The 271049-nt window shown below is 40.9% G+C and overlaps 4 protein-coding genes and 2 long non-coding RNA genes across 16 annotated transcripts; 1 reads left to right on the plus strand and 5 right to left on the minus strand.

Moving 5' to 3' along the window:
- Positions 1 to 23611: 23611 nt before the first annotated feature.
- LOC139042086 (uncharacterized) lies at positions 23612 to 36235 on the plus strand. Its single transcript, XR_011498316.1, has 3 exons — positions 23612 to 23979; positions 35046 to 35389; positions 36042 to 36235. It is a non-coding gene; the product is annotated as an uncharacterized lncRNA (long non-coding RNA).
- Positions 36236 to 47626: 11391 nt separating this feature from the next.
- Positions 47627 to 70042, minus strand: FMO4 (flavin containing dimethylaniline monoxygenase 4). 4 transcript variants are annotated; one of them, XM_014845177.3, is made up of 9 exons: positions 69700 to 69997; positions 65629 to 65771; positions 62971 to 63159; positions 62178 to 62340; positions 56938 to 57080; positions 55845 to 56044; positions 53832 to 54184; positions 51738 to 51807; positions 47627 to 49735 (listed from the first exon to the last, which is right to left on the minus strand). In XM_014845177.3, exons 2-9 carry the CDS (start codon positions 65758 to 65760, stop codon positions 49312 to 49314), a joined length of 1674 nt encoding a protein of 557 aa, XP_014700663.1. In that variant the 5' UTR covers positions 65761 to 65771; positions 69700 to 69997; the 3' UTR covers positions 47627 to 49311. The 4 variants fall into 4 exon arrangements, with proteins under 4 accessions (XP_014700663.1, XP_070353259.1, XP_014700664.1 ...); XM_014845178.3 differs by having other exon boundaries at positions 47637 to 49735; positions 65629 to 65768; positions 69700 to 70042; XM_070497158.1 differs by lacking the exon at positions 62971 to 63159 and having other exon boundaries at positions 47636 to 49735; positions 69700 to 69954.
- An 8682-nt stretch (positions 70043 to 78724) lies between these two features.
- FMO1 (flavin containing dimethylaniline monoxygenase 1) lies at positions 78725 to 113959 on the minus strand. Its single transcript, XM_014845176.3, has 9 exons — positions 113797 to 113959; positions 104513 to 104650; positions 94652 to 94840; positions 91661 to 91823; positions 88345 to 88487; positions 85030 to 85229; positions 82928 to 83283; positions 82315 to 82387; positions 78725 to 80765 (listed from the first exon to the last, which is right to left on the minus strand). The coding sequence occupies exons 2-9, from the start codon at positions 104642 to 104644 to the stop codon at positions 80420 to 80422; spliced, it is 1602 nt and encodes a 533-aa protein (XP_014700662.3). The 5' UTR covers positions 104645 to 104650; positions 113797 to 113959; the 3' UTR covers positions 78725 to 80419.
- A 5021-nt stretch (positions 113960 to 118980) lies between these two features.
- Positions 118981 to 145592, minus strand: FMO2 (flavin containing dimethylaniline monoxygenase 2). 5 transcript variants are annotated; one of them, XR_011498071.1, is made up of 9 exons: positions 145453 to 145592; positions 144951 to 145121; positions 135400 to 135588; positions 133105 to 133267; positions 131452 to 131594; positions 127745 to 128238; positions 126172 to 126527; positions 124003 to 124075; positions 118981 to 122997 (listed from the first exon to the last, which is right to left on the minus strand). XR_011498071.1 is itself a non-coding variant. In XM_014845173.3 (9 exons), the coding sequence occupies exons 2-9, from the start codon at positions 145080 to 145082 to the stop codon at positions 122646 to 122648; spliced, it is 1608 nt and encodes a 535-aa protein (XP_014700659.1). In that variant the 5' UTR covers positions 145083 to 145121; positions 145453 to 145592; the 3' UTR covers positions 118981 to 122645. The 5 variants fall into 5 exon arrangements, 4 of the variants coding, with proteins under 4 accessions (XP_014700659.1, XP_014700661.1, XP_070353212.1 ...); XM_014845173.3 differs by having other exon boundaries at positions 128039 to 128238; XM_014845175.3 differs by having other exon boundaries at positions 128039 to 128238; positions 144951 to 145088; positions 145453 to 145587.
- An 18576-nt stretch (positions 145593 to 164168) lies between these two features.
- On the minus strand, positions 164169 to 180918 carry LOC139041965 (uncharacterized). Of its 2 annotated transcripts, XR_011498072.1 has the most exons (7): positions 180523 to 180918; positions 179053 to 179238; positions 175965 to 178802; positions 172212 to 174284; positions 171950 to 172022; positions 166474 to 170188; positions 164169 to 164967 (listed from the first exon to the last, which is right to left on the minus strand). It is a non-coding gene; the product is annotated as an uncharacterized lncRNA (long non-coding RNA). The 2 variants fall into 2 exon arrangements; XR_011498073.1 differs by lacking the exon at positions 172212 to 174284.
- A 22899-nt stretch (positions 180919 to 203817) lies between these two features.
- Positions 203818 to 228368, minus strand: FMO3 (flavin containing dimethylaniline monoxygenase 3). 3 transcript variants are annotated; one of them, XM_044758437.2, is made up of 9 exons: positions 228231 to 228368; positions 226129 to 226266; positions 218560 to 218748; positions 215487 to 215649; positions 215107 to 215249; positions 211962 to 212161; positions 208462 to 208817; positions 206132 to 206204; positions 203818 to 205351 (listed from the first exon to the last, which is right to left on the minus strand). In XM_044758437.2, exons 2-9 carry the CDS (start codon positions 226258 to 226260, stop codon positions 205009 to 205011), a joined length of 1599 nt encoding a protein of 532 aa, XP_044614372.1. In that variant the 5' UTR covers positions 226261 to 226266; positions 228231 to 228368; the 3' UTR covers positions 203818 to 205008. The 3 variants fall into 3 exon arrangements, with proteins under 3 accessions (XP_044614372.1, XP_014700658.1, XP_044614373.1); XM_014845172.3 differs by lacking the exon at positions 228231 to 228368 and adding an exon at positions 227855 to 228122; XM_044758438.2 differs by lacking the exons at positions 218560 to 218748; positions 228231 to 228368 and adding an exon at positions 227855 to 228029.
- Positions 228369 to 271049: the final 42681 nt, after the last annotated feature.

Genomic DNA, 271049 nt, shown 5'->3' on the forward strand with positions numbered 1-271049 from the left:
CACTTGTAAGACAGGTACTCTGCCCATTTTGTGATAAGGGGATACAGGTTTAGAACAGGTAAGTAAGTGGCTGACCCAGGATTCAAATCAAGTCTGACGGCAAACATCCATGCTTTTTTACCACCTCATCACTCTGCGTATACCAGGACCCCAGCCCCAACTGTCTGTAGGAACTGAGGGTCTAGCGCAGACTCTGGCAATCTGGGGAGCTCCTGCTGCATTACGTGGTGAGAGTTGCTGGTCAGCTCCATTCCGTTGAAGCCAGGCAGAAAAGCAGTTTTGGTGTTACAGCGATTCTGATCTTTTAAAAGAAGTTGAACATAGATTTTTATAATGAAATCTCCCAGTTATTAAATGATGTTATTTAATTACACACAGATTTTTTAAATATTGTGAGGTCCAAATAAAGCGTATCTACAGGCACCTCAACCTCAACACTTCTGCAACTATTCATCTTTTCCCTTCACACCTGTTCATGCTCCTGTTCTTATCACAGTAGTGGCATCTCTAGCCACAGAATGAGCTGGGTTCAAAACGGAAGTTGTTTATGATTTCTTCCCCTCCTTCACTCCACATTCCCAACCCCAGGAATATCTCTCAAGTCTGATACCCCTGTCTGCCCTCCCTCCCCCCAGCTGCTGTCTGGTCAAGTTCATATTTCTCCCTGGACCACAGCAGTACCTCTCACCTGGCGTCTCTACTTTCAATATTTCTCCTCTGCTAAACTGCTGGTTAAGTGCCAAAAAAACAAATTTGCCCCTAGATCAATGAAGAGAAAGGATGTATTGTTAAAAAGATAATTTGGGAGAAATTGGCTCACTATTTGGAGAAAATTCAAACTGGATTCCCATCTAACACCACACAGAAGAGTGGACTCCGGATGGATTAAAGATCTAAACGTGAAAGTTACAATGACAAAGATAATAGAAGAACACGTAGGTGAATATCTCTGTGATTTGGAGTCAGAGAGCACTTCTCCAACAAAATTAAGCAAAAGGCTCGACTGTAAGGAAAAAGTTGACAAACGTGGTGATATCAAAGCTAAGTATTTCTGTAAATAACGTTAGCAGATGAAAGAATAGGAAAAGGTATTTGTAATGTTTAAACCTACCTAAGGATTAATATATAGAATATTTAAAGATACTCCGGCAAAAGACAGCAACCCCAATGGAAAAAAATGGGCTAAAGATTTGAAAAATGAGCCAAAGAGTGTAGCCTGGTGCAGCTGCTTGAGAGGGCAACCTGGCAGTCGTTAGTCAAAGTCTATGCATATCTGTGACCAGCAATTCCACTCCTGAGTGTATAGTCCAAAGGAATTCTCATACAGATGTATAACGGGTCTACTTTTTTCCTGTACTCCTTTCAGTTCATGTTTTATCTCCTATTTTGTCTCATCATCTCTTCCCAGAAGTCTTGTATTCTGCTTTGTGGGTGCCTTCCAGAGATGCAATTACTTCATTAAAATTTCTGAAATTCATGGCAAAAGTTTTGTTTAGAATTTCATCTGTTTCTTGAAAGCTATTTTTCTCCTGGTCAGTATGATTTGTCCATTGTAATTGTTTTCACATTGGAAAAAAAAGTATGTTTGCATAAATGCTGTGCCAGATCCTTTTTTTATTGCCTAACAGTGAATAAGTTAGATTTTCATAAACCATCTTTCTGCTGATTATTGCACAGCAAGAGAGTCAGGTCAGGGTAGCCTTGAGGCTTTGCAACCCAAAGTTTCTCTTTTTCTCTCTTGCTGCAGATACACACTGTTCCAAAGAGTTGGATTTTCTGTGTGATTCTTAGGTGGTTCCGCCACCCCTACTTCCTTGGGCTACACCATGTCCAGGAGGGTTTCTGCTAAGAACCTTGCTCATCCCAGCTTCCACAACCCTTTTTGCAAACAAGTGATATTGCCTTTGAGCTGCAAAGTGAATCCCTCACCTTCATAAAATGGATTTTTTTCCCCTAGTATTTTCTGAGCTCTAGTATAAGGGCCACTCATCACGCTTCAAATTTCTCCTCTTCCCTTCCTCTCGTACGGCTTTTGCCCCTTCCAGGCTTCTTGTAGCTGCCCTGATATGTGTTTTGGAGTCTGCAGATTATACCTGTTACCTAGTCTCATGGAAAATGGAGTGTTTTTATGTATTTGGTTGGTTCTTTTAATGTGGTAAAATAGGTATAATGTAAAATTTCCCATTTTAGCCATTTTTAAATGTACATTTCAGTGACGTTACGTAGATTCACATTGTTGTGCGACCATCACCACTATCTACCTCCAGAAATTTTCGTTATCCCATGCTCGAACTCTGTACCCATCAAACACTAACTCCTTGTCCTCTCTCACCCCAGCCCCAGGTGACCACTGTTGTACTTTGTCTTTATGAACTTGACAACTCTAGGTACCTCATATAAGAGGAGTCATACGATATTTTCCTTTCGTGTCTGGCTTATTTCGCTTAGCATAATGTCTTCAAGGTTCACATATGTTGTGGCATGTATCAGAATTTCATTCCTTTGTAAGGCTGAATAATATTCCATTATATGTATATGCCACATTTTGTCTATCCATTCATCCTTCAATGGACATTTGGGTTGTTTCCACCTTTTGCTATTGTGGATAATGCTGCTACGAACATTGGTGTATACAATTATGTATTTGTTTTTGTGTTTTATTGTTGTTTTCCTTGTTGCTTTGTTGCTTTCCAGGAGGTTTAGGATGCTGATTTACACAGCTATGATTATTCTGGAAGTTCCCTGGAAACTGCATTTAAAATAAATATTCCAGGGGATTCTTATAATGAAGAAAGTTTGGAATTTTTTTTTTTTTTTGGTGAGGATGATTGGCCCTGAGCTAACATCTGTTGCCAATCTTCCTCTTTTTGCTTGAGGAGGATTGTCGCTGAGCTAACATCTGTGCCCACCTTCCTCTATTTTATGTGGGACACCACCACAGCGGGGCTGGATGAGTGGTGCTACAACTGCGCCTGGAATCCAAATCCGAGAACCCCAGGCTGCTGAAGCAGAGCCCACAAACTTAACCACTACGCCAATGGGCCAGCCCCTGTAAAACACTTTTTACCATTTCCATCTGAGTGAAGTAAAGTCAAGATAACATCAGGGATAGTCTCTGAGAAAAGAAAAAGCACCCAGAAATCTGGGTAAAGTTGGGAGCAGGAGAAGCATTGACGGCAAGAGGGAGGTTTGGTGCTTATGAGCAGGTTAGATCCACGAGAACCAATTGTTCTATCAACCGCCATCTGCTGGAGCTGCTCCTGCTTGCACAAGTCTCTATGCAGGCAGAGAGAGGGTGAGGTAGGTGGGTTACAGTTGCCCAATTCCCTTCTCTTGCTGACTGTACCTACGGAAAGTCCCCATTTGGCTCTGCTTTCCAGAATGCCAAGCTGAGCTCAGCACTTCCCCTGTGCATCTGCTCATGCTCATATTCTGGACTGGGGGTAACCCAACCCACGTCAGAGTAACTATTGGTTCTCGGTTTTAACAACATAATTTAAAAACTTGTAAAGTTTTCCAGGAGTTATCAGCTGGTCCAAACTCACCTCTTGTGCCTGTCTTAGATTTGCATCAAGGGAAGAATGTGAGTACCCTGAGGGATAACCTGGATGACGTAAGCAAACTGTAGTCATGGGGCTGTCTCCAAGGCAGGTCGTTAGCGAACCGCAGTTCAAACCCCACAGAGCAAGGCTATAGTGACTCCGGGAAAAGCTGTTTGGGATTTCACAGTCAGCAGAGACACACTCAGGTGGTTTCTAGAGGGAGAAACAACATTTGGCTAGTGGCTGGCACATTTTTATTCATTCAGCACGTGTTTATTGAGCTCCTATTATGTTCAAGGTGCCGCAGAAAAAGCAGAGGAAAGATTTAAAAAGTCCCTGAAGTTACTAAGCTTTCATTTTGGCATGGGAAAGAGATAAAAAAATCAGTAAACAAATATAAAGATATTTTCAGACAACAGAGTACAGAGCACCAAGTAGACCTACTTAAATACTTCACAGTGATTGACTAAATGTATTGCAAGAATCCTTTAGATTGTTCGGTTCAAAGGTTTATTTCAATTATGATTTAGCTATAAAAATATAATTTACAAATAAATCTTCCCGAAACAAAATTACTTTGCAAAGTAAGGTCTTCCTCTTTCTTAAAGACTGAGAAAACGTGAAGACTCATGAGTAAGGAGAACTAGCAATATCAGTTAACAATATGGCTAAGTGGAAACCGGCTCATGTAGATTCTACGTGCCGTGACATTTCAGATACAAACCAAGGTTTTCTGTGGTTTGGGAGTCTGACAGTTTGAAAGTTTTTGCATCCTCAAACAGGTTTCAAACTTCCCCCACAATTTCTTAAATTGGCTTGTCCACTTGTTCACTTTCTTTAGTGTTTCATCCCTTAGAAGAAAGTGGGAAGCGAGAGGAGGAGGATGATGTTACTATGTGCTGCTCCCCGTGGGCTGCTTGTGTATAAAAATGGCAGGCTGAAATTGTTAGAATGGGGCTTGTTGTGTCTAACTGGGATGGCAGTGGTTGATTTTTTCATTGTCGTGCGGGAAAATGTAGAAAGGAAGACCCTCAGATGTTAGCGTGCCCCGCTTGTCCGTAGTGGTCAGTGGGAAACTGTGACCCTGCTCTGGGATGCAAAGAACCCTCGAGTGGCACGCTGATCGCTCTGGCTCTGTTTGAGTAGGCGAAGGGCCTGAATGTGTTTCACTTTCTTTCGATAGTTTCACGCAAGTAACTTTCCCGAAATAGTTAAGTTGAAAGAATGACCAATTACAGAGAAAGGAATGCTGCCTAAAATGTTAGAAAAGACCTCAACGCTACGGAGGAGATGAAATTGGTGTATATCAAAGAGTAAAGTGGGAGTAAAATCATGCATTTAGGTGAGATGCCACCATTGAGTGTAAACGATTATATCTAGATGACGTTTTTCCCTCTAGGTGACATGCAAACATGAATGGAATTCCTCTTTTAATCATGTCCACACATAAATTTTTGGAATTTTAATTCTTTTTGTATGTGTGTCACTTGCAAGCTTATCCTCTTCCTAATTATATTGGGGGCAAATAATTTGCCTGGCAAATATTGAATTAATTTTAAGAGGCAGGAAGGAACATTTGGAAAATAGGAACGTAGATCCAAATTTTACACAATTGTCCCATAGAACTGATTTTCATGGCATTCGTATTTATGTCTGACAAAAAGAATAGCATTTTCCTTCTGAAAGAATTTACGAATAAGAGAAAAGCATACCTACCATTCAGTCAAACATTGTTTGGTGAGTGTGTCCTTAGCTGTTTACGTAATAAACTCCCAAAGGGATGAAGGAAATGACTGTACACAAGTTTTTTATCCCTGCTGGACTGAAGCAATTAGCCTGGAAACTTTTTTTTTTTTTTTTAAGAAAGATTGGCTTTTGAACAGTTGCCACTTCACAAACTTGTATATAAGGGCCTTTTTTTTCCCCCATGGTGGGGAGCTAGGAAAAAAGCTGTTAACAGCAGAGATGTTTTAAATCTCTTAGTAAAATTTAAAAAAAATTGAAAGTGAAAAAAATTTTTCTGTACACAGGTTAAAATCTATTAATTATGTTGATAGTTAAAAATCAAACAAAATTTTCACTTTCAACATTGCTTTTAAAATATGGTTTAAAAGAAAATGGTTCACACAATTTTCCTTTTCACTTATTTGTGAGTGTAGATGGACACGGAGCCAAGCAAAATGGACTTTTGCTTATTTAGTTGGTAAGATAAAAGTTTTTAGGATATTGTTTTCATGTCCTTCTATTCTTTTCTTACTACATTAGATGAATATGTGGCCATTTTTCTTTTTACGCTGCCTGTTTTTTTTTTTTAACATTTTTAATTTTAACTTTTTTGAGGCAGGTTGGCCCTGAGCTAACATCTGTGCCCATCTTCCTCTACTATATGTGGGACGCCTGCCACAGCATGGCTTGATGAGGTGCATAGGTCCGCGCCAGGGATCCTAAACCGCCATCCCGGGGCCGCTGAAGCAGAGCACGCAAACTTAACCACTACGCCACCAGGCTGGCCCCTCTGCTGCTTGTTTATAGTTGCAAGAGACTGTTAACCAAATTAGAGATGTCTTGAGGTAAACAGTAAATTATATTTAAATGAGAAATAGATTGCCACTGAGGCTTACTATAACACAGGTTGATAATCTGTGAAACAGTCCTCTGAGGCTTCTCTAATATATCATTTAGGAGATTTCCCCCTGAAATAGTTGAAAAAACTTTTAAGAATGGGGATCATGTTAAAATGAGTTATCATTGGGGGGCAAGTCTATATTATTAAGAAATACATTAGGAAATATATTTGGCTTACTAGCAAGAGTACGAGCCTAGAAATTTCATAATATTGATGGTGTTATTAATTAATACAAAGGTCCTGGCAATCATTTGAATAGTATTTATGAAGCTTAAATGCACACACCGATTATTTCCTCCATAAGGTTACTACTTTTCCCCTCCTCCTCCTCCTCTTCTTTCTTCTTCCTCTTATTTGTCTTCTCAACTCTGCAGAGTTGAAGTCATTTAGTCATTCATCCAATGTATTCTTTTTTTTTTAATTGTGGTAACATTGATTTATAACATTATCTAAATTTCGAGTGTACACCATTTTATTTCAATTTCTGTGTAGATTACATCATGTTCACCACCCAAAGACTAATTACAATCCATCCCTACACACGTGTGCCTAATCACCCCTTTCACTCACTCCCTTCCCCCTTCCCCTCTGGTAACCACCAATCCAATCTCTGTCTCTATGAATGTATTCTTTTTGAGTGTCTATGTGCCAGACACTGTTCTAGGCTTTGGAAATATAGCAGTGGGTGAAACATACAAGATTCCCCTTTCGGAGAAACCTGATGGACACCAAGGTAAGAGATCCCAGATAACATCACCAACAGTGGGACTGACCAACATCTTGTGTCTCCTGTCATGATGCTCTGAGGACACACCACTTCTGCAGTACTCCTGCCAAAAATGCATAATCTGAATCTGATCATGAGGACATCTACAAGCCCAAATTGAGGGACATCTACAAAACAACTAGTCTGGGCGCTTAAGAAATGTCAGGGTGAAGAAAGACCAAAAAAATAAATAAATACTGAGGAGCTGTTCCAAAGTAAAGGAGACTAAAGACACTTGAGTACTAAATGCAGTGCACATCTTGGATTGGGTCCTGGATTAGGAAAAAAAGCTAATGAAGACACTATTGGGACAATTGATGTTATTTGAATATGGACAGTGAATTAGGTAATCCTGTTATATAAACGTTTAACTTTGAGATTTGGGCAATTATACATGTTACAATTAGATATGCTAATTATAGAATATATATAAAAATATATATCATGTATTCTTTACATATTCTTTGTATATGTAAAATGGTTTTATAGACACCCAGATGAGAGAGTGAGAGAAAGAGAAAGAGAAAAAAAATAGAGCCAAAGGAGGAAAACGTAAACAACTGACGAATTTAGGTAAATAATGTATTGGAATTTCTTGATCTATTCATGCAACTTTTCTGTAAATTTAAATTATATCAAAATAAAATGTGACAAAATTTTTCCTGGCCCGGTGGAACTTACCTGGGTATGTGAGTGGGTGGGTGAGGTGGGTGGTGTTTCAGACAGATAGTAACAAAATAAATCAGGAAAACATGTTACATTAGATGGTGATAAGTTCCACAGAGAATATAAAGCAGGAAAGAGGCAGAGGTAGTAGCTGTGGGGACAGTTGTAATTTTTTAATTAAAAGACTATTTTTTAGAGAAATTTTTAAGTTTATAGAAAAACTAAGCAGAAAGTACAGAGTTCTCATATATACCCTCTCTCTGTGACAGTTCCCCATTACTACCATTTTGCATTAGTGTGATACATTTGTTACAATTGATGAACTAATATTGATATATTATTATTAACTGAAGCCCACAGTTTACATTAGGGTTCACTCTTTGTGTTGCACCATTTTATGAGTTTTGCCCAATGCATAATGTGATGTATCCACCATTACTATATCCTACAGAACAGTTTTATGGCCTTAAAGAGCCCCTGTTCTCCACCTATTCATCTCTCCCTGTCCTTTAATCCCTGGCAAGCACAGATCATTTAACTATCTTTATAGTTTTGCCTTTTCCATAATGTCATATAGTTGGAATTATACAGTAGGTAGCTTTTTCAGACTAGCTTTTTTTCACTCAGAAATATGCATTTAAGTTTCCTCCATGTCTTTTTGTGGCTTTAGAGCTCACTTCTTTTTTATCACTGAATACTATTCCATTGTATGGATATACCCCAGTTTTTTAATCCATTCACCTATTGAAAAATGTCTTGGTTGCTTCCAATTTTTGGCAACTTTGAACAAAGCTGCTATAAACATCCGTATGCAGGTCTTTGTGTGGACGTAACTTTTCAGCTCATTTGGGTAAATACTTAGGAATGTAGTTGCTGGTATTCTGAGTCTAAGTTTGTGAGAAATTGCCAAAATGTCTTCCAAAGGGGCTGCACCATTTTGCATTCCCACAAGCAATGAAGGAGAGTTCCTGTTCCACATCCTCACCAGCATTTGGGGTTGTCAGGCTTTTTTTTTTTGGATTTTAGCCATTATAATAGGCATGTCAGGTATCTCATTGTTGCTTTAATTTGCATTTCCCTAATGACATAGAATGTTGAGCATCTTTTGGTGTATTTATGTGTCCCATCTGTATGTCTTCTTTGGTGAGGTATCTGTTCAAATCTTTTGCTCAGTTTGTTCAGATCTTTTGTCCACTCGAGTGTTGCAATTTTAAAGGTTTTATTTTTCCTTCTTCTCCCCAAAGCCCCCCAGTACATAGTTGTATATTTTGGTTGTGAGTCTTTCTAGTTGTGGCATGTGGGACACTGCCTCAGCATGGCTTGATGAGTGGTGCTAGGTCCATGTCCAGGATCCAAACTGGTGAAACCCTGGGCCTCTGAAGCAGAACGTGAGAACTGAACTACTTGGCCAAGGGGCCGGCCCCTGAATGTTGCAATTTTAAATAGTGTAGTCGGAGAAGGTCTCGCTAAGACTTTTGGATAGATCGGAAAGAGGTGAGGGAACAAGCAGTCCAGAAGAGGGAAACCCACTTGCAGAGGCCCTGAATAAAGGGTGTGCTTGGCCCCTTCTAGGACAGCGGGAGGCCACGACGGCAGGAGAGAGTGGCCAAGGGGAGGAGTGAGGAGACGAGGCCAGAGAGGCATAGGGGTCCAGCTCAGGTGGCCTTGTGGACCTTTGCTTTTATTCTGAGTGAGGTAGGAAACCAAAGGATCTTAAGCAGAAATTGATGTGATCTGACTTCTATTTAATAGGATTGTTCTAGTTCCCTCGTTGAAAATGGACCAAAGGCAGGCAGACACAAAAGCAAAGAGACTTGTTAGGAGGCTCTTATTGCAAAAATTAGGCAAGAGGGGGGCTGGCCCCGTGGCCGAGCGGTTAAGTTCGCGCGCTCCGCTGCAGGTGGCCCAGTGTTTCGTTGGTTCGAATCCTGGGCGCGGACATGGCACTGCTCATCAAGCCACGCTGAGGCAGCGTCCCACATGCCACAACTAGAAGGACCCACAAAGAAGAATATACAACTATGTACCGGGGGGCTTTGGGGAGAAAAAGGAAAAAATAAAATCTTTAAAAAAAAAAAAATTAGGCAAGAGGTCATGGTGACTAAGCTCAGGGTAGTCTTTTCATAGATTTGTTAGATAATCAGATTCCTCCCTCTGGGGTTTGCCTATTCTGATCCTTTGTCTCATTTTCTATTGGATTTCCTGCCTCTTACATGTTGATATGCAGAAGTTCTCTGTGTATTCTACATGCTAATTCCTTGAGTTATGTTCTGAGATATGTTCTGCTAGGCTACCTCTTGTCTGTTAACTTTGTCTATGATGTCCTTCTTTGAAAAGAAACCTTATTTTTGTGTACTGAAATCCACAAATTTTCTCCCCGATGGTTTGTGGTTTTCAGGCTGTCTTTACTAACTCCTTTGCCATTTCAAGGTTACGAAGATATTCTTCTGCACTTTCCTTATCTTTTTGGGGTTCCATTTAAGATGAAAGTATCTAACTCTAAATAAAATGGGTATAGAAGGAAAATACCTCAACATCATAAAGGCCATATGTGATAAACCCACAGCAAATATTCTCAACGGAGAAAAACTGAAAGCTATCCCTTTAAGAACAGGAACCAGACAAGGATGCCCACTGTCACCACTCTTATTTAACATAGTATTAGAAGTCTTAACCAGAGCAATCAGGCAAGAAAAAGAAATAAAAGGGATCCACATTGGAAAAGAAGAAGTGAAACTGTCACCCTTTGCAGATGACATGATTTCATATCTAGAAAACCCTAAGGAATCCACTGAAAAACTTTTAGAAACAATAAAGGAATACAGTCAATTCATGGGATACAAAATCAACGTGCAAAAATCAGTTGTATTTCTATACACTAACAACGAAGTAGCAGAAAGAGAAATTAAGAATGCAATCCCATTTACAGTTGCAACGAGAAGAATAAAATACCTAGGAATAAACTTAACCAAAGAGGCGAAAGATCTGTACACCAAAAACTATAAAACATTGTTGAAAGAAATCGAAGACACAAAGAAATGGAAAGATATTCTGTGCTCTTGGATTGGAAGAATTAACATTGTTAAAATGTCCATACTTCCTAAAGCTGTCTATAGATTCAATGCAATCCCTATTCAAAGTTCCAACATTTTTCACAGAAACAGAACAAAGAATCCTAAAATTTATATGGAACAACAAAAGACCTGAATAGCCAAAGGATTCCTGAGAAAAAAGAACAAAGCTGGAGGTATCACACTCCCTAATTTCAAAATATACTACAAAGCCATAGTAACCAAAACAGCATGATACTGGCACAAAAACAGACACACAGATCAATGGAACAGAATCGAGAGCCCAGAAATAAACCCACACATTTATGGACAGCTAATATTCAACAAGGGAGCCAAGAGCATACGATGGAGAAAGGAGAGCCTCTTCGATAAATGATGTTGGGAAAACTGGACGGCCACATGCAAAAGAATGAAAGTAGACCATTCCCTTACACCATGCACAAAAATCAACTCAAAATGGATTAAAGACTTGGATGTAAGACCCGAAACCATGAAACTTCTAGAAGAAAACATAGGCAGTACGCTTTTTGACATCAGTCTTAGCAGCATATTTTCAAGTACCATGTCTGACCGGGCAAGGGAAACAAAGGAAAAAATGAACAAATGGGACTACATCAAACTAAAAAGCTTCTGCACAGCAAAGGAAACCATCAACAAAATGAAAAGACAACCTAACAATTGGGAGAAGATATTTGCAAACCGTATATCAGATAAGGGGTTAATATCCAAAATATACAAAGAACTCATACAGCTCAACAACAAAAAAAACAGCAACCCAATTAAAAAATGGGCAAAATATCTGAACAGAGATTTCTCCAAAGAAGATATAAGGAGCCAAGAGGCATATGAAAAGATGCTCAACATCATCAGCTATCAGGGCAATGCAAATCAAAACTACAATGAGGTGTCACCTCACTCCAGTCAGAATGGCTATGATTAACAAACAGGAAACAACAAATGTTGGAGAGGATGTGGAGAAAAGGGAACCCTTGAACACTGCTGGTAGGACTGCAAACTGGTGCAGCCACTATGGAAAGCAGTATGGAGTATCCTCAGAAAATTAAGAATAGATCTACCATATGATCCAGCTATCCCACTGCTGGGTATTTATCCAAAGAACTTGATAACGCAAAGGCACAAAGATACCTGCACCCCTATGTTCATTGCAGCATTATACACAATAGCCAAGACTTGGAAGCAACCTAGATGCCCATCAAGGGACGAAAGGATAAAGATGTGGTATATATACACAATGGAATACTACTCAGCCATAAGAAATGGTGAAATCTGGCCATTTGTGACAACATGGATGGTCCTTGAGGGTATTATGCTGAGTGAAATAAGTCAGAGGGAGAAAGTCAGATAGCATATGATCTCACTCATAAGTAGAAGATGAAAACAACGACAAACAAACACATAACAATGGAGATTGGATTGGTGGTTGCCATAGGGGAAGGTGGGGGAGGGCAAAAGGGGTGATTAGGCTCACATGTGAGGGGATGGACTATAATTAGTTTTTGGTTGGTGAACATGATGTAATCTACACAGAATTCAAAATATATTATGATGTACATCTGAAAAAAATGTAATTTTCTTGGGAAAATTAAAATGTTCATAAACTGTGGAAATGGTTTAGTGTATTCACAGACGTACAGTACACCTCTGTGAAGATACTAAAAACCATTGAATTGTACACTTTCGATGGGAGAATTGTATGGTATGTGAATTACTCCTTAATACAGCTGTCATAAAACATGTTTAAAAAAAGTAATTTTACCTCGAATATTGCCAGGTAGTAGTGTTTTTTTTAAATGTTGATATAAGGGTGGTAAATAAAGACACACAAATTGAAAAAAAAAAGATTAAAGTATCTAATCTATTACAGTTAACATTAGTATGTGGTATGAGTTAGGATGCCAGCTGTTTTCCTCCAAGTAGTGAGCCAGCTCTCCCGGCACCGTTTCCTAAATAATCTATCTTTTCTTCTCGATTAGAGATGCCACCTCTATCACATCTGAAGTTTCCATATACACATGGGTATTTCTGGAATCTCATTTTGTTCCATTGATCTATTTGTCTACCCTATGCCAATACTAAATGATTTTCATTGCTCTGGCTTTGTGGTACATCTTAATATCTGGCAAGAAATGCCCTCCATCTTTGTTCTTTTTTTTTTTCAAAATTGCCTCAGCTACTTGTGTCTTAGCTATTCTTGTGTACTTTTTAGAATCAGTTTCTCACATTCTTCTCAAAAGTGTGCAGGAATTTTGACTGTAAATGTATGATATGTATACGTTATCTTCAGAAGAACCTATATAGATTTCCAGTGGTAAGCTATTTCACGGCAACATGGTATGCTATCTTTTCTGACCCTTTATGTCTTTAATAGCATTTAATTTAATAATCATAAACTATTTTTAGGATTCTCGAGTATGGAAATCATGAGAGACGTATTTAAAGATACATTTACAAGAGTGTAGTGAATATTTGAAAGCTACGTGTTCAGTAAATAGAGGAACAGTTAAATTGAAAATAGTTTGAGGGCTGGCCCCGTGGCTGGGTGCTTAGATTTGCACGCTCCGCTTTTGTGGTCTGGGTTTTCACTGGTTCGGATCCTGGGTGTGGACGTGGCATCACTCATCAAGCCATGCTAAGGCGGTGTCCCACATAGCACAACTAGAAGGACCTACAGCTAGAATATACAACTATGTACTGAGGGGCTTTGGGGAGAAGAAGGAAAAAAAAGAAAAGTTGGCAATGGATGTTAGCTCAGGTGCCAATCTTAAAAAAAAAAAAGAAAATAGTTTGATGTATGCACTAACAGAACATTACATCAATTAAAACTATACTTTCAAAAAATCTTTAATGACGTGAGAAAATGTTCCTGCTATATTACATCATTAGCTGGTGAGATTATAGGGATTTAAATTGTCTATTATATATATTTGCCTATGTTCCAAAGTTTCTGAAATGAACATGTTCTATTTTTATAATAACTGTTCTTTCTTTTAAAAAGTTTTTGGAAGCAAATAAGATTTGCATTTGCCATCTGACTATACAGGAATATTGGGAAAATGGTTTCTGACTCATTTGATGAGCTCATCAAGCAAGAAACAATAACTCAGATGTAAATTTCCTAGCTTGACCCTGTGCCTGCTCCGCCTGCTGGGACTCCTCACAGTTCATTAGGCTACCTGACTCAGCTAAGCATGCGTAATGCGATTTCACACATTTGCTTTCTCATGTAGCAAATATTTAACAATCTGCTGGTGTGTGCAAAGCATTCTATTAGAGCCATTAAATTTAAGGGAATGAGTTAAACAGCCTCAGCCCTGAAGGGGCTTAGCATTGCATACAAAGATCAAGAGTTTGCCTGACTTTCAGGCCGACCTTCTGCAATTTTTCTGTGCCCCAGTCATTCCAGACTTTTCTCATGCTCTTCTCTCATTTGGAATTCCTTTCCCTCCTTATTCACTTATAAAAATGCTACCTATTCCTCACAGATCTGTAAGGACTTCCTTGATCCTCCTACTTCTTCTGACATTCCACTCACACTTTAAATGTAGCTCAAACGTGACATGTTCTTTGCATCATCTTGTTTCTTTTGGTTTTTGGTTTTTTTAAAGCTTGGCACCTGAGCTGACATCTGTTGCCAATCTTTTTCTTTTTCTTCTTCTCCCTAATCCGCCACAACCGCCCCGCCCCCATCAGAGTTGTATATTCTAGTTGTAGGTCCTTCTGGTTGTGTTATATGGGATGCCGCCTCAGCATGGCTTGATGAGCGATGCCATGTCCATGCCCGGGATCTGAACTGGTGAAACCCCAGGCCACAGAAGCAGAGCATGGGGACTAAAGGCCAAAGGGATGGCCCCATGCACCATCTTGTTTTTTGCGTCATTTTTTCCAAAATCAAAAATGGAGGTATGATTGTTTTCTGCATTAAATACTGCATTTCTGGTCTTAGTGGACAGGAAAAATGGAAATTTAAGCACCTGTATTTTAGAATAACACCCCCGATAACACTTCCCTGTTGTGATGTTGCTCAGCACATAGGAAGGTTGGGGAGGCTGTCCTGGAAGTCTAGGGCAAGATCAGAGTCCTGCCGGTGAGAGACCACCTGTGACTGTTTAAAAGTTTCCATCAAAGAGATTGTCTGATTTCACTGAGATTGAGGAGATATATACAGAGACTTTAGGGAATTAATAGACCTTGATAACGTAGAGACCAAAAAAGAGTGAATCCATCAGGAGCTGCAGAAACAGGGCTCAGCGTGCCTCCCCATGGACCCTGTCCTGGGCTCCGTCCACTTGGAGGCATGTCTTATTCTAATTCCCACAGGGCACATTCCTATCACCAAGCTTTGTTCCCCAAGGGTGTGATCTCCTGCACAGGTGCCTCTGAACTTTTCGGAAAGGAGCTACATAGGCTCCCGCTGGCCACAAGCACAGCAGGTTCCATTTCTTCTCCCAGACTCACCCACCAGCGTACTCTCTCCTTCCATGAGGAGGAGTGAGTGAGGGGAGAGTGAGGACTCCAGCAATGTTCCTTCTGTACTTCTCCCTGATGGGATGTGGCGTTGACATCCTCCCCATTTTACCCCACCATGGAAATGTGGAGTCCCCCCTAGTAACCATCTTCTCTAGTTCTTACCACTACTTGATGGTACTCTTACTCTCATTTTATAAGCATGTGGTGAGAAAATGGAGGCTGCAAGGGTTGACTGATCATTTTGGAATTTGGAGGAAAAGAGTTTGAGGCACAAAGCCAGGGAGTGTTTTTGTTTTTGAAAGGAGAGACCTGTTTATAGAAACCAGGAGAACTTGTCTGTAGGCCAGTCGGTAGTTCGCAAACTTGCATGCGTATGGGAATCACCTAGAGGACTTGTTAGACCACAGTTTGCTGGCTGCGCCTCCAGGGTTTCTGAACTAGTAGGTCTGGGTGGGACAGGAATATTTGCATTTTTAACAAGTTCCCATGTGATGCCGACGAACTTGGGCCGATACTCTGGGAACCATTGTCACAGGCTAAGGCAGGGGTTGGCAAAATATGGCCCTCAACCTGTTTTTGAATCACCCATGAGCTGAAAATAGTTTTTACATTTTTAAAGATTGGCGCCTGAGCTAGCATCTGTTGCCAATCTTTTTTTTTTTTTTTTTTCTTTTTCTTCGTCTCCCCAAAGCCTCTCGGTACACAGTTGAGTATTCTAGTTGCAGGTCCTTCTAGTTGTGCCATGTGAGACACCGCCTCAGCATGGCCTCATGAGTGGTACTAGGCCTGTGCCCAGGATCTGAATCAGTGAAACTCTGGGCTGCTTATGTGGAATGTGCGAACTTAACCACTCTGCCGTGGGGCTGGCCCCTACATTTTTAAATGGTTGTAAAAAATCCAAAGACGAATAATATTTTATTGTGTGAAATATGAAATTCAAATTTCATTTTCTATAAATAAAGTTTTATTGCAACACAGCCAGGCTTATTCATTTTGTGTTAGACAAAATGGCTGCTTTCACAAAGAGTTGAGTAGTTGTGGCAGAGATCATATGACCTGCAAAGCCTAAAATATTTACCGTCTGGTCCTTTACAGAAAAAGTTGGCATGGGGGCCGGCCCAGTGGCGCAGTGGTTAATTGCGCACGTTCCGCTTCGGGGGCCCGGGGTTCGCCGGTTTGGATCCCGGGTGTGGACATGGCACCGCTTGGCAAAAGCCATGCTGTGGTAGGTGTCCCACATATAAAGTAGAGGAAGATGGGCACGGATATTTGCTCAGGGCCAGTCTTCCTCAGCAAAAAGAGGAGGATTGACAGTAGTTAGCTCAGGGCTAATCTTCCTCAAAAAAAAAGGAAAAAGAAAAAGTTTGCTGTTCCCCCTGGGCTAAGGAGCAAGTTGTGATGGAGATTGAGGATGGATATGATGAGGATTATTTTAGGCTGGTTACTTTTAAAAACTGCAGACAGGGAGGAGGCTCTGAGGAGTAGAATTTACTTACCCTTTGTTAAGAGGCATTTACATTGTAAAGGAAATCTCCATCTGTAAATGTGTCTCCCTCTCTGTACCAGGAAGAATGGAGGATGACCTTATCTCTAGAAACTCTGAATGCCAAAGGCAAGGACTTACATCTGCATCTTGTTTACTGTACTTGTGTGGTAATCTCCCATGATCACTCCCTCTTCACCCCCAACATCCTCCTTTGTCTTTAGGCAAAAATAATATTTAAGGTAGTGGCTTCAGCCATTTACTTAAGCTGGTTTGATTCTTATCTAAAAATTATAGTACCACTCAAGAACCAGACCCCACCTACACTGATACCATTTTAACAACTTCTTTTACATATTCTTTCCTTGTCTTGTAAAGAGATAACTCACATACCTATGCCTTAAATTTAGCCCTACCCTCAACCCATGTTTGCAGCAGCTCTTACTGCCCATGGGTCCTGTCCCCATGCTATTCCATACTATTCTCTAAATAAAAGAGCACTACTGCCAGACTTTGAGAGTCCAAGAAATCCTTCTTTCAACTCTTTGGCTCACCGAGCCCACATCAATATAGGAGAGAGGTAGCTGATTGAAGGGGAAGCATTCTGCACGATGCAAGACAGAATACAGTTAAGGAAGAAGGATATCTCATCCTCTGAAATTGGAGGGAAGTTTGAGGATTAGGGTGAATCTAATTAAAATCGTAGATGTGCCAGTTGGTTGGAATTTGATAAAGATCACTTATTGGAAGTGAGGGGAAAAGGGAATTGATAAAATTTGCCAGGGTTTGGGATAATATTTAAGAGGAAATAAGAGAAATCACAAAAGGCCCAGTTGAGGCTGAAGATTACTAATTTTTACTGGTTCCATCTGCATAATGTGTATCATTCTATCCAATTTCACTTATTGTCTCCATGTAGGAGCAGAGAAGGTAACCATAGACTTGATCCAGAATGTAAAGATAGGTGTACCTTGGAATTGATGGTGTTCTTGAAAGTGCATATGTGCAGATGATCAACTATGTAAGAGTATCCTGGGTTCAGAAGGAAAAAAAGGTAGGAAAGGCTGATTGAGAGAAAGGAAAGGATCAAGAAGTAGAAGGATTACCTTTGTGAGTAATAATGGTGCTTGAAAGATGGGAATCCACAGTCAGAGGATGAGTTATTATCATTCAAAACTTAATCAATGGAAAAATTCCAGATGGCAACAAGGTCCAGGTACGAGCACAAGAATGGGTAACTGCATGAAGTAGAAATAGTCATCATTGAGGTATCAAGAAACTAGAAAACTATAATGTTAGAAGCATTATCCACATGGTCATTGAAGATTTACAAGATGATGCCAATTTATCAAATATTCCAAGAATGTGAGCATTTAAAGTAAGCAGATGTCAGAGATAGAATAACTCTGAAAAGGACAGTGATACTCCAAGGACAGTGAAGGCCTGGAAGTGCTATTGGGAGTGAGGAAGATCTTAAACTCCCCTACACACCTCTAGTTATGTAGGGTGTGGAAATGGCCAACGACCTCAACTAGATTGTAGGGGAAGTGGTGGTCTTAGACAAGAGCTAGGTCTTAGGTATGACTAAGGGGTTGAAGAAGTGGTCTATGAGTTAGGAAGGCAGATAGGCTACAGGTATGGGAGGGAAAGAAACTGGAGCAAAATGGGCATGAGGGTATTGCAGGGAATCTATTTTGGTTGCTGGCCAATCTAGGCTAGTATGATTGAGTGACTGTGGAGGTTGCTGTATGCAGGATGGCCCCTGAGTCTCAAGGAGAGTCGGAGGTGAGGTCTGGATGCTGAGCCTGGTGCATTTAAAGGCCTTAGATGGCTACTTGTGCTCCTTCTCTCTCAGAATTTTAGATTGCTGCAGGCTGAAGCCTGGTAAGTAAAGAATTTCCTCATTCACCTATTGACAAATGATTATTGAATAACTATTTATGTTCCAGGCAATGTAAGATACTTTGGCTACACAGATGAATAAGACAGGATTGCTTTCTTTGTAAGTATAAAAAGTTTAGTGTAAGAGTGTGATAAGTGAACACAATGTAGTATTAAAAGTGTAGCGGAGGGGTGTATGGGAGTGCACAAGAGGGGCACACACCCCATTTGAGATGTTTAAGGAAAGCTTCCTGATTGAGGTCTTCCTTGAGACTGAAGAGGTGATTTGGATTTAGGCCAAGCTGGGTAGAGTGGAGGTGCTGGCAGTTGAGAAAGAAGAGGAAATGAACAGAGGAGATTATAAGCAAAATGAAAGTGCAAAGGCCTAGAGGCGGAAAAGAGTGGGCATGTTTGTGAGAAGTTGAGAATGATGGGGTGAGGTGGCTGATGGCTGGAAGAGTTTGGGGAAGAGACAGGCATCCTGTAAGCCAAATCTGGTCTTTTTCATGAGGGTTTTGGTGAGTCATTGAGGATTTTTAAGCCAGGGAATAAGGTGATGAAATTATCATTTTAAAAAGTTCATTTTGGTGGCAGTGTGAAGAATGTATTGGAACTCTCTCCTCTCTAATCACTCACAATCATTGGCACTTTAAATGTAGCCCTTCTCATGGCCCGCTCTATATTATAGATACTTATGTAGCCTATCTCCTTTACAATTCTGTGAGCTCTCAGATGCCAGGGAGCCTGGTTCATTCAAAGGCATAATATGCCCTCCCATCACTCAGCATGTTCTTGAACCTAGTAGGCTCTCAGAAAGTGTTTTTCTGTGTGAATATCAATATACTCTTGTAGGCAATAATCTTTCGTATTTTATCCTGTTTCCCTCTTCTCCAATCCCCAATTCATGTTCCATACTCAGAAACCAACATAGTTTCTTCAAGATATGGGACCCAAAGTCAACATAGATAATTTGATGGAAGATGTTTTTCTTTAGTTTTGAATTTATATATATAAAAAGTCTGCAAAGAGTTACATTTGGTTATATATCATTTCTTTCATCAAAAAGGAGACAATATAAATTGGGACTGCTTTGGAAAGCCCAAGATGCATGGTGTCTATGCTTTTGTACATCTGGCACGTGGAGACAATATGATGAGGTCATCCATTTTGTTTGAGGAGCCAAGGTGACTTAGTGTGGGTTTTCCGGGACCTAAGGAAGAGGGAAGGAAGTGGATTCTCTGGAACTGGCCCAGGCTAAGACTCCTGAGAAGAACTCTGAGAAACAGCTTAGTCTCTGCCTGAAAAATAGAGGCAAGGCGAGCACACTGCTAGGCACCAGCGGCAATGAAAACAACTAGTGATGTGAAGGGAACAGAAGGGGAGGAAGTGGAAGATCTACCTGGATAGGGCTGCTCAGACATTAGTGAAACAGTGGTGTGGGGAGGGGCAAGCAAAGGCAGGGGCGGGCGTGGTATGTGCAGAGGAGCCAGGAGATTGAGGCTACTTGTAGTGACCGGTAAGTACAGGACAGGCTTGGGAGGACACAGGGAGAAACCACCATCCCCTAAACATTCCAGGGGAGAGCAAGGGGCTTGGACTAGGTTGGAAGTTCCGAGAGTGTGGGAGGAAAGACCCAGGGGATGTGGAGTGGGCGGTAGGGGTAGTAGAAACAGCAGAAACCCTGTCTTCCTAACTGTATCTGCATGTTGTTGTGGCCTAGGAAGAAATACATTGTTAAACAATCAGAACTTAGAGGAACAGAAGGGAATTATGGTTATTGTTATATTTGTATCTAGAATTTTATCATAGCTAATAGAATAATATGAGATTTGTGCTCACTCTCCTGCACAGGAGAGAGGAGGAAGAAGGTTACACTTTTAGCTTCTAGAATTAAGGTTTTAATACAAATAATAGCCGACATTTATTGAGCCGTTACTATGTGCTAGGCATCACATTTAATTATTACAACTCTCAACTCTCTCCTACATCTTTTTACAGATGAGAAACAGGTTCAGAAAGATTTATTAACAGCTTGTAAATGGTTAAGACTCCCACTCTAACCTACGGGCCTCTGAAGACTGTGTTCCTAGTCACTGGACCCTTGCTTCCTTAGTGCTCACACAGTAAGGGGTCATTTCTCCACACTCCTGTCCCAGGTTAGATTTGACGTGTGTAAGTCAGTCTGACTTGGGAGGCAGGTTTTCATTGGCTTCTTGAGGTGGGAAAGGGGAAGGACTCAGACTGACTCAAGAGACCTTCTGGCTGGCATTGTCCTGAGGGGATCAAGTTCCTCTAGGAGGGATCAAGTTCCTCTAGGAGGGGTAAATAGGCAGGGAGGAGAAAATGTGAGGCTTTGCAGGAAATAATGAGAAAATCTCAGGTCGTAACTTGTGAGAGGGGGATTGTCCTCTTTGCAAACAAGGTTCCCATTGTTAGAAACAAAATTCGACTGAGTGAATTTGAAGATCTAATTGGCTTTATCCCACAACTCATGAATGGGGCAGCATCTCATCTAACAAATAGAAAGCAGCTCCAAGGAGCCATACAAAAGGGAAAGCTTTTATAGGTGCAAGGAAACAAAAGAAAAATGATTTCTGGCAGGTCACCTTCCCTTAGGGGCTGGGGATGGGAGGGGTCTTATCAGGCAGATTATTTCGCTAGCATTGATCAGAAATTCCAGACTGATTGGTTTAAAATTGCACTTCTGGGAGAGGCTGAAACTGCAATGAACTTCGGAATGAAGTCTTGGTTTGCTGGCCTGGGGCTTAGCACAAGTGACTCTATTTTGGGCCTGTTGTCTCTTTTTTAACGCCATAAACCCATCTATCTCTAGAAACTCTCTGTCTTCCTCACGGCAGACTCCCTACCCCATACACTCATTCCAAAATATTGAAGGAGGGTATTGTGTGAAAAGGGAAGACTTTGAAGGGTTTCAAGCAGGAGAGTTAAAAATTTTACATTTAAAGATAACCGCTCTGGCAGGCTGGGAGAAAGTAGCCAAGATTTCTTATAACTGACTCCTTTCCCATCCTCTGTGATCCAGGGGTAAGGTCAGAGAGGAAGGAAAAGTTCACTATCTCCTCCTTTCTATTGTCACCTTTGTTAAAGTTCCAAGATTTCCCAGAATGCTTCTCTCACTGCGTAGTTCAGTAACTCACTTGACCCATTCTGGAACCCCAGCCAGTTTCACCTTTACTGTGCCCCATTAGGGCTCTTAGAAGCTTAACAGAGGGCTCAACGCAAAGGTCAGTCCTGCATTTGTGATGCCACCTTAGGCTCTTAGGGGCTCTGTGTAACAGAGATCGATAAGAGGCCCAACCAAAGCCTCAGACAAGGTTTTATCGGGGCTTATGCTTGAGCGCAAGGAGCTCCTGTCTCAGCACGGGAGGAGTGGCTCTCTGGCTGGCCCTCTGAAGGGACTCATCCTGAGTCTTCTATGGGGTGAGGGGAACGGACTGATGTCACGACTCTCTGCCTTCAGAAGCGTTCTGCTTCCCTCTTCCCGGTGGTGTGGCTGTGCGGCCCCGGGCCCTGTTGGAGTTAGGGTCCCTGCCCCTGCCTGGTGGGTCTAACACGGTGGTGCTGCTCACTACTTCTGCCCCAGGAAGGGAGTGTAGGGGTCATCTAGAGGCTTTGTGCTCACACGGCAGTCGGTTGATTGCTGGGGGGAAATTTTCTGGTTGGAAGGTTGCTTATCTTGGCTTCCAAAATAGTTAAGCTGGGAGGTGCCAGATCTGGTGGCTAAGGGTGAGGGGCAGAGTCCCATCCCGATTCTGTCTCATTTGTACTGGCGTGTCACTAGCTAAGACGCTGTATCAGTAGTTTTGTTAAAGGTTTTTGTGCGCTTAAAGCATTTCGGTAGATAGTGTTTCAATGGAGACAAGAGGGGGAGTTTTGCCCTTAGGCTGTTGGGAGATTTTTTTTGGGTGATGTTTCTCTTTTATTGATGACTCCTCAGGATAAATACCGCAACAAGAAAAGTTAGTACAGGAGTATATGCCTTATATCATGCCCTTCGCTGTTCCAAGCACTTTAATCATTTAATCCTCATTATATCCTTTGGAAGTAGGTGCTATTAGTGCCCTTTTTACAGATAAAGAAATAGAAAGAGAGGTTAAATAACTTGCCCAAGGTCCACAGATAATAAATAACCATTGACCACTGTCATGCAAAGAATATGTCAATGTCAAGCAAGTTTTTAAACATACATATATATAAACACACATATGAACACTTAACGTTTGACCTCCCCCTTAACAGATTTTAAAATGTACAGTACACTATTGTTATCCACAGGCACAATGTTGTACAGCAGATCTTCAGAACTTACTCATCCTGCATAAGTGAAATTTTATACCCGTTGACTAGCAACTGGCCATTTCTCCCTCCTGGCAACCACAATTCTATTCTTTGCTTCTGTGAGTTTGACTATTTTAGGTACCTTATATAGTGGGATCATGTAGTATTTGTCCTCCAGTGTCTGGCTTATTTCATTTAGCATAATGTCCTCAAGGTTAATCCATGTTGTTACACACGGCAGGATTTCCTTCTGTTTTCAGGCTGAATAATATTTCATTGTATGTATATACCACATTTTAAAAATCCATTCATCTGTTGATGGACATTTAAGTTGTTTCCACAGTTTGGCTATTGTACATAGAGCTGCAATGACCATGAGAGTGCTAGTGCTAATATCTCTTCAAGATACTGATTTGGCCAACAGGAATAGGAAAAGATGCTCAACATCACCCATCATCAAAGAAATGCAAATCAAAACCACAGTGAAACAGCACCTCACACTGCTTAGGATGGCTATTATATAAAACAACAGCAAACCAAAAACCCCAAAAGACAAATGTTGGCCAGGCTATGGACAAACTGAAACCCTTGTGCACTGTTGGTAGGAAAGTAAAATGTTGCAGCCACTGTGGAAAACAGTATAGAGAGTCCTCAAAAAATTAAGAATAGAACTACCATGTGATCCAGCTATCCCACTTGTGGATATTTGTGCAAGCAAGTTATTTTAAGGTGAGTTTAATTCTGTCCAACTCTACATTGCTTTAACCATCTGGGTGGAACTATTTCAGCATTTCTCACCCCATTTCCTTTTATGGAAAACAGCACAAACAAAGCAGAGGACTCAGAAATTCTTTAGTCAAATAATAAGAGCGGACCATGCTGAAGTAAAACATTGTGTTAAAATACCAGATGAACTTGAAAGTTAGACAGCAGTTTTAGGAGAAATTAATGTTCTGGAAAGACACTGGCTTGTATGCAAATGTAGTCTTATATAATTGTTTCCTGTTTCTCTTTCCCTCTCACTCACCTGAGCTGAGTCAGTAAAATATTTGCCTTTACGGCCGGAAGGCTTGAGTCAGGAATGAAAGGAAGGGAACCCTGAAAAAGCCTTCAAAAGGAAACTGCTGCCGAAACTTCAAACCCAGGTCCAAGGAGATGTGAGTAATTCAATACTGTTAAAATAATCCCGTGCTATGTTGTCAGAGCAATCCCAGCCTGGATTCTCTCCCACAAAGCACACCCGAAGGTTTGTTAGTCTGAGTGACGGCTACAGTACTGATACTGTTTGTGACAGGTTGCAGCAAAACCCACTCAATCTTTCTGCTGGCTGTTGCAGTGATGTGACAGAGTTGGACTAATGCTACTGTACAGATCACTCATTTTAGCTTGTTGATACAACTTCAGATGGAATGGAAGGGATCTCTCAAGTCATCTAGGTAAGATGATTGCCTTGCTCAGCTCAGGCTGCTGTAACAAATTACCATAGCCAGGTGGCTTAGACAACAAATATTGATTTCTCACAGTTCTGGAGGCTGGGAAGCCCAAGATCAAGGTGCTGGGCAGTGATCTGGTGAGGACCCTCTTCCTGGTTTGTAAATGGCCCCCTCCTTGTATGTGAGTACCTAAAAAAGAGAGAGAGAGAGAAACCGTTGTGTTTCTTCTTATAGCGGCATTAATTCCATCATGAGGAAGTCACCTGCATGAACTTATCACCTCCCAAAGGCCCCATCTTCAAATACCATCACTGTGGAGATTAGAGTTTCTACATATGAATTTTGAGGGGACACATTCAGTCCACAGCAATGATAATAATTTTTTCTCAATTTTAGCAGTGGATTACTGTTTTTAAATAAGCCTTAGATGGACTCCTGATATACGAAGCCCACAATCCAATGTGCCTGACTTTCTTCCTGTCTCCTGAGCAGCCTCCTGAGGCACACACATCAAAGAGAGCATGAGAACCTCTGATCTAGTCTAAATCTTTCATGGTGTAGTGACAAGACTGAGGCTCAGAGAAGGGCAGTGACTTGTCTAAAGTCATTCAGATTGTCAGTGGCAAAGCTGTGGCCATGCACATGAATGTTTAGAAATGGCAATTGTATTCTTCTAGTTATCTTGGTAAAAAAATATTGGAATTGGGGCCAGCCTGGTGGTGCAGGCATTGTGTTACGTTGAATGTGGGAAAAAAAATCATTCACTTGGGAAGCAAGGATCCAGGAGTAGCAGTACACTCGCAGGGGCTATTTATTGGGAAGTGCACAGAGTAGGGAACTGAGACGTGTTCAAGGGTAGACATTTGGCTGATGACATCTGTGAGTTCCATAGGACGTAGTAGAAAGGTTTAAGTGCTTCAGGAAGATTGGGCCAGTCAAGTATGTACAGCGTCCTATGGGGAGAGGAGTCTGGTGATGATGGATGACCTGGAAACTTGAACTTTTGTGGATAACTAAGGCAAATAGGAAGGTGGGGCATGGTGACATTAGTCCTTGGGATGTCTTAGGAGAAGGTGGGTAATCAGATCATTTGTAGCCTCTTTCTCTGGATTCCTAGGTAGTTTCTGTGGGAGGTAAGGTTGTGGGAAGAAAATCTTACCAGGGACTCCAAACAAATGTTTCCTAACTCTCCAGCCTCCTCTTGATGTTCTTTATAGCACATGACATCCTGAGGCCCACCATCCTCATCACCCTCTATTGGTTACATTCTATTACGTTCTACTTTATCAGCGTCATTGTTAGAATGCATTTCTTAGAATATAATATTCTGAATGTGGGCTGGGAAGTACAGAGCGCCCTTAACTTGTTACCTCCTTTGATTTAGATGCTATTCTTACCTTCATCCACCTGTTTGTGCTTCTCAGTTCATAATGAATAATCCTTCTGGAACATTTTTTTTTTCCTCAGAAATTGCTATTGTGCCAGTCCTTCCTACAATTCTATACTTGGAGAATCATATAGTTCTTGAGCAGGATGGGCTCAAGATGTCATTGAATCTAACACATTTTATAGATGGGAAACTGTTCCAGTTAGGATAAGTGATGAGTATGATTTGATATTTTGAATCAAATACTTAGCTGGCTTAATACTCAGCTTCTTCTTCTTCTTTTTGTTTTTTTTGAGGAAGATTAGCCCTGAGCTAACATCTGCTGCCGATCCTCCTCTTTTTGCTGAGGAAGACTGGCCCTGAGCTAACATCTGTGCCCATCTTCCTCTACTTTATATGTGGGATGCCCGCCACAGCATGGCTTGACAAGTGGTGTGTAGGTCCACACCTGGGATCCGAACTAGTGAACCCTGGGCTGCTGAAGCCGAACGTATGAACTTAACCACTGTGCCACCGGGCTGGCCTAAATACTCAGCTTCTTAAAGTAAGCACCACAGCTGTCAGGTGATTCATGTACCTGGGTCTATTGAAAATCAACATTGCTTCTTCTCATTTCTCTCTAAAGAAATTCAGATAAATTCTTATTTCTAATAGTTTCCTCGCTATATAAGGATGACAACCTACTTATCTAACACCATTACCCTGGCTCTTCTATCTGTTCCCGACTTTGACCTGGTATGGTATCATGGTTAAGAACACGAGCTCTGGAATCAGCTCGACCTAGACTTGAATTATGGCCTGCCATACACTGGTTTTATGTTACTTAACTTCTTTGAGCCTCAGTTTTTTCATCTGTAAAAGGGGGACAATGATATTTAATAGGGTTGTTGTAAATATTAATGAGAAATATAACAGGATGCTGACTGGCATTTAAAGTAATTGCTCCATAAATAGTAGCTATTTAGATACGGATTTTGAGAAGGTATCTAGTAAATTGCTCTGATTTGAATAAGATTAGAAGAACTGACTCAATGCAAAAATCCTATCTTTTTTCTTTTTTTCTTCTCCCCAAAGTCCCCCAGTACTTAGTTGTATATTTGAGTTGTAGTAGGTCCTTCTAGTTGTGCTATGTGGGACGTTACCTTAGCATGGCTTGACGAGCGGTGCTAGGTCTGTGCCCAGGATCTGAATAAGAGCTGGCCCCCAAGCTCTTATTTTCTTAGGAATATAACAACAGAGGAAAACTAAAGAAGGGCATCAACTCTAAGCCCTTTTTCTGACTGAGAACTCTCTCACATAGCATGGCCCCAAATAAACCAAGTGTCTGTTGGAAATCTTCTTCCTCTAGGATAGTCAAGGCTTGTGGAATAATGGTTTCTAATTTATAGAACTTGCTTGTGTTTGAATCCCATTTGTGGTCCCATCTGGTCTATTTCATTCTTTAAAGGTCAATTCTTCATACCTCACAGATTATAGAGCTTTATTTCACTAGTTATTAAATCTAAAATGCTAGCCAATAAGTTTCCTCCTGGTCAGATTCCAGTTGCGGTCCCTCAGGTAAATAGTTTTCAGGACAAGGAGGAAAGAATTAGATACTGCTCTTCCCTTATTGACCATTGTCTTACTCATCCATCACCTTGTGACGAAATCTCTTAGAAACAGCAAAAAATTATTTGCAGCTTTTATTGACGTGTCCTTGGCCTTTGCCTCTGTGGTCAGGAATCTATTCTTGAACTTAGCTCCTCAGCTTCATATAATCCCCAGAACCACTGAAGCTAAAGTAGAAGCTGTGCTTTAATAGCATCATGGAAATCTGGGTCAATAGATATTTAATTCAGTTGGAAGTAAAATGTAATGTGATGTAGCTGACACCCTGCTTTTAAAGCAGCTCTTCATTAGTGGCTTGACATCATATCTCTCTGAGCTGGTGCAAAACCCCTTACTAAGGAGATACGTACACCTATGTGCTAATACTGGTACCGTCCAAGGGGGCAGGGGTCATCTGCCGGCCACAAGACATGCCAATAGTCAAGAGGCAAGGTGGTGGGAGAGAAAGGACTTTTTATTACAGCTTCCTAGCAAGTGGGAAGATGGTCGACTAATGTCAGAAAGAATCATCTTACAAAGACTGTAGGCCAGTTATATAGGTGGCTGGTCTCTGGGTGGGGGAGGCATCTGGTGTCCAGGTGGAGGCATCCACCTGATCTCTGGGTAGGCGCAGACATCTGCTCTCAGCTCCTGAGTCTTTTGTTTTACTGGATATGCAACAGAGACTGACACCGGAGCAAGACCCTATACCCTGATCTTTCAGTTGTCATTGATCATGGCTATCAGCATAGACTCTCTGCCCGGGGGTCATCACATTCCTAAGGAACTCAAAAGAACAAAGTTATCAACTTATAGCAGCTGGGAGGGGCCACAAAAATCTACAGAGTGTGTCTAGGTTAATCAGAGGTCTTTCAAAGTTACAATATGGTTTCTTTTTTACAATATGGCTTCCCTTATGTCAGCCTTGTATTGAGCTGGTATCAATACCACGATTTCATTATCAGGAATTACTGTAATCTCTTACTGTGAAAAAGAATGTCTTAGATCAACTTTAGAGAATCCAGTAATGCTTGTGTGTGTGTATTTATGAAAATTAGTATATTAAAGGCAGCATTTCAAATCAAGGGAATGACAAAGTATTTAATAAATGCTACTGAGAAAATGGGTTATTATTTAGAAATAAAAGTTTATTCTTATCTCACAGCATGCTATGAAATAAATTTCAAATTTCTTAGAGGATTAAGCATAAGAAGCTACACTGTGATGTGCTAAAGTAAAACAAAGATTATTTTAGTAACTTTTCAAAGAGGGAGACACAAGCAAGACACCAAACCTAGAAGCCACAAAGAAACAGATAGACAGAAGTGCTCTTGTAAAATTAAAAGTATTTCCATGATGAAAGCTACCATAAACAAAATAAAAGATAAGAGACGGACTGGGAGAAAATATGTGCAACAAATATAACAAAGAGTTCATGTTCATAAAACAAAAAGAGCTCCTATAATCATTAATTTAAAAAAAATCAAAGAGTCAAACAATAGGGATTGTGAAACCACAGAGGAGGAAATTGTAGGGGAGGAAGACATTTCCTCTTTCCAAATGTGGGTTCGTCTGGCTGGAGAACGAATTAAATTCACATGAGACAGAATAGCAAGAGAAAACTAAACAAAGCTTTATGAGGAACCATGGCCCGGGGCCTTTCTTCCTGAAGGAAGAAAGGGCACCGAAGAAGTGGGGTGCACATAGTGGTTATATACCCCCAAACAGGGTGTTTCACATGTGATTGAAATGTCCCTCCCACAATAGTCACAAGATTGCCCTGTCGGCACAGTGCTTGATGGACACAGCAGGTAGTGGTCTGCTATCTCGGAGGGCATAGCAGGAGGCAAGTCTATTGTCTCGAGCTGGGTGGTCACAGGTGAGCACAGCAATCAGTTCCTAGCCTAAGGAAAGATGCTTAATCCTTAAAGAAATGCCAACATTGGGATGGGGAGGGAAGTTAGTTACAGGAGGTTACCAGAGAAGCACAATAAAATGCAGATTTTAAGTCCTTGCCTTTGGTATTGATTAAGAGTTTCCAGAGAGAAGGTCATCTCCTTTCTTCTTCCTGGTACAGAGAGGGAGGCACCTTTTACAGATAGAGATTTACCTTACAAATGTAAGTGTGTCCTAACAAAGGGCAAGTTCCATTCCTCAGAGCCTCCTTCCCTGTCCCAGTTTATCAAAAGCAATCTGCCTCAAATAATCCTGATGCCAAAGAGACATATCTTGGGGTGGCCAATTTCAAGTCCCTACAAAATACAAATGGCCCATTTGCTTAGAAAGTTGCTAAAGCCTCTGCACCCAACTCCAATGCGTGGGACCAGTTCCAATGTGTGTGGAGAGGGGGTTTTCCCACACGACCAATAACAAGCAGTTTTTCGACACCAGCAGGGTGTCCAACAATTGGACTCAATTCTGACACGCATGCCCAGGAGCTAGTGTCAGATCCCACAGGTTAAGGGCTCAGTCCAAGACTGCCCCCACTTCAGACACCAGTCACAAGTCCCAGGTGTTCCCGGTTATAAATCAGAGATTCCCATGACCCCCACTTTGGTGGGAGTTTGATGAATTAACTAGAGCAGCTCACAGAACTCAGAGAAACATTTTACTTACTAGATTACTGGTTTGTTATAACAGAATTTAACTCAGGAACACCGAGATGGAAAAGATTCAGAGGGCAAGGTATGTGGGAAGGCCACGGAGCTTCTGTGGCCATCGTGTACAGCTCCTCGCAGCTACTTTCTGTCTGCTGGATTGGATGCTGCCTGATTCATGAATTGTTAAATAAAACCAATAAGAGCTTTAAAATTTACTCAGCTGAATTTTGTTCTTTAACAGTGGCATCGATCATTTTATCTATTGGCCCAGCAATCCTACTTCTAAGTGATGCGGGGTTGGTGAGCAGAGGAGTTGAAAGAAAGATTTCTTGGACTCTCAAGATCTGGCAGTAATGCTCTTTTATTTAGAGAATAGTGTGGAATAGCATGAGGACAGGACCCATGGGCAGTCAGGCTGCCGTTTGGGGAGAGGACCCACGGGCAGGAGGAGCCGCTGCTGCTGCCGCTTCTGCTGCAAACATGGGTGGAGAGTAAGGCTAAATTTAAGGCATAGGTATGTGAGCCATCTCTTTACAAGACAAAGGAAAGAACACGTAAAAAGTTAAAATGGTATCAGTGCTGGTGGGGTCTGGCCATTGGGTGGTCCCACAACTTTTAGATAAGAATCAAATCGGATTAAGTAAAGGCCAGAAGCCACCAACTTAAATCAGTTACATGAGGTTGCCAGACAGTAACCAACTTAAGTTCTTGCCTTCCCCATTAAGTTTCCAGAGATAAGGCCATCCCGCCTTCTTCCTGGCACAGAGAGGGAGGCATCTTTACAGATTTCAATGTTAAAACAATGTTTTAGGGGTTGAGCCCATGGTGTAGTGGTTAAGTGTGGTGCACCCTGCTTTGGCAGCCTGGGTTCGTGGGTTCAGATCCCAAGCATGGACCTATACCACTCATCAGTCATGCTGTGGCAGCAACCCACATTTAAATAGAGGAAGATTGGCACAGATCTTAGCTCAGGGACAATCTTCCTCAAGCAAAAAAAGAGGAAGGTTGGCAACAGATGTTAGCTCAGGGCTAATCTTCCTCAGCAAAAAAACCCAAAACCAACCAACCAAACAAAACCAATGTTTTATATTATTTGGCACTTAAATTATTAATATCCTGCATCTTTCTCCATCCCACCCTACCCCAATTCTAATCTTTGAGTAAAATGAATGCTTCTGAAAAATGTGCAGTTTTTACTAGGGTCACTGGTGCTCTCCACCTCACTAAGTCCAACAATCAAATCTCCTCTGTACTGTTTCCCTCCACCCTGGCCGCCTTTGATGCAGCTGACCTCACCCACCTTTGGAAGTCTTTCTCCTTTGGTCCCCTGACATGTCACATTGCCCTGAGTGTCGCCAGCCTCCTCTACAGGACTCTGCTCTGAGCCCTACTCTCTTCCCTTGTCTCTCTGTCTGTCCTTTTCCTGCTCCCCTTTTCTATCTAACTATCCGTAGGTTATTTTATTTAGTGTTTTGCCTTCAAATACTTTTATAAGCGAATGGATCCCAGTCTACAGCTCCAGCCCTGACTTTTCCCCTGAGCTCTGGACTCCTGTATCTAATTATTAATGTGATCTTTTCACTGGTATTTGTGACAGCTGCTCAAACTTCACGCATCTAAAACAGAACTCTGCCATGCCTTGCTTTTTTTCATCCACTGTGCTGGGTGCTCAGGGGGCCCTTCCAGTCTGGGTCTTCAGTTTTGTGGGAAAACAATTGTATTATTTCTTTGATAATTTTATCATGCTTCCTCTCTTCTCCTGTTATTCAGATATTCCATTTACTAGATGGGTCCTTGAATTTTCTTAGTTTTTCTATTGTCCATCATTTTATTTCACTTATTTTATTTTTTTGAGGAAGATTAGCCCTGAGCTAATATTTGCCGCAAATCCTCCTCGTTTTGCTGAGGAAGATTGGCCCTGAGATAACATCTGTGTCCATCTTCCTCTACTTTATATGCAGGATGCCTGCCACAGCATGGCTTGACAAGTGGTGCATAGGTCTGCACCTGGGATCTGAATCGGCGAACCCTGGGCCACCAAAGCAGAACGTGCAAACTTAACTGCTCTGCCACTAGGCTGGCCCCCATCATTTTATTTTTTTGTCTCACTTTCTATGAGAATTCCTGAATTTTATCTTTCATTCTTTTTTTTTTTTTCTTTTGCTGAGGAAGACTCACCCTGAGCTAACATCCATGCCAATCTTCCTCTGTTTTTTAGTATGTGGGTGGCCAGCACAGCGTGGCTACTAACAGAACAGTGTAGGTCTGTGCCCAGGAACTGAACCTGGGCCACTGAAGCAGAGCACACCAAACTTAACCACTAGGCCACCAGGGCTGGTCCATTTCACTGTTATTTATAATTTCTACAAGTTCATTCTTATTCTGTTCTTCCTTTTACAACACTATTCTTGTTCCATGGGTCCAATACTATCTTTTGTAGCTCAGAGGACATGGATTATAATTCTTTTGATGTTAACTCATGCATTATTTTTATTTCCTCCAAATTCTTTTCTTCTGTGTTTTTTTGGTCTCTACCTTCCGTATTAGATGATTTCCTGAAAAACATGTTGACCCTTGTCTTTCTCTTCACGTTTCAGGGCACACACAGCACCACACTGTTGATTTGTGACTCTATGCTTGTGCGGGGCTTTTCAACTAGTACAATCAGTCATGAAGTAATCAGGCTGGGAGTTTTAGGCTTCTTCCTCTTCTTGCTGGGGAACTCCTAAAAGTCAGAATCCAGAAGTTTTTCTCTGGAGCCATTTGGATTTTCCAGAGAGGAATGTGCCACTCTTCTGTCTGGCTGCCGGTATTCTGGACACAGGGCATGGAGAGGGCATCTGGGGCTCATCCTTCTGAACGGAGACTTTAAGCCACCTGGTTTTATCCACTTGCCCCATCCCTGCCCTCGGCTGTGCTGGGTGCCTCTAGATCCTGAGCTTTTCCAAGGTTGTGTGGCTTCTGATGGTATTTCTGTCCGTGATAATTTAGGTTGTAAACTTTCTCACTTTGTCAGTTACTACTCTTCCATTTGCTTTTCATCTACTGAAAACATGATGACATTGCCCAGCAGCTGTTGTCTTCCATTCTCTTTTGTTTTCCTTTCCTGTTGTTTTGGTGAGGTATCAAAGAGATGAAATAAAAATAATCAATGCATTCTTTCTGCCTTATTTAACCAGAAGTTTTAATAAGACTGATGTTTATCCAACACCTTCAAAAATACTTCAGAATGAATGTTTCTTCCCTTCGGGGATAGGCTACTTAGTTTAACCAAGCTGCCCTTTCTCCATTTTTTGAACTCTTAGAATCACAAAAGCAAATTAGTTTCATTATTTATATCACATTTTATTTTTAATAGAAAGGAAATTTCTCAGTTCGTCTTTGTACCTTAAACACCCACATTGGGTTGTAAATAATTTTTGGCTGCTTTCAGAAACCAAATTTCCTCCTAAAAGAAGATTTTGAGAGGCTGTGACCATGGCCGAGTGGTTAAGTTCTCGCGCTTCTCTTCAGTGGTCCAGGGTTTCACTGGTTCAGATCCTGGGCGCAGACATGGCACTGCTCATCAAGGCCATGCTGAGGGGGCGTCCCACGTAGCAGAGCCAGAAGTACCTATGGCTAAAATCTACAACTATGTACTGGGGAGCTTTGGGGAGAAGAATAAAAAAAAACAAATGATTGGCAACAGTTGTTAGCTCAGGTGCCAATCTTTAAAAAAAAAAAAAAGATGAGTTAGTCCAGCTAAAGTGCCTTGATATACATCTAGCTGTCATTCAGCGTTTCCCTCCCAGACCACTGCTAGCGAGGCTCAGGCACCCTCTGCTAGCTGGGCCCAGGGAGCTGTGTTGTTGTGGTTGACTGGTTTTGTCTTTCCAGTTAGTTGTGTCCTCGAAGGTTAGTAGAGCAGTTAATTCTCCCACGTGACTCCAGAGCACTCTACTGTTCTAGTTGGAGTGCCTGCCTCTCTCCATCTTCCTTCTTGGTCCCTCCTCTTCCCTGCTTTTGTCTATTATTGTTTTGGCTGCTGCTGGTGGATCATTACGCCTGATTTTTTGACTATTGTTCACCTGCTGGGTACTTGAATGTTAATTGAGGATGGTTGAGGGAGACCAGATTGCCTGGTACGAGTAAAGTGAGGTCAAATGGGGTCTGCGCGTGTGTGGGTGTGGACGTAGTTCTGTTCCTGTCCTACAGAGTGAATGATAGGCACGCTGATTACATTCCCATGGGGACTCAGGAGTTCCTTGAAAAGCTGTAGCGAGCTCCACTTGGAGAGGACTGAGGTGTTAGAAGGATAGTCCCAGAAAATAAATGCTTTTGAGCTTCACCTATTTCCTCTTAAATCATTGTACACACTGTTATTAAACTAGAAAACGCAATGTCTGAAGCTTAGTCCTTTTTTTAAAAAAATGATTTCCCCTTCACTTGAAGGATTTCTTTTTGGGGACATAAATTTTCAGAAACTGCATAACGAAAGTAGCTAATTGTGATGCTGAGCTTTGAAAATATTCCACTCTTGAGCAAGACACTTTTACAGCTGGTTTATTTTTAATTTCCTTGAATGACTTTGTGAAATGTGATTTGCCTCATAATGCTTGTTAATATTGCATTCTTTCATTTAAATTATACTTTTACATTTAAAAAATATGAATTCGATGGTAAGTGATAAAAGATCAAATGACTTTAATAATATTTTTAAAGTGCTCTGGGGTTATGGATCATCCCTGGGACCTGTGTTTCATTCTCAACCGAGGGGGTGGGGAAACTCACAGCTGCTGCTCTGAGGGAAGCTCATTCAGCGTCGGCCCGAACCATGACCCCTTATGAAGGCCCAAGTCTGGACCCAGACTGGATTTTCCGGTCACGTCTCCCATGGACATGCACACGCAGCAGGGCAGGCAGGTGACTGGTCCTTCCCTGTCTGTGAGACCTGATCAGAAATGCGTGGTCAGCAAGGGTCAGACTAGGCTGGGCTGAGTTTCTTTAAGCAGATCTCAGTTTCTCCGTTATTAGGATCCAAGGATTCCTGAAATTAGATTTCAAGCTGCAGTGCAAGCTCAGTTTGGTAGCATATGACTTGCAGGTCACACTTTGCTGATAATTGTGCTAAATGGTTGAAATTTCGAAAAAATCTGCCAGAAAGAATTCTGCAGTGCCAGGTGAAACATTTCAGAAGTCTCATGAGTGTGGCGACTCGCCCTCCCCTCTTTTCTTAGGTGACTTGCGCACGTGCTGTAGAGGGAGAACAGTCCGCTGGGTCTCCTCTGCTCTCCTGCTCTGCTGCAACTCTGCTGCACTTCTGACACCAGACGTGTGGGGGTTCCACACATCAAGCAAGTCTGGAACACAAGACGCCCCTACCCGCCAACTCAGAGGCCCATCTCAAGTCTAGGTTGTCACCTGTGCTTCTGACCCGCCAGCTGTAGATCGGTGGTTCCCACAACCCCCTCCTCGGATTCAATTAATTTGCTAGAATGGCTCACAGAACTCAGGAAAACAGTTTCCTTGCTAGAATACTGGTTTCTCAGGAACAGCCAGATGGAAGAGAGCATAGGGCAAGGTATGTGGGAAAGGGTGTGGAGCCGCCATGCCCTCTTTGGACATGCCCCTGTGGGGACCTGGAAATGGCCACCCCAAGATATGTCTCTTTGGCATGATGATTGTTTGAGGCTGGTTTCTTTGCAGACAGGAAAGCAACTGAAAAGTAGAACTTGCTTACCCTTTTATTAAGAGAAATTTACATTGTAAAGGAAATCTCCATCTGTAACGATATCCCCCTCTCTACCAGGAAGAAGGGGAGATGACTTGTCTCTAGAAACTCTTAATCAATGGGGAAGGCAAGGACTTAAATCTGCATTTGTTTATTGTGCTTGTCTGGTAACCTCCTGTAGCTGACTTCCCTCCCCCTCCAACGCTGGCATTTCTTTAAGGATTAAGCATCTTTCCTTAGGCTAGGAACTGATTGATGCGCTCACCTGTGACCACCCAGCTCAAGACAATAGACTTGCCTCCTGCTGTGTCCATCAAGCGCTGTGCCTTCAGGGCAATCTTGTGACTATTGTGTGAGGGACATTTCAATCATGTGTGAAACACCCTGTTTGGGGGTATATAACCACTATGTGCACCCCACTTCTTCGGTGCCCTTTCTTCCTTTGGGAAGAAAGGCCCCAGGCCATGGTCCTCATAAAGCTTTGTTTAATTTTCTCTTGCAGGGGCTGGCCCCATAGCTGAGTGGTTAAGTTCGTGAGCTCTGCTGCAGGCAGCCCAGTGGTTCGTTGGTTCAAATCCTGGGTGTGGACATGGCTACTGCTCATTGAGCCACACTGGGGCAGTGTCCCATGTGCCACAACTGGAAGGACCCACAGTGAAGAATATACAACTATGTGCTGGAGGGCTTTGGGGAGAAAAAGGAAAAAAATAAAATCTTAAAAAAAAATTTTTCTCTTGCTATTCTGTCTCATGTGAATTTAATTCGTTCTCTGGCCAGACGAAGCCACATTAGGTGAGGAAAAGTCTTCCTGCCCTACACCCCTCTCCCAGCACCTCCCGGAAGCTCCTTAAATCCCATCCTTTTGTGTTTTCTGGAAGTTCCATTAAGTAGGCATGATTGATTAGATCATTGGCAATTAGTGATTAACTCAACCTCCAGCCCCTCTTCCCTGGCAGGAGGTCCAGGGGTGGGGCTGGAAGTTCCAACCCTCTAATTATTTGGTTAGTTCCCTGATAACCAGGCCCCATCCTTAGGGGCTTTCCAAAACTCACTACATTAACATAAACTCAGGTGTGGTTAAAAGGGGCTTGTTATGACTAACAAGACATCTTTATCTTTCATTGCTTAGGAAATTTCAAAAGCTTTAGGATCTCTGTGCCAGGAATGGGTACAAAGACCAAATACATATTTCTTATTATAAATCATAATATCACATACACCTAAGTGACCTCTCATACAAATTATTTTTATTTAAACTTTGACTTCTTTTCTCCCAGTATGTTAAAGTCTGTATAAGGAGATCTGAATAGGAAGAGCTCTTAGGTTCTTAATTAATAGTAATAACTCCTTACATTTGTTGAAATAAATCTCTAGGCCCAAGATGGAGGCACTCCTGCCTGGGGTGTCACATCAGCAAACCAAAACTTAGATAACTTTCTTGTCCCTGTAAATGCTCCACTTGACCAGAAATGAAGTATGTGCAGTCAGCCAAGCCAACTCTGGGCTCTATACTGTGTTTATTTCCTTGTTCCTTCCCACTGGAACCAGGGTTAACGATGCAGCCCAGCCAATCAGATATTTTCTATTTTTCTCTTCCTTGTTGTTTATTCCTTATCCTGTAAAAACTTCCTGCCCTCTGCCCAGTTTGCTGTTCTCCCAATGGAAACAGTCTGCTTCTTGAAGTTGTTGGCCTTAAACAAATAGTCAGCCAGTAATTTCTCCAGTAAAAATGGGTTTATTTGTGATCAACAAAGAATTGCAATTTGGGATCTGCAACAATGGTGAACCATGGGCAAGTTCTGAGCAACAAGCAGGGGAGAAACTTTTTTATAGAGGGGAAGAGGGCTGCTGTGAACATAGAGTCCACTGGAGGAATTGAGAGTTTGAAATATAGTGGCTTTCCGTTTACTGAGTTGTGACAGTCTTTGAGCTGTTGCTGGGCGAGAAGAGGAAGTCTTTCTTCTTCCTGCTGGGTCGGCCATCCTCCCAGGGCGTGAGAGCTCCCCCTTCTGGCCTCCCAACTCTATTTTAAATGAGGTTTCTGTTTATTAATTTTCACAAAGTTTTAAAGTTCGTGTCACCTAAATTGTCTTCTTTAATCATTTTTAACACATTTGAATCAATTTCATATTTAAAAATCCACTTTCAGAAAAAAGTATATTGGGGCTGGCCCAGTGGGGCAGTGGTTAAGTGCGCACGTTGCACTTCGGTGGCCTGGGGTTCACCGGTTGGGATCCTGGGTGCGGACATGGCACCACTCAGCAAGCCACGCTGTGGTAGGCATCCCACATACAACATGTGCCACGGATGTGGCATGGAAGATGGGCACGGATGTTAGCTCAGGGCCAGTCTTCTTCAGCAAAAAGAGGAGGATTGGCAGATGTTAGCTCAGGGCTAATCTTCCTTGGGGAAAAAAAAAAGAAAAAATACATCTTTAGATAGTGAAGATGATCATTCTGACTATGGGAAAATGTTTCTAGTTACAAATGAAAATTATTTCTCTAGAAGAGTCAAGCTGAGTAAATGTTGATCTTAGCATGTAACTTGGATAGAAGACATTATATATGAGTAGTGGTAAGAAACATATGCAGAAGAGAAGGAAATTGGATGTGGACCCAAGTTCCAAAGTGGACTCTGGAGCACTGTCTGAATTCTAGAGGCTGACTTTTGAGGCACAGTGGCTGGGTGGCAAGCTCACACTTGGCTGAAGCAGTGGCTGGCACTGGAATATCCAGTTCACTGATGAAACTCAGCCCTGCAGAAGTTAAGTGGCGTTTAGTCCTTGGGCATCAAGTAGTCAGATGATGATACTTTCCACTTAGGAAGTACGTCACTGTACTGTGGTTCTCCAGCCATCGGGAAATGTTTAGCTTCTGTAGAGGACTGATTTGAGCAACTTTGTGCAAAAGTGTTCGGAGGACGGCTGAACACCAGTTAGAGGGGAAGTAACTGCATAAAATTTGGAGGACGGACAAAAACTCAGTTCCATCCATCCATCCATCCATCCATCCATTCATCCATGCAGCCATCTATCCATCCATCCATCTTCAATTGCTTGTTTGCTTGATTAATTCACCACGTACTTATCGAGCCCCTTCTTTGTAACAGACATTGTGCTAGGTATGGGGATATAATGGAGAGCAAAACAGATATGGTCTCTGTCTTCCTGGCACTTACAGCAGAATGATTGTGATAGATGTTAATTAATTAATAATTATAAATCTATAATTACAAATTGTGAGAAGGATTCTGAAGCAAAGACATATAATACCGTGAGAAAAAATAACAGGAAACTTGATCTAGCCTGGGGATCAGGGCGGCTCCCCTGATGAAGTGTTTGAGCTGAGGTCTGACAGAGGAGAAGGAGTTAGGAGAACGGGGGGAGAGTGAGCCAGCTTGTAGAGACGTGCGAGGGGGGCCAGCTGTAGGCTCTCTTCCTGATTCTGCATTCAGCTTGGCGGGCTGAGTCAGCCAGGGTGGGAGTATATGCGCCGTGGAAATCCGCAGACACTGCAAACTGCCTCTTTCTTTTTTTGAGGAAGATTAGCCCTGACCTAACTACTGCCAGTCCTCCTCTTTTTGCTGAGGAAGCCCGGCCCTGAGCTAACGTCCGTGCCCATCTTCCTCTACTTTATATGTGGGACGCCTACCACACACAGCATGGCGTGCCAAGCGGTGCCATGTCCGCACCGGGGATCCGAGCCAGTGAACCCCGGGCTGGCGAGAAGCGGAACGTGCGACCTTAACCGCTGCGGCACCGGGCCGGCCCGCAAACTGCCTTTCTTTTGGAAAGTCGTTGCAAGACATTTGCCAGCATCGCCCTGGGAAAAAGGGAGGTGACTGACATGTGTACTGATCACCCACTAGGACTCAGGCTCTGTGTAAATACCCGATGTATTACTTCATTTAATGCCCATGATAACTCTGTTAGTAGAAATATTTATCCCCATTGCATAGACATAAAATGAGACTTAGAGAAAGAGAGTGAATTTCCCCAAATCGTTGAGCCGGAAAGGGACCTGGTCATATGTGAACCCAGGCCGCTCTGGCTTTTACAGTCCCTGCCCTTTCCCCTGCACCCTGCTGCTGTGACTCTGGGGCAGTCGCAGGCACCAGGCAGGCCCTTCTCGCCAGATTTAATTGGTTGTGGAAAAGACTTATTTAGAAAAGTCCTTGTAATGGTTCTCTCACTTCTAGGGTGTAAAAGTGTACTTTTCAGAAGTTATAAACATAATTTTTTTGCAAACATAGAATGAACCTGTGTCAAAGATTTAATCATTAATTAGTGAGGGAACCAGTACGACGGTAAAGTCAGTTCAGAGGGCATTTAAGGAACTGGGTATTTATAGGCAGTTTAATAAAGAATTGTTAGAATATATTATCTAATTTAGAAACGAAACTGATTAATGTTTTGCAGGGAAATATACCGTAACTTTTGGGATTATCTCTTCTACTAGAGGAAAATCATTTGCATCTTCATTGGACTGAAATCTACACGTTAACATAGCTTCATAGATTCTGAGTCCCTGATTAATAGCAAATAGAAAAGACAGAAAACGGTAAATTCTCCCAGAAAATGAAATAATTCTTATGAGGATTGTTAAACCATGCTTCAGTGTGACATTGAAAGGGCATGCAGGTATCCTCTTGGCCTCATTTCTGTGTTTTGTATATTTCTTCTTCCGAAGTGTGAGCAGGTAACTTTCATTCTAGCCTGTGTATCTGCGGTGGTAAGTTTAAGCGGGTGCAGCTGGTGAAGTTCAGGACACATGCCCCAAATATGGCGCCTTGGCATATTGAGTATCTTAAGCTGGAAGAGTTTGAGAAAATGGTGGAAGCAGGAAGGTCGCACCCCCCCCCCCCCCACCTTCTTCCCTGAAACAGTCATGAAACTCCCGTGTCTGGTGCCTGCCCTGAACCAAGGAAGGAAGGCATTCTTGTCACCAGAGACAGGGAATGTGGGGCTGAGAAATCTGTACAAGCAAACCCTGTTGAACTAACCCTTATCTTCCTAGTGACTTCTTCACCTCTTACTACCCCTAGCCCAAACCCCTCTGTCTCATCAATTCTTCACAAATTTATCATCTCTTTGTCTAAGAGGTATAAAAACTTCCTGCTCTGGTCACTTCTTCAGGGCTTCATTTTCTTGTGAAGCTCCCATGTATGTGTAAAAATTCAATACAAATTGTGTGCTTTTCTCCTGTTAGTCTGTCTTTGTTGGTTTAATTTTCAGAGCCAGCCAGGGACTCTAAAAGGGTTGAGGACAACTTTTCCTCCCCTACAGTGATATGTGGGGAAGTGCAGGGACTCTAGAGGGAAGCTGTGCCTTGGTTGGAATCGTGGTTCCATCTCTCTTAGTAGCTGTGTGACCTTGGGAAAATTGCTTAACCTCTCTTCTTCAAGTTCTTCATCTGTAAAATGAGGATAATAACAACTGGACTTACCTCCTAGGTTGTTGTGAGCATTAAGGGGTGAGGGGAGCTCGGATTGGGGTGAAACCATAGAGTCATCGCCTGTCAGCCTTTACTGCCAGTGGATCTCTGTTTCCAAAGCAGAGGCAATATAGAGAGTAAGTTGTAGGTGAAAGTATGTGGATAATCCTTTAAGGTAGGAAGCTGATACAATAGCAAGCCAATAAATTAAAAGAAAGGAATGTGACAGTCGGGGGGTTTTTATTTCGCATGTCAATGATGTACCAGTAAAGATCGTGATTCCAAGGGGACACTAGGAAGTGGGATTTAGAAGTACAACCAAGTGGCAACGTGTACAGTGTACAGGGTTGGGGTCTCAGAGTCCCCACCCCTAAATAGTACCTAATTTCCTCACCTGAGTTCCGGACAATTTATCAAATAAAACAAAGAGTAAGGGTTGAGTCCAAAATATTCACTTAATTATTGATAGAGGTTAAGCTAGAATATATGGGGCTGCCATTTATACCCCCATCCTGTGCCTGGAGCAGAGAACATACGCTCTCTGTAGGCAGGCTCACTCCCACCAGAAAGACTGCAGAACTGGTGGGGGAGCAATTATTCTCCCCAGATTTACCAGACAGATGAATCACTGTACCTGCCCAGACCCAGAGGCGGCGAGGAAGCGATGGAGAGAGGCCCAGGGCCATACCCACTGAGGTCCTTTCACAGGAGGAAGCATTAGGAGTGGGGACAAAGTGTATCTGGGAACATACATGATCCAGAAAGAGCATGGCACATTTCACAGTGAGGTGCAGAGACCACGTGGAGCACCCCAACTCTCTGTCTTGCTACAAGCAATATTGCAAGGAGAGTCAACTCCTGGACCCTGTTTGCTCAAGTAAGAGTTTAGTCTTATTTTTCTCTGGGGAAGTTTGAAGTTTTGCAGTATAAGAAGGTTATCTTTAGAGCTCCGCCCGGGCAGCAGACAAAACTCTCTGTCTGCTGTTAGCAGAGGGGCCACGCTGAGCATTCACGGCTCCAGGAGAGGCCCGGAGAGAATCCCAGAGGGTGGGGCGACCCCCAGCTGCCGTTGCCCACCCCGTGAGGCTAGGGATTGCCGGAGATCTCAGAGAGGACTGGGGCTGGAGAGAGTTCCAGAGACCCAGCTTAGTAGCCTAGGGGGAAACCCTACAGGCTCACAGCAGCCTTAGGGAAAGCCTCTGCACAGCACCAGTAGAAGGCACCCAGCCGCCAGCCACAAGGCTGGAAGACCCCAGGGCAAAAGCAGCATAGCTAGGTGTACCAACCACAGACTGTAGAAGATGCCAATAGCTCTCCTGCGACCCATAGAGGACAAGTGAGATTTGGTGGGTGCCGACAGCAACGGAGCGACAAATATAAGTGATCCCACCCCTGGCCGCTGGAAAAGCCCATAACACCGTTGCAGACCCCAAGGAGAGAGCACATCTAGGTGGGCTGCAACAGTAGGCACCTGCAGCCTGAAGCCCCCCTGTGACGGCCCCCACGGCAGAGGAGGGAATCCAAAGGGCCACTGTGGCTACGAAGAGGGGCCCAGGCCCAGGTAGCAACTACGGACAGGGTTCCTGGTTGGTGAAATATAAACAGCTGCTCCTCCCACTGCAGCAGCTGAAACAAGTGAAAGGAGCAACTAAACTCTATCTCCATGTGGAGGCACAAATCAACAACATCAAGCAATATGAAAAAATACATTAAATCTCCAGAACAGAAAGAAAGCAACAAATACACAGAAAAAAATCCCAAAGAAAATGAGATATATAACCTAAATGACGATGACTTCAAAACAGCCATCATTAAGATTCTCAATGAGTTAAGAGAGAATTCTGACCGACAACTCAACGAGTTCAGGAGCTATGTCACAAAAGAGTTTGATACGATAAAGAAGAACCAAACAGAAATATTGGAAATGAAGAACACAATAGAGGAGACTAAGAAAAATCTAGATGCTCTGAACAGTAGGGCCGATAATATGGAGGAAAGAATTAGCAATTTGGAAGATGGCAATATAGAATTGTTGCAGGCAGAGGAGGAGAGAGAAGCAAGACTTAAAAGATATGAAGAAACTCTCCGAGAATTATCAGACACAATTAGGAGATGCAACGTAAGGATTATAGGTATACCAGAAGGAGAAGAGAAGGAGAAAGGGGCAGAAAACCTATTCAAAGAAATAATGGCTGAGAACTTCCCAAATCTGGTGAGGGAGATGGATCTTCAGGTGACAGAAGCCAATAGATCTCCAAACTTTATCAATGCAAGAAGACCAACTCCACGGCATATAGTAGTGAAGCTAGCAAAAGTCAACGACAAGGAGAAAATATTAAGGACAGCCAGGCAAAAGAAACTAACCTACAAAGGAACCCCCATCAGGCTATCAGCAGATTTCTCAGCAGAAACTTTACAGGCTAGAAGAGAGTGGAATGATATATTCAAAAATCTGAAGGACAAAAATCTACAGCCGAGAATTCTCTACCCAGCGAAAATATCCTTCAAATACGATGGAGAAATAAAAACTTTCCCAGATAAACAAAAATTAAGGGAGTTCATTGCCACAAAACCTCCTCTTCAGGAAATCCTCAGGAAAACCCTCATTCCTGAAAAATCCAAAAAAGGAAAGGGGCTACAAAACCAAGAGCAGAGGAGATAAGTAGAAGGACAACAACAGAGAGTAGCAGCTCTACATCAGAACAGATTAAACCATGGGACGAGAAACAAAGGAAACTGAAGAAAACCGGAAAACAAGACACAAAATGGGAGTGGTAGGCCCCCACGTCTCAATAATCACTCTAAATGTAAATGGACTGAACTCCCCAATCAAAAGACACAGAGTGGCAGGATGGATCAAAGAACAAGATCCAACAATATGCTGCCTCCAGGAGACACACCTCAGCCCCAAAGACAAACACAGACTCAGAGTGAAGGGATGGAGAACAATACTCCAAGCTAATAATGAACAAAAGAAAGCAGGTGTCGCTATACTAATATCAGACAAGGTAGATTTCAAAGCAAAACAGATAAAGAAAGATAAAGAGGGACAGTATATAATGATAAAAGGGACTCTCCACCAAGAAGACATAACACTTATAAATATATACGCACCCAACACAGGAGCACCAAAATTTGTAAAGCAACTCTTAATAGAACTAAAAGAAGACATCAACAACAATACAATAATAGTAGGGGACCTCAACACACCATTAACACCAATGGACAGAACATCCAGACAGAAAATCAACAAGGAAATAATAGAATTAAATGAAAAATTAGACCAGATGGACTTAATAGATATATATAGAACACTTCATCCAAAAACAGCAGGTTACACATTCTTCTCAAGTGCACATGGAACATTCTCAAGGATTGACCATATTTTGGGAACCAAAGCAAACATCAATAAATACAAGAGAGTTGAAATAATATCAAGCATCTTTTCTGATCATAACGCTATTAAACTAGAAATCAACTACAAGAAAAAAGCAGAGAAAGGTGCAAAAATGTGGAGACTAAACAACACGCTTCTCAACAAACAATGGATCATTGAAGAAATTAAAGAAGAAATCAAATATTATCTGGAGACAAATGAAAATGAGAACACGACATACCAAATCATTTGGGATGCAGCAAAAGCAGTCCTAAGAGGGAAATTCATCGCAATACAGGCTCACCTCACTAAACAAGAAAAAGCTCACGTAAGCAACCTCAAACGACACCTAACGGAACTAGAAAAAGAAGAACAAACAAAGCCCAGAGTCAGTAGAAGGAGGGAAATAATAAAAATAAGAGCAGAAATAAACGATATTGAAACAAAAAAGACAATAGAAAGGATCAATGAAACAAAGAGTTGGTTCTTCGAAAGAATTAACAAAATTGACAAACCCCTAGCCAGACTCACCAAGAAAAGAAGAGAGAAAGCGCAAATTAATAAAATCAGGAATGACAGAGGAGAAATCACAACAGATACCAATGAAATACAAGAGATCATAAGAGAATACTATGAAAAACTATATGCCAACAAATTGAACAACTTGGAAGAAATGGACAAATTCCTAGACTCCTACAATCTCCCCAAACTGAATCAGGAAGAAATGGAGAATCTGAATAGACCAATCACAAGTAAGGAAATAGAAACGGTAATCAAAAACCTCCCCAAAAACAAGAGTCCAGGACCAGACGGCTTCTCTGGAGAATTCTACCAAACATTCAAAGAAGACTTAATACCTATTCTCCTCAAACTGTTCCAGAAAATTGAGAAAGATGGAGAACTCCCTAACACATTCTATGAAGCCAACATCACTCAGAAGGTTATCTTTAATAAACAGTGGCTGTTGATCTCTCTTCTCTCCTGCTGATTTAGGAGAATTGACACATTTCTTGTACCCAGAAGTACAGACATTGGACCTGCTGAGGGCCCCATGGACCTCAGTGCCATTGCTCTAGTCATCAGACTATTCTCAGAGTCTACTGAAAATAAATTTGAGAGACTTTTTTTTTTTTTGATAAGGAAGATTCACCCTGAGCTAATATCTGCTGCCAATCTTCCTCTTTTTTTTGTATGTGAGCTGCCACCACAGCATGGCCATTGACAGATGAGTGGTGTAGGTCTGCACCCGGGAACTAAACCTGGGCCACCAATGTGGAGTGTGCTGAACTTAACCAGTCAGACACTGGGGCTGCCCTAAATCTGGGGGACTTTGAGAGAACTGTTAGCCTGGGCAAACCCAATTCAATTCAACGAACTGCTTTATTGAACTGCCTTTCATCAGGCTTCTTTCTGCTCCTGCCTTCTAAGAGTGCATAACCTAGAAGAGATGTAAGGAAATAATCACAAGGAGTTTTCTTATCTGGGGATTTGTTATCTGAATCTCTCAAGTTACAAGATTACAGGAAAGTGAAATTGTCATAATACACAAATATTCACTAGTGAATATTTTCCTATTGTTCTTCATTTCCTTTCACTCTCCTGCCCCATCCCTTCCACTCTGTCACATTTTCTTCTTACAGGTCTTCTAACACAAAGCTTCCCACCCACTGTGCTGGAGAAATTGGTCCCCTTAGCCCTCAGGTAGGCCAGGTTAGACCAGGACAACCGGAGCGCCTGGGCGGGGGTCTGAGACCAGGAGCAGCCTTTCCGACAGCCTGCTCTGCATCGTCTGGTCAGGGGGTCAGCACGATGCGGGGATGCTGCATTTGATGCTTTCCCTGGCTGCTCTGGGGTTTGAGCTGAACCACCTGAGCATTCACTTTAGCAGGACCTGCAGAATGTGCCATTGCCCACTGTGGACAAGGGGCCGTGGACTTGCTGGCGGAGTTGGTACAGTGGGTTGGTAGGAACGGTGGTGGCGGTGGTGGGTGGAGTGTTGAGGGGGCATGGAGTTGGTGGGGTTTCCTGGCGGTTGCAACTCCCATCCCATCTTCACATATAATAGGTAATTCTGTGCATTTGTGGCCAATGCGCCTGCAGGGTGAATGCTCTGACCAAGCGCACCCCGTCTACTAGTTCAGGCCCCGTCTACGAATTCGCACTGTCTTACTTGAGCTACTTGTTTTGAAAAAGTTTGATTGGACTGGAATCTATTCCTATGATACAAAAGTCTTTTAACGTTATGTTTATTAATAAAAGAAAAGTTACATTCTTTAAATATTTCAACTGTTGTGATTTTTTGAATGGCTATGAAATGGTCTTACATTATTTTCAGACTAGCTTAAGCTAACTTGAAGAGATTGTCCTTAAAAATCTTAATTAGGGGGGCCAGCATCATGGTGTAGTGATTAAGTTTATGTGCTCCGCTTTGGCAGCCCGAGGTTTGCAGGTTCAGATCCCGGGTGTGGACCTAGCACCATCTGTCAAGCCACGCTGTGGCTGTGTCCTACATACAAAAAATGGAGGAAGATTGGCACAGATGTTAGCTCAGTGGCAATCTTCCTCAAGCAAAAAAAAAAAAGCAAAAAACAAAACTTAATTAGGAATTATGCCCCCACCCCTCCAGTTTATCCCACTGTGGCATACAAATAGCATCATTTCTATGTGCCACGATGTGAGCCAGGTTGGAAGGTGTTGTTCTAACATTCCTGCTTCATGTTCTCCTTGCTGATCCCTCGGCCCGAAACAACAGCCTTCCGTAAAATATTCACATGGGCTATAGCCTCACTTCTTGCAAGATCTGCTAAGGACATTTCAAGAGCATCCTATCTAACCCCCTAGCACTCTCTGTCTCTTAAACCTACTTTATTTTTCTTCATGGCACTTATCACTATCCATTTGTATTGTTTATTTTCTACCTCTCACGCTGGATTGTAAATTCTGTGAAGCCAAGGATGTTTCTCTTTCTATTCACTGCTGTGTCCTCCTGGTCTAGAATAGTGCTTGGAACACAGTTGGTGCTCAATAAATATTTGTTGAATGAATTAACGAATTAACAGAATTAATTCTGGAGTTAGTGCTTTCAATCAGCTCACACGGCTCCCGGTTACTACAGAGCTGTATTTACTCTAATTGCCATATGAATTGTCTTTTTCTTATAAAATGAGCTGTTGGTGGACTGTCCTGGTCCAGGTGCATGGCTGAGGAAATCTGAGATAATTTATCATGTTGGCGAAAGAACAGAATGTGGGTAGAAGAGGACAGGCGGGGAATGTCAGCCGGTGAGGCCACTGTTCGGTCATCAAATATTTATTTAGCAATACTTTGTATCAGACATTGTTTTATCTGAACAAGACATGGTTTCTCTCAGGAACTCACCACTTATAGGCAGACAGACACAAAAACAAAATTATACTACAGTAAGAAAAGAGCAACAACAGCAGTACCTGAGGGGCATTCACTATGCAGGGTGGTCAACTCTCCTTTCGGGGTTCAGGGCAGGCTTCACAGAGGGAGAACACTGAGCTCTCTCTTGAAAGACAAATAGTCAGGGGTAGATCCTCGTGCCTGGCAGAGACAGCGGCTTGTGCCAAAGTGAGGAGCTATGACATTTCGTTGTTTGGTAGCACTGGGTGGTAGAGTTTGAGATGGGGTGGTGGGGAGCTGCAGGACAGGATGCTGGCGACCTGGGCAAAGGGACTCATCATGAAGGGTCTCCTCTTCTAGGTCAAGGAATTTGGACTGTTATCTCTAATCAAGGGAGAAACTGAAGGACTGTAAACTGGAAAGCAACACGTCTGCGCTGGATCCTTCTGTTTGCCGTTCCACGTGCACTGTCTGTCATCTTCACTCTGCTCGGTGCCTGAGGAGGCTGAGCTCCACGGACGACATCAGTTGGTGTATTAGTTTCCTAGGATTGCTGTACCACAAGTACCACAAGCCAGGTGGCTTATTCTTTCACTTTTCTGGAGGCTAGAAGTCTGGAATCCAGGTGTTAGCAGGGTTGGTTCCCTCAAGAGGTTTTGAGGGAAAGTCTGTTCCATGCCTCATTCTAGTTTCCCGTGTTTGCTTGCTTGGCGATCCTTAGATTGTAGACACACAATGGAATCCTCCACCATGTCTGTGTCTATCTGTTTTATCCTCTTTTTATAAGGACATCGGTCATATTGGATCTAGTGCAAACTACAGTATGATCTCATCTTAACTTGATTCCATTGGCAAAGATCCTATTTCCAAATAAGGCCACATTCCCAGATGTCAGAGTTAGGACTTGGATATGTCTTTTTGGGGAACACAATTCAATCCACAACAGCTAGCAACCTTGCCCTCTGAGTTTTGATTGGGTTAGAACATTGGGGAGCAAGGGCAGGGGATCAGAGAGAGGGAAGAGAATAAGGTCAGGCAACTTATTTCCCCAGCTCTGTACTTGTGGGGGCACCCCAGACTGCCTTCATCTGTCAGCTGAAGGTCATAGCTCTTGCGAGGTGGCCCCTCCACATTGTCAATCTCTCCTTCTTTCTCTCATAATTGCTTTCACCCCCTGCCTCATTAGGCCTAGGGATGGTAAAAATACCTCGCTATTACCAGTCTGGGGGTATTTCATTATCCATATGATTTCTCTACAATCTGCCAAAATCTTTTAAATAATCCCTATATTAAAATTTCCACAAATTACATAGTTTGAGTGCCATCTTATTCCCAACCAGGATCTTGATGGGAACAATGACAATATTTTCATTTTAGAATAATTGCTTAGGTAGCAGAGTAGGATAAGGATTGGAAAGGGAGGCAAGAAAGGAGGTACTGAGACCAGAGAAGAAGGTACAATAATTCAGATAGGAGGTGACTGGACCTGACCTTGGGTGATCGCAGCTATGGTGGCGAGGAGAGAAGGGTTGCACAAGATATCAGGAGACACGATCAACATGATTTAGTGCAACCCTTGTGGTCAATCAGATTCATGCTCACCAGATACTAACTGGTAAATAAGGGGAAATTCTATCCTGTAGTTTATCTCGCACCAATTTGAATAAAGGCGAAGATCTGAAGATCAGCAGAAGAGAGGCAAGTAGGACAGATGCCCCCCAAGCTTTTAAGTAATGTGACATGGAGACAGGCTTGGAGGAATCAGGAACAAATCGAGTTTTTAAGGGTTTCATCGTCCTGTCCCACTGGGTCAGGATGGCATTTCTGGCTCCATCCCATTTTCCAGGGCCTGTTAGGCGATACTGGTAAGGAGTACACGGTCCAAAAAAGACTTCCCAAGCTAGTCTGGGATCCTTGAGGAAGAGAAATGGGACATTGGGCTTCGCGCCTATGCAGGCAGCAAGGTCATCCAGGTAGGAAATGAAGTCGAGTTTGTCTTCACTGGTATCTTTCATCATACCCCTGAAAGGGAAAAAAGATGGATCGCTTCTCATTTTCAAGTTATAAGAGTCTACCTCTCTTCCCACTATTTTGTTGCTTTTTATTGGAGTCCAACTATGTTTGGAAATGTTCTTCTATGTTGGAAAGAAAAAAATAAGAGGAGTTTATCTACAGAGGGTACTTGTGAGGGTAATTAATTTTGTTAAAGGAGATAGTTAAAGGAGGCAATTGGGAGAGGAGCTTTAAATAATGTTTCAGATTCTTGAATTTGATATAAGCATAAAGTCTGATCTGTCCAAATATAATGGTTGTTCAATGAATGAACATGATCAGAAAGCATCACATATATGGCCACCCAAATTATTTTTAGTGATGTTAATTGGGAGTTGGGAGGGCTGTACTTGGTGTACCAGGACTGAACATGACACAGATTTGAGTATATGAGTACAGTGTATGATATATCTGTGTAAGTATAGTGTATCTGAAAATATGAGTATAGTGTATCTGAAAGCTTTACTCCTATTTCTGTTGTTAGTAAACTTTCATGGTGTCCCAATGTCGTTCATTCATTCATTCAATAAATAAATAAATATTAAGTACCTATCATATGACAGGCACCATCGAAGGTGCTGAGGGTCCAGCAGTAAATAAAATGAAGTCCTTGCTGTCAAGGAGCCTATATTTTAATGGGGGAAATCAACAGGCTGTGAAAAAACAGCAAGGGGATATATATCAGGTGGCAATGGGTATTATGCAGAAATATAAAGGAGGGTAAGGGGGAGAGGCAATGATGAGACTGGATGGGTTGTCATTTTATACGGTGTTGTCGGAGAAGGCATCTCTCTTATGAGGCCATATTTAACCAGAGGGAGCCTGCAGGTATCTGAGGGGGAGAACATTCTAGTCAGAGGAAATAGTAAGTGCAAAGTTCTGAGGGGGCTATGCTTGGCGTGCTGAGGACCAGGGAGGAGGCTGGAGTGACTGGAGCCGTGTGAGTGATGTCGGAGAATGGTAGGCGATATGGGCAAAGAGCTAGCTGGTTGTTCTGTAGAGCTGCGGAGCTGCAGAGAAGCTTCTGGCAGTGAAATCGGAGGCAGCAGAGGGTTTTGAACAGAAGAGCAATGTGGCATGGCTCATTCTCAATGTGGTGTCAAGACAATAGCCACAGTGGAAGCAGGGAGACCAGATATTGGGTGACAGCAAGTGTCCTGGTGAGAGATGACAGTGGCCTGGTCCGGGGTGGCAGCAGCAGGGACAAGAGAAGGGTCTGGATTTTGGATTTATTTGCAGGTAGGAACTCATGGTATTTTCTGATGGGAGTGTGAGAGAAAGAGGAGAAAGGATCCCTCCAGGGCTTTTTGGCTGACCCACTGGAACGGGAAGCCATTGACTGAAAAGGGGAAAAGTCTCAGAGCAGCTCTCGTGCAGGATGGATGGGCGGGCACCTGGTGGAGGTTGAAAGTTCATTTTTAGACGTATTAAATTGAGATGCCCAGTACATATCTTAGTGGAGATATCTAGAGCGAGCTGGAGTTCCAGGGAAGGATTTGGGCTAGAGACACAAGTTTGGGAGCCTTGAGTATATGGTGGCATTTGAAGGCATGGTCTGGGATGAGGCCACTTAGGAGTGAGTGTTAACCGAAGTGAGAAGAGCTCTGAGGATTAAGGTCGAGTTCACCAATTTTTAGCAGTGAGGAAGAGGAGACAGCAGTAAGCGCAGAGAAAGAGCATCCTGAGAGACAAGAGAACAAAGACCGAATGGAGTTGCGGGTTCAAGTGAAGACATGATTGTGCTCTGCTGGGGACCAGCTCTGTGTTCCACTGGGGCGACCTGGTACCCCCACCTGACATGTCTAAGGAGAGTAAGGACTAAAAACATATTCTTCTGACCCCCAATGCAGTTATCACCAACCCACCATACTGCTTCTCTAGGAATGGCTTTTATGTTGAGAATCTTGTTTTCTTCTTTTTTTTAATCAGAATATATTGGTAAGTTTTCCCTGTAGTAAGATATATTTCATACCTCTCTGTGAGCTGCTCCTTTTTAGTAATCTCAGCCATCAACTTTTGGGATGGGGGTATCTTACAGAGTCCTGTGAGAAAAATCGAAAACAACACTAAAGTCACATGTGGCTTTTCCCGGTCATTTCTGGCCTCCCACTGCTCCAACCTCAGGACATGAGGTAGTCAAAGCTTAGAAGGGAATCGGAGTGCAGAGGATAATTTTCTGGAGGTAAAATCCTCCTCCAAACTCACTTACCCAGGGTTCTCTACAGCCAGAATTGTGAGGATGGACGCCTTGTGGCCCAGTCCTCAGCCTGCACTGCACTGGTCATCACTGGTCATCGCACCGGCTCTTCATCTGCTCTAACATTATATATGTTTATATATTGCATTATTATGTTATATTGTTTATATATCTCCAAGTTGTATTTGTGTGTGTGTGTGTGTTAATCCTATTAGTTGGTTTAATGGTAACACTTACAATGACCCCGTTTTTATAACCCCACTTTGGCATGTCTTCACTTTTTTCACTTGGGTACCTTCGCGAGTAGGGGCTTGGTGGTCTCAGTCTCACAGAGGCCCCGTCTGCTTGAGGCGAGAGGACGTGCCTGTTCCCAATCTCCCATCTACAGTCTCAGCCCCTGGACCCTGCTCTTCTGGCCGGTCCTGCCCCTTCGGGTGCCAAGTGCCCACCCCAGGGTGAGAGGTCAATATCTGCACAAGATAGGCCCGACTTAGCTCTGTGGTGTACTTGCCACTGGGGTCATTTCATCCTATGAAAAGCCAGCAAGACTTTACGTGGTGGCTCCTGGGTTGCCTCTTGGGGGCTCTCTGTGAAGCACTTCCTCCTCTGGGGCCATCTCGTCGAGTTTTGCTTTGTCAGCTCTTTCATTCTGATAAGCATTTTTCAGCTCATTATAAAATACTTCAAAAAAAAGTCTTCTGTGGTTTTAGTGGAATTGGATGATGCTGTGAAAGCACTTTAATTGGCCATAAGGAAATAAAAATTTGTGGCAATTTAATGAAAGGCTGTGGAATTTTTCTGTAATGTAAATAAATGAGATTTTCTAACCTCCTCCCCCTCCTCCTCGCTCACCTGCCCCAGACATTCAAACAACATGTCTGCCCACTTAGGAGAACACACAGTGTTTAAGTGTAGTTGATATCTCTTACATTTGCACAGTGTGATGGAAGTCAGAACTGCTTAGTGCTTGTTACGTGCTATTTATAAATTACTGGTGATTGTTTTTATTCATTAAGGACAAAATTCTGCGCAAGGATAGCTGGTTGGCCCAACTGTGATTGCTGTTTATATTTAAAAATCATACAAATGCAATTCTTTAAAATGCTTACTAATCTGAAACTTGCCCTACTTTCGCGAGAGTGATAATAACAGCGACAGGAAGAACAGTAGCGATCCCCTCCGAGCATCTGCTGGGTGCAGAGGGTTGTGCTAACTGCTTTGTAGACATCATCCGCTTACGAAATCCTCGTGAAAGAGGCCTTATGATCACCATTTTATAGACGAAGGGGCTGAGATTTAGAGAGAGCCTGCAAAGCTGACGAGTTTCAGAGTGGGATTGGACCCCGGCAGCCCTGACTCCACCGCCTGCGCTCCTCCAGTGACAACCGACAGCGGTTACTGACCAGCGCCTAGAATATATTGATGGGCATTTCTTAAAGGTCCTTATCTCCTCAGATCCCAACTTTAGTCACAGTGGATATTATTCCAATATCTTTCTTTGGAAGCAATATAAAATTCTACTTCTAGCAATAAGTGGAAAGGCTTGGGAGTAGATAGACTAGAGTAGACTGGAGTAGAACAGAATAGAATAGGATCCTGAAGTTTCCAATAATTTCAGTTAATTTGAGAAATGTGATTATATTCTGTCGTCCAAAGTCATCCCATCTACAGAGTTAAAGCCTCTTTTTCCACTAAGTCACATTAGCGACATAAACACACCCATCGTAACATATATAAAACTAATTACTCATTAAACTTTTTTTGATATTCTGGTTGCTTTAGCTCACACCTGTTTGATTTCGGCTAGATCGCAGGGCTCTAATTTGAAGACTCAGTTGACCACATGGGGCTTTAAATAGAGTCAGGTACCTTTGAATACTCGTGTGGCCCATCGTGCCTGGAGCTCCGTGGCTGATAAAATGGATCCTTTCAGGCCGATGAAGCCAATGAGAGCGAGCGTTGCCCTCTCCAGGTTGGAGGGCAAGATCTGCTTGTACAGGAACAACTTCTTTGTACAAAGGCTTCTGAGCGGTTCTTCAAAAAAGGGAAAAGAAAATGTGTATCCCGTGGTGAAGATCACCGTGTCGATGTTTCCTTCCACCGTCCCGTCTTCAAAGAGAGCGGAAGTTTCTGTAAACTCCTTCACGCTGGTTTTCATAGTGACTGTCCCACAGAGGATGCAGGTTGGCAGCTCGTCATTCATAATAAATTTTGGTTTTTTCCTTGGACACAGAGGAGAAAATTATTCACTGTAGTGATATCTATGAGACACCTCAGCAAATATGTATTTGGTCAATTCAGGGAAATTGTCTGCCAAGTCAAGGCAGTAAATTGACCACCGTCTAGCTCAAAGTCCCCTGACTTAACTATTTCTAAAACATGTTTTGCTTCCCTCTTTCCAATAGAAGGCATGTGGAAAACGACTAAACCTACTCTTTCCTGCCTGGGGTTTAAAATCCTCTGTCTCTTGGAATTAATTTCTGGAGCAATGCTTTTCTGGGAGTGTCAGGATCGAGTACACAACAACCATGTGATGATCAGTTTCAGGTCTCACATCACCTAGGCCTCAAAGGATTGATATTAGGCAAAGAGAAAATTAGGAAGAAACTTTTGGGATAAAAATCAGAAAGTCTGAATCTATTTTATATACTGATATTTCATAATGAACATCATTCCACCTAATTATAGCAGACATGAAGTCTTCATAAAATTTACATATTGTATCATCTGTTGTCCTTAATTTTCCTTACGAGTTGAAAGATATATTACCAAAGAAAAATAATTAGGTCAAGAATATAATAAAAATTGCATTTAGAGCCATCCCTGATGGCCTAGTGTTTAAAGTTTGGTGCACTCTGCTTCAGTGGCTCGGGTTAGGTTCCTGGGTGCAGAACGACATCACTTGACTGTTAGTAGCCATGCTGTGGTGGTGGCTCACATAGAATAACTAGAAGGATCTATAACTAGAATATACAACTACACACTTGGGGTTTTGAGGAGGGAAAAAAAAAAAGAGGAAGGTTGGCAATAGATGTTAGCTCAGGGTGAATCTTTCCCAGTAAAAAAAAAAAAAAGTCACAATTAATGACCTCACATGCATTTCAAAGGTTTTCTTTTTCTTGCCAATTTGTAACTCTATATACAGAGGTATACTAAAATATATAATTCCAAGGGCTGGCCTGGTGGCACAGTGGTTAAGTGTGCACATTCCGCTTCGGCGGCCTGGGGTTCGCCAGTTCAGATCCCAGGTGTGGACATGGCACCCCTTGGCAAAAAGCCATGCTGTGGCAGGCGTCCCACATATAAAGTAGGGGAAGATGGGCACAGATGTTAGCTCAGGGCCAACCTTCCTCAGCAAAAAGAGGAGGATTGGCAGCAGTTAGCTCAGGGCTAATCTTGCTCAAATAAATAAATAAATAAATAAATAAATAAATAAATAAATAAAATAAAATATATAATTCCAGGAAGTCCTATTGGAATTTCATACCTCTAATCATTCAGCCAGAGTAGACATTTATTAAAGGTTAGCGAGAGCTGACCATCTGTACTCACTGATACTGCAAATATTATATTTATAGATGGCAGCCATTCTAAGATTCCTCAAAGCCAATTTACATTTCCTGATTTTCAAGCTGGAAATGAAAAGTTTTCACCTTTCATTTTCTTTTAGCCTCATGAATTGCTATTTTTGCTACCAGACAGAGAATACTCCTATTTCAAGAACTGCTGTGGTACCTGATGGACATTGTATTAATGAAATAAGCTTAGAACAGGACAAACAAAGACAGCATCACAATTATTGAACATTTTGAGTTCTGAATAAACTAGAATGAGAAATATTGATTCAATAATTTTATCATTAAATAAAAAAAAATTAAGTACCCTTTTGTAATACTTAATCCATAATTCTCATGGTTAAATCTTTTATTCATCCGCCTCTCTTGAATCCACTTTAGTACACATGAAGGCAGAACTTGTGCAATAACATTACGGCATCTTCTCACAACCATCATATTAAATGGGTAGCCTCCTTCCAAAAAGCGGCTGTTAACCCAGGTACCAGTTCTGGTACTGAGAAATACCTAAAGAGTAAGGCAAGAAGGATAAGTACATGTCCATTATTTTGTGGTATTTTTCCTCTATGTGTTTCAAATGGTCTTTTGACATTCTGGTCTTATAATAACAGATGATTGTGAATTTGTACATTGATCTACAAATGACTATCTTTTTCTGTTGCTGTCATTGTTTTTGCAAATCACTTTGACCTGACCTGTTAAGTATTTTCATCATGTTTAATGTAAAGTATTGCAGTACCAGTAGATATGCACAATTTTTTTACACGTAAGTAATACGGAATTTAAAGTGCAGTTTTGAGAAGGTAGTTTTAACTGAATTAAATACAAATTTATTCTTTCCAGATCTAATCATTGTCCTATAATTTATATTAAAGTGGAATAGATTTCTAATTTGTGAATCTATGATTGGACCTTCTAAAATCATTTTGCATACTTCTTGGGCAAAGTAAGAGTTGCTTTTATCTTAAAACAAAGTATAAATCTGATTTCTAACAGAAAACTTGGAGATGTTCAGAAAACAATCTCCCCTTTCTATTCTTACATGGAAGTTTTGCCAGAATTATAAAGGGAGAGTGTAAAAGAAAGATAATTGGTCTGGGGGGAGCAATTTGCCCATTTGGTCTTGTTCCTGAAGGAGCACCTCTGAAAAATGCCTAGTGGTCTTGCAGCCACACAATCTTCCTAGCCCTTTCTTGGAGATGGTTCAGTTCTGTAAAGCATGGATCCTTAAATCGTTCAGGGAGGATCATGAGTGACTTTAAGGATTTTTAGAGGTGTTTTTCACTCACTCTGTGTCCACATAACTTAGCAATTGGCCGGTGTGTCTTATATCTTGAATACCTCTCTCCAGCCACCAGAAATGATGCTGGGGGTAAGGGTGCGGATTCAGAGAGGTGTACCTGAGCTGCGGTTCGACTGAGCTCCACTGCAATGTCCCCTCCAGTGTTCCCAAGACCGATCACTAAGACGCGTTTGCCCTCAAAGCCTTCTGGGATCCTGTACTCTTGACTGTGCAGGATCTGGCCTTTAAACTTATGGATTCCTGAGGGAAAGGAGGGATAAGAAAACCAGAAATGTCTAAAGTTATAATTCCCTAGTATGCAGGCATAGGGTCAATGGGAAAAGGGAAGTCCCAGAAACACGGCAGCTCTTTGCTCCTGCTGCTAATCGCAGAAAGTAGAACCAGCATATCCCTATCCCATTGGACGCTGTGTGCCCAGGTATAGATTTAGTACAACATGCCTTGTTAAAAATATGGGAAAACTTATATTCCATACGAGTGTTCCCTTTGAAAGCAATGACTTAGGGAAATCAAGCTTACTGCAGGCAATAATAAACGTTTCATGCATGACCCTGAACATCCTAGGCAAGAAGTAGATTACTGATTCAAGTTATTTTACACAATAGATACATTCTATAAGACTGTGATTTGTGTATGTAACATATTTACAAATTGAATTTTAACTCAATTAAAATTTTCCACAAAAGAAATTTGTGGCAAGTTCTTGTGTAAATAAAATAATTATTCTTGTGACTTAGGCTTGTTACTTATACCTTACGCTTATTTTACTTTATGCTTTATTATATGCTTAATGCTTTATTATACTGTACGCTCATTTATACTTTATTCTTATTTACATTTGTGTTTGTGACTGACCTTTCAAGCTCCTAACACTCTGTCAATAGACATATATCACTATTATGATATTTATGTATGTGAGAAGGGCTACCAAATATTTCCCCTCTTGGTTTATTTTTGGTAATTATCTCTGTGGTAGATATAAATCAAGGATTCATATCAGCTAAGAACGGTAGGAACAGTGGAAGCAGGGGTGTATACAGTGAAGGCTGCAGCAGTGGAAATTATTCCATTATTATAATGAAAATTATGAGAAGTGGCAGAGGAAACAACAGTGATGGGGCCAGTCAGAGTGACTGTTAGACCCATTGATGGGCGAGCTGAGGCACTGACAAGGAATCAGAGAGGGAAGCTCTGCAGTTTAGAGGAGCTGGCAGCCTGCTACCTCAATGCTTCAAGTACTTTTCAAACTTTAAAGTACAAAGATGAAAGTGTCTCCTAGAATATATCATTCTCCTACCCTTCAGTCATTAATTCATTCATTTACTCAATAACATTTATTGAATAGCTACTATTTACAATGTGATGTTTTAATAAGATTCTTTGCCTGCTGAGGTTTCAAAAGCAGAAAACTAAATACAATAGTTGCCACATTCCAAGTGAGGTGCTAAACCAACTATGCAGAATTTGCAAAGAATGGTACACAGACCACTTTTGTCATCCTTAGCCCCTCACTCACGTTGATGGTGTCAAATTAATAAACAGAAACCTCATTAAATTGGAGTCAGGAGGCCATAAGGGGGAGCTCTCCTGCCACTGTCAATAACAGAGCCCAACAGCAAGAAAGACACCCTATTCTTGATCAGCAAGAAGCTAGGCCAATGAAAGACTGTCACAACTCAGCCAATGGAAAGCCACTACACATAGAAATCTCAATTCCTCCAATGGGCTCCTTGTTTACAATAGCCCTCCCAACTTCCTCTTCCCCTCTGTAAAAGAGGAAACTTGGCACAGATGTTAGCTCAGTGGCAATCTTCCTCAAGCAAAAGAGGAAGATTGGCAAGAGATTTTAGCTCAGGGCCAATCTTCCTCACACACACACACACACACACACAAAGAGAAATCTGATTAAATTGGAGTCACGCAGCCAAAATGGAAAGCTCTCACACCCTATGTATATAGCAGAGCACAAAAGGAAGAAGAAACACTTTCTCTTCTTGACTGGCAAGAAGCTCAGCCAATGAGATACTGTCAAACCCAACCGATGAAAAGCCATTACACATTGAACTCTTGATTTCTCCAACAGACTCTTTTTTCTACAATAGCTCCCCCAAAGTCCTCTTCCCCCCTGTAAAAGAGTCTCTCCTCCCTTGCTGCTGGGGGCTTACACATGGCTCACCATGGTTGCAGACCCCAAATTACAATTCTTTGCTAATCCTGAATAAACCCATTTTTGCTGGAGAAACAAGTGGCTATTTGTTTAAAGTTAACAAGGACTTGAAGTTGAAGTGGGCCAGGAGTTGAAAATTGGAGAATTTCATGAAAGCATTTAAAGTGCGGTGGCATTTTCTATCCTCTTGATTTTGGAGCCAGGTTCACGGGGCTTCAAGGAGAGAAGTGTGAGATCTTGACCCTTGGAGTCTACGGAGCACAGAGACTGGTGTTTGACCCATGCCTGAAAGGCTGTGAGTGGAACTGTCTTCAGGGGATGGTGGCTGCACTGGTAGCAAGTTGACAGTGTGAGATACACAGTATTTCGCATGGACCAGATGAGAGCCATTTAGGAGAGAGGCCGTCTGGCGTCAATTTAAAGGGACTTTGCACAGGTAGGTATCTGGACAGGCAATGAGACCTTAACAGAAGTCTGTGTGGACTCCTGTGTGGTTCCTGGGCAGGAACCAGGATTTAAGGAGCTGTAAGTGGCCAGCCCGAGAGCGTGTGGCGTATAATGTAGGGCCGCAGTGAGAGATCCCCAGTATCAGAGTGTCTCTCTGAAGCAGAACCTGTGAAAACATCCCACAAAGTATCAATCTTAAACACCTCCAAGGATGGAGAAAGCTAGCACTTGATTGGCACCAGTCAAGTAAAACCTTTTCTTCCACCTGACTTCTCTTCTTTCTGCAGACTTCAATTCTGGAAGAGTCAGAAACTGCAGCCGGTGGGTGAAGGGTTTGGTGGGAGGAGGAACTGGCAGAGGAAGGGAGAAGACAAAGCTTATCCTTTCTAAAGGTCTTTTTGACAGATAAGTCAGAGCTAGTCCTGATATTTTCTGTGTGGAGAAGAGTTCATGTTTTCAAGTAAAACATTCATGTTCAACATTAGTCTTAAAATTCTTCGTGAAAGATGCTGTGGTGATTAGTGAAAAGCGGAAAAGGAATCTTAAAAAGAGTTAACTTCAGCCAGATGTCAGAGTGGGTTTGACAGCATTTTTAATCATTACACAGACAGTTGTGGCTCTTTTGCACTCTAGTGTAAGTAACGATGGACAGAAATTACTGTATCTATTCCCAAACTGTTTGGATTTTGGTCAGAGCTTTGTCTTCCAATGCCTTGACATTTCCTTGAGAGAACCATAAGTCTATTTGATGGTATTTTCTGGATTTCTTGGGTGTTTGAAATATTTACATTACCAGGGAAGGAGTTCAGCATACGCCACCCAAAAGATGCCACCCAAAACAGGCCAGGGTTACAACTTAACTAAGAGGGCTAAGTACTCATTTAGGTGGAATCACATGCCTCTTAGGAAGCAGGTTCTTATGGATAATTCTCAGAAGGTGGATAATCATTCACTGTGGGTCATGATTCATGGCAGCAGTGATTAATGTTTGTTTATAGAGTGCTAACTATGCGCTCTGCTAAGTATTTTACGTGTATGATCACATTTAATCCTCATGACTGCTCTGTGAGACAAGAACTCATTTCCACTTTGCTGAGGTTTAGAGAGATTAAGTTAACCCAAGATTATGCAGCCAGTGCCAGGATTTGGTCCAGGTTGTTTGACTCCAGAACTTTGTTCACGACCATTATGCTAAAGGCCACATATCAAGGGTCATTGCCCCGATGGAACTGTAGCAGACCAGGACCCCATGGAAACCTTACACCATATCCACTCATCAAGATACCTCACTCTGGGAACACAGAGGAAATTGGGATTATCTGTCCTGGGGTACCCTGTAACAGATCCTTCTAAAGTCTGGTCAAAACCCAAGAGGAGTCTCTGAAGTCCACACGTGTGGGTTTCTTCCTTCTCCATAATCTTGGTTGTAGGGGAAAAGAGGGGCACCTCAATATTTCTATTGCAATCATTTTTTTCCAGAGGTCATTAATGTGTGTAGAAATGTCTGCTCTCAAAATGATCCAAGGCTACCCTGCTATTCTAGTTTATGTTTATCCAGTCTCTTCCCTCGGGACCAGCTCTGCCAGTTTATACATTTCATCCTGCCACAAGCCTCCTCCCCTCTCCGCTTTTGATTGACGTTTTGTAACAGCGTTCTTTACATATAGTCTAAGTGGAGCTGCAGGCAGTTAGGAGTAAAGGGTGCACCATCCCAAACCCGACAAGACACTAAATTCCAAAAGCATCACTTGTTTGACCCTTGTAACATATTTCCTCGTAGAAACACTGTTCTAAGAGGTGGTTATAAATCCCTTTAGTACTGTGTGGTTGTGTGTTTCGCCCCCAGATGGGCAGCAAATCTGAAGCTGAACCATCATTTATGATATTGCTTCTTTGCAAAATTATGTATTGAATTCTCACTTGATCCCTAACACATTTTTTATTTGAATAGGATATTTTGTTAATTTGAGATTATGTTTATAAGACTTATATTTAATTTTTCTTTATTGGCCAAGATTTGAAAACCTTATTCCTCATACTTTTCCTCCCTTAAAAGTTCTTTCAGTTAAGTTCCAAACTTCACTTGCTCAATTGCCTTTAGGGCCACTTACAAGTGACAGAAGAAGAGTGGCTTTACTGTGTCTTAGTAATCCTCATATGATCTCAAAAGATGGAGATTTGCCAAGTGTGAGAATGTGCTGTTGGAACCAAAAGCATTTCCAAAAGGGAATTTCTAGGACTTCTTTGTATTGATGGCCTTGGCATAAGAGGTGTACAGATTAGTATTGTGGTGACTATTTTGAAGGGTGAAAATATTCCTTTGGATGTATAATTTCTGGTCTTAAAAAAAATCTGTCAAGTTTCCTTATAGTCTCACTTCCTTTAAGGTATTAAATGACAGGTCACTTGTAATTCAATGACAAAACTCAAAGCCTGTTTTTTTCATGACAGATATGATAGTTTTGAGCCTTATGTGATCACTGAATTTCAATTAGATAGGCATGCTAAAGCTTAAAAAATAAAAGTAGCATTTATATTAATAAGTAAATAGTAAGACCTGACACCTACATGGTGGTTTCTACCCTTCAAAATTATTTTGTATGTTATTTCTGAGAGTGAACATAAACTTGTCTATAATCATTAGAAATTATTTCCAATTACAAATCAATAACTTTTCTTCTAGAAGAATCCACAAGGGTAGGCATCAGGTAAAAATGACTTACCAGGAAAGGACTGTAAAGGTAAGTGGGGATTCAGAAAGCGTCCACTGCAAACCATGACAGCATCAAAGACAGCTCTGTCCTGCTTTCCTTCTGTCTCTGTGACAACATCCCACTGACCAGTTTCGGAGAAGTCTGGACGCTTCGTTATGCTGCACACTGTGGTCTGGAAGCAAAAGGCCAACACTTTCTATCAAATGCCTTGGAACCTTAGGCACTGACTGGTCTGGTAACCATGTTTGTTATTTCAAGTGGGCCAAGTCAGTCCCATTATAGGAGATCTGTCAATTGGTTTATCTTCTTCCTAGAGAAGTTAAGTAACTCATGCCAAGTCTCAGAAGTAGTCATATCGACTAGGACCCAAAACATCTGAATGCCTTCATTGGGAGGAAGAAACATTCAGTTTTTATTCCTGGTGAGAAGAAGATGAGTTAAAATACTGAATGCATTGGAAAAATTTAGGAAAATGAGTTTTGACCCATTATAATTTCTGTGGTTCAGACTTCTAGGTGCTTCTTCCCAATGGTTTTCATGAACAAAATTCATTTTTCCTTTCTTCTCAAAAAAATTCTAAATTTCATCCTGAATGAGAGTTTGGATTTAGAGGAGGAATCAGGAAATTCAATATTTTAATGACTTGTTTGAGTAAAACACGAGAAGCAGAAGTGAGGAGTCTTTATTATCTGCCTTTATAGAGACAAAATCCAGAAGCAGTTTACTTAAGCATCCCTTTTCTACTAGATCACTGAATGGGCCAGTCCCTACTCATCAACCGCCACAACCCAAGGTGTCTTACCCTAAACCGAATGTATTTCAAAAGGTCAAAGTGCTCAGCAAATTCTTGGAGGTAGCCCCAAAATTTTTCGTGCTTCATGAAATTGGGATAATCTTCTTGGAAGGGGAAGTCACTGTAACACGACATTTCTTTGCAGATATTTGTCACTAATGACCTGTAGACCCTGGTCATCCCATCTTTAGAAGTTTCCTGTGGTGAAAGCACAGTTAGCCTGATGGGGTGGAGGAGACAGGAGGCAGAGAGCAAAGATTGTCAGCAGTTAGCGTCCCACGTGTAATTCCAAAGAGTTCCAGGAAGACTTAGCCTTGGGTCCCCACGCTATAGTTACTAGAAATCATTGGTGAGATTGGAATGATGAAATGCAGTATCTGTCTCCAATTACAAAGAAGCTAACATCATTTAACAGGGCTCTCTAAGACTCACACTGCCCTTACCTGGATCCCTGAAGATGGGGCCCACGGTCTAACTTGCTCATCTTCTCCTCCTTCCCCTGCTGGGGTTTATCCCTCCACTCAGGCTCTGAACCTCTTCCTCTTGCTTTTGCTCAGGGAACTTCTCATTGATTTTTCTGTTTATTGTCTATGTATGTTTTCAGTCACTCTCTCTTTGTCGGTTCCTTCTCACCAGCACTTAAAATACTGAATACTCTAATTTTAAAAACAAAACACAGCCCCTTTCAACCTATCTCCTCTTCTAGCCTCGTCTCTCTCTGTCCTATCTCAATCTTCATGAAAGAATAATCAGATACTGGCAGCCTCTGTTTTCTCATGGATTCCTCAACTCGTCGTTGTCTTGTCTCAGTCTCCATCACTCAACAACCAAGACAACAAAACAAAATGTTCTATATTAAAGGCACCAATGAACTTCTTGTGGCTGAAACTAATCTCTATTTCTCCTTCAAGTCTCTTTCTTAGCTGTCACTTTCTCTAAGAAGCCTTCCACGTCCCAACAGATCTGCAGAAGGCAGCTGTTGTGGCCCCACAGGACGCTGTACTTCTAACACAGAACTGATCACACTGCACTGTAATGATCTGCTTACTGTTTCTGTTCCCCCCCAGACTGTAGGGAGTGCAGGGTCCCTGTCTATCTTGTCCCCCATTGTGTCCTGGTAGAGGGACATCATGAGTACTTATAGAATGGATGAAAATTAATACTACAATAGCTTTTTTTTACTGAGGAAGATTAGCCCTGAGCTAACATTTGTTGCCAATCCTCCTCTTTTTTACCTTGAGGAAGATTAGCCCTGAGCTAACATCCATGCCAATCTTCCTCTATTTTATGTGTGGGTCGCCACCCCAGCATGGCTTATGAGTGGCATAGGTCTATGCCCAGGATCCGAACCCATGAACCCTGGCTGCCAAAGTGGAGCATGCCAAACTTAACCACTAGGCCATGGGGCTGGCCCCTACAATTGCATTTTTGAAAAAAAAAGTATATATATGAAGAAATTACATCAAAATTTTAATAGTGCTGACCTGTGGGTATTGGTATTATGTTTAATTTGTATTTTTACTTTTGTTTCACTCAGTATTATTTTCTAAAGTTAATCAATATTGCTTTAGAATAAGAGAAAGGGACCAAACCATGGGGTCAATAGAAGAAGGTACACAAACCAGGCCTAATATTTTCTTTCCACATTGACATTTGGTGGCTTGATGAAGCTCACAGTACACCAGAAGAATTGTTTTTCCTAGTACACTATAATCCTAGCATTGTGACCATTCCTGGTTACATATATTTCCTTATTAGGTTTTCTTCACCACTCACTAAAGACTGGCAAATGCCACCTCCCCCATGAAGGCTTCCCTCATTCATACCAATTTTCAGCACTCTCCCCCACCTTGAGCTCACACTGAGTGTTGCTCTTCTCTTCCCCTTGATGCACTTAGTACTTGGGTCTCCCATCTTCTGACACCTTATACCCTACCACTGGGGCAGACCCCTCCATCCCCACTGAAGACCCTGCCACTCCCAGTAACCAGGACCAATCCTGGCCAGAGACACATGATATTTAGCCACTTCCAGCCCCACTTTCTGATGCTCAAGTCATCTGCCGGCTGGCCTAGCTCTGAGCATGACCCGCTAGGCTGCATATTCCACTCCTAAGAAGGCGTGATCAGTGCCTGGCTTCCTCTTGTTCTGATAATGTGAAAGCTACCTGCCCCACCCCTTGACCTTTCAAGGTCTGGGTTCTTGCCTCACCCTTGCCAATTCTTTTCCCAAAGTACCCGAACAATGCCTGGGGGCGGGGGTTCCACTCCCTGCTGCCAGCCTCCATCGTTCCTAAAGAGCCCTCTGCTCCATATTCACCAACGCCATTCAGCTTACCCTACGTGACACTTTGCTACTACATCTTAGAATGTCCATGGTCTAGAAATTGCCACAACTTCCAGTACTATGTGTACGTACAAGACTTAACCCTTCCTTCTTCTCTCTTTCAACTGTCCCCGTCCCTGCTCTGCCAATTCTGCAGGTTCATCTCCTATCAGATTGCATCCCGCAGAGTTATTAGCATGGCACTGTGCACGAGCTTGTGTTGTTGTGGTGAGCTGCTCCTTTTCTTGATCACCAAGGAGGCTACAGCCACTGCGCCTGAGCAGGGACAAAGCAAATGGCCAGATCATGGTTGATGAGAGTGGGAGGGTCTGAACTACGCACAGTGAACTTCCACAGTCCCCCGATGTCATCACTTCTCTCAAAGCAGGTGGGCTCCAGGTCCTCATCCAGGCAGCACTTGATGGACGACAGGCCACTCACACCAGCTCCAACCACCGCAACTCGCTTGGCCATGCTGTGCTCTGCTGGAGGAAGACCGAGCAAGCGTCTTTATTTGATAAGGCTGGAAGGGAGCTCCTGTCGCAGAACTTAACTTTTGTTGTGATATAAATATGCTCCTTTCGTCTTTGAGCTGAGGCAGAATCACATTTTGATTAAAAATGAGGGCTCTGAAATCAGACTGTTTTGGTTTAAATCCTGTTTTGGCTTCATTTATTAATGGTGTGTTCTTGGGCTAGTTGTTTATCCTCTCTGTGCCTCAGTTTCCTTATCAGTACAATGCAGGTGGAAATAATAACAATAAGACTTATTTTAAATATTTGTTATGAAATTAAAGTGACTGGTATATGTTAGGAGGGTTGTAGAAGTGTGTCTGCTACATAGGAGGTGCTCAATTAAATTTAGCTCTTACTATTAGGTAGTATAGCCAGGACCTTGATTCCTTTGAACTTTAGACTCCTTCAGTAGCAAAGGGACCCTTTGCTATCACCTAGCCACTCTGCACTCTAGGACCTGCAGTCAGCAGAAATGTTAGTTTTTATTCAAAGCATCTAGAGACCCGAAGAATGGCTGGTCCTCGGCCATGTCCTGCCATGCAAGAAAGACATATGAATTGAGGGAGATTCTTAACCTGGCATGGAGGCGAGATTAACTGACCAAACACAGAACAAAGTGCCCAAGGAAAGTCATATGGGACATTCTAAAGTCCAAGATGAGGTCATACAGAAATGCCCATGCTTGTCAGGGGAGACTGAAGGAAACATGTGTCATGGGGATTTATAACCAGTTTTCCTTGATTTTATAATTGGGCTTCTGCAAGCCTCAACATAGCTTTGGCTTTGATCGGATGGGCTAACCACTTAGTTAATTCCAGCAAATCAGGTTCATGTCACACTGAGGCCCTTCATGTGTCAGGAGGACGCAGTTGCAAGTGCTGCCTTCCCCTGAACCCCCTTGGCTGGTTCAGAAACACGGGAAGAGCAGTGGAGACCTCATAGCATTTGTTTATAAACTATTTATAACTGATTTGACTTTGTCTTTGAAGACATGGTACTTTTTGAGGAGCGACCTTGCTGTGTGACCCTTACATGATCTGTGTAGTGTTATGCCGCTTCTCATAGTGGTATTTGCCTTGGGGGAACCAAGAGAGAAAGTATTTATCGAACCTTGGGCACCAGTAAATGGGAGAACACAGAACATCAGCATTTCACATGACTTAAGGCCACACTGCTAACAGGAGGCCGAGTCTGGAGTCTCTCTGGGTCTCTGACTCTGAGCCTGGATGTGTGCATCTCTTTGGTCTGAGAGCCTGAGGGGTCCTATGACCTCCAGGTACCCAGTCTCTTCCCTCCCCTGGGCTCAGTTTGCTGCTGCACCTTCGGGACGGGCTTGGGGGAGTTTGTCCCTATGGCTTCATGGCCCGCCTCGTAGTTGGATCAGAACCCCCATGCACAGAAATAGTGGGTTTACTGACTTTACAGAGGGCAGAGGAAGACTTCCGAGCTGTTGGACCCCTCAGACTCCCCGGGAGCAGATCTGGGGACTTGCGCCAAGGATCCGAGGTATTTCTCAGGGCTGTGTTTCCAAATCTTACTTGCCATCCTGCCCTTTGTAAGGATGAGACTTCACGCCTGGCTTCATTATTTATAGCAAAAGGTAACTTCTTCCCCTCTGGCTTTGGTTTATTTCAGAGTCTCTGTTGATTTGGGAGAGCTGGGGAGGCTGCAGTGAGAACTGACTAGGGAGGCAGCAGAACTGAGTTTGAATTCTGTCTCCACAACTGACTAGCCACGTGACCCAGAACAACCTACTTAAACACCTGAAGATTTAAACACCTTAAGATTTATTGTTTGTCAAATAGGAAAAATAGCTATGTTGAAGGATTGTTTGAGTTTAAACAAAGTGATATCACCTACACAAAAGTGCCTAGCACCAGGTATTTACTCAGCGTGCATGCCCGGCCTCCCTCCTTTCCTCTCTTCTCCCTGGAAAAGACAGCTCACACAGATACAGTTTATCAGCAAGGCTGGGAACGAGTAGGTAAACATACCTGTGTCTTCCTTTGGGTTGAGGAGTAGGAGGTCTAGACAGCTTTCTTTTTTTTTTTTTTTTTGATTGGCACCATGAGCTAACAACTGTCGCCAATCTTCCTTTTTTAAATTCTTGCTTTATCTCCCCAAATGCCCCCAGGTCATAGTGGTATATTTTTGTTGTGGGTCCTTCTAGTTGTGGCATGTGGGATGCCACCTCAAAGTGGCCTGACGAGCGGTGCCATGTCCGCATCCAGGATCCGAACCAGCAAAACCCTGGGCCGCTGCAGCGGAGCGTGCGAATGTAACCACTCGGCCACGGGGCCAGCCCCTAGACAGCTTCTAATTGGAAATAAATGGCCTCCACCAAAAAGAACACTGGAATTTCCAGGCCGCTAGGTAGAGGTCTGGAGTCGTCAGATCTCGGCAGTGGACTGTCTTTGCAGTAATAACACGAAAGAAACGGCTGCTAATTGAACTGGTAAAATGCAAAATGTGCTGCAGTGACTGGACTGGCAGCAAATTAATTCATTCAACAGATACACCCTCGGTACTTCTAAGGGCAGGTGCTGAGCCAAGTGTGGGAGCCCCAAAGACGATTAAGAATTAGACTAAATAATAGTAGAGAAAAAAGACCCAGTGACTGTCCACAAGGAGATGCCACTGTACGGAGAGAGGCTGATACACAGGATGTCACATGGGACGTCCTCTGATGGCAGGGAGCTCTGGATACGAATGCTTGCACACAGTCTGGGGCTGTCACTTATGCCTGGAGACCCAGTCAGAGACACAGTGGGCTGTGTCTCCAGGCCAAAACCATCTTGTCCTTTACAGACTGACTTAAGAGACTGTGCCAGCAGCAAAAACAAACTGGGAATTTGCACCTCTTAAAATGACCATATTTGCAGATTATGAATTTCTGAGCGAGGGCAGCCCTTTAAAAAATATCTTTAAGTGAACAAGGGAAGTTAGTGAGTGCCATGGAAACTGGACCATCTGAGTTCTAGCACCGCTTCTGCCTCTAACCAGCTGCAGAGACTGGGACAAAATTCTTGATTTCCCTGTGAGATGGTTCCCACGTTTGTAAAATAGCGGGTTCTAGTAGTTTTCTCTTTGTTCCCTTCCAGCTCGAAAGAACTATTTTTATAAGTGAATGCCAAGTAATTGTTGCCAAAAATAGATGTGAATCGAAACGTAGGGAAGAATACTGCAGGCTGAATACTGCGGGGAAGAATACTGAAGGGCCAGAGGACACAGGTGTGTGCAAGCTCTTTGTAAACTATAAACTATGTTCACCTAAGGCCCTTTGTAGCTCAAAGGTCGCTTATATTTAGTTCCTTAACAGAAACAAGCCCTAAACTATTGACCTGGGCTTTTGAACAACATGAAAATCCCATCCTACACCTGATAGATCAGAAAATATAGGAATCATCTTTGAGAAATAGGGAGACTTGGGTGATTTGCAAATCATGTAATTGATTATATGATTTATTTGAGTTTGGAATTTGATCTGTTTATATTTCTTATTATCACCCCGCCAATGCTCTGGCTTTGTTACAGGATTCACCATCATACCACTTGTGGAGTATTTTGAGTTTCTCAATGCCTGGCATTCCCATCTCATCCATTGGATGAATCAAAGGTGGGTCTAGAATCACAGAGAGCCCCCTGATTCTGTTATTCTCACTGACCCCTTCCTTTTGATGGTTTCCTCCTACATGGTGACTTTATTTTCTTACAATGTTCCCTTGCTTCCTGACTTTCTCCTTAATTCTGTTACTTTAATCCTAATCAAGAGGCTCCTGAAGAAGAGAAATCACATTTACTCTTAGGGAACACACTCAGCAAGGAGAATATTCATCCTTTGCAAAAGCAGCTTCTGGAAACATTTCCCCATTAAGAAAGAAAAATCGAGGACACTTACCTTGTTGGCATAGAGTAGATATTCTGACAAATTATTTCTCAAAGCCAGTAGCCAAAGATAGTGTTTGTCTTTAAAAAAAAAAAATCTGGAAACTCAAACTCTGTTCTAAAAAATAAAGGAAGGCTAACTTTAGTCAAAGAGCTCTTAGTTTGAAACAAAGACCATTCGTCTTTTCTGTCATGCTGACAGCAGAAAGTATAATCGCTGAGGGAAAAAAAGTTGTGTAGGACACGAGCTTGATACTTCCGTGATCTCAAGGGAGGGCTAAATGACGCGTTAGAATACTGCTTTTGGATTCGAAGGACAGGAACGACTTCTGCCCCTTGCCCCCACCCTCCTGAACGTCACGGTTCCGGCATGACCTAAACTTGAAGGGAAGCACGTGGTAAGCGCTGCTCTTCTCATTGCAGCCTTTAGAGGGCACCAAGTCACCCGAAATCCCAGCTCTCCGAGGAACAGGCGTTCGTCCTATTGACTCAACTCTGTCTCCCGTGTCAGCCCCTCGAACCACCGCGGGAGCTGTCCAAGGGAGAAAGTAGTTTAGGGAACTCTCACCTTCTTGAGCGCAGTGCCTCCATGTCTAGAGTTCTCTAACCTCAGAAGTGTGATTTTAAAATTCAGAACTTACAAGGAATTTAAGCAGTTTCATCCTTTCAGAAAGAGTCAGCAGAGGGAGTTGGCAAAATGTGTTTGAGAAAGCATAAGACTGGTTTTAGATTATTAACCTAGGGCACAAGAAGAGGAATATTACAGAAGCAGTGGCAATAACAGAATACGAAGTAGGCATCACCTCTTTTGTTTTTTTTCCTTCTCCAGTGAGTGCTTGGAAGCTGGTACAAAAGACCATCTTAGGTTCACTGAACAGTTTCTAGACCAGGAGCACGAATGCAAATGCCCACAGGGGTCAGAGGGCAACCCAAAGGAGGGAAGAGGGCCGGATAAGATCTGACTGGAAAGGACATCCCCGGTCTATTAGGTTCAGCTATATGGTGCCATTTGAGAGCATGAGCCCAATATTGCAAGGTTTTAGGATTTTTTCAATAGAAACTACAAATCCAGATTTTTATATAAAATATTCTGCTGGCAACAAATTAAAATTTTTTTGAAAAACATCAGGCCCACAGAAAAGTTGAAAGAACAGCTTTGTTAATGAACAAAAAGTTAATGAACACCAACATACCCCTCACTTATTTCATCAACTATTAACTTCTTGGTACATTTTCTTCTTCTTTCTCTTTCTCTCTACCCCACACACATGTGCAAACACACACGCACACACACACACACATACACACATACCTAAAAGTGGTCTTCAAACATTAGGATGCCATCAGGATATTCAGCCCACATTTCACAAGAATAAGGGCATTCTTCCACACTGTCACATTACCGTTACCATGTCTAGGAAAGTCTTTTTAAGTGCACAATGCAGTATTGTTAACTGTAGGCGCTGTGTGGAACAGCAGATCTCTGGAACTTATTCGTCTTGCATAACTGAAACTTTATATTCATTGAACAACAATTCCCCATTTCTCCCTACCCCCAGCCTCTGGCACCCACCATTCTTCTCTCTGCTTCTCTGAGTTTAACCATGTGAGATACCTCACTTAAGAAGAATCATACAATTTGTCTTTCTGCGACTGGCTTATGTCTCCAGTTTCAGCAATGTTGTTGCATATGACAGGGTTTCCTTTTTTTCCCTTTTAAGGCTCTCACAATAAACCATCACGAGTGTATACCACATTTTCTTTACCCATTCATGTGTCCATGGACATTTAGGTTGTTTCCATATCTTGGCTATTGTCGATAATGCTGCAATGAACATGGTAGTGCAGAAATCTTTTCGAGATTCTTATTTCAATTCTTTTGGATAAATACACAGAAGCAGGATTGCTGGGTCATATGGTAGTTCTATTTTAAATTTTTTTGAGGACGTTTCATACTATTTTCCATAGCAGCTGCGCTATTTTACATTCTGACCAGCAGTGTACAAGGGTTCTAATTTTTTCACATACTCGCTGATACTTACCTTTTATTTTGTTTTTAATAATAGCCATCCTAACAGATTTGAGGTGATATCACATTGTGGTTTTTATTTGGATTTCCTTGATGATTAGTGATGTTGAGCACTTTTTTATATACTTGTTGGCTATATGTATGTCTTTTTTTGTTTGTTTTTGAGGAAGATTAGCCCTTCACTAACATCTGCCGCCAATCCTCCTCTTTTTGCTGAGGAAGACTGGCCCTGAGCTAACATCTGTGCCCATCTCCCTCTACTTTATATGTGGGACGCCTACTGCAGCATGGGTTGCCAAGTGGTGCCATGTCTGCACCCGAGATCCTAACTGGCGAACCCTGGGCCGCTGAAGCGGAACGTGTAAGCTTAACTGCTGCACCACTGGGCTGGCCCCCATATGTATGTCTTCTTTAGAGAGGTCCATTCCAGTCCTTTGGCCATTTTTTAATTGGGTTATTCATTTTTTTCTATTGTTGTAGGAGTCCCTTATATATTTTGGGTATAAACCATTTATCAAATGTATGGTTTACAAGCAATTTTCCCATTTCATAGGTGGCCTTTTCATTCTGTTAATTGTTGCCTTTGCTGTGCAGAAGATTTTTAATTTGATGTAGTCTCATTTGCCTACTTTTGTTTTTGTTGCCTCTGCCTTTGGTGTCATATCCAAGAAATCATTACTAAGACCAACATCACGGAGCTTTTCCCCTAAGTTATCTTTTAACAGTTTTATAGTTTCAGGTCTTCCTTTTAAGTCTTTAATCCATTTTGAGTTGATTTTTGTGTGAGGTGTAAGATAAGGGTCTGATTTCATTCCTTAGGGCATGGATATCCAGTTTTCCCAGCACGATTTGTTGAAGAGACTGTCCTTTCCCCATGTTGTGTTCTTGGCAGCCTTGTTGAAGATCAATTAACTATATGAGCGTGGGCTTATTTCTGGGCTCTCGATTCTGGTCTACCTGTCTGTCTTTATGCCAATACCACACTGTTTCAACCACTATAGTTTTGCTTAGTAGTTCTAAGAAGCTTTTTTGTGGAGTCTAGGGTTTTCTGTGTGTGAGGTCATGTCATTTGCAAACAGATAGTTTTACTTCTTCCTTTCCAATTTGGATGCCTTTTGTCTCTTTTTGTTGGCTAATTGTTCTGTCTTGGACTTTCAGTACTATATTGAATAGAAGTGGCAAGACTGAATATCCTTGCCTTGTTCCTGATCTTAGAGGAAAAACTTTCAGTTTTTCACCGTTGAGTATGACGCTAGCTGTGGGCTTGTCATATATGGCCTTCACTATGTGGAGGTAAAGTCCTTACACATCTAGTTTGTTGAGAATTTTAATCATGCAAGTGTGTAGAATTTTATCAAATGCTTTTTCTGCATCTATTGAGATGATCATGTGATTTTTATCCTCCATTTGACAAGGTCAAGACCTGAACTGTCTAATACAATAGCCACCAGCCATAGGTAGCTATTTAAATTCAGATTTAAATTAATTAACATTAAATAAAATTAAAAATTCGTTTCTTCGCTGGTATTAGCCACATTTCAAGTGCTTAACAACCGTGTGGCTGGTGGCTACCACATTGGAGAGTGAAGATTAAACATTTCCTTGATGGCAAAAAGTTCTGTTGGACAGTGTCTAGAGCATGAACAGGGTAGTGAGTGGCCGAGACAGGTGGAAGCTAAGATCATTAGTGGTACCCAGTTTAAAGACATGACATGGAGGAGACGTTTACCTGATTTTGAAGTCACTGAGAATTATGACAGGAGTAATGGTGAAGAGAGAGTCACTGAGTCAGAGATCCATGCACTCCTCCTCTGTGCAGCTCCGGGCCTCTCTGAGACAGTGGACCCCACCCCCAGCTCCTGGTGTGGGCCTTTTGGTCAAAGAGGAATCCATGTCCCCTCTGGCAAATGTTTGCCATCAGAAGGAGGCTTTGATGCATTCAGGCCATGAGGACTTGAGACATGAGGAGAGATTCCCTGGCGACTTTAGGGTCTATACGTTAGTATAAAAGGGAAGCGATGTGACGGAGACCCCTAAATACAATGGAACAAACAAGTCAAAATTTTATTTCTCTGTCCTGTAACAATTTGAGCAGTCTAGGCTGCTAGGGCCGCTTTGTTGCCAGGGTCACTCAGGAAATCTTGTTCCTTCTATCTTGTTCCTCCACCATCTCTGAGGACTTTGTCCTTTGCATGGTTGAAGCTGAGTTGCTGCCATGACCACAGCTTGCAGGGAGGAGGAAGTGAGGAAGTCTAGAGTAAGCAATTTCCTTTTAAGTAAATGAGGGAGAAATTACACACATTATTTCCTTTCACATTCCATTGGCAAGAACTTGATCACATGGCTACACCAGCTGCAAGGAAGGCTGAGAAAGGTTGTCTCTAGCTAGGTGGCCATGTGATCAGGAAGAAGGGGTAAGCAGACTTTTGGGATGCAAGTTGCTGTCTGCCATATTCCACTTCTGGAAGAATTCTGGAAGGGCTTCTCTTTTTCTATAGGGTGTAGTCTGGAATTGTAGCAGCTATCCTCTTAGCATGCTGGGGAGGAAGATGGTCCAGGGAGAAGGGCTGAGCCAAGGGGATTGGAGAGAGATGGCACTGCAGCCACTGGATTAAGTTAACCGCGAAACCCATCTTACCGCTAGACACTAATGACATGAGCCGCAATTTTTCCTCGTTATGCCAGTATGTTTCTTGCAGTTGTGATGTTCCACGAATTATTTGGCCATTCCACTGCTGACCCTGTTATTTCTTTTTGCCATTGCTACAAATAATGCAGTAAACATCTTTGTATCCATATCTTTGTACACATGACTATTTGTATAGGATAGATTCTAAGATGTATAATGACCTTGCCAAAGGATATGTGTATTTAAAATTTCAGTAAATACTGGGGCCGGCCCGGTGGCGCAGCGGTCAAGTGTGCACGTTCTGCTTCTCGGTAGCCTGGGGTTTGCCGGTTCAGAACCCGGGTGCGGACACGGCACCGCTTGGCACACCATGCTGCGGTAGGTGTCCCACATATAAAGTAGAGGAAGATGGGCATTGATGCTAGCACAGGGCCAGGCTTCCTCAGCAAAAAAGAGGAGGACTGGCAGTAGTTAGCTCAGGGCTAATCTTCCTCAAAAAAAAAAAAAAATTTTCAGTAAAGACTGCAAATTGTCCTCAAATGCATTTGCTAATATTTCATTCCACAATCACCACCCTCCTCTTCTAATATCCTGGAACATGTCCTTTTGACTCCTTTTAGGTCTTGATTTTGTAGAACAGCTTTTACAGAAGAGCACTGTGGTGACATGCACGCTCCTCCTTTGCTGACGTTCAGGCTTAGCCTCTCTCCCCAGCCACTTGCTCCTTCTTGGTTTGTTAATCCAGCCATAACTCTAATCACAGTCACGCTCCTTATAAAGGCTGCTTGCCCTCCCATGAAAACAGACGTCAGAAATAACAACATTGCTTAGTTAAACAGTATAACTCTTACTCTGTAGGAAAATTTGCTCAATAGTCTTATCCTGTCGATATAAGCTGATGGTCTCATATTTTCCCTTTTGGCTTAAACTGTTTATGTGACTTTAAAATGTCTAATGAAGTTCTACTTTTTGCAGAGAGAGAACTAAGTGCAGACTTTTTTTTTAAATCAAAATCTTCTGAAGTTAGACTATTTAAAAATAACGTATTCTGTCTCAAAACAGGGACAAGACAACCCTAAAGGGTGTTGTTTTTCTCAACTATCTGCAGCTTCCATGAGAAACTTCCTCAGTTGGGAAGCAGTGGTCAAGAATGCACAGTGGGTTTGGGAGAATGTAAGAAGCTCTTTGTTTTATCTCCTCTTCCTATGACTCCTACAGCGAATGGCAGCACCCTCCAATTATTCTCAGGGGGAGTACAGAGAGGTGAGTGGAGAAGGGGCCGGAGCGGGGCCAGTGGGACAGGGAGCAGTAACCTAGACAAGAAATGAAATGAGCCTGAGCTAGCCAGTGAGGAAGCGGGGAGGGCGAGAGGCAGACGAACCTGTGAGATATCGTTCCCTTTAAGCGAGCACTTGTATGCTAGGCTCCGGGGTAAGTGCTCTACATGCATTACTTTCATTTATTCCTCCTCACAACAGTGCTAAAGTTTTATTTCCTCATTTTACGGCCAAAGAAACTGAAACTAGAAGAGATTAAATAGCTTGCCCAAGGTTGTGCCGCAAAGTGGGATTCAGCCCTGGCGGTCCGACTCTGTGGCCTGTGCTTTCACACACGGTTCCACGTGACCCCTGCTCTGTGCTAGGGTCACACTTGATGGGACTTAGGTGCGGTGAGGGGGTCAGAGGGTCAAGGTGCTTCTTTTGTATTTCAGGGGAAAACTACGGGTGAGCAGTATTGCTAGTCCTTGAGAGAGGTGTGAAAAGGTAATTTTGGAAGGAGGCAAAATCATGACTCTCATATAAATATAAAATTAACATCGTTTAAAGAGTTTACTTAACTTGTTATTAAAGAGGGAATTGGTAAGATGTTACCACAAAGGAGACTCACATTTATAGATCAGGAATATTGACGTGAATATGCAAATGGAGGCAAACAGTGGCTTCCACAGTGGAGAACGGGAAGCCAATTAAACCACTATTGGATATAATTTACATGTCTACAGACAAGGATGATTTAGCATTACTATTAGTTGTCTATAATTTAAAATGTTTTAAAACAGCTCCCATGGAATCAAAATCAGATAACCCTGAAGGGTGTGCTTTAGACAATGATATCTATTTACTTACTAACTTATTTATTTAGGTTTTTTTGACTATGAGAGAAGAAAACAAATATTTATTGAATGCCATTTATTTTTAAACTGTGCAATTCTATATCATTATTTATTGAAATACCCTAAATTTTTTTTTCCCCCTACAGAGGGTGAAGTGGATGAGGTCAGGGAGTGAGTCGGGGGCTGTTGGGGAAGAACATGAGGTTAATTTTGCACATGTTGCATTTGAGAAGCCCATGGCATATTCTTCGGAAATGTCCACTGGGGAGCTAGGTGTACAGCACAGAGAAAATAAAGCACGCAATAAAACATGCAGCCTGCTTAGCGAGTTACAGTAACAATAGCGATTAGTTATTGACACTTACAAGGACTTTCGTGAAGCACTTTACGTGGGTCAAATCGTTCAATCCGTATAAGACCCTTATGAAGGAGGATGTATTATAATCCTGTGTTACAGAAAGGAAAACTCTAGTTTAGGAAAATTTAGTGACTTGCTCGAGGTCACACAGCTACTAAGTGGCAGAGCTTCTGCACTGGGCGCAGTTCTCTAAGCACCTCCGCAGAGTGGGGCACATTGAAAGACCAGAGCATTGGAATGTAAAAAGATAGACATCATTACCTAAAACTGGCCCCAAAAGGGGTACTATTTGTATACATTAAAAAGAATTTCTGAAAATGTAAAATTAATCTGGGAGGTGAAATGCCTCAGAAGCCCTTCTGATTTAAGGGATGTGCAAGAAGCCAAAGTGTTTATGTTTCCTCTTTTCTAGATTTCTGGCACCAAATTAGATTTACCATTTTTTTTAACGAATGGCAAAAAACAATACTGTCTTCCAGTATGGTTTATGGAATAATTTCAAGACTAAGAATGAGAACCCTTTCTTTCTACTGAGTCTGTTTTACTTTTGGCATACAGTAGGTCCAGCATAGTCGTGGTCAGAGAAGAAGGGGAGAGATAAATAGGGAAAAAGATGCACGTGGCGATTCAGAAACATAGCGGTGTACAGAAGGGGAAAGGCCTGCAAAATCCGGACACAGTGGGAAAAATGTGCATCCACAGAGGGTCCACATACCCATAGGCAGAGCGAGAAAGGGAGAGAGACATACAGATATTTTCAAGGAGTAATATCCTTGTCATATGACTTTCATGATATCACTATTAAGACTTCTGAAGTTATTTGAATGTTGGAAACCACAGGCTTAAATGGTGGAGTAAAGAGCCCTGGATGTAAGTTCTGGAGACCTGTGTCCTGACTCAGCCACTTGCTCCGTTACCTTGGACAATCAATTGACATGTCCTTGTCTGAGTTTTCTTATTTGTTAAATCGTGTACAACAGCTTTCCTCATGAAGACAGAGCTTCTATAGCAATAGACTCAGCTACCATCGCTAGTATTTGGCAGAGATTCAAAGGCAGACAGGGGAATTTCTTTCTCTAGTGAGAAAAGGGGAAGGATTCAGGTATGCTCTCATTGGAGCTTGTTGGCACTGGGACCGTGGGGGTGGGCTAACCAGAAGCAAGGCATGATAGGTGACTGGTTTGGGGAGTATATTTGACTTTCTTTTGTTAGTCCTGAGCTGGAGATGGGGGCAAAAATTAGAGAAGCTGGCACTCATTGACCAAGTTCTGACTGTTCTAGACTGATGGCCACAGAGGCTATGGGTCAGAGCTGTATTGTTGAAGATAGTCTGGCCTTTGGCCATTTGTATATTCCATCTCTCAGTGCAACATATTCAGTACAATAGATGAGATTAGGCTTAGGTTCCAGCTGTGTCCTCGTGGTATGCCACTGTGGCCTGGGTAGTTTACCTAGCTGGGCACTGAACTTCCCCAGCCAACTTCATGAGGAATGTTAAAATGTCATCTCTGCTTCAAGGGAGAACAAAGCATTTCCAGAAGTCATCTAGATTGTATTCAGTAGAGCAGTTTTTCATTATGAGTTTCTATGTTAAGAGTTCTGCACCCAATTCCAATGTGTGTGGGGAGTTTTCTCCTACACCGCGAAGCAATTCTCGCACACCAGCTGGGTCCTACAATTTTAACAGGATTCTGACACTATCTACTCGGAGATAGAATCAGAAACCACAGATTAAGAGCTCAGTCCTACAAGACTGCTCCCCCTTCCCCTTACTAATTAGAAGTGCAGGTTTCCACCTGTGCTTCTGAGGACCAGCTATAAATCAGAGGTCCCCACCACCTCCTCCTTAGGCTTGATTAATTTGCTACAGCAGCTCACAGAACTCAGAGAAGCATTTTACTTACTAGATTACTGGTTTATTGTAAAAGGATATAACTCAGGAACAGCCATATGAAAGAGATGCTCAGGGCAAAGTATGTAGGAAGGAGTGTGGAGCTTCCATGCTCTCTCCAGGACTGCCACGCTCCTCGAATCTCCACATGTTCACCAACCCAGAAGTTCTCTGAACCCCATCCTATTGGCTTTTGATGGAAGCTTCATTACATAGGCATGATTGATTAAATTATTGGCTACCTGCAATTGGGTCAACCTGCAGCCCCTCTCCCATCCCTGGAGGTCAGGGGGGTGGGACTGAAATTTCCAACCCTCTAATTACGTGGTTGGTTCTCTTGGTTAAGCAGTCCCCATCCTCAGGTGGGGTGCAAAAGTCACCTCATTCATATGACGAAAGACACCTTCGTGCTCTTATCACTTGGGAGATTTGAAGGGTTTTAGGATCTCTGTGCCAGAAACAGACATAAAGACCAAATGTATATTTCTTATTATAAATCACAACATTAAGAAGTGAAATAGGTCAGGAGGAAAGTCAAACATGGAACAATCAAGAGTAGCCGGAAGAGCAGGCCAGAGTGGAGGAGAAGTGCCCTGCGTCTGTGCTTAGCTATGGAGCTCACTCTTTCCTGACTCCAGAGCTTTTGAATCCCTCCCCCATCCAATCCTCTCTGTTAGGTGAGGTTTGCCAACCAAGGCCAACAAGGAGGAGAAGTGAAGGCCAAACGTTTTCCAGCTGTGAGTCCCATCCTCCTCAGATGTAACTGGGAGAGAGAAGCCAGGGGTGGGTCCAGTTGGTCAGAAACTGCTTTTGCCATGGTTTTGCTTTTGAGCTTCTTTTTCTTTCTTCCTATTGTCTCTCTGTTAAAGACTTCTCCGCTGTGGCCTTTCTCTAATGAATTCCAATTGGATTTAGTTGACTCTTAAGAGGAGGCAGCTTAAACGTTCGCCTCTTAAATCAGGGTTGTAAAGGAGGACCCAAGCAGGAGGTCACCTCCTCTGGCTGCTGGAGGCAGCTCCGAGAGCAGGTGGAGGTGTATGTTTCCTGTGGCGCGGGTCTGATTCGGGTCGCTGTTGTGCTAGCTGGAGCACCCTGTTTTGTGGGAGAGTACATTCTAGGGGGATGAGCACCCTCAGGTAGGTACATTCCTTTAAAAACACTCTGACAAACTCAGTGAAGCCCCCTGTCCTTGAAGGCCTTTCTTAACAGACTCTTCATCCCCTTCTCTCTTTCTCCTCATCTTTTCCCCAACTCTTTGAAAGAGAATCAAAGACCACTTGAAACAATCAGTTTCTAGTTTGTTTTTCTCTTTTTAATCAGCTGATACCATAAGAACACCATTTCAGTACAGCCATATCTCTTGTGAAGTAGGGGGTTTTAGTTGAGATCCATGAAAATACTTTACGTGGCAAAGAGTTTGATTGCTCAGAGGGCTATCCAGAGCAGCTCTCTCTTCTAAAATGAACTTGGAACTTTCCCGCAGTCTTCAAATGCACAGAAATCTTGGTTGTCTTCCTCTAGCATTAGAAGGAGATGGAGCTGAGAGAGGCTCAGGGGTACCAGCAGTAGGCCTGCGGCTAGTCACGGGAGGGCAGGAGGTAGCCTTCATTACTCAGATGTGGCTCAGAGCTGTGAAGGCAATGGTGCTGTAAGGGAGGAAGCAGGGCACTGAAAATCTACTGTGTGCATCTGATGAGCCATTAAGGTAATTTTTTACTTACAGTAAATCAGGAAGATGGCCACAAGCAAAGCTAGAAAGCTGAAGAGTTTAAGTAAACTTGCAAAGGGAGATGGGGGTTCTTCTACAGTTCGAGTTTTGGTGGCCTTGATTGTTCGATCCCACTGGGTCAAGATGGCATTTCTGGCTCCTTCCCATTTCCCTGGGCCAGTCAAGCGGAACTGGTACGGTGTGCATGGGCCAAAGAAGACGGTCAAAGCTAGGCGTGGATCCGTCAGGAGCATAGAGAACAGGTTGGGTTTTGCGTTCATATAGGTCAGGAGCTCATCTACGTAGGCGATATAACCTGTTTGTAAAACTTTGCGGTAACGTAAGCCAAACCTTTATAAAGGAAGTTTGGGGATAAAGGGGGAGACAAAAAGATAAAATAATGATAACTTTAGAACAAGTAAAAGTGCCAAAAGTAAACAACGATGCTGCAAAATTTGGAATGGCTCTGTATTCTTCCCTCTGTGCCCATAGCTGTCTAATGGTCTCATTGAATTATTTAAATACAAGATGTGTTCCCCGAGAAGGTACTCTGTATGTACAGAGCTCCAAATGCTCATAATGCGTTTAGTATTACCTTAGTTCTTCTGTCAAATGATTAGCAATTTCTAGAAAAAAAGATTTTACATAATTTTACTCTTCCTGAATCTTTCTAATACCCAATTATTGGTAGATTTGTATAATGTAAAAAGCCACAAAAATCAATAGGACAGAATTCCCTGTAAGGCTAGTATTAGTCTCTAGGGTCATTGATTGGCCTATGTGACAGGAAGCTTTCACATTGTATAGCTGAATTAATCATCAGTGTTACCCTACAGCCCCATAATGGAGACCAAATCACGTTGCAGGTTGAGGATGAAGAAGAGACATCTCAAATGCTTTTACTGTTTTGGGATTGAGCACTTTGACAAGGATAGAGTTTTGGAAATATATATGTGATTTTAAAACTTTTTTTCCTGCCACAGAAACCCCTTTTTCAAGGGAAAATTTATATCAAAGGCCAAAACAGATAAACAGTAAAACAGATAAAACCAGAGATGTGTTAGTTGGATTAGGAGTGAGAGTGGGCGTCCCCAAGACTCCCTCCTTTGCCGCCTTCTCCCTTCCGTTTCCCCTGGCCCTCAAGTGGTAACCAAAAAGCGGAGCACAAGGGAACACCTGTCCTCCAGAGAAGGGGTGGCAAACTTATTCTGCAAAAGGCCAGACGGTAAATACTTTAGGCTCTGAGGGCCGTACTATGGCCTCTGCCTCAACTGTTCACCTCTGCTCTTATAACTCAAAAGCAGCCCTAGACAATACGCAAGTGAACGAGTGGGGCTATGTTCTAAGAAAACTTTATTGATGGCCACCGTGATTTGAGATTCATACAATTTTCACACATCACAAAATCTTCTTCTTCTTCCTCTTCTTCTCCAACCATTTAAAAACGTTAAAGAGAAAAGCAAGCGGTCAGCAGCTTTGGCGCACAGGCCGTAGTGTGCTGACTCCTGGTAGCAGTCTGAATAAAGACAATAGAACTGAATAGATTTGTGAATGAATGAATGAGCAGACCCTTCTAGTGTCGGAGGATGAACATGGCAGTCTGCCTGCTGCTTATGGATAAGGCATTGAATACCGTGTCTGGTAGATGAGGGTTAATTATATTTTGATTTAGAATCCAAACTCCACGTGGTGTTAGCTAATCCTGGTCTGAAGTGATGATTTGGGGACATTAAAACTTCTCTATGTCCTTTTCCCTCCTCTCTCCTTAAACTACTGATCCTAGTGTTTTTCCTCTAAGTCTCAGCTGCTTCTTTTTTCTCCAGTGTAACTCACCTCTCTTTGCTGTTGTTTTACCAATTTCAGTTATGATTCAAAAAGGGTGTATTTGTAGCTAACTTACCCACTGTGCTTGTTTTCTTTTTTTGCGTTAACTTCCTCTATCATGACACTTGGTGGTGGTAACTTATTCACGCCTGTGAAACAAACAAACAGAAAATGCAACTTAACTTTAGACCTAGGTGCTTACTTGGTGGGTAAAGATGCTTAACCCACTGCTCCTGTTTTGTTTCTAGTAGCCATATACTCGTCTGTTCTTCTGGCAAAAATATTAGCAGTCTACGTGGACTGGCGGTGTGTTCCTGGTAATAATACCGCCAGCTGAAAACAGAAGTATCTGGTTCTCTCACTAGTTATTTGATAAGACAGAATCTCACCACTGGTTTAACTGAATTATATCCCTCAATTGATTGAACTTTTGATTTTTAATTGAACCAATTGATTCAGGCAAAATAACAGGTAGATACAACTTATGTTTTTTGACCCCTCATTTATCCTTTGTGCTGGTAATGACACAAACTCGTTATGATAGTGTAATTCAGTGAACAATAAAATGGATCCTGCTTTTAAAGATTCTCTTGTTTTAGATCAGAGCCGGGGGTGGTCTGGAGATTTCCAGTATCCAAAATCCCATGGCAAACTGAAAACATGTGCCCAGCTGTTTCTCATGCACTTACCTTTCAGGACACGAACAGCCCATCGGGCTTGTATTTCTCCCGTGGGTATTCTGGAGCCTAAGCTGTCGATGAGGCCAATAATGGCCAGGGTTGATTTTTGCAGATGAGCAGGAAAGATGTACTTGTATAGTGACGCCTGGCCATCTTCAACTTTCACTACCGTCTCATCAAGGAAGGGGAAAGCAAAGGTGTATCCAGTGGCAAAGACAATTATATCAATGGGCTCTTCCTTTGGGGTGTTGTTAAATATGATGGAGTTTTCCTTCACCTCCGTTACACTTGGCTTGATGATCACTTTCCCAGTGATGATACGGCCTGGGAGCTCATCATTCAGCACAGGCTCTCTCAGCCAAGTCCTAAACAAAATCATAGACAGAGAAGAGAACTGCCAGTGAACAATGCAGCCAGCCCTCCCTCCTTCCGCTCTTCATTCTGGAACTCTCCCCCTGGCTAGGCAGGAGGTGCCAGTCTTGGGAGAAGTTACCTCTGTGCGAGGGGATTCATGAATGTCCAGAAAGGATGATGAAGTGTGCTTATCGTTAACTAGAGTTTGGAAGCCTGAGGAGAAGGAGGTGAGAGCTTTCCTGGCTCCTGTTTCCTTTGCTGAATTTCAGCATTCAGCTTTCACTATCACTGTAGAGATAGCTGAAGAGAAGGACTATAAGGGAAACCAGGGACTTCTACATCAGCTGAGAATGGCTGGAAGCTCTCTCCTCATAGGAAGCAATTGTATAAGGAAAACATGCATGTGTTTAAAAAGAACAAGGGCAGAATTATCTTTTTCTGGGTATGCCTTGGGAATCACTAAACAAATACTCTGTGAGATGGTTTTAAATAAGCTGAGCCATTTTTGGCTTATAGTGAATGCAGAGAAAGAGACAGTGTGATAAAATGGAAAGAGCACTGGCATAGGAGGTAATAAGGGTGGCTTCTTGTCCAAAGTCTAAACTTAACAGAGCTTGGGAAAGTCGTCTGGTCCCTGCAGGCTTGCTTTTATTCATCTGTAAAATAAGGGTACTAATACTTGCCATCCTTAGTTCACTGGGGAGGATGAAGAGCATATGAAATAGTATATATGCAAGAACTTTGGAACTGATAAAGGATTAAATAAATCCAAGAGAGAAGGGATTATCATTCCTCAGGCTCCTTTCACGTTTTCTAGGGTATATGGGATTAAGTCAAATTCTTTATAGTTCCACGAGCTAACATCCAGGCTAGATAAAACTTATGGTAGAGAAAGCTCTAGTGGAAAGGGTCAAAACCTCTGAGAGGCTTGCAGGTAGGAGATGGAAGAGAGTAAGCAAGAAATAAGGAAGGAAAACATGGAGACAAAAGAGGGAAGGGCAGATCAGGGTGAGAGGAAGGTACACGAGAGAAGGATGAAGAGAGCAAGAGGAAAGAAGTGCCTGTAGCAGGAAGCTGCATGCCGTCAGTGGTGGCTTGGGTGCCACCTGATCCGTGCTGGTCCAGAGTGAAATCTGGAGGAAGATCAGACAGGATCTCCAGGCTGTGCACCCTGATAATGGAATATCATTGTAGAAACAATGAACGAGGAGGCAAAACTATTGATTCTTGTTAACAGGATAAATTGTAGGTTATAACTGAAAGGAAAGACTGAAAACAAAGGTCATCTTGACACGGGCAAGAAGGCACTGCTATTAGAGATGGTGAAGGGCCACAAGGGCAGTCAACTTTTCCCACACAGTGAAACAAGGCAAGCGTGTTGCTTTTGTCAAAAGAATATTAGACAGATCGTTCTCCTTTGATTGCTGCAGCTGAGGCTTAAGTAACTTGCCAAGGTCACAGAGCTCACTATTACTAAATGAGTTTGGGCAAGTGACTGAACTTCGTTAAGCCTCAGTTTACCCACAATAAAAGGGAGATTACAGTAATACTCACTTTAAAGGGTTGTTGACAAGACGAAATACACAATTTCACTTACTGAGAACTCCAAAACAGTTAGTATTATGATCAAGTAAATTGGTATGAAGTTTTCCTTCATGCTCAATCATGTTTTTGGGTAATTGCCTGGTTTGGATATGCCACTGGAAGGATTGAGGTGCCTTCTTCCTGATAGCCCTCGGCAGATACACTGTATTTACCTGTCTTTTGGAACCAAGCCATAATTTGTATGATTGAACCATCTGTTCATCCTTTTTGCCATCAACCAATTTACAATTGGAGTTGGGAGACAATTTATGAACATGTTCTCAAATCGAGTCTGCATCACCATGTCGGATGGGTACCCTGCGTCCCAGACTCGGCTGACCACCCATGACCCTCCAGTGGTGCTGAGGAACACCTGGAAGCAATCAAAGAGGTCAGTCAGTTTCACACAGTGAACGGGGCTGGCCTGGTCGGACGTTTGAAAAGATCATGAATTGAACGGCACCAAAAAGTCTGCCACTCTCAAAATATGTCCCTGACAAGATAGTTTTGGTTCCTCTAACTCCTACTTTAAAGTCATTCTTTTCAGATAATGGATTGAGTATCTAGAGTGTAAAAATGCCTTAGGACTTGTCACAGAGTACTTATCAGCCTCAGTGCTAGACACTGTGGTCAATGAGCTGTGGTGGCAAGACACGGGGAGCTTAAAGTCTCATGTAAGAAGACAATAAATAGGCGAATGAACAACTTTGTACGTTAATTGTGGGCAGTAATAACAGGGTATGGCAGCAATTAAAAGTTGTCTAGGAAGGATTTCAAAAGAATCCATTGTTTGAACTGACAGTACAATTTATTTTGGTGAAATATTTTTTTTTTCCCTGATCGGCTGTTTGAGTTTACCAGCTGACTGAGGTCACTAAGCTAATAATCGTTTTGGTATCTATGCAATAAGGAGTGGTCTATACAACTGTTTAAAATTGAAAGATTTAGTCAACCAATCTGTTACTTTGCATACAAAACGATTGATTTAACAGATAGTTTTTTCTCCAACAAACTGGGGCATGGTGACCACGGCCACAGTGTCAGTGTTTTTGTTAGGCTTTAAAATGGAGCAGTATATTCTACATGGGATATGTGGGGGCAAGAACTAGGAGCATATCAATGATTCTGACATTATTCATGTATTTTTTTAAATGGACGAGTAGGCTATTTATTTATTTATTTAAAGTGTGCTTTTATTTTTGGTGAGGAAGATTGGCCCTGAGCTAACATCTGTTGCCAATTTTCATTTTTGTTTTCTCCCCAAAGCCCCAGTACACAGTTGTATATTCCTAGTTGTAGGTCATTCTAGTTCTTCTATGTGGGACGCTGCCACAGCATGGCCTGATGAGCGGTGTGTAGGTCTGTGCCCAGGACCCCAACTGGTGAAACCTGGGCCGCTGAAGTGGAGCGCCTGAACTTAACCACTCGGCTGCGGGGCTGCCCCCCTGCTCATATTTGCACTGAACCTGCCTCTGTGTCAGGATGTGCAACTGGATAGGATATTTTGGTAGAAATGAATTATGTTCTCCTCAAGAGGAGTTTCTTTGTTGATATAGAAATGACAAGATGGATACCAAAGTATATTCTCCAACTGAAGAAATTTCTAAATGATTAGAGAAATAGAAATAATAATATGCTACCCACATATGGTCATCTCGGTAGATGGGACTGTGATCATTTTGTTTCAGGACCTCCTTTCTTTTCCTTCAGGATAGCTCCACCAAACTGCTAAGTCTCTCCAAGTCAATCAGTCAATCAATCAATCAATCAATTGATCATTGAGTCCTTTTTCTAAAGTCCCAGAAGGGACTATCAAAGGTATACACTCCCAACCCTTTTTCTTACTTTTTTTTTAAAAGATTTTATTTTTCCTTTTTCTCTCCAAAGCCCCCCAGTACATAGTTGTATGTATATTTTAGTTGTGGGTCCTTCTAGTTGTGGTATGTGGGACGCTGCCTCAGCATAGCCTGATGAGTGGTGCCATGTCCGCGCCCAGGATTCCAACCGGCGAAACCCTGGGCCACCAAAGCTGAGCACGTGAACTTAATCACTCGGCCATGGGGCTGGCCCCTCAATCCTTTTTATTAGTAGCTATTTTCATTCTTGCCATTATTGATCTAGGTATTTATACTTATTGACTTGGCATCTATTTTCCCCATGACTCTCTGCTCCCTGATAGTGGGAATCTTGTTTTTGTCGTTCTGTTCTGCAGCGTATCCCCAGTGCCTGGCACAGCATTCCGCGTATCGGAAGCCAACAGTCAATATATGTCTCTTGGCTGAATGGCTCTCAATGAGTTTATAGCATAGTTAGAAAGAAAATGTATACGATAAAAAGTAATTAGCAATGCTAAGAATTAAAAAGTGCCAACTGAGGAGTGTAAACAACAATTAATACATAAATTCTTACTAGGGAGGGATCACTTTGTGTTGGGGTGAGATAGCTGGAATGGAAATGTACATTGTAAAGAGAAAAGAGCAGTGCAGAGGGAGGGGTGTGGTGCAGGCCAAGGGAAAGATAGAGGCATGGGAATTGCAAGGGCTGAGAAGACCTGTGGGCTGCAGTTGATGATTCTGTGGGAAAACAGTGGGGGATAACGTTAAAATGGCAGATGTGGACCTGAATATGGAGAACACTATAATGCGGGGCCAATGCATCTGCAGTTTCTTATTTTTTCTAGGTAAGGGGAGTTATTAGAAGCTTTTTAACATGAGAGTGTCATAATGAGAGCAGGCTTTTCGGAGGGTGTGTTTGTTGGTGGTTGGCCATCTGGATGGATTATTGCACGTGGGTGCGTGGACTGGGGGTGCAGGGCAGGGCTGCAGGGTAGAGTTAGGAGCAGGGGCTTTGAAGCAAAGAGGTTGGGTTTGAAGACTGGCTCTACCACCTGCTAGAGGTACAACTTTAGGTGGGTTGCTTAACCTCTCTGAGCCCCAGTTTCTTCATCTGTAGTCAAGAATACTAACAGTACCTACTTCAGTGTCTTGTTTGATGACTGCGTGATGCAGTCAAGCATATAGTGAAGCACTTAGCACAGAGTGAGCCCCAATAAATAGCAACTATTTCTACAGTTATTATCAGGAGGACAATTCAATGATCTTAGTGCGGGGTAGTACGGATCTGATGATGGCGGTGGCAATTAATAAGGAAAGAAGGGAGCAAATGGGAGATCTTAGCAGGGAAAAACTGCCAGGACTTTCTGACCTATGGGACTGGGTAAGAAACAGACATCTCTTGTAACTCTTGTTGGATGAGTAGGAAAATGACAAAAATAGGAAGAGAAGTGGTTTTGGATGAAAGATGACAGAATTTGCAGTAAAATTTATGAACATTTAAGAAAAAAGTACTTTAAAAAATCTGCTTCCTGTACATGTGTGTGTTTTAGGCATTTTCAAACCTTTCCTCATTTATCATGGTGTCGTACACTGTTTGCTTGAGGCATGCGTCTGAAGATAAAGCTCTTCACTAAGCAATGTCAAGAATGGTACCTTCTCTGCCACGTGGCTGGCCTCCACAGCAATGTCAGTGCCGGAATTTCCCATTCCAATCACAAGAACCTTCTTGTCCTTAAATATATCTGGATGTTTATACTGTCGGCTATGAAAGTACTGGCCTTTAAAGGTATTTATACCTATAGAAAAAAATAAGTCAAGTAGAGAAATTACAGGATCAGTGAATAAAACATAAGTATTGTTCAGTTAATAACTGAATGATTGACAGGCTATTTAGGTTGTTTTTAATAGCATACTTGATTTTAAGAAAATCTGAACTGTGAATACATGACTTTACATGATACAGAAATTAGTGAGTGATTATTTATTTAATGGACGTACTTACTCCATCTCACTACATAGGCCTTTAATTTTATTTACTAGATGATTAACTACTAAGTTGAAATATCATGGCATACTTACTGAGCGAAAGTGTAAGGAGTCATCACCATTCAAAAGTTGATAGCAATCAATGGGACTGTAATGTCTATTTACTAATATTCGATTTATGTAGAGCTTTTCACAAGCAAGAAGCAAGAGCAGAGAAGTTAAAGGGAATTAGGAGTCAGTGCCTCCACTCAATTCAGCAAACGTTTTTGGACACCTGCCCTGTGCTAGATGATATTGGGGAAATAAAGTAAATAAAATGTGATTCCTATTCCAAAAGATCCATGTATGTGTGGCAAGTTCACTGATAGTTTACATTGGGAACCGATGGTAACTGAGGCTGCCATTGCTGAGTTGGCCAGAGCTGCCTCAGAGAAAGGGGGACTATGTTAGTTCCACTTCGGATTAGATCTGCTGTTCTAACCAGACAGGATATCGCAGGCAGTTGATGCCAAAGCTCGTTGAAACATCAAACGAGAATGGAGTGTTTTGGAGAATACTCTCAAGGTTTCACAACACAAGCAAAAGTAATATGGACTACACAAAGAACCTGTTGTTTTCCAGAAAAAGTGATGAGCTATCTAGATTCTCAGGGGTTAAACATGGACGCCTGTGACAAGTAGCCTTATCAACACCTGGTAACTCTTGAGTTCATCTTGAATCATTTGAACTATGACATGAATCCCACTTAAAACCCAACCACAATCCAGAGCTTTTAGAATTTAACAATGATAACTAAGTTCAAATATTAACTCAGCACACGGACACAATATAGATCAGAGAAGGGCAGAGAAGTGAGAACTAGACGAGCTTAAAGAGAATCATGGAATTATCCCTGGATGTTAGATTATTTTAGATTCTCTCTGGGTTGGGCTCTTTTGGATCATAAATGGGCAAAAAGGAGACTCTGTGGCTGGGTCTCCTATCAGACTAATAATTTCTCCTCTTATACTACAGGAGTACAGAGAAAGAAAGTTTACTAGGTGAATGTGGTTGTGTTAGGAAACACACCAGAGTGTATACATCTGAAAGAATAAAAATAGTCATCTTGGGAATTTATGCATTTATTCTGTGATACCTATTATTTTTACTAAGACTGTTTGGAACATTTTCTTTGGAATTGCCTCCGGAGCTCATGACATGCTTTTGAATGTCTTGAAAGAATTTGAATTTTTCTAATAGTTAACAACTACCCCAGGGAGTGTGTACAGATTAGGCAAGTCTGCTGCGAGGCAGAGAGGGAGATGGTGAGATTTGGAGGATTCCATTTTAAGTCTACAGACACAAAATTTTAGAGCTCAAAGGCTTCTTAGCAATCATGTAGCCGGGGATTTCAAATGGCCAATTGGTGGTGGCTGGTAAGACGAATATTGAGAAGGACTACACGTTCTGCAGAGCTCTGCTCGCTGGATTTGTGATTTGTGCTGTATGCTGTTGCATAAGTGGGTGGTCCAAGCCCCTCAATTTGTGGACAAAAAAAACAGAGGCTTAGAAAGGTTAAGTGGAAGGCCCAAGATTATACAGCTTGTTAATTGTGTATCCTAGACTCTATACCTTCTGGATCCCCAGCTCATCCTGTTCAAACTGAATACCTTGGCTCAGTCGCTTTCAAGGTATACTTTATCTTAATCTGACTTGACCTGAGTGACCCCTAGGGGGCCGATCCAGAATCCCTGGAGGACATGAGTGTTGTAGAATGAGTTGATAATACCCCGGGTCATATATAGATTGTGATTCCTCCACTGGACTCCTATGAAACACTATTTATACCTTCTATAAAGGCTACGTATCTTATCTACCTCTATATTCTTAGCACCTCGTGCAATAGACTGTAGGTGCTGAATAAATGCAATGTACTCCCTATGCCATGGAACTTTCTGGATTCTTGGAGAGATCCTGTGCCAGGCACTCTTTCCTGGGAGTTTGGAGTAGCTTGTTGCTCAGGGATTTTCTCTGCAGGCAAGAACTGACAAAGGATTGGGTTGTCTTGTGGGGTGGTGAGAGTTCATTGTTGAATGTGTTCAAGCAGAGGCTGTTGAGTCTCTCAGGGATGCTGGAGAAGAGTTTTCTGCGTTGGGAAGAAGAATGAACTTGGTGCTTTCCAATTCAAGAACTCTCTTCTATGGCAGTTTTCAGGATATGCTTTATCCTAACTTGACCTGACTTGACTAACCTCTGGGCACAGACCAAGGGCCATTGGAAGTACGTGAGTTTATTATAAGATGAGGCCTGAGATCACTCCAGGTCATATTTAGATGATTCAGAAAAAAGTTTCCTAAAGTTTTAACTTTTTGAATCTTTACGGCAGATGAAATAAAGCAAACCATTGTATTTTCTATTCCTTCTGAGTTGTAATCCAATAGAAATTTGGCATAGATTAACATGGATCATGGCTGCAAAAGCCAGATAAAGAAACTGAGACCCAAAGATGTCTTAACTTGCCTCCCAGGACTCATCTCCCTCCCAGAGGTTTATGGACTCAATGCCGTAAACCTCTGATCCAACTAAACTTCTATAAAACAAACAAACAAAAACCAGATGAGTTTTTCCTTTATTCGCCAAGTGACCTTTGTGGGCCTCTAAACTCTGCTCTAGCTATGTGCTCTGCTGAGGTTAGCAACTTGCATAAGCATCCCGCATCTTAGAAGACGTGCAACTGCTACCAGGCACTTAGGGAGGGACACTGAAAGCTGGAGAAGTATAAAACTGCTTATTTGTTATTCATTCTACTCTTCCGTACTCATAGGTTGTTTGGAACACATGAAAGCCAAAAAATGGCCAGGAAATGCTGGTTAGAAAAAAATCCCTTATACCTCATCACTTTAACTATTTAACGGAGGAATCATAGGAATTCATTCCCAGACCAGTCCAGTATCACGACGGCTCCCATGAGACAAACTAAGGTCAGCTGCAGAAAATGCCTTACCTGGGAAGGAGTCTAGTGGCAAAAATGGGTTAGTGAGAAAACCAATGCAGACCATCACACCATCAAAGATGGCGGACTCTCGCTTTCCTTCACGCAGAGTGACTACCTCCCATTGGCCAGTGACGGCAAAATCTGGGCGTTTTGTTACACTGCAGACTTTAGTCTGAAAAAAGAATCATAGACATGATTAATAGTTGTCAAGTTTCCAGTAAGGGCTTGCTGACTGATGTGCTAATTGACATTTCAAGTGTTCTAGAGCCCAGACTAAACATAATTGATAAACGTAACCCTATATATCTAACTGGGCTATCAGATTAATCATAATTTCCTTGATGGAAGTATTCTAAGCTTAGAGTTGTAGAGGGGTATTTAAGAGAGGTGGGGAGGTCTGAAGATTTGAAGTGATTTGCTCAAATTCTCATAGTAAGTGGTAGAGTCAAGATGATAACCTCAGTCTTCTGTTGTATTCATTATTCTTTCTATTATGTATATTTCCCATAGAGCTGTCTCTTTTACAACAGTTCCTTTGGTAGAGACATGGATAATGTATAATTGAAAATACAAATTTGGTCCCAAGTATCTTAGCTTATGAAAAGTCTTATAGAAAACGTTGCTGAAGTTTTTCCCAGATCTAGACAACTCTTGAAAAGTGCTAACTTCATGGCCTGAATTTTTTGGGAGTAGTCCAAATTTCCAATAGTCTAATTTTTGTCCCCATTGAGTACATATATGTCCATGGGTACTAGGTTCTGATTCAGAAAATATATAAAATAAATTTACAAGTCAAATTTGAAAGCATAAATGCTCCACTGACCAAGAGACTTTGTTGCCTTTTCTTCTTTTTCAGTTTTCAAAGAAGACAGGCTTCTCACGTCCTTCCTGACAGGTTCACTGTTTGGTTTATAACATTTGAAGTGCTTGTTGGATTTCTACATTTGTATTAGCAACTCTGTCAATGTAAATTTTCAGTTAATTAAAAATCTTTCAAAATAAAGTTTACTTTTATATTAAAAATAATGAAAGTTCATTATTGCAAATTTGGAATTTATAGGGAAGAAAGAAGAACAAAACCTCTCACAGATAGCTGCTTGTGTGTACATTTTGTTTTAAAAAAAAATTTTTTTTGGCAAGGAAGATTGGCCCTGAGCTAACATCTGTTGCCAATCTTCGTCTTTTTTACTTGAGGAAGATTGTTCCTGAGCTAACACCTGTGCCAGTCTTCCTCCGTTTTGTATGTGGGACGCCACATGCAGCATGAGGAGGCGTGTGTAGGTCCGCAACCAGGATCCAAACCAGCAAACTGTGGGCTGCCAAAGTGAAGCGCATGAGCCTAACCACTATGCAACCGGGCTGGCCCTATGTGTACTTTCTTAAAACTTTTGTGAACATCTAGCTTTTTTGTTTTTCTTTTTCAGTTATTTTAAAGCAAGCTGAGGCAGCATGTAGTAAAGAAAATGCTTCAGATTCAGGAACTCTGATGCATTAAAAAATACTTATGGGTATTATATCCATTCACTATGGTAGTGTTTTAGTTTTACTGTGTCCCTTGTAAAATAAGGAAGTGGGATAAAATACTCTTTGGGAAACTGGAGTACTTTAATTTTTCTCCAGTTTTTTTGAGATATAATTGACATCTAACATTGTACAAGTTTAAGTTGTACAACAATGATTTGAGATATGTTTATATGGCAAAACAATTGTTAGAGTAAGTTTAGCTAACATCCATCACTTCACATAGTCAGAATTTTTTTCTTGAGATGAAAACTTTTAAGATCTATTCTCTTAGCGGTTTTCAAATATACGATACAGTATTGTCAACTATGGTCACCATGCTGTCCATCACATCCCAAGAACTTACTCATCTTAAAACAGGAAGGTTGTACCTTTTGACCACCTTCATCCATTCCCCCCCTCCCCCAACCTCTGGCAATCTCCAATTGTTTCTCTGTTATATGAGTTTGACTTTTTTAGATTTCACATGTGAGATCATACAGTATTTTTCTTTCTCTGTCTGACTTATTTCACTTAGCATAATGTCCTCAGGATCCATCCATGTTGTTGCAAATGGCAGGATTTCCTTCATTTTTAATGGCTGAATAATATTCCGTTATATATCCATATAGAACACATTTTCTTTATCAGTTCCTCCATCAATGGACTGTTAGGTTGTTTCCGTGTCTTGGCTATTGTAAATAATGCTGCAATGAACACGGAGGTGCAGATATCTCTTCGAGATAGTGATTTTGTTTTGATCAGGAGTACTTTTCAGGTTGTGAATTTGAATCTTGTTTGCTATTTAGTCAAGCTTTCCATTCACATTGCTTTCTCTGTGTAATTCCCTATGAATCCCTTACCACCCCCATATCTGGCAGGGAGGTAGATGGGAGAAGGGAGACCCATGGATTTCCAAGTGTTTCTTCGAGAAGTAGGGAGAACAGGAAAAAAGAAAGGATCTATTCATTTGCCCATGTCCTTCTGCCTTCCTTTCATCTCTGTCCTCTGAAATGGGGAGGGAGGTGGGTAGGTTCTACCAGAGGAACAATATTCCAAGAGTTTTCTATTCCCAAGGATATCTAGAAAAGATTTCCTTCAGGTAGTGAGGTTGTCTTGTGTGTGGGCCATTGCACAGGTCCATTCCTATAAAGGGCTGCTCAGGAAGCAAGTACTCAGGGGCTGGTAGGAGTTATCAGTGTCGCCACGAGCAGGCATTTCGCCCAAGCTGAAAATGTGGTTTGCTATTTTTAAGTCTCTTTGGACACTTGGATTTAAGGACGGCAAACTAAAAATTTACACATGTGAATCCTTACTCAAAGTATCCACCTCCACCTCCAGAGGATGTAAGCACAAGGGGAAAAGGAAACCAGCCAGACGTCATCGGTCGTCCTGCCCGTTCCTTATCTCATCTAAAGACTCCAGGGCTTGGCTATAGAGAGATTATAGAAAATAGGTGGGAAATACTTCTTGACTGCTATCTGACGTTCCGGGTCTTACCTTGAATTGAATGCATTTCAGAAGGTTGAACCGGTTTGCATACATCTTGAGATATTCCAGAAATCGAGAATTTGGCACATAACTTGGACAGTCTTCTGGGAATGGAAAGTCTGAGTAACAAGACATCTCCTTGGAGCTGTTGGAAATCACAGACTTGTAGAGGCTGGCTCTGCCTTCTTCAACATGTTCCTGTATAAACAGTGCAGGCACAAGAGCACGTGTGTGTTTGCGCATGTGCATACACACGTATGAAATAGATGTTACATTTAGACATTTCCAACACTGACCAAGATTAAGGTGACCCTTTCTAATGAGACTTGTTATAGAAATGGTGAGCACTGGATACTATGAATTTCGTGATCAGAATTATAATTTTATTCATTATGTTCTAACAAATAAACCTGGGATGAACTCACCTGTTCAGATTCACACAGTATCACTGGAAAGTACAGGAGAAGTGGAAATAGCCCAGAGCCAGGAAGCAGCATCTGGATGATGGACAATTGCTGGATACTTTAGTTTCACAGGGTGTCGTTGAAAGGATTATGGGGAAGGGGTTTCGGATCGTGAAGGATTTTGTATCTACAGTCAAGGAATCTGGATTTTATGGGAAGGTTATGGCAGTCTTCTGAATGTTTTAACATGGAAGTGATTCATGTTAAATTTTGGAAAGATAATGTTGGTTCTACAAAAGATGAATTAGAGGCATCTGGAAAGGAAGGAAGGAGGCTCCTTCAGAGTGTGAAACACAAATCCACTTGATTGCTAATGAGGGCCTGCGGGAGGCAATGGCAGCGGAAACGGAGAGAGGTGGGATCCGTGAGGCAGCAGTAAGGTACGACGGATAGGATTGTGAAATCGTTTGGATCTAGGAGTTGGGAGAGGGAGCAGGTCAAAGGTTTCTAGGTTGGACAACTGTGTGCATGGTGCAACACTAACCAATTTTTCACCCTCAGTGTTAACTTGAATGACTAGCAAGTATCAACATCTCAAACAACTACCACAGGTTGACTAATAAGCAGTTTTAGTAAGGTCTTTAACATACATTTCCTCTGTTTTTTAGATGTGTTATGGAAGATTGTTCTGATTTTAATGGGAAGGTCCTTGGTATTTTTTTCTTTTTTGAGGAAGATCAGCCCTGAGCTAACAACTGCTGCCAATCTTCCTCTTTTTGCTGAGGAAGACTGGCCCTGAGCTAACATGTGTGGCCATCTTCCTCTACTTTATATGCGGAACGCCTACCACAGCATGGCTTGCCAAGCAGTGCCATGTCCACACCTGGGATCCGAACCGGCGAACCCCAGGCCGCTGAGAAGCGGAATGTGCGAACTTAACCACTGCACCAAGGGGCTGGCCCCAGGTCCTTAGTATTTTAGTACTATTTACCCTCTTGAATATGTATAGTTCATTTTTTTCCCTGTGAAAAAAAATTATTTTATTTGTATGAAAAAGTGGAAACGTGAACACAAACCTCACATGTGGAGAGGGCTTACTTTATTCCCTCAAAGGATAGGAATCTATATCTGCATGAAACATCTAGTGATCACAGAGAATACAATTATAAACATAGCTTTGTGGTTTGAATTAATGTCACTGATCTCGTCAACTGATGAGTTCACTAGATCTTGCTGATATGTGGCCCCACGACTGACAGTCTCATTTATCCAGAACAAATCATGCAAACTGGAGTCTAAAAGGCATCTGAGAAAGAGGACTATTGAAATCCTGGTCTTTCATTCTGCAGAAAGATCTAAAGCAGTGCTGTTCCCAGAGGCCATCTGCAGGGTAGTACCAACGTGAACTGTCTGTTACTAGTCCATGACAAGATAAGTCAGAAATTGAGAGCAAACGTCTAGGAACTTTTATAGCCATAATTTGACATTGCTCAATATCCAAGCATGTGGACTCCTTTTATGCTGAATGAGACAGAGGTCAGTGTCAGTTTTGTCCAACTCGTGACGAGTTGCATGAGATCTGAGCTGTGTACTAGTCACGTGAGTAGGATTATATCACAATATGTTTGCAAATGTTATCCAAAAGTGCATAAAAACTGGCTGCTGATAAAGAATTGGAGATAAGTTTTAAAATCATAGCACTACTTGCTTCATCTTGGATAGCAGTTAAAAAAATGAATATCCTGAGCTTGCTGAGACTGCTTTGAAAATCCCTTCTTCCATCCCAGTGCACATACTTCTGTGAGCCTTCTTTCTCTACCATGTGTGCTATTATTAAGCAAAACTTAGAAACAGTTTATGTACACATTACCCCTTGCAAAGAGCATTGCCATCCATCCAACCCAGATCAGATCAACTGACAATCAAGAAGCAAGCTGAATTATCACATTAAAAACCTTAAATTTTCATATGTATAATGCATATTAAAAGTGCACCTACACTTTTAAAAACTGCTATTACACACATAATATTTTGTTTGGCAAAAAGTTACAAGTGTAATACTGCTTCTCTATATTAGTTGCCTATGTACACGCTCTCAAAGAACAGTGTGTCCACTTTTTTGGAATTGCTTTCTTTTATTTCTGTGTTTGTTTAATGACATTTATTAAAATTTATTTTTATGTTTTTTGACTCTATGCAAATTTTGAAGTTATATTTTGACATTTTTCTTTGTTTCATTTTCATTTTTCTGAGAGTACATTTTTATTATATTTTACAAATACAATTGTCGATACTTGATTAGAAATAAAAAAAAAAAAATCTGATTCTTCTCCACGGTTTGAGAAGCACAGCTCCCTAGATCGGTGTTTCTCAATTTTGCTAAGAATCTCCTGGGGAATATTACTAATATGTAGCTGCTGATTCAGCAGGTCTGGGTGAGCCTGAGCTTCTGTATTTCTAACAGGCTCCCGTGCAGATCGTGCTGGGCCATGGACCGTGCTCTGAGTAACACGGCTTCAGTGCAATCCCCCCAGCAGGAATGGGATGGAGGTCACATGTGCACTTTAAAATTTTCCAGTAGCCACATTACAAAAAAGTAAAAATAAACAAGTGAGATGAATTTTAATAATATATTTTATTTAACTCAATATATCCCAAATTTTATAATTTCAACATATAATTAATATTAAAAATATTAATGAAGCGTTTTACCTTCTTTTTTCTCATACTGTCTTCCAAATCCAGTGTGCATTTTACACATCTCAATTCAAATGTTCAATTTTCATTGGATATAGTGGATTCACATACTCAAATTCTTAACAACTGTACTTAAAAGTTCTTCAGTAACTGAATTGAATATCGGTTTTAAAATGAAAATAAATTTAAATTAAATGAAATAAAAAATTTAGTTCCTTGGTTGTATCAACTCCATTTCATGGTCTCTGAGACTGGTGGCTACCTAATTGGACGGCAGAGTTTTAGAACATCCTTAAACTTGAAGCTGGTATTACAACTTAATTTAGTGTTGGATTGATTTAATTAAAAGTGATCAAAGTCTCCCCTGGGTTTTAGAAAAGAAGAGAATATGAGCAGTTGTAAAGAGCTGTAATATTGAGAAGCGAGAGCAAACAGCAAGGGAAGAAATTATTGTTTAAGGAGAAAACATCAGTTACAAACATTTTGGAGCCAATTAGGCCAAAGCTCCCCCACTTTTCTCTGGCATCGGAGAGCATCCCATAGTCAATAATACTTTGCTAATACTGTCAATTTCTGGTAAACCACAGTAAAAAGTTAAATTTGGAATATGTACTGTTTAAGACAGATAGAGGTGTGCATAACACATGTAAAGACTTCCATAAAAATAGTTCAAAAAATTTTATTTATTTATTTCTGAGGAAGATTAGCCCTGAGCTGACATCCGCTGCCAATCCTCCTCTTTCTGCTGAGGAAGACTGGCCCTGAGCTAACATCCATGCCCATCTTCCTCTACTTTATACATGGGACACCTGCCACAGCATGGCGTGCCAAGTGGCGCCATGTCCGCACCCGGGATCCGAACCGGCGAACCCCGGGCCGCAGAGAAGCGGAACGTGCGCACTTAACCACTGCGCCACCAGGCCGGCCCCCCCAAAATTTTAAAGCATTTTGTAATGACACTTAAATATGACATTTAAATACCAGAAAGTAGTGGGGATTGACTGGAATTGGATAAACCAGGGAATCATATTTTATGGGACCTTAAAACAAACGGACAAACAAAAATAGAAAAAAACCCAAACGAACTACTCTGTTTTGCCAAACTTTGGAAGATAATTGTAAGGGCAGGAAGAAGAAAACCTTCCAGGAAACACCGAATCTTTCACAGGTGTTAGCTGAGGGGAAACTGTAGTTGAGAGTGGAAACTTCCCCCTGAGGGTGGAATCTCAGGCCACCTCTTTGCTCTCCTTTCTCTTTCCTCCCACCAATTGTTTCTCCTGGAAAACCCCCAGGTCTGGAGTGTTTAGCGTGCACACAGAGAAGACGGTCTCGAGTTTGCCTCAGTGAACAAGCAACCTGGCCCAGCGATTCCCAGACCCCCGGCTGCAGGCACTCTTAGCATTGTCTCTGCGTGAGTCTGCCAGTGGCCCCGGCACCCCGAGTGTGGAAGGACACGCCTCCTGAGAATTGATGGGCCCACTTAGGAGAAACGTTTTTGTCTTGAAGGGAAAAATGACTGGAGGGGAGGAGGGCTGGCCTGTGGAGAGAGGGAAAAGAATGAGAGCAGGAATGGAGGGGTTTTGGGCTCGCTGGTCCACTTTGGTCCGGCAACGCAGTGGGCAAGTCACCACTCTCTGCGAGGACTTGGTGGGATTCCATGAACAGTCCAGGGTTTGCCTGGCCTCATTCTTGAGCTGTGAAACAGACTTTGAAAATGCATGGAGTGTAGTTCTTGACAGCATAGACCCTGGAGTCAGGCCTGGCTTCATAGTCAAGCTCTACATTTTTAGCTGGGTGACCTTGGGAATTTTCTTAACCTCTCGGTGTCTCAGTTTCCTCAGCTATAAATAAGAATGATAATAGTTCATATCCCTTAGGATAAACTGAAATGATAGTTATAACACATTTTGAACGGTGTCTGGTAAGCTCTTAAGAAATGGTATTTGTATTATTCTTCTACAATTACCGTGGGGATTTACTTTCTCAAACTTTGTGTCCTTCAGAGAGGATTATAGGCGGTGGGAAGAGAGCTTTGTCAGGTCAGAGGTTTCTCTTTACCCATTTTAAAAATAGAAGTAAAATGATACAAACTCACTCCTGAACAGAGACATCCTCTCGATGCATGGCATTCACGCCTCTTGTTCTCCAGGAACAAATATTTCCTTCTTCTTTCCCTCTCCTTTGAGCAGCAAGAACCCGTTTCACTTTGTCACCTCCTCTCCTCAATGAGAGGCAGGCTCTCACTGGTGGACACAGTCCAGTTCTTGGACCTACAAGCTCAGAGGAGATTTGAGAAAGCCCCCAAAGGGTAGGGGCCTGTCAGGTGGACCCCCTCAAAAATAATAGGAATTCAATAAATGTTTGTTGAATATATGAATAAAAGGAAACCTACCAAGATTACTGAATTTTTGAAATAAGGATTTTAAAGAAAAATTGTAAGAATCAAGCCTAGAGAAGAAACAGCTGAGGAGCAATTCCTCAGTGATTTAAGGGGTGAAGTATTACACTTCATCATTGCCCTCACTGAGTCTAAAAAGTATGTGGTCCATAAGGCACACAGTAGGTGCTCGATAAATGTTTGTTGCATAAATGAAAGGATGCATGTGCAGAGAAGAAGACCCTGATGCCCATAACGAGGGAGACCATCCCAGGCAGGGTTATTAAGCCCTAGAATATGTTTCAGGGATGCAAAGGATGGAGCTGGATTTGTTTCTACCAGGGTAGTATCTTTACCTCTAGATGAGGTCAGTGTGGCTCTCCATGAAGGCGATTTGTCATCGTCCCTTCCTGTACTGAGTTTCTCTAAGAGTTCTAGTGAGTGACAGGAAGTTCCTCACATTTTACTTCTTCAATATTACCGTACAATCGAGGTGATGAACCTACAGTGTTACTGACATGGCTACCCAAACTTTTGTGGGGTGTGTGTGTGTGTGTAAGGGTAAGAGGGGGACAAGGATGTCTCTAGGAAGACCCAGGAGGCTCCTAGCCTGCTAGAGCTGGAAGGCCCCTTCAAGGTCCCCTAGTTTGGGGATTTTCAATCAGGCTTTGGAGGAATCCCAAGGGAGTACAAGAGACTGCTGCTGAATGGAGGCAGGGCTGGTTTTTCCTGCTTCCCGGCCTGGAGTAATTCAGCTTTTACCCATTTCCCAAACTGGTTCCCTGTTCTCATTTTTTAATGGGAGGCAGTGGGGCTGGGATGACTCGTTAATTGGGCACCAATTCACTCGGCTACTGCTGGGTCACCCTCTTTCTCCTCCTTTTGATGCCTATCGCGTGCCTCACAGTATCTTTTCATGGCCTTCTCTATTTTCCTTCATTCTCCACCCCCGTGCACCACGCCCACTCCTTCCTCACCCTCCACAGACGCCATATTTTCTGGAAAGAATTGAGGCCTCTGATGTGCATGCTCCTGCATCTTCTTCCCCTCCACCTCAGAATTCCTCTCCTGCGTTCACTTTTCCCTCCCCTCCAGTCTCCGAGGGAGCTGTCTCTCTCTGCCTTTCCAAGGTGAATGCTTCCGCCTGGGCCTACAATTCCACGACCTCCTTTTTCTGCCAGGATCTTGTCCCAATTTGGGCTTACATATTCAATCGTTTCCTACCCTCCAGATATTTTCTCTTTACTTATAAACATATTTGGGTCTTCCCATCATGCAAACAAAACAAACATAACATCAACAACAATGACGTCTTCTGAATTCTGCTCCTCATTATCCATTGCTTTCTAAATTGAGTACAAATCCCCTGGCCAAACCTTCAGCCACCACCCTCCCCTCCCATTATTTCTCTTCCAAGTACCACATACAGCAATAAGCTACTTTTATTTTCCAAGCCTGCCCAGTACTTCTTCTGTACTGATTCCCTCTCTAGTGTCTCCCACTCAATCTCTTCTGCCTGTTGAAATCCTTCAAAGTTCATCACGTGCCATCTCTTCCATGAAGCCCTCCTTGGCTTCCCTCAAGTGGATGCAATTCTGACCTCATTTCCACTCCACAGCACTGCTTCTGACTTGCAAGGTCCTGCACTTTTCCCATCGGCCTCACAGCTCCCTGAGGACACGGTGAATCCTGTTCACTTTTGTGTCCCCCCACAGTGCTTTGTGTGTAGGTGTCTGACCTGCCCAAGTCACACAGCCAGTTAGGCACAGCTGGATCTAGAACTTATTTCTGTTGATTCTTAGATCAATGACTTTTTTGTGTTAATAACTAGATGTCCATGACCTATATAAGGTGCATTTTTGTCTAGTATGCCAAGGTCTCTGGACTCACTTTTTTTGCTTTGACTGAGATTACTTTAACCAAATAACTCTGCTAATTACCTCTCTACCTGAGCAGTTTCATCTTGTGAGCTAACTCCCAACTCTGATGGATTAATAGTACTTGTCTAGAGTATTGTGTTAAGAAGGATTCTGAGGTTCCTCAGGGGAAGGATATCATGTTTGACTGGCAATGGCTTCAGTGGGCATGGGTATCAGGTTTCTGCTGTCCTAGTGAAACTACGCAGTTTGAGTTGTGGGAACAGATGTGCTCTTTTCCCTAGTCCCCTTGGGGAGGTCTCTATGCCTCGATGGTCACATTTGGTGGTTGGACACATTTTCAAGATGTGCAGTTCTTAGAGATTTCTCCAAAAAAAGATATACGGATGGCCAACAGGCATATGAAAAGATGCTCAACATCATCAGCTATCAGGGAAATGCAAATCAAAACTACAATGAGATATCACCTCACTCCAGTCAGAATGGCTATAATTAACAAGACAGGAAACAACAAGTGTTGGAGAGGATGTGGAGAGAAGGGAACTCTCATACACTCCTGGTGGGAGTGCAAACTGGTGCAGCCACTATGGAAAGCAGTATGGAGTATCCTCAGAAAATTAAGAATAGATCTACCATATGATCCAGCTATCCTACTGCTGGGTATTTATCCAAAGAACTTGAAAATGCAAAGGCATAAAGATACCTGCACCCCTATGTTCATTTCAGCATTATACACAATGGCCAAGACTTGGAAGCAACCTAGGTGCCCATCAAGGGACGAATGCATAAAGAAGATGTGGTATTTATACACAATGGAGTACTACTCAGCTCTAAGAAATGATGAAATCCGGCCATTTGCGACAACACGGATGAACCTTGAGGGTATTATGCTGAGTGAAATAAGTTAGAGGGAGAAAGTCAAATACTGTATGATCTCACTCATAAGTGGAAGATAAAAACAGCGACAATAGGGGCTGGCCCCGTGGCTGAGTGGTTAAGTTCACGAGCTCCGCTGCAGGCGGCCCGATGTTTCGTTGGTTCGAATGCTGGGCGCCGACATGGCGCTGCTCGTCAAACCACGCTGAGGTGGCGTCCCACGTGCCACAACTAGAAGGACCCATAGTGAAGAATATACAACTATGTACCGGGGGGCTTTGGGGAGAAAAAGGAAAAAATAAAATCTTAAAAAAAAAAAAAACAGCGACAATCAAACTCATAGCAATGGAGAATGGATTGGTGGTTACCATTCAAGGAGGGAGGGCAAAAGGGGTGATTAGGCTCACATGTGAGGGGATGGACTATAATTAGTTTTTGGTGGTGAACATGATGTAATCTACACAGAATTTCGAATATATTATGATGTACACCTGAAAGCTATATAACGTTTAAATTAAAAAAAAAAAAACAAAGATGCGCAGTTCTTTATGTGAGCCAAGCTGGCCTACGCTGGGAGGACTGTGACTGAAGTAGGAACCGTGGGCTCTCTGGAACTTTGCTCACTGAGTTAGAAAATAATTAACTTTATTCTAGTTCCAAGTCCTACCCTTCTGGTGGGGGAATGCTTTCCCTCAGCCCCGTAGGGGCTCTGAGACCAGAATATCTGACACCTTGCTTCTTTTCACTATTCCTAGCAGCTGTTTCCTTAGCACGTTGAAGCTCATGAGAAATGTTCTCACTCCCCCAAGGAGGGAAAATAGGAGTTTTGGGGAGATCCGATGCCAACGCTTCCCCGGCTGAGCCATGGAGGTCCCTGAATGCTTTTCCTGCCTTGCTTCCCAGTTCAACAGCCTCAGGCAGGGCTCCTCTGATCCCCCTGGGTCCCCGGCCAGCCAAAGGTGGGCTGTGTGCTTGCCTTTCCTCATTCCTCACCTCTCTCCACCCTCCAATCCAGGATGGAGCCCTGCTGAAATTTGAGAATATTACTTCTCTTTTGCTCAGGGAAAAAAGGACTGCAAAGCCCCACTATCTACTTCTGATTGCTCTTAGCATGGATTGGGCCTGTTGGGATGGCAGGACCTCGAGTATAGGACTCCTCCTATGCTGAGGCCTGTGTCCTTTTACTTCAGGTGGAGCAGGTCTGGACAAAGCTGCAGTGCAGGCTGCTCAGTCTTGCAGGCAGAGGCTGAAATTCCTGTGCCGCATTTACACCTTTGCCCTGAACACTGCGTCTCTGGCCTTGCTTCAGATCCCCAGTTCTGTGCCTGCTCCCCCTGTCCTGGGCTTTACTGGCCTGTCCCAGCCACTCCATCCTGTTCCACCCTTGGTGTGCATTTTTCTTCCTCTTGGCTCTGGATAAAGCTTGTAAGGCGCATGACACACCTCCTGCCCAAGCCCAGGCTGTGCCCTACTTCTTTCTTTTATCAACTTCGATGACCCTTTTCGGCCTCCTGTTTAACAGATGTATCTAGCCCCTCCCCAGGGCAGCCAGCCCCTGTGGAAGAAATTTAATCTCTTTTTGCACTGGTCAAGCCTTTTCCCAACAGACACATGACAAAGCTATTGAAACTTCACTTACAGTGAACCTCCACAGCCCCCCAAGGTCGTCGCTTCTCTCGAAGCAGGTGGGCTCCAGTCCTTCCTCCAGACAGCACTTGATGGAGGCCAGGCCACAGACCCCAGCCCCGACAATTGCAATTCGCTTGGCCATGTTGTCCTGTGTGGAGAAAACGAAGCAGAGCATTTTATTCACAGGTGAAAGCCCCACCCCATCCTTGGCTGCTTTCGAAACCAGGGAAAAGTGAAATAGCCACTGAGGATTGAATAGCTAGGAACTAAAGTTTTTTTCCTTTTTGCAATTACTGATTATAGCTTTTAGCTATTAACCCACCCATTGTTAACTGTGCTGCTGAGGCAATGTGCTCTCTGACTCCCACTAGGCTCCTATAGATAACATCTGCCTGGAGCCTGGGTCACCATGGTAATGGGTGTGTGAGCTGTTCTTCAGGAATTAGAACTCCTTGTCCACTTCAGGCCGGTTGAGACCACCAGCCCATCAACTGGGCCCACACAGATGTCTGATAGGGGACCTTTGACGTCAAGAGACTAAAAACTCCACCCTCAGATCATGCTAATGCCGCCGTTTTGTGAACATGGGTCCTGTGAAGAGGCATGGAGTCTGACTACGCTTGTGCAGGTCATCAATTACCTCACCTCTCCTCACCTCCAACCACCTCTCTCCACATTTCAGACCACCTTGTGCCTGTCCCGTAAATATCCCTGAGTCCCTACTTTCGGGGAAGTGAATTTGAGGCTCATGCTCTCGCTTTCTCACGTGGCTGCCTTGTGATGAGACCCTCTCTCTGCTGCAATCTCGTCACCTCAGTGTTTGGCATTCTGGGCGGCGGGCAAAAATGAACCTGGTTCAGTAACAAAAAGATTAGGAAGATTAAGAGATTTGCTCTGTTTGAGTCTGTATAGGTGTCACGAATGTGAGAAGAGACCTGTTCAGTTCACTAGTTTAGCCACATGCTTGGGATGTTGCCACCCTTTCACTCTGAGCTGCTGTCAAATGTTAGCACAGTTGCTGCCAAGACTGTCACTTCTGGCAGAGTGGCTGCAGTTGACCCTTTAGTGGACGGAGTTTTACATTCTGGACTGGGCTGCTGCCTTCAGCCTCCCTTCACCAACCTGAGAACGAGATAGAGCGGCACACCAGGAAAGGATAGCCTTGTCAAACACGATTTCAAATAAACATACGAGACTGAAGCTCAGATTGGTGTGGTGACACGACACAAGGCCCCACGTGGGCTGGTGGAGGCACTAGGAGCCGACACACTGCCTTGGGTGAGTGTCAGTTTTTTGGCATAGGGACAGGGTCCCAGCTGTGCTGTCCATCCTCCTGCCACCTGCTGCCAGGGGATGGTCCCCAGCGGAAGAAAGAGGTGCTGCCTTGGAGGGTGTGTGGTGGAAACGTAGGCATGGAAAATCATCCCTTTTCTCTCCATCAGATACTGATTCCCCTCCAGGAACATGGCTCTGTCACCATTGCTCCAGGTGTAGGATTGTGTGGTCCCAGGCCACGTGTCAACACAGACTTGTAAGAATGCTGAGGGGCAATTCAGTGTCTTGGTTAAGCAACCAGGCTCTGGACTAGATTGCCTGGGTTAAAGCTCAGCTCTGTCAGTTACTGCTGTGTGATCTTGCGCAAGTTATTTAACCCCTCTGTGCATCACAAAAATGGAGAAAATAGTGAGCAGTTTCCTTGCAGTGTTTTGTGAGGATCAAGTGAGTTGACACATGTCAATTGGCTTAGAACTGTTCCTGGCACATCGAAATGCTCAATAAATGTAAGCTCTTTTCACTATAAAAACACTGCCCCACACTGGTTTCCTCTTCTGCCTTTCCCATCTGTGATCCTCTGTTCTTTTAATTCCTACAGCATTTTGGTCAATACAGACACGTTTAACACTAGATCGTGGGATTTTAGAGGTTACTCCCTAATATGTTTGTGACAATTTTATCTTCCCAAGTTAGTAAGCGTTTAAAGCACATGGGTCACTGAGGAGATGTGAGAAGCAGCCCCAAAGGCAGTTTTCCTGAACAGTTGCTATTTTCTTCTTTCGCAGATGAGCTCTCTCCACAAAACGATATACAGCTTTTGCTTTTTAGGATTGGGAACCTGAGGGAAGCAGCTCAATGAGAGAGACTTCATCTGCGTTTTTCTCTGCTGTGGCCTCGGTGTCTAGGGCAGCGCTTGGAACATACAGTAATGGATGTGTAATAAATCTTTTTTGAATGAAATGAAAGGCCCACTTTTTTCAGGTGTCCGGTAAAAGTGTTGGGGGGCTGGTTGCTTCCCAGTAGCAACTGGATCTGATTTGCTGGGGAAGAGCTTCCGGGAAGTCATGCTCCAGCGCCTGATGGACATCACTGAACCAACAACCTTATATCACGTCCCCCTCCCTGGGTCCTAGAGGAGGAAAGTGACCCTACATTTCGAAAGGCAGGTGATGCAGTGAAGTGAGTGTGGGTGTTGGGACCAGACACGTCTGTTTCAGATCCCTGCTCTATCACGAATCAGCGTGGTGCATAGGAAAATACCCCCTTTGAGCCTCAGTTTCCTCATTTGTAAAATGGGATATAACGCTATTAATTTTTGTGGGACATAGTAGGCATTCAATGAAGAATATCCACTCTTATAGGAAAAGTGGCTCTAGGAACAAAGCGGGGGAGATTGCACATATAAATGTGGTATTTGCAGCTGTGTGCACCAGCGTGCTGGCTCCATCAGGACAGCAGGTCAGATTAAAGCAAGACACTCATGCCCTCAGGAGGACACCAGGAAACAAAGCAGTTTCCTTTCGTGAGGGGAGAGCGCGGAGGCATTTCCAACAGCAGGATTGAGAGAGAGGGCGGGGCAATTTCCCGGGCAAGGCCCCACTGAAACTATAGCGTCGGTCAGCAGGGGGAGCTGTGACTTCCCCGGAGAGAGGGTGTCCGGGCTCCCGGGATAGCAAGAGCCAGTGCTGTGTACTGCCTTGCCTAGGACGTTGTTGCTTCAGGCTCACACTGCTGATTGAAAGCAGTGGGCTGGCTCAGTAAGAAGAAATGCATCTGCTCCAAATATGATGGCAGTCAGAAGGTAGCCCAGCCAGGGACCTGGTTCCCTGTGAGCTAACTGCTGAGGGCTTGGGCAGGGTAACGAATTGCCTTGGGCTCACTTTGCAAAAAAAAAAAAGACAGAGGTTTAGAATTATGGCCAATGGGGGAACAGAAGATGTTGTATGGAGGCAAATTTCAGCTCAATATAAGCACTTCCCAGTGTTTCAAGCTCTGATCATTGCTTTGTTCAGGTAGAGTCTATATGATGATTTTTTTGGAGATACTGTAAGTGGGAGCTTAATAGATCATGCAAAGGGTGGAATCAAATGCTCTAGAAGGGCCTATCAACTCAGATTCTATGATTTCGTTCTCTGGTTAATTTTGCCATCAAACACTCAATGAGGGGCTTTGATTGCTAAGCCCCAGGCGAGGTATGGGGGGGCGTGCAAAAGGTGAACAAGACATGATGCCATCTTTAGAGTATCTATCACTCTGGAGGGGAAGTCAGACTCGAAAATAAATAATTACAACATTCTGTGTCAAGTGCTAAAACAGAGAGATGTCTTATGTATACATTGCATTAAGAGTGTGAAGGAAGAGGTGCTAATTCTGACTTCGGGGTGGTAGGAAAGCAACAGAGAGGAATACTCTTTCCTCCAGGTTTTGAAAGGTGAATAGAATTTCAATGGGTGGAGAGCGGAGGAAGTGCATTCCAGACAGGGGGCAGTGAGACGACGGGCCAGAGATGGTCCTCAGAGGCGCTATGACCACCTGACTCTGTGGTGAGCTTGCCATTCTCTTGATACCTAGAGGAAGTAGTGTGTTCCTCACAAGAGGAGACTGCATTGCAGAGTTGATTCACTGGGTCATATCTGTTAGTCTTCTTTCTGCCTAAGGCTGTATGTTTCCCCAAAGTAGGGCATTTTCTTTGGCTTGTCTCTTATTTTCTCATAGCTCCTGGTAGCACACTTGGTCTATACTGGTGGCATATGTATTTGGCAATGGCTTGATTTCCTGATGGGTAAAATAAATTAATTCATCTCCTTATATCCTTTTCAATGAAAAAATAATTAATTGAGCAAATACAGTCATGCATTGCTTAAAGATGGGGATATGTTCTGAGAAAGGCATCATTAGGCAACTTTATTGTTGTGTGAACATCGTAGAGTGCACTGAAGGGGAATAAAATTTGCCACCCCAAAATGGGTCTCTTTAACATGAGGATTATTTTAGGCTGATTATTTGTAAGAAATAAAAGACTGAGAACATTTTTCTTGTTACTTCCTCCTTAACTGCCTAAAAGAATTCCCATTAAAAAAATCTGTCTCAGGAAGTGAGCATAACATGAACTGGGTGGTAGACAGGGAGGAACCTAGAAAAGCCTGTTGTTGGGCTCCCTTCTGTGTTCTTCTGTTTCTCTGTGGCCAAACACTTATTTTCCAAACATTTGCTCCTTTTTACCTACCTGTGAATTGCCTTCCTTGCCTTCGAAGTCCCTGACTCTCCCCACCCCCAACATCTTCTTTGTCTTTATCTGAGGATGGTATTTAAGGTGAGAGCTTCTGCCATTTTGGTGAGTTACTCAGTTTTCCTGAGTTTTTCCCATGTGTTATTAAACTCTTGTTTGTTTTTCTCCTGTTAATCTGTCTCGTGTCAATTTAATTCTTAGACCAGCCAGAAGAACCTAGAAGGGTAGAGGAAAACTTCTTCCTCCTGTGCAGTATCTACACAAACCTAGATGGTATAGCCTACTACGCACCTAGGCTATATGGTACTAATCTTATGCCACTGTCAGATATGTGGTCCATCATTGATCAGAATGTCATTATGTGGCGCACGACTGTGTTTGTTGGGAGCTAATGTCCTGGGTCAGAGATTCCTTCCTCAAAATGGCCTCTTATCAAATGTTCAATAAATAGAAATTCTTGCTCCAGGCTACCATTGTAATCACTGTGGACCAGATGCAGCCAGCCTTCTCGGAGCAGTGAATCTCCCTGAGGCTTTTCGTGGGCCAGTGGGAAAGCTGCAAGTCAGAGACCCGGGTTTGAATTCAGTGTTGGCTAATTACCAGCAGTATGACGTTAGGCAAGTAACTTGTTTCTGGGTCTCAGTTTCCTTCTCTCCAAAATGAAGCTAGAGATAGACCCAGTTGTAAGAAAGAATCAGGTAATGTAAAGAAGCATTTAGCACAATTCTTGGGACATGCTGGGCCCCCAATAGATGTTGCTATGTTATTTCTACATCTTCAGGAGATTTTTCTTTAATCTGATATTTTCTTGGATATCTGCCTTGACAATTTTGGGTTTATTTACAAAGACAAAGTTACAGAATATTTGGAATCAGAGCCATCGGGGTAAACTAGAAATGTATATCTAAAGGTTGTCTTCTAGCAAGTGAGGGAAATAAGTAGAGAAATAAAAGGAAGATGGTGAGAGAAAGGGGAAGAGAGAAAAAGAAAAAACGAGGGCACAAAATGGGTTTCAAAGTCGCTCTTGAGGGCTTTTCCTTTCTGTCTTTAATTTTTTCATTCAAATCTGCTTAGTCTCATTTGAGTTGTTCTGATGTTTGGAAAGCAGACATGAGAATATGTGAGCACACAGGCACCCAAGGGAGCAGCTGCCTTCACATGCTGATGACACCGAACGCGTCCAACCACGCATTCAAGCACTGATAATTACATGAACCAAAATGATTAAAAAATTAAGTGCTTTTTAGAGAAAGTTTTGTCCTCCTTTCTTATTTTTTTTAACCAAAAATCATTTCCAGTCCCTGACTGCTGTGCTTTCAGGCAGAGTGATTGATAACACAGTAGGAAATTTTAGTAGGGTGAAAAGTGCGTGAGTGCCACTGATTGCTGGCATGCTTTTGCACGTGCTAATGCAAACATAACATTTAAAATGTTATTGCTGTTTATGTGAATATTTAGTAAAAATTTGGTCATTTCTTTGTTGGAGGTTTTAAAAGCAACGTGTTTCTTCTTATTATTGTTATTTTAATGAAAAAAGCCTCCTCAAACTGACTAAATATAAAAGAAATAAGTAATAAAAATTAAGAAAATATGACTAACTTGGTAACGTAAGTGTCACTGGATGAAAGTGAATTTATAAAAAATAACAAGTAAAATAATTTAAGCAACACAAAATTACCAAATGAGTTGGAAAATCACTGTCAGTTGTGATGAGGATTTTTAGGCTGGTTAGTTTTAAAACTACAGATGAGATTCAGGCTCCAAGGAGTGGAATTTGTTTGCCCCTTTGCTGGGAAACATTTACATTTCTAAGGGAAACCTCTATCTGTGAAGATGCCTCCCTCTCTTTGCCAGGAAGAAGGGGGGATGGTCTTATCTCTAGAAGCTCTTAATCAATGCCAGAGGCAAGAACTTAAGTTGGTTACTGTCTGGCAACCTCATGTAACTGACGCCCCCCCCCCCCCCACACACAAATCCTCCTTTGTCTTTAGCAGAGGATAAAATTCAAGCCGTGACTTCTGCCATTTACTCAATCCGGTTTGATTCTTATCTAAAAGTTGTGGGACCGCCAAATGGCCAGACCATACGGGCACTGATACCATTTTAACTTTTTTACATATTCTTTGTCTTGTAAAGAGATAACTCACATACCTATGCCTTAAATTTAGCTCTAACCCTCAACTCGGGGCAGCAGCAGGAGCTCTGACTGCCCGTGGGTCCTGTCCCCACGCACCAGCTCTGCCTGCCCATGGGTCCTGTCCCCATGCCAGCGGGGGCAGCAGAAGCAGTGGCAGCAGAAGCTCTGACTGCCCATGGGTCCTGTCCCCATGCTATTCCACACTATTCTCTAAATAAAAGAGCACTACTGCCAGATCTTAAGAGTCTAAGAAATCTTTCTTTTGACTCCTCGGCTCACCGACCCTGCATCAAGTTGCATAATGGTTGCCAATTTTTAACCACGGGGTCAGAAACTGCTATTCTTCCCCTGGGCATTTTATACTGCTTCCTCTGCTTCAAAGAAGTAAAATGCAAATATGTAATGTACCGAAATCAGATTGAGTGCCCAGTTTAGTCTATTAGGATCATATAGGGAGGGGGTCAGAACATGAGGCTAGTGCTGTCATTCCCAAAATTGTGTGCAGAGGTGCTGTAAGTTATTTGAAAATTTTGAGGAAAGCACAGTAATACTCCACATCTATTGAATACCAAGCGAAGTATTAGATGAAAATAGTTCACTGCTTTAATAGCAGATAGGGCTGTGTTCCACTTGATGACATCAGATCTTTGCAAAGCTGGGTTTTGGGCAGTTGCAATATTAAAAAGCAAGCCTTGCTGGATATTCGGTCCTGTCCAAAACATAAGACATTTGGCCCATTAGACATTTGGTCCGTGCCAAAAGGTCCTTGACATTTGCTCCAGTCCAAAACCAACATGGGCATATTTGGTTCATGCCAAATGGTTTTAGACAGGACCAAATATCAAGGACCTTTTGGCATGGACCCAATGTCTCCATGGATATTTTGGACAAGACCAAACATAACCATGTATCAAGGACCTTTTGGAGTGGACCAAATATCTTATGGATGTTCTGGGCAGAACCAAATGCCTGCTAATCAAAGCAAGTACTGCACGAAAATTGGTCAAGGTGGAATGGGAAATGAAGAGATGATGTCTGATTTGATTTCAAGGTTGAGAAGTTGTGCAGTGCCCAGCAGGCACATAAACCTCATTGTTAAGTAACTGTGATTATTCAAGAATAAAATAAAAGTATTGTTTTTCTTTCAATGTGTGTAGTATTTTTTCAGACAACTATAAAGCTGTAAGAACAGAAATACTTAAGTTGTTTGGACTTGACTTAAATGAGGAGCAATAGCCTGGGGGCACTGTGAAAGGATTACTTATCCATTAACGGGCCCCGTGAACCTGCAAAGTTTGGGAAGCTCTGGGTTAGAGTCTTATTCTCGATATTTTTTTTTAATTGACCTGGAGACCTCATCTATTGGTGTCAGGAAAATGCAAATTATCCTGTATCTGAGTCCAGCACTGTATCAATTAACGTGTGTTTCTTAACAGTTTCCAGTGTGAGTCACCTATTATGTTTCCTTAGGACGCCACCTTCATTGGTGCTGTCAGACTTGCATCCAGTCTTTTACCTATATCTCCATCCCTCTTTCTCTTCCCCTGTTTCTGTCTGTCTGAGTGTCTGTCTGTGTGTGTGTCTCTCTCTCTCACACACACACACACACACTCTTAGCCCATGGATACTGGCATGAATGCACAATGATACAATGTCCATAAGTGGGCCATGCATTTCAGGAGCAATCAGAGATAGACTTAGCTGGATGGCGATTGAGGGTGAGTGACAGGCCCACTTAGCCCCTGGGAACAAACAAGCACAAACAGGTAAGAAACTCGGGTCAGAGCAGGGCCGTGTTCTGGGATTTCTATCCTCCAGCAGCTGTTCCCTGCCTCCTCTAGCCTGTTCCTAACCACAACCACCAGATAAGAAAAATTCTTTCAGGTTCTAAATTTGCAGTGCCATAGAAATTCCTTAGGCTGGAGGGGAAACCAATAACAAAGAATTGAGACTTAGTTTCTCCATCTGTAAATCAGATGCCCTTAAATTGGATGTTTACAACAGATTTTCAAAACCCTTGAAATTTATAATCTTGTGAACTCAGCTGGGAGTGGAATCAGCAAAAAAGATCTGACAATAGTATGCAAATCAAGAAATGTTGTCATAATTCATAGAATGGAACGCACATAATGCATGCTCATCTATGCACAATGTATAGAATGAAACACTTTTAAGAACAGGAAAAAGGACAACATGTCGATGTGTACAAGTCAGATTTCAAAGGGGGATTGCCTCTCTCTCCCAATTTCTACCAAATGCCAACATTTGGTAAACAAACCCCCAAACAACTGTCTGACACCATGTTAGAAGATATTAATGGAAACTCTTAAGAAAAATGACTGATTTCCCTTTGCATTAGGAATTCAATTTTCCCTTTTGATTAACCATTTAATCTACCCAGCAGTGTACTTGCCAGTGTACACAGAAGACTTGATAATATCTGTCTTTACTGTCCTGTTACAAGTACTCAAACATTTACTGTTCTTTTTGTACCTTGGGGCAGAGAGTGGCTTCATAGCTTCCCCAGGGCAGAGACTGAGGGAGTGGCATTCTGGTGAGGTGATTCTCTCCTGACACGCAATAACAAAACAGGAAAAAATCTGGGCCCCCCTCCCTACTCCAAAGGAATTACAGATTATATCTGGTTACTTACTCTAGGTACTTGGAATTCCTGGTGCTGTGAGGGCCCGGGCACGGTTGGGACTCTGGATGTAGCAGAAATTGAAGTGGATGAGCGTGAGCGCGAGCCAGTATTGGCCTGGGAGTCCCCAGCACACTGGATGAAGCCTGTCTAAGAGATAAGGAATGTTATGTAGAATTTGGGAACCTAAGGTTAGCCTTTGTTTACATTTTAACTTGATTAATTGCAACAGTGAAATGCTGAGAGAAGCACTGCTGATATGCACTTTAGACTCACTCTTGTCCCTCCAAAATAGAAATTAAGTAGGGAGTCACAAAAGTATCTGCATTGTTCATGAATTTCACCCTCAAAGGAGGGAGAATAAAATAAGACAATCATGTCAACAGCTGCCACATCTAAGATTCACTTTTAAGGGTTTTGATCCATTTCACATTTAAAGAAAATTATTATTTGAAAATCATATATCACCCGTATTGTTAAATTCAATTCTTAAAGCTGTTTAAAGTGTAGATTATTGCCCGGGCACTTGGGAAACATGACAAATATATTGGAGGAACATGACCTTTGGAGTCACAAGTCCTGGGTTCAAGTATTTTTTTCACCAGTTGTTATCAGAGTAATCTTGGGAAAATTCTATAACTTTTTAAAGCTTCAGTTTCATCAGTTTAAAATAAGCATGGTAATATCTGCCTCAGGGGGTTGTGGTGGGGATTAGATAAGAATCTATGTGGAGAGTCTTGTCCATAGTATTCACTCTGCAAATGGCGATGACAATGGTGATAATGATGATGATGTCGTTGACAGACCAGAGAAGGTGTCTTGATTATTGATTTGTAACATTGAAGTGACTCCCACAGTACTCTAGGAGTAAACTCTAGGACAGATTGGTAAGACTGAAGCAGAGGGAAGGTTCTGGAAGAATAAATCTTTTTTTCTTGGTTTTCGATACGGTATAACCAAACACTTTGGCCCTGCGTCCAGAAAGCCTGTGTGTCCCTGAGTCTGTGGCTTGCTCATTAGACTCACCCTTTGCCTTATTTCCTGCTTATTAAAGACTTGGCACAGAGACAGCATTGTTAGCTCTGGTGAGTTCAGCTGCTTTCCTGTACCTATGAAGATGATCATATTTTGATGATTTCAAAGCTTACTTCTTACCCAGAAAGTAAGCTTTCAAGACTGCTATTAGTTCAAGTGTCCTTTTGAAAACCAAAATATGTTTAACTTTGAGTCAGGGACACCTTGAGAGCAGGGGCCACAATTAGTGTCCCAAATTCCAATTTTTAGGCACTTATCATGATATGTACATGGTGCACACAGAGGGATTCCCCTTAGTAGGCAGGCTGCTAACGTAAGTAGAGACAAAGAACTTTAAAGCGTTGGTTGAGCATAAACATCATTTATTATATCATCTAATTTTCCATACTCAACAAGAGTCTTATAGTAATTAAAATTGAGAAGACTGGCCTTCAATGGCACCTTCACTTTCTGCTGTTTTTAGGGCTTATTGTCAATTGGTTGTACCTGAGGTCATGGGACAGGGAAAGTAATCCAGGTCCCTTTTTGAAGCAGACCTAAGAAGCCAGATTGGTAGACAATAATGCCCTTTAGGAAATATTTTGGACTTTTTGCCTTCTGGGCACATGGTAGGATTAAACTTCTTGGTCCTTTAGTGGTTTGGGAACATGTGACTATTCTGGCCAATGACCGTGAGCCAAAGTAACATGCGTCCTTTCTGGGCTCAGAGCTTTTAATTCCCAATGCGAGATCCCATAGCACTTTCTCTTCCTTCAGCTCCGTAACCAGCAACTTTCAACATGGTTATTCCATTAGCCTGAATGCCTGGGTGACTGCTGAGCAGAGCCTAGCCCCTGTGGATATATAACATGAAGGAGAAATAATCTTTGTTTTATTTCCAGGCCTTGAGATTTGGGGATTGGTTGTTAATGCATCGTGCCCAGCTTCTGTTGACTGATGCATGAGAGGGATGTTTCTTGGCATCTTCATTGTATTTCTAAGTCATCTGAAGTCTCACCTCCTCCCCTTTCTTCCTTTGCTCTGATTCATACTTACAGACATAGAATCTTAGAGTTCAAAGAGAGCATAGAATTTACTTAGTTTTAGTCTCAGTTGTAAATTGGACCTACCCAGTACAATTTTTTTCTTTCTCCCTCCAAAAACAAAATTGAAACAATCACAACGCCCTACCCCTCAACTCTAAAATACAAAAAGCATCAAGAGGCTCCCTACCTACAGGTTTTCCCCACAGGGGCTTCTTCTGTAGTTTTTTTGGTTTGTTTTTATTTTAATGCACATGTTCTTAAGAGGGAGTAATTCCTTATGTCCCTTTCACCTTGAGCTTGTTCTTTTTCTTTTTGTGAGAACACACTTGCAGAATAGTAACACTGAGAGGGAAGATGGAGAGAGTACTTAAGGCCAATTATTTTGCTTGAAATGCATCTTTTCTCTGCCAACAGTGATGACCCATGACTCACACCTCTACCATCGAAGGACTAGAGCAAACAGCAGCCATTTTCCTTTAGAGTTCCCTTAAATGTCTCTGTAGCTTGATGATAATCTTGTGGGAAAGCCTGCAACAGTGAGTTAGAAACCATCCTATCACTTAAGATTCTGTCCTCTAACTGCCTAACAAGTTTGTAATTAATGGGAAATGCTCACATGGTGAAATATTTAACATAGCATAGTGGGGTGAAGCAGGAAGGACAATAGCAAGGAATCAGACTTCCTCAGTATTCTTACCTGTAGAATGGGATCATCATCCTTGCCTTGCCTAACACACTAGGTTGTGGTAGGGATGAGGGAGATAGTAATTGTGGAAGCGCTTTGTAAATGCTACAGAACCCAGCTATCTAAACCTCACAAGTTTGCATCTGGTTTTTCTTGTTCATCTGCGTGTTCCCAGACATAGCACAGTACCTGACGTACAGTGGGTGCTCAATAAATGTTCAAGGAATGAATGAACTGCAGGCCTTAGCTCCTTGCTCGAGGGGATATCCAGGGTTTCTCATGATGTTTTGAGTCTTATAGGAGTCAGGACTCCAAGCAGGTCTTTCTAGTGATACACAGATCCTTTTGAGAAATCTAAGGCTTAGGCAATCTGAGAACTTATTTGAAATATAATATATGTAGCTTGCATAGTGGATGGGGTCTCCTTGTCCCTAGGCACATGCCCTCAACTTCACAGTCCTCTCCTTACTTCTGCTTCCTTCTTAATGTCTTCTCTGTGTCTGCATTGGCCCCTGACTGTGCTGCTATTGTTCTGTCCCATACCAATATAAGTACAGAGCTTAGCTATTCCACGAAAAGTTCATGTCCACTAAAGATTTCTTGTGTTTGATAACGTTATGGAATATTCAAGGAGTCACAGGGAGAGCAGTGTACTCTACACTGCATTCTGCTATCCCACTGGCTCTATTCTTCCTTTTAGTTCTGCCTTTCTTTTCTTCCTTCCTCTTTTAAATAACTTGAACATTTCTCTCTTTTCTCCTAAAGAACCCTATTCTGCCCAAACCTCAAGTCTCTCTTTTTCCCTCCAGGTGCTTATGAGGACATTTTTTCCCCAACAAATGCAGTTCTCACTCTTATTTAGATTCTTTAATACCTAAATTTATGTAATATTTATTAATGACATTAATACATTTGTATATTACCTTATTAGATACAATACATGAATCAAACTTTGTATTATCTTATTAGACACAAACATATTAAAAGCATTTTTGAATCTTCTTTGACAACTTGTAGTTCAGCAACTTTTTAGTACCCTGGGGATCAGTTCTGTTTTTGGTGTGTACAGAGGGACCAAAATTGACTAACATGATATTTTATCTTGGATATAAGACAGACGCTGGAAAATGAAGAAATGATAAATGATTTTTTTTATTGATTCATCATCCTGTACACCACCATTTAGCACAGGCTGCAGAGTCAGACAGTCCTTGCAGTCAAACCCAGCTGGGCCTGCTTATAAGCCACATAACTTGGGAAAATCATTTAACCACTCTGAGTCTCAATTTCCTGCTGCATAAGATGGGTTATGAGGATTAAATACAACGAAATAACATGGAACTCTTTATAACATCTAGAACATAATAAATGATCAATAAGTGATTGATGTTTTTACTACTCTATCCAGGTTACTTAGGTTGCTAGAACTTGAAATACTTCAACATTAAGAGAAATTGATGCTTTTGTAGAGTCAATTGCTTCCTACTGGCCAGCAGCTCAAAGTGTAGGAATGTTTAACCATAAAACTTTTAAAAATAGTTACAAGGAAAATTCCCCTCCCAGAATATGTAGCATATATAGATGGACATCCAGGTGTAAAAATAAAAATTTTGGATACACACTTCTCACCCACAAGGCTAAAGAAGCCAGTTCTCCCAGTGGTTTGCTTGGACTGGTAGTGGAAGGAATACCAGTTGGTATTCAGGAGATGAGACAGGCTGTGTGGCCCTGCACAGTGCCCTGACTTCTCTGAGCCTCTGTCTCCTTATCTGAGAGCATTCTGGTCAGTCCCCTCCACCCCTAAAATGACTCAGGGACTTGCAATGACTCTCTGGTTCCAAAGCATAATTCCTACTATTGCATCACCCTGCAGAGTGCCAAAGTATCCTGATTTCTGTATTTCCTAGAAGTTGGAGTTGATGGCTCCTAAGCACTAAATTGTCATCTTTGCCATTAGTGCCAGTGAACATGATAAAAATGACGTTCAATTTAACCATCATTCAAAAATTGACAGTGGAGAAATTATGACAGGGTCACAGAGTAGCATATTTGATGGGCTTTACTGATCATCTGATCCCCTCTTTTATGCCCAGATGAGAAAACTAAGGCTCAGAAATCTGAGATGACTTTTCCTGTGCTCTCCCTATTTTCCCTCATACAGGCATTTTCCTTAATAAAACCCTTACGTGTTTAATCTCATTGTGGCATCTAACCTGGATTAAGTAGAGTCTAGTCTCAAGAACCTCTTGTTTAGCGTCACTGATTCATGATCTGGTCATAAGGCAGACGGGACACAAAAGTGAGTTATGTTCCATGTAACAACATTCTGCCTCCTGGGGCACAGCCATACGCTCTGCACTGGGGGTTGCAGGTCAATGACAGCGCTGAAAGACCAGTTATAATCTTCCTTTGCCGCCATCGTTATAATTCAAGTGCCGCGTTCTTTCTGGGTTAAGCTTTTAAAATCTTTATTATTTGAAAATGTGTTATGTATCATGGTCCAAGAGTTTTATTTTAAAAATATCTTTATTTTTCTTTAAGGAACAAATGTGATATATTTGGCTCTTGGTAAGGAAAATCAAGGAGCTATCATATAAAGAAGGAGAGTTAAAATGAAAGGTTAGTAAAGGAGAGCATCACAGAGAGAGATTTTGGAGGAGGGTGATGACCAGCCAACATCCTTTCTGGGAGAAGCACAACGTTGTAAACTGCAGCGAGAAGCAAGAAGGCTGCACCTAAGGAGGAATTTGGCGCTGAGGAGTAGAAAGGGTCATGGACTAATCTCTGAAAGCAGCTTTTTGGAGAGACCTCAAACCAAAGGTTCCTAAATTTAGTGTGCACAAGAATCTTCTAGGGAGCTCATCAAGACTGGAGATTCCGATTCAGCAAGTCTGCATAATTATTACATTTATAGTAAGGAATCTGCCGTTTTCTAAGCTCCCCGAGGCTTTCTGACGCAAGTGGTCTGATCATAGTTCGGAGCAGACTACCATAGATGCTTTGTCTGGGAGTGCGTCCCGTTTCAGGATGTGTGGAGGCAGAAGAATAGACTGAGTGAGTCTTCCTTACTCAATCTCAGACTCTGAAAATGAACTATTTATGCTTTTAAAAAGATACTAGAATATTTGGAAATATTTCAAGAGATCATTGCTCTTCTAAAATTTTTAAGGATATAAATTTAATAATAATTTTGTCCTGGGGTTGGCCACATGGCCTCGTAGTTGAGTTCATCCACCCTGCTTCAGTGGCCCAGGGTTTCGCCAGTTCGGATCCTGGGCATGGACCTAGCACCACTCATCAAGCTATGCTGAGGTGGCATCCCACATGCCACAACTAGAGGGACCCACAACTAAAAACATACAACTATGTACTGGGGGGCTTTGGGGAGAAAAAGGAAAACTAAAATCTTTAAAACAAATAATAATTTTGTCCTAACAGAGCTGTTTTTTCCTACTGATCAGCATCACCCTGACACTTGTTTCTCAATCTCTTCCACTGTAGAAGTAGGATAATAACTGTAGTTACTTCACTGGGGAGCAGTAACGATGAATGAGGCCAGTTAGGAAAAACAATTAGGACGATGCTTTGCACATTACGAAGCAGGGATTGGCACACTTTTTCTGTATAGGGCCAGAGAGTAGATACTTTAGGCTTTGGGAGCCATACTGTTTCTGTTGCAACTACTCAGCTCTGCCATTGCAGCTAAAAGCAGCCACAGACAGTAAGTGAATGAGTGTGGCTGTGTTCCAATAGAACATTATTTACAGAAATAGGTAGTGGGCTGGATTTGACCCAGAGGCAGTAGTTTGCCTGCTTTTGCTATAAAGGCTTTATAAGTTCTATTATTATTATTATTAACATAACGGCTTGTAAATAATCCTTAATAATTAACAAAGTAATCAGTTTTTACTCAAGAACTAAGTATATATACATTTGCAGTTTTTTTTTCAAAGGAATCTGCTTAGAAGAGAAATGAAAACAAAAATCTTGCATTTAAATGCTGGTGTCATTTCAATGCACTTTAAAGAAAAAGTTTCCACGGACAGAGATTGCCATTGCGTTGTTCTAGGCCCTTGAGGGAGAAATCCAGGCCAAAGTAAAAAAAAGTCCACAAAGACTTTGGAGGAGTAAAGGAGAAATTTCCCTAAATATTTAATCTTTGACCTTTTCCCTGTCTTTGAAGGCCTTGGTCTGGGCTTATAGATGAGTTTATCTCCACAAACACAGTTTGTTGAAAGACTGGCCGCATGAATGTTTCATAACCAGATGTTTATCTATTATGTTGCTCAATGTCTATTGACATTGAATTGCTTGTGTCTTTTTTCGGCTTCAGTTCTAAGAAAATATTTGTCTCCCCTAACAAACCGGTGTGCTTCCTTTTATCAGATGACAAAGATTACATATTGTTTTACTTTTTGCCTGGGTTATCTGCAAGGTTAGAGACAAACGCAAGGCTCAATCATTATGCTTTCCATCAACTTGGGAGATATGCTTTCCCTCCTGGATGCTTATTTTTTCAAAATGTCAATGATTATTTTAAATGTTGTTGTAAAGGTGTCTTTCATTGTAAATTTCTTCAAATGCCTTTTAGATCTAGCTAAAATATAAACCAAATATGAAAAATAAAATGAATCAGATCATATTTGCAAAAAGAGTGTTGTTTTCTATGTGAAGTTCCTCCAAAAGTAAAGTATACATGATTATGAAGAAAATAAACTGGTGATAAATACCTTATCAGTAATGGAGGCTTTTGTAAATAAGTATATCATGAGACAAGGCTATGAAATTTAAACAGATTATTTCAACATAGTAAGACAAATGCGTTAGTAGAGGAATGCATGGAGTGCGTGGGATGAGAAAGGGCACTTAGCAACAGCAAGGTGGGATACAGGGAGGGCATGTGGTAAGGAAAACTTCCTAGATGACTGAGTTTCTCAGGTGCAGAAAAGAGAATCGTTTGAGCCAGAGCACAGAGGCATGAGGAAAATTACAAGCTACTTGCCATTCCTAAAAGATGAGGTGTGAGGCGGAGAGGGGTGAGAGATATCTTAGAGAAGAAGGGGCCAGGACACAGGGACCTTGTAAGGCACGCGAGGGAGCTTGAAGAGAAAGTGTAGATCAGCTCTTCCCAAATCTGGCTATGCATAAAAATCACCTGGCAGACTCTTAAGGACCCTGATTAAGAACAGCCTGAGAACCTAGACTCTCATTTCAGAAAGCTCTTCAGTTGAGTGAAGCAAACGCGGGTTCCCATCCCAGCTCCATTATAAGGTCCGCTGTGTGGTCTTGGGCGTATCACCCAATTTGCGCTGAGTCTCAGTGTCATCATCTGTAAAACAGGCCTAATGGCTTCACCCATCTCACAGAATCATTCTGAGAATTAAGTGAAATAATACATACAATGTGCACATGGCACAATATCTGGTCTGTGATAAGTTCTAAACATATGTATATTTATGTATATAGCTAATATGCCAACTTTACTTTTATTGTCATAGCAGTGCTTCTGTCAAAATATAAGAAAAATATAAGATATGTGGCTATTTGCTCAGCTTTCAATATGAGGCCCTGAAAGTCAGTTTGAGCATTGCTGTTGTATTCTAGGTCTCTCTTCTCGTTTTTTTCTCCAGTATTTTTGTGTGATTCTCCACTTAGCAACAACTGGAGCATGACCTAACATCTGAGAACTTTGTTACCAAGCAGAATCCAGATAGGAAGACTATGGAGGATGTCACACAGGAGGTGAAATATTTACCCACAATTTAAATTTTCCAATGATTTAAACCATGGGGCCTGCTTTTCATTCTGTGTAATTCGAGTATTTGTCCATACAACTCTCCTATATCATGGCTGGCAGCACTATTTAGCCAGTGTTATTTTGTTGTTTTTTTTCTGGAGAGTCCAGTGGACTTGAGGGAAGGATAGAACAGCAAAGAAATTTCATGCCACAATTTTAGTTTTATGCATAGACCTAATTCTGCTAATTCTCTAGTTACCACTCTTGCTCCATTCCTCTTATCTAAAGTTTAGGCTATAGATTTAATATTTTTTCTTTTAGCCTTTTGTTTTGGAAGTGCTGACTGACATAAGGCCAAAGGCACATAAATGCTGACAGATTAGAACCACTGAAGTTGGAAAAAAAAGGCCACAACAGCAGCAAGAAGCCCCAGGATTTTCAACAGGAAGGAAAGAGAGAAATTAGATGACTCTCGCAGAGCCCGTGTCGTCAAAGGCTTCAGTATCCTCTGCTTCTGGGTGAAGATGGCATGTCTGGCTCCTTCCCATCGCCCAGGCCCAACCAGGCGATACTGGTAGGAGTTGCAGGGTCCAAAATAGAGTTTCACAGCAAGTTTAGGATCTTTTAACAAGAAAGAAAGGAAGTCTGGCTTCGCACCTATCTCTGAGGCGAGCTCGTCCAAGTAGTCGATGTAATTGGTCTGCAATGTCTGGCTCTGGCTCTTTCCAAACCTTAACGGAGACAAAAAGGCAGATTCACAAAATGTTCTAAGTTATATACGAACATTAGGTGCTCAACAGCCGTCAAAAGAACGAGTGAATGAATAATGAGTTTTGAATTAATCTCTCGTGGAAAGCGTCAGTGTATTCCATCGCAAGACCCATCTCCCACATTGAAAGTAGGCTGTAAAATAAATAGCTGTGAACTCCTAAAAGTTTTAGGAATGTGACAAGATTTATAACTACAATTATTATTTGATATTAACTAAGCAGCTTCAAGTCTTCAGGCAAATACAAACTAGTCAGGATTACTGCAGATTCAGGAGATAACACCAATGAAAGCCTGGCTCGGTGTCCTGCACAGAGGAGAGGCTTAATATTTGCTTGTTAAATTATTCAAGTACCTGGCACTCTGGGTGGCAGATAGTAGATAGTCAATACATGGTAGATGAATTACAATTTGAACATGAGATAACACCTACATGTGAAGTAAGGCCCCCCATTTAACTTTCCAAGGGTGCTCGATCACTATTGAACCCCATTCCACCTCATCACAAAGTACAAATCCTCGAACCATCACTTCACGCCAACTTCTTTCTAATTTACTTTGATGGGAGATCCCTCAGCTAACTTTCCAAATACCCAAGCTACTGTCACTACCATTGCTCCCATCCCATTCTCTAACCATAGAGTGTGTGTAGGGGGGTGGTCTGAGAAGATATGGACTCTCATCTCGTCATCACACAAAAATGGAATGAAGTTAAGTCAAGGAAAAATGTTCTGATTTGGGTAAAATTCCTATCTTTAAGTAGTGGGTTCTTACACTAGTATGTGTAAGGATCGCCTAGGAAGAACATAAAAATACAGATAATCAGATTCTGATTCAGTTGGTCTGCGTTGTGGTCCAGGAATTTACATTTTTAACGAACAGCTAGGTGGTTCTTGCAGGTAGTTAAATTACTATGCTTTGGGAAACACTCCTCTATGTAGAGAATTTAAAAAAAAAAACGTTCTTACAGGTCAATTCTTTTTTCATTCCTCTTGATAATGTCCGCCATCATAGTCCTCTCTGAGGGCAAGGTACACAAGCCTAGAAAATGAAAGGCTGGTTTGAGTAGTGGGTTTGATTCAATATCATTGCCTTATCTAGTACTTGATTCCTGTAATTAAACTCTGGTCATTTACGTGCATTTTACCAGTCAAGGCTGCTGTGTTGTTGAACACCAGGGCGCGCCACTCCCACTGAGTTCTATGTGATGCTGCCCTTGGAACACAGGCTGCAGCAGGAACTCTGAGGTGGAGTGGGTAAGAGAAGAGGTGGGGGAGGGAAGGCAAGCCGGTGGAGCCTGGAAACCATGCCAGGTGGCTTGAGCTCTATTCTGAAGGTGATGGGAAGCCATGGGAGGGTTTTCTTTAGGAGATGACAAGATCAAATTTGTCTTTTGGAAAGATCGCTCTAGCTGCTGAATTTTGGAAAATGGACTGCAGGAAGGTGAGGTTAAAGGCAGCAAGACTGGTTAAGAGGGTACTGAAGTACACTGGATGAGAGATACAACAGCCCAAACTAAGGGAGGGCAGTGGGGATGGAGAAAGCAGATTGATACAAAAGTTACCATTGTGTGCTTATGATTCCATCTCCTGTCTGCAAATGTCCCCTGAGCTTCAGACATATTGAAAAATGATGAGTTCTCCTGGATATGGCTTGTCATCAGACGTCTCAGATTCACCAAGTCTAAAACTGAGCCCATCATTGAAGCCCTCTTGCTCAGACTTGTGTCTTTTTCCGCACGCCCCCTCTCTATTCACAGCACTGCTGTCCATCCAGTTTCTATGGTCAGAGATCTGCAAGTCATCCTTAATTCCTTTCTCTTTCTCTTATTTTCCTACATTGAGCTAATCATTACGTCCTGCTGATTTTATCCGTAACTATTTCTCACATTTACATCCTTGTCTCCACCTTGCCTCTTTGCCTGGCTCAGGTTGCATCAGATTTTAGTGCTGGCTATTGCAGTAGCCTTCTCACTGGTCTCTGAGACTCCACTCTTTTCGCCTTCAAATCTATCTTCCAGACTAATGGTGAAATAATCTATTGAAACTGTAAATCTGATAATATCTATTCCTTGCGTATAACTTTCATTGGCTCCTATGCCTGAAGAGCTTTCTGAACTGAGAGTCTAGGTTCTCAGGCTGTTCTTAATCGGGGTCCTTAAGAGTCTGCCAGGTGATTTTTATGCATAGCCAGATTTGGGAAGAGCTGATCTACATTTTCTCTTCAAGCTCCCTCGCGTGCCTTACAAGATCCCTGTGTCCTGGCCCCTTCTTCTCTAAGAATATCTCTCACCCCTCTCCACCTCACACCTCATCTTTTAGGAATGGCAAGTAGCTTGTAATTTTCCTCATGCCTCCGTGCTCTGGCTCAAACGATTCTCTTTTCTGCACCTGAGAAACTCAGTCATCTAGGAAGTTTTCCTTACCACATGCCCTCCCTGTATCCCACCTTGCTGTTGCTAAGTGCCCTTTCTCTTACCACACACTCCATGCATTCCTCTACTAACGCATTTGTCTTGTTATGTTGAAATAATCTGTTTAAATTTCTCTCTATCCCACCAGTTTCCAACACAGGGCTAGATATGCAATGAGTTTTTGTTGAGCTGAATTGAACCCTATGGTCAAAGAGATAATAGTCTTCTGGAGCGCAAAGTACTATACAGATGCTCAGATAGAAACCTTTCAATAATTTTACAACTTTGTAGGGATCTGTGAAGTTGAGCTGCTTAACTGTTGAGAGTTAATTTGGAGTTAAGTATGGAGTAGGCCCTAGGTCTCTTGATTTGCACTTATTCTGAGGAATTTATAAACATCATATAGGTGAAACCAGGAGTCATAGATGTCTTCCTTCTTAGCTGTTCTCTCATGATTCAAGGAAAGAACAACATGTACTTAACTTTATGCCAATCACAATTCTCTGAATTACTATTTCAAAGGAATGATTGCAGATATTTATTACTCTTGCATCTCTGTATCTGTTATTTTGTGAGTTCTCCACTAACTTTGTAGGATGCTAATCTTGTGAGAGCAGCCCAGATTGGTAACCTTCTTCTCGGCAAAGTTCTTATTTAAACTCATTATTGAGCAAACTCCACCAAGTGTGAAGACCCTCAGCCACTCATTCGCCCACTCACTTACCTTTGAAAACTCTTGTCACCCAACGAGCTTGAAGTTCAACAGTTGGGAAAATGGAACCTAGGGGCTGGATGAGACCAATGCATGCCAAGGTTGACTTTGCCAGGTGAGGAGGGAATATGTATCTATACAGTGAGACCATATTATCCTCTACTTTAACAAGTGATTCTTCAAGGAAGGGAAAAGAGAAAGTATATCCCGTTGCAAAGACAATAATATCAATGTTCTCCTCCACTGTTCCATCCTCAAAGATGGCGGAAGTTTCTGTGAGCTCTTTCACTCTCGATTTCACCTTGATGGCTCCATAGAGTATACGACTTGGAAGGTCATCATTTAGTACAGGTTCTTTCATAAGGTATCTGAAACACACAGAAGAAAACACTTAGAAGGAGCTTTTAATGAGGAGTCTCAAACTCTCCTGAGTTTTTATAGGGTTGGCTCCTAGAATAAAGAGGTTTCTTAAATATCTATAAAACTTTCTAACTTGACTAGTTGGCCTGCGCCAAATCTTACTATCTGACTTTATTCTCATGTCAAAAATCTCTCCTCTCAGCAAATAGTAGAAAACATGTAGGTGACATGGGTAAAAGACAATTCAAAAAAGGAGGCATCCCCAAGGAGTTAGGCAAAATGCCAGTGCCTGTGGTCAATTCCTGAGTATTCCAGTGATGTTTCCACCATTGTTTTATGTCATCTACCTTTAATTATCTTGCTGTTCCATTTAATCTCTAACTGATCATAAGTAAGAAAGGGAAAATTGAATTCCCATTATTTTTGAAACATTAAGGGATCAGTGTGAAAATTAATGTATAAAATTAAGTTTAGAGGGGCCGGTCCCGTGGCCAAGAGGTTAAGTTCCCACTCTCTGCTTCGGTGGCCCAGGGTTCGGATCCTGGGCACAGACATGGTACCACTCATCAGGCCATGTTGAGGCAGTGTCCCATGTGCCACAACTAGAAGGACCACAATAAAATATACAACTATATACTGGGGGGATTTGGGGAGAAAAAGCAGAAAAATAAAAAATGTTGGCAACAATTGTTAGCTCAGGTGCCAATCTTTAAAAAAAAAAAAATTAAGTTTGGGGATGTTTCTTGACCCCAAATATCTATGAAGTCTCTGTATGTGATAGCATGGGTGATGGAGCAAAGCCTGCTTGTATTTCTGGAATTCCCTTTTTTATAGATTTGAGAACCATTTTGCAAAAAAAAAAATATATATATATATAAGACAATACATGCCACACCAATCAGACCTCAGAATACACAGTCCCGTGGCATTTGTTGAAAGATTTGTTGAAAGCTCTTCTGTTCTTTTTTTTTTCTAAAGGGAAGGAGTTTGTTATCAACTAAAGAAAAATAAGCATTCATGTTTTCTTGTGTTTATAAGGTCAGTGATATTTAACTTTGAGATCAACAGAGATTTGTTTTTTGGCAAAGAGACAACCAGCATGTTTTCAAAAGATGTCCGTGGGAAGAATCCTCGTGGTGTATAGAACTAACAAAGCAGGAGTTATCAGATGGAGAATTTGGGACATGTTTCCCACCACACCCCTCTGAAAGGAAGCTCACAATACCTTAAAGTGGCCTTTTCCAATGTCGGACAGCTTAGGTGTTAGAAAGTTCTTCCCTTGATCCTAGGTCTGCTTTCTAGAGCAGTTCATAATATTTCTACTTCATCTCCTGAGTATTTACTTTTTACGAGGTGTACAGAACAAAATTGGAATTCAAACTCCAGGACCTATGTGATACCTATACTGTTAGGTTGTAGTTTGTAATGCTGTTTAGCAATGTGGCTCTTTGTGAAGAGAGGCACTTCTGACAACCTTGCTTACCAATGAGTTTACCATAAAAAAGCAAAATAACTCTACTTGTTTTGAGGTTCAAGGCCATAATTTTTGTGGTTGAACCACTGATTCATCTGTTGGTCCATCATCCGTTTTAGAATTGTTCGTGGCAGAACGTTTCGGAGCATGGAGCTAAATCGGGTGTGAAAGATCATGTCCCAGGGGTAACCATCTTCAGAGATACGACTCATGACCCAGGAACCATGTCTGGTGCTGATAAACACCTGTTAAGCAAAAAGAAATACAGTTTACACTACGGCATCTTCCCTTTTGGGAGGACCTACTATGTAGGTGATATATCATGTGTTTGGCCCCAGAATTTGCTGAAATGCTTTGTTTTAAAGATGATTGACCTCAAAGTGAAGAACCTTCTAGTTTTCACTGCTCTGTGACAGCTTTGTCGTAAAAGGGGTGCCCAGTGGTCCACTGATAGAGGAAGACTACAACAGTCTTGAGAACTTCATGGAGACATGAGAAAACCTTCGGGCTAATACCAATCATGAAATCCACAAGTCTTCACCATGTTTACAGTTGTGGTTCGACGCTTTTCTCTTCTTACCTTTCCACCCTGTTGTGGTGATGGTGAGCAATTATAATCCTAGGGAATGTATGTTTACAGCCTAATGACTAGATAGGCATAAATGTATGAATCTGTATAACCCCAGAGGGAGAATAACAAGGGAAATCAGCTTCCTCCCATCCTTAAAAGAACTTCATAATGTATTTTAAAAGGTAAAACCACTGAGCTTATACTGTGATTCCCATTCTTTTCAAGTGCATATCTGAACCCCCTTTCGATGTATTCTTTACCTTGTTTACTTAGGTTTCCCTTGTTTTTGAAATGTACGTTTAAATCTCTTTTCAAATAGACATTTCACCTTGTTTACTGTTAATCCCCCATTGTCTAAATGCATATTTGACTTGCTTCTCAAAATTTTACATACCGTTCTATGAGTTCTGTTGTAAAAGGCTGCCCTTGACAAACACTTAAATAAGATTCTCTTGCAAGGAAACCGATTTCCTTAGGAGTTTAAGATCATGGACTCGAGATCCAGGACTTCTGGATCCAGACTGCCTGGGTTTGAATCTCAGCTCCACTACTTACAAGCCGCGTTGCTGTGGGTGAATTATTTCAACCTCTCTGTGCCTCTGTTTCTCTCTCTATAAAATGGGGCTAACAGTACTCACTTCATGGGATTATTATGGCAGATTAAATGAGATGATATATGTAAAGGACTTAAAATATTGCCTGGCAGGTGATAAGCATGGCTAGCTATTATTATTTTGTAAATTTAGGCTGGAGGAGAGGCATTTCATACAGTGCCACATGTCTGGGGTGAGCCAGAATTTGGAGACAAATTTTCCTGGGAAGGGCCTCAAAGCCTTAGCTTGTGAAGTAGCACCTGCATGAAGCAGTGTTGAGTTGTTGGTCTGTGTGTGGTAATACACTTTTGTCCTGACTTTTTCCTGTTCTTGCCCTTATGTTGACTTGGCAATGCTTTGATCAGGTATTAGACATTATACTTAGATGTTTCCATGAGTTCTGTTTCCATTACTTACTGTCCCCTCCTCTTCCTTAGGATCAATCCATGTTTCACAGTGGATGTTCTGCCTGCTTTATTTGCTGTCTTTCTCCTGTCGCGTCCCTACAGCAGGGAGCCTAACCTGGCTAGCTCTACTAGCCGCAACAGGGTGATGTACCTGAGGATTTAGGCTCAGGCTGCTTTCTCTGAGGTGCAAATATCAGGCGAAGGGCCGGAGATTTGGTTTTGGGTGGGAAAGCATGTGGAGGAGTCAGCACTATCCTACAGTACCTTGAGTGGTGCTTTTGGACTATGGTAGAGCATGCGGTGTACTTACGAATGTGAACTTCCTTCAACAGATGCAGAGCACACTCAGGACTGTGGTGAGTTTAGTTTGCAGTGCTCAGCTTTGCAGGGACACCTAGTTCTGTCCCTTACGTATAGCTCCTGGAGAGTCTCTGGTAAGTCTTCTCACAAAAGGGTTGAGAGTACATTACTTTGTATAACAGGTTTTAATCATAATTATAATTGATGTTATTAATGTAATAAATATCGAAGAGACATTCTCTTGAAAAGATCACTTAAGGAGCTGTAAGGCACACAAATATAGCCAAGGTGCTTTCTTAATATTGAATCTGGCATCATAGAAGTCTTTTTACCTGGCAAGACCCATACAAGGAACTGGCTCTTGCAATCCTGGATTTGCTGTCTTCGGGACATCTGTGCTAAGGCCAAATCACTGACCTGATGACATGCATTGGTTTAGTCTGGAGTGCCACTTGGTTGATAGCCCCGTCAGCTCCCTTTCTCATACTCCCTTCCTCAGGCTTGGAAGGTATTCCCAACAGGAAGGAGCTGGAGCTGGGGCCTCACCCTCTCCAACTCTGTTCTGCTCCAAGCCTTTACAGTCACTGCCTCCTCGCTTGTTCTTCACATCAGGGTCTTAAAGCTTTGAAAGGTGAAAAGGGATTTCTTTCCACAAAAAAGGTGAGAACCTCTTGGGTCTAGTAAATTTCTTTCTGGTCTTAGTGACCTGCTCTGTCCCCAGACTGATACCGACTGACAGGGACTCTGACCGGTCCCAGGGTAACCCCTGCATTAACTTGCTGGAGAGGAACCATGTTTGTTTCTCATGTTTGCTATGCGGCATCTTAAGCCTTGAAAGCGTGAGACTCAGGACAGGACGGTTTGGCTGGTGAGGATACAGCCATAGTAAGCCCTGTGTAGCCAGAAGACGCCATGCTGAGGAGGCCAGTGAGAGAGTGATAGGGCCCCGGGGTCCAGCCCTGTTGAGATGGAATGCTCTAGGGAGAACAACCTTAGCTATTTTCCCATCTTTGCCTAGGCCCAGAAGAGATTTCTTTCCTGCCATTCCCAACCATAGCTGTAAGCATTATCTACATCTTGTAATGTTTGACTCTTTCTTGAGAAGGCGTAAAGATGATAGCGGTTGGAAGGCCTCAGGGAGCACCTAAATATCTATGGTCTTGGTTGGGAGTCTGTCTATTTAATCTTCCTTGTCATGATCCTTGGGTAACTAAGGATTATTTACATTTCAAATAGAATTCAGATATGCACTAAATTTCTAAAAGGCACTCCCCAGAATATGAACAGGTCAATAAGGCCTTTTGTGCTGAAAGTCATCTGGTTCAAATTTACCCTTTAAAATGTGAGAGCCAAAGCCCAGAGAAGTAAAATGACTCACTCTAGGTTATACGGCTGATTAATGGCAGAGCTGGGAGGTAAACTCTGGCTTCTGGACTTCCAGATGTTCTATGATACCACACTGAACAACCAACCAACCAACCAACAAATTAATGAGTTATGGAACCTTGGTTATACGGCTGGGATTTTCCCATATGCCCCTCCCCTTTCCTTTCCTCCATAGTAAAAGGTAAACAGAGAGTGTCGCACCTGAGCAGCCTTCTTACTCAGCTCAACAGCAATATCTGAGGCGGAATTTCCTATTCCAATCACCAGGATGTGTTTCCCCTCAAATCCCTCTGGGTGCTTGTATTGGCGGCTGTGGAAATACTGGCCTTTGAACCTCTCGATACCTAGAGGGGAAGAAGAGAGAAGTCCATGAACTATGTCAAGTTAATTTCGATAAAACCGTGTTGTTAGCTTTTCCTTTCTTGGACCAATCATTGTTTTGCCCCTTCCCCTCTTAGGGGGGTTACAATAGCTAGGTCAAATGACAAACTCAAACTATGAAGTATATAAGAAATGTTGGGTTAAGCATAAGGTATAGGACTAAAGGAGTTGCTTTTAGAGGCTGCAGCTTACGTATTTATTAGAGAACAAACAAATGGTTTTGATGAATACAGCAGAGTCAGATGCTGCCTTATGACTACCCATCATTCTATTTTAGACTGTACAATGATATTTTAATATCACATAGTATATATTCTTTTAAATGTTTCTTAGATACATTATGAAGTGATATTATTGTAATTGTGTAAAAAGTAAAATAATATTTATCATCCTTAATTTGCAAAAGCAAACAAAAACTAAAACTAAAAACCAGGTCCATAGAAGGTGAGGGATGGTTTCCTCATTGAGATAACTTCCTGGACAAGACTTTTTGAAGGCAAACCTCTCTGTCCTTTCTCAGGAATACAGGATTTTGTTAAACTATTTGCCATTGATGATGGGTTGCTTGAAAGAACCTTTAGGTCATTAGTTCTCTGAGGGTGGTCCCTTGGCCAGCAGTATTAGCATCACCTGGGAACTTGTTAGGAATGCAAATTTTCAGCCACACACCAGACCTACTGAATAGGAAATACTAGGGGTGGGGCCTACCAAGTTGTGTTTTAAAAAGCCCTCTAGATGATTCTGTTTGAGAACCATTGCTTTAGATCAGTAGGTCTCAATCCTGGTTGCACATTAAAATCATTTGAGCAACCCCAGTTGACCTGCCCTATACGTACTGAATCTTGGAGGTGGGGCCTCAGGCATCAAGGCTTTAGAAGCTCCACAGTGGTTCATATGTGAGGCCTGGACTGTGACCCACTATATTAGATGTTTTCCTGTGGGTCTTGGGAGGAACTATGCTCTCTGAGGGAAGAGTCTGGGAGGTACCTGGACAGATGGCTGCAGCGTTCCATTGTGTGTACTCCTCCCCTGCACTCCGCTGTCCCTCATCTCTGTCCTATAGGAGCACTTATTACCAGGAACTCTCCCCAGTCACCATGTCCATGAGCATGGTTCTGTGGGAAAGGCTCCAAGGACATAATAAAGTCACAGGTGTTTAGCAGGATAGAAAAAGGCCAAGGTGGGTACATGGCTAAAAGGGCTTTTCCAACAGAGAACCAGTTTGGATGAGAATTCTCTGAAATTCTGGGGAAGATTTAGTGACTTTGGAGGTTAGCTGAACTCCCTGTGTAATGAAGACCCAAAGAAGTCAACAAAAACAAAGATGGTATGTAGAGTCTTTCATCTTTCCAGCTCCATCCCTGTCTTAATATTATGCCAAGTTGCAGCAGCTAATTCTGCCTGTCAATCCAACCTGCATAGAAAGTACCTGGACAGGTACTCTGAAAAGTTGGGAATCCCTGCAGGCCTCACCTGGAAATGACTCCAGTGGGATGTGAGGGAGGATGTGGTGGCCGCTGCAAACCATAACTGCGTCAAACACAGCACGCTGCTCCTTGCCGTTGCTCTCGGTAACAACCTCCCATTGGCCAGAGGATGAAAAATCTGGGCGTTTTTTCACACTGAGGACAGTTGTCTTGAACAAACACAGAGAAGGCATCATTGAGAACTACTCTGGCATGACATGGGCCTTGTCCAGTGCCCTGGGAGTGGGGACGGGTAAAGTGCAGTGTATGACTCCATTTAGGTTTCATGTGAATCATTCCAAGACACTTAAGGCAAAGACTACTAGGTGCGCTTTCTCAATCTTCTTTGGGAGGGGGCTGTCAAAGTTAGGCTGCTTTGTGCAAGAGGCCTGACCCAGCAGTGAGAACCAGCCTGTGAAGGACTGAATAAGGACTTGAGAGAGACACAGAAGAGGAAGATGAGGGCCTCCAAGATACAAAACACATGTCCATCATTCAAGTGATCACACAATCAGTATTTATCAAGGACCTTTATGTGTCTACCTCTGTGCAGACTCTATTAGAGAAGATCATTCATGTGAAGCACTTAGCAGAGTACCTGGCACATTGTCAGCACTCCATGAATGGTGGTTGTCCGTATTTATTCTTTTTAAAACACAGTGCATCATGTTAGCAATACAGCTCATGATCTCATTTGGATGCAATAATTTATTGGCTCATTGATTTTTTTTTTTAATATAGCTCACTGTCTGGAGGTCTGTGAATTTTTGAAAAGTGTAAATAAATGTTAAGTGTCTGCTGTATTTAAGAAACAATGTCAAATGGAAGTGAAGCTTTTCTCACTTCCAGAGGAATGGCATGCTTCTCCTCTTTCTTGCGAGTATTTGAGTCCCTTACACATGCTTTTCAAATTTTCAGATATTTTTCAAAATGCCTGGTTGTCAGTTTCTAAAGCTGTTCCAATTTCAAAGTGTATATGGAATATTAGTATAAAGCTTGTGAAAGGAGTATAAAGTGTCTGGGCATTTTCAGCTGAGAGTAAAGATTTCAGATTGGCAGTTCAGAATAGCGTATTAGCTAAAGTACTGTGGATTCTTGCTGTTGAAAATGTGGTTTGAGGACCGACACCTTCAATATCACTTGGGAGGTTACTAGAAATGCAACAGAGCCTTTTATAGTTCGAGTTGAGTTCTAACATCTTATGACTTATGCCAACTCAGAGATCAATAAGTGGAAATAAATTTTCCTAACTGCTCTCCAACCTCCAGAAAATAGTAATAGCAGTAACACAATAAACAAGAAAAACAGTTCCCTTGCAACTCAAACATGATCTTTAAAAGAACAGATAATATAAATTATATATCCTAAGAGGACACCATATCAGTTAAATAGATTGATTGCTAAGTGGATGAAGACCTAGAAAAGCTTCTGCAAGAATCTGTCACTCATAGGTTGGATCTACCAGGAATTGTGGGAAAAAGCTACATTAGACAGAATGGGGCATTTTAGTGGTATTTACAAATATAGATTTCCACCAAAATCAACTCTTATAAATTAATATAATACAAACCTAGGAACAAAACTAAAGTTACTGGGAAAATGAGATGTGTTAAAAAAAAATAAGCTCCACTAGCACTTACTTATTCAGAGATATAATTTAAATTTTATTTCCTAAGCACAGTTACTAGTTTTCAGAGTGTAGGTTATTGATAAAAACTCAACATGTTTAGTGAGAATATTGTTTGTCTCTTTTTGATTATTTATTTTTGAGAAAGCACAGGAAATGTGGTTCTAATTGTATTCAAAATCATCAGGCCATCCTTATGTTGCTAGAGAATGCATATAAAAGAAAAAAACTAGCAAAAATAGTTTCTACAGGCTTCTGAGATAAATGGAGAGCTATGAGTTTATTTACTACATTTTCCTAAGAAATTCCATTTCTTTAAAGAAGGTAAGAAAATGAAATAGCCGTTTGATTTTTTTCATATGTCATTTTAAGAGAAATGAGGCTAAGAGTCCTCAGTGGTTATAGATATTAGTTTAAATGCTGTTTCACCATCAATATCCTCATCATTCAAACTTTTAATTTTAACAGATGTTTTTCCTCTTCTGTTAACGTATATAATGTATAATATCAGGGTGATGACACTACTTTTAGGGTTTTCTATCATACTATTATATTTTAGCAAAGAATTGGATTGAAATATTTTGTTTTATTCACAATTTCTTTTATTATCAGAGCAACTTCTCTATTTAAATGTGAGCTAAACTAATGTAGAGAAAACCATTCCCAATACAATACCTGGAACTGAATGTATTTTAGAAGATCAAACTTTTTGGCAAAAATCCTGAAATATTCCAGAAGCTTAGAATTGTGCAGGAAGTTTGGAAAATCTTCAGGCATGGGAAAGTCACTGAAGCATGTCATTTCTTTGCTGGTGTTGGAGATGACAGACTGATAGATACTTGCTCGGCCATCTTCAACATTTTCCTAAAAGATCAGATCAGAGTGATAATCATGCATTAGAAAATCCTTTGATTTCCTCCTCTTCTTCCAAATCTAACCCCCAGGGGATGTGGTCCTCTTTCATTGCTGTGGTGTGCCTGAGATGTCTAGTGATGAGGGGCAGCGTATGTGCTCTGTTATCTTGTGTGATAGGGCCTCACTGAGGCCTTCCTGTATTGCTTACTGGAGGCGCTATTGCCATTGGTGGACTTGGGAGTGGGAACAATCCTTCTTTTGGCACATTGCAGGATATTTAGCACCAAGTCTCTATCCACTAAGTGTCAGTCATCCCCCTTCCGAAATTCCCCCTGGGGAGACTACACCCACCCTCCACCTCTTTAGGAACCAATAACCCTGGGACACTGGGCAGAGAACATAATAGAGAATTTCAGCTAAAATGAGTACTTTTGGGGGCAGGAAGTTTTCACATCTTAATTTGAATCCCCCACCTTCATTTTATGCTTTATGCAAATCAACCTTCCTCAAGTGACAAAGGTGAAAAGCATCAATACCAATAAAATTTTAAACCTGATTCTGAATGTTAGTGAGTATGCTTTGGTCAAACCGGAGGCAGTACATGCTGCGGTTGAGTTTAAAATTTCCTCTACAAGAAGTGCTCTGCATAATGATAAAGTCCTTTACATTAAATCATGACAAGAATCAAGTATGGCGATTCAATGTCCCTGAAATCAGCATGTTATCAAAGAGGCTTTTATAAGAAAACTTAAATAATGCCACCCAAGAACTCCTCAATAGATGTTTCTGCACATGCAGAGACTAAGGCATAAACCAGGCAAATTGTAGTTGCTATTAGGACTCAGCATTAGGGTGGGGGGTTAAGAAATGAAAGGGTTGTAGGAACTCATTAATTAATTGAAATAGATTACTTAATCTTACATAAACAGTGCTGAAGTCTCAGCATAGAATAGTAAGTAAAGGAAAGTAAATATTCAACTCTAATTGTGTCACCACAATGAATCAATTGCGCATGTTCCTTTCTTATCATTATTCATAGAAAATTGTTACTTTCCTGCCAAATCTTTAGATCAAAGCTCCTTAGATTTTTGGCAACACCAAAAGAGGCAGCCTGGACTAGCAGAGGGACCTGGTCTTTGGAGTCCTGCACAGGTTTGAATCCATCTCTTTCAGATTGCGTGAGCCCAGACCAGCCCATGCCCCTGAGCTTCGGCCCTCTCATCTATAACACAGGGATGTGTTGGTGCTCAATGGTATTGTTGTTATCTATCGTTATTGAGGAAGCTACAAGCTTCAGAGAAGCTGTCAGTTACAGCTCACTGTTCACTGCAGTATATGAAAGACACCTTGCATAGCTGCTCTGACACCAAGGTAACTGACACAAGCGCACTCACTATCACGCCTGAGTTTTCGGACTTTTCTGTACAAGAGGTTGTACTTAATTTTAGAAAGAGTCAACTGTGGGATCTCGCCTTTTCTATCAGCAAAGCTCTTTATATGTTTTGGGCTTCACTGTGTCCTAATTTCAAGGATTATCAGCATCAATATGAGTCACCCAAGCTAAAACAATGTTTGCTGTCAGATCACATCATTTAAGAGCAATATATAGATTCTTGCTAAATATAGGTCTGAATTTGTAAAGATCCTCCTCCCTCACACATTCCTTCTCTCTCTTTCTCATTCACGCATTCATTTATCCATCCACCCATCCATTCACTCACGCATACCACAGGCCAGGAGTCAAATGCCTTTTTCCATGAGCAATGTGTTCATCTTTCCTACTCCAGAATCACGGCTCAGATGATAACTTTGTGACAATTTCGAGTGGTTTGGTAAAAGCTCTTCAGATTAGGGTAGGCCAGCTTTCTAGGTGATGAGGGTTTGATGTGGTGTTATTATTAACTATGTGTATTAGAATACAAAGGGAGTTTGTATTAGGATATAAAGTGGTTTCTGTCTCATATACAAGGATACAATGATCTGAACTCTGGATGAACAGATCATGGTATTTTAATCTTCAAACACTAACTTCAAATTGCGTATTACTAAGTCAAACAGATGTGTAAACTCTTTTTAGATATCTTGGCATGATTGAACACAATGTCCTTGGCAAGACTGAGTGCCTGAGTTTCTTACCCAATCAAGTTCTCAAAATTGGAAATATTTTATGAAGCAAAGAAATACAAATTTTTCTCAAGAGCAGATAATTTTATACAGAGTGGCATTAAATATGGGGCTCTAGGGTCGGACTGGGTTGATATCCCACTTCTACCACTCTTAATGGCTTTATAACCATGGCAAGTTACATGTCAGTTTCCTCATTTCCTCCTGCAAAATGGGGTTCATTAATAATTCCAGCATTCAACAATTGTTATGAGGGGTTAATGACATTAGATAAAGTGCTTAGCACAATGCCTGGCTCTGAATAAGTGCTCAGTACACGTTTGTCTCTATTGCTATTATTACAGGCCACTAGAGTTAATCTTACTGAACCAGCCATTGTTTTGAAAACCTAAACTAAGATCGACTGTTACACTATAGACAACACGTTAGTTTTTTCAAAAGCCGATAAATTGGCTTTAAAATGTGGTTGGCTCCTCCGTCAGGTCAGTTGTAAGGGGACTTCGAGTGATAAGAACTGGTTCTGATGTCTGAGCCCCTTCAGTAATTTCAGAGCCAGGGAAAGACTCTCTTTTGGGGATTTTACTTGCATAGTTTGTCACCAGTTGATGGTGACATCCCTATTCTTTTTCTGTAAATCAAGTAATAACCTTTATTGTTGGGTTGGTTCTTAGAGAGCAGTTAAAGAAAGCTTTCTCCCCATATGTGCTTCTTCCTATCTTGGCTGAAGTAACGTAGATGTCTAAGTGTTTAGACAAATCTGGGTAAAATTGGTTGAGTTTGCCCAGGGTTATAAAAGGAAGATGATTCTTATTGATTTCATAGACAAATATGTGTCAACTCTCTCTCCTATTCAGGCCCTGAGTATGGAGTTAGGGAGAAGATGCAAACAGGGTACACACAGTTTCTGTCTTCACGGGGCTTATTATTATATTGAATTAAAATGTGTTTGGGCTTTGGGGATGGGAGCGTGGAGACAGAAAGAGATGAGGGGCTTTTCAGGGAGAGTTTTCCAAACAGATAAATTCAACTCACGTATTTGCTTAAATACAAGCACTGCTAAAAATGATGTTTAAGCACAAGTATAAATAGATAGTCTGAATTTCCTAGCAGATGGAATTTGCTACAACCTACTTGTTTAAGGCAAATAACCATATGATAGAGTACTTTACTAATATAGAATTTTACTATATAGCAAAAGCGAGTTAGTTCAGATAGCACTGATTTAGAATTTATGATCTTTAGATCATGGGTTGGACTGAAGTTTATCTTTGACTCTATAAAAATAAAAAGGTTGTAGGCTGGCCCCGTGGCCGAGTGGTTAAGTTCGCGCGCTCTGCTGCAGGCGGCCCAGTGTTTCGTTAGTTCGAATCCTGGGCGCGGACATGGCACTGCTCATCAGACCATGCTGAGGCAGCGTCCCACATGCCACAACTAGAAGAACCCACAGTGAAGAATACACAACTATGTACCGGGGGGCTTTGGGGAGAAAAAGAAAAAAATAAAAATCTTTAAAACAAACAAACAAAAAATAAATAAAAAGGTTGTAAAAACTAAACTAAGTTTAAGGAAAACTATAAAGGTAATATTTAATCTACTCAAGGAACAAACTTATAAAGCAAAAATGGATTCACTTAATACAAATTACCAAAGTGAATTACCAACACATAAAATTAGACTTTTCATTATGAAACATCATTATACTGACTTCTACCAATCCAAATTTTGTTCTCATGGCTAGTTATCTAAACAGTTGGAAATAATAAAATTGTATTTCTCTAAAAATATTCTATCATTCCATCTTTCCACTCTTTCAGGTGCATATCTATCTGCTTCATTACTTAAAATAAGTATGATTGAAGCTCTTTTTACTTTCTTGTCCTACAATTTGAGGCAAAATTGTGGTTCCCAAATGCCAGTCAGTGTGGACTAGTTGCATTAGAAGAATTCAGAGGAGCTTTGAAAATGTAAAGTCTGAGTAGGTGTGGTTTGGGCCCAGAAATATGTATTTTAAAATTGCTCTCCTTCTGATTCTTACACACACTGAACTTTGGGAACAACCATCTTTGTCAGAGTGTAGCTGCATTCTGCCGTCTCTCCTTTAGGCTGGTACTTCCCTACATCTCTGGCCTTGATCACTGACAGAGCCCCCTAATTAAACTCCGTCACTCAGATATTTCACACTTTCTTCACTGCCTTTAGGGCAAAGGGTACGCTCATTGGCATGGGACCCAGTTCCTCATGGTGGGACCCCTGCTATTCTCTCTAACCTCATTGGTTATCACCCGCCTGTATCCTTTATTCCAGGCACATCACCTGACTTTATATTCTCTAGTGTGTCAGGTTTCTCAAGCTTCCCTACCTTTGCACAAGCTGTTTGCTTTTCCTAGAACACTGTTTTTCCATATTCATGTGTCTGATCTCTGCTTGTTGTCAAGACAGATAAAAACATCTTGGGATACCCTCTAGGAAGCCTGCCCTCTTCTCTGCTGAGTGAGATTCTGTGCTTTCCACAACACTCAGTATATCAGCCCTTATAAAATTGCACTCTGATATGGGTTTTCTTTAGTATTGCCCCTTCGGAACTATGAGCCCTTGACAGCAGGGACTGTGCATGTCTGTATTTTTAGCACCTAGTATATGCCTAGTGCATAGTAGGCAATTAGTTTATATGTTTGTTGAATGAATGAAAGAATAAGTGACGTTTATCAGAAGCACTTTTCCATCACTGCAAATAGGGTTTAATGAGACTAAAATGGACATTCACTAACATGATGGGATAAGGATGGTCTTGCTGATAGTAGGCTATAGACTTTGTTCTGTTCTCTGCATGCAAACATTATGCTTTTACTGATAGTAGGCTGTAAACTTTGTTCTGTTTTATGCTTGCAAACATTATGCTTTTGCTATAGCATGCTATAAACTGTTCTGTTTTATGCATGCAAATGTTATGGTTTTGCTGATAGCATGCTATAAACTTTATTCTGTTCTATACATGCAAAAATCACTTCTTTAAAAATATTATGGAAAGTTAAGCAAAGTATGTCTTAAATTGCTGGCAAAGAGGCTTATTTTTGATTGTCTGGAGAGTTAGAAATATCTGACATGTTAAATTTGGTTCCGTTAAATGGCAGCAGGTGCAAAACTCTAAGTCATAATGAATTATGCTGTGATAGATCTTGTGGATGAATTTATCTAAGAGAACTTCTGAAAGTAAAACAAAGGTAAGGCAGTTACCTCTTCTGGAAAGAAAACGGTTGTTTGTTCTAAGCTTGTCTTGAATAATGTTAAACTTTAAGTGAACAGAATGCGTTATTAAAAAGAACATGCCACTTGAAACAGAAGTGATGCTGTGAGGCATAGGAAAAATAGATGGAGTACGTGTTTAGGTCGGCATGGAGATAGCACCATATGGGAAGTTCCATGTGGTGACATCTGAGGTGACTGCTTCACATTTTTATCTTTTTATGCTCAACATTTTAAACAATAACTTTAATGGAGACAGATACAGGTGATAAAATTTGTGTATACCTAAAATGTAGAGGCACAGCAAACTTCACAGAGGATTGGAATGTCAAATAAACATTTATCGACCGAGGATCAAACCAACTAAATAATGTTTAATATGTAAAAATGTGAATTTCTATATATGGGATTAAAAAAATCAGTTTCACAAGGATAGGATAATAACGACCTGGATCATCAACGGCTCAAATAAAAAAGACCCAGGGTTTTTAACTGAACCCAAACTCAGTATAAATCATTAGTGTGATATGCGAGGAAGCATGGTGATGAACCTATGTGTGTTTAATCTCAATATTGTGGCTGATTCTAAGACCTATCACCTACCACTTATTAGTCACTATGGGCAAGCTCCTTGCCCTTGGCTTTCTCACTTTTAAATTGGAATTAATAACTAATATAGGGGAGCCTTGAGAGTGTAAAATGAGATAATTCATATGAAAATAATTATATAAATGTTAGCTTTTATTTTGTGAATGCTGAAAAACCAAATGAACATTCAACTGTTATAGTAGAGGTGCAGCCCAAGGGAAGCTCAAGTCATAGTGAGCGATTGTCAGACCAATTGATTATAAATTCCTTGAGGGCAGTGATTGTATTTGATTCATTCTCCATTGCCTAAAGCAGTACCAAGCACCTTTTTGGTTCTGAAAAATATATATTGCAAAATATATTGCAAAAATAGATTCATTTGAAATATTGGATCTTGAAGGGGTCACATTTTAAGAGAGAAAGTGCTAATTCAGATTGAATCTAGAGAGAGGAAACCAAGATGGAGAGATGTCCAGAGACTATTATATGGAGACAAATTAAAACAATGGAGTATATACAGCTGGGGAAAGATATATTTATATCTAAATATTAAAAAACAAAAACCAAAAACTAATGTATATTGGTAACTTCCCTGTGAACACAGGTATCAGGAACACCAAGGGAGGCAGCGTGGATTAGCGGCTGAAGGAAGATCCTGCTTTCCTCTCTCAATATCTCAGGAAGGTTATTAAGTGTGAGGGCTCAGGAATCTTACAGACCTTCATTTTTGTGCTTTTTTCCACCTGTGTTCCCCTGGGCAAGTTGTTTATTCCGAACCTCGATTTCCTCTTCATGTGTAAGTTAGGATAATCATAATACCTACTTCCTAGGAGTACTGTGAAGACAAATGAGATGACGCATATCAAGTGCTTCCCAGAGCTGGAAAAAGTGCTAAAAATATGTGTTAGTTACCCACCCTTCTCATGTTCCAAAGCTGCCATGAGGGGGTGCTGGAGAAGCTTTTAGAAGAAAAAGCACCCTCTGAGCTGGCCATGGGACAAGGATTCTTAAATTTGATTTTAACTCATCACCGCTAAATGTGTTAAGTGATCTTGGGATTGTGTGTAATGTAGAAATTAAAGAATAATTTTTTTTTCAAAATTGATTCTGGAGTTGTGAAGACGCTGTTTCCCTGGGAGTGGGTGTGGAGGTTCCCAGCATCCTTTTCAGCACCTCCTCCCTTTGGCCGTCCAGTCTCATGGAAAGGAAGCGCCTCACGTGGGCCCATTGGCAGCCTGGGAAATGTTGCAGATTGCATGTTTCACTCTGCTGGGAGAGTCTTCATCTTCTTTGGATAGAGGAAATTGTTTACATTTCTCTATTGGTCATAGTTTTGAGAGAGATTTGAAATGTGATATTGGTACAGGTTCCAGGGAGTTATATACTTAACTATTTTATATCTAATAAGGTTTAATTAATTCAAATTTTAATCTAACTTTCCTTTTCTAACCTGTAGGAGGGTATCTCTAATTCTGAAATTTTAGACACCCGGAATAGGATAGCAGGAGAATATCTTGGGGCAGAAAGTACCTTCTTGGAATTCATTGAATCGTATTTTTAACAGACCACTCAAAGTAACTCTTCCCTCTTCTGCCACCAAGCTAATGATAATCAAATAAGGGACACTTGGCTTTTTGATATTAAATCCCAATACAAGTAATAAAACAATACAGTGACAAATTTATTATTAAATACAAATTTGTTACAATTTCATATTTCTTCCATAGGTTAAAAAATCCACTTGGGGGAAAAAATCCCAAATGAAATCTATATGTGAACCTAGACTGGACAAAAATAGCACATTTTTGGTTAAGACAGGAACGACCACTAATGCCCAGTTGTTCGTAAGAAATGAATGTGATTCAAGCTGTTTTTCCACTTTCTTCTCTGCAGATTTATCTGTTCTGCATAAGGGTCAACATCTTCATCATTAGCTCTGATTGTCCTTGGATAATTGAATGAATAGATTTTTTTATCTGGTATTTGTGCAATGTTTGCCAAACTTCTCTCATCATAGGATTCATTTGGGACTCTTGTTAAAAATAGATTCCCTTCCTGAGAAGTCTTTGGTTCCAGAAGTCTGGGCTGGTGTTCTAGAACCAGTATCTTCAAGAAACCCTCTAGGTGTGTCTTACAGTCATATTCATTTGAGAAACCCAGTGTTAAAAAATCTCCTTTGGGATGAGATTCAGTTCCAACTGGGAAAGCACACGTGCTAGATGTCCTTGTCATCCCCCTAATTGGTCAGCTTGTAGGGAGAGCCCTTTGGATGGTCTCTGCTGATGTAAGAGTCTGCTCTTCATGCACTCAAACCTTCACTCCTGTCTGGAGGATTCCCCTGTTTTGATCCCTCACTTAGATGTAACTGATACATAATCCTCAAGTTACTGCTCTTGAGTTCTGGGCTGAAACTTCTGTTTAAGCTTTTCGCGCAAGAATGCAAGTCAGGGTGTTGCTATAAGCAGGGGCTTAGCTGCTTAGGAGTTGTATTGACCCAAGTTTGAATGCCAATTCCTCCAGATGTGTGACCATGACCAAGTCACTTAACTTCCCTCAGTTTGTGTTTGCTTGGCTATAAAATACTATAAATGTAGTTACTGTAGCTAACATTTACTGTACACTAAGTTCTTTCCATGAATTATCTCCCTTAATCTTCAAAACAGCACTATGAGGTAAGTACACTTTTCTATTATTATCCACATTATACTGCTGAGAAAACTAAGATAGAAGGGTATAAGTAATTCGCCCAAGACCTCACACCTAGGAGGTGGTAAGCTAGTACTTACTCAAAAGATGGTGGGAAGGAATAATTATGAACCTTTACAGCTGTTTGTCTACGTATCTTTCTCATTTTTATGCAAATTCAGAAGGACAACTAGCATTACCAATATTTGGGCTTGGTTAATAGAATGAATTTAATGAATAGAATATATTTAATAATATATCTAAAGAGTTTCCCAACAGTTACACTAGCATGTCCTCAGTAAAGTTAAGCAAACAAACACAGCTCTCAGAGAAAAATAAAGTTAGTAGTAATAAGAGCTCCCTCTCTGAACAAATATTTGCTCATTGATTGGAATAGAAGTCATGTCTTGACAAGAATCCCTGTCACTTCTATTTTGAAAAGTCGTCTCTAATATTAGTATATTGCTTTGAGATTGACAAAAATATGGGCTGCAAGACAATTGCTGGATCCATAAGAAGAGATCCTTTATGTGCCTGGGTTGGCCTCCTGAGTTAGAATAGTTATAACCTGGGAGAGATACCAGCCTATTTCTTCTGTTCCTGTACAGCAACATGAAATTAATCTGATCAAAGTTGCTTAGGAAATCCCTCAATAAGGTAAGGCCCAAGAGTAGCTATGACTCACTCTGCAATAACAGCACAACCTGTGTAAGAAACAAGATCTCACTTACTTTGAACCTCCAGAGCCCTCCGATATCTTCAGTCCTCTCAAAGCAGGTGGGCTCAAGTCCCTCATCCACACAGCACTTCAGAGAAGTCAGGCCACTGACTCCAGCTCCAATAACCGCGACTTTCTTTGCCATAGCCTCCTGTCAAGGAGTTGATCAATCAGCGCTGCTTCACTGGGGCAAAAGATAAGAGAGTCTTCATGGCGTGGTCAGTAGTGGTCTTTAAACCCTGTTGCAGGGGTAGTTTAATAAGCAGCACTAACTGAATAAAATACCTCACTAGTCAAATGCCTGTCTCCTCTTCCCTTGAGAGAAGCCAAGTTGTCTCCTGGACTTCCTTGCAGATCTTGTTTACGACACCTTTGTTTCGCATTTTAAAGCAACCCATTTAACAAAGCCAAATAATTCAATAACATAGTACTAGGGATATGAGCCAAATCTCCAGTGATATTTCTGAGAGTGCTGAGCTTTCCTTTCAGTTGCTTTCTCCAGAAATCATCCTTACCTTCCTTTTTGCCCTTTGGTGACACTGGGTCTTTGATAGGATAGTTTTCTCTGTTGGTTGTGTGCTGGGAGGCAGTCAGACTCATTTTAATAGCTGGAGGAGGCTGTGAGAAATGGGAGGAGCTCCCTACTCTTCCTTTAGCATTCTGCCAGCTGAAACTCCGAGGACTTTAAGAGTTCTGAAACTGTGCAAGAGGCTCTTATTCTGAAGTGCACGGTAACTCTGGAATGTCTTTACGGTAACAACGTTAGACACTTGCACACATATCATATAGATAGTTTAAAAATCCTTTTTATAATGGACATGACCACTGTTCATTAGCAAATTATTATATATGGATAAATAAAAAGAAGTTGAAATTACTCTTAACCCCATCATACAGCAATAACCATAACCACTGCTGACACTTTCGCATATCTTTCCAGATATTTATATATACATACATATACACACACAAACAAAAATGGAATCACACTCTAATTTGCGACTGGATTTTTCACTTTCTAGTATATCAATAACTTTATATTTATAGCAGCCTTTTTTCAGTGGCTGCATGAATTCCATTTAGTTGATGGATTAATTATCTATCTAACAAATATTCATTTCAAGGGTTAGGTACTGTATCTGGCATATCACTGTGCCCAAATGAATAAGACAGATTGTGTCCTTGATCTCATGGAATTTAGATTCTTATTATGGTCTGGTGTTCCTGGACTTGACAACTTCTGGATCCTAGCACACCGAGCTTATCTGTTCCAAGATGGCTTACCCTGCCCAGACCCATGTCTCATCTTGATCTTTCCCTTAGGTAGATGCTGGCTTGGATGAACCTAGTGGGACTTCTAAGATCTCCCTGTCTGTTGCTCTCTTTTTTGGCTTGGTACAGACCTGGATCACTTACCTTTGCTTGCAATCGCAGCTATTAGCACTAACATTAATTAGAAAGAGTAAATCAAGTGGCTACAAAGCCCTGTGCACTTTGGATATAGTCTAAAAGATGAAGGGAAAGGACTCTGTTCTTCAACCAACAAGACCAGTGAATCTAAGGACCCTGAGACGTTTCACATAAATTCATTCACCAAATATTTATTGAATACCTCCTAGGTACCAGACACACCAATGAACAAAAAAGACGAAACTCCTTGCCCTCCTGGAAGCTGCTTTCTAATGGGAGGACACAGAGAAAGAACTGATAAAACAAAATAAACAAGTATGTAGATGGTACTGAGTGCTATGGAGAAAAACAAAGCAGAGAAGTGGGCTCTGGAGTACAGGAGTGAAGGGCAGACTGACTATTTTAAATAAGGTTTTCAGGAAACCTCATTTTCCTGGAATTTCCCCAACTGAATTTGGTCATGATAAAAGGCTTTTTCTGTCTAATATATAGAACAACTCTGTGAAAAGAGTAAAAGACACAACAAAGGTGATGATCAATGACTAGGGAACAGGAGCTGAACGCATTTCTCAATTAAAAAGAAAAAAAGATAAATCACCTCATTGACAATTGGGTCACAGATTTTGTAACTAGCCTGTGAAAAATTCCCCAGTTGTATCTTCACTCTCCTTTCTTTAGTTAATTATAATCTCAATAGAAGTCCTGTCAGTAATCGTTGTACCTGACAAGTCTACAGAGAAAACAAAGCATGTGTTAGCAAATTTTTTAGCTGACTGAACCCTTGGACAAATGGTATGGTTCTCCCCCAGGAGGTGACTTATCTGGAGATGTTAATGTTCTTTTATGTCAAATTGAACATGTACCTGTGTCCACAGCAGCAGCCACCAGCTTAGGAGCAGGCATCTTCTTGACACCAGCACCAGCTGAGAAGCTTGCTCTGCAGATAGCGCTGGCTGGCAAATGGTACTTAGGAGGGCTCAGTACTGATAAGCCTCCTGAGGACAATGGGAGTATCCACAAATAAACCATAAAGCACACAACAGCTTTCCGTTAATGGACCTGTAGTGTCTATGTTTTTGCTATTATAAAAATGCTGTGATGAACGCTTCTCACGGAGATCTCTTCCACACTTAGCTAATCATATTCTCAAGACAAACACCCTGAAAGGGGAATTGCTGAGGGAAAATATACGCACACTCTCAAGTCTACAGTGCTCTTTAAACTTTAATGCATGTATGAAACTTAAAACTGCAGATGTGGATTTAATAGATATGGGGTGGGCCTCAGAGTCTATCTTTAACCAGCTTCTGGGTGATGCCAACACTGCTGGTTCTTGGACCACATCTTGAGTCACCAGTTTCTAATATGTTTTGACACGTTGTCTTCCAGGAAGCAGATACATTCTAATAGTATTTTATGTTTACAAAATAGTGCTTTAAAATGTAAAAATACTTTCACATACATTCATTCATTTGGTTAGTTCAGGGTTAACCAAGGCAAGGATAGGCATTATCACCCCTCCTTGTTTTACGAATGTGGAAACAAGCTTGGCTTGGCTACCAGGAAGTTCAGGAATAACAAGGATGGTAATGAGCGTCTTAAAACCTTGTCACATAAAGAGCCACCGAAGAAACTTTTGATGTTTGGCCTAGAGGATATATGTTGAAGAGTACATGATAATTACCTTCAAAAAGGCTGTTACATGAGGCCGGCCCCATGGCCCAGTGGTTAAGTACATGTGCTCCGCTTGGGCGGCCTGGGGTTCATAGGTTCGGATTCTGGGTGTGGACATATGCACCACTTGTCGGGCCATGCTGTGGTGGCATCCCACACAGAAGAACTAGAATGACTTACAGCTAGGATATACAACCATGTACTGGGGCTTTGGGGAGAGAGAGAAAAAAAAAGAGGAAGATTGGCAACAGATGTTAGCTCAGGGCCAACCCCCTCAGCAAAAAAAAAAAAAAAACCTGTTATATGGAAAAGGTCATATAAGCCTATTTTGAGTAGACACAAAAATCTATCTAGGACCAAATATGTGAATGTTACAGAAAAGCTGAACTTCCCTCAACAATAAGGAAGAACTTCTGGTTAACAATGCTGCACAAATATAGAATGGACTGTTGTGGAAGGTATGAATCCCCTGTCACTGTAAGTATTCAAACAGAGGCTAGATTACCACTTTTGGCGGATAATAGAGGGATTCAGGCAGAACGTGATAGTGAAGTGTTGCCAAAGATTCTGAGGTCTGAGAGCTGAGATTCTATCTTTATCAATTGCAGTTCCGAGATAGGCACAGGGAGCTGAGAAGGCTTTAGAGTGGATTGAAAGTGTGCAGGTTATTAGGGGAATGGGAGGCTGTCGGCACCATTCAGCCATCCACGTGGTTGGGGTCCTGCGGTACCCCCTGAACCATTCCTGGAAGAGTGCAAGCTCCCTTAATTTTGGCTACTCTCGTGAGAACAATGTATATATCAGCCTTGGTATCTCTTCCTCCTTCAATTTTAACTTTCCATTATATATTTCAACAGAAAAACTTCTTCCTAAAACCATGAGAACAGGAATCACAGAGCCAGGAGGACAAGTTCTCTCACTAAGTTCCTTTAGAGCTTAGGCAAATGACAAGCTAAACTAGTCTTATTATCCCTCGACCATGACTCACTTTTTTTCTGTTTAGATGAACTCATCTGTGTCTCCTGTGTGCTGTGTGTAGTCCCATCCCTTCTGTATTTCTGGAGCAGTTCTCTTTAAAAGTGCTCCCCAGGGAGCTTCTGGATCAAGAGGGTGAACTGAGCAAGCACGTTTACTACTCCTCCCAAAATCTCGTTGAAGTGGTAGGAAAGTTATACAAAAGGAATAAATTGATGACGGCACTGAGAAAAGGAAATGTTCTATGGACTAGATTTTTAAAAAACAGTTGTATTGAGATATAATTCATATGCTATATAATTCACCAATTTAAAGGGTACGATTCCATGGTTTTTAGTATAGTCACAGAATTGTACAACCATCATCACAACCAATTTGAGGACGTTTCATCATCCCCAAAAGAACTCCTGTACCCATTAGTAATCGCTACCCATTTCCCTCCAGCATCCCTCAGTCTCAGGCAGCTGCTAATTTACTTTCTGTCACTCTACATTTGCCGATCTGAACATTTTATATAAATGGAATTATACAATTATAATTATACAATAATTATACAATTATTCCATTCCATTTTGTGTGACTGGCTTCTTCCACTTAGCATAATGCTTTCAAGGTTCATCCATGTTGTAGCACATATTAGTACTTCATTCCTTTTTATTGCTAAATAATATTCCATTGTATGGATACCCCATTTTATTTATCCGTTCATCAGTTGATGGACATTTGGGTTGTTTTTACTTTTTGGCCATCATGAATAATGCTGCTATGTGATTGATGTGCAAATTTTTGTGTGGATGTATTTTTCATTTCTTTTGGGTAAATATCTAGGAGTGGAATTGCTAGGTCATATGGTAGCTCTATGGTTAGCATTCTGAGAAACTGCCAAACTGTTTCTAAAACAGCTATAACATTTTACATTCCTACCAGCAATTTATGAAGGTTCCAATTTCTCCATATCCTCTCCAATATTTGTTATTATTTGTCTTTTCGGTTATAGCCATCCTAGTATATGTGAAGTGTTCTCTTATCGTGGGTTTGATTTCCATTTTCCTGAGGGCTAATGATATTGGCCATCTTTTAATGTACTTAGCAGTTGTATATTTTCTTTGGAGAAATGTCTATTCAGATCCTTTACCAATTTTGCCTTTTTATTATTGAGTTGTGAGAGTTCTTTATATATTCTAGGTGCAAATCCCTTAGTTACATGATTTGCAAATATTTTCTCCCATTCTGTGGGTTGTCTTTTAACCTTCTTGATGGTGTCCTTTGAAGCACATAAGTTTAATTTTGATAAAAGACAATTCGTCCATTTATTCTTTTTCGTTTGTCGCTTGTACTTTTGGTGTCATATCTAAGAAGACTTTGCCTATCTGTGGACCAGATTTTGATGAAATTTTTGTCAGATGGAATTTAGATGAGATCATCTTGACAAACCAGAGTAGAAGCCATGGCTCTGAACGCATGGGAGAAGGCTGGACCAGAGATGGGAGATATGTTTACTAGTGGAGGTATGAGAGGCTCCATCAGGTCAACCATTTATGTAGTGCTTATTATTTACCAAACATTACCTAAATTTTACAGGGATTAACTTGCTTGATCATTACAACAATCCTCTGAGAGAGTAAGTCTTGTTAGCTACATTTTATGAGTGAGAAAGCTGATACACAGAAGAATTAAGTAAAATGCTGAAAATCACACAACAATGAGGGCTTAGAATCTGGGCCATCTAACTCCACAGGGTGTGTTCATAATCACTGCAGCAAACTACCTCTAAGCCCTAAATTCAGAAGTGGCAGATGTGGGGCAAGGAGTATATTGTGGGACTCTAATCAAGGTAATTAGTTAAATGAGAGTTTATGAAACAGCTGTGCTGGTTCTTCTTCATGTTTTTACCCATCACCTCCCTGCATAGAGACTGGGAGCCCCAGTATTTGCTGGATTAATTCTAATTAACAGGATAAAATTCAAAGTCCTTAGAATAATATGTTCATTCTCATAGTCTACCATATCCTTGAGTTCCTAGACTTCATTGTCATGTAACTTTTTGCCTTTCCCTCTAACTTAGCCTTTTACAAAGAGTCTCACAGTTATTACTTTTGAAAAATGTAGTCTGACACTTTTGTCTGTAACTGGAATACTGTGTTTACATTTAAACTATATCTACCATTCTACCATCTATATTCTATGTGCCTCACCTGTTTTATTTTTCCTTTTCTCCTGTTGTGGTTACTTTTGAATTGATAAAATACATTTATCCTTCCTTTTCCCTTAGCTTGTTTGTTAAATTGTCATCTACTATTCTTTTAGGAGTTTCCCTAGAGATTACGATATGCATCCTTGACTTCTTAAAGTTTATATTTGTATTTTTACTACTTCCCAGCATCAGGTCTACACAAATCTTTAAATTCATTTATTACCCTCAAACCTTTGTAGTAGTGTTGTCATGTATATTTGATTCTTCATATGTTTAACACCTCACAAGACGTTTTGTTTATTGCTTCATACAGTCAATATTCATTTAAATGTACACACATGTTTACCTCTTCCTTCCTTAGTAGTTCCATCTAGGATCGTTTTCATTTGCCCAAAGAACTCCAATATTTCCTTTAGTGTGGTTCTGCTGGTGACTATCTCAGTTTCTTTCCTTTTTTTCTTGAGCATTAATTATTTTACCTTCATTTTTAAAGGACATTTTCAACAGGTATAGAATTTTGGATTGGCAGTATTCTCCCCCCAAGCACGCGGAAGATATTATTCATTTGTTTTGTGACTTCTGTTATTTCAACTGAAAAGTCAGCTGTAAGTCTTATTGTTTGTCTTTCAAAGACAGGGCATCCTTTTTATTCCCTTGTGTCTAGTCTTAAAATATTCTCTTTGTATTTGGTTTTCTTCAGTTTTACTACAAGGTGCATAAATTATCTCTCTGGGGGGCTCTGGAAGGCAGTGAGGTTGTGTTTGCCTGACTAAAAAGTCCTTTCTGAATCCCAGGCAAGTCAAATTGGGTATTTGCCAATTTCCCTTTCCGTTTGAATTTCAAATTGTGCCTCCTTAGCTGCTTTAGATTTCTAGAAATCCAAGTTTTCAGTTTCTGCTTTCTTAATGGTACACGCCCTCAAAGAAATAGTGAAGCTGAATGTCTGGCTACGCTCTCTGAGCTTTCCTTCTTTCCAGGATCTTGCTTCTGGCTGCTTTGGTAGCTCTCTGATACTTTAAATAAACATTTAAAAAAATAATGTTTTATACAGTTTTTCTAGTTGTTATCAGTGGAAAGGCTGGCCAAATACAAGCTAGCTAGTCATAGCTGGAAAATTTCAATGATATTCAGCTATTTCTAATAGTTTCCTAGGTTTCTATCTCTTATAGGTTCAGAAAAACATTATTTTGTTTTTTATGCTTTGATCTCTTCATCTTGCCAACATTTAACTATGGATGAACTTTGTGAGACAATGCCTTTTTGGCATAGCTGTTCTTTGTTGCTCAACTCTGTGTAAACCCTCACCCTGAGACGGCTTCTCCTTAAATCACTGTTGCACTGCAAAGACAGAGGTGTAACTTTATTTCTAGTATTTATAAATATATTACAAAATATTTAAGTATGTGAAAGGTATAATTTAACTCACATTCATGTCCTCACTACCCAACTGGGGCCTCTTGTACCCTCCCTGATTTTATACCTTTCCATGCCTACCAAAGGTAACCAGTCTCTTGAATTTATTATCTTTTTTGTGTATTTCTTTATACTTTTACTAATATATAGGAATCAAAACAATATACAGTATCACAAAAATGTATCATGCCATAAAATTTCTTGTGCAACCTTTTTTTTTACCCAATGGTATCTTTGTGAGATCCATGTTTTCTAAATCTAAGCAACTTTATCATTTATTTGCATCATGTGAGAATTCCTGTATACAAATATTTACAATTCATTTAGTTCTTTTCCACTGATGAAGGTTTAGATTCTTTCATTTTTTTTTCTGTTACAAACAATGATGCCATAAATATTCTTGTATTTGTGTACTTGTGCACCTGTGCAAGAGTTTCTACAGCACACATGCCTCACTGTGGAATGGTTAGGTTATACAGTATGAATATTTTCAACTTTACTTGATATTGATAAATTGTTCTCTAAAATGTTTGTACATTTTAGAATTCTCCTTGGTCCTTATTCTATCTGGTACTTGGTACTGTCAGACTTTAATCTTTTTGCTGATATAAATGATGTAAAATGATATTTCATTATGGTTTTAACTTACATTTGCTTGATTACTAGTCAATGCTATGAATTGACAAAGGCTTGGGGGTAATAGTACAATAGAGTAAGTTATAGTTGACACTGGAATTGTCTCCTCTGAAAGCCCGTGTCCCCAAATCAGATCTGAGTCCCTTGCCAGATTGACTCTCTGCTTAGCTTCTAGCAGAGACTAACCTTAGAGCCCAGGCCTGGCTGTCTTCAAACCCAGGGAGCAAAATCACCATTGCCTATCTCATTCGCTTCTTTAGGATTATCCCATTCTCAGTAAAGTTGACAATAGGCACTTCATATTCTTCACGGAAACTCCATGCCCATAAAGAAGGGTATCTTCTGTCTCTAATGTCTGGACAAACCATAAGAATAGAACAAGAGTATAATAGACTCTCAGAACGACAGTAAAGATATTCCAAAGGTGGAGTTATGGAGTTTCAACACCATGTGGGTGACACCAACAGTTGGGATATGTTGTGCTGCCAAGGCCAATATCTTCCTATCCCACTCTTTCCTCTCAGGGAGTGACTGCCTGAATGTTCCTTTTTGCTGTATTCTCTTTTCTACTTTTGCATCCTCGAAACCAAATTGTAAATAAACACAACTCACATGCATCACTCAACGATGCTTTTAAGCATAGACCAACCGGTCTAGCTCCAGATTTATGGAAAATAAAAACAAAGCAAAAAACAATGCCAAATATTTCACTAGGTCTGAAGGATCATGGCTTTGCTGAAACACTCAACGTTTATTTCTAAACAAAATATCTAATCCTATAAATATAGTTGAATGTATGTGAAACGATTCATGCACAAGATTATTTAATGAAGAAAATAGCAAAACATTGGAAATAAATGAAATGTTAATCAATGGGAAACTGGTTCCATAGATTACAGTGCATCCATACAATTGAATAATATGCAGCTTTTAGAAGAATGAGAAAGTTCTCTGTATGTTAATTGCCAAGATATATTATTAACTGTAAAAGCAAGGCACAGGTCAGTGTACGTACTATGCTGTACTTTGTGTGAAAACAAGGAAAAATAAGAAAGTGAATTCTAATTTTCTCACATTTGCATAAATAAACTCTGAAAAATATTCAGAAAATTAATGATTTTCTGAAAAACTTCAGGAATTAATAAAAGTGGATACCTGAGGAGATCAGAGGATGGGAACTGAAAAGAAGGGGGCAAGACTTGGGCAGATAGAGGCCAAATGTGAAAGATTTTTCATTATTTACTTAAAAATTCTTTTTTTTTTTTTTTTAGGAAGATTAGCCCTGAGCTAACATCTGCTGGCAATCCTCCTCTTTTTGCTGGGGAAGATTGGCCCTGAGCTAACATCCGTGCCCATCTTCCTCTATTCTAATATCTGGTACGTCCGCCACAGCATGGCTTGACAAGTAGTGCGTAGGTCTGCACCCAGGATCCGAACTGGTGACCTCCTGGTCACAGAAGCAGAAAATGCAAACTTAACCGTTGCGCCACCAGGCTGGCCCCTACTTAAAAATTCTTGAACCATGAAAAAATAAAACTATGAAAACGCAACAAATACACACACAAACACAACGCTTATTGTTAGTCCATGATCAAAAAAGTGTCTGCATTTGGATTACTTCACTGAATTCTAGGCTTGCCTAAGCAAAGCGCATGAGCACTTGTCTGACATTGTCATTGCTAATACAATGCAGCAATGAACAAAGGGACAAACGGAACAGAGGGAGGATATACTCCAAAAAGTAAATGGCAGTTCACTTGGGAAAGCAGACGCCGACTGTATCTGTCAAAATGGCAGTTTTATCAGTTTCAGAATATTCTAAGTTCCAGTCATTGCAGAACACTTGTTACAAATAAACGGTAATGATTATTCATCTACCTTAGAATTCTCTGCCTCTGTGTTCATCTACCAGATTCTTACCCAACTTTGGAGTCTTCTGTCCACCGGCTAGAAATTAGAACTTACGGTTGCTACTGTTGAATTGTAAGCTGTGCAAGTTCCTTTCGCATACTGTATCTGTTTGTCTTCTCTTTTACAACCAATCACCAACCCCAGTTGTTTCTATCAATTTAGCTTGTTTCAAATTTGTCCTCTTATCTCCGTTATTCTTGCTACTATCATAGTTCAGATCTTCATCACTTTTTACTGAAAAAATCCTGACTGTCTCCTTGCTCTCAGTCTTGGCCCATCACTGCCCTCTACCTTAACTCTCCATCACCCCCCACCACCTCCAATTCGTTCTTTACTTGCAAGTGTAATTAAGAGAACTTCAGGTTAAATATGGTGAAATGAACATATGTTTTTTTCTGCTTCCTTTTGAGGCTCCACTAAAATAAGAATAAAAAATAAAAAGGCATAAACTCAAAGGATATACAGAATAAGAAGGGAGAATACATTAGAGAAGAAACATCAACACATTTTCTGAAGATGGGAAGTAAGTTGATGAGTCATCAGAAATGAGAAAGTTAACACCGAGTACTTGCAGGGGGATCCAACGTGAGAAAGGTGAATTCATATCAGTGGATGTCAGGATGGCTCCGGGATTGGAGGCCTCAGGAACTGCAAGATGTTGGTAAGGAGACACAGCAGTATTGATAGAAAATTTGTTTAAGGAACAAATATGTCTCTCTCCCATCTTGCACAACCATGAGGCTGACCTTCCTCCATTTAGGATAGATGCTGGAGGTTTGATCTTTGTAGAAATTGAACTGGTGGAGTTTTAGATTTGGAGATACAAAAAAGACCCCAAACCAAGGCACTTCACCATGAAATTTCAGAACTGCAGAGATAAAAAGAAGGCCCCACAACCTTCTAGAAAAAGGAAAAGTCATGTATAAAGACAGAGAATAAAAATGACAATGAACTTTTAACAATAATACTGAAGCTAGAAGACACAGGGGCAAGGACTTCAAAAGTCTAAGGTAATATCATTTTCAGCTTATGATTTTATATCCAACTGAACTACTAATCAAGTATGAGGCTAGAAGTAGTACACTTGAGACATATGAGAGATGACACACAGTAAACATGCACGTGTTTATTGGCTACTCAAAAGCTTCTAAGTTTCCTTGTCCCTTTCTGCCTTCCACTGCAGGTGAAATTTTTCATTTCCAGTACTGTATTCTTCATTTCTGATCGGTTCTTTTTTATATTTTCCACTTCTTTGGTCATGTTCTCACTGTGTCCATCCATTCTTCTCCCAAGATAAGTGAGCACCTTATGACTTTTTGCTTGAAGTCCTTGTCAGATCGATTTTTTACTTCTGTTTCATTTAGTTCTTTTTCTGGAGTTTTGTCCAGTTCCCTTGCTTGGAACATATTCCTTTGCCTCCTCATTTTGCCTCTTTCTCTGTGCTTATATCTATGTATTAGGTGAGTCAGCTACGTCTCCTGATCTTGGAGAAGTGGCCTTATGTATGAGATGCCTTATGAGATCCAGCAGTGTGCTTCCCTCTCATCACCAATCCAAATGTTCCAGGAGTGACCCCTGTGTAGGCTATGTGTGTCCTTCTGTTGTGGCAGCGTTGCTCTTGCTGCAGGTGACCAGGGAGGCTAGACTGTCCCCCTGGCAAGCTGGTTGTAATTCTCAGCTGTGTCTGGCTGCTATGGACCCTTCAGTATCTTTATTGGGTTTGGGGAGCACCAGCACAGTCACAGTTGGCTGCAAGGTCTAACAGCACACTCCTATTCTCATTTTTCTGTTAAGTGAGTAGGCCCCCAGCATGGCTGGTTGCTAGGTTCAGGGGCTTACAATTGCTGTAGGCCTCCAGCCTGCAAAGCTGTTGTCAGCTCTCTCAGGATTGCAGCTGAGTCCGGCTGGCCCTAGGCATGGAAATACACAATTGTTTCAGGCTTTGGAAGATGGGGCTGATCCCCTATGTGGCTGTTTGAGAAACACAGGTCTTCTGCCTCTGATAAGCTCCATGGTCTACAGGTCCACACCCACCATCAACACAGTCCTGGCCCATGAACACATCCCAATGACCTGGAGCAGACTCAGTCGCCCCACTGCAGAAGCCCTCAGATGCTCCACCAATGCCCCACACTCTCTGCCTGCTCCTCACACCCACACTGCCCTGCAGAGGCAGACCCACTTTCCTGCCTGCAGAGATCCAGGCACCCAGCCTATGCAGGCTGAAATGTTGCCTGAGGGCTTGTTGTTGGGTGGGGCCAGTCCCTAGGGTGGGATGTCTGCCCTGGTTGAGCTGAATTAAATCAGTGCTCTAGTGGGTAGGGCAGACCTTGGGCTAACAGTCCAGGGGAAGAACTCCAATGGCATCTACCAGCATCTGTGTCAGCATACCTGTACTAGGTCACAATAATGGCTGCCACCAATGTCTCAGTCCCTGGAGAGGTCTCACCTCTCACCTAGATGCACCCAGAGCCTATCAAGGGAGTCTCTTTTCACCAAAGGACTTGGCACCTTTCTGTCTGGTGATTTTAGGTTGCTTTCCAAAATGAGTGAGTTTGTGCATGGGTTAGTTAAGAGCTGGGTTTTTCCCACTTACATCACATAGCTTTTCTAGGAGTATTCCCCGTTGTAGTTAATAGCCAGCAAAGCCAGATATTATGACACTTGACTCAGTTGTGCTGAGTCCAAAGGATGCTTATAGCATAATGCCCCCCTGCTTGGGTCCCCCACTCCTCCAGGGAAGGCTGTGTATCTTCGGATTGCTCCTGCCCAGCTATGAAGGTCTGCAGCTCGTGTGGTGGCTTTTTTTCTCTCCAGATAGGAATTTCTGCCTCTTCTGCCTTAGTCAGGACTGTCCCTTGTTGCAGGGATTCTTTTTATCCAGTTTTCAGTTCTCTCTCAGGGGTAATTTTTCCAAAAACAGTTGTAAGTTGGTTGTGTTTGTGGGAGGAGGTGAGTTCAGAGTCGACCTATGCTGCCATCTTGATACCCTGGAATAGCTCTCATTTTTAAGTTATTTTGCTGATAAATTTGTAAGAGGAATAACATGAACTTGTTTGACCAATAAACATAGAATAAAGGCTGCATGTCTGTATCATATCCAATGCTGATAACTCAGAGGACATGTCCATTTTAACTAAACCAATAATCTTAAATAAGTTTTTATTTACCAAACATAAATTTTATCATGTTAACCTGAAAGACATTTGTGTTAGTTTCTATTACATTCAGAAATATTTTCTGTAAGTGCTTACTTAAGCCAATTAAAAGAGCTGTTAATTTTGGCCATACTGTCTGGAGGTAGAAAAATATCTCACACTTACAACACATACCTGTAGATAAACACAAGCACACAAGTAGACACAGACACCTTACAGCTTCCATTAAATTTTTGTTATGAATCAGGTCCAATACAAAACCCACTAGTTTGTGAGAAATATTTGCATTTAAAAGAATGGCTCTCAGGTCCTAGAGAAGATGGGAGCAGAAAATCTACATCATAAAGACACACAGAAAGCAGTCAAGTTTTCTTCAAGATGGAGTTTCTGAGGCATATTGCCTAATCAGTTTCTAATGTCTTAATCTTTTGTCTCAGTATCTAGGAGCATTTTGAGAGGAACAGGGGAGGCTTTGGGATTGCCAAAGGGCAAGTGAACTTTGAACTGCTTCCTAGAGTCATATGTCTGGTCTTGCAGAGATTTGCAAGACAAAGATGGTTACTTCCAGTTCCCTAAAGAACTGCATTACAGTCTGAATGAGAAAAGAAGTTGACCCACCTTTCCAGCTACATTTTTCCAATTGTTTCTTTATATCAGGGAAATTTTTAACTGAAGAGGTGAATCAAAAGATTTTTATGTTCTAAAACTTCAGGACAATATATTGCACCTTTAAAAAGCCTGCACAAAGTGTATAATAAGGTCCTTCTCTCTAAGTGTACATTTTAACCCTAGACCAATTTACCTTGGAGAGGGGAGAGCTTTTATTATCTTTTTTATTAGCACCTGATATTAGGCTCAAGTTTTTATTTCACGTGATGTGGGCTCAAGCAAACTTATTGACTTCCCTTTAGTATGTTTAATTAACATTATCTGAAGGGCAGATTTATAAGCTATCCTATAATCAGGCAGGGGAGAGGTTCCCCAGTGAGACACATGTCTATCCCCACAATATAATCTATGATCCAATCAGGCAAAAAGAGTTGTAATCACTTTATATAAAGCCCATAAACATATCAATTTTCTTACAAAATTTTGTCTGAATTCCATCAACTATTATACCTCTGATCATGGTTTTCAATAGGACTTTATGAATAGATCTTGGTCTTATAATTTCGGATAGGAGAAGTATTCCCAACCAGATATAACATCCATTTTCAAAACACATTCAGGAAAAGTTGGTATAACCTCTTTACATAAAATTAGCTCAAACATTCCAACCTTTATAACCTTATCAATACTTATACGTTTACATTTTCTCAATTTATTGTAGTCTGAGTCAGGGTCTCAAGGCTAGTCATTATTATTATTGTTTTTGTGAGGAAGATTTTCCCTGAGCTAACATCCCTTGCCAATCTTGCTCATTTTTTTTCTTTTTTGCTTGGGGAAGATTAGCTCTGAGCTAACATCTGTGCCAGTCTTCCTCTACTTTGTATGTGGTGTTGACGAAAATAAGCCATAACCAATCTATAAATGAACATTTAGGAGAGTTTATTCTGAGCTAAAATCTGAAGACCATGGCCCAGGGCCTTTCTTCCTGAAGGAAGAAAGGGCACCAAAGAATTGAGGTATACAGAGTGGTTATATACCCCCAAAGAGGGTGTTTCACACACGATTGAAATCTCCCTCCCGCAATAGTCAGGAGACTGCTCTGTCAGCACAGCGCTTGATGGACACAGCAGGTAGTGGGTCTGCTATCTCGGAGGGCATAGCAGGAGGCAAGTCTATTGTCTCGAGCTGGGTGGTCACAGGTGAGCACAGCAATCAGTTTCTAGCCTAAGGAAAGATGCTTAATCCTTAAGGAAATGCCAACATTGGGAGGGGGAGGGAAGTTGCAGCTTTATCTCAAGGGCCTTTGTTCTTTCCATAGGGAATATCTAAAGCAGATATACAATGCATGCTCAACGGCCACGGTCAGGCCCTTTTGGAAAGACAAGGTCAGGCTGAATTAGGTTTATACCAAATGCCTTCCTCATATACTCCAATATATCCTATTACTTGCCATTTTTATTTGTCAGTGGGATGCCTCCACAGCGTGGCTGATGAGTGGAGTAGGTGTGCACCCAGGATCCGAACCTGCAAACCTGGGCCGCCGAAGCAGAGCACATGGAACTTTAACCACTTGGCCATTGGGCCAGCCCCTAGTCATTATTTTGTATTTCCTTTTTAATTTATTCTTTTTTGTAGTTACTAATAAAACAATTATGACTAGAGGTCTCAAAATTTTTTTTCCAATTTAAATGATCCATCGTCTGGCTACATTGATGAGTAGGAGCTTTAAGAGTGACTCAAACCAATAGGCCTTTTGCATCTTAACCATAGACATGAGAGGCATCCCCAAAAGAGAGTGCAAAAGAAGCAGCCCTCAAAAGATTCAGAAAATTCACTCCCAAAAGTAGCCTAAGAAAGCAAAGGCTTTCGTTGCATTTGCACAGTGCATTAACAAGAAATGAAGGTTGAAATGACAAACGCCTCTGCTGAAAGCAGTTGGGACCCCTTATGACAAACTTCCCTGAGAACTGAGACAGCCAGACACAGAGAGTGAGTCTTGGAATCCCAGTGTATTCAACTGGCCACCAAGATGTATGCTGGTATGTGCAATCTCCAGATGGCAGAGACCAGAAAGTTCACAAAGCCAAGATCCCAAGACAGAAAAAGACAAAAGAAAAAACCTTATCATATATACATCAACAGCTTTAGCTAAGCTTTGGGTCTCTTGGAACCAGATTAATACCTAGTTTGGAGGTCCTGTGGGATTGGGGATTGTATATGCTTTACAGAGTACCTTGTTGCATGGACGTTTTCTTGACATTGGTGGGGGACCTGTGTCATCTACCCAGTTCTGTGACCAACTTATCCTATCATAGGTGTCTTCTTGAGGTGGGGAGTGCTCTAATGGTTCTTAACCCATGCCCACATTTGAGGCCTTTTTGGCTTCAAAGATATCCCCAAACAACAGCTTTCACCTTATGCACATATTCCCAGAAAATAGGCTTATAGAGATTCCTGTGTCTTGCCCTATGGTTCTTCTTTTTTATGACAAATGACAAAACAGACAGAGACAAGGAAAAATAGTGACCATCTCTGGGAGAAGGATCAATAAACCAAGGAGTACTCAAACCAAATTTCCCCGAGTCACTGAGTCCAAGAAGCCTAGTTTCACCAATATTTTCTCCTGTTAATCTAAATTTAGAAAAGGAAACAAAATTCACCACTCTCATTTCCATTGGACCCTGCAAGCAGAGATCCAGGAGACTGATGTGGTAAAAAATCTTCCTCCTGCCAGATCTTCTCAGGTGTCTAGGATCTCTCAGCTGCAGTAGTCTAGGAGTGAGCAGCGTCCAGCCAATGAAATTTTATCTCACCCAAGCTGCCAAACTGTAGGGGAGGAAGACAATTCCTCTACCCTCTAGATCCTTCTGGCTGGTCTAAGAATTAAATTGACATGAGACAGAATAATCGGAGAAAATCAAACAAAACTTTATGACGTGTATACACAGGAGAAACCCAGAAAAACTGAGTAACTCACCAGAATGGCCAAAGCCACCACCTTAAATATCATCTTCAGGTAAAGACAAAGGAGGATGTTGGGGGTAGTGGTTCCTGACTTCAAAGGGGAGGAAGGCAATTCACATGGAAATGGAAAAGCAAGTGTTTGATAGACAGAACTTTGATAAGAATGGGCTTAGCAAGAACCCTCACAGTCTACCGATACCCAGAGTTATCTATGCTGATGGTCTGTCCTGGGAACAGAGCTTCTATCTTAAATTCTTTTAGGAAGTTAGGGGGAAGGTCAAAGTTTCATTCAGAGTCTTTTGTCCTTTAGCAAAGAGGCACATTTTGAGGTGGCCAATTCTGATACCTCAAAGTCTCAAGGACCTTGGTGGACACTTTCTTAGTAAAGAGATCATCATTTCTAATTTCCATAGTTCTTATTTTTATAGATTTTGTGTTACATTAGTATCTGATTAGTTTGTTTTCTTAAGTAGGCTAAGTGTTTCCCATTGAAATATTATTCACTTTGTTTGCTTTTCAAACATAAAAACAGAAGTCTTAGTTAGCAAAAGTTAGCTTTGGCTCACACTCTATTCATGACATCATGAATTCTATGTAGAGATTTAGTAAGACTTATGAATGATTATTATTTTCATAAAACCTCTTAGAAAAGGAGATGCTGCATTTCTGCTGGCCAGTCATTCTTCTTTTAGCAGTCTTTACTATTAGAAAGTTATTCGTTATGTTTAACCAAATCTTTTAAATCTCATTAACAACATGCCTTCAACATGACCAATGCTTAAGAAAACGATTTGAATTTTTGCTGACTTTGTTCTCTGTAGTCACGTCTGTAACTTTTAATCCTACTATATTTTGTGCAAATTAAAAAATATGGTCTAACTTTGTAAGTCAAGGATAATTTCTGGTCTGTTTTTAAATATTCTAAAATATATGCTAGGATTATAGCTCACACTTTGTTTTATGAGAATATTTCACGAATAGAAGACATAATTCATAGAAATCTGGGGGAGAGGGAAGCCAGTCAATTGGTATAACATCTGAATGAGGGGCTATTTTTAAAGAAGTGATGAAAATGTATATTTATTCAGTAAATATTTATCGAGTATGTAGTATGTGAAAGGTATTGCAAGTACTTGAAGTACTGGACAAGATGTTGCCCACTCAAAGTCTTTTAAGAACATACTTTTAAAAATAAATAATTGTTTACAACCAGCACATTTATCATGGGAACATGATTGCTTCTAAAGTACTTAAAATATTTTGTACTGTGTAATAGTTTAAACTTTCTCTTACAATTTTGTTTATAGTATTAAGTGTTCATGAAACTCTTCTGTTATAGATAAAATAAAGGAACACTTCAGCCACATTTTATTGGAATTGTCAGAACTTCTGAATTATAGAAATAAGACCTGGATTATTGCAATGGCTTTCTAACTGATCCGCTTGTTTCTATTCTTGCCCATTTACAGTAAATCCGCCAGCCTGAAGCCAGTAATTTTCTTATATTGTTAATTTAATTTATGCCACCTCTGTGCTTATAAACCCCACCTTGGTTTCCCATTTTAAAAATTTTTTGAGTCTTTTAATATATGTTATAAGTCTTTTAGGTCAATCATATTTTGTTGTGTGTAACATATTTCCAAAACAAAAAACAATGCAATACATACGAATGAAACAGTCAATTTAATCAGCAACAAGCTCTGTCATAACCAGATATGTAGGGAATACAAAAGCTTGTCGATCTACATATGTTAAGAGTTTTGAGATAAACAGAGGTCCAAAATTATAGTGTATCCAGAAAAGAGTTGTGGAGAAAATCTCCAAATTTTAGAAGAAAATCCACATTCCTCATCAGTCTTCTTGGCTCTAAATTCTAGAAAAAGCCAAGTAACTACTTTTTCCCTCCTTTCTACGCTATTTCTCTAGTTTCAGGATGCTTCTTTGTGGCGTCTTTCACCTTTCAAGTCTGCCCTTGATTTCCCTGGGACAGGACAGATAATTATGAGTCATACCACATGGGGAAAAGAAGAAAAGTAGTTGTTATGGATAATCCTTAACTGTGTTCAAAGGATGATTCTTTGCTGACCGAGATGATAGATGTGAAAGTGTGGATTGGGGAAGCCAGAGAGAACAGAATTGTTCTAATAAGAAAAGAGTGGAAGGTTGGTGAGAAGAAGATAGGAAGGCAGTTAGTTTGAACCAGAGGATAGAGCAGCTGTGGGGAGAAAGGGTTGAGAAGACAGTAGGAATGACATGTCATCAAAGAGGAACTTTGAAGGAAACAGAGATGTCTAATGAGGATTTTTAAATTAAGTTTTGCCTTATGGTATCAGATGTATCCTTTTGTCTTTCCACAGAAAAATCTGAATTATTCACTAATACTTTATAGAATTAGATTTATTTTTAGGGAGTAGTGGAAACAAGAACAGAGGTTGCCAATAGGATCAATTTATTTACTTTAAGGCCAATGTACTCCACACTCAGCTTATATGTGTGTGTGTGATACAGAACCTCTTAATCTCAAGTTTGCATGCCTGATGTGTGGTAAGCCAAACAGTGAGACAACAGTGCTTGGAGATGGAGAAAGGTTTATTTGAGTTGGCCAAAATAAGAAGGCGAGAGCACAGGTTCACTCAAATATGTCTTAACAAGAGAGAAAACAGGGAGTTTTATAGAGCTAAGGTGCTTGGCTGGAGGAGTTTTGGAGCAACAAAGGAGTCACTCCTGATAAGCCCCTGGGCAATCTCCAGTGGCTACTGGAGGCTGGCCATCCTGTGATCCCAACCTCCCTGAAGGCGTTCTGTTTCTTCTGCAAAACGAACCTGTAAATCCTAGAGACATGAGTCACTCCTCAGAATAAACAAGAAAACAGCAAATTGATAAGATTCATCCACGTCTGTGCTGGGAACAAGGTCAAAGACAATCATGTTCTTATTGAATATATCTACATTAACCCTCAGGTACCTGGCTTCATGTGGAGGGAGGAGTGCAGGAAGAATGTGGATATCTTGTGCTTTCACCTTCTGTCTTCTGTTCCCACGGACATCTCTATTTTCAGAACTTGATGACTTAATCGCTACAAATAGCTAAGGAGAGAGAGATAAAGATTATTTGTGAGATTTTAAGCCTTGTGGATCATCATATGCTAGGAAGAAAAGCCTTCTTGGTGCAGCCTGTTTAGAATCAGTTTTAGAAGTGATGCTGGGATAGCTAAGAGGTAGCAGGATATGTAGGTGTAAGCCATTGACAGAGAGGGCTGAAGATAGACTTGGGGTCATAAGAACAGAGATGAGAATTATGGCAGAGAGAAGACAGCTCCTAGACGAACAAGCATTTGAACACACTAAGGTCAGACTTAGGAGAAGGCCCTTCTCTCAGAGTATGATTTAGGAGTGGTGGGAAGCCTGATAAATGCTCTCCATCTGCTGGTTGGTACTTGAACTCCCAGTCTTGGGTCTTTATCCCTTTCATTTAGGTGAAGCCTTTGATACTTCTGCTTGCCTCCTGCGGTATAAGCACAATGCCTTACACAGTAGTTGCTAAACTGATAAAATCCAGATGCCCTGGGGATAGAAATACAAATATTGCATGGGCTACACTTTCACTAAAAAATTATTTGCTGTCTCTGAAATTTAAAATTAACTGAGTGTTCTGTATTTTTATTTGCTAAATCTGGAGACCCTGTCTGGAAAGTCTCAACAAAGTTAGCAGATGTCAGTCATTTAACACTGAATGTAAATTAATTTGTCAGACTTTTCTTTTTCTCGAAAGCAGATTTTTTATGAGAAAGGATAAGTCTATGAGCCAAGTGTGGACAAAAGAAGAGTCAGGACAGTGGCCCCCAGGAATCCCACTGTGGAGAAAGAATAAATAACAAAAGAGTAAGAGTTATCTAAGGGCACAGTGGTGGAGATGTGTGTGGGGTGATGGAGGGAATCTGTGACAAGGGGAACAGCAGGAACCAGGGCAAAGAGGTGAGAATGACTATGGTATGAGTTTAGGAAATCTGACCAATCTAGTATCACCTGCATATAAAGAGGGAGGCAGGGAGAAGTAAGAATGAAGTAGACTAGGGACGGATCATGGAGTGTCTTATATGCTATGGACTTTGACATTATCCAAAAGGTGATGGGAAGTCTTTGGAGGGTTTTGAGGATGGGTTTGCCGTGCCAGATTTGCAGCAATGTGCAAGGAAGATAGAGGTGGCAGGGCATTATCAACACCTGTCTCTTCCAGATTTCAGCATTTGCCTGGGTGATCCATTATGAAGCATCATTTACATGAGTTACCTGGGGACTTTCACGATCCGTTATTCTCACCTTTCTCATTTATAGGGCAAAGTATCCTACTATTGGCCTGAGACTCTCTGGCCCCAGGGTATTTATCCACAGGCCAGGCATTGTGAGTTTATTGTTTGTCTACAGCCTTGACTGAGCTTTTGTCAACTCATCCACAATAGTTTGATTTGATAATTCCAGTAGTGAGTACAAAGCTCACTAATCATAGCCCTCTCAAGCAGCATAAGAATATATATTGTTATATAATGTATAAAACTCAGTCATCTTAATACAGGGTGTGGTAATATGACTCACAGGGCAAAGTAGTGTCATTGAGAAAGCAGGAACAGTAATTTGCAGTTGAGGCTGGAACTCATATACAAAATCTTTCATTTCCCCTTGTCTTCATGAAGTTCACCAATTAGGCATCTTATAGGTGTTTTCTGGGCTGATTGATATCTCTTTTCAAAATAATTCTGAAAAACATCATCTATGAACATATTCTCATTGAACGTATACATATATATGAACATATTTTCGTTGAAAACATATAAATATATACATGTGCATTTACGTAAGTGAGAAAATATGTATTATTTTGTTACTTGCTTTTTTTCATTATACAATATATTTTGGAGAGGTCCATGTCAGGCTGCACTCATACATTTTATTTTATATTGTTTTACACTAGAGGGTATTTGAGTTGTTTCCAGTTTTTCACCATAACAAACAAAGCTGCACTGAAAGTCCTTGTTCATCCATCTTTGTGCATTTATGCAAATATTTCTATAGGACAGATTTCTGGAAGTAATGACTCCTTTTTCAATATTCACTTGAGTAATGGAAACCCTAGTTTGGAATGAATTCAGTGCTTCACTGTTGTTTGTTGAGCACGTAGAGGTGGCTCCTGCATTTGAACCTGGCTCTTGATTCTTTCTATCACAGGTCTGGTGGCCCCCACTGTGAACGAATAGTTGTCACACTGGATAAATGGCAGAGGCAGTCAATGATCGGAAGGCTTCATCAGAGGGCAATGAATGATGTGTCCAGAGAATTATTAAAGCGGAGGCTGGATACTGTAGAGAGCACACAAATATCAATCAAGGGTTAAATTAGGAGAGCTTTAAAACTCCTTTGAACTCTGAAAATTGTGATTGTGTGATTGCAGTACTTATTGTTTTCAGGAAAGATGAGGAAAAGACCTTAATTTGGATACCTTAGGCTGAAAATTGCCGTCACCTGAGTTTTATCTGGCCTGTCCAAAGCTTAAAAATTATAAAAAAAAGTTGCTAAAAACGTTAAAAATCTAGGAAAAAACATAAAAATATCAATACCAGGCTTTCTAAAAAACTTAGAAAATCTGGCTGTGCTGGGCCTGCAAATTTCTTTGTGGAAGAAAAGATTAATTCCTCCATGTTTAATTTGCCAAAAGAATGATTACTATGCAATCTGTCTGCTTCACTCATTTATTTGTCAGTCTAGTCCCTGAAGGCATCCAGGTATGGAGGCTTAGGGATTTCTGTAACACGTAAAGAAGGCAGGTTAGTAGTATGAATCATCCCTTAATAGGTGCAAGACTCATGACATGATTAGCAGGGTGGTTAGTGAAGGTTCTGTGATGATATTTTCTTTTCTCAGGGAGAGGTGATTAACAAACACGGGCATTAAGGCTCTGGTTACATCTCTTTTATATGAGACAAGAAAAGGTAGTCAATGAAGCCACACCTTATTAAATCGAAACAGAGGACAACTGAATCAGCCTGGGTCACTGAAATTCAATGTAAGATGTGAACTTTAAATACATGCATGGGAATTTCAGCTATCACTTCCTGTGGCTTTAAAATTTTGTTTACCTAATATTCATTTTGCCTTTGTGGGGGCCTGGAATTGGCCACCCCAAGATATGTCTCTTTGGCAGGATGATTATTTGGGGCTGGTTACTTTGCAGACAGGAAAGCAACTGAAGAGTAAAATTTACTTACCCTTTGTAAGAGACATTTACATTGTAAAGGAAATCTCCATCTGTAAAGATGTCTCCCTCTCTGTACCAGGAAGAAGGGGAGATGAACTTATCTCTAAAAACTCTTAATCAATGGGGAAGGCAAGGACTTAAATCTGCATTTGTTTATTGTGCTTATCTGGTAACCTCCTGTAACTGACTCCCCCCACCCCCAACATCCTCCTTTGTCTTTAGCTGGATATGATATTTAAGGTGGGGGCTTCAGCCATTTTGGTGAGTTGCTCAGCTTGCCTGAGCCTCTCCCATGTATACATGTTATAAAGCTTTGTTTAATCTTCTCTTGCTATTCTGTCTCATGTGAATTTAATTTGTTCTCTGGCCAGAAGAACCCAGAGAGGGTAGAGGAAATGTCTTCCTCCCCTACACCTTTATTTGTTACTAAAAACCATATTATGACACTGCATCTAGGTATATGTTTGTTGATTATCAAAGCATTATATTACCAGGTTGTGGTCTTATCTTTTTAAAGAAATTGGTAAATACAGACCCAGGTGGTATGTCCAAGGGACTGCCTTTGGATCTGTGCAGCTGCCTAGTAACTAGATTCTGTTTCAGACCTTCCACTCAAAGCCCAGACCTTTGCAAGGAGTGGAAAGAGAATCTCCCTTGCCACTAGAAGTCCTTGCTTTCCTCTGCAGACTCACCCTTGCCTTTCCCAATAACATCCAAAAATGTGAAATACTTAGGATAGATCTGACATAAGATAGGTAAGACCTATATACTAAAAACTACAAAATAATGCTGAGAGAAATTTAAAAAGGTCTAAATAAGTGGAGAGATATACTACATCATGGGTTGAAGATTCCACATTGTTGTGATGTCAATTCTCCCCATCATAAAACACCCTTTAAAAAGTTTATTAGGGGCTGGCCCCATGGCTGAGTAGTTAAGTTTGTGTGCTTTGCTTCAGCATCTGGGGCTTGCCGGTTTGGATCCTGGGGACGACCTACACACCACTCATCAAGCCATGCTGTGGTGGCGTCCCACATAGAAGAACCAGAATGACCTACAACTAGCATATATGACTATGTACTGTGGCTTTGGGGAGAATTAAAAAAAAAAGGGGAAGATTGGCAACAGATGTTAGCTCAGGGTCAATCTTCCTGACCAAAAAGTATATTTAAAAAATAAAAGTTCATTAAACTCTGTTCAGCCTGCAAATCTGTGCTCACTCTGATTCACCCTCTCATATTCTTCCTTATCTCAAACATCTCCAAGCTTGCCAACTCAGCATGTGAAAAACCTTTTAGAGTATAGATTCTCATTAGAAAGGGAGAGACTGAATATTTTCAATTTTATTTAGACTTTGAGTTAAATAAGCCAGGATTCATTTTCACATCTGCAGGAAGGGAAAGAGGAGCTCTGAGATTTTATACTTGTACACATGTGTATACAGTCTCATGTCACTTAACCATGGGGATACGTTCTGAGAAATGCGTCATTAGACAATTTCCTCATTAGGCAATTTTCTCATTGTGTGAACGTCATAGAGTGTCCTTATACAAACCTAGATGGTACAGCCTACTACATGCCTAGGCTACATGGTGCTAATCTTATGGGACTACTGTTGTATATGCAATCTGTTGTTAACCAAAATGTCATTATGCAGTGCATGACTGTACATATCTGTAATTAAACTTCTAGGCTAAACTCTGATACTCAAAGGAGTTTCTCATTAATAAAATGTTAGCAAAACAGCTGGAAGAAGCACTGGGAATGAAAGTATTCTGAGCAAATTGTAAAAGGGTTGGGGTCTCTGAACTTCACTGACAGCTCTTGTCCTGGGGGGCTTTACTGTCTGATCCCATTGGGTCAGGATGGCATTTCTGGCCCCATTCCACTTCCCTGGTCACATCAGCTGAAACTGGTATGGGTTGCTGCAGGGACCAAAGTACACCTCCAGGGCCAGCTGGGGATCATGAGGAAGAGTCACGGTATGTTAGGCTTGGCCCTTATGTAGGAGCCCAGCTCATCCACGTGTGTGATGTAATCTGTCTTCAAAGTCTGCCTCTGGCCAAACCCGATAAAAGAAAACAATATATTAGAATAAGTGTCACAGTTGCAAATAGAAGCACATTTTCTATCTCAGAGAAGTAGTATTTTAGTTAGCACCTCCAGTAATATCCATACTCCTTTCTTTTCCAAACATTGAATTTATCATTTATTCTTTGGCAGTAAATGAACTAAGTAAGCTGTTTTTTTTCCCTCCTTCCTAATCTCTATCCAAGTTTGAGATCACTTCGGACTTTTGCCTCTGGTCACGTGGGCTGGAGTAAACCGACTCTAGGGTCTCAAGCTGACGTATTAACTTGTTTTGCCCTTCAACACGTGAGTCTTCCTTATCTGACCTCGCTTAGGATCTGTCTCAATGTTAAACTCTTACATCCATGTGTTTAACATTGGATTTATGCATGGTTTTAATATTGCTGCAATTCGCTAATATAAATTGTTTCATTTTTTTAGTTGGCACGTGGGCTCATTTGCTTTTCGGAACCCTGAAGAGCAGCCTACCATTTACGCAATAAGATTGATGCTGAGGCCCCTCTTTTTCCTCCTCTTTGTTCCTATTAGCCTCTAATATAAAGGGTAGTAAGTGGAGTGAGCTGCTGACTTTTGGCACACAGCAGGGCCCCCGTCACAGAGCCGTCCCGGGAACTGGAGGAGTGCAAGGGAGTTTTGTGGAGTTCGAGGATTCCACGTCTTCTTTTGTCTAGGTCCTTAGCCAGCGACCACCTTGGGGCATTCAATGAATGACACGTTGGGGGCTTGAAAGAGGAAAGAAACTTCCTAGACAGTCACTTATTCATCCGTTAAGTGTGATCCATTATCTAACTATTCTTTCAACAAATTTCCATATGTAATTTGAAAAGGATTTACTTTTATAGAAGTAATTAATATGAAAAAATTACATTTGTATAGCTACTTAAATGCCTTTCTATAAATCCCATTTATGGTGTAGTTGGATGAATTAGATGTGAATAATCTTTTAGGAGAAAGTACTAGGGCAGGTGAACTCAATAAAATTCTTCATTTGGTGCTCTTATTACAGCACTGCTACTGTTCCGTTTCCAGCTCACTGACTTGCTGACAGACATGCGGCTGGTGGAAAAGGAGCTCTTGGAGAAAGCATTAGAGTCCTCTGTCAGTCTCCACACTATTGACAGTTCGAGTTGGATAATTCTTTGTTTAGGCGGACTGTCCTCTGCATTATGGGATGTTTAGCAGCATCCCCGGCTTGCACCCATGAGATTAGATTAGCATGTCCTTTTCACTTGCAAAGACCAAAAACGTCTTCAGACTTTGCCAAATGTCCTCTGGGGGGCAAAATCACCCCTATTGAGAACTTCTGCTCTAGAGTTAGACAGAAGAAGTGTAATGACTACTATTTGTCCATCTAATACTGCTTGATTATAGCAAATGTTCCAAAAATGTGAACTTTGACTAGTGACAATATAATACAATATATTAACGTTTTCCTATATATCAAGGCAAATTTTAGGATTTATTTCATTAGCAAGTAGAATCTCTCTCTTTCTTTTTTCTTCTGCTTTATTTCCCAACTCCCCCTCCCCCACCCCCCGCCCCCGGGTACATAGTTGTATATCTTAGTTGCAGGTCCTTCTAGTTGTGGGATGTGGGACGCTGCCTCAACGTGGCCTGACGAGCGGTGCCATGTCCGCGCCCAGCGTCCGAAACCTGGGCTGCTGCAGCGGAGTGCGCGAACTTAACCACTCGGCCACGGAGCCTACCCAAGCAAGTAGAATCTCTTACGACTTGAGTTTCTTCTCCACTTTCTCATCAATGTTATCCATCATTTCATTTGTAGTTGGCAAGGTATATGAGTCTAGGAAGGAAATGAAGAGAGAAATATTGAAAAAGACAAATAAATCAGAAGTATATAATGACACATGATGAATATCATTCAGTATTTCTGAATTATATCCTTAAAAGATTTTGTAGCAAGAGGAGCTGCCTTTGGTAGCTTTAGCAGAATAACAATTTTCAGAAACAAAGACTCGAGAAGTCAACAAACCTGCTCTGGGAATAGTGAAGCTGGCCTGCAGTCGGAGAGCGACAGCAGACAAATTTATATCCTCAAATCACCCAATCTTATATTTCTGTGACATTATGGAGGGCCTAATCCTCAACAAGCCTCAGGTACACTGCATGCACGTAATAGCTTAACAGTTTCTTCATGTTTCTTTTCTGCATCTTCTTATTAAGAAGTCTCTCAAGAAAGAATCTGGTAAAGTAATTCACTCTAAGGTACACGGCAATTAAAACAGGACAATGGAAGGAAGCATAGGTTTTCCAACATCAGCTTGCAGCCAGGGAGGATATTTTAAGGAGCAGCAGAAAACTTTCAGTTTCTTGCAAATTTCACTACATCAGTGGAGGGCTTATCTGGTTGCTGTTAGTAGTTCATTTGCCTTTGTGACAATGGCAGGAAGTTATTATGACATTCACAGTACATGAACGCTTCCCAGTCACTACTAGCATCTTCTCTCAGCCTGGTAGTACCCTGTGGTCAGGTGTTTGCTGGGCCCCCACTGGAAAGTAAGAGACCAGAATTTTGGTCTGTTTTGCTGGATGTTGTGTTCCAAGTGCCAAGACAGAGCCTGGCACATAGCAGGTGCTCAACAAATATTTGCTGAAATGCATAAATGAAGCCTTTGTTTCATGTAAATTTTTTTGGTGTATGAACTGTATCCAATCTTCCCATAAAACCTCAGATGCTTGGCACTATTGTGCCTTTCAAGAGATAAAAGACAGTAGAAGTATTTTACAGGGGAGCACCCTTATAAAAGATTTTATGAGAGTGTTTATTTAAATAATGATCCTTCGTGATACATTTGAAATGGAGGTTTATTTATTCATAACATTTTTAGAAAACATACACACACTCTATGATTGTAACATTTTCTTCATTACCTATAGTCTAAGTTTTTATGGATAGTATGTTAGGTAAAGTATACTTATATTGGCCAAGATTCTCAAACCCTTAGGTTCGAGACACTTTCAATAACAATGATGATCAATGTGATTGGAGTAAATTGAAATCAATGTATTTGAGACACTGTCTTTCTCCATGTAATCTTCATATTCTTGATTTCCTCACATAAGCATACTGGTAGCCCCTGGAGACCATGGGTCTAGATTGGAGGGAGGGGGAGAAGACTGTCAATAGAGTAGGAGTGACCTGACATTGCTATTCTGACACAGGCTGACACCAAGAAGGTCTCCAGCAGGCCCCTGGCACCCACTGGGGGCCCTTCCAACTTTTGCAATGTACCTTGACATTGCAGTGACCCATTGCTGTCCTCTTGCTTAAAGCTTTGCAAAGTCCTCCCCAATTGCCCTACAAGAAATCTAAGCCCCCTAACACAGCTTATGAGGCCCTCCTTGCTCTGGTCTCTTCCTCCATTTCTTGCCACACTCTGCCTCTGCTTTATATTCCCTTATACCAAAATGTTTCCAGTTCCTCACATACTCCATGCTGTTCCTCATTGTTATGCCTTTCCTAGTGCTGGTCCCTCTTCACGGAATAACTCACTGCCCAACTCCCCTCACCAGAACACCCTAAACCTTCCCCTATTGTGGCATTCCCACTACTCTATTTTAAACTCTGTGAGGTCAAGGAGCATGTCTGTCTGGTTCCCTTTATGTTCCTAGGACCTAGTACAGTGCTTGGCATATAGTAGTTATCCAATAAATGTTCATTGACTAAATGAATGAAAAACAGAATGGCCCCACCTCCTTGCAAACACTTTAGCAGCCCAGTGGGCCTGCAGGTCAGCTGTGGGGATGGCAGCCCCAAGGGACTGGACACAGCCAATCACAGCCAAGTTTGGTTCTCCACCAGTGGGGGAAACTGCCTTTAAACAAGCTGACCTCATTGTTTCTGCTTTTGATGATGGAGTCATCAAGGAAGGGGTAGGTGTAATCATAGCCTGTTGCAAAGATGATGGAGTCAATGGCCTCAAACACAGTCCCATCCTCAAACATGGCTGAGGTCTCTGTGAACTCCTTCACAGAGATGGACACGGTGCCACGTAGGATGTGGGATGGGAGCTCATCATTGAACACAGGCTCTTTCCTCAGGATACTGTACAGAAACAAGAGACAGAGGGCCTTGCTATCAAGTACCTCATTTACAAGAAATATCTGCAACAGTCTGCAGCATTGAAACCAAATTTGAGCAGTTAAATAGCAGCATGAGGACCACTGAACCCTTTTCTTTTAGGCAATTCTTGTCCTATTGCCTATAACAATCTTTAAGAATTTCTGTCTCAGCTGACTCTCTGGGCCCCTTGAAACTTGAAGGTTCTCTTATGGGCACTTATGTTATTTGGAGACTCACCAAATAGACGAGAATAAAACTAATTCCTAGACATAATAAAGTGGTTAAGAGAGCTGACTCTGCAGCCAGTTAGCCAAAGTTTGTAACCTTGCTCCATCCCTTACTAGATGCTACTTCTCCATATTTGTTTCTTTATGTTTAAAATAGGGATAATATAGACTCTACCTTGTAGGGTTGGTGTGAGGATTAAATGAACAATTATCTGTAAAGCACTGAAAAGAGTGCCTTATTATAAGTGACCTGTTCCTATAACTAAGGTCTCATCCTACATGAGGAAACCCAGTCAGCTCTGCGGGATGTTTCATTGCCACGGTTGGTTTCCTTTCATTGGCTTGTGGTCGCAAGAGAAAGTATACAACTTGGATACTGCACTTCAGTTGCCAAAATTCTAGAAATGATGGTTTTTTTTTTTTGGATAATATTCTTCATTTTGACTTAAGTTTCCTTCAGGGATTCTGGAATTTCCTACAACTATCTCAAACACTAAGAAACTTTATAAGTCTTAGAATTTGTCTCTATGCTTCTACACTGTTCTTGACCTCTATAATTCTGCAACCTCTTCTTTTATCTTATAAGGTGGCCAAAAGAAGGTAACAGCAAAACCTGTTTTCCTCCCCAACCCTTCCCCACATGAGAGGTGTCATCAACACCTCAGGGTAACTGGAATCCTTTCCAGGAGGCAACTCAGTTTTCAGAATGAATGGATTTCCAAAATTATGTTTTTGGTTTTTATTTGAGGAAGATTAGCCCTGAGCTAACATCTGCTGCCAGTCCTCCTCTTTTTGCTGAGGAAGACTGGCCCTGAGCTCACATCCGTGCCCATCTTCCTCTACTTTATATGTGGGACGCCTACCACAGCATGGCTTTTGCCAAGTGGTGCCATGTCCGCACCTGGGATCCGAACCGGCGAACACTGGGCCACCGAAGTGGAATGTGTGCATTTAACTGCTGTGCCACTGGGGCAGCTCCCCAAAATTATGTTTTAATTGTCTAAAGGACAAAGCCAAAATATAGCTTGCAGTTACTCTTACAAGACAAAAAATCTTAACTAGCTCACGCTTCGGAACTTTATTACATTAAACATAATTTTAAATGCATGAAATCAACATTTTTTACCTTAGAATATGGAAGTCTGCCAGCCTAGGTGGGGTAAGTGCAATGGAGTCAGGGTTTGTCTATTAAACCTGGCATTTACTATTCCCATTTACACTTTCTCTTACTTTTCCTTAATCCGTTTTTCTAAACACAAGGAAACACTTTTGCTAGCATGGGCCAAAAGGTGAAATTTCTAATGAATCCTTTCTTTCCTTACCCACTTAAATATTTTTCTTTTCTATTGATATACTGATTCTTCTCCCTAGGATGCCTTTCTAATGAGTAGGTGTTGGGCTCTGTCTCTATAGAGAAGTAAATAAACAAGCTTACCAGTTATACAGGCTCCATCAGTTCCGTGACTCTCCATTGCGCTGCATGCTCCGTGCTTCCTGACTGTCCTGCAGAGATGTCACCCCATCGGTGGCAGAGGAGGTGTGTACATTCATTTTGAGACTTCCTACTTGCTCAGAAATGTTGATTAACACTACTTTGTTAATTACTCCTTAGAAGCATATCAGAAAATTTGAGACTAATAAGAACCAATATTTGTAAAGCTTTATAGTTTACAAAGTAATTCTTATATTTTTTATCCTATTGAATACCACAACAGACTTGAGGAGTAGGTGTTATTATTGCTATCCCCATTTACCCATAAACATGGACAAGATATTCCTCAGAAAAACAATTTATGAGTTGGCTCAGCCCTCAAAATTCTACACTATGGCTTCTGGCTACCATACATGATTCCTGCATGTCAGGGCGATCCAGCTGCCTGCTCCATCCCCATTTTGTATTCTTCCATACTCCTTTCCTCCCTCAACTAATTTCAATAAGATTTTCATCCCATACATGGTCTCAGGTATATCACGTCACCTATGCATTCTTTAATTTAACCCCTCGAGTCTCAATGAGACAACCAAAGTAAGACCTAGAGAGAAGAAATTCAGCTGAAATGAGTACCCCACTCTTTTGAATGATAAAACACGTATTATTTGTAGTTCCCATTTAAAGGCATCAGGTCATAGTTCTCACTCTTAAACCACATGTTCATCTTCTTGACATATAACAAGTCAGAGGCAAATGAAGGAAGGGTGTTCTGGAGAAAAGATGCAAAGCGGGTAACATACAGTACGTCCCAAGGATAGCCATCTGTCGGTGTCGCAATCCAATGTGCACATCAGGATAGATGCGGAGAGGGCTGATGGCCACTCTGAGTTTATTATAACCAGTGTTTCAATATATACATTGCTTACATCTGTTAAACATACACAGGTGTTCCGGATGAAGTAATTAGCGAATGCCAAGAATTCTTAGTGATTTCTCAAGGAGCCCTCCCTTGGCCTCTGTTTTGATATCATGTTATTGCTGTGCTCCTATATTTTTATCTTGGAGCGAGCAAGGTCTCTTAGGCAACGGTCCCTCCTGCTCCTGATATCAATATTGTTTCTCCATCTGTGCCCCCCAGGCGGCCGCCGCCTGTCTTAGGTTGCCCCCCCAGGGGGTCTTACCCGTCATTGGCTAACCGGCCTTCTCACCTCCGGGTCACAGTTTGTTGGCAATCTTTTTCCAGTGATTATTAACCCTTCCTGTGTCAGGGGCGGCTACACCATCATCCCAAAACTGACTCATGACCCAGGAACCACTTCTGGTACTGATAATGGCCTGTGGGAAAGGCAACATGGGTTTCAAGATCACTCTGTAAGAAGTAAGCAAATATGACACGATTATGGACATCTCCATACATTTCCCTCAATATTCAGGCAGGAGCATTTTTAAAGAGGTGGGTCAAGATGAATAGCCCATGACTGAAGGTAGGTAGAGGCAGAACAGCTCCCTCTCTGCACCCCAGAAGGCTAGTGCATAGCTGTTGAAAGAATAAGAACCTGGCATCTGGGGACAAAAGGGCTCTGTATTCAAGTGTGACTGACAGGTTTAACCTTCACGTACTCATACCCAGATGGTGGGTCTGGGAGGGACCAGCCAATCCAGTGAGCCGCAGCAGGAGTGGGTGGCGGTAGTTGCTGGGTTGGATGGGGGAAATGTAGCTAAGCCTCTAGCTGAAATTAGGCTCAGAAGATGCCAAGGATTTAGTTCTGGTCTCTGTCCCCTTTCTCCTTTCCAGCCCTCCCTACACATCCACCCCAGCGCCTCTGCTGGACATCCCAAATCATGGCAGCTGCCTCAGCCCTGAGACAAGCCTGGCTGCTTATCTATTTTACCGTCTTTCTAATAACCCAAGGGGATTTGACTTAAAAATAAATCCTTAGGTTTTATTTACAGCTACTTAAGAATTTATTTATCAAGAACCTATTTCTTTAAAAATATGTTAAGTTCCTTCAGGGTCTACTGGTCATGTATGACTCAGTTGGAGCCCTTTGGGAGGTCTTCCTTGACTTCGTTCAGGCTGTTAGGTTCTCTTTTCACAGTGCTGCCACTGCCACACTTAATGTCACTGAAGTCTCATGACCTCCTCTTGCCATGGTTTGTGTACCTGTCATCCAACCTCCACCCATTACTGCTCCTTGAAGTCAGGAAGTAGTCTGACTTACTTCTGTATTTATTTCTAGTCTGGCATAGTTCTGACACATAAGTCTCAGATGTTTGTTGATCACTGGTTGATGAATTGAGAAACGATACTAAGAACCAAATCTTATGTATCTTCCAGACCTTCAGAGTGGGGAGCACAGCAGCTCTTGCATGGTAGCTGATAAGAAATACTGTTAAATAAATAAAGGTAGAGCTTGACTAGCACACAGTTTGCTTGGAGGTGATCAGAAGATAAAATTGAAGCCCAAAATGCACACTTACCTCTGGTTCCAGCAGAACATACTTGCTTACCAGCATGGGCCACATTACCTTGCTTCATGGAGAGAATGTCTCAAGTCCTCCTGATTTGATGGGCACATAGAATAGTTGGATCCCTTGTGGCATGACATGGCAAACACCCTCCCCAGTGCCCGGGCTGTCGATTCAGTAGCACAGTTGTAGCCTAGGATGGCTTCCCCAAATCTTTTATGTCATGTACCTATGTAGCCAGATGACTGAGTTCGACAGAAACGTCAGATCCTGAGTTCCCCAGGTCAATCACAAGGACCCTTTGCCCCTCGAAGGCTTCTGGGCCCCTATAGTCACGGCTGTGGCGGTAGCGGCCTTGAAACTGGTGTAGGCCTAGTGAAACACAGGTAATGGTTTCAGTTGATTCTCAGAAGAAATGCTGAAGAATCACTTTTTTATTTTTTTTAAACCTAATATCAATCTTAATTTTTAAAAAAGTTCCCTAGTTGAAATGCTTCTATCCTTTTAGTGGTTTTTGATATTAAACTTCCAAATAATTACTTTAGTACCTTAAAAAAAATACTTAAGGGATGGGAACTTATATTTTGATAATAATAATGGCTAGAATTTATTGAGTACTTACCATGGGCTAGGCCCTCTGCTAAAGGGTTTATATGTCTTGGACATTTAGTCTTTTTTTTTTTTTAACAGTTTAATGATGTTTAATAAATTTATATGTAACCACCACAATCCAGCTTTAGAACATTTTCCATCATCTTCCAAAATTCCCTGGAGCCCATTTGTAGTCAACTCCCCTCGCAGCATGAGGCTAAGAAGAAAAAGAAGGTGTTCCTGTAAGTCACTCAGTGCCGTTTTGAGGGCGGTGTGAGGGACAGAGTGAACGCTTGGACGGTGAACTTACAATGAACTAGGAGGAAGTGAAGTTTTTGTGACGAGGAATTATTTCTAATACATGGTAAGTAGCCATGCCGGGTAAGACAGGAGGGGCTGAAGCGTCACGGGACACACAGCGCATGATAATGAGAGCAAATATTTACGCAGTGCGAATGCTGCCCCGGGGCTCTTCTAAGCACTTGTGCAACACACAGTAACCCTCTGCGGTGGTACCACGCCCATCCCACCTCACTAAGAGAGAAACTCAGGCCCAGGCAAAGTAAATGAGCAGATGAGGGATGGAACTTGGATTTAAAACCAGGAAGTCTCGTTTTAAAATCCACACAGTCATCAACTACTTTACGCTTCCCATCAGCGTCACCTGGGTTACAAAACCTGACTAAATATGAGGGAGACATTGTATAAGTTGGAGCCAGCTGATGAATGATGGTTAAGATTCTGGGACGCAGAATGAGCAGCCCAGGAAAGAGGCACCGGGTGCAGGGCTAAGGCTGTTTGAACCGGCTGCACTACCAGTGACACAAGTGGAGGTGCTGGTGTGAAGTAGAAAGTTTTGGTGGGAGTGAGAGGGAAGCAATAACTGAGAAGGAGCTAGGCAAGCACACTGGCAACAGTCTCTCTTGGAACGAGTGTCCTCTGGCAGAGACCAGGTTAGCCATTTAATCCTGATAACATCTCTGAATGGCAGGTAGTGGTATTATCTCTATTTTAAAAGACAAGGAAATTGAAACAAAGAGGTAAGTGGCTTGTCTAAGGTCACATGGTAAGGAACTGAGGACTCAGGAGTTGAACCCAGGTATTCTAAGCCTACACTCAGAACCCCTAAATATACTGCCTCTATCATTAATGGTTTCAATCTTCTATTCTCCCTGAATCTCTACTCTTTTCATTATCTCAGCCTATGAACATCATGCCTTGAGATGGGAACTCCAATATTTTTGAGCAGACACGTGTTCCTGTGGCAGGGAAGGAAGGAAGGAAGGAGAGCCTTTAGCATAGCACCTGGCACAGAGCTGGCCGTTCTCCACCTTAGTCCTCTTATACTAATTACCCCCAGTTTAGCTCTGTGTTTATAGTCCTGATGTCCTACATGGTTCTGATCTCATACTCATGCTAAAAAACACAACTAAATGGTCCAAAGGAGGCTGCAGCTTTTAGCCTATTTGAGCAGCTGTATGGAGTTCAGTGAACTCTTCACCTTCTATTTTGAAGTAGTTTCCAACTTTGGCGTAACCGGAATCACCTGAAGGGCTCCTTAGATCGTAGACTCCTGGGTCTCACTCCAGGTATTTCTGATTCAGCGTGTCTGGGGGAGGCCGGAGAATTTCCCTCAAGTTCCCAGGTGATGCTGATTCTGCTGGTCCAGGGAGCACCCTGTGAGAACCACTGCTCTGTTGTAAATGAATTCGGCGCTTGAGGAGCCACTGAACTCACCAGTTAGTGATATTCTCTCCTTATCAAAGAAACACAGGAAACCGGAAGCCTCAGAACTTGTGTTAAATCTTGGCACTTCGTTTTAAAACCACTGTGTAGTTGAAAAGTGGCTTCTTTTCTAGAAGTGATTAAAGGCTAAATGGAAAATAAACATTTCCTCTCTGTTGCAGGGAGAGGATAAGCGTTCACACAATGTGCTGCCTTGAAAGCCCATTTAACAGCTGGCAGCCTCTGCTTCCCGAGATCCTGAAGGAACTCTAATGAAATGAAGGAAAAGGGTGGAATGGTGTGTTGCTGCCGGATTCAAGACATCTATCTCCCTTCAGCCCCAAACGACCTCTGAAGGGGGACACAAAGTGCTGGAAAGGACTGAGAGGACCGTGTCTCTGGGGGTCTGTTTGAGGCTTCAGTGCCTCGCCTCAAGTTGAAAACAAAACTTCCTCTGCTCATGGTTGCTGTATTTCTCGTACATAGCTAAGCTCAGAGATTTTAACTTTTTAAATCCTCACTTTGAAATTTCTGCTAAGGTCAGAAAAAGGGTGCGGCTCATGCCTGGCAGGATGTCAGGGTTGAATCTGCCCTTCACCCACAGCCCGTACCTGTTGTCGATGGCTGTGAGAAGGAGGGGTGGGAAGGAGCTTTCTCAGCTGCTGCCTGAAGAGAGGGAGGGCTGAGCTGCGGGCTGGGGACTGGCCACAAAAATGTAAGACTGCCCTGGGAAACAGTGGCGATGAGATTTTGGATTACTTCCGATGTTAATGGACCTCTGCTCTTTGCCTCGACCCCAGCCAATCATAACAACAGGAGGGAAGAGTGTGTGCCCTACAGATAATTGGAATATTCCCTAAATAAAACTTTGTTCTCCAAACAAAGGAAAACAAAGGTGTTATATAACAACAGACAATTGCTCCAGAGAGCTCACATTTTCATTATTTCAATGTGTGGGGTGGTTTGAGCCAGTAAGGAGGAAATTAAGCTCAGACTCTGCCTCTGGCTGAGAGATCTTGCCCCGGACCTAGCGATCCAAGCAGCTGTGGGCACATTATCACCATCTGTCTTGGGTTAAAACTGTGTCCTTGTGTCATCTTCCCCACCAGAACATAAGGAACTTGAGGGCAAGGTCAGAGGCTAATTCAAGAACGTTGTGCGTGCATCTAAGCAATGTGCCGCGATCTTCTTTCATACTCCATCTCTGCTTATCGGTGCCATTTCTGCCTGTCTAAATACACCTCCTTCATCATGCCTTTCCTTGCCTTCCCTCTCACCAGCTGGAAGTCATCTCTACCTCTCCTAAGCTCTGATTGTGTTCACCGTCCTCATCCCATATTCACTTGTATTAAAGTTATTCTCATACTTGTTTTCTGTCTGCTTTCAAAATGCCAGCTGCCCGTTGTACCTCTTATCTGCAGCTATAGCTAATATAGTACCCTATACAGAACGTCCTCAAATATGTATTTGTTGAATGAATAAATGCATAAATGAGTGAAACAAAAGTCCAGGTAGTTCCTGGTTTCGTTGTTTTCCCTTCTGCAGTCAAAATGACACTGATCTATTGTACACGGCTTGTTGAGCAACCTCATCTTACAGCAGCGTTACAATCTTTCAAGGACCTGAGGCTCTATATTGGAGTATATGAAACTTAAAACACACTCACATTCAGCCTGCTAGTGTTTAAACCCCATTTGGTGTTTATTTTGCAGAAAAAACACACAGTGAAAAGTTCAGAATTATCAGGTTTCTCTCTTCCGGAATACCTTCTGATGAACAGGACTTGCAAGATGAAAGCTTATATAACACATCTTTCAAAAACCCCTCTCTGAGCACACATTGTACCAAGCAACCTTTCTTAGAAAAGAAGGAAGTGGTGGGGTGTCTGGAGAGGGTTAAATTCAGAATGTTTGTATGTGTTTACATCCCCACAGGGCCTTCGAGTAGAATTCTGCTTATGCCCAGTGACCTTATGGAAAAGAGACATCCTCTCTTATGGATAACTCAGCTTCTGACCTTGCATCTTACTGCTCTGTCATATATTGCTTCCTTAAATAACCTCTCTGATCTGGCTGCAGTGGTTAGCTTACAGATCCCCGAAGACACCATGTTCATTGCCTTCTCTGTGCCTTTTGTGGAAGGCTGGTCACCCCTACTTAGAAACCTCTCCCACCTGGTACTGGCACACTGTCGGTGACTGCATGTCTATGGGGTACCATTCAGACTGTGATGGGAATGGCACTCTCTGGAATTGTGTCACATAGTGGTCCTCTACTTTCCCTGTCTGAGAACATCCATCAAGTCTCAGCTAAATGCTATCTCTGCAGGGAGATTCCCTTGACCTGCTAACATTTCAATTGTCCACCCTCTTCCAAATCTCAAAGCTCTTGTTTGTTGATGATCATCAAGGGCTACCTTGTTTTGGTAAAATTCTATGGTCTCTTATTTGAAACTCTTAGAGCCAGGTATATTTTCAAATTTGTAGATTTTTGGGTTTTTCTCCACAACACTCTTGTGAGATCTGGCGCAGCACTCCGTAATCAAATGCAGTAAAATTTCTCAAGCAAAACACAAAGTGGGACAAATGAAGACTATAAATAGCCTCATATCAATTCAACTCATGTGTTCTGACCATATGACTTCAGGACAGGTTTTTCTATCAAATGAGTTTTTGCCTATTTTCTGTCAAAGGCTTGTGGGTCTATATTATGGCTTGCTTCACCAAATGGGTTGGAAACCATTTATGTAGAGTCACTATGTCACATATTTGTCATTCCAGTACCTAGCACAAAACTGCCGAAATAGATGCTCAAGCTGCATTTACTTCTTGCTCACGAGGTCATAGAGAACCATTTTATGATTTAGGCTAAGCTGGTCATAATCTCCCGGAGCAAATGGAAATAAAGAACATTGAATTCTTGAAGAAAATAACTCTTGAATATCCCCTAATGGAAATGATCTTATATCTCATATAATACTTTCAGGGTTATAGGAACCTAAATTTTTTGTGAAAAAACTCTTGAGATGAATACAAATGTGTTCTCAGTTAGCACTGATAAAGTCTATTACAGCAATTGGTTGTTGCAGGTTGGGCAAAAACTGAGACCAGGATCGAATATGGTTACAAGGTGAATGATATGATATAATGTCTTCATGCCAAATATGTATCATCTATATTCTGTCACAGTGGCTGGGAGATTCAGGACAGAAAGACTAGAAATTTCCCCAAACCTGGCTTTTGAAATTTTAAAATTGTTTTTATAGTGAATATTTTCTGATTATATTATTTCTCCCACAATGAGCATGAATGGCAAAGACAATACTTTTTCTCTCTGGATTTGGAGTTGACAGAGTATCCAATAAGCACACACACAACACACACAATCGTCACTGAAATAACTTACAGTGTCTGCCTAATAGACGCGAGTTAATTATAGAATCATACTTCGTTAGAATTGGAAGGCACATTAGAGGTAACAATTTCCAATCTCTGTATTTGACAAATGAGCATTTGAGGTCCAGAAAGAAAAAAGTGACTTGCCTAAAATCAATCTGCCCGGAAAAGTTGAGACTAGAACTCGGACCTTCTGACTCTAGTCTAGATTTTTCTTCCTCCTCCACCACCCCAACCCACGTTCCTAGAATTTAAGAGCAATAGGGAGAGAATCTTCTCAATTACATGGAGGAGGCAGTGGTGCATTTTTTTTTTTTTTTGGCTAATTACTGACATTAGCACCCTTTACAGCCTGGAGATCTGGGCTCTGTCATGCAGATGACAATGTTTAATGAGCTGGAGGAGTCCTGTTCAGGACAAGCACTGCTTGTGTGAAACAGTTTTGAGTGATTGGACATGAGTGTGTTGAGAGAGATAAGACTTTACTTTCCAGATCCAGAACTATTGTGACCTAGCTCCCAAGTCTGAATTTGAATTGATTAGATTTGATTTGCATTGGGACCCATCTCGCTTCTATTGATGTCCCAGTGATGTGCCACTCACCGAGAATTTCCACAGGCCTCCAACATCATTGCTCCTCTCAAAGCGGGTGGGTTCCAGAATCTCTTCCAGACAGCACGTCTGGAGGCTGAGCCAGTAACGCCAGCTCCGATGACGGCCACTCTCTTCCCATGGTCGCCTGTGGGAGGGTCTGGAGAGAGCTTCTTCAGAAGAACATCCATGAATACCTAGGATTTTTCAATAGAGATAACTGGCCAAGGTTTATGTGTCAGGACCCTCACCTTAACACAAGAAGACACAGATGCACACTAACAGTTTTTATGCTCATTATTTTTATCACTTTTGTTATAGTAAGATACTAAATCTGTTTTCTTCTGATTGTTCAAGATGCCAAAAATAGCAGAGTCAGTGACTGTTAGAGCAGGAAGGACTTTGAAGTTCATCAATCCAATGCTCTGAATTGCAAAGGAAGCAACTGTCACGCCAAGAAGATTAGAAATTACTTCTTCAAGGTCTCAGAGCTAACAAGTAAAGGAGTCAGAACCAGAACTCAAGCCTTCTGCATGAAATCCACTGTACCAAATCACCCCTACTCACTTTGAAGGCTTGGCGGTAAGGGGCTTTACTCTTAATCAACCGCTTTCCTTTCCCCCGAGAATGAGCAGTTCTCTAAATGTAGAAAGGAATGGCTTTTAACAATGTCTTCTGTTGTAGAAATTGGGGAAGGGGGAGGAGTTATTATTCTTAAAGTAAACATTCCTTTTTCTTTGTATTTTTCATGGTATAGAGCCCTGGTAAAACCTGGAAGAGACGGACTCAGTGTGGTAGGGATAACAGAATAGGAGAGGGGATGGGAGACAGAGGAAGAAGAGGATGGGGGAGGGCAAGAGTGAGGTCCCTGCTCCTGGTTCCAGAAAATAAAACAGTAATTGATATGGTCACCAAAGCTGTAAGGTGAAACCCCTGGGAGATTAAAGGAACAACGGTTCTTTTATTTATTGTTGCTGGAACTATAGAATTATTTTTGGAACTATAGAATATGTAAACAAAGGCTATGCACCTGGCCTATAATGAAAGGTTTTGTTGTGCTAAAGCGAAAAAAAATTTCAATTTTCTGGAAACTTAGAGGGCATGACTTGAGGAGCTGAGCTAACCCTTGGAGATGATGAGTTTGTAAAACTAGTGAATTCAAAGGACAGATTGTGAAGTCACTGAATCTTGTCTCTGGCTCCCTCCCACTTCTATCTGCTCTTCCTGCTTCTATACCTCTCCTTCTCCCACTTCATCCTTCCCACCCTCCCTTCCATGTCCTGAGTGCCTACCATATGTTATGCATTTTGTTAGTCTCTTGGGGATTCAAGGATGAGAAGACACAGTGCTTTCCATCTAGAAGCATACAGTCTAATGGAGAGAGAGATGATCAATGTCACGATGGAAGTATGATCCAGTGCAGTGCTGGCGCTCGGGCAGGAACATCTAAGTCCACCTGGGATAAGAATAAGAGAGGCTTCCAGAGGAAATGAGAAGGCAAGTGAGTCTTGAAGGAAGAATAGACGCTTGCTAGGTAGTAGACAACAGACAAGGAACACACTACAGGCAGAGAGAAAAATATGTGCACATGCACAGAAAAGTAAGAGAACATGATAGAGTGAGCTGCAATTAGTTCAGTGTTGTGAACCATAAGGTGATGGGAATAGCAGAAGATGAAATTAAACACTCAGGGACCAGATTGTGAGGGATATTGAAATGCCACACTCAAGGGGTTGGATGCCATCCGCTGGTTTATGGTGAGCCATTCAAGAATTTTGAAGAAGAATGTGACAAGATCAGAAAAGATCAGATTCACATGGAAGCTAGAGTGGACAGTGACTAGACTCAGGGATGTTATTTCAATAGTTTAGAACAGAGATACTGAGGACCTTGATTAGAACAGTGTCTGGGAATGGAGAGTAGACAGTGGAGACAAGAGATACTAAGAAGTAGCTGTTTGGGGACTGGCTGACTGATCACAGACTTGATGCCTCAAAGAAGGTCCTTCCATCTTGAAGATTTTATGTTATGATTTATACATACATCACTCCTGATTTAGTACAGGAAGCAGAAATCATTCTATTTCGTGAATAAAGGGATATAGTACAGGGAATTAGGTGCTTGCAATAGATGGAGGGGCTGGAGGAGCAGAATACAGGGGCCTGCCACAGCTAGGGGCTGTCACACCCCTAGCACTGCCATCCAAAGGTCAGGAAACTGCTATTGCCAAAAACAGACACCTCCAAAGGGTGGGACATGCAGTTTGGCTGAAGTAAACACACCTGTTGGAGCATATTTGCTGATCAACAGAGTTGCAGAAATTCAGCCTCTGCTTCCCTTTGCCTTCCAAGCCCAGATGTCTATCTCACTGGAAGAAGCAAAATTGTATGCAAACCCTAACTGCAAGGAAGTCTTAGAAATGTAGTTTTTAGCCTTTTACTCCTTGCAATGCAGGAGGGAGCCCACAGGGGGAGAGACGATATGCCAAGTGTCACCAGGCAGCATCTAGCACAGTGGGTTATGTGCTATTAAATGGAAGCCATTACCACATTCTTAGAATACCTAAACACATTCACATCCTCCTCTAATAGTAATATAGTAAATAGTCAGAGATTTATCCCTTTGGTTGTATATTTTGTGATAATTCTTGTAGGACTACAGATCTCTCTTCTGTAAAATGAGCAAGTTAGATGATTTCTAAAGTCCTTTTGACATTCTGTGAATCTCTTAATTTACTGAGTAAACCTCAGTAAATCTTTTCAAAGATAGAAAATATAAGCCAAAGACAACACAAATATATTTAAATTGCTTAAGAGGATCTTCATTAGCCTATGTGCCCCCACTACCAAAAATTTGATTTAATTTGGCTGCTGAGAGCCACCTATGAAATTGGAAGTTTCAGCTGATGCATGAGAGTCAAGAAAGTGGAGCTGGAGAGAGAATCTTTGAAGTGGATCTCTTTGGAAGGAGCAGCTGGTGTGCTGCATGTTCCTTTCCCATCCAAGAAGTGGGATCAGAAGACCTGCTTCTCATCGCGGGCTCAACCCCACCACTTGGCGAGCAGTTCGGGGCTCCATGGAAATTTGTCTACCTGACTCCTGCCTGAGAAATCTGGAGAATGTGACACAGGCCGGCTAGCTGTGACAGAGAATTGCTTCTGTGTCGGGTTTGGCCTGTGCTCCCAGAGTTTGTTGAGATGCAGCGCGTATAAGGATTTCCTGAGAGCCAGATGTGAGCCACCCAAGAGAGAGCTAATATGGGGTCATATTAGATTCTGTCCAATAGGGCTAAGGAAGTGTCTGCCAGAACAGGGTCCAGTCTTCTGGGTCAAGGGAACTATCAGGGAGAGGCCACCACTGTTCTGGGTCCCCTGAAGTATAAACCAAAAGATCCATACAAGTAAGAATTAGTTTTAAGCATCTACCAGGCCCAGAGACTTGGAAGCCAGAATATGACATATCAATTAAAGTAAAATCTCCTCCCCACCCTCACTGTTTTTGGTGAGGAAGATTGGCCCTGAGGTAACATCTGTTGCCAATCTTATTCTTTTTGCTTGAGGAAGGTTGTTGCTGAACTAACATCTGTGCCAATCCTCCTGTATTTTTATATGTGGGATGCTGCCACAACATGGCTTGATCAGTGGTGTGTAGGTCTGTACCCAGGATCTGAAGCCGTGAATCCTGGGCCACTGAAGCAGAGCATGTGAACTTAACCACTACGCCACTGGGCCGCCCCTCCCACTTTTTTTAACCTCTCTTTCCCTTCCCTCCTCCCTACCTGCTTCCTCACCTTACTGAGAGTCAGAAACCTCCCTGTCAGCCTCGTGGAGAAGAAGAGCGGAAACATAAGGTGGTAAAGGAGAAAAGTTTCATGCTTCCCTTCCAGGACCTCAGGTTTCCTCTTTCAAAAGGTCCAGCTGGAGGTGCCAGAGAAAAGATTAGAACTTTAAATAAAGTCTAGGGTTTTGATTATTACACGAGAGACTGGCTCTTCTATTTTCTGAATGGAGACTGTTTGTGACTCAATAAGACTAGAGAAATGCCCGTTATTCAAAAGTGATCAGGAAGGTCAGGAGCTTGTGTGTCTTTTGCCTCTGAGTTCCCACAGCCTGGCAGCATCTTTAGAGAGATAAGTGGGGGTATTCTAGGTACTTAATCAGACAAGTGATTTCATCCCTGGGGTTACTTGATAGATCAAAGTGAGCAAAATCATGAAACAATGGGAGAATTGTTCACAGTCTCTTGTTCTTTCTCAGACCCAGTGACCCTCTCCTTCAGGGCTGGCCCTGGGCATTATGGAGGACCCAGGAGTTGGAGACGTCTTAAGGCCAGGGAGAAGGGTGGTCATTTCCAGGACTCCTCCACCTCCCCCTCAGCTGGAGTCTACCTCCTGGTTGGCATCCCAGGTCTCCATGTGCATAAAGTCCCGTGCTGTTCTCTTGCAGCTCAGGGCTCTACAGCTCAAACCACCGGTTCACACTAGGCTTTCCAAGAACCACACAAGGATCAGACTGAGATTAAGGAACATTTGCAGAATACTGAAAAATATTTAGAAAGTGCTTTCCATTTATTATCTTCCAGTAACCTAGTAAGATAATTGTTATCATGATCCTCAATTTCCCGATGAAAGAACTGAGCTGTTCTTTCTCGGTAAACCAGCAAAAACTTATGACTTGATGCTATGTTTTTTCCAATATCCTATAAAATGGGAGTAATGAGAATACTTACTTTAGAGTGTACAGAAAAGATAACACTTCAGAAGGTTGTTCAACAGATAGTAATGAGCACTGACACTGTGCCGGGCGCTGTCTGAGGCACTGAGATTCAGTAACAAAAGAGAGGTCAGAGGACTGTCCCCTAGAAACACGTTGTCTGGGGCAAACTTCAGGCTGTGGCCTATAAAAGGCTCCGCACTGTGCCCGCGCTCAGGAAATGCCGGGGTGGGGAGACCACTAGAAATAACCACCGTTGATTCCCCTGACTGCACACTCACTGGCACTAGGCTGGCCCTTTAATTACGTTATCTCATTGATTTTCGTGTGGACCTTAGGAGTCAAGTGTTATTGTCTCCATTATCCAGATGAAAAATTGAGATTTAGGGAGATTAATCTGCACAGGGTCACACAACTAACATGAGTGGGGTTAGGACCCCATGCTGTCTCTCCTCAAGGGAAGGAAAAGAAGATGGAAAGGAATGAACATGCACGGAGTATTTATTACGTGACAGGCACTGCAGTAGACGACGTAGATGGGAGGAAGCCCCATACATTGCTGACTGCGGGACAGCTTTGATGGTGATAGCACAGTAACAGGGCCTTATGAAAGGGTCGTTAAACTCAGAGGAGCGAGGAGTTTACCCTGTGGGAAGGGACTGGAGAGAGATTAGCAGTAGGGTTAGTGTTTGAGTTAGGTCTTGAAGAATGAAAGGAAAAGTGTGGCTACAGAGAGGGGAAAGCTCTGTCAGCCCTGGGACCACAGGAGCAAAGGGGCACACCTGGGAGAGTGCACAGAGCGGTGTGTACCTCCCACCGGAAACCTTTCAAGGCCGTCTCCCAGGTAACCATGTCTCTTTGCAAGGGATCTGAATAGCAGTTACACTCAGTGGTTAAGACTAAGAAAGTATTGATACGGCAATTCATGATGGGGAAATTTGGCTTTTAAGAGACAGCAATGTTTTAAAGCAAAGGAATATGTTTCTTATGGTGGAAGTTCAAGCATCAGAGAAAGGTCAGGTTGGTAGAGAGGATATGTTCCCATAAGTACAGTGGCCACGTGTCCTGGTTTACTCCAGACAGCCTTTGAGTATCAGTTGTGCCGGTATCTTTATTTTTTTTAAATTTTATTTTAAAAAAATTTTTTAAAGATTTTATTTTTTTCCTTTTTCTCCCCAAAGCCCCCAGGTACATAGCTGTATATTCTTCGTTGTGGGTCCTTCTAGTTGTGGCATGTGGGACGCTGCCTCAGTGTGGTTTGATGAGCAGTGCCATGTCTGCGCCCAGGATTCAAACCAACGAAACACTGGGCCGCCTGCAGTGGAGCGCGCAAACTTAACCACTCGACCACGGGACCAGCCCCCCAGTATCTTTATTAATAACGCCCTTTCTCACTCTCAAAAGTGGTCTGACTTAATTGAAAAATGATATGATCACCTAACTTGTAAGAGACACTCTATTGTGGTTCAGATTCTATTCCAGAGGCCCATTCAACCTTATACAAATAGTGCTGGCTTTCTTTCTGGTGGCTACTGTGTTAGATTAGACATGTGGCATGTCAGGCTATTTCCTGGAAACCTCTTATCCAGCAAGTAGAAAATAGTCAGTCTTCTGCAAGAGTCAATTTTATTTATGGAGCAGTTCTACTTTATAAGAAGACAAGTCTACCAAGGAGAACATTTTCTTAAATGATACCAGCACACCTTACCTTAGTTGTTTCCTGAAAGCTGTAACTCAGAGCAAATGACTCCAGCTGGGCTTATTTCCCAGCGTATTTCTGGTTTGTATTCAAGTCGGTGGTGACGCCCTGTGGGTACTTTTTCCTAGGAGTCCAGTTTCTATCTGAATCTCCCTTTTCTGACCTCCTGTTACTTTTCTAGTCAGTTTCATAGCATTCTAAGCTACCCTTTTTTATTTTTTGAGTATAGGAAATATATATTTTATTTTTTTAATTGAGGTATAATTGAGATGTAACATTATATTAGTTTCAGGTGTACAACACAATGATTTGATATTTGTATATATTGCAAAATGATCATCACAAGTCTGGTTAATATCCACCACGATACATAGTTACATTTTTTTTTCTTATGATGAGAACTGTCAAGATTTACCCTCTTAGCGACTCTCAAATGTGCAATCCAGTGTTATTAACTATACTCGCCATGCTGTACATTGCATCCCCCGGGCTTATATTAGCAACTGGAAATTTGTACCTTTTGACCTTCTTCTCCCATTTCACTTGCTCCCCACCCTCCCCAGCCCCGCCCCCCCACCCAGACCTCTGGTAACCACCAATCTGTTCTCTGTATCTATGACATTGTCTTTTTGTTTATTTTTTTAGGTTCCATGTATAGCGTTTGTTTTTTTCTGTCCAACTTATTTCCCTTGGAGTAATGCCCTCAAAATCCATCCACATTGTCACAAAGGGCAAGATTTCATTCTTTTTATGGCTGAATAACAATCCATTCTATCTATGTATAAATATATACAATATATATACCACCATACAGAAAACTATGTACAATATATATACACCATTTTATATATATATATATATATATATATATACACACACACACACACACACACACCCACATTTTTTTTTTTAAGATTTTATTTTTTCCTTTTTCTCCCGAAAGCCCCCCGGTACATAGTTATATGTTCTTCGTTGTGGGTCCTTCTGTTTGTGGTATGTGGGATGCTGCCTCAGCGTGGTTTGATGAGCAGTGCCATGTCCGCGCCCAAGATTCGAACCAACAAAACACTGGGCCGCCTGCAGTGGAGCACGTGAACTTAACCACTCAGCCACGGGGCCAGCCCCTACACACCACATTTTTTAATCCATTAACCCGTCACTGGACACTTGGTCGTTTCCATACCTTGGCTACTATAAATAATGCTGCAATGAAATTTGGGGTGAAGATATGTTTTTCAAATTAGTGTTTTTGTTTCCTTCAGCTAAATATGCAGAAGTGGAATTGTTGGATCATACGGTAGTTCCATTTTTAATTTCTTGAGGAACCTCCACACTGTTTCCTTTTTTTAAAAAAATTATTTTTCCTTTTTCTCCCCAAAGCCCCCTGGTACATAGTTGTATATTTTTAGTTGTGGGTCCTTCTAGTTGTGGCATGTGGGATGCCACCTCAGCATGGCTTGACGAGCGGTGCCATGTCTGCGCCCAGGATTCGAACTGGTGAAACTCCACGCCACCGAAGCAGAGCCCGAGAACTTAACCACTCGGCCACGGGGCCAGCCCCCACACTGTTTTCTATAGTGGCTGCACCAATCTATATTCCTACCAACCTGGCACAAAGGTTCCCTTTTCTCCACATCCTCGCCAGCACTTATTATCTCTTCTCTTTAAGGATAGCCATTCTGATGGGCATGAGGTGACATCTCATTGTGGTTTTGATTTGCATTTCCCTGATGATCAGTGATGTCAAGCATATTTTTGTGTACCTGTTGGCCATCTTTATGGCTTCTTTCTAAACTATTCTGTACCTTGCATTGTTTTAATGATTAGGGAGGGAAATTCTTCACCTCAAAGCCCACACCTCATTCATCTTCTCGTCCCTCTGCCTAAGGCACGGCAAAGCACATAGCAGGTGTCCAATAAGTATGTTATCAAATGGCTGACGGGGATTATAGTGTGCTTCGAAATACACAGCTCCCTCTCTTGATAGGAGCTGGAAGAAATTTAAGAGGGTCGTAAATTCTGTCCTTCCCCTGGAGATGACGTAGAGCTTGCTGTGGGAAGACGGGGCAGCAACAGCCACCAGGTCAGGCTCTTGGATTTTTATAGACTTCAGTTCTCCATTTATCAAATTCCATAAGCAGCTCATAGTTTGAACACCAAACCGAGCAAGAGTGGTTGGAACAGGCTGCCTGTTATCCGGCTTCCCTGGGCAACAACCAGGATTTTGAGGGAGGACAAGAGAATTCACTGTGAACCTTACAGTAAAGTGTGGGAAGTTCTGGTTCTTGGCTGACAAGCTGACTATTGCTGAATACGTGAGGGTTTGGGGAGATTTCCAGATCACGTTGCATTTTGTAATTCTCATTATTGTATTTTGCTGAACCTAAGGGACTCTTGTGGGATCCACAACTGTAGGCAAAGGCCTTGATTTATTGTGATTTCTTCATCCTTGGGCTTCACTGCATCACATCTCTAGGCCTGCTATTACCACAGTGATCCCTGCTCACTCCCTTGTCTGGGCCTGTGCTCCCTGGTTCTGTCTGATCCCAGGGATAGAAGGAGTGAGACAGGGAAAAAGGTTTAGCCTTCCCTTTCCTGGGAATTTCCTTCAGTAACAAGATCCAATGGCCCATCACTTGCTGTGACCCTTCCCGTTGCCAAGAGGAGGCCCTGGGCTGCACAGAGGGAAGCTGTTCAATCAGGCAGGCTGAAAGGTCAGAACGGCAGGGTCCCCTTCCTTTCTCCAGAGACGACCTTGTCTTGGTACCACCCTGCTCTGTCAGATGAACTGAGGCTCCCCGCGATTCTTTTTGTGGAGCTCTTTTACTTGTAGCAGTAAGTTTCTTTCTTTTTCTCTTGCTCAGGGGCCACTCTTCTGAAGCTGGCTTCAAGAAATTAGTCTTCCTAAACCCCCCATTCTGTCCTGCCCCTCCCTAGGCTTGGCAGTTGCTTCCCACTGGCGTTCACACTCTGCCTCGCTTTACCCATCTCGGCATTTCTCTGCATACAACCTGTCTGCCAGGATATCTGGTACCCTTAGCACCCAGCACACACACCACATTCCTTCTCATCTTTCTGCCTGTGGTCGTTTTGTACAAGCCCTGTGAATGCTTCAAGACCCCCAACAAGCTTCACTCTCTTCTAGGAGAAGGCTTCCTAGCACCTGCACACTTCCCATAGATCAAATAATATGTCCCACGCTGCCTAATGTTGTAGACTTCCAGAGGTTGTTTGCTAATTATCTCACGAATATTAATTCTTATCTCTGTAGATAGATTTCACATTTCCTCTCAGAGCTCATCATGTGCACTTTTAATTTTATCTTCCTCAACACCCAGTAGGGAGTTGAGTATTCCGTGGGAGCTCCATAAGTAAATGTTGATTTAACTTGGTGACCCCTTTCTAAGTGTTTCCTGATTAGTAGCAAAGAACAACAACTAAATTCATCTGCCAAGGGTACTCTTGGTAACTGTATCTTTGGAACAGACTCCATCTCTTTCCACAGCAATGTTTGGAAACGTTCTTCCTTTGTTTTGAATATAATATGTTATGCTTATCTTTTCAGGCAAGTTTACGCAAGTACTTTTTTTGTTGTTAGTTCTGGTTGCAAAATACGTTCTCTACATTCATCGTGTCATGGGAAATTAGCCTCAAGTTTTGGATCCACTTAAATCCGTGCGATTTTGGCACACGTCTTCCTTCTCACGTGGTCAGGAGGCGGAGTGGAGGAGGGCAGTGAGTTAGATGCTGAGAAGTTTCCTGAGTTTGAGATTATGTCCATCATTCCACAAAGAAGACATTTTCTTCTGTTTACTCAAACGGCATAGCTGTTTAACTAAGGCATTTCTGTATTCAAAAACCCCTAGTGTCACTCAGGCTTAATTTCTCTAGACGGATATTCAGTTAGTTAAATTCATTCGCTAACTCTTTTAGTTATTCATTAAAATATATATACCTCCTATGTGCCAGGGCCAGTTGTGGGCCGTGGGGATTCAACAGTGAATAAATTCAACAACAAGTTATTGAGCAGTGACAGGAGACGTGGAGGTCAAGGAGGCACTGTCCCAGCATTCTAGCACATATGTGTCTGTATATGGAGGATGACAGTGGAGAGCGGAGAGGTCAAGACAGACGAAGCTCTGGTACAGGGCCGAATATAGATGACACCAAAAGGAAACCAAGTTACTATATTGATTCAAAGGAAAGAAAGAACACATTTATAGAGGGTAAATTAAGAAAACCTTTATGGAAGAAGTGTCATTTGAGATGCATTTAAAGAACATTTACTCATTGATTGTTAAGTTGTTTTCTCTTGAACTCAACCCATTCTTTTAGGCTCTGCTTTACAACGCCCAGCCTGAGATGCTGCAAACCTCTTTCTCCTTTGTCAGCTGGTGCCTTGTCTGGGGGAGTCTAGAAGCCTGGGAAAGAAGGGACTTGCTTCCTCCTGTTTGCTTCCTGTTCCCGTCAGCATTGCTGCAGCAAAATGTCCTCCTTCTGGCTGCCATGCTGGTGCTGGAGCTGTTTCCAGTTGACAGCTGTTCCAGCAGTCCTAGATCCAGTGTCTTCAGGCTGCCTCAGAGAGACCAGCACCGGCCAGCCGGCCCTCTCCGCAGGGGTGTGGGCCTGCTCTGCATGGTCCCTCTCAGCTTCTCAGTTTCAGTCCTCGCAGTCTCTCCCTTGTTTCCTCAGGGCTGGAGGCAGTAGCGCCTGCTGCAGTTAGCACCTCTGTGATATTTGTTCCCTTTTTGCCTTTTGGCTTCTCTGATATCTTGCCAAAAATTTTTAACATTGTCTTCTCTATGTTAAAATAACTGGTGAGATTTCTGTTTCCTGACTGGACACCAACTGATACAAAAGTTGGTGCCAGGAATGGTCCAAGGAAATGGACACTGAGATTTTGGGATGGGTTTGGTCATGTCCTTGGACTTGAATGCAGTGCTGAGCTCCTTGGAAGTTGGGAATTGGGATGCAGCAACCCATGGCAAGTGGTGGTGTCACAATTAGCCATATTACCACCTATGTTTGCTTGTGAGGAAATACCTAGTGAAGCAAGCACCTGTGGGAACAAGTGGCTGCTGCAATTATCTATGTGGCAACAATGACGACCACAAGGTCAAGGGGAGGAATGACTACTTCTGGGAGCACTGAAGCACACGAGAAAGAAAACGACGAGCTCAGGTCCTTAGACTCAGCTCAATTCATGGTCAGAGAGCCAGAGAACTTCTGTGATTGACCTAAAAGAATCTCTTATTTCTTGTAGCTTCAGGGCTAACCTTGCTGAAAATCCAAACAGATTTTCATTTTTCAGGTTTCAGAATTAAAGTGTAAGCCAAATCCCCAGCCCCATCAATTCTTTCGGTGAAGCTGAGAATCTTGAACCTTTGAGTCACTCTAAGCCTCTCCGACAGTGGAACCAGCCCACCTCCCATGTCTGAGGATCCTTAAAGATCCTGTAATAAGCCCACCTGGGGCCCTTGCTTTGCAAAAGGATGGCTATTCTTCTCAAGATCTATCCCAATCCACCCTTTGTTGCCATTAGACTCGTGACCAGAGTTAGACCTTAGCATGCTCTACAGGAACAAGGATGAAGTCTGACCCAGGAGGAAAGAGTTTAGATTTAAGATGGGTTTGAAAGATGCTTGGATTCTAAGCAGGAAGATAACCACAAATGTAGACATGAAGATGGGTTTATTCAGGGAGCAAACTGTAAATCATATAGTTAGCCTGGAACATAGTTACAAGTAAGGCTAGAAAAGTAGGTTGAACCATATTGGGAGGCACCTCGTATGTATTTAAATGGGGGAAGAAGCAGGGAAGGATTGGGAGCAGGAGTGATGCGTCTAGACTCTTACTTCGGGGAGGTAGTCTGGCAGTGGTGTGCAGGATGGGCTGTGACAGGCAAACTAAGGTCTAGCTGGCCAGTTAGAGGCTTATTTCAAAAGTTTAGGAAATGATGGTAGCTGGATCTAGCTTGTCGGCAGTGGGACTCAAAAGGTGGAGAGAAGACTGCGAAATCCTGTGCCACTTTGGAAGCCAGTTTGGCAGTTTCTTACTGAAAAATTGATGACAAATGCATCAGGTTTGGGGCTGATCTGCTTTATGAATTTAGTTGTAGTAGCTAAAAAAAAAAAGGCTCACCTCGGATTCAAATGGGATTGGGGTTGGTAACCATCAACACTGCGTATTCCCTGGCTCATTTTGGTCTGAAGCTAGAGGATTGGACCAGATAACTTTTTAGGCCCTTTATTATGCATTTTCTATTATTCTATGACATGGAATTTTCTTCTTTTATTAATTTGTTTATTAACTGTTTCGCCCCAATAGAGTAACCTAAGAAGTAGGGACAATTTCTATCTAATTCACGTTGAATCCCCCGGGCCTGATATAAACCCTAGTGCATAATAAGCACTCAATAACTGTTGGCAGAAAGCATGAATTCTACTTATTCCTTAATATTATCATTTTTATTGAAACTTTTGGACTGGAAAACACGATAATGATTTTGGAGCTGAAAATGCTGGCATTGGAATGCTGTTTGTAGTAAAGTTGCGGGCTGAGAAATAAGCAGATTACGTCGCCTCCACTATTCTGTTTAGTGTTCTGCAGGAAGAAGGCTGATTGAGAAGAGGTTGGCAGAACATCATAAAACACTGGACAGGAGTAGCATTATCGGAGAGGATGCAAGTGACACAGTGAAATTTAGATAGGAGCTTGCCGTTATCTTGTGGGAAAAATTTTCCAGAAGCTATAATTTTCTTATTTGAAGGCTCTGGGTCTAATTTCATAGTTTAGAGCCTCTCCTTAATTTATGGAAGCCTGAGATTAATCGTTAATCATTGCCAGTTCACACAAGGCCCAAGTTCACCTACACGCAGAGGATTTTCCATCTGATGATTTTGCTGCCCTCACACCCCGAGCTAATCCACACCAAGGTGGAAGGCGCACAGTGGCCAGCTGCAGGGTCCGGAATGAATGTTGGTATCTGACATGAGCTCTTCACCTGTCCCCTCTCCAAGACCTGTGGTAAATCCTACTGGGCTGGCCCCTTCTAGTGGCCATGAGAATGCACAGATCTCCAACGGCAGGAAGCATAATTGACCAAGGACTCAAGCTGCTCACTGGTCACTGCCTTTGAACCAAGGCCGTACTTATTCAGGCTGCTCCCAGGCAATGACTGAGTGTGGCAGGGATAGTAAGCCTATTACTTGTAGACACAGGACCCCTCTGATGTTCAACTTTGGATTCGCAATTCGCCTACGGCCTGGCCTTGCCAAACCCTTCTTAGACCGCGTGGCAGTCTAGGATACTTCTCCGGTCCCTCCTCCACTCTTTCCTTTGCTCGGGCCAGACTTGCATCCCTGTCTGACAGCTCTCCCTATCCTCCTGCTCCCTCCCTGCTGTCTCTCACAGGCCTTCTCCTGATGAAATTCTTGCTGCTTTAGCCCTGCCTTGGCATATGCTTCTTGGAGAACCCTGGACTAACACACCCATTCTCTATGATTGGACTTTTACCCTCACTGTCTTTTAGATCAGAACTCAAGCCCTATTCTGCTCCCTAGGCCACTCGATTGGGACTCTGAGAGCCTGTCTGGTTCTTAGCAATATTCCCCCCTTGCCAATTAGATGCTGGATCTTTTCTTCATGCCACCTGCTTCTGGCTGGAGCCCTACTCAAATAGGTGGACCATCTAAGAATCACAGTGTTCTTCCAGAACTATCTGCAAGACTTTGACAATCGCCACCACCTGGAAACTTACCACCTTGTTTTCATTGTTGCTATGACCAGGAAATCGCCACTGGTTCTCCTCTTGGATATCACCTAGGCATTCTGGCAACTGGAATTGGACACTGAAGTTGGACACTGAGGTTTTGACCACTGGCCACCTATCTGCGGTGCTAGTCCTGGAATGAGCAGGTAAGTAACATAAGCCTGTGGCCTACATGATTTGGGGCTTTGTTCCCTTCCACACCAGCCTGCAGTTGAGGTCCAGCTTCCCGTATGTCAAGAATTAGATGTTGAAATATACTTCCCCCGAGGAGAGGTGACATTTTCAGCTGTTTTCAGTAATCCTTAATGGGAATGAATTATAGATCTTTCATTGAGGTTAGCATGAAAGCAGAAGAAATATGAAAGCAGTGGATATTTGAGTGACATGGAAAATATTCTAAGGAGCACAAAAGGAGAAAGGGAAAACTGGTCACTTCAAAGGAAACATCATTGCCCCCATAGTTTGTCCTAATGTCAGGGAGTGACTTGGGCTTTCTGCATGCCTGTGTCATGGACTTGACCCAGACACAACTGCAGTCTCTGTCAGATACCCACACAGTTACACAACAAGCAGCAGGCTATACATTTCCATGTAGGGTGTGGGGTTACAACTTAATCCTTTTGGCAATCAAAAACGGACAATTGTTCTGACCAACTTGTGTTTCCAACTTAGCAAGCTGTTTATTTTCAGGGCTTCATCCATAGCTAAGTGTGGTAACTGAGTCTGTGAAAAGGAGTTGTGAATACAGTGGGTACTAAAGTCTGTAGGAAAAGATTTGAGTGATGTAGGTGGCATCTCAGGATTAGAAAGGGTAGTCGGAATTTCCTTTGTTAAATAGTGTTATCTTAACCCAAAGAAACTGTCCCCAGAGAGCTGGACTTCTGGATTGTTGGTGCTTTCCTCCTATGCTTTGTCATAAGAGTAACCCTCACCCTGTCAAGGAATTGGAAGGTCCCTCATCCACCACTACCTCTTGAGTCTTTATGTCCTCATCTGTAATATGGGCACAGAGAATGTCCCGGTCAGCTTACACGTTGCTCGTGAAAGGAGGATGCTAAAGTAAATATGACAGCTCTTGGAGAACGGTGTTGTGTCCTAAAAACCCAGGGCAATGCTGTCTAGATAGAGATGGTGATAATAGTGGACCAGGGTGATCAATTTATGTATAAATTTCACGTTAGGACTGTAAACCGAGTGTTACTAATTACTTGCTATTAAAAGGGGCATTTCACTGAACTGTATTGAGGACCATTGATCGCTAACATCTTGATCAGAAGGGCCATCAAAGAGGCCAGTTGGCCCAGTACTCACATTCCTAAAGAGCCTCACATTCATACTTCTGATGTCATCTCCAAATGAGATTACACATGTAGTCACAGATTCACAGTGATAGAACTGAAAGAAGTTATCTATCTTAAAATCTTGACTTGCAGCTGTGTCTTTGGGTATGGCTAGGGTAATATGAATCTCTATTTTTGTAATAAAACCTGTAATTATATGGTGAATATATACGCAATATTGCATCGTATTCTTTTGTTTTAAAGTTTTAATTTGTCCTATATAAACATTTAAAGTAAATTATAATTTTGATAATTTTTCTGACATTTCTTCATTAACAAAATATTCTGGTAAAGAAAAAATGTCTCAGGCTTCTCTTGACCTCTGAGAGGACTTGGTGATAAGACCTATGTCAAAGGATTATTCTGGGGAGTAATTAAGCTTCAATACTTTCATTAAACTCTAAACTGAGAGCAGGTGCTTGCAATTTCTGAAAATTTTGGACTGTTGGGAGCACAGAGGATGGATTTCCATAAAAGTGTTTTTGCTCGCTCTAAGCAAAGTGAGATTTTTCTTCAGTTCTCTTGTAACATATCAGACTGCAACTGACAGAAGTCAGGGACCATATCTAAATCAGCCTTTTCATCCTAGCATTTAGCATGGCGGCTTGGCCATAATAGCTTATCAGTTAACGTTTGGGGAACTGGTCTGAGATGCTGGCAAAGAGAATTTATGAGTGAAACCCTGTCAATCTCATGTTGCTGCAATTGTTACTGAGAACAACAGATAGCTGACTTTTATTTTAATAAAGTGTTACATCTGATTAAGACCCTCTCTAGATTATAGCATAGTAATACACAGGCATGGAGAATCAGAAGATTTATGTGAAGAGAAAGAAAAGAATAATTAAAAATCACAAATGTTTATCGCTCAAAGGTGGAAGCGACCTGAAAAGGAGTAAATTTATACATGCGCTTGTCAATGTCGGTTCTCACGTCCCAGGCTGTAAACTCTGTGGAGACAAGGAAAGTGTCTATCACCTAACACAGGGCCCAGCCCTCACAGAGAGCTTCCAAAAGGTATGTTGCATGCATGAATTAAAAAAAATATATATTGTTATATTTTAAAAGCACAAGCCTTGGCCAGCAGGGGCTCCTTTCTGGCTTTGGAAGGCAATAATAATAATAGAACGGTTTCTGGGAGAGCACAGTGCAATATTCCAGGGGTGTGGGAGACACAGGGGACACTTAACTCCTTATTATAGACACTTGGCTTGTTTCCAACATGTTGTTATTAAGCACTATAGAACAGGCAAAACTAACGGAAGGTGAATTATATATTCAAAAAATATTCAAGGAAAAAAATCCTGACAAAAGGACTTCATGTATTTTTTATTCAAATAGAAGAAAATTAATTTTATAGACAAAAGTGCTTAAACAGACATAGTTTTGCAAGACTTCCTCTCGGAGTACCAAAATGGCCCATATGTGGAAGGCCAGTGTTAGGAATGTTCACCTTTTAACTAATTGCCTTGAGAGCAGATGGTTTTCCACTAAATCTCCTGGCTTAAAGACAGCAGGGGTTTCCAGACTCTTGTCATACAGCTGCTATAGCCTTCTGGTGGCCTCTGTCACCACTCTAGGCTCCCGGGAGTTGGCTTTGTTACCTCACTTCAACCACTGTCAGTTAGCTTTCTGAAGCCCTCCCCTCTTAGGGTCTGACTCCTGCCTTTTTCTTCCCCCCAGAGGACAGAGTTGGCCATTGTATTAATCATGTCTCTTCATTCTGTATTTTTGGTGCTCTGACATCTTGGAGTTTTGCTAACCCTGGAGGGACTGCCACTCTCTCAGGGCTAGCTAATTCCTAGAGCTAGCAAACAACTCACCTGGCCTGAGGAGTGTGCCTTTCATAAGCAAGCCTACCAACCCCAAATCCACACTCCGACCACCTCCTTTATTGGGCTCTTATTCTTGGGGCTACTACCCACCAGCCCTGATCACCCCAGAGCCAGGTATCAGATAGCTAGGGACAGCCCTGTGCCCCAGAGCCTGCTGAAGTTATTCAAACTAGCCAATCCTAAGCCTGCTTCCCCTGCCTTGATTGTACCTTCCCAAGGACACCGCAATAAAGGCTCTTGCCCGTGTTTTTCCTTCACTTTCCTCTGCCTCCTGACTGACTCTGGTGCTTCTTCATGTGGCCCCCTGTGGTGTGGCGTGCCCCCTCCTCTTAAGATCTGTGAGTATAACAAACAAGTTTTTCAATGACAATCGTCTCCTGATCTGTTGGCCTCACCATATCTGAATAATAACAAAATCTACATTTTAAAACAGTCACCCATAGCACAGCCATTTCTTATCCTCTTGTACTTAATGCTTTGTATCTAGAACGTTTTGACTGAGGCTGAATAACCCTTAGTTTCAGCAGGAACAGCTAATACTTATTGGTTGGTTAGTAGGTGCCAGGTATGGTTCCAGGCACTGGAGATACAGCTCTGGACAAAATGGTCCTGTCTTCACACAGTTTATGTTCTAGTAAGGAGACACATTCACAAATGCGTACAGACTGTATCAGATGCCATGAGGAGAAACAAAGCGGGACAGGAGGGTAGAGAGTGACGAGAGATTGAATTGTTACATAGAATTGACATTTGAGCAGAGGCTGAAATGAATGGTGAAGTTGGATCTTACATAAAGTTGAGTCGGCTAGGTAGTTACATCTGCAAGAATATACCTATTTCTTAGAAGACTGGGGTTAGCATCTGGGATACCATTCCAGAAGATCCAAGAGTCCTTCAAAACGAATAGTCCTGCTTCCGATCATTTCAGCTGAAGGAGAAGGAAGAAGGAAGAAGGAAGGGGAGACAGGAAGACAAAGAAGTTAGAGAAAGAAAAAATAAGAAGGAAGTAAAAATAGTAAAAAAGAGGAAAGAAGAGGAAGATAAAGAGGAAGGAAAAGAGGAATGCAAGGAAGATTGGTAGGTTGACACACTGGAGTTGGGCTTTGGCCTCGGTATTTGGCTAAAAACTACGACTTGGCTTCAGAAGCTTGAAACCTCTAGAAGGCTGAACAGCCAAAAGCCCACTTCAGGGTCCTTCCTCCCATTCTGGAAACTGGGTGTGGGCAATAATCCTGCGACCATGCAGGTTCACTTCAGATCTAATCAGCATTGCTCTGTCAGCTGTACAGAGAAAATTTTCATTTAGTTTTATTTTTAATATCTGACTGTGCACTTTTAAATACTGGTAAAAATTTCTAGATAAAATTGGGAGTGAAAAAAATCTTTTGTGCTTCATATGTTCAAATTTTATAAGTCAGTTGAGGTATAAATATATACATATTTAGTTTTCTCAGAGTAAACTATGCAAAAATGAATGATTGAAAATCATTACTGTAGTGTACAAAAGTAGTTAAGACATTGGTAATAGTTCAGTTAGTATGGAAATAGATTGACACTAATTAGACTATTAAGAGAGTGTGTTGGCTACATTAGCTTAGGAAGAATATAATATCCTTTATGAGACAATGTTTATGAAAACAATCATAGAAGGAAGAATAATAGAAATTGGACTATGGCAATTTTAATCTCCAACTTATTTTGTGCACTAGCATTTATAACATCAAACAAAGTAAACTTTATGAGCTTTATTTAATTTTCAGGTACGTGATTCCAGTTAGGCCACAAGGTTTCAAGAAAAGTTCTCTTTCACTTGGGAATATTTCACATATTGTGAGAAGACTTTAAAAGCAGAATATTACTTTGCTACCTTCAACAATTAGGAAAAGGGAAAGATTTAAAACTGTGTATAACAACATTCATGATAAATCTTAGCTCCAAGGATAAAATATAAAGAGAATAAAAAAAAGAAAAGAAGAAAGTATTGAAGGAAATCGGGTCTCCTGCTGCCCTCCCATATCCAGATCTTCTTGTCCCACTGGCCCACTTAGAAGCTAAGGCGTGGCAGGAAATACGGACTCTAACATGCTGTGGAGGTCCCCTGGTGACTGACAGTGCTGACAGATTACATTATCTGCTCCATAAGGTCAAACTTTAAAAATTTTAAATATCAAAATTTTAATTATAAAATGTAGTAATACTTTAAAAAATAAAATTTAGTTTTATTCTGATACCCCAGGAGTTCATTCTATAAGGGTAGTGTTAAACTTAGCTCATAGTTTTGACTAACTATGTAATTTTTTAAAAGACTTTCCATTCAGACAAAAGGTATATTTGGAGTTCTATTTGTTGTTGTTATTTTGCTGCTACATTCTGGAAAGTTTGTTTCCTTATTGAGAGTATAAATAAAATGAGTTACTTCTCCTTAACTTTCCTTATAGAGCAGGACTCCATGCTGTGTTTCTTGGTGGGGAACAGGAGTCATCGCCTGGAGGATGCAGCATACAACAGAAAGAATGTAATCTCCAAACTCTCCCCTCTGTCCTGCAAATGGTTTGCAGAGGTAGCCTGAGAATATCATAACTACTCTGCTTAATTTGCTCTTTGTTTAGATTTAGAGTACATATTTCAAACATTGTTTAAAGGAGAAAAGAAATCATGTCAAAATGTTTCAGGAGATGATTTAGGTGAGAGAGAGAGAAAATCTTCCTGATTACGGACTGGTAGTGAAACCTAAAAGAAATGATAAATGCCCTCTTCAGATGATGATATGATTCTTAAAGGGGCTTATTTAAAAGCCTAGAAATAGTACTGTTTTACTGACTCTTGCTGAATAGGAAAGTGGAAGGTGTGAAATTCTTAATTTTTAAATAGCAAAGTTCAGGTATTGTTGGTGACTTTCAGAGTCCTAGAGGGCACCATGATTAGATCAACACAAGGAAAATAGCAACGAATAGAATAGGAATAGCAAGGAGCTTGAGCCAATGGGAGAATAAGCAAGGTTTCTGAGGACTCCCAACAACTCTCGTGTTCGTGGGTTTCAGTACCCGGTCCCATTGGGTCAGGATGGCATTTCTGGCTCCTGGCCACTTCCCTGGGCCCACCAGCCTATACTGATATGGACTACAAGGGCCAAAGAACACTTCCACAGCCAGCTTGGGATCCGTGAGAAACAGCCATGGGATGCTGGGCTTTACCCCAATGAAGGAGGCAATTTCATCCAAATAAACAATGTAATCCGTCTGTATGGTTTCGCTTTTGCCAAACCTAGAAATGAGAGAGGAAACAGCACTGAGGATATCCAAGCTCTGTGTAGATACCTTGTAGAAACAAGAGCGGGGAAAACTCTTCAAAGCTTTTTATCAGTGAGAACCAACATCCATCCCTTGTATTGGTAATGGGAATGTTGTTCATTTGTCCCATACTTTGTAGTTTTTTTCAAAGAACTTTCACATTGATCTCATTTGGACATTCCCCAACACTGCAAGATAGCTGAGAAAGGCATTTTTATCCCCATAGACAAATGGAGAAATTGTCTCTTGCTTAAATGAAGTTATAGTTCATGGCCATTGAACTAATTAGTAACGGAGCTAGGACTGGAGCCTAGTTGTCTCTACTCATCCTCATTTTGCTGAGTCGTTTGCGTTAGAGCCATCTGTTTGAAGGCATCCTCTACCTCTCAGAGGATTTATGGGCCAGAAAACAGAAATCCACATCCATGTTCTCCTAACTCCTGCAATTTCTGATCCTTTCTGGATCTCCTTCCTGTGATGTATTGAGGAGCCATGGAGAGCTAAAACTGACTGTATCATGTAGCTTCTCAGTCCACTGTTGCAGTTCACTGTCTTGCAGAAAACACAACTTGGTACGGTGTCAGGATCCAAGTAAATCCTCAATAAATACTTGTTGAATGGAGGAATTTAGCTCCTAACTGTCACCCTAATGACCTCACTCAGGACTATTTAAGACAAAAAACAGTTCCAAGTATTCACAAATTCAGACTTTTCTATGGAAATTCTGGACCCCCTGGACAATAGACGTTCTTACCATTTGAGCTTTTTCCCCATTTTCTCATCAATATCATTCATCATGTCTCTCACAGAAGGCAAAGTGCAAGTTCCTCAAAAAGAAGGAAAGACAGGTAATAGTTAAACAAGTCTGGCATAGGACTACCTTGCAATTTTTTCTCTTTAATTATGAGGTATGAATCATATTAGTATTTCCAATATTTTTGTCACTGTCTAGCAAAATAAAATCTTGAGCAAGTGAACATGTGGTCATTTTGAGACAAACAAATAAGTCATTCCCAGTCTTCTCAGAACTAGTACTTGTCACAATAATTAAAAACCACTACCAGAATAGCTTTGTATCTTTACTCTTAGGCTAGTTACCAGATGTTTAAACTCAGTTTCAAGGATTATTTTCTAATCTCTCAGCTGTACTTATAAGAATGTTATCTAATAAATTATAGCCAAACAAAGGTAAATTGGCATCTCTTTTTTAGGATTTAAGAAGAAAAACTTTATAGGAAATTATCCTGCTTTTCCAGAAAAGAGAATTTCCAGCAGATAAGATATACAATTTAACAAAGCCCCAAGTTTCTCTCTAAAGAACCAACAGTTCCTGGATGAGACTGAGCGTATGGACTGTTCACAACTCACCAAGGACGTCACCCCAGCAGACCAGATCCGAGTTGGGGCTGTCCCAGGATTTCAGGCTCATTCTGGCATAGGTTTACGGAGTTCTCTGAGACCCAGACTAAAACATGCTTCTGTGCCCAGAGACCCTTCAAATTTAGGGTGGTTTCTTTGGCAATTTTGGGATCCCCTTGAACAAGATTAGAACTCCCAGCCCAGATCTGATTCCTCAAGATCTACAGTGACTTGCCTAGGTCTCTGTTCTTGCAATCCTTATAGGCAGGGTTACTTGAACAGCCTTTGTAGGTATGGCTTTGTTCCAAACCTTGCAACCCATCCTGTCCTTGGGCAGGAGGAGAGATCAAGAAGAAAGAGGCTGTGCTCAATAGCCCACCAGCTACTTCCACTTGGTGACTTGTAACTGGCCCCTCTGTCCTGTCATTCTGGTTCCCCCAATTGGATTGTTTGACTTATCTCCCATTTCCCCTAAGACTGAGCCTTTGCTTTGTACATCAATTCTGCATTGACTGGGTCTCTGCCTTTTCTTTCTTCAGAGCCCAAGTTACAACTCTTGTCCTCACAGGGAATAAATGTCCCAGCCTTTAATGCCAGTCTCTCTGAGCCTGAACCCTAAGCTTACTTCTTTCTGAATAGAATTTCATGCAATCACCTTCCTGGCTGCTGCCTAAACTGGAGCAACATCATCCTGCAACATATCTCTGCCTGCAGGGAAAGTGAAGGAGATTCAGGGGGTCACTGAAGTGCAGGACTATAAAGACATGGATGGCAGCCTAGGGGGGAGAGGTGGCCCGAGATAAGTAGTGGCAGGTCCCAACCTCCTGTATAGAAAGAGCCTTTAAACCCCAGCAAGTCAGGTAGGACTAGAAGCCTTACATGTGGCTTCAAAGGAAGCAGGGCTGTTAAGATCTCTCATACAGGAGTTTTTCATCTCTAGGTCTAACTAAACTTTGACACCTCTATTTGTTCTTTAACCGTGGCCTTGTTTGGTCTTAGGATATGAATCTGCTCACAGCTTCATTCAAATCATAAGTCATACCTTAGTGTGACTCTGATCCCAGTATCTGCTATTGGAGGATGTTGCCTGCCTTCCTTGCCTGACCCCAATCAAGTTTGTTGTTTCCTTTTTCTTTTTAAAATACAGGAATTCAGTATTCCTATACCTTAGAGACTGACCGTCTACCATACCTAGTACTTCCTGCCTCTAATGATCCACTGCTTGTCTTTATCTGACACATGATAGGGAAGAAAATAAAGGAGAAAAGCCACTGCCTTTCCAAAAATCATAATTTTTTCCATAACTGGATATTTGAATTTGACTGGATATTGGCTTGGAAATATCTTCTCTTGTCAACCTTTCAAATAATGCCATTCTATTGATTTTTGAAAGCATAATTTTATAAAGTTGTCATGCACCTAAGACCAGGAGCTCTGGTGTTCTTAAGTTTAATGAAAGATCTTAAGTAATTTACAGCTCTAAGGAGTTACAAATCACAAAAAACTCCTCTATTAATATCTTGTACTGTTGCATATGATAATGCAATGCATATATTTTAAAGTGCTTATAAAATATAGTACCCAAAATACAGAATTATAGGGTCTCCAAACTGCATGGGACCTAGGATTTGTCCCTTGCTATTAGGATTATCGTTTTTACAAAGACCCAAAGGCATTCTCATTGGCATCCATCTTCCCCATCAATGAGTGTCTTTATCTACTTACCTTTTATTATTTGTGCTGCCCAGCGGGCCTGCATGTCAGCTGTGGGAATGGCAGACCCAAGGGACTGGACAAGGCCAATCACTGCCAAGGTGGGCTTCTCCAGTTGAGGAGGGAAGATGCCTTTAAACAAGGTGACCTCATTGTCTCTGCTTTTGATGATTGAGTCATCAAGGAAGGGATAGGCATAACCATAGCCTGTTGCAAAAATGACACAATCAATGGCCTCAAACACTGCCCCATCCTCAAAAATGGCTGAAGTCTCTGTAAACTCCTTCACATTAGGCTTAATGGACACTCTTCCGCAGAGAATGCAAGCTAAGAGCTCATCATTAAACACAGGCTCCTTCCTCAATGTTCTGCATGGAAAATAGAGACAACCACAAGAACTTTAATATTTCCTCTTTGTTTTATTGATTCATAATAATTAATTAATGATTATTCATAATTAATTAACAAGGAAGGAGAAAACTACTCAAGATTTTTTTCTATGCCATTGAGTGTCACCAGTATGGTTGAAGAACAAAACTGATGTAAGGCAACATTGTGAAGTAGCAGAAGTCGCCGTTTGCTGATGTCTTCTCTATTTCCTGTGATCCTTTTCTCTTCTACAGATCTTTCTTCAAATCCAAGAATAAACCTGCCAGGCCCTATCCCCTGTTAAAGTCTATATCAGGAAAAGTCCTAGAGTCAGAGTACCCAGGTATTTGAATTTTTCTTTGCAACCTATTAACTGTGAACTTTGATCAGATGAAGGTTTTTTAGTTTCTCTGTGTCTCATCTTTCTCACTGGGAGTGGCAGTAACAATTCTATCTGTGTCAGGTCACTGGGAGACCTAAATAATATAAAGAATTTGGCATAGTCTGTAGCACATAGACAGTGCTAGAAAATGTTAGGCATTATTCCTAACACAGTATACTCCAAAGTGGCCATTGTGATGTAAAGAAGATCAAATAGAGGAAGGAAGCCACGGTGGGAAAGCTGCAGCCAGCTCTCCCATACAGACAAAGTGTCAGCCCCATGCAGACTAAGGCACAAGTCAGGTGAGGGAGGGAAGGTCCCGGAAGTTAAATAAGACCAGGTGAAGGAGAGGGCCAGTTTGAAGCCTTGCTCAGTGGAAGTCTTGAAAGAGAGAGCTGTTGACTACTTTTTATTCAGTAATATCTCTAGTGAGTGCAGATAAATCTGAATTTAGAGATGAACATGGATAATGTTGAAGAAAAGGCTTTGTTCTTGTAGGACTGTGGGAGCTGTGAGAGAGAGCCCAGGTAGATTCCACTGGGGATGAGACTGAGCTGGACAATGAGATTGGTTGGAATTCTGGTTGGAAAAAAGCTGGACTCAACTGTGAGAATTACCTGCCATTTATCTTAAACACACTGCCATCAGGCTTTCACTCCCACCACCAAGCTGAAGCTGCACTTGTCAAGGCCACCAGGATCTTCAAGCTACCCACTTGATGGATCAAGTGAGCCAGATCCAATAGTCCACTCTCCTCGTTTTACTCAACTTATTAGCAGCCTTTGACACAGTTGATGGTTTCCTCCTTCTTGAAACACTGTCTTCATTTTGCTTCTAGTCATCAGTCTCTCTGGATTCCTTTCCTACCTTTTCTTCCTATTGTCTCTCAGTGTCTCCTGCTGAATTCTTCTCCTCTTCCTTACTTCTTAACAATGATATGCCCAAGAACTCGGCCCTCAGAACTTTTGTCTTCTCCATCTCCATTCATTCCTCAAGAGATTTCATCTAGTTTCTTTAAGTACTGTCTATATTTTGTTGAATCCACATTTTTAACTTATGGTTTGAATCTCTCTTCTGCATTGTGTCTCCCACTGCTACTCAGCATTCCTCTATTCAAATGTCTAATAGGAATTTCAACTTTGATTTGCCTAAAACTAAACTCCTCCTGTGGTCTTCCACATTTTAGTAAATGTCAACTCCATCCTTGCATCCTGGCTCAGATCAAAACTCTGGAAGACATCCTTGACCTTTTTCTTGCTCTCATATCCTTTATCCAATCTAACTCAAAATCCTGTTTGTTTTTACCTTCAAACTATATCCAAAATCTGACCACTTCTGAGCTCTCGTTGCTAACAGCCCTAGTCTAAGTTACAATCTGCTCTCATCTGGGTTTTTGACGTAAGTCTGTTAACTAGTCTTTTTACTTCCTTCCTTGACCTAGCCCCCCCGCGCCCCACACACTGAATGATGACCACAGCAACCAGAGTGATCTCCTCAAACTAACTTAGATTTTTGTCCCTAATTTGCTAAGGTGTCTGTAATGGCTTGCCATTGTATTAGGAGTAAAAGCCAGAGTCCTTACAATGGCCTACAAGGCCCAATGCCACCTGACTATTTTGATGTCTCTGGTTTCATCTTCTGCTACTCTCTCTAGCCATCTTTTATCCAGGAAGAGAAGCCCATTGCAATCTGTTGAACATGCCAGTGATGCCCCTGAAGAGGCAATGCCCTAGCCCTCTGTCTGGAATACTCTTCCCCAGATATCCTCATGGCTCACTTCTTCTCCTTCAGGAACTTGCTTCAAAATGTCCTTCTCGGTGAGACCTCCTCTGAGGACACCATTTAGAATTGTCCTGATGGCACTCTCCATTCCCTTGCCTGCTTTGTTTTTTCTCTACAGTACACCTCACCGTATGATCTTCTGCTATTTCTTCATTGCCTCTTTCCCACTACTAGAATGCAAGCTCCATAAGTTCAAGGATTTTGCCTATTTTGTTCATTTCTGTCTCCACAGGGCTTAACACAGGATCTGGCACATAATAAATGTTTAATAAATATTTGTTGAATCAATGAATTCACTTTGATGTAAATGGTTTAACACTTGGGTTTTTCACCTCCATCAAAGTAATTTCTTATCCTGTGACTGGTTTAGGGGATATTTTAGGAGAGAGTGAGGAGGACACTTAAGATGCAGACATTATGGCCATGTTAAGGGGCGAGTGGTGAGAGTGGAGCACAAGGAGAGTCCCTGGGCTTAACTTAACTCTGCCGTCAAGTGAGAGGCAGTAGAGCAAGGTGGCTATGAGTGAGGGGCTCTGAACTCAGCAGATCTGGCTTTGTTTTGAACGCTGCTTCTGCTTCCTGGCTGTGGGTCTTTGGCGAAGTTTCTCATCTCTAAAATGAGCATAATAATAGATTTTTCCTGATAGTTATTGTGAGGACAAAACGAGATAGTGCGTGTCAGAGTTTTGTTAAGGCTCAACAAGGCTCTGACATGTATTAAGTGCCTAAAACATGTTAATGATTGTTGTCATTACTCTAGGGACTAGAGGTGTTATACAACTTTCCAGCTGTGCAAATCTGGTAAGGAGGATTGTGAAACAGGAAACCACTCCTAATTTTTGCAGTTCTTTATCCTCTGAAATGTGAGATGTGATTATTCTACTAATACTATTTTGATTTGTTTGACGCTTGCAACACATTAGGATTGCTGACATTGAAATAAAAGTTAGCAGGCATATCATGTTTAACTCTACTTTACCCATTTAAAGGCATCAAGCCATAGTTCTCGTGCTTGAATCTTGAATTCATTTGCTTCATGTACCACCAGTCAGAGAAGGCTGTCGGTAGATTGTTCTTGAGGAAGGTTTCAAATCGAGTGATAAGCATCATGTCCCATGGATAGCCATCATCCCAGTCCCGGGTCATCACCCAGGAGCCACTTCTGGAGCTGATGATGACCTTGAAAAAAACACCAATTCAGCCAGTGAAGTAGTGATTGTTTGTAGTGGATATTGTGGTCTGCTCCCCAGATCCCACTTTAGGAATGAGTATATTACGCCAACTGCAGGGAGCGCTGTCAGAGGCAGCCCTCGGCTGTTGGCCCTCTCTGGGAGTTGCTTTGGGTGAAGAGAGGAGCCTCACGCAAGGTCTTATACCTTCTCTGGACTCCCTGCATCCAGTGATTGGTTGATGCAATGATTTATAGGCCCACAGCACCTCACCCCAATTTGGGACAATGTGGAAGGACTACCCCAGCTTCAGAGTAAGGCTAAGGGAGGCTTCCTTCCCTTCCTGCAGAAGTACTGAACCAGAGAGCACTCTCAAATAAGCCTCCTGCGTGCTGATCTACATCTCAGGGTCAACCATCCCGTCATACTGTTCCAGGCAAATTTTTGTATTTTAATAAAACCTTCTCTGGAGTAGATGACCAATAACTGAAGTCTAGTCATATTTTCCATAGTGCTTATCTGATGATCATTGTCTACAAACAAGCAACTATGATCCCCAAATAGGCATTTTGACCTAAAATGCCTACCACTGTCCCAACAGAATTTGGATTCAGAAAATGGGCTCAAATCTTGGCTCGGCTACTTACTGGTGATGTGATTTAGGGCAAATTCCTTTAAACTCTCTAATCTTCAGTTTCGTCATTCATAAAATGGAGCTCATAGGTTCCCGCCACATTGAATTTGTGTGAGGATTAGTTCAATGTGATAACCCATGCTATATGGCTAACATTGCCTGGCATGGAGTATGAGCTCCTTTCCTCCTCCTTCTGTTGTGTTAATCCCCAACAGTGAAGTTTTTCAGGTATTTTTTTTTTTTTTACAGTTATTACCTATAATGTCACTTCAAGGCATTTCTCATAATGGTAGCTAAACAGAGACAAAGGATCAATTTGTTGAGAGCCTCTGAAGTTGGTCTTTCTTCCCTCTAATTTATCCTATATACAATGAATGAATGAATCTCTTAAAACTATAGTTTCATCATATTTTTCCTTAGCTCAAGAAGCTGAAATGATTTACCACTATTTATGGAGAAATCCAAATTCTGTAGCCTGTCATTGAATTCCTTAAAGCATATGACATAACCTGATTCCAATTTTTCTTTTCTCCTTCAATTCCTATAGCTACTCTGTTCTTTGGAATCAGATCTGGCCTTCAGTCCTCTAACACTTTAGTGGCTCAAGTATTAATTTCCTCTATGAATTTTAAGAAGGCAATTGACATTTCTTCTAGTTCTCAGTTGCCTTTTCTTTGAATTGGGCATAGTAAAACCCAGACTACTTTCTTCCTGCAGTCAAGGGAGCACATTCATAAGCAGGCACTTGAGTACCATAATGCGTTATACAAATTGTTATTATAAAGAACCTCCCTTCCAGCAAGACAAATCCACATAGTCAAATAGGCAGGGCTCACTCCTGTCTCCATACCTTTGCTCATGTCATTTTCCCTCCCAAAAACACCCTCTGCCACCTCTTCAACCATGTGACTTATACATGTCCTTCAAGGACTGGTTCAGGTCTACCCGCTTTGAGGAGCCTCCAGTTCTGTAATCATAGCATTTAGTTCTTGAGTCACTTGTTTATCCTTTATTCCAGTGGCAGCTCTTGTACTGTTGTCATGCTTTCCACTTAACTTTTGAGGTTATGTTTAATCTATGCTATCAATGCATTATTTTCCCAAACATTTTCCTTGAGGGGCCACGTAGTTGACTTCTTTGTGCCTCTATGGTTTCTAGCATAGTGCTTTGACCGGATAAATAGAAATATATTTTTATTCCTTTTGTGCTGCCATTGATCTCCTTGCTTCATTGATTATACTGCTATATTATAAAATGGACCTATGTTGGGGATAACCAGTATGACATCAGTAGGCATGACATCTGGAGATAGGATTCCCATCTGGGGCTTCTGGGCAGTTAATCTCTAAAGAATCTTCCAAAGCAGGAAGGTGGCATTTGTTTAAACTCCCTAACATGCCCCACAGGGTCCTCTATCACCTCTTCTCCATCTTCTCTTCAACATCTCACACCATTCTTTTCCAAACCCACTGAGTTGCAGCCAAGGGGCCTTCTCTCAGTTTCTTGAAGCTCTAGGCTTCTTCCTGCTTCAAGACCTTCTTCCTGTACTCCTATTCTGACACTGTGCCTCTTTCTCAAATTTTAGCTCTCAGCTTAAATGTCATCAGCTCAAAATGGCCTTTCCACTTCCCAGTCTCACGTAGGTCATCCCTATGATCCACTCTTATAGCATGCTGTTCTTTTCCTTACTAATGCTTTTCATAATTATAAATTATACCTCCTTGCCTGTACTAATTTAATATCTATTTCTTCACTGGACTCTGAGTTCCAGGACAGGTATCACGTCTGTTTTGTTCACCACTCTCTCTCCAACACCCAAGCCACTTTCTGGCGCATAGGAAGCTCTCAACAAATAGCCATGGATGACCGTACACATGAATGAATGCATATAGAACTCCATATTGCTGAAATCATGTTCAAATGCTTTAACTCCTTAACAAGCTCAGAAAATACTTTCTATTTTTGTCTGTTTTCTTGAAAACCGACACTCAGAGGGATTGAGGGATTTACCCAAGAGTCTCAGAGATATAACCTTAAGCCTGAATCCACACTAGCTTTGGAAGAATTGATCAGACATGCTGGACACCAAATGTCTTGAAGAAGATTGTCGAACAACAACGTCACTCCTTGCTGATGTTCTGTCTTTGCTGTATCAAGCTATTTAAAACCTCGCCTGTCACTGAGGGAAGTTGGGCTATATGAAATGCCGCTAAGTTTTTGCATCAAGTCCCTGCCCCTCACCCCTTTTCACATCATACCTTTCAAATGGTTACTGTTCCTGTCCCTTTAAAGATAGTCCCCAAACACCTGGGAAGTGGTACCTGTTTAGCTATGTGGCTGAGTTCCGTGGCGATATCACAGCCCGAATTCCCCAGGCCGATCACCAGGACTCTCTTCCCCTTGAATGCTCCTGGTTCCTTATAGTCCCGGCTATGGATGCATTTGCCTTTAAAAAGTTCTAGTCCTGAGTGAAAAGTGGGAAACATATGAATCATTTTGATTTCCATTTAAAAAACTGCTGTGAGAGAACTTGTGGGTGAATGCAGTCACAGCAAAATGAAATTTTAATCCTCCAGGTATATTAGATATAATAGAAGCATATTTTAATTTAATCTGTTTGTACTTTTATATATAAAAAAGACATTATCAAGATATTCATCTATGCCAGATGTGTAGTTGGCAGCCTAAATTTCAGCCTTACCTGGAAAGGACTCTTTTGGTAGGTTGGGGTACACGTGATGTCCAGAACAAACCATTACAGCATCAAAGATAGACGATTCTTTTTTACCATCCTTTTCAGTGGTGACATTCCATTGGCCGGTGATTGAGAAATCAGGATGTTTCTCTACACTGGTTACAAATGTCTAAGAGAAAGACAGAAAGATGGCCTTCTTTTCTGTGCTAACAGGTAGATTTGGCATCAACTTCATCAAATAGTATGAAAAAAATCCTTAATAGATAGTGGCTTAGGAAAAATACTTAATTCATTATTAAGGAACATATTATAAATTCAAAATTTCCTCAGAATAGAACAAAACATTAAATGGTATATATATTTCTTATGTATATTTTATACCAATATACCAAAAAAAGAATATTTTGTATTTTTTTACACCCACAAGATTTCTTGTGCATGACCAATTTTCTGCAGTACAGAGTGACTCGTCTTGGAGATGTGACAGTGAATTCAATCATAGTCTACAAGGGGCATGTACCACGTGTATAAACTAACCTGGTGGCTAATGATTTTTGTAACAACAACTACTTCCGAACGTATCTCCTTAGCCATTTTATTTTTTAACATTATTGTTGGCTTACAATGAAAATATGATCTATATTCAGAGCTTCAGTTCTTCTCAAATTTTAATGTGCATAAGAATTACCTGTAAAACTTGTTAAAGTACAGACTCCTGGGCCGTTATCCTCAGATGTTTTGGTTAGTAGGTCTGGGGTAGGCATGAAAATGTGAATTTCTAATAAGCTCCCAGGTGATGTTCATGCTGGAAGAATCACTGGACTAGATTACCCACAAATATTTATTCACGGCTAAATGGCTGCCTGTTGGTGTGCTCTCTCTTCTAAAAAAACCTTTCAGTTCTTCAGGTTATATTAGGAAGAGGATCTTTATCTGGTATTAACTGTTCTTAAAAACTTTATGGCGTAGTATTTCATATGTATTGAAGAATACACATACACCTATATGTATAATGTTTTCCTACTTAGGAAGCGTGATAATAAAATAAGCACTTATGAACCCATAAGATCTTGCGCATCATTTATTTAGAATAACTCTGAGATTATTTATTTATTTATGCTACTGTAAATGGCTCCTTTTTTGGCTCATAATTTCTGTTTGTTGTTGCTGACATATAGAAAAGCAATTGATTTTTATATGTTGATCTTATATATCATCACCTTGCCTAACTTTTTTGCATTAAATGTTATTAATTCTAGTAATTTGCCTCTAGATTCATTTGGATTTTCACGCAGAAAATCTTATCACCTACGATTAATGATATTTTCTTTCTTTCTTGTTGTCATTCCTTTTATTTATTATTCTTTACTTACTGGACTGTTTCTTAAATGTAAGACTATTGAAAAGAGGCATAATAATAAGAATCATTATCTTGTTCTGGATTTTAAAGGAAATGATTCTAACTTTGTACTTTTTGATTCAGCACCGTCCATAGCAATATAATATGAGCAACATAAGTAATTTAAAATTTTTTAGTTGTCACATTAAAAATTGAAAAAATGTATAATTTAACCTAATTTATCTGATATATCACTGTCTCGACAAGTAATCAAAATAAAAATTGTTGAATTAGGTATGTTATATTCTTTTTCATAATAAGACTTTGAAATATAGCGTGTATTTTATGCTTACAAGCACATCTCAACTTTGTGGCTAGTGGTTACCATATTGAACAGTGCAGATTTAAGATAATGTTTGTATATATTTTGATGGGTCAAGAAAATTCTCTTCTAATCTTAGTTTGGACAGAGTTTCCTTTTCTTTCCTCTTCTTTCTTTCAGGCACCAATGGGTGTTAAATTTTATTGAATACCTTTTCTGAACTTGGTGAATATATGGTTTTCTTTCTGTAACAGGTTTTTGTAGTGAATCACACATTTGTATTTCATAATATTAAAATATTCTGTGCCTTTAGTCCAAACTCAACTCAATCAATCTTTTTTTAAATACTTTGTTGGATTCATTTTTGCATCAATTTTCCTGAGGAAGATTGGTCTGTAATTTTCCTATTTCCTATTATCCTTGTCTACTTTTGATGTCAAGGTTATAAAGTCAAAGAATAGTTTGGGAATCATACTTCATTTTTTAGTCCCTGGAAGAGTTTATAAAATATTGAAATAATTTGTTCATTAAAAATTTTGAAATACATATGGAACTGTTTATTTTCTGTATAGGAAAATTTTCAGTTTCTGAGTCAAAAGAACTATAAGTCATTAAAGGTCTGTGCAGGCTTTCTACTTCTTTTCGAGTGAGTTTTGATAATTATTTTTAAAAAGAGATTTAAAAGTTTAGCCAATTTAAAAATTATTTGGTGAACACTTTTAATAGTATTCATATAGTATTCATTTATTTCATCTATGTCAATTTTGTCCATTTTTTCCTTTCTAATATTATTTATTTGTAACTTTGCTCTTTTTTCCTCAAACTGTCAGCTATTTTTCTATTGTTTATTTTTTAGACTTTTCAAAAAATGAACTTTTAATCTTCTTAATATTCTTTATTTTCCACTTTATTAATTTTTTATTATCTTCTTCATTCTACAGGCTTTGGGTTTATTCTGCTTTTCTTTTCCTAATCTTATACATTTTTAAATCATTCTTAATTTCTAATTTAAGTTTATAATTTTCATGAAAGTTTTGATCTCTATGCTTCCTACAAGTATTGATATGTAGAATTTAAATTATCATTCAGTTCTAAGTATTTTAAAATTTCCATTGCAATTTCTTTTTTGACCCATAAGTTGTTGAGAAAAAAATTTAATGTATAAATTCATGCCTATTTTACATTTACTTCTTTATGTTGATTTCTAAGTAAATGGCATTTTGGTCTAAGAATTATATGTGGTCAAATGTTGTAAATTTCCCATGTATTCTTGAGAAGAATGTATATTCTTTAAATCTAGGGTCAGAGAGCCACACTGTTAAAAATGTTGACAAGTAAGAAAGAGATACTGAAAGGAAGAAATAAATATAGAATTCTTCACAGTTATGTCCCAAACTAACTTTTTGATACCATCTTACGTTAAATCGTGTGTATTTCAGGAGGTTTTTTTCTTTGGCAAATGCAGTAATGTATTCCTGGAGCTTGCTGTGGTGCATGAAGTTGGGGAAGTCATCGGGATACGGGAAGTCGGGGAAGCACATCATCTCTTTGGAAGAGTTGGTGAAGACTGACCGGTAGATGCTGGCCCTGCCTTCCTCCACGCGGTCCTGCGAATGCGTGGTTTCAAATGGAAGAGAGTTTGTAAATGAGTCTACTTGTCACAGTCAAAGCCACTTCCAAATAGTTATCACTCATTTTGACTCAGCCTTTGCTCACAAGTGAATTCAGTAAGATGAGGCATTAATTAACTTCACTTAAACAATTTGATGCTAATCAAAAGAATTTAGAATATGGAAAAATATATTTTCCTTAACATCTTTTCTAAGGGAAACAAATTCCGAATTTCATTATGTCCTTTTAGGAATATGTAATTAGAATTATTTTATTCCTTTGAGCAATTAGATACAGTGATAGATATTTTCCAAAATTCAACCCTGCAAGATTTCAGTGTATCAACTCACGAGCATGGATAAACAAAATGTGGCATATATGTACAACGGAATATTATTCGGCTTTAAAAAGAAAGAAAATTCTTTTTTTATATGTTTTTAATCAATTCACTGTATACATTTCAGAATGGGTATCACATCATTTCATTGAAATAGCAATGTGCTGAATGCACGATGCACAAAATTTGTTATAAAAATTTTTTTTAATGAATTTTTTATTGAGGTAACATTGATTTATAACATTATATAAATTTCAGGTGTACATCGTTATATTTCAACTTCTGTGTAGACTACATTGTGTTCACCACCAAGAGTCTAGTTGCCATTAGTCACCGTACGGGTGTGCCCTTGTGAAGGAAAGTCTGACATATGCTGCTGTGGGAATTAACTTTGAGGAGTTCCATTACACTGAGTGAAATGAGCCACTCACAAAAAGACAAATACTGTATGATTCCACTTATATGAGATACTCAGAGTAATCAAATTCATAGAGACAGAAAGAATGGTGGTTGCCTGGAGCTGGGGAGAGGGAAGAATCAGGAGTTATCTTTACCGGTTTTGGTTTTTTTTTTTTCTGGTGAGGAAGATTGGCCCTGAGCTGACATCTGTTGCCAATCTTCCTCTTTTTGCTTGAAGAATATTGTTGCTGAGCTAACACCTGAGCCAATCTTCCTCTATTTTATGTGGGATGCTGCCACAGTGTGCCTTGACGTGTGGTGCTAGGTCCGCGCCTGGGATCCCAACCTGCTTACCCTGGGCCACCAAAGTGGAGCACAAGAACTTAACCACTATGTTACCAGACTGGCCCAGGAGTTATTTTTAATTGGAACAGAGTGCTAGTTTGGGAAGATTAAGAAAGTTCTTAGAAGGATGGTGGTATGATTGTACAACAACATGAATGAACTTAATGCCACAGAACTGTACACTTTAAAATGGCTAAATAGTAAATTCATAATAAAAAAAATCTCCTTTAACCCTTCATGAGGTAGTTCTGGCAGATTAGCTCACAATATTTTCTTATGTACCTAGGGCGGAAGGAACTTTGGCTGTGTTTAGACTAGTGTTTTTCAAATGTTTTTGACCACAACCTATGGTGAATAATGTATTTTATATTGCAACCCAATACACACACACACACACACACACACACACACAATGGAAACAAAAGTTTTATGAAACAAATTATATTCAACTACTCAAGTTGCCCTCTGATATTTTCTATACATTCCATTTAAAACTGCAGATTCATTCATTAATTTATTTCATAGCACACTAGTGGTTATCTCTAGGGTGGAAAACATTGGTTTAAAGGAAATGGAAAGTGGATAAAGCATTGAAAACTAGCAAGAACCCACAAGGAGAAGATGAGAGAGGATCTCCCAGGACAGAGTGAGGGTTTTAGGGTTGGCTGACATGCTTCACTCAACAATCTCATGATTGTTCCCTCAACTTGTGACATAAGGCAGATGGTAGACAGAATTTTAAGAATGACTCAGTGCCCCTCATCCTTGTATGGTTCTCTCCCCTTTGAGTTTGGATGAAACCTGTAAATATCATATCACTCCCATGACTATGTTGCTATGTGGGCTTCATTTAATCACAAGATCCCTTTAAAAGCAGAGTTTTCTTTGGCTAGTAGCAGAAGAAGTCAGAGTTTCAAAGCATGAGGCGACTTCAGCTTGTTGTTCCTAGCTTTGGACATGGAGGGATCCATATGCCAAGGAATACTGGCAGCCTTTAGGAGCTGAGAGGAATTCCCATCCTGCGGCCAGCGAGGAAACAAAGACCTTAGTCTTACAACAGCAGAGAACTGAATTCAGCACCAACCTGTATGAACTTGGAAGCAGATTCTTTCCCAGCGCCTCCAGATAAGAGCCCAGCCCAGCCAACAACTTGGTTTTGGCCTTGTGAGACCCTAAGCAAAGAACCCAGCTGAGCTCATCTGGACTTCTGGCCTAAGTAGCTGAGAGATAATAAATGGGTGCTGTTTTGAGTTGGTAAGGTTATAGTAATTTGTTATGCGGCAATAGAAAATTAATACGAGGCCAAAAGTGAGGTCCTGGAGCTGGCCAAAGTTGGGAAAAATTATGTACTGTTACACCAAGGGAGGAGTTTCACGTAATAAAAATGATATGAAACTTTGAGACAGGCTCGAGGTGCTTTTTCAGGTTTTGGGTGCCCCAGGATAATAAATCTCTCTAGCAATGCTGAACTCATTGGTCTTCAGCTTTTCTTAGGTCCCCAAAAGGCCATATTTACTGAGAAGTGAGTTGTAACAGCAATTAAACACATCATTTATGACTTGCTTTATTTAACTTAATAACATATCATGGACATCTTACTGTTCCTACTCAGTGTTATAGGGTATCTTAAATCCCATGTTTATAGACTGATTCCTTTAAATTGATTATATAGGAAGTTCATAAGAGAATGACTTATAGAGACCATAATTGCATTTTCAATTACAATTTTTTGGGGGAGAGTGGTCAACAAAGATCCACACCCTGCTTATTTATGGAAGTAGCTTTATTCTTTTCTGATTACAAAAGTAATCCAGATTTCTGATTAAATATGACAGATTGTGTAGATGCATTTAACTCTTCTTTCACCCAGAACTCCTCTAAAGTGACTGTAAAGGTGTCAGGGGTATGAACCCACAAGGAATAAACAAGGGAGCAGAAAGTAGAAGCAAACAAGAAATAACATTTTGGAAGATAGAACATAGGTCGATGAATGACAACTGATGGAACAGACCAGAGAATGCTGAAAGTTAAACCTAGATCTAATTAAGTGGGAATCTGGATCGAATAATAGTATTACAAGACATTCAAGGTCTACAATCTTTTACCTCACCAGTATAATTTCTCAGCAAACTACTGGAGGATATACTCTGATGTACTCTGTTAAAATTAGGGAATAAACTAAATGGGAGGAAGATAAGAGTTCCAGAAAACAGGGTTCCCCAGGGTACCAGCGATGTGGCAGGCCCAGATGAGAGAAGGAAGACAATCCAGAAGAATACCTTTAAGAGAGAGTTCAGAAGAATTAAGCTGATGGAACACCTGCTGAGCTTAAACATATTGAGGAGAGAATCATAATTCCGTGGGAGAACTTGGGGGATAAATTAGAGATAGTATTTGTAAAATTAAACAAACAAGAATACAAGGCAATTGTTAACTCCAGTGAAAACAAAAAACTGTCCAAGAAAGACAGTGTCATTAGAATCCAGTAAGTGACTCAGCAATGAACAATATTTACATGATTATAATGATATAAACATGAAGGTTTATTTAAACTAAAAGGATCATAAAACTGCCTGAGGAAGGAGGAGATGGAAAATTTTGCACATAGGTATGTCTTTTGTTCCATATATCCTAAAGGATTGTTATTTCCATATAGCATTGGTCACACAAACTCTATAGGTGCAGAAAAAGTTATAAAAGAAATGAGTGAAATGGGCCAAACCTGAATATGGCAAAACAGAGAATTCAAATTCAGTCTAAAAGGGGCTGATTATTACTATGAGTAAGGGGAGATCCAGTGTTGCCTGATCTTCTGATTTTTCAAAAGAAGAAAGATCCCTAGATTTTATGTGAAACATCCTGATTTTAAAATATTGGATCAAAATTTTAAAAACTGTGTAGCTCAAATAAAATAGACCAGCTGTAGTATAAAAAGAGCTGGTTTGGTAACTCTAAAATATATAAAAACTATGGATTTTTATCTAGTAATTTTGTGATCATCCACTCTAATGTATTATTTTTCGTAACAATTTTCCTTGAATTTTCTTGGTATAAAGCTATATAGTAAACAAATAATTTTTCCTCCTTTCCATTTTTCTCTTTATTTTTATTATTAATTGCTTGTCTTATTGATTGGCTCAAACTTCTAGAACATCAGTTAATAGATCTTTAAGAGAAAAGTTTAAAATTTCCTGGTGGCAGTGTTGCCCTTCTTCATTTTGCTACAACGTTCTATTTCATTGTATTGTTAACAGAGAATTTCATCTTATTTATATATATATATTTTCAAAATTATTGAGGATTTTTGGTTAAAAAATCAGTTTTAGAAATGTTCCGTGGGTGCTTGAAAATGAGGCATATTTCCTCTGGTTAAAGTACAGGATTTACTGAGTATCAACTAGTGACAGACCAAAGTGCAAGATGCCATGGTTGCTAAGGAAACATCTGGTCAAAAGTAACCAGGACCCTTAAGAAAAGAAAAACCAGATAAACATTAATCTAACTTTAAGATAATATTTTCTTTCTTTTTAAGATTTTATTTTTTTCCTTTTTCTTCCCAAAGCCCCCCGGTACATAGTTGTATATTCTTCATTGTGGGTCCTTCTAGTTGTGGCATGTGGGACGCTGCCTCAGCGTGGTTTGATGAGCAGTGCCATGTCCACGCCCAGGATTCGAATCAATGAAACACTGGGTCGCCTGCAGCGGAGCACGCGAACTTAACCTCTCGGCCACGGCGCCAGCCCCTTTAAGATAATATTTTCAATTTTAAAGAGCCAATAAAACCTCAAAGGGTGCTCCAAAGAAAAAAATATTTTTTCCTTAAAAAAATTAAGTTTCCACCTGAAATGGTTTTCTCTCTGAAGGAATATCAAATTGCAGATCTCTATGTATAGTTGCTAGTTCATAATGGAAAGCACTGAGCACCAGAAATTTCTAATTGGGGCTCATATAACTCAAAATTTTCAGGGCCCCCAGAATATCCATTTTAAGTATAATATTAGAATATTACAATCACATCAGCATCGCTGGACTGACATCAGGGTGTTAATGGGGCTGCGTTCATTCCAGAGGCTCTAGGGGAGCGTCCATTCCTTGCCTCTCACAGCTTCTGGTGGATGCCAGCATTCCCTGACGTTTTCAGCTTCTAGAGGCTGCCTGTCTTCCTAGGCTAATGGCCCCTTCCTCCATCTTCAAGGCCACATCATAGCATCTTCCAATCTCTCTCTTTTTGCTGAGCCGATCACATTGCCTTTTCTCTTCTGTCTCTGTGTGCCAAATCTCCCCCGCCTCTCCCTTATGAGGATATATATTATGGCATCTTAAGATCACTCAGATAATTCAGGATAATTTCACCATCTCAAGGTTCTTAACTTCATCGTATCTGCAAATATCCTTTTTTCCTTTTTAGGTAACACTTACAGGGTTCAGGAATTCAGCCTGATGACTTTGGTGGGGAGGCATTGTTCAATTGTTCATCCTACTACAGTCCACTGTCTGGCCCTTAAAGATTCGCATGCATCCCACCTGAAAAAAATACATTCACCTCATCCTAACATCCAAAAGTCTCAATCCACTGCAGCATCAAATCAAGTCCCGAATCTTATCTATGTATCATCAGCTCAAAAGTCCCAAGTCTCATCATCTAAGATTATCTAAATCAGATATGGATGAGACTCTGGGTATGATCCATCCTGGGACAAAATTCCTCTCCATCTATGGACCTGTGAAACTAGAAAACAACTCATCTTCTTCTAAAATACAATGATTGGACAGGCATATGTTACTAGTTATAGATAGTCCCATTCCAAAAGGGAAAAAGTGGAAAAGAGGAAAGGAGCCACCAGTCTCAAGCAATTTTGAAATCCAGTAGGGTAAACTTTGTTAGCTGTCAAGGCCTGAGAATAACCCTCTGTAGCTCAAGGCTTGAGCCTCTGGGTTTGAGACTCTACCCCTGGGCTTTTCCTTTTTCTCCAAGGGTAGCACATTTAGCAGCTGAGTGGTCTATCACTCCATGATGCCAGGTTCAAATTTTAACTCTTCCTTCAGCAGCAAGAGGGCAGCTGCTCTCCAAGGCCATATGAGCAGTGTGTATCTTCAGTCATGTTTTGCAAAGCCAGTTGGAATATGATGATTTGGTTAAGACGACCGTGTAGAAGAGCTGGCCAGCTCAATAGGCCGCTTGTTGAAATGACACGCAGCAGTTAAACAAAGGGGTTAAGTATTCAGGCTGGAGACACAGGCCACCTTGAACTGGCATCTTGTCTTCACCATTTACCACTTTTTAATTTTCTTTTTAAGCTTCAGATTCATTTGTAAAAGGGAAAACATCATACGTAGCTTATAGGATTATTGTAAAGATTGAATTATTCAAGATGCTGGGAGGTTTCAAGAGTTCTTTACAGTCTAGAAAATATTTATATTAATGAGAATAATGCTCATCTCTTTATAATATTTAAAGAGCTGTCAAAGACACTGTATCCTTATATACAACCTTTTTATTGAGGCATAAAATATAATACTAATTTTGCATTTGAGGAGGAAATAGTGGTTTAAAAAGGATTATCTAGCTACTTAAATTTGCATATATATTAATAGTTTATCAGAAGAAGAAGAAAACAGATGGGGAAGACTTGGCCAAACACTGTTTCTACGGTTGGAGATGTGATGGAGTGGGGGGCACTAGGAAGCTCCCACACTCACTGATGTGGTTGTAAGGCAACACTGGAAGTGATTTAATAAGTGCATATAAGCATGTCTGCTGATAGAGTCCTCATTACAAATGCACAGAGACAAAAGGGCATTGAGCAACTTCAGATCAGTGTGTCCTATTCTTGGTTCCTTGTGTAGCTGTCTCATTAATTATGCGTTTTTTGCAAGATCAAAATTAGCACCAGAAACCTTAAAGTCTGTGGTCTGAATCACTAAGAGGACCTCTAGTAACCTCAGCAAAAGAATGGGAAGAGTCATTGTTTTTTAAGTGTGTAACTCTATTTTACATGAACCTAACCAATATTTCACCATAGATTTTATCCCCAAGTGACTTACACATCAATGATTTATCAGGGGTGAATTCTGTATGCAGAGACCTTCAAGGCTAGCATGCAATCTCATTTACTTCTGAAGTAAGTAACGAACTTACTTTCCAACCTGCTTCTGATGTTGTGCTTTGTAGATTCCAAACCTAGGAGGGATTATAACTGCCACGGCACCTGGTTTGGAAGCCTGTGCTCAAGCAATGTGTTCTCACCCACTTTCCACCTCACTTTCTGGTCTATTGCAGTGACGTCCAGCTCACCGAGAATTTCCATAGGCCACCGACGTCGTTGCTCCTCTCAAAGCAGGTGGGCTCCAGCCCCACTTCCAGACAGCACCTGATGGAAGCCAAGCCACTGACACCAGCTCCAACGATGGCCACTCTCTTCCCCATGGTCACCTGTGTAAAAGCCCAGAGAACATTTCCAGCAACAGGATTTCTGAAAACCTATTTTTTTGTATCACTCTTTGGAATAATAAGAAACTTTATTTTTGTACCAAGAAAGCAATATTTTAAAAAAACTAGATTAGAACTCCTTTTAGTCATCTAACTACATTTTGCAATTCTCTCTAACATTCTCTAAAGAGAATGTTTTCTCCCAAAAAAAAGAATCACTTTGCTTTTAGCCAACTCTCCAAAATTAAGAGACTGATGGTCCGGCATATGTATTTATCATTTTTGCCTTTGGTCTTTTGTAATTTACTCGTCATCAGAGAGAGTGAACAGGGTAAAGAAAAGAAAATTCACAACTAAAACACATATCTACACACCTATGACCACAAACACATATGTATAAATGAATAAAGAAACAAATATATATATGCATGTGTACACAGTGTCTCCCCCTTATCTGCACTTTCGCTTTTGTGGTTTCAGCTATCTGCAGTGAACCACAGTCCAAAAATATTAAAGGGAAAATTCCAGAAATAAATAATTCGTAAGTTTTAAATTGTGCCCCCTCCTGAGTAGTGTGGTGAAATCTTCCAAAGTCTCGCCAGGGACACTATGTGTCACTGCCTACGTCATTCACTGATATCGCTTCATCTCATCATGTGGGCATTGTATCATCTCATGGCACCACTGGAAGAAGAAGGGTGAGTAAACACAATAAGATATTTTGAGAGAGAGAGAGCGAGCGAGACCACAGCCACATAACTTTCTTTACAGTATATTGTTATAATTTTTCTATTTTGTTATTAGTTGTTAATCTCTTACTGTGCCTAATTTATAAATTAAACTTTATCATAGTTATGTTTGTATAGGAAAAACCATAGTGTATGTAGGGTTCAGTACTATCCACAGTTCAGGCATCCACTGGGCATCTTGGACCATATCCCCTGTGCATTAGGGAGGACCACCGTATATATATATGTGTATGCATAAATACTTAAATATCCACATATGCACAACTATATGTATGAATGAAGAAACAAACATATATGTACATGTGTGTACGTATGTACACACACACACACGCCCACACATATATTTTTATTTATTTCTTCTTTCTACTTTAAGACGTGATGAGGAACAAAGTCTGGCTACGTCTGTATTTCAGTACGCCAGGTGGGCACCCTCTTTCCTCTCCTAACAATGTTCTTCACCTTCTTAATTAAAAAGAGAAGTCTCTTCATCCAAAACAATTTCTTCCCATTAACGGCCCTCCTCAACCTCCATTCTCTTCAAAGAAAATTACATTTCCTAATCTTTTCCTGTTCCTGGCACTATCTTTAGGCCCTACTTCTATTTTTTCTATACTTTTATTTTTTTTTCTTTATGGACAAAATCACATAGATATGCAGAGAAATAGACTTGAATGACAAGAATCATGATCCTTAATTCTAAAAAAAACAACAAAAAAATCTACCTGAATACATGTCATCCTCATTCTGGCCTTATTTGGTATAAACCACAGCATGTTCCTTCTCCATTTGCCCACCCCCCCCACCCCCTCCCTCTCAGTCCATTACAATATGATCCTTTTTACCTTTTCTACCTTGTCCTTATCTTCCCTTCTTCTGTATGTTTAGGTCCCGTCCAAGTTGTTTGGGCAGTTTGAAAGAATAAAAGACTTTCCGTGAACCAACACTGGGGAGACGATTGTTGGAAAATAGGAGGAGCCGCTCTTAAAGAGATATTCATTTGTTGGTCCTCTAACAAGTGACGGCAACCGTCAACTCACTGTGATGGACGGGGCTCTGTGCCAGCCCTTTGGGCTGCCCAGTCTCTGAGTTCCCTTTAGTGACAGAAAAGAGGATCTACTCCTTATGCTCCCGGACGCTTGGCCTGGGAGTCAGGCCGTTTCTCTCTGCCGACTCTGCAGATTTCTGCTGCCTTTAATTATGTGCTATTTCAAAGCTCACCTTATTTTTCTCACTCCTAATTCTTTGGTGGGTATCTCACAGTAGCCCGCCAATACTGTAGAAAACCAGCTGCTTAGCTGATGTATCCCAGCAGCGAAGATGGATTTCTCTGCTCCTTTTCCTCCTATCCTTTCCTTTGCCCTTTGTGGCCAAAAGTCTGGATTTCTCAAGTTTGTATTTCTTTGATTCAGGGAACAGTGTGTAGCCACAGAAAAGATCAAATTCCAGAAATTGATCCCCTAGTACTGGGTAAAATTATGTTGGCAGTAAGACTAAATAACTGCACCTAACTCCCAGTCATGAAATAAAGTGAAATTTCTAAAAATTGTTTCCCTTTCAGCCATATTCCTGCATCACTTAAAATTATGACACCTCAATTATTTTACCCAGTGAGTCTCTTCATTAAGTAGGTGATACTTAGCATAAGCTGGCATATATTTAATTCTTGAGGAATTTTGCTTTTTTATGTCTTTTGGAGACGGTAATGTTTATCTCTAAGTAAGTGCGGGGAGATGAAGAGCCAGAGACATTTCAAATCTTAGTTCTGTCACTTATAGTCGTGTGGCCTTGGGCAGGTCCTTTAACCTCTCCATGTCTTGATTTCTTCATTAATAAAATGGGGATACTCTACTATTACTACCTGTCCTACTCAGTTGTTGCAAGGGTTGGAGGAGATTCTACTAGCTCGTTCTTTTTTTTCTATTCCTGGACTTGTACAGTCCCCATAACTGCATAGAGGAGGCGTCTATACAAGCTCGTAAAGACATGGTCATTTTGTATATACCCAGAGGGATATGGCGCCTCCCTTGCTCCCATAGGCCCTAGAGCTGGGATTGACAAGTTTTTTATGCAAGGGCCAGATAAAGGATATTTTAGGCTTTGCAGACCATACAGTCTCTGTTCCAACTACTCAACTCTGCCACTGCAGTGTGAAAACAGCCATAGGCAATATGTAAATTGAAGGGCATAGTTAAGTTCCAAATAAAACTTACTTATAGATGCTGAACTTTGAATTTCATATTTTTCGTGTGTTATGAAATATTATTCTTCTTTTGACTTTTTTCCCAATATTTGAAAATGTAAAAGCCATGCTTGGCTTGCAAGTCATACGAAAAAATATGGGGCCAGATTTGGCCTCAGGTCTACTCCTGCTTTAGAGAAATCACATTATTCTAGTGAACAATGGATTCAGGGGGTTGCGGGTCTTCTGTCTGGCGATGTTACCAACAAGCTGCAAAGTGTGAGCACGTAGTTGTGCTTTTAAGGAATTTCCTAGGGAAGAGAATTTTGAAATGAATATGCCTCCTGCAAATTCACTTTGCCTGTCCTGATGGATCCCTCTGTAGTGGGTTAAAGGTGTTCATTCCACTCCTGCCCACCTCAGAAAGGAGGCAAGAAGGCAGAATTACTCTCCAGTTGGTGGAGACATGGCTGGAAGCTGCACCCATTCTCCAGGACTATCACTAAGTTATCAATTCCATCTGTTTATCATCTGCTTACAAATAGAGGTCATGAATCCCAACAGGCCTCAACAATGACCAAGAATGATGTAAAAGAATATTTAAAAAGTCCAACAAAATAAACACAAATCCAAGTGAAACAAGTCCTTAACTGACAAGTCCCACTGTTGTACACATTCCCTTCCAGATTAGTTGCATCCCAGAGAACTGCGTGAGTCCTACTTCATAAGAGATCATTGATTTCCAACACTCGGTATCTCATGATCAGACATGTGTGAATGAATGGAAGAGCAAAGTAAACGTTGTCTATCCAGATAGGTTCTAGGTCTGAGTCAGAGTGTTGTTGAAGAGCAAATGTCCAAAAGCGTTTTTTCTTAAATAGAAAAACACTAGACACTTTACATACACAGAAAATTTCTTCTCACAGATGGTAAGTTATTTGGATTATCCTGAGGAGGAAACAAAGGTGAATTATGCCTAGCACCTAATGACCCAAATGGGACTGTGATCACAGGTAGTTAGAACTAAGGAAAGGTATCCTGTCTGAGGGGTCAAGAAGTGGAGAGAATCAGGCCCAATTTTAGAAAGCAATGAAGATTAAGGTAGCAAAGCCAAGATGAGCCACCAATCCAAAAGGCAGGAGTGGGGACTCAAATAGGAGAAAAATCAAGGGTTCAGAGATAGATGCAAATGGAACAGAACAGAAAGGGGCCATGATCAAAGAAAGAAGCTCCTGAGAATTAATACTACTGAATGAAATATCTACATACTGCTTTTATTGCTTAATTTGTGTGTGGTACTTGACTGCATTTTTCTGGCTATAAGATACCAGCGTGGAGCCCCCCCATGGCCGAGTGGTTGGGTTCGTGCACTCCACTTCGGCGGCCCAGGGTTTTGCAGGTTCCGATCCTGGGCGCGGACGTGGCACTGCTCATCAGGGCATGCTGGGGCGGCCTCCCACATACCACAACTAGAAGAACCCACAACTAAAAAAATACACAACTATGTGCTGGGGGGCTTTGGGGAGAAAAAGGAAAAAAAGAATAAAAGATACCAGGAGTAATCCTAGTGTTGCAAGGAATTACTTGATGAAGATAACAGTCATAAGCATATATGAACCAAACATAGCAGCTAAATACAGAAAGCAAAAAACAGCTAAAAATCCAAAAAGAACTTGATTTGAAAATGCATTCAAAATTTAGGGGAAATTTTTAAAATAACTCTGTCAGAATTATTCTCTTCTAATAAACAAACAAAATAGATAAGTAAGGACACAGAGGGACTAGATATCACAAATCAGTAAATAAGACCATATGTAATACGTATATTATGTAAATATGTGTATATAGTACCTTACATCCTTGAACGGGTATTTGCATTTAAGTATTTCCATGGAGTGTATAAAACTCGACCAGGTACTTGACCTTAAAGTCTTAACACATTTTTTTTTTAAAGAAGTAATTTTTACAGGCCTGTTGTCTGTTAATAAGCCAATAAATGCATCTTTAAATGGCTCTTTTGTTGAAAGAGTTATCCTTCTGAAAAATTGAGACTTAGGAAATTTACTCAAAGGGGATATTTTCAAAATGAGCCATCTCGGTACGAGTATCTGAGTCTGATATTGCCTCATTATTCAAAGATAAATAGAAGGCAAGTGTGTGATGTTCAGTAATCATTTCTGTGCCTGGAGCAAGAGCTGCTTTTGAACTTTCGAAAGCAAAATAAAGACCAGATAAAAACCTACTTGATTTGTTAAGAAATCACTTTTGTCATCAGAGGGAGATTAATCATGTCAGTAAGTAGAAATACACCCATTCCATTTTAGCTGGCGCAATCTATTTGCCAATCAAACTTACTGTGTCCAAAATATCTTTGTCCTAATTGCATAATTACCGGTACCTGTGGTAAAAAATGGGCTAAGGTCTTATGGCCAAAAGCAGTAATTACTGTCTTGCTCATAAAGGAGTAGTTATACCTAAATTTCTTGAGGATTGTGTAGCAGATGTAAATTAGTAGGGTAATAGGCCTAGTAAATTTGTTGAATGAATAAACAGAAAAGTGATATAAATATTAGGAAAAAAGTCCATTATTTAACATTATGTAGAGATAGTATTTCTTTTGATATAAGTCAAATTAATCATTATTAAATAGAAACTAAATGGTTATTGAATAGGTGATTAGATGTAGGGAATAAAACACTAGGAAATAAAATAATTAAAACAACAATAAATATCATTGTTGGAGTAATGAAAGAGGTGAATAAATTTTCATTCATTTTGTCTCTCAGGGGGTTGAGTATTTTGATATTTCAATTGTCTTGGTTCCGGCTTTGAGGATTAAAGTGTTTTGAAATTTGTAATTGAAATATAATGAATAATACTGTAATCATTGAGACAATAATAATGAGTCATGTTGATGCATCTAGTTGCGGCATGTCACTGAGGCGGGATTAAAACTCTCAGTCTTTAACTTAAAAGGTTAATGCATTTAGCTTCTCAATGGTTTTTATATTATCACTGCTGATCATTTTCCAAAATATTTTAGTGAAACTAATGCAAGTACAACAGGCCTGAAGCAGTGGTTTGATACACAAATTTCTGAACATTGTAATGCAAGCCTGGTTGTGTAGATATTAAAGTTGTTTGATTGAGGCATCCTGGAATAGTGTCTGTTTTTTTTCTTCTTAAAGATTGGCACCTGAGCTAACATCTGTTGCCAATCTGCTTTTTCTTTTCTCCTCCTTCTTCTTCCCAAAACCTCCCAGTACATAGTTGTATGTTCTAGTTGTGAGTGCCTCTGGCTGTGCTATGTGGGACGCCGCCTCAGCATGGCCTGATGGGTGGTGCCATGTCCACGCCCAGGATCCAAACCAGCGAAACCCATGGCCGCAGAAGCAGAGCATGTGAACTTAACCATTTGGCCACAGGTTGGCTCCCAACAGTGTCTATTTTTAAGCCTAGAGAGGGGATGGTTCAAGAATATAAAACAACTTCAGATGAAATTAATATACCAATTGTCATTTCTATGGGTAATATAAATTGGTTATCAACTTCTACTAGTTGCAATTCTCCTGATTTAAGATCTGTTGTGGGATTATGTAAGAATGAAAATTTAGGTCTTCATCATCTGCGTATTCACAGCTTCAATGTCATTGATGTCCTATAGTTTTTAGCAGTTAGAGAAGGATTGTAAATTTTGTCTGTTGTATAGAGAATCCTTAAAGATGGCAGGGCAATTAAAATTAGAATAATAGAAGGTAAAATAGTTTATATCATTTCCACTTCTTGAACATCTGTTGTACTTGTATGAGTCAATTTAGTTGTTAATATAAATGAAATCATGTAAAGGACTAGAGAACTAATTAGGAATACAATTATTAAAGTATGATCATGAAAATGTGAAAGCTCTTCTATAATGAATGATGTTGCTTCTTGAAAATCCAACTGAAATGGGTATGATAGGATGGTATAAAGAAGTTAAACCCATAATTTACCTTTGCCAAAGTTAACACCTCACTTATTGAGAAAGATATAATACTTATGGTTTGGTTTGAAACCAGTTGTAAGGGGTCCAATGTCTCCCTTTCTTAATTTAAATTTTCATGTAATTAGGTTGTTCAAATTTGTAATACGGTGGCAGGCGTCTGTGCAGTCAGTCAACGGTAGTAGCTGTTAATTCTACTACTGATCCTTCTCATTTTGATGCAAACGCTTCTCAGATTATAAAGACTATTAATATTCCTACTGTTAATGAAATGAATGAACCTGTAGATCAAACAGTATTTCATATTGTGAAAGTATTGGGATAAGCAGAGAAATGTCAAGCATTTCTGAGAGACCTAGGAAATGTGGAAAGAAAGTCGTGTTGACAGCTAAAAGTGTAAAATAGATTTTAGCTCAGGTAGAGTTGAGTGTAGAGCCTGAAAATAATGGAAATCAGTGAACAAATCTTCCTATAATGGCGAAAACTACTCCATAATATGTATCATGGAGAACAATATCTAAAAATGAATTAGAGCAATTCCTGTTAAGCCTCCTACTGTAAATAAGAAAATAAAGCCTAAAGCTCATATTATGGCTGGTGATCATTTGCTATTACTTCTGTGAAGAGTTGATAGCCAGCTAAATGCTTTTACTCCTGTGGGAATAACCATAATTATAATGGCTGATGTAAAATGTGCTCATGTGTCCGCATCTATACCAACTGTAAATATATGGTGAGGTCACATGATAAATTCTAGGAAGCCAATAGATAATATGGCTCAAATTACTTCTATATATCCAAAATGCTCTTTTTTCCCCCTGAATAATATGTAACAGTATGTGAAATTATTCCAAATCTGGGTAAAATAAGGCTACATGCTTCTGGGTGGTTGAGGAATCAGAATAGATGTTGATATAAAATTGACTCCCACTCCTCCTGCAGGATCAAAGAAAGTGGTTCTGAAATTATGATCTCTTGATAACATCGCAATACCAGCTGCTAGCACTAGGAGTTAATGTTTTAATAGTATGCCTATAACTAGAATGGATCAAACAAATAGTGGCGTTTGATATTGAGATACGGCGGGTGGCTTTATATTGATTAAGTATTGTAATAAAATTGATCGCACCTAAAATTGATGAGACATCTGCTAAATGTGATGAAAAGATAATCAAACCTATAGAAGCTTCTGCATGGGCTAAGTTACCGATCGGTTAAGGAGTATGCTGTTGATCTCGTTCCAGCACTTGCTTCAATTATTGACGAAGCAAGTAGAAGTAAGAATGACGGTGGGAGAAGTAAGAGCTTATATTGTTTGTTCCAGGTAATGCTATATCAAGGGCTGCAATTATTAATGGCACGAATCAGTTGCCAAAGCCCCTGATTATAACAGATATTACTTTAAGAAACATTATTACAAATGCGTGGGCAGTAACAATTACATTATAAATTTTACCGCTTCCTAATAAAGCTCCGGGTTGACCTAATTCAGCACAGACAAGAAGGCTGAGAGAAGTTTCTGCTATTTTGGTTCAAGCACCAAATGGTAAACACGATGTGCCAATATCTTTATGGTTTATTGACAGTAACGAGTGATCTATGAACATAGGTAAATGGCTGAGTAAGCATTAGACTGTAAATCGAAGAATCCTCTTTTTACCAAGCCCTGTGGTGAATAACAGGTTGAACTGCAGATTCAAAGCAGCATCTGGCTGTTAACTAAAATTTCATGGGCAGGAAGTCCACCAGTCTAGTGAGGATTTAGCTTAATGAAAGTGTTTGATTTGCATTCAACTGATGTAAGATAGAGTCCTGCAATTCATATTTCAGCAACAAAGTAGGTAATACTTGCTTAGGGCTTTGAAGGTGCTTGCTCTGTGTTAACCTAAATTCCTAGTCCAGCACTGATAACATTGGTGTTAGCAGAAGGCATATAGGCACACCTTGGAGATATTGTGGGTTTGGTTCCAGACCACTGCAATAAAGTGAATATCACAATAAAGTGAGTCACACAAATTTTTAGTTTTCCAGTGCGTAAGAAAGTTATGTTTACACTATACTGTAGTCTATTAAGTGTGAAATAGCATTATGTCTAAAAAATGTACATACTTTAATTAAAAAAATACTTTACTGCTAAAATATGCTAGCCATCATTGGAGCCTTCAGTGAGTCATAATCTTTTTGCCCGTGGAGAGTGTTGCTTCCATGTTGATGGCTGCTGACTGATCAGAGTGGTGAAGTTTGGGGTGACTGTGGCAATTTCCTGAAATAAGATAACTATGACATTTGCTGCATCAACTGACTTTTCCTTTCACGAACAACTTCTCAGTAGCATGCGATGATGATTGACAGCATTTTACCCACAGTAGAACTTCTTTCAAAATTGGAGTCAATCCTCTCAAACCCTGCCACTGCTTTATCAACTAAGTTTATGAAATATTCTAAATCTTTTTCTGTCCTTTCAACAATCTTCACAGCATCTTCACCAGGAGCAGATTATGCCTCAAGAAATCACTTTCTGGGGCCAGTCTGGTGCCACAGCAGTTGAGTTTGCGTGCTCCACTTTGGTGGCTCGGGGTTCACTGGTTCAGATCCTGAGTGCAGACCTATGCACTGCTTGTCAAGCCATGCTGTGGGAGGTGTCCCACATATAAAATACAGGAAGATGGGCATGGATGTTAGCTCAAGGCCAATCTTCTTCAGCAAAAAAAAAGAGGAAGATTGGCAGCAGATGTTAGCTCAGGGCTAATCTTCCTCAAAACAAAAAAGAAAGAAAGAAAACACTTTCTTTGCTCATCTGTAAGAAGCAACTTCTCATCTGTTAAAATTTTATCATGGGATTGCAGCAATTCAGTCACATCTTCAGGCTCCACTTCTGGTTCTAGTTCTCTTGTTATTTGCATCACATCTGCAGATGCTTTCTCCACTGAAGTCTTGAACCCCTCAAAGTCATCCGTGAGGGTTGGAATCAACTTCTTCCAAACTCGTTAGTGTTGATATTTTGACCTCTTCCCATGAGTCACAAATGTTTTTACTGGCATCTAGAATAGAGAATCCTTTCCAGAAAGTTTGCAATTTACATTGCCCAGATCCATCTGAGGAATAACTATCTGTGACAGCTACAGTCTTACGAAATATATTTCTGAAATAATAAAACATGAAACTCAAAATTCCTACTTAATCCATGGGCTGCAGAATGGATGTTGTGTTGGTGAAACCAAGGATGAAGGAGTCAAAATTTCCCTGGATTAGGATGAGACCATGCTCATACCCACAAAGTTGACGTGGGAAACAAAGTAACCAAAGTTTCTGAGCTTGCTTTGCAGAACAAAAGGAGGAACCCCGATAAGAGAGTTGCTGACAGTCCCCCTGCCCCCCACCTGACTAAGCATCACACAGGAGTACTGAGAAGCTGAAATGACCAAATATGAACCTTACATGTCACGGACTGAAAATGCACCATGTGCAACACATAGAATCCTGCAAAATTTGCAGATGTGACCCATGAAGAAATATGAAAGATCGTCACACCTGCACAGAGGACTTTTAAAACTTCATCCCTCAAAGCCATATGCTCCTCCTTCCCTACCTAAGACCCAAGATAAAAAGCCCTGCCTCTTTCCCTTTGAGGAGGTGGATCTGAGTTTTAAGTCCCATCTCCTTGTCCAGCTGCCTTTCGATAATAAACCTCTTTCCTTGACACAAGCCTGGCATTCTACTTTTGGCCCTCCTGTGCACAGGTAAATGAACCTGTGTTTGGGTTTGGTAACCTTAGCAGGCATGAAAACAATGTTCATCTTGTTGTACATCTCCAGCAGAGCTCTTGGGTGACCAAGTGCATTGTCAATGAGCAGTAATATTTTGAAAGAAATTTTTTTTTCTGAACAGTAGTTCTCAACAGTGGGCTTAAAATATTCAGTAAACTATGTTGCAGACAGATGTGCTGTCATCCAGGCTTTGTTGTTCCATTTACACAGCACAGGTAGAGTAGATTTAGCTAATTCTTAAGGGCCCTAGGATTTTTGTAAGGGTAAATGAGCATTGGCTTCAACTCAAAGTCACCAGCTGCATTCTCCCCTAACAAGAGAGTCAGCCTGTCCTTTGAAGCTTTGAAGCCAGGCATTGACTTCTCCTCTCTAGCTATGAAAATCCTAGATGGCATCTTCTTCCAATACAAGGGTGTTTCATCTACATTGAGAATCTGTAGTTTAGTGTAGCCCCTTCATGAATTAGCTTAGCTAGATCTTCTGGAGAACTTCCTGCAGCCTCTACATCAGTACTTGCTGCTTTCCCATAGCACTTTTGTGTTATGGAGACGGCTTCTTTCCCTAAACCTCCCGAACCAACCTCTGCTAACTTTAGACTTTTCTTCTGCAGCTTCCTCCCCTCTCTCAGCCTTTATAGAATTGAAGAGAGTTGGGGCCTTCTCTGGATTAGGCTTTGGCTTAGGGACTGTTGTGGCTGGTTTGATCTTCTTTCCACACCACGAAAACTTTCTCCTTATCAGCAAAAAGGCTGTTTCACTTTCTTATCATTTGTGTGTTCACTGGTGTAGCACTTTTAATTTCTTTCAAGAACTTTTCCTTTGCATTCACAACTTGGCTAACTGTTTGGCACAAGAGGCCTAACTTTCAGCCTGTCTCAGCTTTTGATACGCCTTCCTCACTAAGATTAATCATTTTTAGCTTTTGATGTAAAGTGAGAGGCGTGTGACTCTTCCTTTCACTTCAACACTTAGAGGCCACTGTAGGGCTATTTGGGCCTAATTTCAATATTGTCAGGGCATGGAGAGGCCTGAGGAGAGGAGAGAGTGGGGAACAGTCAGTTTGTGGAGCAGTCAGAACACATATAGCATTTATAGATTAAGTTTGCTGTCTTAATGGACACAGTTCACGGCACCTCAAAACAATTTCAATAGTAACATCATATATAACTGATCACAGGTCATCATAACAAATATAATAATAATGAAAAAGTTTGGAACATTGTGAGAATTACCAAAATGTGACATAGAGACACGAAGTGGGCAAATGCTGTTGGAAAAATGGTGCTGATAGACTTGCTTGATGCAGAGTTGCCACAAATCTCAATTTGTAAAAAATGCAGTATCTGCAAAGTGCAATAAAATGAGGTATGCATAGGGGGCTGGCCTGGTGGCATAGTGGTTAAGTTTGCATGCTTCACTTCGGCAGCCTAGGGTTCACAGGTTTGGATCCTGGGCATGGACCTATACACCACTCATCAAGCCATGCTGTGGTGGTGTCCTATATACAAAAAATAGAGGAAGATTGGCACAGATGTTAGCTCAGTGACAATCTTCCTCAAGCAAAAAGAGGAAGATTGGCAACAGATGTTACCTCAGGGCCATTCTTCCTCACCAAAAAAAAAAAAAAAAGAGAGAGATGCCTGTAATATTGATACAGTAATGAATGGAGATAAAAAATTATTCTTTTTATATTTCTAAATTGTCATTTTGTTTTTATATCATTTATTGATGGAAATAATGTTAGTGATTTAGAATAAGTTAATTGTATGTAGAAGTTTAGATTAAGTAATGCTAAAATAGCTGTTAATGTTGATATAATAATGCTGCTAATTTTTGAACAATTATTATTTTGGGGAAAAAACCTGTGTGTGGTGGGAGGCCTCCTAGGGATAATATTATGAGAAGAATTGTGGTAGTAATTAAAGGTATTCTGTTTCATGTCTATGGATCTGTTGTGGTGGATGAATTGTAAGTAAATAATATAAATGTAGTAAATGTTAACATAATATAAATGAACAGATTTAGAGCTAGGATGGTTGGGTTATAAATCGTGTTAGCTGCTATTCAGCCTGAATGGCTAATTGATGAATAGGCTAGAATTTTTTGTAGTTGTGTTTAGTTGAGCCTTTCTCATTCTCCTAACTATAATGGATATTATAGCAATAATTAATGTATTTAAATTAATTAATGATTAAATGACATAAAACTGATATGGGTGCAAGTTTTTGTCACGTCAATAAGATTAAGCCTGACATTAATGGAATACCTTGTATAGCTTTTGGTACTCCAAAGTGGAATGAGGAAAGTTCAAGTTTTATAATGAGGACTACTGTAATAACAAAGGATGCTGTTGGATTAAAATTTTTCATAATTGTCAATTGACCAGAATATTTTAATTTAATAATGATAGCTATTATGAAAAGTATAGATGCAGTGACTTGTGCTAGGAAATATTTAGTAGATACATCTATGGATTTTAGATTATCATTTTTAATTAGGATAGGAATAATGGTTAATTATATTTATCTCAAAACCAATTCTGGTTATTAATCAGTGTGAGCTTAATATAATGATTATGGTACATGTAATAATGCTAAGCAAAATAATAATAAAGATAAGAGGATTTATTTGTACAGGAAGGATACAAACCAACATTTTTGGGGTACTGGCCGAATAGTTTATTTAGCTGACCTTACTATAGAATATGTTGTAATACGGTAACACGGAGGTTTTTGTATTTTTACGATTAGGTTCAACCCCTATAATTATAGAAATAAGAGGGTTTAAGACTCTATTATTTATTCTATCAAAGTAACTCTTCTTTCGGGCATATTTCTTATGTTTGTGGTGAAGTACTTGATGTAATAATGGGAACTGATACATGTCATGTGCATAAAGCTAGTGTTAGCAGTTAGCAGTCTTTTTCATTACAGATGTATAAGTTGGTCATATCAGAATCATGGATACCATGCTTGGATTCATAAAAAGAAAATAGAACAAGGGTTTTGATAATAAAATTAATTATACAAATTTCTAACATATAGGGATTGTGAATGGTCCTAGGAAAAGAATTATTGTCAAAGTACTTATTACGATAATGTTGGCATATTCTGCTAGAAAAATAGGTCAAATGGGTCTGTTGTGTATTTGACATCAAAACCAGAGACAATTTCTGATTCTCCCTCTGTTAAGTCAAAAGGGGCTCAGTTGCTTTCTGCTAGGGTTGAAATAAATTCTGTTATGGCTAGTGGTCATGACGGAAAAATTAATCATAATTTTGGTTGATAGTGTAAATGATCTAGTTAACAGTAGTACTGATAATAGAATAATTGCTAGTGTTACTTCATATGAAATTGTGCTACTGCTCAGAGTGCACCAATTAAGGTATATTTTGAATTTGTAGCTCATCCTGGTCAGAGAATAGAATAAACAGCTAAACTTGATACAGCTAATATGAATAATACACCTAAATTTATGTTGCTAAGTGGATATGCTACAGGTAGTGGAATTCATATTGTTAAGGATAGTGTAAGGGCTAGGATTGGTAGATATTGATGATGCTGATGATTATAAAGATTCCTTTACAAGTAACTTTAAAGCATTGGCAATGGGTTGAAGTAGACCATGAGGACCAATGATATTTGATCCTTTTCAAAGTTCTATATAACCTAATACTTCTCGTCAGATTAATATAAGGAATGCTATGGCAAGTAAAATAGCAGTAATTAACAGATGATTAAATATGAAAATCCTGTTAAAAAGAGGAATTGAACTTTTAGTTATAAAAGTGTAAGTATTATATCATTACTGGATTCTGCCACTTTAACAAGCCCTGTTCTTGGTCAGCGCTGATAGAAATTAATTAGATTAAGATTATATTATCTATGAGGTGGAAGGCACTTTTGTCAAGTTGGCTTCATTTCTCTTGTCTTTTCATACTGGGAGAAATAGCAAAAAGATAGAAACCAACCGGGATCACTCCAGTCTTTAGTGATTGAACAAAAGAACCGTTAATAGATTACAACATTGGGATGTCTTGATTCAACACCTAGGTCATAAACACTATCGTCAATATGAACCCTAGGATAGGATTGCACAGTTATCCCTGGGGAAACTTGTTGCATTGATCAATTTTTGGATCAATAAGTGACAAAATACCAACATCCACTTATGATAAAATCTCTCAATAAAATGGGAATAGAAGGAAAGTACCTCAACATAAAAAAGGCCATATATGACAAACCCACAGCGAACATCATACTCAATGGGGAAAAACTGAACGCCATCCCTCTGAGAACAGGAGCAAGACAAGAGTGCCCACTCTCACCACTCTTATTCGACATAGTACTGAAGGTTTTGGCCAGAGCAATTAAGCAAGAGAAAGGAATAAAAGGAATCCAAATAGGGAGTGAAGAAGTGAAACTCTCGCTGTTTGCAGATGACATGATCTTAAGTATAGAAAACCCTAAAGAATCCATCAGAAAAAGATTAGAAATAATCAACAACTACAGTAAAGTTGCAAGGTACAAAATCAATTTATAAAAATAAGTTGCATTTCTATATTCTAATAACGAACTAACAGAGAGAGAATTCAAGAATACAATCCCATTTATAACGGCAACAAAAAGAATAAAATCTCAGGGAATAAATTTAACCAAGGAGGTGAAAGACCTTTACAATGAAAACTGTAAGACATTATTGAAAGAAATTGATGATGATATAAAGAAACGGAATGATATTCCATGCACATGGATTGGAAGAATAAACATAGTCAAAATGTCCATACTACCTAAAGCAATCTACAGATTCAATGCAATCCCAACCAGAATCCCAATGACATTCTTCACGTAAATAGAACAAAGAATCCCAAAATTCATATGGGGCAACAAAAGACCCCGAATAGCTACAGCAATCTCGTGAAAAAAGAACAAAGCTGGAGATATCACAATCCGTGACTTCAAAATATACTACAAAGCTATAGTAATCAAATCAGCATGGTACTGGCACAAAAACAGACACAGGGGTAAATGGAACAGAATTGAAAGCCCAGAAATAAAGCCACGCACCCACGGACAGCTAACCTTTGACAAAGGAGTCAAGAACATAAAATAGAGAAAGGAAAGTCTCTTCAATAAATGGTGTTGGGAAAACAAGACAGCTATATGAAAAATAATGAAAGTAGACCATTGTCTTTCACCATACACAAAAATTAAGTTGAAACAGATTAAAGATTTGAAGGTAAGACGTGAAACCATAAAACTCCTAGAAGAATATATATATGGTACACTCTTTGACATCGGTCTTAGAAGGATCATTTTGAATACTATGTCTACTCAGGGAAGGAAAACAAAAGAAAAAATGCGACAAAATATGTTTTAAGTAGCTTGGTCTACATTTAAATCACTCAGAGATTATTTTATATTTCGAGGTTATCTCAACCAAAAGTATTAATCCATTCAAATTTCTATTATTCCTCAGTTTGGGTAAAATGCTTATATTTGGATTAATTAATTAAACTCCATAGGGTCTTATCTTATTTTGTTGTTCTGCCTCTTTACAGGAAGGTCAATTTCACTGATTGAAGTAAGAGAGTATAAAACACTCAAGTGCCCATTCATAAAAATCCTTTAGAGAACAAATGACTATGTTACCTTTGCATGGTCAGGATACTCCAGCCATTAAACATATGTCACTGAGTAGGCAATGCCTGTAATACTAGAAATGCTGGAGGTGATGTTTTTGGTAAACAGGTGGGGTTTATGCTTGCTGAGTTTCTTTTACTTTTTAAAATCTTAGGTGCATGCCTTTTGGATTAACAACCAACAAGGTTGTTGTTTAATGTAATCTAATGATTATTATTAGATTATTAGATTAAATTTATGTAATCTAATAAATTAGATTAAGTTTATTAGATTAAATTTTTCTAGCATTAGATTAGATTAGTCTATTAATTAGATTAATCACTAGATTAAATTTATCTAATCTAAATTTATTAGATTAAATTTATTTAATTGTTAACTATCAGTGGTTATCTAATCTGATGTATTCTTACAATAGAAGATAATTCTTGTTACCAGTATGGACAGTATTTCTTCTGTTAATTAATAGATTAATCCACTATTTTATTGAGTTAATTTTTATTATTTGAATTAAAATAAAGTTGTTGAGGTTGAATGCTTTCTTAACTCATGGTTGCTTTTAAGCCAACTATGGATTTATTAATATTTACTCTCCCAGGAAGGTTTTTTCCCTATGTCTGAAGAGTCATACCTTTTTAGATTAACATTTAAATTCACATAGGACTTACTATCTTTTTAGGTAAATTTAAAGTTGAACTAAGATTCTGTCCTGGATAGCCGGTTATCACCAGGCTTGGCACGCTTTTCACCTATATTTATAGATCTTCTCACTATTTGCCACATAGACGAGTTTGTCCCTTAAATTGTCTGTAGCTTGTCTGGTTTTGGGGTATTTGACTTAGGTTCTCTTTGTGAAATTATTCTAGTTAATTCATTATGCAAAAGGTAAAAGGAGTAAACTCTGCTTTATTTATTTATTTGGTGAGGAAGATTGGGCCTGAGCTAACATTTGTGCCAATCTTCTTCTGTTTCATATGTGGGATGCCACCTCAGCATGGCTGACAAATGGTGTAGGTCTGCAACCAGGATCCAAACTCGTGAACCCAGGCTGCTGAAGCAGAGTGTGCAGAACTTAACCAATATGTCATGGGGCTGGGCCCGTGTTCTTTTTAAATACTTATTTCATCATTTCCTTATGGCACTTTCTCTATAACACCCAATAGAATTTCTATCCCCTATACTTTTATTAGTAAATAGATGTTTTATTTAATTTAGACATAATTATTAAGCTTAGCTAAGTTTGGGCTAGCTTTAGTGCAAAGTGGTCACTTTAAGATGAAATCTCCTGGATGTAAACTAGGTGCTTTATTTAAGCTACACTTTGATTTGTCCAAGCACACTTTCTCTTGAGTTCCCGTCAGTTGCACAGATAACTTCGAGTCACTAGAAAAATCTGCCAGAGCCTTCCTTCCAGAACAGGAGACCTAGGGAATAAGGAAGATCACTTGCATGGCTCGTTAGGAGGAGATTCTTTATTTTGGTGGCTTTCACAATATTTTTGAGCAGAGAGATAAGACAGCCTTTTGGCCCCATTGCATTTCCCTAGATCTTAACCGCTGGAACTGGATTGGTGTACAAGGGTAAAAACAGATTTCCCAGGCTAGTTTTGGATCCAGGAGGAACCGGGACAAGAGTTCAGAGTTCACACCAGAAAAGCTGACCATTTCATTCTTATAGTCCACATACTGCACCTGACAGCAATATGCCAGCTGGAAACATACCTAACAGCAAATAGGAAGAAAAACAGGAATCTTCTTAGCTGATGTTAGCTTGATGCTCATGTCTTTACTTTAAAGCAATAATTTTCAAAGTTTAATTTCCACTTAGAATCACAGAATTTTGAAACTTGAGAGGACTTTAAGGATTAAAATTCTGAATGGCCTTACTATGACATTTTGGGCAAGGCAATTCTTCAATGTGTGGGACTATCCCTTAGGTTGCGGCATATTTAGCTTGCCTGGTACTGAGTCAATGAATGCCAGTGATATCTTGCCACTGACAGCCACTGATAGATCAACCCACTTCTTTTATTATTAGACAACAAAATGTGAAGGATGTCAATTGACTCATTCAAATTGTAGCTGACTAGTTCAACAAATATTTATAACTCTTACCGTGTGTCGGGACCTGAGCTAGATGCCGAGGATATTAAGATTTATAAGATGCAGATTTGGTTCAGAGTCTAGCAGAGGAGGCAGACATGTAAATAGTTATCTTCATTATTTATACACATACACACACACCGTCTACTGTGCCAGCGTGGATGACACAGTAAATAGGCAAAATAGCAAATACATAAGGTTCGTGGAGCTGGTTGGAATTTATAACCAAGGAGAATGCACATGACCCCTTTAATTTGCATCTTAAACTACATTCACGTGTACTTTTCATTCATTAATCTAGCCAATGGGTGCCTGCTGTGATCCAGGTAGTGTTCTAAGCATGGGGATACATTCCCTCCTGTAGTTTACATTTGAGCCATTTTCTTTCTTGCTACTTTTCCAGTTCTACTCCTAAATGACTCACACGATGGTATATCTTTAAAATTTAGGATACCATCAGTAAGTTTTAAAGTGAGCATTCTTCCCTTTCACTATTCCTTCCCGCCCCAGAATATCAAGAGGAGATGCATCACTTATTGGCCCATAAGTAACAGAGAAGCCACTAGAAACAAGTTCTTACTTAAAAAAAAAGTTTTGAAATTGCTTTAGTAAAAGGAGAAAGATTTATACAATTTGAAGAGAAACCAGGGTATGAAATTGCTTTAGAAAGTTTAAAGTTTATTAGAATGTTATATGATTACTGCTGATTTTATCTTTGGATTAATCAGGTTGATTTGAAGCTTGGCATGCATTGGTTATATGAAACCTAGTATGTTTGTGAACCAGTTTTGTTGGCTTGACTTCTGAAGTTGTGGGAACAAATTCAAATCTTTCTTTTATCTTTTCATCAGACAACAAAAAGAACCTTGTTTAAGCACCTAACTTAGCATTTTCTGGTGTAATAAAAGTTAAAGTTGTTATATGATCGCGATTTTATAGTTGTTAACCTAAAAAATAAAATAGCCAGTTTTTTTTTTTTTTAACCAGCAAAATGAGTTTATTTGGGATACCAGAGAATTGTAATTTCAGACAAGCAAGCTATGGTGAACCACAGGCAAGTCTGAAGCGACAAAAGTGTGAAAACAAACAGAAACCTCATTAAAAACGGAGCGGACAGGCCAGAAGAGGGAGCTCCGCAAGGATGGCAGACCCAACAGGAAGAAGAAAGACTTCCTCTTCTTGCCCAGCTACAGCTCAGCCAATGAGAGACTGTCACAACTTAGCCAATAAAAAGCCGCTATACTTCCAACTTGCGATTCCTCCAATGCGCTACAATGGCCCTCCCAACTATAAAAGAATTTTTCCTCCCCTGGCGGCCAGGGCTCCGATGTGGCTGGTCATGGCTGCAGACTTTGAATTGGAGTCTATTGCTAATCTCAAATAAAGCCATTTTTTGCTGGAGGGATAACCGCCTCTCTATTTGTTTAAGGTCCGCATATGGTCAGCTGTTATTAGGTTTTAGGAGGAAATTGGGGAGAGTTGTTTTGAATAAAAGTTCTCTGGAGAACAAGAGTTCCAAGTTGTGGTGGTTTCTTATTGTCTGTAAGCAGTGGCTAGTGCTTTGCTGCTGGAGTGGGGTGGGTTCTTCCTTCCCTTTCCTAAAAGCAGGGACGAAATTCCCATGGGAAAAATGTCCTCCCTTGTACCGGAAAAACGCTAACATTCTTATCATCACAGATAAGAAGTTGAGACAGAGAATTTTACACAAAGGATTCTATACAAACAGATCTTGTTGAAATAATTTTTATCTTCCTTCTTCCTGCTGGTTTTGTAGGCTGCAATGAATGGTATACGCATGAGAACTCCCCCTGCAGGGCTTCCTGACTCCATTTTAAATGAAGTTTTCCTTTATTTATTATTTATTTATTTTCCTTGTTTATTTATTTATTTTCCTTTATTTATTTTCATTTTATATAGTAAAATGAATTTTTTTCTGTTGTTCCAAGGAATTACTTCAGCTCAAAGAAGCACCCATTTATTTTTACATCTTAACTTTCCTTGTACCCATTATCTACTGTCAAAAGAATTTTAGAGAGCTTTACTTGATATGATTATTTTTTTGAGCCGGAAACAAACTGGTCTTGAACAGGGAGACTGTAAAGTCAAAAGTGATGTGGAGTTCAGAGGCATGCCATCACAGGATGACTTATAAAGTGAAAAGGAGGAAATTGTTTAGCCTTTAAATGGTGATGATGATGATGATGATGGTGACAATTATGATAGGGGTTTCCAGACAGCAGGGGATTGGTCAAAAGTGATTATCTTATACTATTTTAGGAAGACGACTTAAGTTTTATTTATCATTATCAGAGACATTTATGATGTAATAAGAAATACCTTGAGTCACACTTACATTTATGAAATAAGGTAGATTAAGATTTGCTTAAGTGGCTTAGCTGGTTTTGTCTGCTCAGGGGATCTTCAAGCCTGGTCTCCGTCTTATTTTATTTTGACATTATAATATCTTAGTTATCATCATCATCATTGGATAATGATATTTCATTTCTAATGATATTTCATTTCATTTCATTTCATTTCTGATAGATTCTTGCAGAGTTTAGGAGCCCTGTCCTGTATTCTTACTTGGATTTTCCTCGGCACCCAGTACAGCGCTCTATGTATAAATGTGTTCTCACCAAATTATTTACTGAATCTTCTGAGGTTTCAGAAATGCAGCCCAATTGTAGACGTGGAAGTCCAGTACAACAGAAGAGACTATGGTTTTTAGCAATTTTCCCTGAACTCAAGCCAACAAAGTTATAAAACCTTGACAAATACAGTCGTCCCTCGGTATCTGCAGGGGATTGGTTCCAGGACCCTGCCCCCTCACCTGTGGATGCCAAAATCCGTGGATGTTCCTGTCCTTTATAGAAAATGGTATAGTGTTTACATAGAACCTACACAATCCTCCCATGTACTTTAAATAATCTCTAGATTACTTATAATACCTAATATAATGTAAATGCAGTGTAAACAGTTGTCACACTGACTTGTTTAGGGAATGACAAGGAAAACAGTCTACACATGTTCAGTGCAGACTCAGCCATGGTAGGCCTTTTGATTTGAGATTGGTTGAATCTGTGGATGCCGAACCTGAGGATACGAGGGCCGACTGTACTGTTGCACTGTTCTCCTTCCTCCTCTTGATGATATCAACCATCAGCACATCATTGCTAGGGAGTTTGATCAGACCTGGGAAAAAAAGAGTCCAATAACAGAAATATTTTCTTTTCACTTGGAGACCTTATATACCTAGCAAATAAATCAATCTTGACAATAAAAGGCAAGCATTATAATTTATAATAAGAAATATATATATATATATACATTTTTTTTTATTTTGCAAAGAAAAATTCATCTTGAGCTAACATTTGTTGCCAATCTTCCTTCTTTTTTTTTTCTCCCCAAAGCCCCAGGGCATGGTTGTGTATCCTAGTTGTAAGTCCTTCTACGTGAGCCACCACCACAACTTGGCAACTGACAGACGGGTGGTGTGGTTCCATGACCGTGGAATGAACCTGAGCAGCCGAAGCAGAGAGAGCACTGACGTTTAACCACTAGACCATCAGGGCTGGCTCAAGAAATGTATATTTGATCTTCATCCCCATTTCTGGCACAGAGCTCCCAAAACTATTTGAAATTCCAAAGTGATGAGAATGGTAAAGATGTCTTATGTTGTGTTAATGAAGTGTTTTGGAATGCTCCTAGGTCACCTAAGGATGGAGGCTGGTTGCCAGAGGAACCAACCCCGTTATTAGGGGGTTGGAACTTTCAGAGGAGAAGAAAGGGGGCTGGAGATGGAATCTATTTCCAATGGCCAATGATTTAATCAATCATGCCTATGTAATGAAGCCTCCATTAAAACCTAAAAGGACAGGGTTCAGAGAGCTTCTGAGTTGGTGACCATGGAGGTGGTGGGAGAGTGGTGTGCTCTGAGAGGGCATGGAAGCTCCACACCCCTTCTCCATACCTTGCCCTATGTATCTCTTCCATTTGGGTGTTCCTGAGTTATATCCTTTCATAATACACTGGTAATTTAATAAGTAGAATGTTTCTCTGAGCTTCTCTAGCAAATTAATCAAACCCGAGGAAGGAGTCTTGGGAACCTCCAATATGTAGCCAGTCAAACAGAAGCACAGGTAACACCCTGGACTTGTGAGTGGCAACTGAAGTGAGGCGAGGGGGTGGCAGTGTTGTGGGACAGAACTCTTAACCTGTGGGGCCTGATGCTATCTCCAGGAAGTTAGTGTCAGAACTGAGCTGAATTGTGGGACATGCAGCTGGCATCCAGAGAATTGCTTGGTGGTGTTAGGGAACCCCCTGACACACACGTGGCAATTGGTCTCAGAACTATAATATTAGATAAGAATGAGGTGAATGAATAAGGAGTAGACAAAATTTATGTATAACCTCCATAATGAAACTTGAGGTCACCAAACAATAATCTTATTGGTCTTTTTAGTATACATCAAACCAATGAATTATCCAAAAGACTCATATATACGCAGAAGGTCTAGTTAGAAATCTACCTAGCACCAAGGTCGACAACTTCCTCAGTCCTAAAAGCCAGGAATAAGACTAAGATACACTTGTGGGTAATAGTATAGGGCTCAAGACATGGGCAGAGAATAGGGAATGAAATAAAATGAAGAAAAAGAGTGAAAGATTGAAGGATGGTGATTTAGAATCAGACAGACCTGGTTTGAAACTCAGCTCCAGGAAGTGTTAACTGCATGACCTTGAGAAAGTTATTTCATTTCTGAATCTTTTTTTTTTTTTAAATCAGTAAAATAGGGATGGGAGACTACTGCAAAGGTGTCCACAGGGATAAATTAGCTGATGTACATGAAACAATGGCATATGCTACTTAGCAGGGAGCGTTTTTGCACACATAACTCATTTAGCAGCAAAGTATGATCTTCCTGGAAGAAAGCATAGCTGGTAAGGAAAATAGAAGCACAATAAGTATACTCTTCTGTTTAAGAGAACCTTTCTTAGATTAAGGCAGTGCATTTTCTAGGTCTTAGTAGAAGTAAGCAAACAGCTCTAGAATTCATGTGATGAATCACTAAATGTGCCCTTATTTAATCACTTAAGCCTAAACTAAACATAATCTATTTTGCCCCGAAACATGCATTAGAGTAATGGTTCTTAAACATCAGTGAATATCAAGATAACTTGAATAGATTACAAATCACAATAAAAAAAATTACCATGACCAGACTTTATTCCAAGCCTACTGGATCAGAAAAGAAGGGTGAAGCCCAGAAATTAATCACTTTCCCTGTAATACCTCACCTCATCCACTGGCCCTAAAGGAAAAGAAAGCAAAAAGCTTCCCCAGGCATGAACACTGCTGAGTTTAAGGATCAGGAAAGTCCAGTATATAAACTAGACCAGACCACACTAGATTTGGTACCCCTGGTCACACAGGCTAGGGGTTCTGGCTACCTTGGCCAGCTCCTTAGTAAGGAGTGTCAGCATCCTGCTTCATGTCTTTTACGTAATGCTACTTATATTTATGCTTAACTTAGCAACGGGGAAGGTCATCTGGTTCTTAAACCCAAGTGTGGGTTTGAGATACTCTTAAATTCTTGTGTGACTTGCGTAAAGTCTAGAATTAAGAAAGAATGTTTGACCTTGTATAAATTACTTAATGTTTCTGAGTTTCAATTTTCTTTCATAAAATGGGGTTATTAATAGTAGCAACTTGATAGGATTGTGTTGTAGTGGTAAATTCCGACAATAAATGACTATTTGTATTTTCTATTACAATCAAGATCCTGAAGTCTCAAATAGTCGAAACTCAGGGAAACGCATTAGTTATATAATACTGATTAACAAAGTTTGTTACCATCTAGAAATGCATTAAACTATAAAACCACCCAGTAAGGAACAAGGCATAAGGTACAGTTTTCTTTCTGACTCCCTCTCCCTAACTCCTGGCAACTTTTGATGTTCTGTCTTCTTTGTTATTTTGCACTGTTACTATTATCTCTTGCATTATTATTTAATTTCTTATGCTTGTCTTGTCTTTCCAATTACCCTTTAAACTCTCCGAGGGAAGGGAATACATATCACACTCATGGTAGTATTTCAGGGCCTAGCACAGAACCTTGAAACAGAAAGTGTTCAGTAGAAGGTTCAATTGATGTAGGATAAAGATGCTAAAAAGAGTGATAGGGAGGAGAGACAGGAGTCTGTGGTGAGCAGAGTTAAGTGTGTCAGATGCAGAGCAGCATGGGTGTTAAGGATGCTTAATCTCTCCCAACAGCTGGATTCTGGCTTCTGTAGAGTCCCATCTTCATTACTTAAACTTTGTGTATATGATTATTTAAACTGAATACATATTTGAAAAGCATTTAAACAATGCAAATATTTCCAAAAGGTACATATTTTAAGCTAGAATTACGATGTCACTTTAAATTAAATATAACTAATATGGCTAAACATGATAGATTGGACCCGGGGTGTGTAGACTGGCAGACACACCTACACCTGATATCTCCCCAGCAATTGAGTGGCATGAAAATATTATACGAGGGAGCTGACCAAATGTCTTTTCAGAGAAGAGGAAGAGCAGAGCATGATTCTGGTAAAATTTGTTTGTGAAGTTGGATTATGAAGAGTCGGTAGGCTTACTATTAAGAATTTTAATTTCTGAAATGTTCTTTCATTTTCAGTCAGATCACCAAAACAGAGGAAAATTGAAAAGTGAAAGGAGTGTCTTTGAAGGAAAAAAATATTATTTATTCAGTTGTGTTGAAGATCTCTCTTTCATCTCCATTTGAAGAATAAAGAATCTCTTCTATTAAAGTGCCTTTGTGTCAATGCAAATCAGAGTGATGGGAGGTAATTTTAGGACTACACGTTTAGAAAAGACCTACAGAGATAGTGCCATCAAAACCTTCCCGTAGACAGGGAATATGGTGAAACGGCTGTCAACAGGGAGTGAGGGCTGAAATGATACGGAGGTGAAGGTCCCTAGATGCAAAGAGAGCAAAGCACACAATATAAAGGTAAATAATTTAAAACCAACTTTATGATGTTGCAAGAGACCGAAATTTAACATTGGTGGCAATTGAGGGATCATTTTACAATATGCTTTGTAAATATCTTTTGTAACAAAAATAGTTGTGAGCTAATAAATGTGAAAGTGCGTTTTTATTTCAAGCCATAAAATAAATCTCTGAAGCCAAGTACGCATAAATATAGGCCTCTTAAGAAATAAAAGTTTTCTAGTGCATGCTCTGATTTATCTGCCCTGCAAAAATACTATCTTCTTATAACTTTTCCTCTTCTATAAATTCAATTTAATATGGCAACTAGATTATATGGGTGGAAAGTGCCCAGGGACAGCACAGAGGCAGGCATGCAGCCTGGTGTTTGTTGAACTGGTAGATGGCTCTGGAAAGGGCGAGTCATCCAATTCCTCCTCCTGATGGTGGGCCTCCCAAATTATCTGGACCTCCCAAGATAAACAACCTTAGCAATAACAGGACATTTCCAATCCATGTAGGAGAAGCCTCCAACCTCGCACTTCCCAGTCCCTCTTTGTCACCACTTTCTCAAAGCAGGCAGGCTCAAGTGCTTCTAATTCCAGGAAGAGTAGCTCTCGTAGCCATGATCTCCTGTGGTCGGGAAAAAGTATAGGGCCCCTGTTGTCATTCATCTAGCACCTCGATGTCCTTTTCTGTTTTTGGCCCCTAAGCATGTGCAGACAGAAGAGGCTACGTGGAGCAGCTTGCTCTTGTCCACCTTTCTCCCCCTTCCTGACTTTACTTTTCCCCACAATACCTCCCACCAGCCAAGATGATCTTTTATTTACTTACTTTATTTACTGTCTGTTCCCCTACTGTCTGCTGGGATACAAACTCCATAAAGGCAAGGGTTCCTTTTGATTTTATTCACTGCTGCATCCCCAGCACTTAGCATAGTGCCTGAGACACAGCAGACGCTCAGTAGTAATGTGAAATGAAGACTCTACTAAAATGTGTTCTATTTGCCCCCAACTCTGCCTGAGTCCAGTTTTGACCCATTTACCAGAAGGTTGATTTGGGAGCTGGTTTTTGGATATCTCTGGGGCCTGAGGAAGAGTTACGCCAAGTGAAGCCTTTTGAAATTTTTATAGGGTGACGAGATGCTTGACCCTGCTTGCGTTGAAGCCACAATGCTACTCAAAACTGTTTTCATTTGTGTAGCGTGTTTCCCTACGGTTACCCAAGGACACGTCAGAGCATGTAGCAGGGAATTATAAGGGTCTGTGACAGTGGGTGCGCCACTGCAGTCTGAGTGTTAGTTTCCTCCAAAGCAAAATATCAATAATAATACCTATATCCCAGTGATGTCCTGAGAATTAAATGAGGTATATGTGACATTACCTGGTACACTGTAGGCATTTAGCACGGAGCAACAACTTTTGATCCTCCACCATGTGTCAGTGACCATTTTAAATTGTGTACATGCACGGCCTCTAATCCTCACCACAAACCTACAAGATAGATGTCATCTTTTCCATTTTATAGATGAGCGATATAGCTCAAAGGAGGTTAAGTGACTTTGCAAGCCATACAGTTGCTGTTAAATCTCAGCACATTGGGCAGATATTTTACATTAACCAGACTAACCCTATGGGTGCATGAAATACTACTAACCTACAGCTAGGTTATGGATCATTTAAAACCCATTTATTTAAAATGGATCATAGGCTATGCCAGCATATGCATGGTGGATCTGTGGATTCTATGGCTCCCTCCCATAGTCTGATCATTCTAAGCATGATATCCCTTCATCTTCCTCAGGAGAGCATGGCTGAGTTTAAAGAATTTTTCTCCGTTGCCTGGTAACTGGTGGCAAGATTATCCAAAAATTCTAGAATTCCTTGGTGAAAGAGCAGAGAATGAATCTCATTATTTTAGCACAGGCTTAGTATCCCTTTGGCCGCCTGGAGCTGTGAACCATGAACGAATGCTGGGCAGCCGTCAGAACCGTTTTTCCTCTCTCAGTTTATTTCTATGTTTGTCTTCCTCCACTAGACTGTGCGGACCATAAAATGCCAAGTATGCCCCCCGGTTTCTGGGGCAGTGCCCAGTGCTAGTAGAAATCTACTTAAATGAATAAAAATGGAATGAGTGAATAAATGAAGATAAGGAGTCTTTCCAAAGTGTGTTTAGTTAAATAGTTGTAAATCTGTGTCCCATACCTGACTTTAACGCTGGTCAGGGTAGAGATTTCCATCCCATCTTATAGAGTCATACAGATCATTTTCTTCTGGGAGTGACACAGTGGTTTGTTTCCTCTCAATAGTTATAGAACCAATTCCCATATGTGCAATGATCAAGCTCTTGCCAAATGTTAGGAGAAGAGCGTGACAAGTTTAGTAGTCATAGTAGCAAACACTCATATTGCATTTACCATCTGCGCTGTTCTGAACACTTTACCTTCATTATCTCATTCAACACAAAAAGCAACCCTGTGAGGAATGTACTATGATCATCTCCATGACCCAAATGAGGAAATCAAGGCACTAAAAACGTAGGCAATCACCCAAGCTCATACAGCTAGTAAGTGGTAGAGCCGGGATTTGAACCCAAGCCATCTGGCTCCAGAGTCTACGTGTTCAGTTACTACTTTGTAAAGCCTCCTTAAATCAAGGAATATACAGTAAATATAAACAACTGTAATAACTATATAGTGGGACAATATCTTGATATATTAACTAATTTTCTTGTTGTTTTCAGTACTTCCTGAACTTTATGATCCTTTCTCTCCTTCAAAGCAGCGCCTTAGTACCCTGAGGGAAGGCATGACAGAATAGAACACAGAACACAGAAAAGATTAAATTGTGAGCTCTGGGCATAAACAAAAGATTTGAAAAATACGATTTTCTCTCATCCTCCAGGCCAGGTGGGCTTGTCTACTCAGTGGACTGGAGAGAACTGGAACATACGATTCTAACCACCCCTCTGGTAAGTTCCATTGATGGGAGGGGGGATAAATGCACTCCAGGGATTTGCATATCTCTGGCAGAGAGGCCCTGAGCCTCCTGCCCATCCTTACAGACTTGAGGAAGCATGTAGAAGCTGGTTGGGCCCCAGAGCTTCCTGGGGCTTGAGTGCGGAGGGTAGAATTAAAGGGCAACAGGCCTTAGGCAGCCCCATCTAGTTTCCCACAGTTGGCGTTTAGCAAAAGGAACTGATGCGTTGTCATCTATCGGGGGTCCTGAGTGATTGGGAGAGCTGAGTGTCATGAGATCTCGAGGTGGGGATGAACGGGGTCCGGTGGTGACTTAATGGATGAATGACGCAACGTCTGACAAACGACAAACATGAAGCAGTCTCAGGGGATGTCATTGTGGTGATGATGACTGAGGACCAACTTCATCATGTGTCTGTCCCCCTCAAGCACCTGACCGTTTGGTGCTGTGTGAGCGACCTCAGGATCCTACCCACAGATGGAAGTGGGACAACAAGCTGAATTAACTGAGTATAAGTTTCTGTCACCAGATAGAAAAAGAGCTTGTGACAAAAATTAAGTTGTTACAGAAAAATGCAGATAATATAGATAATATAGAAAACTAAATGTCTTACATATTAAAATTTGTGCTTGTGAAAAACCTTCAGTACAGTAGGTAACATTTATTGTTTAATGTATACTAAGAACTATGCCAAGTACTTTAAAATAGTCATCTCATTTAGTCTTCATAATAAATTTAGGACGGGGGTTCCATTCATGTTTCCCCATTTTACACATGTGGGAATTGAGGCTTGAGGTAGGTAAGTAAATAGGTAAGTAAATTGCCCAAAGTCACAACTGAATCACTGAGTGAGGAGTCAATTCCCGTCTCACTAGATCCAAAGCTTCTGCTCTTAAACATTCCGTCACTTCCTCAGGCTTTATCTCCATGGAGTTGAAATAATATGATAGAAATTTGGGACTAAAGTTTATCGTCTTGTTTCTCTTATCCCTGATATTCCATTTTCAAGATCTCTGGCATCTACACCCAAAATCCACACGGACTCCATCTACTTGTTTTTCTTGTCCCTGGTACCACCAAATTTTACTGTCAAAGCTGCCACGTACAAAGACCAGAGGGAAGCCTGCAGACCATGAAAAGCTGCAAGAACACTGCCTTGACAATCTTCTCAGTGTCTTAAAAGAGGGGACTAGGGAAAGGTACTTACGTGTTTTGGGAGCTGGAGTTATCAAAGGGAGGTTTTAAGACAGAAGAAAGAAAGCAAGGTCCTGGTCAGAATGTGTGAACTTGGCCGAAGATACTGGTTTTTCCTTGGGAATGCCTAAGTCTGTGCAGAGTTCTGTTAGGTCGGTTAGTCTGTGGTCTTCTCTTGGAGCATATGGATCTGAGGGAGCTGGTGGTAAAGCTCTCTGAGCTTAGTTCATGCTACACATCACCTTTTGGTGTGGTTTATCCGTCTTGTGAGTCACCGCACATTTCACCACCACCACTTCTCTCTTGGCCTCATGCAACAGCCCAACTATTCTGTCATCGTCTTGCTCTTCAATGGCTGCCTTGGACTTGAAATAAAACCCAAAATTCTTGGCACAGCCTACACTTCTGTTAACAATTCCAGTGTCATCCTGTGCCACTCCCCACACACACACTGGTCCGCCAACCCTGGCTGCTTTCATTTCTTCAACACATCAACTTGTTACGGCCTCTGTCCCTTCACACATAATGTTCCTTCTGCCTGAATGATCTTCTCCACTCTTCCACTGCTACATTCTGGTATAACTGCCACATATTAGCTTAAAGAAACCTCTCAAATCCTCATTTTATGCTAGGTGTCTTGAGGACATGATCTCAAAGTGTATTGTATTTCCTTTCATAGCATACATAGAAATTTACAATTGTACAGTTGTTTGTATGCTTCTTTGTTTAATATTGCCTCCCCAGCAGATAGTGAACTCCCTGGGCTTAGTATCACATCCTCAGTACTGCTTGGCAGACAGCACTTGAGAAATATTAACTCAATCACAAATGAAGAATTGTAGGGAGTATACCTGGGGTTGGTTTTGGAAAAGATGCTGGGTGTCCTTCTGATGGCTCAGGCTCGCCACTTCATGTATGAACCTGTGGCTAGCTCGGTCTGTAACCAGCTCTTGATTAAGGAAGGTAATAAACCTAAAGTTTTTTTTTGAAAAAACTTAATTAGGAATATATCCTCCTACAATAAGTAAAGTTGTTGTGAAGGTAACAGATGTAAAAGGTTTCTGTAATCAGGATCTTCGTATGAATGGAAGGTCCTGTAACCACAAAGCGCAATGACCTCATGTTATGAGCCTAGTAAGACTGGAAGCCGCAGAGCTTAACAACGAGTGTTGGGCAGGGTATAGTCAAGAAGTCTGGGTTCCAACCCTTGCACCTCCACTTACTAGATGTGTGTCCTTGGCAAATTACTCTCTATCTCTGTGCCTTGGTTTTTTTATCTATAAAAAGGGAATAAAGCGATTGCTTACTTTCAGAGGGTGGTTATGTGGATGAAATCACACAATGTAGATAAAGTGCTTGGCTCTTAGGAAGAGCTTGATGAAAGTTTACTATGCTCAGTTTAGACATGGAAACATGCTTTTGGGAGGAAAGTGGGAAAGCTGTGGGACCTGCAGAGCCAAGCAAGTGTTTGTTATTTTGTAATGTGGCTGAACAAATTAAAAAACTGTGAAGAACTTTCAGAAGTCAACATTAAATCTGTGAAAGGATAGTATTTTAAAAAAATATTTCTTCGTTTAGTAAAGACTTAACCAGTGTTTGAAATACTTTAATATCCTCTGAACGCATGGATTCTGCTTATTTAAACTTTTCTGAAGTAGTTAGAGAACTCTTCATGGTTGGGAATTTTTGCTAGAAAACACATCTGTAAATTGGTAGACATTTTGAGAGCAAGGAATGAACTAAAATACTCCAAAATTCCAAGATGTTATGCAATGATTTATGAAATTCATATTGCATGTATATTAGGCCTTCTTGCTTTCTACCTTCTGTGTCTTCTTGAGGAACACCGTGGAGTACCCTTTCCTAGCTTATTTGTTGCAATGGTCATCATGTTCATTTTAGCCACTGTTGGCCCAAACAACTCCTATTTCTTGGGGGTTTTCCTCCATCCACTCATTCTTCTCTATTAAAATGTCAATTTTTTTTTTTTTTTTGCTGTTCTTGGCTACAGTTATAACCCCTTCCTCTGTAGCCGATACTTTGTGAAAGAAAATTTTATCTTGGAACATATTTCATATCTACAGCTGGTGAAAAGAGAGACTAAAAGGAAGGGAGAAAGGCATTAACTGAAATCAAGCTGTAAAGAAACGGGACCCTAAAGTACCAGGAATTAAATTCCCTGCCATTGTGGGATAGTTTAGTGCTTCTGGCCTCATAAATGTATTTCTAAGTAATGATATAATTCTAATCAACATATTATTATAGAATTCTAGTTCCCATGTTCTTTGACAAAGGACCTCCAAAAAGAATGTTTCTTACCATTGTCCTTCTCAGCTGTGGATTCTTGGTTCTACTGGATTTTCTCTCAATGTCACAGTGAGGTGGTGAGGGAAGAGGGCAGGAGAGAAGGTTTCCTTGAAGAGGAATCAGCAGAGTCTGGTGAAACCAGAGCATTAGGAGCAAAACTGCTGACTTCAACTCTTATTCTGCTGGAGCATCTGGTGGCCCGTGGAGGCTGGGTTAACTTTCAGAGGATTCGCGTTTTGCATCTTACCCTATCCTTACTGGGTTTGGAGGATAAAGTGGGATATTGCCTTTCATAAGTGTAATCTTGTATTTTGAAATATTCCAAGTGCAACAGAACCACAAGGTTCCCCATCTCATTCCCCTGGCAGTCTTGACGGAAGCCCTCCTATGACCTCACCTGCAGTACCTTAGTGGCAGCTTGGCTGGATTTCCCAGCTGTACTCTTTCTGCTTCAGTCTCTGGCAGATTGCTCAACAAACCAATTTTTCCTGATATTCTACTTTAATTAAATTACAGCCCTGCTGCAAATCACGTTCATGTTCAACGCATCTAGCTTAAATTCCTCTGCAGGACGTGGTTTTATTGTTCCCCGAGTATTTATCTAGTTCCCAATGTGGGCCAGGCATTGTGCAATGTGCTGGGGATTCAATAACAAATATGACATGGCCCTTATCACAATGGAGCTTGTAGATTAATGGTGAGACAGCAGATGACTTCTGTCTTAGTCCATTCGGGCTGTTATAACAAAGTACCACAGCCTGGGCGGCTTATAAACAACAGAAATGTATTTCTCACAGTTTTGGAGGCTGGAAGAGTGGGATCAGGGTGCCAGCATGGTCAGGAAAGGGCCCTCTTCTGGGTCACAACTTCTGGGTATATCTTCACATGGTGGAAGGGGCTAGGGAGCTCTGTGGCATCTCTTTCATAAGGGCAAAAATCCCATTCATGAGGGCTCTGCCCTCATGGCCTAATCAACCTCAAAGACCCCACCTCCTAATACTGTCACATTGGGCATTAGGATTTCAACATACGAATTTTGGGGGGACGCTAACATTCATACCATAGCAATTTCTTTATTTCCTTTTCAATGATATTCACTTATTTAAAAATCATTCATTTGATCAACATATATTTGAGTGCCTGCCAAATGACAGGCACTGTTCTGGTATTTGAGATTATAGTGGTGAATAATATTAAATTTTCCATCCTCATAGTGCTTACATTTTGGCTTAGATTACTCATAAAAGTCATACATCTTTATAATTAAAGAAAACAAAATGTAAAAATCTGCTTTGCTATACTATATCCTTCATTTCTACTTCTCAGAGATAATCAGCATTAATGTCTTTTTGGGTACTTTTCCAGCAATTTCTATGTATATGCCAATAGGTATGAGTATTTTATATTTTAAGCAAATGGATCAAACTCTAACTCTACATAATGTATTTAATTGAGTCACCTTTTAAGATCTCTGCAATGGTGACTTGTCTTACAATCAATGCCATCTTATAATTTTAATCTGCAGAATGTTTTCTTTTTTCTTTGTGGTACGCAAAATAATGGTGAGTCTTAGAATTGAGCCAACAAAATATGGTATTCAAATAGTAAACAACTTGGTTACAAGTAAAGAAAACAATACTGTACCAGTCAGAAATTACGTTAGACTGCGAGTAACAGAAATTAAAACCAATAGCGTAAAAAAGGAGTGTAATTTTTCTCTTCTAACAAGGAGTCAGGAGTTGGGGAGGCAGGGTTAAGGCTTGACTTTCATGTACCACTAGCGCTCAGGCTCCTTTTATCTCGCTACTCCTCCTGTGGTCCACAAGATGGCTCCTTTTCTTCCCAGTGGTATGACCACATTCCAAGCAAGAAGAAAGGGTGTTATCCACCTTTAACCATTCAAAATATGATACTGGAGAAGGAACATGGTAAATGCAATAAAAACTAGTGTTCAGAAAATGGGAGGATGGGAAACAGTCCACACATACCATCAAATCCTGCTGGACAGAGACAGTGAGGACTCCGGGCCCTAGCATGGGAGTAAGCTCATTGGTTGGACATTTTGGCAACTCCTGGTCCTGCTTTCTGAGAGAATCTCCCTTGTCCATTGTCCTCTGTGACCTGGATCTTTCCTCTTCAAGGTGGAGATTATGATGGATGCATTTCTAGGAGTTTGTCTGGCTTTTGAAGCTCAGGTTTTTTTGGTGTGACTTTGGGTGCACTGAGATTATTCTAGTAATCAAAAACTGTTGTAATCCAGGCTTGGGGTTTCTTTGACCAATCTATTCCATCAAAATAAGCAGGCTTGCTGTCTGTTTGCTTGCAGTCATTTTCACACACAAGAAACAACAGCCAAGGAGCTTGTAAAGACGTACTTTTTATATATGAAAATTCTGATCTTTTACTTACTGGCTTCTGTGCTGCCTCTTTAGATGGCTCCTGCTGTGAGAAAATTTGAGAAAATGGAAAATGACAATACCCTTAATCCCATTTACAATAGAGACTTTTGCATAATAAAATTTTACAAATTTATATTTTTGCAAATACAAATTTTGCAGTCACACTAATTTTACCGCCTAAACTTCTGCTTGTAATGTCTTCCGCTTGGAGTTGGCTTTCTTAACTCTGTACATCTACAGGCTATGGGACTGTGGCAGATAGTATTCCCCCTAAATGTGTGCAACTTTATTTCCAATCCTCCACACTCTTCTTACAATCTTACTGTGACATTCCTCCTATTGAATGATGGGGTCTATGTTCCTTTCTCAAGCATCTTGGCAGACTTGTGGCTACAGCAGAAGTGACACAATGTGACTTCCAAGCATAGGTCATAAAAAGCAATACAGGTTCCTTTGGGTTCTTTTGGGATGCTCGCTCTTGGAGCTCTAGGAAGCCCAGGTCACATGGAGAGGCCACGGGTTCTGGCCGACAGACCCAGGTGAGTTCCAGTAACTGCCCCCTCAACCTCCATTCACGTGAATGTTTGGGACCATTCCATCAAACAAAATAAAAGTAAAAAGGGTAATTTTCACATAATGCTGAAAGTAGACACGCTGATGACATGCGAGATGATATAGAGACACTAGTCTGGACGATGATTAAATAAAAATGCTTTAATTGCAGATTGATGCATTAAAGACATAAATAATTGCCATCAGTTAGAACCTCTGAAGAGAGATACTTGAAGGACTATTATTTACTCTGTAAAACACGGAAGTTTTTCTTTGCTCAAAGCAAGAGTTTTATCAAGATAACTGACAAGCAATTTTTTTTAAGTTTGAGAATTCTCACTTTGCACACTTTTTTGAAAGATAGTTACTGATTTCTTAAAGGGGATTAAATATTCAAAATGGTAAATGAATAATTTGAAAGACATGAGACTTTAAGGAAACACAGTGAGTGAGTATATTGAAGGTACAATGCAATGATAGGGAAATATAAAAATTTTATATCAAAAAGTTCATTTTGAAAAGCCTATCTCTCAAATAATTCATTGTTTGACTCATAGAGAAGCTATTATATGTATATATTTGCCAATATGTCTGAATTCCACATAAGACATTATATTAGCCAAGATATTTAAGCTACGCTTTGGGAATACAAAGAAGCTGAAATCCAACGGCTTAGCATTAAAAGTGTATTTTTTGCTCATATGACAGTCTAACATGGGTTGGGCACCTTTTCTGGGAAATTGTCCTTCAAGTAATAACTCAGAGATTCAAGCACCTGTCATCTTGTGAAGCCATCCTCTTTAACAAATGGCCTCTGATACAGAAGAGAAAGAGCGAGTTTAATACTTAACCACTCAGAGACAGAAGTGACACCCATCACTGTCACTCACATGTGACTGGCCAGAACTAGTCACTCGGCCAACCTAACTGCAAGGGAGTCTGGGAAATCTCCTCTTCCTATGTACTAGAAGGGGAAAAAATAGCAAAGGATCTAGCTACTCTGTGTCACAAATTCTGTCATTAAACTGATTATATCAATAAAATCCAAGCACTATAGAGTCGTCCATTTTCACTGCTGTACAAAAACACTGGCTCCGACTACAACTCTACTCTTGTCAGTCCAATGGAAGAATTTTGCCGTTGTATTCCAGGCCAGACCTAGGGAAGCCACACCTGGCTAAGGAGCCAGCGTGTTACCCAGAGGACACAGCACTGGAGCTGAAAGCAGGAACTAAGTGAGAGTATTGTCTTCCTCCGGGAAGGGGGACGTTTTGGTGGTATGAAGAGTTGTGTTATGTTCTTCATTCTCCTCCAGAAAGGATCCTTTAGACTCATTTATTTGAAGACACAATTGATGAATACTTCTCCATTATGCTAATCCTTCCTGAGATACAGTGTTTGCATTTTAACAGAGGTGTTTTTATGGCAAAGGGTAAACAATTAAAACTGTAACTTCAGGGGGCTGGCCCCGTGGCCGAGTGGTTAAGTTCGCGCGCTCCACTGCAGGCGGCCAGTGTTTCGTTGGTTCGAATCCTGGGCGCGGACATGGCACTGCTCATCAAACCACGCTGAGGCAGCGTCCCACATGCCACAACTAGAAGGACCCACAACGAAGAATATACAACTATGTACCGGGGGGTTTTGGGGAGAAAAAGGAAAAAATAAAATCTTAAAAAAAAACAAAAAAACTGTAACTTCAGGCTTTGGGGAGGCTGGGTGCTTGGAGAGGGGCTGTATTAGTGAGTGAAGACTCAATCACTGCAATAAAGAGATCTGTAAATGAAAGGTTAAAACAGACAATTCTTTATGTTTCTTTAATGTAAAAGCCCAGAATGGATCAGGCTTGCTCTGAGAAGCCATCTGGATATCCAGGCTGGTGGGGGCTCTGCCATATTCCAAAGGGAATATTATTGTCTGCAAGGTTGAAGCTGAGTTCCACATCCTCATTCATACAGCAGGAAGGATAGAGCAGATGTTTAGGGTATAAGATTTCCTCCTTAAGCAGCTAAAGTGATACACTTTGCTTTGTGTACAAAGTTGGTGAGAACTCTGGCCTCCCCTAGTCCCAAAGGGGCTGGTCTCTGGCTGAGGAGCCATGTGCCCACGTGGGGGCAATCAGCAGACTCCACCGTGGAGTGCTTTCCTTTGCCTTGAATTCGCTTCTTCAGACCTGCCTCATATGCTCCACTGCCATGGAACTCCACGTTCAGAAGTTATACTTTCTTTCTCTTATTTGAAAAAGAGGGACCGGCCCCGTGGCCGAGTGGTTAAGTTTGCATACTCTGCTTCAGTGGCCCAGGGTTTCACTGGTTTGGATCCTGGGTGCAGACATGGCACTGGTCCTCAGGCCACGCTGAGACGGCATCCCACATGGCACAACTAGAAGGACTCACAACTAAAATATACAACTATGTACTCGGGGGATTTGGGGAGAAAACGCAGAAAAAACAAAGGAAAAATAAAGGAGATTGGCAACAGCTGTTAGCTCAGATGCCAATCTTTAAAAGGAAAAAAAAAATTAAAAAAAAAGAAAAGGAAAGAAGATATCTCAGTTGTTATGATGGTCGCAGCTTGACTAGGCAAACCGTTCCTTACAGTGTGTTGACAACCCTGGCAAGTAGCTTGTCCATGGGTTTGGACTATAATACCTTCACTGACTTACAGACTGATGCTATTCACCAAATACATTCGCTGGCTGATCTTCGGGCCTCATAAGGATACACTGAGCAGACAGGCCCTGATGACCGAACCTTGCCCTTTAGTCTAAGTGCACCTGAGGTTGTGTAACAGGAGCTCAAGGGAGATTCCCCTGGGGTCATGCTGTCTCAGGCAGGGTGGGAGTGACGCACGTTCCAGCAGAGGCTAAAGCCATCACCACTCCCCAGGATCCTGGTACAGGGAGGGTAGTGGGTTTGCTCAGGAAGTCAAGTCAGTGTGCTCAAGGAGAGTGGGACTGTTTCCTATCATTCTTTCTTTTTCTTTTTTTTTTTAAATTGAGGTATCACAGAAATAAAAGAAATAAACCTAAAATTTGCATGGAATTGCAAAAGACCCCAAATAACCAAATCAATTTTGAGAAAGAAGAACAAAACTGGAGGCATCGTGCTCCCTAATTTCAAACTATATTACAAAACTATAGCAACCAAAACAATATGGTACTGGCATAAAAACAGACAGATAGATCAATGGAACAGATAAACCCATGCATATACGGTCAATTAATTTATGACAAGGGAGCCAAGAATATACGATGGGGAAAGGACAGTCTCTTAAATAAATGGTTTTGGAAAAACTGGACAGCCACATGCAAAAGAATGAAACTGGACCACTATCTTACACCATACACAAAAATTAACTCAAAATGAATTAAAGACTTGAACATAAGACCTGAAACCATAAAATTCCTAGAAGAAAACATAGGCGGTAAGCTCCTTGATACTGCTCTTGGCAATGATTGTTTTGAATCCGGCACCAAAAATGAAAGCAACAAAAGTGAAAATAAACAAATGAGACTACATCAAACTAAAAAGCTTCTGCACAGCAATGGAAATCATCAACAAAATAAAAAGGCAACCTACTGAATGGCAGAAAATATTTGCAAATCATATATCTGATAAGGGGTTAATATCAAAAATATATGAAGAGCTCATATAACTCAATAAGAAAAAACCAAAAAATCTGGTTAAAAAATGGGCAGAAGATCTGAATAGACATTTTGCCAAAGAAGACATACAAAAGGCCGGCAGATACATGAAAAGATGCTCAACATCGCTAATCATCAGGGAAACGCAAATCAAAACTACAATGAGATGTCACCTCACACCTATTAGAATGGCTATCATCAAAAAGACAGGTAATCACAAGTGTTATTACTTGTGATGTGTGAGGATGTGGCGAGGATAGGTGAGGATGTGAAGACACGGGAACTCTTGGGCACCGTTGGTGGTAATGTAAATTGCTGCAGCCACTGTGGAAAACAGTGTGGAGGTTCCTCAGGAAATTGGAAATAGAGCTACCATATGATCCAGAAGTTCCACTTGTGGGTATTCATCTGAAGAAAATGAAAACACTAACTCAAAGAGGTATCTGCGCCCCACGTTCATTGCAGCATTATTTATAACAGCCAAGACGTAGAAACAGCCTAAGTGTCCATCAGTGGATGAACAGATAAAGAAGATATATATATATACACACACAATGAAATATTAGTCAGCCATAAAAACGATGAAGTGTTGCCATTTGCCACAACATGGACAGAACTCGAGGGTATTATGCTAAGTGAAATAAGTCAGAGAAAGACAAATATTGTATGATCTCTCTTATATGTGGAATCTAAAAAGCAAAAACAAAAACAAAAACAAAACAACACAAAACCAAAGTCTCAGATACAGAGAACAGATTGGCGGCTGCCAGATGTGGGGCAACGGGGGTGGAAGAAATGGGTAAAAAAGAAAAAAAGTTGAACTTCTGAATGGAAATAAGCATCTCTAACAAAAGTAAACAGCAAATGAATGAGAAAATGAAGGCAAGTGTGCCCCCGACCTCGGCGCTGGCACCAAGGGTTCCATTTCAAATGCTGCTCAACCATTTCCCGGAGAAGCCACCCAGGAAAGTCACTTTACCTTTCTCATCCGATGGTTTCCTCATCGGTGAAACAGGGAGGGTACCGCCATGGCTCAGATGAGATGCTGCCCGGGGTCTTTATTTCTGTCTGACTGCCAACATCCTCTGAGTCCGAGGAGCCCTTCCCCAGAGAGCCAGTGAGCTGCCAACTCCATCCTCCTGCCTTTGCTGCACAATCTGGGCTGTGGTCCAGTCTGCCACTGCCCTCTCTTGTTCTTGCCCCTTCCCAAGGTGCTGCTTCATCACTTCCAAACTCTGTAAGTTGCCCCGTTAAAAAAAATTGAGGTAAAATTCATATAACCTAATAGCAATCATTTAAAAGTAATTTAGTGACATTTAGTACATTCATAATGTTGTGCAGCCATCATCTCTGTCTAATTCTAGAACATTTTCATCACCCCACAAGGAAATCCCATATCTCTTAAGTAGTTACTCCCCATTGCTCCCTGGTCCAAGCGCCTGGAAACTGCTAATCTCCTTTCTGTCTCTGTGGATTTACCTATTCCAGATATTTCATATAAATGGAACCATATAGTATGCGGACTTTTTGTCTGGCTATTTTCACTTAGCACAATGTTTTAAAGATTCATCCATGTTGTAACATGTATCAGTACTTCATTCTTTTTTATGGCTGGATAATATTCTACTGTGTAGATATACTGCATATTGTTTATCCATCCACGTGTTGATGGGCATTTGGTTTATTTCCGCCTTTTTTTCTATCACTTTTGACATAGACACTGTTAGGTAATTTTTTTCCTGAGAAGTTCGGTGTTCAGCTATCATTGACTTGGTAATTTAACACACTAGATACTTTTGCATTTTAGGTCTTGGCTAAAATACATCACACTGCTGGAGGAAGAGGCTAGAGAGAGCCCAGCCACGTTCTGGGAGGAGCTGGCTCTGTGGCTCCTGCAGAGCTGTGTGTCAATCCCGTGCTCCTGGCAGTACCTCCCTAACCTTAGGCACTTAGAGAGCCTTTCTTCATCTGCAAGTCTGGGATGGTAAGGTTTGCCTTAAAGTGTTACCGTGAAGATTGCAGGAGGTAACATTTATGCAGGGTAACTTGCACGGTGACTAGAGTACCTTGCACTTGTCAGTTTCCCTTCAAACGTAGAAAGCCTTTAGGGTATGTTTCAGAGAAGACTGGCTGCCAAGATGGAAGATGTGTTGGGATCACCCCAATATGCCTTTCTGATCCTAGGTGTCAATTGCAAGCTCCAAGGCTTAGCCCAGTTGGGTCTGGTTGGCAAGCTACAAATTCCTTTTGATTTCAGGGTGGCACCAGCTACTTAAAATTTCCTATTCCTTTAATTGCACCCTTTCCTCAGACCTGTTAGTTCACTCTTTCAGTGGACCAAACCCAAAAAACTCCACTGGGAGCAAAAAAAAAAAAAAAAAAAAAAAAAAAATGAATGGGAAAGAATGCTTTTCTCAAATAACTCTCATCAGTTGGAGAAAACAGACCTGAAAACAGGCATTTGAAATCTGCTGTAATAAATATTCTGACTCTGTATGGAATCATAGAAGGAGGACACTCCAGCTAGTCTTAAGAAGCCAGGGAAGAGTGCCAGGAAGAGATGAAGAACTGGCTGAATCTCCAAATCAAGTGCGAATTGGTGATTCACTATTTATCAACCTGGCATCAATGTCTATTTAGATATTGCAAAAAAAAAAAAAAGCAAGCTATACTGGAAAGTAGACTAATACAAGTGTATTAAAATTCTAATTTTTAATTTGCCAGATGCTTAGAATCCTGACTGTGCCTGTCTAAAGAGCAACTCTTTTAGAATTTAGATATCTTTATTTAGATCTTGAAAAAAATATTTTTTTAAAATAGTGAAACAGTCTCTCTTCCCCTGCTGCCTCACTCTATTGTGGAAGAACTCAGTGGTAATATCTTCTCAGAATCAGGCATCTGGAAATGCTTAATTTGTATCCTTATTTCCCAGTACAGTGCCTTGCTTACATTAGACACTACATAAATGTTTATGTGTACATGATTGCTTCCTAATTGGTTCCTATTAGCAGGCAAATCATATATAAATTTTATGGAGTTTTTCTCCACACGTCAGACACAGCGCTGAATGCTGGGGATACAGAAATATCTAGATCCCACCTCAAGGAGCAACTAACACATTGACTCAGAATACTGTCTTTCCTCTAGACTCACCAGGACTCTTAACAAACGCTGATGCCCAGGCCTCAGGCCTAAAGATTCTGATGAAAATGGTCTGGATTGAAGTCTGCTTATTGGTATTTTTTTTTAAACTGTCCAAGTGATTACAAGGCACAACCTGGGTTTATACCCGGCAGGAAAAACACATCCATAAAAAGGCAAATACATGGTATAATGATGAAGAGCCCTGGGTCTGGAGTCCTTGAGTTCAGATGTACTGCTCTCCTCTCCCTAAGTTGCGTGATGATTTACCCAATCTCTCTAAGACTCAGATTCCTTATCCATAAATGAAAGCGGTAATAACACTCAACTGCTAAGATTTTTGGGAAGAATAAATTAGATAATGCAAGTAAAGCACTTTGTACAGTATCTGTCATATAGTAGCCATTCAGATTTTATCAATTATTATTGTTCTTTTGTTTGAGGGTGTAGGCAGAGTGTGCTACGGGAATACATTGAGGACTAGAGAAGGTCTCTCGGTGGGAGGGTATTTTCTTCTCTGCCAGGTGCCACCATAATTTTGTTGCACAAAATGGAGGCCAACTGTCATTCCTGAAATAGTGACTTCATCAGGGACCACTTGCATCCCCACCGCCTACATGGATATCAAAGGCAATGGAGTGTATGCCAGTGCCTCATCTGAACAACGGGGCAAAAATATCTCTTTTTCAGGGTTATGGTGAAGATGAAATAAAGCAATTACATGAAAAGTGCCTATCACATAGTAGGTCTGTAGCAAATGTCAGCCCCTTTCCCTATACCAGGGCCACAGCAATGTGTCCAATCAAGCTCAGGATTATTCTTCCCTTAAGCATAGTTACTGACACATCTGACCACCCAATATCAGAAAACCTGGTCATGGGTTTGTTCATTCATTCATTCATCCATCCATCCATCCATGTGAAAAATATATATTAAATACTACTACATGGATGGCACTGTGACAGCCCCCGTGGATACAGGTGTGACCAAACAGACACAATTTATGATATTAGGAGCTGATGTTTTAGCAATGGGATCAGAGTACAGGCAACTACTTGTAAAATGCATTACTTTTTTCATTTAATTTGTTCCATAACTAATTATCCTAGTTATTTTTATTGCGGTAAGGCTACAAAAGTATATAGGGGTTCAGAGAAGCTTCCTGTTGGAATAACTTGTGGATTGGAATTTGAAAGATGGGTAGGAACTGACTGGGTAGTAAGAAAGGAAGAGTGTCTCAGGTATAAGAAGAGCATGAGTGAGGGCCCTAATGCATGGGTGACATGAGGAGCTGAGAAGGCTGGTACCTTTAGAGCAGAGTAAGGAGGTGGGTGTTGCATGGAGTTGGCAAATCATGCAGGGCCAGATCCCACAGGGCATCAAAGGTCATATTAACTATTTCCATCTTACCTCTACAAACAATGGGGAAGCTTGCAAGGATTATTATAATTTTTAAAAAATGAGAGTGGCATCATCATGTGCTAAGGGGAAATGTGTAATTCAAAACCACAACTGTCTACTCAAGAAAGTAGAATCTATGGAAGAGATGCATTTATGTCTTCAGAGCAAGTGGAAGATCTGGGTATCCAGGTTGGAGTTGGAACCTGTGGAGAGCCAAGTGTTTTAGAAAATAAAGTGAAAATATCTCAGAGTTCCTGGGGGAATCAGGAAATTATGGGGTGAAGAGAAGTGATGGGAGGGAGAAAGAGAAGAGCACTAGGAGAAGACAAAATAGGTTACTGTGTAGGTTGAGAGTGAAGGAGAAATCCCTGGTGGTGTGGTGGTCTAACAGACGTTGAAGAACATGTCCACTATAAACATCACAGACCATCAAACCTTTTATATAAACCTTAAAATTTGTATACGGTCCACTATACTCATTTTTTTTGTCAGGGGGAAGAGACAGTTATGATCTGGTTTGATTTGTTTTGTAGAAATCTAGGCATATTAGTTTCCTATTACAGCTCTAACAAATTACCACAAATGTAGTGTCTTAAAACAGCACAGATTTATTATTTTACAGTTCTGAAGGCCAGACATCCAAAATAGGTTTCAATGGGCCGAAATCAAGGTGTTGCCAGGACCATAGTCACTCTGGAGACTGTAGAGAAGAATCCATTTTCTTGCCTTCTTTCAGCTTCTAGAATTGCATTTCTTTCATTTCTTGGCTTATGGCTCCTATCTTCATCTTCAAAGCTAGCATTATAGCATCTTTTAAAAAAATCACCTCCCACCTTCCTCTTGTAAAGACTGTTGTGATTACATTGGGCCCACCTGGATAATCCAGGATAATCTCCCCATTTTGAGGTTCTTAATTTAATCAAATCTGTAAAGACCCTTTTGCCATGTAAGGTAACATATTTGCAGATTCTGGCGATTAGGCATTGGATACCTTCGGGGGGTCATTATTCAGCCCACCACAGCAGACATCCTGCTAGTGTAGAAAATGGGAAAGGAATTTGCCCTGACTTTGAAAAGTGAGGTCTTGGACATCTAAGTAATATGAAATAATACAGATTAAGGAGAAAATAAAGTCATCCATTCTTTCATTATTTCTAATATTAAGTAACACTCATAAATATCTGAAAATTTTTGTTGAAGCACTAGGGAAATATGTCCTGTTCGCGTTTCATTCACTTGGCAAGTGTTCATTGAGTATACATCAGGTACCAGGCACTGTGGGTGACAGAGGACTCAACCAAGTGTAAGATACAACATTTGCTTTCAAGAAGCTTCAATTTTGTGGGACAGAAAAAGGAAATTAGTAACTGCACTACAGTCTGATGAATGCAGTGAAAGGTATACAGAGCGTTACAACAGTCACCTGCTTGACCCAAGGGGCCTGGAAATTGCATCTCAGTTGTATCAGTCAGGGTTCAATTAGAGATGCAGAACCAGGGATTTGATTGTAAGCAATTGCGGGAGTGCGTTAAGTAGTCTCTGCAAGGCTGCCATCTTCACATTGGATGCTGGAGTTTAAAGTCTGCAGGGTAGACAGTTGGGAAGGGAAGAGAGGATGGGTGTAAAGTGGGAGAGCAAGGTCAAGGTAGAACCCACAAGCTGGGGACTTTGTCAGTCTCTTACTGCCGCCAGCATCGATGATGATGATGATGATGCAGGTGTCCTGCAGGAGAAGCTGTTGTCCTTTGTCAACAGA

Source organism: Equus asinus, chromosome 25 (assembly GCF_041296235.1).
Source record: "Equus asinus isolate D_3611 breed Donkey chromosome 25, EquAss-T2T_v2, whole genome shotgun sequence".
NCBI lineage: Eukaryota > Metazoa > Chordata > Mammalia > Perissodactyla > Equidae > Equus > Equus asinus.

Excerpts from the sequence above, each read along its gene's own strand:
- FMO4 (XM_014845177.3), bottom strand. The coding sequence starts at position 65,760 with ATGGCCAAGCGAGTTGCGGTGGTTGGAGCTGGTGTGAGTGGCCTGTCG. Across the intron at positions 57,081-62,177 it reads ACCTTTACAGTCCTTTCCTG|GAATCCATAAGTTTAAAGGC; the intron begins GTAAGTCATTTT and ends CCTTTCCCTCAG. Across the intron at positions 51,808-53,831 it reads GGCCACACGAGTATTCAAAG|GACTCTGTAAGATACCCCCA; the intron begins GTACCTGACTCT and ends TTTTTCTCACAG.
- FMO1 (XM_014845176.3), bottom strand. The coding sequence starts at position 104,644 with ATGGCCAAGCGAATTGCAATTGTCGGGGCTGGGGTCTGTGGCCTGGCC. Across the intron at positions 91,824-94,651 it reads TGAAATGCATTCAATTCAAG|ACTAAAGTCTGCAGTGTAAC; the intron begins GTAAGACCCGGA and ends TTCTTTTTTCAG. Across the intron at positions 80,766-82,314 it reads AAAGAAAACAAGCACAGTGG|GTTTGGCTTACGTTACCGCA; the intron begins GTAAGTTAGCTA and ends TCCTTTATAAAG.
- FMO2 (XM_014845173.3), bottom strand. The coding sequence starts at position 145,082 with ATGGCAAAGAAAGTCGCGGTTATTGGAGCTGGAGTCAGTGGCCTGACT. Across the intron at positions 131,595-133,104 it reads CCCACTGGAGTCATTTCCAG|GTATCGAGAGGTTCAAAGGC; the intron begins GTGAGGCCTGCA and ends CTTCCCCTCTAG. Across the intron at positions 124,076-126,171 it reads GGTGACAAGAGTTTTCAAAG|GCTTGTGTACCTTGCCCTCA; the intron begins GTAAGTGAGTGG and ends TTCATTTTCTAG.
- FMO3 (XM_044758437.2), bottom strand. The coding sequence starts at position 226,260 with ATGGGGAAGAGAGTGGCCATCGTTGGAGCTGGTGTCAGTGGCTTGGCT. Across the intron at positions 215,650-218,559 it reads TGAAATACACACGATTTAAC|ACATTTGTAACCAGTGTAGA; the intron begins GTAAGATGGTAT and ends TCTTTCTCTTAG. Across the intron at positions 215,250-215,486 it reads ACCAAAAGAGTCCTTTCCAG|GACTAGAACTTTTTAAAGGC; the intron begins GTAAGGCTGAAA and ends CTTTTCACTCAG.